The sequence below is a fragment of the Lagopus leucura genome, unplaced genomic scaffold, assembly GCF_019238085.1.
Source record: "Lagopus leucura isolate 7727_CA_CO unplaced genomic scaffold, USGS_WTPT01 Super-Scaffold_100002, whole genome shotgun sequence".
NCBI classification, from domain to species: Eukaryota; Metazoa; Chordata; class Aves; order Galliformes; family Phasianidae; genus Lagopus; species Lagopus leucura.
In genome coordinates this window covers 49718930-49962881 of record NW_024962263.1, presented here as the reverse complement: position 1 = coordinate 49962881, position 243952 = coordinate 49718930, and the positions used below count along the sequence as shown (strand labels likewise).

At 39.0% G+C, this 243952-nt stretch overlaps 2 protein-coding genes across 10 annotated transcripts in view; one reads left to right on the top strand and one right to left on the bottom strand.

Annotated features, from left to right (window-relative positions):
- The first annotated feature begins 1385 nt into the window (after nucleotides 1–1385).
- NOL4 (nucleolar protein 4) lies at nucleotides 1386–187513 on the top strand. Of its 4 annotated transcripts, XM_042869413.1 has the most exons (12): nucleotides 1386–1652; nucleotides 36155–36304; nucleotides 45889–46000; nucleotides 46512–46624; nucleotides 50528–50660; nucleotides 107715–107998; nucleotides 139392–139571; nucleotides 140306–140497; nucleotides 151203–151316; nucleotides 175159–175339; nucleotides 178785–178865; nucleotides 185860–187513. In XM_042869413.1, the coding sequence occupies exons 1-12, from the start codon at nucleotides 1386–1388 to the stop codon at nucleotides 186051–186053; spliced, it is 2001 nt and encodes a 666-aa protein (XP_042725347.1). In that variant the 3' UTR covers nucleotides 186054–187513. The 4 variants fall into 4 exon arrangements, with proteins under 4 accessions (XP_042725347.1, XP_042725348.1, XP_042725349.1 ...); XM_042869414.1 differs by lacking the exon at nucleotides 178785–178865; XM_042869415.1 differs by lacking the exons at nucleotides 140306–140497; nucleotides 178785–178865.
- A 44184-nt stretch (nucleotides 187514–231697) lies between these two features.
- ASXL3 (ASXL transcriptional regulator 3) overlaps nucleotides 231698–243952 on the bottom strand; it is a 129968-nt gene continuing 117713 nt past the window's right edge. For all 6 annotated transcript variants that reach the window (XM_042869117.1, XM_042869118.1, XM_042869119.1 and 3 more), the window contains exons 12-13: nucleotides 243118–243952; nucleotides 231698–240392 (exon numbers count right to left, since the gene is read on the bottom strand). The exon at nucleotides 243118–243952 is cut by the window's right edge and continues 1122 nt beyond it. In XM_042869117.1, the coding sequence (XP_042725051.1) occupies nucleotides 236676–240392; nucleotides 243118–243952 (4552 nt within the window). In that variant the 3' untranslated portion in view covers nucleotides 231698–236675. The remainder of the gene's footprint in view (nucleotides 240393–243117) is intronic.

Sequence of the window (243952 nt, the reverse complement as noted above, 5' to 3'; positions counted from 1 at the left end):
AGGAGCGGAGCCGCGGAGCGGAGCGGAGCCCGGCGCTGGATGGAGGAAGCGGAGAAATGCGGGAGGACGGGGGGGGGGGGGGGGTCCTGCTCGGAGCGGCGTGAGCTGAAGCGGTGGCAAAAGGAGTAGGAAAAAAAATCACTGCTTTTCATTACTATTATTATTATTATTATTATCATCATCATCATCATCATCATTTCTTCTTCATCCCTTAAAAAAAAAGGGGGGGGGGGAGAAAGGGGACGGGGGGGTTCTGCTCAGCATCCGCATACAAACTTACTTGCACGCCTGGCAGCCGACTCAGCCCGAAGGGTCCCCCAAGGCTCTCCTGCACCCGAGGAGTCCTGCGTGCGAGAGCCGGCATCACCCCGGCACAGCGCCCGAGAGCCGCCTCCTTCCCTCGCAGCCCTCCTGGGACCGAGCTCGCTCTCCTCCGGTCCAGCGGCCGAGCCCATCTCCCATCTCCTACATCTCTTCGCTTTTTTTTTTTTTTTTTTTTTTCCTTTTTCTTTTTTTCCCCCTCTCCATCTGCTGGGAGTGAATCAATGGATGAAAAACCTTAAAAGGGCATCGCCAAATTCAATGGGACGGAATATGAAGAAGTGAAATGCTTACGGAGCATTACAATTTAAAAAAAAATTATTATTATGATTTTTTTTTTTTCCATAACAAAAATCTGTACTAAACCCGCGGATCGGATGTAATTAAGCTTAGAAAATAGCAGGTAAGAACTTTCTTTCCTTCCAGCACCTCCATGCCCGGAGCAGGGACAGCAGCGTGCCCAGCCCTGGAATAAAGGGGAGCGAGGAGAGCAGTTTGCCCTTCAGTGCTCCCTCCCTCCTGCGCTGCTCGGGAGGCACAGCCCGGACGGACACAGCCCGCCACAGCCTGCAGGAGGGAGCAGGAGGGAGGGCTTGCTTTTCTTTTTTTTTTTTTTTTTTTTTTCCTTCTTCTTTCCATTTTTCCCCTTCACCTGCGCTATCCAGGATAAACGCGGGCGCAGCGCGGGGCCGAGTGGAGATTTGCTAAGGATGGGATTTTAATTCTTTCTCTCCGGCCGAAGCTGTCTCTCCGCCGCCGCTGCAGCCGCCGGGATATCCTGCCTCGCTCCGCCGCTGCGCAGCGCGGAGCCCTCCACCCGCCCCGCTCCCCACCGCGCAGAGCCCCCCCCCGCCCAGCCCCCGGCCGGCCCCCGCCCCCCCGCCCGGAGCGGCACCACCACAACAAAAAAGCCCCGCCGGGGGCCGCCTGCCTGCGCCGGGGCTGTGCCGGCGCCCCATGAGCGCCGGGCGAACAGGTGCCGAGTGACCCGGGCGGCCCCGGCCCGGCTCGGCCCGGCCCGGCTCGGCTCGGGGGTGCCGCGTGCGCGCGGTGCCGGGGGGACGATGGAGAGCGGCGACCGGGACATGTACCGGCAGTTCCAGGACTGGTGCCTCCGGACTTACGGGGACTCGGGCAAAACCAAGACGGTGACCCGTAAAAAATACGAGCGGATCGTCCAGCTGCTGAACGGCTCCGAGTCGAGCTCCACGGATAACGCCAAATTCAAATTCTGGGTCAAATCTAAAGGCTTCCAGCTCGGCGACTCGGACGAGGTCAGTGGTGGTGCTGGAGGAGGGAAGCAAGTGCTGTACGTGCCAGTCAAAACCACGGTTAGTAGAGAATCGTCTTCTTGTTCTATGTCGGCCGCCGCAGCCCGCTCCGGGAGCGGGGGGAGCCGCAGCCACAGTTGGCTCCTTCCTCCCTCTCCCCCGAGTCATCATCACCATGTCGCGCCCGCCTGTCACATCCCCACCGCCGCGCTCTTTGTGGGCCCGAGCGAGCGATCACGCGCGGAACACACCCGCCGGTCCCCGCAGCCGCTCTCGTCGCCGCCGTCGCCCCCCGTCCCCCCCGGCCGCTGCGGAGCGGAGCGGCGGTAGTTCGGGGAGGGCCATTGTCCCGCCGCCCGCCCGGCCATTGTGCCCGGCCTCGGGCACCACCGATGCGCGGGGCAGGCGCCGTGCACGGCTCGGCCGGGGCTTTCCCCGGGATGTCTGTAGCGGCGAGGGGGGAGGGAAGGAGAGGGGGGGGGTCGTGGTTTTTTTTTTTTTTTTTTTTTTTTTTTTTTTTTTTTATTTATTGTTAGACCGCAGCCCTCGGAACGGCGAGCAGCGGGAGCGTGCGCCTGGCCGCCTACGGTGCTAGGAGCCGCGGCGGGGAGAGGATGCTCAACAAAGGGAGATGGGGTTCCGCATGACCAAATGGTGTCTCTCGGTGCTCTGGTCGGGATTGCGCGATGTTCGCAGCCACACAGCCTGCGCTCGGCCGCTGCCAGCCCCCGGCGGGATGCGGGGCCGCAGAGCGGGGCGCGGGGCTGACAGCGGGAGAGCTATTATGTTGGCTGGTGGCAGCAGCTACAGATTTTCCTATGTAAGAAGATGGGAACGGTTGGCTACAAGTAGGTTTTGCCTATTGAACTCTCTTAACGTCTCGTTATTCTGACTTCTTACACTCCGGGTCACGCAAGCTAAGCTTCTTTTGTCTATGTGCGGGGCGGAGGGCGGAGGGGGGGGGGGCGGCTGCGAAAGGAAACCCGGCAATTAAAAATATCCCTGCCCGGGCACCGGCGTGGCCGAGCGCCGTTCGTTCGCCGGTTCGGTGGCAGCCCGGCGGCGGTGGGCGGCGCGGCCAACGGGGCTCCGTGGAAGCGTTCTGGGTCTGGCCGTGACGTAGCTGCCGGGGAGGGAAGGAGCCCGGGCATCCCTTGGCAGCATCGCCCGCTGACTGCGGGGAGGCCGAGGTGGGAGATTCGTCGTCGGGAGTTCATAAATACGAAGATTGAAAGAGAAGGGGAAGCACCGGAGGGAGTCTGATCCCTCTCGGTGGCTTCCGTGCGCTGCCGCGTTCTAGGCGTGCCTATGGAGCCGGGCGCTGGGCCATCCCCTTTGGTCTGCCGGGGGATTGGCTGCTAACCTCACCCCCCAGCAGGTGCCACAGACAAAATGTAATTTGCAGTGAAATTTGACAACAAGCAGAATGAAAAGTTGTCCACAACCGAAGTCTCAATTTAGGTTGCTATTTTTTAATATCTCTTCTGCTTAACAGTAATAACGATTTTGGAGAGTCAGCAAGCAAGATCTTTTAATCCTAAGACCATTCTTTACCATGGAGAGTTCAAAGATATAAGCAGTCATATTTTTGAGAGTAAAATTGTACTGACTGCCCTACTAAACAAAAAGGCTACCCTACATTCTACAACACAGAGTGTAAAAATGAAGGGCTTACCTGGGCTTCTGACACACAAGATTCAGATGATCAGCTTGTATATTTTCTCTCACTTTTGCCTGTCCATGGGAGCATGGAGCACCCACCTCGCATCCCTTCTTCTATTTTATTTGCAGGTCAAATTCTCTTTTTTTTTTTTTTTTTTTTTTTTTTTTTTTTCCCTTCAGCTATCTTAGTAAGAGGTTGAGCACCTCTTACTAAGAGGGCTCACCTTTGTTCATTTGGAGGATCACACCCTCAACATTGGTGCATATCCCTATAAATGCATATACGCGTACTGATACTTGTATGGAAATAACTACCTCAGAATCACAGAATCTTTTGGGTTGGAAGGGCCCCTTAAAGGTCACGTAGTCCAACTCCCCTCCAATAAACAGGGACACATACAGCTTGATCAGGTTGCTTAGAGCCTGTTTCAGCCTTCCTTGGCTGTCCTCAGGAATGGGGCATCCACAACCTCTCTGGCAGACCTAGTGCCTCATTATCCTTATTGTAAAAAAATGTCTTCCTTATATGCAATCTAAATCTCTCCTGTTTTAGTTTGAAACCATTTCTGCTTGTCCTATCACCACAGACCCTGCTAAAGACTCTGTCCCTTTCCTTCTTATTGCCTCCCTTTAGATACTGAAAGGCTGCTCTCAAGTCTCCCCGGAGCCTTCTCTTCTCCAGGCTGAACAGCCCCAGCCTGTCCTCGTAGGGGAGGTTCTCCACCCCTTGGATTATTTGTGTGGCTCTCCTCTAGATGAGCTCCAAAGATCCTCCTGAACTGCAGACTCCATATCTGGATGCAGTACTCCAGAAGAGGCCTTACCAGCACAGTGTAGAGAGGCAGAATCATCTCCCTCACACTGCTGGCCATGCTTCTTTTTATAAACATTGATCAGATGCCCTCTCCGTCTTCTTTTCTCATGGCTGAACAGACCCAGGTCACTCAGCCTTTCCTTTTTGATGCGGCCCAGGATACGGTGGTCTTTCTGTGCTGTGAGGGCGCACTGTTGGCTCATTTCCAGCTTCCCACCTACCAGTACTCCCAAGTCCTTTTTGGCAGGGCTGTGCTCCATCCTTACATCCCCCAGCTTGTACTGATACTGGGGGTTGCTACAACCCAGGTGCAAAACCTTACACTTGGATTTGTTGAGTCTGATGATATTCACTTGGGCCCACATCTCAAGCCTGTCTAGGTCTCTCTGGATGGCATCCCATCCCATAGACATGTTGAACACATTTCACGGTTGGCATCATCTGCAAACTTGCTGAGGGTGCACTTGATCCCACTGTCAACATAACTGATGAAGATATTAAAGAGCATGGGACTCAGTACTGATCCCTGAGGGACAACATTTGTCCCCAGTCCCCCTTTAGACATTGAGCCATTGACCACCACTCTACGGGTATGATCTCACAACCAGTTCCTCGTTCATCAAACAGTCCACACATCATATCCGTATCTTTCCAATCCAGAGAGAAAGATATTAAAGATGTGTCAGAGGCCTTTCTGAAGTCCAGATAGATGACATCAGTAGCTTTTCCCTTCTCCATTGATGGAGTTACACTATCATAAAAAGCAACAGGGTTGGTCAGGGAGTGCCTGCCCTTGGTGAAGCCATGCTGGTTATCCATATCACCTCCCTCTCTTCTATGTGCCTTAGCAGAGCTTCCAGGAGGATCTGCTCCATGATCTTCCATGGCACTGAGGTGAGGCTGACAGGTCAGTAGTTTCCAGGCTCATCCTTTCTACCCTTCTTAAAAATGAAATTGATATTGCTTTATTTCCAGGCACCAGGGACTCCAGCTGGCTGCCTTGACTTTTCAAATATAGTTGGAATAGTTAAGTAACCAAGCAGGCATCATAATAAAAGCAAGGAAGGAAAGTTAGCATGACATATCCTTTAGGAATTTCAGAATATTTGCATGTTAATTAAACAAGGACATACAAACCCTTACAGAAAAGGACTTGCATTTAGGAAAAAAAATCCTCCTTTCTTCTGCTATCCAGGACTAATCCATTGTCCAACATAAGAGACCACACTCAGCACTCTTACACAACAGACAGCTCTGAGAAATAAATGCCTCCTAAAACCATGGAACCAGCGTTAGTGTCCACCCACACAAGGCAGAGGAGGTGTTTATGCAGACCTGTGGTGTAGCAGATCTTTGTGTGAGGTGCTGGCTGTGCCCAGAGCAGGGCTGCAGCCCCTGTCCCACTGGTATGTCTTCCACTGGTGTGCACAGGGTGGGATTTCACCCAGCCAGAAATGACATGTACAGGAGGAAAAATGGAGTTTTCACTGGACAGTAATTGTTGGTAAGCCTTTAAAGCCCATTCTCTCTTTCCTTTGACTCTTACGAATTATTTAAGAGTTTATCAATTTACAGTAATTTAGAGACATCCCTACTGTTCTTTTTTCATACCTATTTTATTGTGTACAGTTGTGTTTGTTCAGAGAGAGCCGCAAACGGAATCAGATCCCCAAACTGTGACTCCCTCCCTCGTCCTCTCCCTCTTCTGTGCATCACTTGATCTCACCATAGGTAAAAGCAATTTCAATTTAATATTAATCACCACTGGCAGCACAAGCACTCCCCCTGCAATAACAGGATGGATGAAATTACGAGTTGGACTCTAAAGTCACAAGCTGGTCAAAAACAAGAAAATAATATTGAAATACTTTCCTAGGAATTATTCTCTCCTTGAAGCTTTAAGATTTGCTGCTCAGCTTTGCTGTCAGCCAGAGAGATTTGCTCCTGATGGTGCTGTAATCCACTGCTGCTGGTAATTAGACATCATTACTGCTGCGTTAAAGGGAAAGAGAGAAGGAGAGAGGACAGGCTGGGGCTAATTAACTACTTGATTCTAATGAAAGAAAGAGAGCCTGATAGCAACTGGGAGGTTGCACCGGAACAGGCTGGATGTACAACACAGGCTTAATTGAAGCAAGGGTATCTTGTAGCCTCACAGTAGCTGGGCTTGGTGTACTTACATATTCTGCGGACATGAGCAGGCTAGGATTTATTCTGCTGTTTCCTCCTCTGGTTGGGAAGGAGCTCCGAATCACAGGCCTGCCTTAAATACCAAGTTTAAGCATGCCAGCAAAGAGAATGGATGGTTGATTATGTGTTGGCTTCATCTATTTTCACATTTGGACTCCTCAAAAGCAACAGGAACAGATCAATTTTTGAATGTTCACATCCCTCTGTGGCCTAGGAGATGCACTGTTGGTCACCAAGCAACAACAGCCCCTGCAAAACAGCCATTTTAGGTCTAGAGTGGGACAGCACACAGTGCAGCATTTGTATCTGCAACTTGGCGAACATCTTGCTTTGCTACTTTTCTGATTGCTGCTATTATCATCCTGTATTTTCTTTCATTAGGCCCAGGTTGTGCTTTATGAGAACAGTGAGATGATGCCTGGCTCAGGCACACTGCATGCACGTGCTGAGCCAACAAATATGCCAAATGCCTGGCAGCTATTGCTATCAGATTTTAATGGGTGGTGCTCCCAAACATAAGGATGTGTGGAATTAATACTACTAGTATAGCATCTTACCAAACTGTATACATGACTTTTATGGTTAATTTTTTTTTTTTTTTTTTTTTTTTTTTTTTATAATTTTTTTACTATAAATTATAAATTATTTGCCAATGGGAAAAAAAAAAAAAAAAAAAAAAGTAACTTCTCTTTCTCTTGTTTTGCATCTTCCATAGACATAAATATGAGTCCTAAGGTCAGTACTGATGCACAGATAAGTTACAAAATAATGGCCCAACCAGGTTCTAAGCAGAACTTATCTTCAAAATAGAATGGCCTAAAATGATTGAGATACAATTCTGACACAGAACACACAGTGTATTAGCAAACTAGTAGAATATAACCTCAAATGCCAGGTTCAGATTGTTTTTATGCTATTTTTACTTTGGAATGATTCCACAGACTTCAACAAAATCCCATGCTTAATGTACATTTTTTCCTGTGTCTTCTTTTATTATTTTCCAGTAATAGGCCATATAGAATGGCCTTTCATTCAGAAACCACATTTTGTCCAGCAGGACCTGGCACCTCCTGGACTGTCATGCGCAGAACAGTGAGGCCCAACACACACAGGGCTGTGCTACTGAATCTGATTACAGGATTTAGGGCTTACAAATTATAGGCCAGTCAGGTCTGTGGAGCAGGGTGTATCCCAGCCCACCTCGTGCTCAGTTGGTGATGAGGGACAGTGATGGGCACATGAGTTTACGGTTCATTTGATTTTACATAAATTAGTTTTCTTATGAATGATATTGTATCAGAAACAGACCACAGTATAGAATAGCTATATGTCAAAATATGGTGCTTTAAATTATCTTCTGTTTTAAAATGTGCTTAGCATTTGGGGGAATTTTATAGCAATCTGAAAATACAGATTTGCTTTGCTGAATTTCTCTCTGGTATTTTAGCCATCAGTATCAAAAAGAAAGAAAAGGGCTCGTCAAACATGTATTGGTAGCTCTGCAGTCTACTGAACTGCTAACACATACCGGGAGTTAGTGCCACAGAAAGGTGACGCTGAGAGTGAGTTGTGATTTATCCCAGGGTACGTTTCCACAGTAGTTTACAGTCCTATTAAATGCACTTTCTGGGCTCAGCAGCCGTATTCAAGCCCTGCCGCATCCGTCTCATTTTCCTGACAGCCACACTTTCCCTGTTCAGGTCTCCAGAGCTCCTCAGTTACCCATGCCTTCCATCCTGCCATTCTCAGGCCTCCCTACGGGCTCTGTGAGGAGGGAGGCTGGTGAATCAGATGGGTAGTGCTGGAAAATGGTCCTAGCAGATGGAACAAAACCGGTTTATACTTGGCAATTCTTGATGTAGGCATTCAGCTCAGTGTTCCTGAATTAAGAGAATAACTCTGTCCTGAAACTGAAAAATGTTAGAGGCCATATGTAAGATGCTATTTCCACGTGTGTGTGTGACAGAGGTAATGGAAGAGGAGGATTTGAGATTTTGTAGTAAAAACGTTGAGCTAGAATTTTCCAAAGAGCCAAAGAGAGTCAGTTTTTGAAGGAGGAATCATTTAAAGTGCTCCTTCTGTAATACTAGTAAATACGAGGTAGCAAGGTGTTGTTTCTGTAGCTACACAGCTATAAGATCAGTAAGAAATGTAAGAAGGCATTTGCTAGTAAGTCATACCTGGAATGAGGAGATACGTACCGGTACAACCAATTGGTAATTTGTCTAATTTTTAAATGGTGATAATTTGAAAACAAAATATCTAATTTTTGGGGTGTTCACCATTGTTCTTGTTCAGCGCTCTAGACAGGAAGGAGATGCAATTCATGTAGAGAGAGCACTCCCCATGAGCAGGGAAGAAGGCCCATGCTGGACAGTGCCTGAGTTAACAATTCAAATTTAATTTTACACTACAGAAATATATAAAAATTGGCTGTTGTCAAACCCTAAGTTTTGGTCTGCTGTTCAAAGGAGGCAACTATCAGCTTTGCTTTTGGTCTAAACGAAGCTATTTGGATCCTGGTATTTTCCAGCACACATGACACAGCTCTTGAGAGCTTGCTGGTAACAAAGGAAGATAACAAGCAGGGCAAATGTTGAACAGAGATATAAATGAGATTGGTGTGGAGAAAGATCATGACATAGCATGCCAGGATACATGGATCTCCAGGAAGATCCTATTAGATTCTGCAACTTTCCATGTACCACAAAGTACAGGAATCATTTACTCTTTGTTGCATAGGTGACCCTGATCAACAAGGTTCCAAAATGAACTTCATAGAACATAAAAGATGCTTTGATCTTGAATATGTCATTTTAGATCCATCAGAGGCCTCCTTGGCTTTAAAAAACTCAAGGGATGATACTAGATGGTGCATGGAAGTTGCTGCCCTACAGCAGCAATGAATGAGATTCCTGAAGCTTTCTTAAATTGCCTTTTTGTTCTGCTTAAGCAGATGAAACTCACAGCCCCACATTTCCACCAGCAAGGTATTTTTAATGGCTTGTGAACATAAAATACCTAGGTAGACTAGAAAGACTTGCTACAAGCTATAGCATTGGACATTTTTCTGGATGCAATGGACTTCCTCAGAGATTATAACTTTAAGCATAAACAGTTGTCCAGGTTTCTAACTGCTTATTCAATAACTGCAAACCTCAAAGCCTGACAGTTACTCTATGCATGTTACTACGTGATTAAAGCTAGTTGCTGACAGTGAATGGTAGGATCTGAACCACTTACTTGTATTTGCGGATACTCCTCAATTTAACAGGTTATTGGTAGTGAACTTTTTACATAATAAATCTAATCTATGGAAGCCTTGACCTCAAATGAAGACTTTTTTTTTTCTTTTTTCCCAGAAATATGTATTCTGTAACAGGTTGGAAGGACAGTTTTTATTAAATGATCCACTGGAGCTCAAGACAAAAGTCATTCCGCTTTTTTGACTTGAGAAGTTGTAATTAGGTTCCACTAGGAAATGAGAGGTTTTATGTCTTTATATTGCCAGTAAGGTCTGCGTGTCTGAAATTTCTGTTAGTTTTTTTACTCCTGAGTTTTTAACACAATGACAGATGGATACTTTAATATTTTGACTGTACTTCAAAAAAGAAAGAAAAAAAAAGCAATGAGGCCACTTGTACTTAAATAACATATTGCTCTAGCTCACCATACAAGTTTTACATGAATAAGTGTTGGAATTGTTCTCATTGTCACCTATGGACTTACATGTGGACTACTAGCAATATGCCAAATGGATTTTGTAGAGAACTTTTGTTCAAGGCTGATCCAGAGCTGACGGAGCTGCCATTAAATTGTGACCTATCTGTAGGATAAAGCAGAACTGTATTGATACATGAGAAATCAGACTTATGAATGATGAGTAACCTGAGCTAACGGAAGATGAATAATTATACAACTATTTGGTACATCAAGAGAAGAACAGCTAAAGTATGGCCTGAGATTTTAGCAGACAAGGAAGACAATCAAAGAGGATAAAAAGGTTTCACAAAACTTAATTTTTCTGCGCATATTTTCTCTGTTATGAGTAATGAGGAAATATGTTTTCTTGGTTTACATTTTTCAGATGGTGAAACTGAAAAATTATCATACACAGAGGAACAAAGAAAAAGGTGATGGTGAATTGATATATTAAATTGCAGTAAATCACCAGGGCACTGAACACTGAAGAACTCAAGAATGAAGTAACCAAAATATTATTAAAATATATCACTTGCCACTACATGCAGTGATAATACTGGAGGATAGTCAAAATGTATTGGAAAGAGAAAAAGAGAGGTGGTAGAAATAACAGACCTCTGAACCATATTTCAACACTAGAAAAACAATCAATAAGAAAATCATTAATAGTAGAGCTGTTATGTGTCAATATTAACCGCACCTGGTTGATGCAACTAGTTTAGATTTTGTAAGGTTAATTACATTCCTCTTATCTCATATTCAGAGGTAATTTTCAGGTGAAAATTTGGTTCTGTCTTCCTGCTGAAATGAAAACAGTCTGATATTGGCTTTACTAAAGTTAGGTTGAAAATCTGTGATGACAACTTAAAGTGGTGAAAAGTTGGAAAACTTTTTTAGAAAGTGACAGAGCTGTACAAATGTAGTTCAGTGTGCACACATGCACATAGATAGATACCAAGAGTACTGATAGAACCCAGACAAAAAGGTTTCAACACCAAATGGAGATAGAAATTAATTAGATTAAGAAAGTTAAGGAAGAGTCAGGAAAGAGAATAGAAATACCATAACAAACGACAAAAGAAGAAATTATGGCAGGCAGTTCCCCCCAGACCATTGCCAGGTAATTTACATCTCATGCCACTGTGGTACTAGCTTTTTGAAAAGAACAAAAGATTTCACTCTTTTCAATCACATTGAAAATGTACAGATTTATCATAACATCTCAAGGGAAATATTTAGGAATAATTTTGAACAAATCTATGCATGCATATCATAAATAAGTATACCATTAGAAAAGTATGGAGAATTATATGGAAAACTTATTCTTCTCATTAAATAAATGATATGCCCTTGCCTTTAGTAACACATTTAGTATATTTACCTCAACACTAAAAGGCCAAGATATATGAAAGTTCCAGGGAAAGTATCTAAGATAATTAAACAAAAGGGGCACTTCCAAATGAAACACATTTGAATTGGCCATATCACAGATGAGATTTAAGAGAAAATGCACAATGGAAAAAAGATCTGCAAAATGGTAGAGAAAAATTGAGAGAAATGGTGTGGTGTAAAGACTGATGAACAGCAGAAAGAAAATTCAGCAGGTGCCCTTTTTAATCCCATTCCGTCCCCTGAGACTCATTTGACAACTATGTTAATAGGAAAATTCAAAGTTAGGCCATTGTTTCATAACCTTAGTGTTGGGGATGAAAGTCTGCATTGCATCCCTAGGAGAAACTTTAACTGATTCAGCAAAAGCCTCTTCCAAGGAGTTTACAAGACAGTGATAGTTCTGTGGCTCTTGTAAGGATTCTTTATATCAGTTCAGCTATCCTGGCTGGAGCAGAATAGGACAAGGTGACGTTTCAGTCCTTCCTTCTCTGTTTCCTTGGAAGTGTTGACATGCTGATGGCACTCCACCTGTGTCACCTGGAGGCAGGCAGCAGCTCTCCGTGTGTTTTCCCACAGAGCACTCCAGTCTATGTAGTCAAGACGAGGAAAGAGTCATAGGGTGCGGTGGAAACCCAGCATGTTCCCACATCCTTCTCCTTTGTGCTGAAATTTGGTATTGCTGGCAGTCTTAACCATCATGTTCTGGCTTCATGTTCCATAAATGGATTAGCAAGATTTTGGTATGTTTTCTTATGTTGGTTGAGGCTAACAGAGGAAAATAATTTGGTCATTAGTGCACAATGCAGTGTGATGTGTTGTATTTTGTTAAAGGATTTATTTGTTTACTTGTTAATTACTGAGCTCTGAAACATCTTTTACCGAATCCCTTGGAGACTGGGACTGGATGGTTTGTTGGTCAGCCTGACAGTGGCAGTTTCTGTGGCTTGTTGACGTAGGGCTATTAGTAGTCTGGAAAAAGGAAGCAGACTGACAAATGTCTGAGCTCCAGTACAGACCTATGTGGATCAGTGTATGAGATTACAGTGATTTATACAGAAAGTTTTCAATTAACCATCTCCATTTTCCAATTTACTTGTGATGAAAAGAAACATGCTGGTTTCACCTTCACATTTTTGCCTACTCGCACAAGCATTTTTTGCTGGCTCTTTTTACAACTATTACCAAACTCCTACTAGGGCAGAAAGGAAAAAACAAGAACACACAGAGTTATTAGAGAATTATTTATAAGCATGAGAGAAAAATCATTCATTCAAGAAATGTAATTTCTGGATGACTTTGCTTTTGACCAGCCTGGGCAGCACAAATGGCATATATCTATTTAGAGGAGTCATCCCATCGCACTTCTCAAGAAACGACAATGGAAAGAAATAAAGAATGTAGCTCATTCTCTTTTCCCTTAATCTACATGTATTCCCTTTTAAATTTTTAATGACATCTTTCAATATCATTTATTCTGAGAATCCAGTGAAGCCCCACACCCGTGGTTGCCATAATACTAAAGAATTTAGTTCAGAGTGAGCAAACAGCTCAGCCCTATTTTAATGAATATGCTATTCCAATGCAAGGCATCCATCTAAAGCCTGCAGTTCAGACAAGACTCCATTCCAGTTTACTCCTTTCAGGCTGAATCTGGGACTATCCTGCAAGTAGACAGAATAGTTCTGCAGGGATGCATCTGCAAAAAACAGGATTTCTCCAAAAAATGTATATTGTAAACTCATTGGGCAACAACATTGCTTTTTTAAAAATCTACACAAATCCTCCACTTTGTTCCACCAGTGTAAAAGGCCTTGTTACTACTGTTTTGGAGTAACTGAGATATAAGTTTGGCATATGGTAAGCTTTTGGTGAGTTACATTTCTACTGAAGCAAATAATAAGTCAATGGAAAGTAAGCTAGCTCTAGAACTAAATACAGCTGGTTCAAATAAAACTACTCCCTTCCTTTTCAGTTGTCTTTCTAGATAACAAATTGTAACATGATTTTATTCAGATCAGTTCTAAAACCAGTTTTGGTGAGATACATGGGATATTGAGGAAGCTGTAGAGCTAAAACTATTCTTAGAAGGATATTCCTATTGCATCCTACATTTTGAATTCAAACCAAAAGGGCTGTTTTCAAAACCTGAGCTAAAAAAAGAAAGAAAAAAGCATTTTTAAATAGGAGAAAGCAGGTCGAGTTTCTTTAATAATAACACTGTCTTCTCTGCTATTTACATTTGAACATTAATAAGTTCACAGGTTATCGCCTGAATTTTATCTTATTTTCTTCTAAAAATTTGTTCCTTAATCAATGTTGTCAGGAAAATTTTCAGATATACAAACTTCAAACATTTTTACAGATTTGCTTTATCGTGTTTGCTGCTATTTGAAAGCAGGCAGAGGAACAATGCTTGGTATGAAATGTTCTGTGGAAATACTCGAAATAATGAAATAAATGAAGTAAACTAACAGATCTACAAAAGGGATGAAAAACTGTAGCTTTAGATTGTTAGGAAGAATTAAGCTGTTTAAATCTGAGAGCTCCAGGACCAGTTCTGTCATTCTAGCTACAGTGTCCCTGTTCATTGCAGGGGCGTTGGACTAGATGGTCCTCAGAGGTCCCTTCCAACTCTAAAGGATTCTATGATTCTAAATGGTACTGGATAAAATCCCCTTGAGGACAAGGAGAAAGCGTGTGGGTTTTTTTTGGCACAAAGATGATGCCCCTGCTTTGAAGGCACAGTGCAGTTCTTTAGCGATAGCCACTCAGACAGCACCCACCAGATGCACTCAGTGCTCTGTGCAGTTCATATCGTTAGGCTGGGTGGCAACGGCTGGGATCTCAGTATGATATCTTTGAATAAATTCTTCCATTTGTAAAGGATAATTTACCTGTAACTGCTAGCCCTCTTTGCCATAAGATACTACAATGCTATAGAACAGTGCTTAGCAGATGTATAAATATGTTTATGAAACATATACAATCCCACACAAAGGCTTAATTCCATCAAGGACAACACCAGTTGTAAAACACTCCTGGAAGCAAGCAGCCTCCACTCCTTGGTACAGTACGAGCTTCTGCAATGCCAGAGCACTGTATGAACAGCTTCTTGCTGCAGAAATCAGCTTGACCTCTGTCCTTTAAACTCCCCATATCCAGTACATTAAAAGCATATATATCATCCTCTCTGCTTTCCCACTAAACACGCACAACGCACACGCTTATCCTCAGTCACACTGTTGAAGTAGTTTGTTTGCTTGGTTTTAAATATTCTCCCATTTCTACAGATTTTTCATTAAAACATGCACTGTGGGGAGAATTCAGATCTCTTTCCCTTTTCCATGTTCTTTGAACTATATTTACATTAGAGAAGCTCTGCTTCTAATAACACTGAAAGAAAAGCCAGACGAGAGAACAAATGGGGTAAAGTGTTAAAGCAAATAGAGGATAAACAAACTTTCACTTAATAGCTCCCTGTGAGCTCATACTAAGGAAAGTAAGTCAGCTTTGGGAGGGGTGGAGGCTGGGGAAAGTCAGCTTAGCCTGGAAATGCATACTACAAACTTCAGAACAACAATAATAAAGCTAATGAAATAAACCAAGCAAAATAAGGACGGTGCTTCCTGTTGGTTTGGTAATAAGACAACTATTGATTTTTCAAAATCAGTATTTATGCAGCTAAGCATACCTGTCGGCCACCAGTAAACACAGAATGACTGTAAGATATTAATCATCTAACAATTCAAACTGCCTGGAAAATGTGAGGAAGATAAAGCGTGATTACTTTTTTATTGTATTTTTCACTGAAATTTCATTTCAGAGGTATTTTGAACAAATTCTATGTATCTTCCCAGTATTTATTCCAAATCAGAGCTTATTAGTCAACATTTTGTTTAATGAGTATCACAGCATGATATAGCAGAAAGAAGCTATGCAGAATGTTGCTAGACACCAAAACCTTTTACATATAAGCAAATCCTGAATATAGGTGCTGGCCATACCTCACAATTTGAATGGGAATATGTTCATTGCTGTACAACAGCCCCAAAATCTATTTGATGGCTGCAGAGCTACACATTTTCTTCAATCCTCATCACCTGCCTTTGCTATTGCAGATTATTATTTACTAATAGAGAGAGATTAGTTTTTTTCCTTATGTTGCCTTTATTTCCAGACCTCGAGGCCTGCAGCATCTCATTTTGAATTCCAACCCAACGACAGTTGCCAAGCTTCAAATGTATATTATCTATGGGCAGTAGGCTCAGCACATTTGTGTCACATCAGCTGAACTGAGTCGCTCACTATGCTGGCTGCATTTTAATATTTTTAATCTTTCTTTGGAAGGCAAGCTATTTTGGTGAGCAACCAAATGCAGTCGAAACTGCACACAAGAGGAGATCTACAAATGTGTTTCTAAATGTAGACTTCTGTAAAATTAAAAAACCACCATCACCACCACCAACAGCCAACAAAAACACAACAAAAACCAAACCTCAAAAACATGTAACTGGAGAACTTATTAGGCCCGATCCGCCCACAGCCATCTGGAGCAATAAGTTATCTATCTTATTTATCTAAACAAAACTTTAGACATGACATGAGCAGAAACGCAGTGAATGAGTTGAGCTGAAATAATTTGTACTGTAATCTTCTCAAATGTGCAAGGCCAAGAGGGCTGATTTAAGAATTACTAAATGACATTACCATAATAATGTGAAATAGACCATTTTAGTGGCAAAAACTGTTCCCACTGAAGTCAATATCAAAATTCCACTGACTGCAGTAGTAGTGGGATCGGTCTCCTAAGCAGCAAACCATGCTTTTAAAAAATCAATACTCCAATTTTACAAGGTAATGTGGATAGCAGTACAGTTGCCTATTCAGAGACACTGCTGCCTGTGGATTTTATCTCTCCGATAATCCAGAGGTGCAGCTCCTCTCATGTGAATCATGGTGAGGAAAGCCGTTCTGAGGCACATCCACTGATCCTGGTCAAGAGAGACCACTCTCCATGGCATTTGGTGGCAAAAATGTTCCATCTCAGACCTTCTTACACATCCGCCATGCACAGAGGTGCCCTGAGATTGGCCAGCTTTTCTTCTCAAACCAAACCATGAAAAATACCAGCAGCATTTGAATATTTTTTGGCACATCAGGTATGGCTGTGAGCTACATGCCACGCATCACAAAACAAAAGGCACGCACAGGTTTTAACAGAGACAGACTAGGGAGAAGCCCCTGGTGAGGCCCGGCAGAAAACATCGATGCTCAAAATGGAGGCTCTGGAGCCTCAGGGCAGGCCGTGCCCTGTCATCTCCTGTCTAGTGGTGGCAGAGAGGAGGAGAAACCACGTGCTCCCACGGCGGCCGAGGTGCTGGGGGAAATTCGGGGGAATGCCTTGAGATTTGGCGCCGGCCAAACGAGGCGCAGCACAGCTGACTCTGACTCCATCGGACATAATGAGTGCACCGGTTCAGCAACCGGCAGACATTTCTCCCACCCCTCCCCCTGCAGCCATATGGTACAGTAAACAACCCACCATTCAGCCTTTTTTTTTTTTTTTTTTAATTGTTGTAGGTTTGTTGTTGTTGTTTATTATTATTATTATTATTATTACTATTTTTCAAATTATTTTTTCCTCTTCCCCCGTGCGGATGCGCAGAGCCGCGGGCACAGCCGGGCGCCCCGTCAGGCACGGAGGGGCCGGGGCGAGCCAGCTCCGCGCTCCACGCTCCCCGGCCCGTGGCTGCGCGGCTCCTCCGCCGCCCCGTGACTGGATGCGAGGCCCGGGCTAGCATTGAGGGCACGGGGAGGGGGAGAGGGAGAGGGTGCGGCCGCGCCCCCACCGCCTCCCCCCGCCGGTTCCTATAGTAACAGCGCAATACCTCCGGGACACGCACACACACACACGCGCACACCCGCCCCTCACGCCCACTCGCGGCAAAGGGGGAGCGGGCACGGCCGTTTCCCCCCCCGCCGTTCCCATGGCGACGGGCTGCAGCAGCACCTGTGCTGCCGCCGCAGAGCTCCTCCCGGCCGGCCGCTCCCCCCGCCGGGTCCGCAGCGGGGCCGCCCGCCTATGCTGGGCGCTGCGCCACTGGCGGTCGTCGTGCACGGCCGGGAGCTGAGTGACTGAAATTGGAAGGTGAGGGGAAACATTAGCGTGAATGTATATTCTTGGAGAGCGGCCCTGCCTGCGCAGGAGGTGATCCCTCTTAGTGCACCCATAGTAACGGGATGTTGGTGGGGATGTGCTGCGACAGCACGCTCGCTGATTCATCAGGGTGCCCACAGCAGGCTTGCACTGTATTCGTGTGGTGTGTGGGCATCATAGGCAGCGAGAGCCAGCAGTTTGGCCTTGGGAAACCCTTGCTTCTGAAAATAAGCCCCATGTTCCTCAAGGAAATTCTCCACACTGTGATATGCTGCCCCATGTCAGTAGTTGCAGCCCCACATGCAGAAACCAAAGCTTGCTGATGTGCCATGATTGGCGTGAGTAGAGGTGCAGAGAATGAAAAAACCTTGTGCTGCTGCTTTTGCCAGAACCCAGTGCTCAGGATTGCTCCTGCCTACCAGCCCTGTGTGATCATAGCTAAATTCTACACATAGTGTTGAGAATTATAGAATATCCTGAATTGGAAGGGACCCACAAACATCACTGAGTCCAACTCATGGCTCTATGCAGTACCACTCAAATCCAATTCCTGTGTCTGTGAACATTGTCCTTGAACTCTGACAGCTCAGGGCCATGCCCTCTGCCCTGGGCAGCCCGTTCCATGCCCACTGCCCTCTGGTGCAGACCCTGTCCCTAACTCCCACCTGCCCCTCCCCTGACACAGCTCCATGCCGTTCCCTCAGGCCCTGTCACTGTCACAGGGAGCAGAGCTCAGCGGTGCTCCTTCACGCCCTGTGAAGAGCTGCAGCCACCACGAGTCCTCCCCTCAGCTCTTCTGCTTTGTGCTGAGCAAACCCAGGGATCTCATACATCCTCCCTTCTAGACCCTTAATAATCTTCGTAGTCCTCGTTTGGACATAGCATGGTACATAGATCCACCGATCACTGAGGAGCAATACTACTCAACTTATGGCTCTCAGGGTGCTGGATGTGCTGTTCTGGATGATAAAAATCATTGAGCATGGTTGTGATGGGAAAATGTGATGGCAACTCTCTGACACACAAATATTAACTTGCTACAGGGGGTTGGAGCTCTATGATCTTTAAGGTCCCTTTCAACCCAAGCCATTCTGTGAATTCTAAGATTCTATGAAGTCAGATCTGCCCTTCAGAAAAAGACCTGTGAGTCTCTTCCTCCATGCAGCTGGATGAGGCAGCCCCTGTCAGGATGGATGTGCATAGCCCTGGGCACCAGAACCAGGTTTATCTTCTAGTGGTAACATACAAAATATATTTTTGATTGGCTAATGCTGCACTGTGTGTCTTTGAATACGCCATCAAATCCCCGTAAAGTGGGGAACTCCCATTGTCTTTAACAGTAGACAGATGACACCTAATAGGATAGTAACACACCTGACCAATAATAGCATCACTTGTGAAAATAACATTGAATTCCTTTGTGAAGAGCTAACCACAAAGCTGTATTTGTGTCCTGAAGATGTTAGTGTACAAAAGAGCAGGAAGCTGTCTCTTCCTGCATAGATGTTAAAATAGCTTAAAATTGAGTATTATCAACGGTTACAATTTCTTTGTGAGTTCCATGGTGTTTGTCATTTTTTTTTTCTTGAAACATCTCATCTACAGTCAAATGCTTGTGTGAAAATTCTACTTTTGTATTAAAAAATCAGACAAAAATTATTTAGTAATCCTCCCATCTCTATAGAAGAGACTGTCAGTTGTAGCAGTTACTCCCTCTCAGTTCCCAAAATCTCTCAAGGACCCAAGGTATGCTATTATCAACTTTTGACTGTTGAGTGTATCACATGCCAGTGGTTACTGTGGTTACAGAGACCAATACTGTTGATTTGTGAGCTGTAAATGGTCAGCAATTGCTATTTGGGAACTTTCACTTAAAAGTCTGCAGAAGGTCCTAGTGGAGTTGATGCCCTGCAGACTTTCAAGGCAGGACTGAATGAGGCCCTGCCCTGTGCAACCTGATCTAGCTGTGGTGTTCCTTTTCATTGCAGGGAAATTGGACTCAGTGGCCCTCAGAGATCCCTTCTAACTCCAAGGATTCTATGATTCTATGTCTTGTGTATTTAGAAAATAGGAAACTAAACAACTTATTTTTTATTTATTAAATCACAATACTTTTCAGACCAGTTTCATTGATTTTAAATGGTCCAAATCCAGGTTAAATAATTATTCTTAAAACAAAGGCCATCAGTGTGAAAGGTAAGAAAATGAAAGGTATGAATTCAGTCAAATCCTTTCAACATAATGCCTTAACATAAAAGCTCTTTGAAAAAAATAATAATCAGAAGGTGCTGAAAATAAAAATAACAAAAGACTAAAATTTAATTAAATAGAAGGAATGCTGAACGTATCTCAAATTATATAAGTATTAGCTTTATAGTAGGAGAGTCTCAAAGTTTCAGGTTCTGAGGTTTACAAATCAAATTGTAAAAGCATTATATGGAAAAAGTTGTGTGACTATGCTGCTGCATCCTGAAAGGCTCTGGAAAATGAGAGCCCTGTGGTAAATAGCTTGTTGAAGGCTGTACTCACCAGGTGCTATCTTATCCAAACTGAGGGAATTCCTTCTGCTGCAACCCTGGGAGCACAGAAGGATCCAATGTGAAAGCATCATGAATATTTCACTTCTTGGGCTGCATAATTCTAATAGCTTGACTTGTGTGGGACCAAATAAATTGCTGTAGTATCTAAATCATCAGTGGTGCAAAAGGATTAATTCACATAATGTTGCAGGTTAAGTTATACATAGTATAACTTCATCTGAGATGAGATGAACAAAATGGTTCCTTACTCTCTAATAACTCACGAAACGCAGTATAGCTGAGGTCACAAAACCAATATCACTGAGGTCTGGAAAGGATGAAGGCAAACAATAGGAATAGGCTGGATGCTGTGCTATCTTAAATAGTTTTCTTTATTCCAGTGAATATGCAGAGCAGAGGCAGATACACTGAATGGAGAATGCATGGCCGTGACATAGAAGGGGAAACATAGGGAGACAACAAACAAACAAACAAAACAAAACAAAAAGAGGAAAAGGAGCATTTCAGCAGAAAATTTATCAGGAGGAAATGAAATGAAGTAACACTTTTTGCTTCAACAGCCAAAATGTGGGGGAATTTCAGGAAGATATATATACATATTTCTTATACCAGAAATCGTAATGTATGTTTGTCAAAAAGCCTGATGAGAAAGTATGTTGCTGACCCTGGGAGAGAGTGCAGTGATAGCATCGTGTTGTGAAGTACCTTCAGATGGGAGGTTACTGCTAAAAGTGACCGAACAAGATTGGAAATGGTAGTAAATAGATAGATGGAATAAAACTCCAGATAGAGAATGAAACCCCATCCCAAACACATTGTACCAGCTGCTGACAGCTACCTCAAGGGTCTGTTTGTTTTTCTCAGGCAAAGGCTAGCCAGCCTGCCATGCCAGTAACATATTATTGAATCAAATTGAATTTAATTTCACACACACGCATACATAAAAACAAACATACATATTTACCAGACGTGCAGCTGTGCCTGATGTCTCCCCAGAAAACAAATGCCAGGATACATGCAGAATACCCCCAATGAAAAGTTATGCTGGAAATGATTTGATTTGATGGGAAATTACTGTGTCATTTCCTTTCAAAGACTGTAGCACTCAGAATGTAGTACTGTAATAGGCTATTTGCAAGAACAGAGCATGGATTGTCTACACAGTCTTTTAACATCTTGTAGGTGCTCCATGCTTCTTTGCCCATTGTAGATGCAGGATTTTGAATTTATGGTTTCTCTTGTGGGGGAGAACCAGCCATATCTGTGGTTTGGGTAGCAGGTGTGATTCATCAGGGACGTAACAGCGTATTTCTTAGAGCAGACAGGGCTTAAGTGATGTGGATACAGTACATATTCAGTCCACACAGCTGACTCCATCTGTTGGTACAAGTGCTGCAAAACCATTTAGGATATTTGAAGTTAGTGATTGCTATAAAGGGCAAGGAAATGAGTGCGTATAATGTATTTACAAAGAGAGATATGTGATGCAAAAATTCATACTACATTAATGTCCTTGATTTAACTAGAAGTTTCATGATACACAAGATCTCCTTTTATAGTGTCTTGGGAAATGTAGTCCAGGAAGAATAAGGAGAAGATGAAGCTCTGAGACAAGCACTTGGCCAATTCTTGTAGGCACAGCAGCATCTCAGAGGATGCATTTTAATATTGAATTGCTGCAGAAAGAAACAAAATGTTTCTCTTTCAAATTGCATTCTTGATAGCATTTTGCTTTACGGATTAAAAAATGTTATCATTGATGTTGTCAGCAAGATGAAAATCTTGGCTCTCCTTGTAACGTAGACTTGAAGCCTTAAACCCTCAGCTATCTCTAAGGTGGTTGTGAAACTATGATCAGCTTTGTAGAATCTTTGTATTATCTTTACTGAGAGGCTGAAACTGACGACAGTGTATCCCTTGTGTCTGCAGACAGAGCAAGATTGTAGAAAGAAGTGAACAATTTGGGAGCTTGAGTCATAGTTTATTGAAATCAATAAGATTCTTCAATGGGATTCTGAATTATGTTATTATTCCAAAAGAAAAAAAATTCTGGATATCTAACAAGAGAAGCTGTATTTTGGCAGCTGCAGGAGCAGAGCAGGAACTGGAAGCTGCAGCAGAGCCGTGAGGAGATCACCTGTTTTTCACTACCACAGAGATGCTGTTGCTGGCTCTTTTTATCTGCAGACGTGATCTCATGTGGCAGAGGGAAACTCTCCCTGCGGTGTGTCCAGGGGAGTGTTAGCATAGTGCCTGCCTTCCAAGTGAGCATAACTAAGGAGCAGTGGCACAGCAGTCTACAAACATTTGTAGCGGGCTGTTCCCAGAGGCTCATCCAAAGATTCCATGCTTACCTCTGCTAGTCTGTAAAACAGTCTCTCAGAAAAGTCATTTAAAATTTGACTGCACAGACTAGATCATAAGCAATATAAAAAAAAATCCTATACAATCAGGGGTAAGTGACCAAATGATTTTTCTTTCACCTGCATCATCCCCAATGTTGTAGAGTACTACTCATCTCAAGAGATCCCATGGCACGTTGCAAGCTAAGCCATGAATTACGACTGGCTGTGGGGTGGATGGCTGTATCAATCAGTCAAGCTGTACACAGCATGTGTACATAATGAGAGGAAGAGAAACATTATTATCATTATTATTATTGAACACATCCGAGTGCTGTATCCCATTATCTTAATACACACAGTATTCACAGAGGAGTGAGAAAATGGGCAAGTCACTTAATACCGATGAATTATGGTTTTGCTTCAGTTTGAACAGACTAGTTTAAAGTAAGATTAAGACATAGAGCACCAAATTCTCATGAACCTGATGAATAATATAGCCATTATACTGTATTTAACACATAATTGAATTCTAATGCTATGTTTCAACTTTTTCTTCCTGTTCTGGTAAGCAGCTGAGAAATTTGAAAGTTTGGTCTTTTTGAATAAAGAAAGTGCAACTAAGGATACATTCTTACAGAAAAAAAAAATGTTAATATACTGCTGGGTTTGCGTTTTGTTTCACAGAGTGGTACTAATAATTGTGAAGATCCTTATAGTTTGCATATTAACTGCTGCAGATACGAAGGAATAATCACAGAATTTAATTATACAGAGCAGACTATTTCGTCTGCATCTTTTCTTTCATCAACTATTCTTTACGTATGCTAACATTAGCATGCAGAGCAATACTGTATGATAGTAAATTCACAGGCATGCGTAGGTTAGGGCAGAGACTTGGCAAGCGTTTGATTAATAGCTGGTCCTTAACTTACAAATATTCTGATTTCCTGTCTTTTATCATGCACCACATGTTGGGTAAATCAGGTTACCTACTTATTCAGAGCACCTATTTTTGAAGTGCTGTTGAGGAAGTAAAGTTTTCTTTCATTATTTGTTTGTTTAATTCTGCTAAAAATAGGAAAGGGATGGCTCTCAACATCATCAGTGATCAGAACTGGAGTGTACCTACTGTCTTCACTAAAAAAATATGAGGAAAAACCCTACCTTTTCCACACTTAATACAGCATTTACAAATCTGAGGTTTTAATCTGCGATTTCGGTCATTTTGAATTGCTTGCTGTTTAGGGTGTGTTCTAGACAGGAATAAAATTCTGTAACTGAAAGTCCAACCCCCTTCTACCTTGAATCTATAGTTTGGACATCTCTGTCATATTCATATTCATATTCATATTCAAAGCAAATAAAGGAAATAGTTTAAGCCAACTCTCCCGCTTCTACAGTCGGTGATAGAAGTGCATATTAGATAAGATTGCAAAACACAAAATTCATGTAGAGGCATATTGTTCAAGTGTAGACTTTTGAAGAAAGGGACTGCTATGAAGTGAAGGCCTGAACAGCAAGCACAAACCCACTGAATTTCATTGCCAGTGGCAGAACAGACATGGCTTTTATTCCCAGCCCTCCAATGAGTGGTGCCTGAGCATGCCTGAGAGAACACGCACACAGTCTCTGTGGAAATTGCTAACCATAAATCTGTTTAAGCCCTGAAAAAAAAAGGGTTGGAGCACATGAGGAGCTGCAGATAGACTGAAAGAAGAGCAGTGGAGAGAAAAACAGTGGGAAAAATGTGTTTTATCCTACTGCTTCCATAGGAAGAACCAGTATGACTCCCACGAACACTGAGTATTCTCACTGTTTTCAGAAGGGCATTAAGTAAGGTGAGAAAGACTTATATTCTTATCCTCATTAAAAAGGTGTTGATGAGAATTTATTTGGAGAAAGTTTCAGTCTACTGGGTCTTCGAATAAGTTAAGGATACCCTTTAAGATGGTTGTATCCTCTTAGTGCATAATGCTATAGGCCAAAGAAAGTTTAGGCTTTCATGAAGGCTCATCATTAGCAAGTGCTTTCTATCACACAGTTTCAGTATAGTACTTGATACAGAAGAATGTTCATTAGAAAAAGGATTACTAGAAGAGTTTTTAAAGGCTTCCTTTTTCAGTCATCACCACCACTTTTTTTTTCCTTAGATTCTTTTTAGATCGCAGTGTAGTAGAAAATTAATTGGCAAGGTGAAATTGCAGGCCAGTGCTGAAAATTTATCCTAAGCAAAGCCTGGCTAATTTTGACTTCAGTGTGCAGTAGCAGCATGTTTTTGCTGAATGGTGATATGAACTCTCCATCTGCAGATGTCAGCCTCCTAACGATCCTGCTGGTCAGGGCTGAACATATGGCTGAGCAGTGTTTTTCAAAACTTGCTTCTGTTGGCAGGGATTGGCCTCTTCATGCTGTGGACTTTGTTTACAGATGGGGAGAGAGGAGGAAGAAGAGGAGAAAAATTGGTGTAAATGATCTGACTGCAGTGGTGCTGCCTTGCAGAAACATCGGGCTTTGCATCTGGTACCTGTTCTTGGCTAGGTAGCCCAGGAGAGAAAAGTGCTGTTGTAGGAGTGATAAAAAATGTAGAATTAGGCAAATGTAATTTAATTAAAGATTAAGCCTACAAATGAGTTGTTAAAGAGCCCCGTACAAGTCTGTTGAGGTCATTTCATTTTGTAAAATGTGATCTGCACATACATTAACAAATTATTATGGAAAAGGCAATATTCTTTATTTACCAACTAATTTAGTTCAATGTGCCCTATTGAACACACAAGCCCTCCCTCAGGTCTGACATAAGAGCAGTATATTTTTGGAGTGAAAACTTTTGCAGTCCTTTTAGTGAATTTTCCTGAAAATCTCTGATAGGTACTTCATTCATGACATTTGCTGGCTACATTGAGAATTTACTGTCAGTATCTGACATGCCATTTTCTACTTCTGTTTCAGACCTGATGGAAACATTTTTTATCTGATGTTTTGCCAGAGTTTTCTAGATCTTGTTTCCCTTCATTTGGGAACAGATCCTAATTCTCTCTACAGATCCTACTTGACTTATAGCCTTAGTTCATCACAGTTGTGATGTGAGGAGTAGCTGAGGGAGCTGGGATTGTTCAGTCTGGAGAAGAGGAGGCTCAGGGGAGACCTTATTGCCCTCTTCAATTCCCTGAAAGGAAGTTGTGCCAAGGTGGGAGTTGGCCTCCCTTTCCACATAACTAGCAATAGGACAAGAGATAATGGCCTCAAGTTGCGTCATGGGAGATTCAGGTTGGATATTAGGAAAAATTTCTTCTCTGAAAGAGTGGTGAGGCACTGGAACAGGTTGCCTAGGGAAGTAGTTGAGTCACTGTCCCTGGAGGTGTTCAAGAAATGGTTAGATATTGTACTAAAGGACATGATTTAGTGGGGAAACAGGTGGTAGATAGATGTTTGGCTGAATGATCTTTGAGGTGTTTTTCAACCTTGGTGATTCTATGATTCGATCACTGTGTGTGCAAACAGAAATCTGTTCCATGCACTCAGACCTTTGGATGCAATTTTGTGCTAATCTTTCAGATGTGTGAGCAAAGGCCCATAAGCCTGATCAGGTAACATTGCTTGTGAATTACAGCAAGTCCCTTCATAATCCCCATTCACTACTGCTTGCAGAAATCCAGAGGGACTTCCATTTCAGTTTATCCTCCAGGAAATTCCCATCTCAGAGATATCACTTTGCACCCACTCAAGCAGGCAGCTTTCTCCTGGAGTAGGCAGTATACTGGCAACTGAAACAGAGAGAACCAGCCCCTGGTTAGAGCATGGTTTGTTGCTGGAGGCTGCTGTCCCTTTTGGCACTGGGGCTGTGAATAGCTCTCTTTCTTCTGTGCCCACTGAACTAGTACCTGGGTTGTGTCAGAACCAAGGCTCCCTATGGGTGATGTAAAGCCACTAATGATTTCTCCTCCATTCCTACTGTAACCTGCCTGTACAGCACCAGTGCAGCTGAAAAGCTGTCCCTGGTGCCTTTACTGATGTTGCTAATGAGGTTACCAATTAATGGCACCTAATGGTCTGTTGTAGCAATGGTTTTGGTGATGGAGACAGCTGTCCTCCGGGAACTGTGCTGAGACCATGAACTCATTTTGTGTAAGCAAGTGAACAGCTGTTGCAGAAACATAGATGGGAGAGATTAGGTCACACACTTCATCCCTTCCACCCCAGGGTTATTCCTTGCAGCTCACAGCAGGTGGAAGCAACTTGAAGGGACAGAAGCCCTTGCTGGAGCTGAGCCCAGAGATCTAGACAGACTAACACCATAACCTACTAACAGTCTTCTGATCCAACCCATTACCCTGACTTTTTGGAGTATTTCACAAATTACGGAGGCTTTTAAAGCAATTTATTATATATATGTTTTTAAGCGTTGTCACTGAACAGTGTTGATCTGTGGTGTCGTAACCTGATTACAGTATGTGACTCTTGGCACATGCATAATCACATTATTTATTAAAAATCCTCCCTGTGGGAACACCCTTGTATCAGACAATTTAGAGTTTGTGGAAGATAATTCAAAAACACACATTTAATTTCACGAGCAGCACTTTGGAGCAATAAGTTCTCACCGTTTATACTTCACTTTAGTGTTAGGTTACTTCGGGCATACAGTAGTTGCATTTCATCAGTCTGAAAAAAGGTGGCATTATAGATCTACATTGCATTCCCCTACTGCTTGAATACCTGTAAAGTATAGCACACTTTAAAATGTAAATGGGCAAGTTTTGAGACATCAAAGGACTGTGAAGAGTTAATATTGTTAGTAGATTTACCACTGCTGTTTCCTGAGCTGGTGACAATACCAGAGACAATAATTAAAAAAAAAAAAAAGCAGCAAAAAGAAACATATTAGAACATATCAAACAGGACCACTTTAGTATCTGCAGTCTTCAATTTTATTATCCTCTGCAGTCAAAAATAATAGAAGCGAATTAGTAACCTTGTTTGGGACAATTATTGTCATTCTCACAAAAGAGATATTTATTGTATATTATTGCTATCCTAATATTATCTGCACATTCAGTTTTACTTACAGTAAAAGAAAAACACGTTATTTTAATGGGATAAATTTTCACACATTTTCATCATGTTTCATGGTAGAACTGAAGTCTTGGCAGTTTTTTTAAGCTTAAAAAATTTCTTAGGATTCACACAATTATAGAAAAATTTTTTGAGAGTTCCTCATACTTAGATGAATCCTCTAATGAGCCATCAAGAAGAAGTAAATGCATTAAAACTTTGATAATGAATGTGAGATGAAGCAAAAACTTCAGATAAAATTCATCTGTGTTGCACTCCTCCTCTTTGGTTATCTTTAGTGTCCTAGCTAAGTGTCCTACCTTGTAGCTTACAAAACCGGGGGTTTAAAATGAGCAAGTGAAATGTACTGAATATTTTCAGAACTTTAGTGAATATTTGAAATATACATATATATAAATTATTTCTAATAGAAAACCACCCCACTTGATAACAGACAGCATCCTTCAGAGAGCAGGAATTGAAAGTCTGGTTAACATTTTTGAAAGAGGAAATAGTTGTCACTTTTCTGTATTAAATAAAGACTTCTGGACACACTATTTGAAAACAATCTAAGATCAGGAATTATTTTCTAGATGCCTTTTTTAAAAAAAGAATTCATTACTGAATTATAGTCTATTCAGATTTATCACACAAAAGTGCCAACTGCAGTCTTCCATGAGGTGTTGTATGAGCTCTTCCTTTCCATCCAGTTCTAGCTACTTTTTACTAAATAGGATGCATTTAATGCCTCAGTTCATTGTTTCTGTATTAAATATATCAACTGCAGATAGTTTTGTGGAAAAAAGCAACCATTTGCTTTTTCTGTGAAATAAAAACAAACCCAAAATCAGTCAAAGAAACAAACCTCTTACACACACACACAAACAAACAAACAAAAAGGCGTGAAAGAGCACAGCCGCAGTAGGACTGTGCATCTAATGATGAAAGCATCACCTGCCATTTCAGCAGGCTAAGCAGGCAGGAACTTGCTGCCGTAGGAGGCATAAACAGGGAGGAATATGGCAATATGGTTTCAGTGTCAGAATATATGATTGTTCAGCATCTTTCTTCCTCCTGCTCTCCTAGTCTGACCAGGGCACTGTGTGTCCCTGAGCTAGACATGTAAGCATCTTCCTCACCAATCTGCGTAGTATTCATCACAGTGTGCACATGTGAAAAATGCAGCTTGCCATGAAGATGCTATGGCTGCATCTGCATTGGTGTTTTAGTTTGGAAAAGGAAAGTGTGCTTGAAACAAAGCTCCTGTCCACATTCACTTAACTGTGTCCAGTGCCAGGGACCAGACTAGAGCCAGACTGAAATACGTGTACTGTGAAAGCAGCTCCTTGTTATCAACAGCTTTGGAATCATAGAATCATAGAATCACTAAGGTTGGAAAAGACCTAAAAGATCACCCAGTCCAACCGTTCACCTATTCCCAATAGCTCCTACTAAACCATGTCCCTCAACACAACATCCAGTCTTTCCTTGAACACCCCCAGGGTCGGTGATTCCACCACCTCCCTGGGCAGTCCATTCCAGTGCCTGACCACCCTTTCTGAAAAGTAATACTTCCTCATGTCCAGCCTGAATCTCCCCTGCCGTAGCTTGAAACCATTCCCCCTGGTCCTATCACTAATGACACGAGAGAAGAGGCCGACCCCCAGCTCACTACAACCTCCCTTCAGGAAGTTATAGAGAGCAATAAGGTCTCCCCTGAGCCTCCTCTTCTCCAGGCTGAACATTCCCAGCTCCTTCAGCCTCTCCTCATATGGCCTGTGTTCCAGACCCCTCACCAGCTTTGTTGCCCTCCTTTGAACACAAAGCTCTGCAGTTCTGCTCTTCTTGTGCTGCTCTGCTTGCTCACCTACATATCACCTGTGGTGTTTGGTTAGACTGGATCAACAGACTTAACAAATAGTAAAATGTGGCCTGCCTTGTGACCAATGATTCAGAATAGTTGTGTGAATGTTTAAAAGTCTAAGAAGAAAGAATTAACAAAAAAGTATAAATAAATAAATAAATAAATAAATAAATAAATAAATAAATTTAAAAGTGCTAGCATGCTGAGTAAAAACCTGCAGGCTCTGTCTGCTTTGAATTCTCACTGGGGTTTTGTCTGTCCCCCTTCCAACTTCAGTATGGATTCAACTTGAGGCATCTGTTTGAAAATGCTTCTTGCTTCCCATATCTGTACTTATTTTAATAGGAGATACAAGAGACAGTAGAGAGGCCCCATGCTTCATTTCTAAGCCCTTCTCCTGCACTAGCCCTCATGATGGTAGGTTTGCCTATCCATCCATAATTCTCCTAAGACAGATGAAAAATAAAAGTTTCTGCCCTTCTCCAATATTGATAAAGCTTTAAATATTTATCTCGGAGACACTGACCAGTTGTTATCCTCTTTGTGCCAGAAGACCAAACAGGTTTCTGATGGTACCTCTGAAGGTATCTTATCAGTCTTGAAATCATTCCCAGGACCATACTACTACATTTCATGGAAATAAGCCTTCCTTTTGCAGCTTGGCAAGCTGGGTTTCACAATCCATTATCTGTAATTGCTAGAGCTTGATTTAATAGAGCTAGTGATTTACACCAGAGGATGACCTCACCTCAAATTACTCAGTAGGATAGTCCTTTTAGGTGGGATCTTTTCGATTTAAATGGCACTCATCACTCATTCTCTTACGGTTTGTTGAAAGACTGTGCTTTGGTGCTATCCCATCACCTTGACTCATCCAAGAGACAAAGGGAAAAAGAACTCAGTGTTTATTTGGTCTCTCTTGCTGTTTATTAGGTTTCTGAAAATCTCCCATCAGGACAATTAGAATCATAGAATCACTCAGGTTGGAAAAGACCTTAAAGATCATCGAATCCAACCATGACCTAACCATACTACCCTAACTTTTATTCCTACAGCTTTCATAAATCTCTGCTCGGAAGTAAATCCGAAACTCTGTATCGTTTATTTTTAGTTTCTTATCTCAAATTTGTTATTTTACTTCAGTTAATTCTATTTTCAAAGTTAATTCTTTCGGTTTTCAAAATTTATTTCCACAGTGAAGTTTGACTTGTTAGTGGCACAGCCAAGCTTATTGCGTTACTCCTTGTAAGGTTAGTGCTCTAAAAGTTCCAGAGAAAGAACTTGTCCTGTGGAAATGGTGTATTCTTGCCTTCATGAATCTTTGATTTTTCTTGTCTCCATCTGCTGGCAGAAGATGAGATTAGCTGTTCAGATGGTTCATACAATGGGTATCAGAAACAGTACATTTCAAATAATAGATGTCCCTTTTGCTCTTACAGGGAACTTCCATTAGGAACTAGATAGAAATGATCTATTTATTTTTATGCCACTTAATAATACCTGCCAAAAAATAATAGTTTTTGATCTGTTGTAGATTTCTGTGATGCAGACAGTAGAGATTTAAATATTCAAATGAATGTACTAATAACTTGAGAATTCAAATCAATGTGCCAATGAAAGTAGATTTGTTCATTTCTACAGTAGCAAGAGATGCTCTTAAATAGTAATCAATCTTCTTAAATTTTCTTATTTTTACAGCTACATCTGAGCACGCAGATAAAGGCAGTAAAAAATAATGGCGTTTTCAATCTGATGATTTATTGTAAAACATTTTAGCAGGCAGGTATATATGGATTATGTTACACACAAACTACTGGTTCATCCTAACACAACACAAATGTTGCTAGTGTTTGCTACAAAAATAATGAAACACCAGCCTACCATCATGTCAGGAGTTTCTTGTGCATAATCTATCAAGGTGGCTGGGTAACATGCAAAACATTTTGTAAGGTCATATAAAGCATTCAGGGTACAGGGCTTCAGTCAGCAAAAGACTTTGCTTTCTGTCCAGTGAAAATGTGAAGGACAGCAAAAAAGCATGATAGTCAGCTGAGATATGATGGCATGAATGTGCTTTATGTTCTCTATAATCCAAAGTGGTATATTCCAGAAAATTGTTATACAAATATTGCAGCAATCAAAGTGGTCTTGTATTTGCTTGTGACTTATGTAATGTGACAAAATATTTAGGTTGATTGTTATTTCCATCTACCCCTAAAGTTTTGTAGATGCTTCTGGCATTGATGTGTTTACAGCAGAAGTTTTTATAGATTTGAGCATTTTTTATAGAACTACCAACCAAGCCTATTCTTTTATTTGCTATTTCCTTCTGTCACATTTTTATAGGAATATTTTTCAAACATTGTAAAGATGCTGATAGTTATAGTCATTCATGAAGCAAGAGGATGTTTTATGAGTCCTATTTGCCCCAAGAAACTTCAACACGAGACGTAGCAGGTGTTCTCAAGCAAGAAACAGCAAGAACCTTTTTTTGGTCAGCTTTAATTTTAAAGGCTTATTTTATTCAGCTAACTGCTAAAACGACTGCTTTCTGGGCTCTATTTATTTATTTATTTATTCAATCATTTAATAGATCTTTTTGATCTCTTTGCTAGGAGTTTTGGATCATTGGAAACCTTTTTTCTCTTTACTCTTGCTAGCCCTGCAGGTCCCGTCTCAATGTAGGAGACTGACTCTCCTCAAGCGTCATTGTTCAAAGGGATGCTCAGCAGTTTTTGAGAAGTGCATAACTGTCAGTAAAATCAGTACTGTCCAGAAGCGTATTAGAGTACTCTTTGTGTACATACCTAAACAAAATTGAACAACTTTAATCTCAGATTGCACATTCAATTTGTAGGGCTGAAAATGAAAAGGAACGTCTATTTATTTATATCCTAAGCACATAGGAAGATCATAGGAATAAACATAAATGAGATCTGCAATGCAAAGAGTAAAATTAAGTAACTCTGCTGTGGTAGAGATTGAAACTGTTCCAGCTCCTGTAAGGATGAATTGTGCTTTGTAGTGATTGTCACACTGTTGACCAGAGAGGAATGTGAGACAACTGATTTAAAGTAAGGACGTACTTCTGTGCTAGCTGAAACAAATGGGATGACAGTCAACCTAATAAATTTAAGAGTCTAAGTCCAATTTTTGAAAAGAAACATGCAGTGGAACTTCTATCCCTAAGTCAACTCCAAGAGTGGAACTTGAGTTCTTGCCATGATGAAAAAGATGCCTAAAAATACCCCAGTGATTTATAAATATCTTTCCTGCTCTCCTAGAGCTGTTAGTCCTCTTATAACTTTGAAAATGATCTTTGAGCTTCTCAGTTATTGAGTTATCAAGAAGGGACTCAATTAATATCTGGTTCTATCCAAGAGAGGATTTACTCAAACTGTTCCTGACAGATACTTTCCTAACCTGGTCTCAAAATCCTCCTGTGACAGAGATTCCCAAACCTCCCCAGGCAAACTATTACTGTACTTGACTATCCACATCAATAGTGAGCTTTTCCTAATGTGTAATGTAAATCTCCCTTGCTGTGGTTTAAGCCTATTACTTGTCCTGTCCCTTGTGGACATTTCATAGCCTTTCAGACATCTGAATAGCATTATCATGTATTCCCCCATTTGTCTCTTTTTAGACTTAGTTGAGGCTAAAAAATTTCCCCTTAGGCACTGTGAAAATTTTACCCAAAGCCAGCTTATAAAGAACTGCTTTGTTAATGCCTTTATCAAACAGCAATTTCAGGATAAAAGTGTAATGTAATGGCATGTGATGGGAAAGTCCAATACAACTGCGTCCACTTCAGAGACATTATGGTTGATATGGAGGTCTGGGGTTGTAACACTTGCCCAGATTTTTGCTTGCTGAAATGTCAGTGCTGGGATATCTAAAGTCTTAGTAAATAGCTATCTCATTCTCATTCAGGTTACTTATCTGGTGTATTGCAGTTAGAGCTTACGTCTCTGCAGAGCACTGGCAGATGTACTTAACAGCCTGCTCCTGGCAATTCAGCACCTTTTTTAACACTGCAGGCTTTCTGAAACAAGGTCTGCCTTATCACCTTATGCAGCACTATGCAGAATGAATCCTGACCAATTCACTGACCAGCTCCAACCAGATTCATTTACGATGAAAAACAAGTGTAACTGCTAAGTGATAGTGTTGTCTCTCCTGAAGAAGTTTCCACTCTGTGTACACCATTTTTTTCCCTTTCACTTCTGACTGACAAGATCTTCAAAGTTTGTATTCATTTTCTGGCATTTCAGTTAAAGGGCATGACAAAGAGTTTGTGCAGATTTTACTTCCTTGTATTTTTAAAAGTTGCAGTGATGCTTACTGCGATAGTCAGCTGAATGAAACGTAACCTGAAGAACACTCATATCATGCTTACCTCTCTTTGGGTCTCAGAGACCAGTGAAGGAGGGGCAGGGGGACTGCCAAAAAAGAACACCTTACACTTACGGCCATCAACAACAGCAGAAAGAATTTCCATTTTGAGGTTCTTCTTTGAATATATACCTAATGTTTGTATGTGTCAGCTTTGCTGATGTAGCATCTCAGGTTTTAAATTAATATTCTTGTAATGGATTTTTCTTTAATTAAAAAAGAGAGCTCCCCCATAGGAAGTTTCCTAAAACAAAACTCATTAGTAATAAGCAGATAAAATCTTTATCAGTTAATCAACACTACAAACTTCTGACAGTTCTGAGAGCGGCGTGAGATAACACTGTCGTCATAATAAGAGCATTTGAAATCATTAGGAATCCCACTGAGCCATTTGGGTGGTGTGAGAATAATGACAGAGGGATGGGCCCCCTGCAGAACTCACATGTGAATTCCCCTAAAGATTAAAGCAGCAAAAATCTTGATTTTGTCTTGGCCCCATCTTTAAAACATTTTTTTTTTTTTTTTTTTTTTAATAATACACAGCAATGAAGAGCAATACAAAGAAAATTCTTAATGCTGCTGCTACCAGAACCTGGCATGATGCCACAAAATTTTTGAGCAGGTGGTTAGTGAAATTTTAGGGAGTTCTCAGGGATGGGAGCATCTCTACTGTCTCTGAGCTCTTCTTCCCAGCTGATCTCTCTGAGGATTTAATCTTTGGTGGAGACTGTAAATTCCTCACCTTTCCTCCATCCTCAACACAGTCACATCTGCCACTCTTCTTCTTTGCAGGACTATGGCAATCTTCTTAACATGCATGTCAGGGAGTTCTGCTCCATTCCAGCTTTCCTGAGACAGGGAGCACAGACTGCTGAATGGATCGTACAAAGTATCTAGCTTTGGGCAGGGGACTTCTTTGAAGAGTGGTGGGAAGAGCAGGGGCATGACGGAAAAGGACAGCACAAGCTTGCAAAGTATCAACACCACCTAATCTGATACCATCAGGCACTTGCAGAAAGCTATGCTGTAGAGATACTGATATTTTCTCTATCATTGCTAGTGATGTGTCAGTGCCCCGTTGCCACCCTGGAGATCCTTTGAAGCCATTGGGATTATTTGGGTTCTTTCTATGAACTTTGTGAAAAATAAAAGTATGTGGGCTGGAATAAAATGGTAAGGAAAAAAAATAGTGGTTGTTCACATCCAGCAAACTTACTGGAATGGATTACCAGGAAGTTATTAGAGTGGGGGCAGCAACTTGGAATTGTATGCAATTGTTGTATTTTCATTTCTCATCTTTTGTCTGTATTTGGTCACAACAGCAGTAATTTCATTTGCTTTGTTACAAAAGGGTGAATGTAAATCAGGGTTGGTTTGGTTTTTTTTTTTGGTGGCATGACTTACAGCAGCAGTAATGACATTATCAAATGTGTTAGGTTTTGAAGGTTAAGTGACATTGTTGCCTTCTGAGATCTAACTTTAAAGATTGTGATGGATTGCAAGTGAATGGGCCATTCTCATTTTATTCCTCCTATACTTACCTTGTATTACAAAACATAGCCTGCTTGATAGCTGCCTGCCCTACAAAACCAAGAGTGCCAGCTCCTGCCTCTTCATTAGAACTGAATCCATAGACAGCTGTGAAAAAAAACCCAGCCCTTATGGATGGTCCTATTTAAAGGCTTGAATTGAAAGGTAGTAATTAATTTCAGAGCCACTGGGGCTTCTCTCTGTTTAGAAGTCTTCAGCTTAGAAACTGTGTGATAGTGTCTTCACTTTTCTGTCCCTCATACCAATCTGACCTCTGAGTAAAAAAAACAAAACAAACAAACAAAAAAAACCCCCAAAATATCCCTTTCTTTTCCTTATATTGTGGTATGTCTTCTTGTAGTGTATTTTCAAGCAGATTTTCTGGCAGTAAATTGTTTGCAACAACTTCCTTTGTATTCATAATTACAGTCAGCTCTGTCACCTGCAAATTAGAACCCTTTATTAAATACCTTTATGAGATGCTAGGTACAGATTTACTGGGAGGGAAATGAGAGGATAAAAGCACTTTGATTCTTATTAACAGCCACATAATGCATTTCTGTACCACGTGGTACAGAATGCCTTTGAATGTTGTTTGTGCATTTGGAGAAAGAAGCATGGGTACTTTTTGTTTCATTTTTATAATACTGGAGTGAAAGATCACTGTCAAGAGTCTAAATGTCCTGGCCTGGCAAAATGAGCTGATTGCAGGGAATGGTGTCATATGATCCGATCCTTCTGATAATATAGCTTTTTTACATTAGTCTTCCTGTCATACATACACTGAGTGGGTGACCTTCAGTTCCCAATGGCAGGGTCTTTAACTTGCTGTCACAAAAGGAGAATGTGTCTTGTAATGATCACCATTTACCTATTTATCCTCTCCTTATCTTTTTTCTTCTCTCTTTTTACTTTCCAGGATGGAGTAGGTGTAGATGAGAAGCTGTCTTTACGGCGGGTAGCCGTAGTAGAAGATTTCTTTGACATTATCTATTCCATGCATGTTGAAACTGGGCCTAATGGAGAACAAATCAGAAAACATGCTGGACAGAAGAGAACATATAAAGCAGTAAGTACAAAAAAACCCAACAAACAACCAACTAAAAGTAAACATCAGTCTCTAAACACATCAATTATTTGGATTTAGTCATATGACAAGCAATTTGTGGTGGTTTTTTTTTGTTGTTGTTGTTTGTTTTTTTTCACACGTTAGTATTGCAAACTTCAACCTTAAATTTATTTCAGAGATACTTCAGGAATGCATGCCAAAATACAGTTTGGAAATCATGAAGGCCAAACTTCCTACTCATTGGATCCTGGGCCAGATCCATTGTCTTCAGATCCACTGTCTTCTACTCATACTGGTAGAAGAATAGAATTTATTATTTTCTATACTGGCTTGACACTTTCTCTAATAACTATATTAACAAGTTGTTATTAAATTAAAGAAGTCTGAAAGAAGACTTAAAATGTATTGAGACAACTTTGATAAATGGAGTGTTGTATTTCCACATATGAAGTTTCCTTGTAATTTATTGCTGCTGACTAAATATTCTTAATGGATTAACGGTTTGAAAACTCATATATTTCTGGAAGTTTTCATGCCACAGCTGCTCCCACCCTGGCTGGGACACATATCCTTCACAGATGGTCCCAGTGGAGATGGGGGTGTCAGGAGGGTGGCTGAGGGACTAAGGTGACTCCCTGAATTGAATCTGAATTGTCACTCTCAATACAGAACTCTTAATCTTAAAAGTGATCTGCAGTTGTGCTGATCAGCAGTGAGCCAGCCGTGTGCCCAGGTGGCCAAGAAGACCGATGGCATCCTGGCTTGCATTGCAAATGGTGAGGTGAACAGGACTAGGGAGAAAAATTTCAGACAGTTTGTTGTGTGATAAGCTCTTGGCAAGGTTTCTCATAATTTGTTCCCAGCTGTATTGACCTCAACGTAGTTGTATAAAGGAAGACAGCAGTCATCTGGGTGTGCTTTGCATGGCTTGGAGAGATATTTCAGCATTAACAAACACAAACTGTCTAAATTAATTTTCATCTGTCACCTCGGCCATTTTGATACTTGGTCTTGTGTTTTAGAAAGCATTAGAAAAGTTGACCTTTGTCTCTGTTTTGTTTTACTTTGGTAAGCTGTTCAAATGTATAGGTCACAAAGTTTGTAGAATAAGATACAGGTATAAGGAAAAAGAAAGAAAAAAAGACTCCAGAACAAACTAATATAAATTCTTGTTGTCTGTCCCAAGATAAGAATTAGGCTAAATAAATTGGCCTCAAACTCTTGCAGACTAACTGGGGGAGCACATGCTGCTTTACTGGCCCTGTCAATGAAAATATTCTCACTAAAAATGATACGCAGTAGTGTCAGTCTGTTCCAGAAAGCCACACAGTATCTCCTTCTGTGATGCAGCAGAAGTAAAGAGGTAGTGTCTTGAGTAATAATCTTGTAAAAACGATACCCTAAGAGCTTTATAAATCAAACAGAAATATTTTGGCAGATCTTAATTTTATTAAGTGAATTGGAAACATGATTAATTTAGTCTTGCTTCTTTATTCACAAGTCAAAAGTGAATCATCCTTGACTTCTGTGAATGTATATATTATGCATAAGCATTCAGCAAATAGTTTGAGTGAACAATTTTTACAGGGATGGCACTTCATCTGCTACAATTGCAGCTGATACAGCAGAAGGAAGGGTTGCCATCCAGAAGGATCTTGAAAGATGGACCCTTGTGAACCTAATGAGGTTCAACAAAGCAAAGTGCAAGGTTTTGCACTGCGGTTGAGGTAATCCCAGATATGTATACAAATTGGGAAAATAAATCCTTGAGAGTAGCCTGTCTGAGAAGGAGTTAGGGATCCTGGTTCATGAAAAACCTAAAATGAGCCAGAAGTGTGTACTTGCAGCCTGGAAAGGTCAATGGTATCAGGGGTTTCATCAGAAGAGGGGTCCCTGCAGGGCGAGGGAAGTGAAAGTAGCCCTGCATTCTGCCCTCATGAGGCCCCATCTGCATCCATGTGCGGGGCCAATACAGGAAAGATGAGAAGCTGCTGGAGAGGGTCCAGAGAAGGGCCATGGAGATGGTCAGAGGCTGGAGCATCTCTCCTATGAAGATTGGCTGAGGGAGCTGGACTTGTTCAGCCTGGAGAAGAGAAGAATGTGAGAAGACCTCATTGCAGCTGTCCAATATTTAAAGGGACTTTATAATCATGAAGGAAATAAACTTTTTACATGGGTAAATAGTGATAGGACAAAGGGGAATGGATTTAAACTAAAGGAAGGGAGATTTAGGTTAGATGTAAGGGGTGAATTTTTTACTGAGTGGTAAGGTGCTAGAACATGTTGCCCAGGGAGACTGTGGATGCCCTTTCTCTCAAGGTTTTTAAGGCCAGGTTGGATGGGGCCCTGGGCAGCCTGATCTAATACTTAATCTGTCGGCTGGCAACCCTGCCTTTGGCAGGTGGGGTTGGAACTCACGATCTTCGGAGTCACTTCCAACCCAAGCCATTCTATGATTCTATGGTTCTATGAATTGCTATTTGTTACTCATAATTCCTGGCATGTGATGATCACATTGCTTTTGCTCACTGACTGGACAACTAGAATGTCTCAACAGAAAAAATGATGGGAAGAAAGCCACATTTTTGGTAAAAATTGCTAAACTTCTGTAATACATATATCTTTCATACCCAAGTATTTCTAAAAAAAATACATGGCACAGCTCTAAGGACTGCAGTATAGTAATTTTGAGTAATTAATTTGCTTATATATGCACGAGTCACTATTTTCATTTGGGAAACTGCTTTATTCAGGACTTTGAATAGTATTCAACCATGGTTAGAAAGGTAATTAAATTGTCAGAAGTAATTTAATTTACCACTGTTTGCATTTATATGGAGTAACAAATTTGGAGTTGGTACAGCCTTTTTCATTTTTGATAGTGTCCCCCCCCAGTTGCTGGAGTACTCAAAGATATTGGTATTTCTCTCTAAAAATATGTTCAGAACAGCATACAGACTCAATTACCAACTCTGTAATCTTAAGTGAGTTGTTAATGTCAACTGTGTCACTGGTGTTTTTGCAACCGATTTCTGTGGAACTTTCTATGGAGGTGCTGCACAGGAAGGTACATAGGAGATGTTGCTTGGTAATTTTAAAAAAGCAACATATCGGAAGGGAACTTTTACATTTTCATGGTGCAGCAATGTACCAAACTCAAAATTTAAGTTTTCTTGGCACAGTTCCTACAGATTAGTTAAGAAAGGTTCTGTGCTTCAATATTCAAGATTAGAATGAGTTCCCATTCTATTCTTCTCCGTGCACTAACGCGTGAGAAGGGAACTGTACAAATTCTGTGTCGATGATTTGGTAGAGTAACCTTGAAAATACGTATTAAAAAGTGCACTTCCCATTTAACTAGCAGGTTTCATGCTCATGCTTGACTTGTATACAATATAAGATTGATAGGCTATGTTCTTTGCCAGCATAGCTGTAGGTAGACTTATACTAGTAAAAAAAGTCTTGACTTAGACGTGTTAAATGAAACCAAGAGTTGTCATGCCTTTAAATTATATCCAGAGTGTTGCAGTATTGAAATTCATCAGAGTAATTTTGATTATTTCTACAGTTCCCAAGAAAGTTTACAAACAGGAGGGCCTTGAGGGAGATAATTCCTGCACAAGGCAGGATATGGGACACAAGGTCAGGCCAAGCTGTTGGCTCAGCAGGAGTACAGTTGGCTGGGAATGGGAAAGGAGTGTGTTCCTTGGTGCCAAGGACAGCAGTTGTACTGTATATCTATCTATATCTATATCTATATATGTATTTATGACATTTTTAACAATAAACTATGAAGAGTAAATGCCTCACCTTTGTGTATTACATCTGGAGAGTTTCCTGTAATTAAGTGTCTACTTGAGAATAGATTGCATAGGTCTTGCAGCCACCTTAAACTCTTGAAATCGCATGTACTTGAATATTTTTACATGTGAATAATGATCTAATGTCTGCCTGTTGAGCCTACATTGCCACAGTGCAACACCATGAAACACTGCAGCAGTGAACCTGAGTTGTAAGCAAGGGTTTCAGGAGAAATGGGTTGGTTAATAAAATTCCCAGCCCATGAATGAAGAAAGAGCAGCAGAATGATGAGCTGGAAGAGAAGTAGGCTTGTAAAACTTGTGGGACATATTGATGTGCCAAGGGAAAGTAGCTAGAGGCAAGACTCATCAGAAACAGTACATAAAAATATAACATCTGAGGAAAAACAGGAGTCTATTAGGTACGGGGAGTATCTGGAGTCCTGTTCTTCATCCAGTTCTTGCATTAATGGATGTTGTTCTGTCAAACTAAGAAAAATATTCTTCAAATTGTAAAACACAAAGTGACTTTTTCCCACTCTTGAACAAAGAATGTGTTTGCAAATCTCCTCTAAGCACCACACTGAATGTGTTTTCCCTGGAAAGAATTTTTTGACAGGTCACATTATGAATAACATCATTTCCTTCCAGTACAACTTCCTCGATCAAGTAGAATTAAGAAAGTTTGCAGCCTAGCTGGTCTCCATCCAGGGCTAAACTGTGCTTGGGAAAGAAGAAGAATATGAGGTTTATGCAGGGTCTTAACACACTAACATACTTGTATCTGCACCAGTCCTTTGTGCAAGGTGAAACATCCAAGCCCTGTGCGCTTTTATCCTTCTGTCTTGTTTCTGCTTTTTTTTTTTTTTTCTCTTTTTCCAAAGGACAAGTTTTGAGTGCCCTGGCAGAGAACCAGCTAACAAATGCTCTGCATTCCCCCCCTCTCAGAAAGATAGTCCTGTTATGTAGGGAGGAAGTGGAGTTGTGAAGGTAAAGTTGTGTATGAGAGAGAAAAACATTCTTCCCAATATATCAGGGTAGAGAGTTCTTGATAAAACTCTCAGCAATAATATATATGCTTTCCTACGTCAGTCTTCTATCCTGACCTCTTGCTGAAGTGAGGAAAGGACTTTCCTTGTCTGGCTTGCACTCCTGTCATCAAGAAACCAATTTCTGCCACCTGGTTTGATGGCTGTTGGCCCAGGACAGATTGTCATTTTCTTCTCCCTACATGTCTCTCTTTCCTCTTTCAATTTTTCTTTGGATCATCTTCCCTTTCCTCATCATCCTTAATTAAAAACATATACATGCACAACAAAAATTCTCTCATTTCTGACACATCATATCTTCCAGACTACACATACATTCTCTGTGTTAATTCCTTAGGGGTTAATAGGTTCACTTGCAATATTTCACTCTCTCTCCTCACACTTGTCTTTCCTACTCTGCCATATGTGTCCTAAAATCTGCCTTCAATTTAGTGCTTGTTAATTTTCCAAATAAAAATGGAGCTCTGAGAGCTTTCTCTTCACAACACCATGCACTTAAATCATCTGAACACTGGGGAACATGAAGTTCACTTTGCCCATTTTCTCTGCCTGCAGTGATGCAATGGGAAGGCAATTTTGTTCTCATGGATAGTTAGGGCATACTTCACTTAGCTCCAATATGAATCAGATTACATGCTCAGTTACTGGATTAATTCCCTCTTCTAATTCTGCATGGGATCCAATAGATAGGATGTAGACCAATTCCAGACTTAGAAGGCTTTTGTTGTTGGATCATATTTGGAAAGGCTTGATATATGTCCTCTGGGGGATACTATGGTCCCCCCACATGTAGCAAGGTGGGAGTTGGCCTGGTTTCCCAGGTAACTAGCAATAGGACAAGAGGTAATGGCCTTAAACTGTGCTGAGGAGGTTCAGGTTAGGAAAAAATTCTCAGAAAGAGTGGTGAGGTATTGGCACAGGCTGCCCTGGGAGGTGGTGCAGTCACTGTCCTTGGAGGTGTTCACGAACCGTGTGGATGTGGCGCTGAGGGATGTGGTCAGTGGGCATGGTGGGGATGGCTGATGGTTGGACTAGGGGAACTTAGTGGTTTTCCCAACCTTAATGATTCTATGGTTCTTTGTCAAAATCTACTATAGTGTAGAGTTTTTATGTGCAGTAGATTAAGATTATAAAAACGTTGACTTGTAAGCCACTGATGTCAACTCTGTTTTTATTTCCCTCTGTGTTAAGAGTTATAACAAAAGTATATGTAGGTTTTCATGGACTGTAACTTCTGGGGGCAAACTGAATACAACCTTATAGCACTCCTAGCTTAATGTCTAGTTTCATCTTTGTATATTTTTACCTTTACAGTGTAAAAACCAATCAACTGTAGTAGCTATATCTAGCACACAACACTTAATTGTTGACCTGCTGGAATGTGCTTATTTTCTGGTTTGTCTATGACAAGGAATGCATCCAGATATAACATAAAGTGTTTCTATGAAAGAACAGAAGACATAATAATAAAATCAGCCGTAAGAATAAAGAATCACATAAAGCTACTTTAATGCATCACATTTGAAAAAAAAATATTTTTTGTTTTTAATGAAATCCAAGTTATCCAATCCATCCTCTTTGGGTGCACTCTGGCATAGTTTATAAATATGGTCAATGAGATGAATTCTGGGATGTTTTGTAAGTATGAAATATCAACACTATTTGTTCTCTGATTGATAGAGGTAATGACCAGTTTCCTGTAAATCATACAAAAAATATGTGCCATAAGTGTGTAAATCATGTAATATCTCCCAATTCAATTCACTTTTCTGACCTTTTTTTCTTAAAATTTTAACTTTTTAAAAAAATTATTTTATTTGTTTTTTATTTAATGGAATTGCAGTACAACACTGTTCTTTGATTGCAGGGCATCACTAAATGAGATGGTCTGGCTATAGTTTTTGTTAGCTAATGGCCTTGAGAAGAACATTGCCACTGAAAGCAGTGAGAATTTACTGCATCAGTGAGGACTGAGTCACTATTGCTTTCTTTCAGATAGAACAGAGGACAGAAAAACATTTTTTCCTGATGAAGTCAGACCACTAAGGTATTTCTATATAGTTAGTTACAAAGTCTCATTGGCCTACAGGTTCTATTCTGAAATACATGCAAGCCAAATCCATGACATACATAAGCCCAAACTTGAGCACAGGCATTAAGCTTGACTGAGGAGTAAAATACAGAATTTTGTGCTCAACTTTGTGCTGATTTGGTTAGAGAGCTTTTAGGATGCTAGTTGTTCTAAGCCAGCTGGTTCAGAGCATGGCCGGAGTTACCAACCCATTATCTTCATTTCGTGAAATAGTGATGCTCTTCTTCAACGACAAAACCTAAAGGGAGTCTGCATTGCTGAGGTGTGAGGGTTGTTTTTAAAAAATCTTTCTGGTACTGAAAACTGAAAAGAGATCTTTGTATATATTCAAGCAGCAAGAATAAGGAAAGTTGTGAGTCTCTTGTTTTAGCGTCAATTTAAACAAGCTGAAATCTTGGCCTGTAAATGATTAATTCAAATTACAAAAGTAAACAGGGGAGGAAGTTGGTGAAAACTGATGTTATTTATGGAAGGGCATCCTTAAAACCGTGTTGCAGTGGGAAGTTGGAGACACAAGCATCTGCTATGTGGATAAATTTAGTTATAAAACCTGGTTCCCTTATAGTCAGTGGAGCATACCTATTGAATCTGGGACTTAGCTCACTTGCTTTCCATGGAGAATTTTTGTCTTGTTTGAGCAGAACTGGAATTTTGACAGAGATGTTTGATTGGAATAAATGGAGCATTCCTATCAAATGCAGGTAACTAATGAATCCATGGGTAAGCTCCATTAATTTCAATACAGTGCTAAATGTGCTAAATGTTATGAGAGAGAGGTTGTTGCATATGTGCACTTAGCAATTTTCTTAATGATACGTTCTAGCTGATTTTAAGTTCTATCATTTTATATTCTATAGGGACTGTGAATGAGCAATATTTCTGAATATAGGAAGGTAAATGAACATTTATTCAGTGACATAAAAAACAGGAAAATTATCTGAAATAACTTTTTTGGTAGGATTTCCCATTTAAAAAGAGTTTCAGCTACTGCCTTCATTTCCAGATAAACTGTTTCAGCCCAGAGAAAATCTGTACCAATTCTCAACACAGAACAAATTTTTCTCGTATAATAATCCCGTTTTCTGCCCCCCCCAGATAAGATTTATGGTATACACAAAACCTGGCAGCAATAAACAGCTCGAACAACAATGGCATGAACAGGATGGTATAATTCACAGTCTTATTTTGCAATGCATGATTTCCCATATATTTATAGACAAAGCTGATATTGCAAGAAGCACTAATATAAAATTCACTTATTTACTAAATTCATCAGTGGTAGAGTCTTTCAGTTCATGGAGTTTTAGGAAGTGTAACTTTCAACATAGACAAGCAGCCAAGAAGGTATGTCTGTGAGATAAAACAGGCCATTCGCCCTCATCTTAGCATCCTTTTGAGAAATACCATTGAATGAATTGTACAGCATTTCATATTTAATTCCATTTATATACATTTAAAGAAAGTATTTTGTCCTTTCCATCTTTCTGCATACTTTCCTACATCCCATCTCTGCCTTTCTGAACTTCCTGTGTAGACTTTGATCAACGTAGCCTCTTGATAGAAAATTGAATCCTGCTGCAGGTTTTACAGTAAAGGTACATAAGTGCAAATCAGGTAACTTTTCTTGACCTGCCACTCAGTCTTCTCAGATGCCTTCTTGAACTGTGGAGGGGCAAACCATGCACAGTATTCCAGCTGCTACCTTACTAGCACTGAGTAGAGAGTTATATTAACTTTTCTTGATCTGTTGGCCATATGTTTAATGTAGTCGATTTTATCTGTGATCAGAGTATGCTATTGGCTCGTTTTCAGCTTGGCACCTTCCCCTCCAAGTTCTTTTCAGCAAGGCAAAAATGTCTACAAAGATATATATATCCCTGTTGAGGAAGCAGGAAAAACGCAGTTTTTAAAAACAGAAATACATTCTTCTTCTTCTCTTGTTTAAAAAAAAAAAAAAAAGGAATAATAATAATCCATATCTAAAATGTTGAGTATGTGGTTAGAAAGAGTGATTATAGTGAAAGAAGGAAAAAAACAGAATCTGTTGCAAGGTATCTCCAGGTGAAGCAGAATCTCTAAATTTGAGTAAGTCCTAAATTCTATAACTGGCAATAATTTATTTGCCCTAAAATACAAAATTAGAAGCTTTTTGAGAATATCTTCACAAAAAATTGAAATACAAAGTTAGAACTGCAAAGAGAGTGTTATCATCACTCATACACAGGCTTCTATATCTGTCTACATATTGTCACAATAATAATAGAGCACGCAAGATAAACATTTTTTTTTATTAGTTATAAGCAAGTTATATTTGTGTTTTTGATTTTATTTTTTTTTTAATAATCCTCCCTGGGATGCCATTTATGCATGAATCTTTTTGCTGAAAAGAAATTGTAAAAAAACCTATAAACAGAAAATGAGGTTCTAGTGATATAAGTGAAATTCTGCCATTAGCCATTAGATGATAAGTAGGCAGATTGATAGATATTTCTTGAAATCCTACATAGTATGCAGAACATGCTTTCATTGTGCTTCCTGGCAGAATATGAAAATATGCCTTATTTGGAAACATAATGATCAGTTCTGTTAAATCATGTTCAATCAGCTTATATAATAACACCTATATTTTGTTATTCATTTCAGATTTCAGAGACCTATGCCTTCCTACCGAGAGAAGCGGTGACACGATTTCTAATGAGTTGCTCAGAGTGCCAGAAAAGAATGCATTTAAACCCAGATGGAGCAGATCATAAAGGTAGTTTTAGTGTCAAACAGTGAGATGTAAAGTAATTTTATTTCTAATACCATTTATATTTTCCTTGCTTAAGTGAAGGTTCATAAAAATTTGGTAGACTGGAACAGTTCAGTAAGTCAGATAATCTCATTTACTTAAGCTGGAAGGTAGTGAATCTTCTGCTTTTGCTTAAGGATGGAGTGTAATACCATATGCACCCCCGATAGAAAAAATGATTTTATCTGGAGGAAATCGTTTATTTTGCTATGGAAATGTTTATATGAAGGCTTAAACATAAGGAATAGATAGGATGCATGTGTTGTAGTCATTTAGGATAGAAGAACTCATCACTTTTCAGGTTTTGAATTTGATTTTCATTTTTCTTTAGGAGATTTCCATCTGCACAGCCTACAAGCAATTGAAAATGCCAAAGTTAGAACTGAATGACATAACTGTCTGCCTTTGACTGCAAAGTAGGCTGAAGTAGCCTCCACAACTAACATATAATGCATAATAAATATTTTTATTACAGATAACGGGAAACCACCAACACTGGTGACCAGTATGATTGATTACAATATGCCAATTACTATGGCCTATATGAAACACATGAAGCTACAGCTACTAAATTCACAGCAAGATGAGGTACAAACTGAAATCTTTTAAGTTTGTTTTTCTTTTCTCATGTATTCTTTGATGCTTGTCTTTGTGGTAGCCAAGAAACAGAACTGAAAGTTGATGTCGATGTCATCTTTATAATTTGCTACAATAGTGATGGATATCAAACCAAGACTGTGTGCAAGTAATCAGTAATCAGAGAGAAAATGTCACGACTTAATGCCCTTCCATGGTAATATGCTGTACTGCTTCAAAGAACCTGAGGGTGCCCTTTCAATGACCAGAAAGGATGAGGGGGGCTGCTGAGTATAGCCTTAGTGTTATGTTCAGGAGTGACTTTCATTGTTTACTTCTTGAAAGCAATACAATTTACAGTTGAAATGAATGCCATGATGCTCTCCAGGTTAGTAGCCAGATACAATATATTTTGGTGGGAAGCCCTAGCCACATCAGGTCCAATCTTTAAGGCAAAAAGCTTGCTTTATTGATTAATAGGAGTAGAGTTTTCTCATGAAACTTCAAATAAAATAGAAGGGAAAAAGAAAAAAGTAGGCTGATTAAGTTTCTTCAGGGAGAACTTAAGTCAAATTGCAGTTATTTTATTTCAAAATAATTTCTGTGATTTATTCTGATTTTTCTCGAATCTTAAGAAGTACTTCATCGATTGGAGGTCAGCTATCACGTTATTTGTAATAAACTCATTTTGCTACAAATGTGTTCATTTACCATTTGAGCTGCCAAATATTTAGAAGCTCCGCTATGTGCCAGCCAAAAAGCAACCCTACATGCTGTGTCCTTCTGCCTGACTACAAGATTGTTTTGAGTAAAGAAAATAACCAAAAACAACCTTAGCAGCTGGATTATGTCAGAGACTCCAACTGACTCTTGACTTCTGTGGAGTCAGCTAGGTTTTGTTTCATAATAGGTAGATATTGGCTACTGGTGGAGATGTATGAATTATTCAGTGTCCCATAGTGGGAATCTTTGTTTCACTTTTGCCTGTTTTATTTATTTATTTTTATTTTTAAATTTTATTGTAAAGGGTAGAGATCACTTACTGAGTTCTTCACTCACAAGTATAGCCTAGTCTTCTTTCCCTCCTATGGAGTCTCCCTTCTGTGTGCTGCCCCTTTACAGGAATCTGACAGCAGGATTCCAAGCAGCAGGAGGTAAGAGGCTTTATCCCTGTAGTAGCCTTAGGGGTTGAAGGACTCTGGTTTCCCCACTTCCCCTCTTTGACAGTTACTCATCCCACAGTAGGGTCAGGCACTCATGATGGATCAGCGCGATCTGCCACAGTGCTTCTATAGCCCAAATGTTTTGGTATAGTCCTTCTGGCCTGATGACTGATATTAAACTGTTTTTCCATCTAGATGAACCAGTGACAAAGATACAGGGGCAGCAGGAAGCAGCATTGCTTGGTATCTCCCTGCCTGGCTAAGTTTTGTAGCTCTGATCTCGCTGTGTATGAAATATCTGCAGTACTGTTTTAATGAAGAGAAAAGTAGTTTTTAATACATTTTAGTCACATTATGTTTTCCTGGACACAAAGGAAGTCCTCAAGATAATCATTTATGTCCTTTCTCAAAGCAGTTTTGCTAAGAATTTATTTTTTGCTCTGGACTATACATTTGTTACACTGAGAAAGAAGTGGTAGTGAAAATATTATGTTGCAAAGCAGAAAGAATTCATGAACGTGAAATTGTGCTTGGGTTTGTAGGAAGGCTCTGTTTCCAAGGTTTCATCAGTCACATCTCTGTTCTTACGGTGGGGGCGGAATTGAGACTGGAGTGAACTTAGATGCCACAACGAGCCAGCACAGCAATTGAAAGTCTCCAAATTCTCTCATTCTCAATTCATCATTTTTTATCTGAGGCCATCAACAAAAGGGAAACAGGCTTAATCTAAAAGGAGAATTCATCTGCGTGTGGGAATTTACAGAGGTGCTGCAACTGGTACAAAGAGGCCAGTGGCCACCAGTTCTGCTCCCCACGCCTGCCTGTACAAAAAGTTCTACACAGTTCATAGAGTGAGGTGGAGATGTTCTACACACTGCCATAGGCAAACAGGCTGCCTATGTGTGGTGTTGTTTTATACCTATTCAAGTATCAGTTGCCTGACTGGCAGCCCACATATATAGCCCAACCTCAGAATTAGAAAATGAAAGCCACTGCTTGCTGACTCCTGCAGGGACAAATGAGAAATACCACTGTGCTTCAACAGAGTCACAGTGTTCCAGAAGGTCTGGAGAAATTTGTGTCCCGATCTCGCACTTTGAGAAAGCAGCACACATTTCTGCTAAATCCCAGCACCAGATCACAGTGTATCTTGACCCCGCCAGTCTGGAGCACGAGCTTGGTGGCCACCAGCTTTGCACAGCTCTCATGTTCCTGATATTTACTGTGCTGTAGCTGAGGTGTTTCCTTCCCCATCCAGGCAAGGTAAAAAAGTGCCCACAAGAGAATCCCTCTCTCTTTCATTCTTTTTTTTTTTTTTTTTTTTAATTAGAACTTTAGAAACAAGCTATGTTTGTTTCAATATTTGACATTGTCCTGGAGTGATAGTGCAGAGCAGTATCACCTTGCATATTGTCCCTCTCTTACTCTTGGATGGCATTTGGCAGTGCCATCCTCTTTCAACAAGAGATGCAACTGCAGAAAATTTTGCTTCCAAAAATGAGAGAAATGCCCACACAAGCTGGAAATGACATTAAGATGCACAAGATGAACTGACTTAAGGTCCAAGTGCTTAGACAGAAGAAAGCAACTATATTAGCATCTGTAGAAACCAGTTCACAGTAAATGCACAATAAAAAAAATTGTTGTAAATGTTGCCATTTTTTTAGGTCACTTCTGATAAGCAGCCCAAATAAAAATAGTCTGAGTTCTGCCAGATAGTTTTGTTTTGATTAAGCAACAACAACCAAGCAAATAATAATAAAAACATATAAATTGGAAAAGTATTTTAATCCTCAGTGGACACTGTATTTTTTCTATATGTTCTTGAAATGGCTTTTATTCACAATAGGAGCAATTATTTCAGAAAAGTTGTTATTGAAAATACGTTGCCATAGGTTTCTGAATTGCCACTGCAGCTTTCAGAACAAGACTCATGAGAGCTAAATTTTTAATCTGTGAGTGGATGCAGTGGGACTGAAATGAGTGAAGTTAAACGTACTATATACACGTTAACCCTGTATATAAACATATTCTGGACTAGGTCTCAAACAGTTTTGTAACGGGACTTTCTGATTGGGACTTTTTGCACGCTTGTATCATTCCTAGTAGAGATTTTGTAATTGGACTTGATAGATAAATCATATAAAAGATATGTGAGGTAGAATAAATTGCAAGTGATTCCCATGTGATTGTATTACTTCAGTTCTCCACTGACTTTTGAGTCATTTGAGCATGATAAACAGTCTTTAAAATTTTCACGGATGCTTCCTTAAACATAATAGCAGTGTAGGGGCGAAGTTGTATTGAGGGAACTTAGTTGTGGATTCTTCTTAGATCATTTGGAAATGTTTTACTGTAAGTGAAAATCACAGGGTTACCTGCCTTGCCTGGGAAAAATAGGGAATTCAGGTACAGACTATGGAGAACACTCCTCAACCATGTTTTGAGTAACAAGGACTTTGCGTGGGGTCTCCAGTTACAACCCTATGTTACAAAATGCTATGGAAACAGTTACGAGTGTGGTAATGGAGTGTCGTCACAGTTGATCAAATTGCATTTGTCAGATTAACATATCACATAAGTGCTGCATGTTCTTTGCTCTTCTTTATGTGCTCTGCTTGTTTGCTTATGTACACAAGCATTAGCATGAATATCTTCCATGCCAGGGACAAATGAAATGGAGTGAGCCTCACATGCAATTTGAACAGCATCCAGCATTTTCTGACATGTCTCTGAAACTTTCAAATTATAGGATGAAAGCTCTATAGAAAGTGATGAGTTTGATATGAGTGACTCTACGAGGATGTCAGCTGTGAACTCTGACCTCAGCTCAAATCTTGAAGAAAGAATGCAAAGTCCTCAGAATCTCCAGGGCCAGCAGGATGGTAAGGCTCTCCTTTCATACAGAAAATGTGCTATTGTCTTGTCTCCTTCCCATTCTGTGCTTTCATTTAGTACCTGCTGTGTCCTTCACTTCATAGTGTGTTTCATTAGGTAATTTGAACTACATGTTCCCTTTGTCTCAGCATGAAGAGAATTAAGTTGGTTGGGTTTTTTTCCTTTTTTTTTTTTTTTTTCTTTTTTTTTTTTTCCCCAGGTTAATTTATTTGTTGCTTAGGCAACAGGTGAGTGGTTAGACCACTGCTTAGTAGTTTTTTACTATTTTTATTTACCAAGTGTGATTCTATACAGACATAAAAGGAAATGAAACTGAAACCTTTCCAGGGCAATCCAGAAGCTGAGAAAGTTGTTTTTGCTGGTTGAAATGGGGGAGAAAGAAGAAGGATATAAGAGAAGTTTGAAAGCTAGGAGCTGGGTGTGTTATTCAGAGAAAAGAGTATAAAAGACAAGTTCCAACAGGGAAACAGATGTGCAGAAAATAAAACCAACAGCATTATAAATCTGAATATTAATATTTCTAGTTTAGTTGTAACATAAAGCTAATTAGTTGGTGAAAGAGAGAAGTTTTATTTTGTGCAATGGTTATTTTGGTTTGGAGTTCACACAGAGCTTGTCCTGTAAAGACTGTTACAGTGATTCATCAGTGGCACGGGAGGGAGTAATACCCAAAGTGCAGATCTGTTCTATTGCTCTATTGTTCTATTGCTATTAAATATAACATGATATTCTGTACTTGTTATGCCATAATTTCCTAAATATGTGTGTCAACTTAGAAGTGCTTACATTTCTCGGACAAGAAGTATGTGGAATTTGATAGTTAAGCTGGATTTTTTCCACTTAAAGCATCATCATCAGTTGTTAGCTTGTAAGTTCTGTAGGTAAGAATGTGTGTGTTGCATTGAGGCTGACAGGATCTGGTCAAGGGCAGGAACTTCTGCTATGTCACTTTCTAGACAAAAAAAATATTGAGAAGTATGTTTATGATAATTTCCTGTGCCAGATTTTAACCACAGCCACTTTTTCTCTTGGTGTCTTTAAATTATCACAAAATGTATGTATGTAAACAGTATGTTGACTAAAGGAGCAGCACTCCAGGACTAGGGGGAAGATAATTCACTTTGCTGTTGGAGTCTACTACTGCTAAGTTAGAGTTTTCAAAGATACTTTGGAAACCGTTGAGTTTATGTGTCTGGCTTTGGGTGAAAGACTGTTTTAGAGGTTACTGTTCACATAAATAATATGTTTTCATATGAAATATTTCTTAATAGGTAATTAAGTGCATGTACACATATGTACATGAGGTAGAAATTACAGTGCAACAACCTATGGAGAAATGCCTGTCACACAGGTCTTAATGCACTCTTCAACAAGAGTCATGCAGTACATCTGATCATAGCAGAACATATGTATGAATGATAAAATGCTGAAAATCTGTCACTTGCCATTTAATACCTGTGGCAAACAAATGCACTGTGATTTGATCTACAGGTAGCATGATCGTACAGAATTGCATCAAGTCTCTCTGCTTTTTTCCTCTTTTCCCAAATGGCACTTTCTCACCTTCCTAAAGCAATCCTATTTCTTTTGCTGTTTCTTCTGACTAAAACATTTTCTGATAAAGAAATTTGGAATAACACCTCTTCCTGCCATGGTCTTCCGGTCTTTGATGTCACCAAGTTGCAAACCTGAGTGAGGGTGGTTGTAGCAGAACTGTGTTTCAAGATAGGCAAGAAGCAGCTGAAGGAGAAACTGAAAGAAATTGTGGGGAAGGAGAGGAAAAAGGAAAAATAGCAGAGGGCAGGAAGAGAAGAAGATTAGAAGAAATCAGTGAACACTGGAACATAGGGCAGGAAATGGTACTGGAAGGAGGGAAGACAAAGGGGAAAAGTCAATGTAGTAGCAGTGTTCTTTTTGCTGTCACAGTTTTTACTGTAAAATTTCCCAAATGTACACAATTACGGTGCATGCTCACAGAAGTTAAGACTTAAGTGCATATGCGTGTGTCTAAAGTGATTCCTCTCCCTTTCCCTCAAGCTATTTTATATGTCTGTGAGAGTTTACGTCAGCCACCAGATTAAGTCTGCCTGTAAAGACACCTGGTGTCTGGTTTATCTGAAACACGTTTGCTGCATTCTGGCAGGTGGAAGTTTACTGCTGTGTGTGACTTTCTGTGCGTACAAGGCTAGGAATGGTCCCTGTGGTGGAACAGGAGAGCACACATCTTTTGCTGCCACAAGTGTGCTCTCACTGGGGTAACGGTCTGCTAATGGGAATAATATGCAAATAGGAATCACTGCTGCCTTGGGTTGGATTAAGGACAGATCATCAGTGGCCAGAGGTTGCACATGCTGTCACTGTGTGTTTACATGGCCTTTCATCTAACATGGCCTAAGAATATTTTGGGATATCTATCATTCTCTTCCCGCGGATTTCAATTGATTAATGGTATGATATACACGGAGTTGGTGTACTCTAGGGGAATGCATAGTGGGCCTGACCATGCCACTGGGGTTTAAAAGAAGACACCCTCTCCAGGTCAGTTATCAGAGCACAGCAGCATGCTGACACTATAAACATGAAAGAAAACAAGGTATTTACATACCTTCTTATCTGGGGCTATATCTGCATCATATTCAATCAGGTATTTGGAAATTCACTGCAGAGCTCATACTAGAAAATTTGACCTCCGATTTCTCAACAATGTCTAGTCTAGTACTCTGTGTTCTTTTTCTCATGGTTAGGTCATTTTAACCTAAGTAGAATAAAGGCAATTACAAGAGCCACCCACAGTATGGGCTGAAAGTGATAGACTTCTGCATCCAGAAATATCATGGTCAGCAGGAAGACTGCTGAGAGAAGATACAGAAGGGGAAAGTGTGTATTTGCTTGTAACAGATTGGGTGTTGCACTAAAAATGGGCGTAGGTACTGCATAAAAATCCTGAGCTCTGCAAACATGCCAAAGCTTTGTGAGATTCACTGTATAAAGAATAGTAGATTAAAAGTGAATGAAAAAAAATTAAAAATAGGGAGAGCTAATATATTTTGCACATAATAGTGAATCCACAATACTGTGAAAGAGAATTCCCACTTCAAGTTAGCCTTTGAATGCTTTTAAACAACAGAACCCTGAGTCACACCTGCTAGTGGATGGCTGAAAATAGCATCCTGAGCACCTGCAGGGCTGCTGCAACTGTGGGGGAGGAGTTGGAAAAGAGCTGCTGCTCTTCCCTGGGGAGTTGGAGAAGGAAAGCAGCTCTAATTTGCGATTGGTTCGTTCCCCAGCTGCGAGTAGGGTAGGGCTATCTGGTTACCAGTCCCCAGGATCTGCTTTCCCTAGCAGCCAGCTGGTTAATATGGCTGAAAATTGCTGAAGCATGCCTTTCTCTTTTGCACTTGCTCCCTTAGTTGCTCCTATTTTCTTATTCACCTATTCTGGTTGTCTTCTCTTCACTTTGTCTGTTTCCCTATAACATGCTATGTCTTTTTTGTCCTAAGTTTGTTCTTAGGGTGAGCGCTGCATTCTGGCTATCTGCAGGCAAAGCTTCTGCTTGAGGGATGGCTTTAATTATGCTTTTTCCTAATAATGCTCTAGAAATGCTCTTGGATGTGGCTGGATCAAAACGTTTTTGCTCCTGTTCAAGAGTGCAGGCAGCAGACAAGATTTGGCAACTGAATCTGAAATAAAGGAGCTTGTTTTGGTTTTGTTTTTTATTTTTTTATTTTATTAGGAGCTCTGCACTTGAACCTAAAAAACTATTTATTTATTTATTTATTTGGTAGAGAACATGTACAACTAGAAGTAATGAGGAGCAAATGTTATGCTTTATGCTATGAGCCATTGAATAGAAAACAGGTATGAGTCTATTTGACTATAACTTAGTGCAAGATGGAGAATCGTTCTATTTACAGTATCTTTCATTCTACCAAAGTGCAGCAAAACATTTTAATGCTTTTGTTTGGATTTGAATGGAGGGTTTCTCTTTAATACAGTTAGTTGAAAATGATGCAGTTGTATAAATACTTGTAAACATATAGAGCTCCCTCTCACAGGCACTGTATAGAGACTGTGCTTGTAGGAGATTGCTATAGCAAAATATGTTATGATTCAGTATTTGACAGGAATTTTACTGTGATCTTAGATGTGGAAATTAGGAATAAGCTCTTCCCAGTTGTCAATGTACAGCATATGGTGTAATAGTTCTGTAATGTGATGGACGACTGCATTCAGGTAGTTTGTGGTCATTTGGATCATGCTGATGTTCTTTCCCCAGCATGTTCGCATTGCCAGGCTTTCCACAGTATGTATTTAGGAGATGTGGTTGTTGGCATTAACCATTTCCTCCACACAAATGGTGTTTGTGACAGATGGAGGTATTTATCATGTAAGTACCTTTTTGTACATCAAAGTTGTAATCTTTAATTAACAGCTTCACCTGAATTACTATTAACTGATTCAGTTGTTAAAACTCCGTCTGTGCAGGGTGGAGTTTGCTGGACCCACACCTGCCATTGTTTTGTTCTCTCTGAAATGAGCCCTAACCAAATTCTGAATTGGCTGTACTGTAGTACTTTTGTCTGCTTTTATTTTTATTCCACTAAAATCTGGACTCACTGCCTTACAATACTGAGTTTTCTTTTTCCACAATATGACTTAAGTGAAATGCATGGGATCAAGCATTAAGTGAAATGTATGAGTTCAGACCAAAGTGAAAGCAGATTGGCAAAAGAACGTACTGGGGTAAATTGTCCCTGGTGTTGCCTATGTTTTTGCTCTTGATGTTGAGTAAAGCAAGTAGTAAAAATAAAAACAGCATGCAAGCAGAAGATTCTCAACACTAAACCCGTTACAATATTTTTGCTGCTGACTAAGACATCTCTATGGAAATGCAAATGCTATTTTACATGAAGGGATATTGTCACTAATTTCTGTTGGAGCACTGAAATTCTTTACAAATATATGCTTATTGTCTATGAGGACAAATTGCACGTGACTTCTGTGATGGCACACAAGATTAAGCAAAACGTTTGCAGGATTTGGGTGTCTTTACTTAAAATCTTGACATCTTCAAAATGAAGCACCTGACACTTCTGTAGTGCATGGGATGGACTGAAATAACCACACAAAGTCACAAAGCTGTAATAACAATATTGAAAATAAAATAAAGAGCAGCTTACTAGTTTTCCTCCATGCAACTTCCCATACTAATGAAAAGACTTTTAATTTGGAGTTTTCTGTGGCTTGACTGGCTTTATTTGCAATTTGTAGATCATACTAACACAGCTATAATACTATAAAAGTTGCTTATTATGCTTGTACTTTATACAAGACATTAGGCTGATTAGCATTTTACCCTAAAGCAAAAGGTATTTTTTTGCTAAATAGCAGGGGTTTGATCTGATTAAGAATGGAGAAATTAGTGCTGCTATCTTATAAAGAGTATAGAAAAACAATTGCTTTTTTTTTTGCAGACCACTTAAAACTGCAATTCAAGTTGGGGCCAGGATAGCTACTGAATTTTTGAGTTAAATTCAGACCACCTGTTTTTGCTCAACCTGGCAAAACTTGTAATGTTTGGGGCAATAACCTCAGTACGTACAATTAAGGATGAAGCAATAAATACAAGCATACTGAATGAGATCTATGATATCTGACTGTCTCATGGCAATGGAGAAGAAGAAATGCATACAGTACCATCATGGCAATGCTGGTAATATAGTGCTTTCCACAGTGTTTTGTGATCTTGCTCTAATTTCCCTGGAGAGGAAAGCCCACTGGAACAGATAGGTTTTTTACCTTTCCCTTATTCTACAAGGCTGAGCAGACACCGCAGAGGCTGACGGAGGGCAGCAAGTACATCCCACAGATGCGATCTGCGACACAGTGGCAAGAGGGTATGAGGGAGCTTTTGAATTTAGCAATCTGTTCTGAGGATAAGCAAAGGTCTCTTGTCTCTGCAGCTCCCAATCTGCTACCTCTCCCAAGCACAAGATCTGTTCCTGAATGAACCACGAGATTGCAGAGTCACGTATACATGTTTCTGAATAAGTCTTCGGGCTGCACTGAAGTGTTACCATACTCTTGACAAAATTACAGATGTTCCTTTAAACAGAGAGTTTGGTGTAATATATTTCTCCATTTTAGAAAATTAATATAATTTTCTGCTAAGCAGACTTAAAGTGGACCTGGGAGCTTGGCATACAGTGACACTATTATTTTGCTTCAGTGGAGCTACACCTGGGGTGATCTGGCCCATCAGATTTGCTTTCATGTAATTGGATTTATACTAATACATTTAAGAGAGAAGAAAAAAAAAGTTGAAATGAGAACAGAGAGGCAGGCAATTGTACTACGTTTTCCACCTGTGTTTTAATGGCTTCTTTGGAGGTGATACGCTATCAGTGCAAAAGGCACGATGGGTGACACTATCAAGGCTCTCAAGCACTGCTACGATGTCAGAGATATTGTGTTATACTGAACCTGTGAAACAGTTTGAAGTGTTGGTGCTTTGGTATTAGAAATTTTAGTCCTTAGCATCATTAAAGATCCTCTGGAGATCCTGCTGGGTGGATTTTTTTTTCTGCAAATCAAGTATTTTAACATACTAGCTGCTTACTTTTGGGGCAGTTTATGTTTGCACTGTCATCAGAGCACTGATAGAGTAGAATCTTCTTTTGTGTCATTATGCAACTCAAATATGTTTTAAGTATTGAGTGACACTGTCTCTCCATGCAGAGCATGCCTTCCTTCCTCCATGTTACTGTTAAATGAGTGCATGGCTGAGAGCAGAAGTCTACTAGGTGGGTGAATGAGCCTAATCAGATTGGGCTCTCAAACTGGGATTTGGGCATGAGCATCTCTCTCACTAATGTGTAGTGCAAAGACTACTTATATAGTTGACTTTTTTTCATTTGAAAAGCTATTGTACATTCATTTTCTGGTTGCAGTGTTGCAATCATCTTGTGAATTGATTGGACTGAATATTTATTTCCTCCTGCATTTCACTTCTAATTGTATCTTCTCTTGTGTTTTTATAAGTTGTGTTCTCTCCTTGATGACTTTGTATTCTTTTTTTCTATCTTATACCGTAATTTGGTTTAGAGACTAAAATATTATTAAACATGAATTATGCATTTAGCAGACTCTCAGCTACAGTGCGACTGTCGTGTTGTGAGCAGCAAACAATCTCATTTCCCGTACCACCCTCCCAGCTGCGCAACTGTCACTTTCTATTATGCTTGCCTTGAACAATTGAGTGTGCCTTCTAATGACAATAATTGCCTCAAAATTGTTTGTCATGTTTGGCTTGTTAGCAACAAACTACTAACTGTTGGTTACAATCAAGTTCTCTGCTATTATTCCATAATTACATAAGGGAATACTTTTAGCCAATAATAGCTCAGAAATGAGAACTATCTTTTCAAAAGTAATGCTAAAGTGCTTGCAGTCCATTCACTCTATTCACAGCCACTCTTTTTACATGACTAGTCTGGTGTTAAGTGAAGCCTACTCCTGTGTGAAAGGCTAGCCTCACTCCTATATACTTTTACATCTTCACAACAGGTCTACAGGTTGCAACAGCAGTAGACAGGCCCTCTGTCAATGGAAGTTTCACTTTGACAATATGACTGACCCACCAGGCTCTCTCTTCCTTATGTGGGTACTGAAGTGGGCCACTTTGCTGAAGAATACAACACCTTGTAACTAGGCCTAGCAGATTTTCGGAATATGTTGGTTTTGGTTTGATTTTCTTTTTTTCATATGTTACCATTTCTCAGGCTTTTCCCTTCCATTTCTCTGTAACTTCAAAATCAGTGAGGGGCATTCTGGCATAGGGATTTAATTTAGTTTTCCAGTACAGACATTTTATCCAGTTTATTCTTTTGCATGTACCAGTTGACGTTAGCAGTAGTTATGTTCATAGATGAATTTGATCAGCTTCCTTACAGTATAAATACATATTTCATTTATAGTTAGATTTAAAATATATTCTAGTCATTTATTTCATGTTTTATTACATTTAATATACAAAAATATAATTGAGCTTTTTTTTTTGTTTTAGTAAAAGGAGCATACTTTAAAGAAAATTAAATATAGCCATTAATTCCTTACTGTTTTATATTTTAATTAAGCAAGCTCGTAATATTTTATTTTTATCTGAACAGGAAATTCACTGGAGACACTGAGCTGTCTTGCAATTTTTTTTTAATACGGAAATTTCTTCAAAGTGTTTTCATTTGATATTTTTTTTCCCAATGAAAGTTTAAAATTAGAAGTGATTTGCTAACCAAATGCAAATGCTTCAACTGAAAGAGAGAGTAATAATTTTTTAGTACCATACAGTTTTATAATATTGAACACATAGTTATATAAGTTTACCTGAGATCTGAGGAGCAATGTTTTCAAATAATTGATTTAGTGTTGCCAAATAGTAACCATTTTATTTATTCTAAGGCAGGGAGACATACTATCTCTGGCACTTCTATACAATCGGATGGAAGAAATGTCTAATCTTTTTGGAATCTTTTGGTTAAGCTGAACTTCAGTGGTCTCCTCCAAGTATTCACAAACACTAATAGCCTGTGTTTATCATGAAAAAGACAGTGCAGATTGAAATGAGAAAGCAAAATACATGAACAATTAGACAACATCAAGACAGATTAAAATACAGGTTTTAAAAGCAGGTTCTTTTACTAGTTCATTTAGCATGTGGTGACCGGCTGGCAGCCTGCTGGGAGGCATGTGAGGCTCAAGCCCTCTGCTGCATACTAGCTGGGTCCTGGAGGAACACCCAGATAGGCAGACAGGCATTTTTAGCTACTCAGAGCCACTCAGGGAAGAATTTCCTGTATTCTAGTTCCAGTGCATATTGCCCCTTTCCTTATCAACGGAAAGAGCCCATCCACTTGACTCTTGCCCATTAGGTGTTGATAAACATTGAACAGATTCCCCTTCAGTCTTATCTTCTTTAGCTGAACAGTCCCAGGTCTCAGCCTTTCCTCGTAAGAAAGATGCTGCAGGCCTCTCATTTCTGTGACTTTCTCCTGGACTCTAGAAATTCCATGTCTTTCTTGGACTGAGGAGCCCAGAACTGGATACAGAACTTCAGGTATGACCTCACCAGTGCAGAGTAGAAGGGTGAGGATCACCTTCCTTGACCTGCATGCCATGCTCTTGTTAATGCACTCCAGGATCCCACTGGCCTTCCTGCAACAAGGGCACACTGCTGTTTCATGGCCAACCTGCTGTCCACCAGGATGCCCAGGTCTATCTCTGCAGAGTTCCCTTCCAATAGGTCAGCCCTAACCTGTACTGATGCATATTCCTCCCCAGGTGTAGCACTCTGCACTTGTTCTTGTTGAACCTTATGAGGTTCCTCTCCAGCCTGTCCAGGTCTTGCTGAACAGCAGCACAGCCTTCTGGTGTGTCAGCAGCTCCTCCCAGCTTTGTATTATCAGCAAACTTCCCTTCATCCAGGTTGCAGATGAAGATGATGAACAAGAACAGAGCCAGTATCAGTCCCTGGGGAACACTGCTATTTACAGGCAGAAAACAAATAATTGTTCTAGACTTGCATCTAGATCACAGTTCTCCAGCAGAAACATTGTCCTGAGATTGGTTTCTACTGCAGGTCATAAAGATATTTGCATCTCTGCATCTTAAATCCTTCCTCAGATTTTCATTTTCTTTTTTTTACAAGTTTTTACAAGGTCACTTTCTTGTGAATGGATGGAATCAGTTTAGTGCACGTCTGAGAGAGCACGTGACATCTACTGATGCCCCATGAATTTTCCTGAATGGGTTTGTTCCCTAAGCAGTAGGTAGAGTTATTTCTGATAAAAACTGTCCTAGATCCCTCCTATAAACAAGTGATTAAACTTGTGTAAAAGCAATAATTACTTCTGACTGCAAGGTGGAATTCAAAACTCTATTTTTAGCCTTTCATACTCTGAAACTTGGATTTCACATCACTAGAGACATGGGCATGGATATTTAAGTAAGATTGTAAACAAGGATAAATTATGCGGTTCATTAGCAGCTTTTCAATAAGACAAGAGTAACATGTACTTTGGGGTAATAATTGATTAGGAAATTTTGTTCTGTGCTTTGAGAAACACTGTGATAAATCCATGATATCAACAGACGTTTAAATTCTTAGTAGCAATAATTAGTATTACTGGTTTGATGGAAAAAGAAAATGAGAGATACAGAGTGGGAATAGTTATTTGTTTTTCTTTGCAAAGACTAAAGAGTGATGACATTTCAGTTACACATAGTCACTCTTCCATGAAGAACCAAAATATGAACCATGCTAAAATTTTAATGACTTAATTGGCAGAGACATACAGTGGTTTGTTACGTTGCAGTGTTTAAGTGTCTCTTGGGTGATGATTCTGAAGGCAGCTGAAGCTGCAGCCTATCAAAGAAAGGATGAAGAGACAGAACTACAAGATGTGAGAACTCTTGATGTGAATTTTCTGCAATAGGGAAGATAGGCCTTCTTCAAGAGTAGGTGATGCAAATAGTAAGAGCAGCCAGATGGTCTAGAGAGGCTGAAAGTAAATGTAAACAAGAAAGTGCAATCAAGTTTCTTTTACAACAGACTCCATGTATGTATATAAAGATTAATATGTATATGTATTATGTACATATGTGCATAGATGTACATATATGCACATATAGATTTATAAATCGATAAATAATATTTATAGGTCTATATGCGTCTTCTTCAGTAACTTGCATTTTTTTCTAAATGCTCCTCTATGCTACCTGTTCAAGAACCATATTTTCATGAAAAGTTCAACAGAATTTCAACTCTTACTGATCTGTCTTTAAAAATTATGTCCTGCACAATCGTGTCCAGAGGTCCAACTGCAGTTAAAACCTTACAAAAGTCAATGTGAGAAACTGTACAAAGGCCAGTGAAGACAGGGTTTCACCTTTTGCAATTTCCTAATAAGTTCCAAGCTTTAAAGAGTTACTGTGGATGCTGAAATTGCCAATGGTTCTTTAATTAAACCATCTGTGTAGTTTATGTAGAGTTGATAAGCTTTAGCTCAGTGAGTTAGCCAGCCTCTATCCGTGCTGCTGTGTCTTCCTTTCTTCTTTTGCTCCATTTTTGCAATTCTGTACTAGCTGTTATGTGTGCTGTCTAGCAACTGCATCTACTTAAATTCCTGGCTCAGACTATAATACTTGGTACATCTGTAATCACAGACTTGTAGTTGCACATATTGTTGTATCTGCTACAAATGGGTCCTATTAAAAGTGTGAATGTTGTAAAGCCTGATAGCAAGGACAAATATTTTTCTGTTCTCTGACTCTGCTACTCAGCAGTGTGTTTCCATTCATTTCCCATGAAAAAAAAAATTAGAACCTAAGACGATTGCTTACCCAAAGAAATGTGGAAATGGTGGTGGAAAAAGCATATAGTTTGGGTAGATTTTGAAAAATTTAGTTGAAAAGTTCTCCGTGCTGATTTTGAAAAGAAAATTCTGTGGTGATTTTTGAACTTAACTCTCTGTTGGCAATGTATAATATTGATTTCAATAGAAGCTTATTTAAATGAAGCTTTGCAAAGGAAAGGTTGGACAGTTATTTTTTTTTTGAGACATAATTCTTCACCAGCTAGGAAACCATGCATGCTCCTGGCCTTCCAGCCTTTTACAGGCAGTTCAGACACTGCTTTGGCCACACAGAAGAACACTGCTCTATTCAGAGGAGTTCCTGCTGCTTGGATGATTTACTTGGTGGGTAGTGGTAGACCTTTTAGTCTTTTCTGTTTCTTGCTTCACTTTCCAGCACCCTACCTGGTTTTGAGTAGTACAGTTGATATTCTGTAGAAGCAGTGCTGCTCAAACTAGGCTGGCTTTGATTTCTCTAGGGCTTCTGCTGTTTCTACGATCACCTGTGAGTAAAAGAGGATGCTGTGATATGACTTTGGAGGGGAGAACAACAGGGGTTTCCAAATCTGGCCCGTGGCCCACCAAACTAGTATTCTGTAATACAAATAAAGCTCATCACTTAGCTGAAGTAGATTGTAGGACATTGTGTGCAAAATGAGCTTGATAACACCTGAGGTGTATGCCATCTCAGCGAGCTTATGTTTACCTGTTCAACAGAAGTAACAGGAAGCATCTTTAGCTCTTCTCACAATATTCCAGTGGAATTTTGTGGGGAACAAACATCAAAAATAAATTTGGATGACTGTCTTATGTTGAAGTAGGTTTCATAGTGAAGCTTGTGTGAAACCTACATAATTGTGTATGAAACCCACAGGGAAACTCTTTCCATCCTTCAAAGTGCTATCCCAGTACAGGACAATGCCTATCTAGGGAGCTTCCTCTTGGATCTGTTTCTGGTGGTGCTTTGCAGGGCAAGTTAGAAATATCATGGAGAACACAAGGATGGTGTGCAGAAATGGCACTAGTGAGTAAATGATCTCCTGAGGTTTATCTAGGACAGTTCTTTAGGTTGTTTTGTTCTTAAGTGTGATTATGGGATATTTTGAGTTGAAAGGAACCCACAAGGAATCCGACTCTTGGCTCCACACAGGACCACCCAAAATTATCAGCTTAGGGCCATCCATAACCAGTGCCTTGGGAAGCCTGTTTCAGTGCCCAGTGATGATGGTGGTAATGAAGGCAAGGACTTATAAAATTTACAGCTCATAAGGCCTAAAAAAAGAAATGGTATTTCTGGCTCATTACAAGTGAAAGATTATTTGTTTATTTTTGCTTTTGTGGCTGTCCAAGTGGACAGCCGGTATCATAGCATTTTGAAAGTTCTTAACATTGAGACTGGGTTAAATAATTTAAAGCTGGTTGTTCTTGTCACAGGGAGATGATTAAGAAATACTTTCTTCCTCCTACCACTTTTCATTTATCCACCTTCATTTTCAAACACTGTTTTTTTCTGTCATGTAAACATCAAGACAGATAGAGAGAAATGGACTGGGGATTGAAAGACTTTTTTCAGTAGTGTCAGGATAAAGAACAGTTTTTTTCATAGCTTTCTGTAGTTATTTGTGAAAAACAGCAAGGTTTTTTTGTCTCCGAGGTGAGAGTTATGGAAGAAAAGAAATAGTTTTCATAACAATCCTTAGCACTCAATGTAGGAAATTTGAAGTATTTCTCCTCAGTACTGCACTTTTGGCTATTTGCCAACTATAAGTATGTAGTATCAAAGGAGAATTGTAGTAAAGGATGGGAACTGGTGATTGAAAGATCTGTACTTCAGTGAGAACAGATCAATATAGCTAATAAACTGATCAACAGCCAATAAGAAAGTAAGCTTTCTTTGTGCTGATTTCTGATTGGGATGCTAAGCATGAGAAGAGAAAGGCATTTTTATCAGCAAGCAGAAACAATTTTCCAAAGAGCTGTATAGAAGACAGAGAGAGAGGTGGTAGTGATTGGGCTGGCAGAGTCATAACTGGTAGTTAGACGTCTAACTCTCACAGAGGTAGAGGAAAGAGAGCACTTCTGCAATTTGTGCCTTTAAAAGTGCTGCTCCTGGTGAAGGTGTGCAGGTTCTCTTCTAGTTGTTCCATGAAGGAGCTATTTAAACAAGTATTGCCGGTGTGTGAAAGGAAAATGGCAATACAGGCAAATTTAGATGTCTTTCATCACATTCTCAGTGGGCCTACACTGCTGTAGTGCAAATGAGGTTCTGATCTTGTTTAAAAACAGCTATCATCTTCTGTCTTCAGTATTGACTTTGATGGTTGATAGTTGCCATTACATTTTCTAAGTATGAAAAATGTGGTCTTAACCTCCTTAATTATTCAGCACATTTTGTAAGTCCACTGTGCAGTGTCAATGAAGAAAACATGCTGAAGTCCACCTGCTGTTCCTTCTCATCTTCAAATGGTGGAGTAACCAAATAGATGTTTGTGACAAATGCTTGCTTGATTTCACTACAATAAAACCTGTTCTGGAATGCCAGCTAGTCTGTACCACAGCAGAAATGGCATGCCATATTATGTTGCCTAAATTCCAAAAGAGATGCTGTCACCTCTTCCACCCACCTTGTACGTGTGGAATATCTTTTCAAAGCAATCTGAGGGTGTTTGCCTGTGCATTTAAATTGAAAACCTGATTCAGTAGTTTTATCGTTCCAGGTAGTAATACTAACGGAAGTGTTTTCAACTTGAGGGTGTTTGGGAGAATATTACCATCTTTGTTAAATGTATGCTTCCATAAAACATTTTCCAATGACTCAGGGCATCATTAATCCAAAATGTTTAGAGCTATTAGCAGGGATAGCAAAGCCCAGAAAGGTTACTTTCCAATCTCCCTGGTTAAATCAGAAGGCCAATGGAGTTGAGGAAATAAAGCAAGGATGGGTCATAGACAGAAGAATAATGTCCATTGCCTTGAGCCACAGCAAAATCTATCATTTAGAACCTGGAGGTGTCAGAAATTGCCAGTAATGTGACTGAAGGTCAGAACATAGCTTGCAGAAATAAAGAATAAAACAAAACTAAAACAAATCTATAGTTAAGAAATAAAAACTATAACAAAAACTTTGCAACCAAATACTCTAAAGATACAGTTTTATAAATTGAGCTGCCAGTTTGAAGATGCTGGAATTTATTCATGCTGTAAGAAATATGCTGAGGAACTCTTTTGACAGAGTAAAGAAGAGGATGGACATTACTGTCATATTCCTCCCTTGAGAGTGAACAGAGGTGATCAATGTTCTTTGACATCTATAAGCTGTAATGAGAGGGAGCTACACAGTTTGTGGAAAAAAATTATACCTTAAGTTAAATCTGTATTACACTTCAATGAAATTTGACTGGCTTTTGGAAGGAGTGGAAGGGTTTTGGCCCTGCAAACTGCAGATAATTTGTATTATTGTTATTTTTTCCCTGGATGTTCTCAATAATTCAGCACTATCTCTCTCTCTCTCTCTCTCTCTCTCTCTCTCTCTCTCTGTATTTCTCTTCAACAAATCCACTCTTATGGTACTACTGAAGAGTAGCTTTTAGACTAAGCTAGAAATCTAGATGGTATTTTAAGATCCACCTACATCTTATGAGAAAGTCTTTACTACTCTGATTTAGATTCTGTAAACATACAAAATATGAGAATGGGTAGAATATATGGATTGACAAAGGTATCTGAAATAGGAGCCTTTTCTTTCTGCATGCTACAGCTCAGTTCATCCTGAAACATGACAGGCACTTTTAGTGACATGTTCACACAAGAAAGAAGAGGACAGCTGTGAAGATAGGTCAGAAACTTTCTCTGTGGTGAGAGCTCTGCTTGTTGTATGACATGATTACATTTATATTACATAAATACACTTACATATGGTACCTGTTAGATGCTGGTGTCTTTAAGGTAGGGCTGAGGTCTCACTTTTGCATTTTGGATCATGACCTATTTCTTACATCTATCTAGATCCTGTAAAAAAAAAAAAAAGCCTATGAGCACAAAACACCAGAGAGTTCCTTTGTTCTTTGCTTGAAGCACAAACACTGATAAACTCTTTGAAGTCCTGACTAAAAAAAGTACCAAATGTTTATGATATTTATGTTATGTAACTCAGGTCCCAGGTCTTTATTAGCTTATTTTGGAGTCTCATAGATTGCATATCCACATCTTTCACCCAAATGTGTTCTTTATAGTTGAAATGTACCAGTGCACCCTGTAATGCAATTAAGATTTTGGTAGCAGAATCAATAGATGGATAGTTTCACTGGTTATTCTGATTCCAGATCTTCAGTCTCTACCAGGTGCTACCTTGGGCTGAAGCCCACTCAGAGTCATTTGAGTACAGAATGCCTTAAACTTGTACCTCTTCACTACTGGCTTTCAAATGTGAGTTGCTGATTCTCTCCCTATTCTTATTCTTTTTCAGGACAAACTTGAAGAAATACATAAGAAAGTTCAAAATTAGTTTCTACTGACTTTGCAACTCTGTTATTAGCAGAGATTAAGATGTGATTATCCCACTCAGTGCTTGTCAGGCTACACCTGAAGTATTTAATTCTAGGCTCTGCTATTCAAAAAAGACACAGGCAGGGTCCAGAGAAAGACCACATAGATGGTCAAAGGGCTGGCAAACCTGCCCTGTGAGAAGGACTGAGGGAGCTGGGTCTTTGCAGCCTGGAAAAGGCTGAGGACATCACAGTTTTTCAGTACTTCTGTGTGTGAAGGAAGCTCTCTTTTCACAAGGAACCACAAGGACATAACCAGGGGAAAGAGATACAAGCTACATTAAGAGAGGTTTCATTTTGGTATGAAAAAACATTTTTTATAGTGAGAACAATCAGTTAATGGAACAGTCTTCCCAGAGATGTGGTGGAGTGCCCATCACTGGAGATTCTCAATATATGATTGAATAGGGGATTAGATAATCTCACCCACACTCCTCCCACCGAAGACTTCAGCTGATGATCTTTTGAGATCTCTTCCAGCCTAAGCTGTTATGTGATTCTATTGACGTTATGCTAAAGTAGATGCACTCTTGTGCTTCATGCCAATGAGCTCAGTTAAATGGAACTGCTCCCTTTTGTGCATCTTTCCACTGTTCTGTTTCCAAAGACACTGTAACCTGGAACTTTCAGAATGAGATGAGGGTTGTCCAAAGTTTGGCTCTCTCCAGCTTTTTGGCTCTGAAAAATCTTCAGAGCAGCAGAGTTAGGAACAGGAATTTTAACTGTTTGAATGAAGGTTTGTCTTGGAAGAGTGTGTCAAGAATCGTTTGAGCTGTAAGCTCATCTCGCTTGGAGATAGTATTTTTCATGGGTTTGGAAGATCTGGCTAATATACTGACGAAGGAAAATGTTACTTCAATAGCGTTTAAAGAATAATAAATGGTGCACTTCCAAGTTATGTTAAGATCCTAAAAAGTGTTCAATAGAAGAACTAAGATACTTCTTAAGAGTTTCCAATTTGTAGCTGTGTTTACATCTTAGGACTGCAAAGAATTCTTGTAGATAAATTAACCAAATAATGTGGGCTCTTTCTGTGTAAAGTAAAAAATATGCATCACTGTTTTAGCATGGCTTAATCAGCTTTGCAACGGCATGTTTTCACTGCTGGCACACAGCAAGCAGTTTTTGCAGAGTAAAATTGCTTCCAGTGTTATCCAGGTTGCTCAGCCAAACTTACCATTAACTAGTTTGGCAACACCCTCAGGCAAAGAGTTGATTTGATAATAAACAACCATCATCTTATCTGAACGGATAACTATTAGACACTGACTGCCAATGGATCATATGCTGAACCCTTTGGAAGTATGACTGCCTAGCTGCAAATATTTTAAACGCTCTCTTTTTGAACCACTCAGCCTACAATAATCAGTCAAAAATAGCTTCAATGGATGTGTATTGGAAGTTCTTCTTCAAGCCAGGGACTTGACTGTGGGGCACACACATTTTACATCATTGTGCTTCCCAGTGTGTGCTCAGACCTCTCTGGACATTTGGACATTTCCACATTTGCTTCATTAAAACAATCTGTCTTTGGTCGTGGAGGTCTTAAATTCTTTTGTAAAATCCTGTGTTGTGGTGCACACAAAGATATGTAATGCTTTGTATAGATGTTTTCTAGCTACCAATTATGTTGTAAATTGGTATTTTCTAAATACGTGGTGCAGAATTATGTTTTTCTGATCACTACAGAGTCCATCCAAAGGCATGGATTTCACTTATAGGTGAAACAGGACTGTTTTTTAAGCAAAAATTTACTTTTCTGATTGTGCATATGATTAACCAGTTATTCACCAGCATATGAAGGAGAACCCACTACAAATCTGTTGAACCCAACTGTTTTTACTTAGCAGAATTGTTTTGAATTAGTGTTTTTTTAAATATAAGACAATGTTAAGAAAACAAAATTGTATCTATTCTCAATCTGAAATAATCTGGAAGTAGTGTGGAGATCAACTAAAGCAAAGTCTCTTAAATGGGCACTGAGGTGATGAAAGTTTAAATTTCATACTGCTTTCTGACTAATGCTGCAAGATGCCAAGTGTATCTGCTTTGGAAATAAAATCCTTCTGGATTCCCAGAGAGCAGAATATATTTAATGCCACCTACACAATCAGTGAAGTGTTTGTTAGGCCTAGATATCATAAAAGACTTTTAACTCATTACATGACAAGACCAAGATAGTGAGCTGTCATATAGGCAGACTAAATAAGCAAAATATTGAATTCTGAGTTTTGAGAGTCCCACATGCAGGCACCAAATCCGTTGAAATTGCATTAAGTTAATGAAGCCTGATTTTTCAAAGGTCATCAAGACCTGTCATTTATTAGTTTCTTTACTAAATCACTGCAAGGGATCCTATGTATTTTACACTTGTTTATAGGCACTGAAGTGTGACAATTATGCCATAATAAATGAAGGGCAGTTAAAATGGATATTTTACCAAATACCAATTATCTGACTCACCCATCTGTGCTATAGCACATTTTCCTGTCCCACAGTTACTGATCCAGCCTGGGACCTGACCCAAGGCCTCTGAAGACAACTCTGACTTGCGGGTCTGGGTTTCTTCCCACCAGAGAGCAAACTGAGAAGGGACAGTGTGTGTGCGACACACACAGTGTGTGTGTGACAGACATGTGCCCAGACTGGGGAGAAGGAAAACAGTTTTCTGTCTCTTTTGAGACTCCACCTATAAATACCTCTTTCAGAGCACTTGGCAAATATTTTTAAGTTAATCTCAGGAAATTTTAAAACATCTGCTTCTGACTCAGGGGTGGGTTTTGGTGACTAGATTTGAAAAGGTGTTTAGCTGTGTAATTTTAAATTAATTGTTAAATTACCTATTAAATTATTAAATTAATCATTAAAACCAGAACTGGGCCTCTAAATATGTACTGAATAATACTGAATCAGTTGTGAATTAAGATGCTTGTTATTTTTTTTCTTCTATTTTAATAATATTTTATCATGGTTTTGCTAGTTAGATTTTTTTGTATTAATTTTTGAAGAAAATATTAAAAAAAAGTCATGTAATCACCAATTACTGTAATAGCCACTAGAGGTCTACTGATATCAAAATTCTGCCAACATCAATTATTTCTGCAAGTATTAAAAATGCTTCATCCAGAAGAAAATGCTCCTCATTAAGCATTAGTTGTTTGCTTTGTGAGGTGCATAATTTAATTCTCAGAATATTTAACCTCTTAGTATTGTTTTTAGTAGAGCACTATTTTGCTGAAGTAGGGAAGAATTCTAATGTAAAATCTACAGCTGAAAGGAAAAGTGACTAAAACTCTTCCCAAGTATGTTCACCAAGTAAGTATATTATAATGTAATTCACTGGACAAAATACTTTTTAGTGGTTAACCTTACAGCAAACAATGATTTAATGAAATTGCCCTACAATTAATGGCTTTTTATGGCCTTTTTGGATTCCATCTGCCTTTGAGGATTTCTATCTCTCTAAAAAGTAAAACAATCTTCAATCCCTCTTTTAAATGGTCTTACTATGTTACTTTTTAAATTTCTAACAAGAAGTGGGAATTAGATTACTGTATTTCCTGTAGGCCAAGTTATTCATCACAAGAACAGGAAGGTATTTGTTGGAACAAAAAGGCTGTTATATATTACGTTAATGACTTTTCTCCAGAGACTTCCCAGCAGTCAGGTGACAAATACTGCTTCTATGTCAGAGCAAAATCAAAACAACAACAAAATATATTAAGTCGTAGTTATCCGTGATTCATGAGCTCCTTACCTAGGGTTTGTAGGGAATTGGTCCAGGCTGTGAAATGATACATGAGACCTGAATAATGTATAGAATTAAACATGATTTCTCTATTCCTGTTCATCAAAATGATTTTATATCCTCTTTGTTGTGGACTAATCCAATCACAAAACAGCAGCCTGCATGCCTCAACTTGTTAATACACAGATAACATACCTCATTTTTGTCCCTCACTGAAGGATGAGGGTTATGACTGTGTAGTGACTTCAGTTAACTGTCTGGTGAAAGGCAGGTGGCTGGTAGCTGAAGAAAAGGAAGAGCCTATAAAATCTGCTTTTTCTCAGACTTAATATAATAGAAAAAAATCAGATGGCCAAGTCTGTCCATCAGTTTTAATGAAGGTATCCACACATTCCTCATACTCTGCGTTCTTGATGTAAGAACTGGATGGAGCAAAAGAGATATGGCATGTTAGGACAAAGAGAACATTCTCCTGCCATTATCTGTTCTTATCATTATTGTCTGTGCACCACCTCCTGTCTCAGCTTGAAGCCTTGGTTGAATAAAAGCAATAGATTATTATTTTTACTGCATTATTATTATTATTGCTATTATTATTTCTGTTTCCATAGTCTTTAGGCATTTTTCTGGTGCTAAATTCCCCATACAGAAATTGTGATGATCAACAACCCTGAGTTGTTCTTTGAATACTGTACAACAGGCCAAATAGTTGGACTGTCCAGTTTTCCCTCCAAGCATTCCATCCCATACTTGAGAGGAATGAGTGCTGAAAACAATTAGTGTGAGGGAGAGAAAAAGTACCAGATATGTCACGAGAAGGGACCATTATGTTTTTCATATTTAAATAAGAGAAGATGTAAATTATATGTGTCTAATGGGGCATTGCTTCTAGAGTCTCAATGTAGCAAAACTAATGGAAACAATTTTCTTTTTAACTCTAAAATACAGTGTTTAAATGGACTTATATGGCAGAATTGATGGAGCTAGCAAGGCATTTTTTTCCAGATGTTTGAATTCCTGGCTATACTTGCTCCAGAACTGTTCATTCACCTTTCCGAATCTTCATGTCTGTTGCTGTTGTTGCTTCTGCAAGTAACAAGTTTGAGGGAAAGAAAGAAAGGGCAAATTATTTTTCCTTCCCTTGGGTAAAATGTGGCAAGTTCCCACTCTCTGCTTTCTTTTCCCTATGAGGAGGGGATGAGAAATCAAGTGACGGTTTATTAATACTAGCTATGCTCACCCCTGTCTCAGGCAGGAACCTCAGCCAGAAATACGTTTCAAGCATTAGGAGTAAATGAGAAGGATATTGTTCACTGCAAGATTGCCAGCCATTCCTCAAACTCAAAGATACAGCCAACAGATTTGACTGAATTCACAATGAAAGCATCCTGAGGACTTTAAAAGCTTTTTTCACTTTCATATTTTGTTTCAATTCTCCAGAGAATATGGTTGGCTTTAAGAGAGCATTATGCAGAAATGCTTATTCAAGCAAGACCCAAGGAAACACCTAAATGAAATGCAAAAATCCATTTTGGTAAACAAAGTATTGTTATAAGAATGTAAGTGTATGTACATACATACGTATAATTTTGGAACAATTTGGAGAATATGGGACTTCCCATTTGGGGACCTCATACCAGGAGAGTGAAAGTTATGGATAAATAACAATTTCTGGAGTTCTTTTCACATTTTGTGTGAGAACATAAATGTTGACAACTTAAAATATTTAAATATTGTATTCATATTAAATGATTTAATTAAATATCGTAGACTCAATGAACTGCATATAGATAACATAAAGGAGAAAGCCATCTATGGTGCTGGTTTTATTAACTGAATCATTGTACTGTGTATTTTACTTAGGGAAAGGAGGTTATGAATAGAAAGCCCTCAGGCCTGTGACTTAGAGACAGGACTTGGGTTTGTGTGTGGCAAGTTGGGAGAAAGCAAACCTGGGAAAGGGTTTCCCCCAGGCACTGAGTGCTATACATATAAATATGTATGGCTTTCATACATTTCATAGATTCAGTGGCTGGAATGGATGCCTGTATTTGAAGCCTTTAATTCCTACGACAACCTAATGGCAGTGGCTATCTGCTTGTCCTGAATGAATGTCCTGCCTGATGTTGTTTGTGTTGTGCTTCAGGATGCTGTGAGGTTGCAAGTGAGGTTGTCTGAGTCTGATTGCCTTCCCCTTGGGAAGCTCAGGAAGAGATGTACTGAATCTCCCATAAGGTTATCCTTATAAACTGTTTTCTACTTAAATAAATGCTGTCTCCTGGGAACTTTTAGAACAGTAATCATTGTATAACTGCCATTCTGTTTTCTTACAGTGAAAAATCTGAAAACCTTAACTATAGCGCCTTTAATATGAAAGCACTGTTAAGATGCATCCCCTTTTGATCCTTTATAATTTACTGACTGAACAGCATTGGCTTCCTACCTGTTTCTCTCTTTAACTTAAGCTGTATATACCTCATATTTTTTGAGACTGACCTGCCTTAGGAAGTTTTGTTGTCCTTATAATATGAAAGCTGAGGTCATTTGTGGCATGTTTTCTGTTTTTTTCTTAGTGGTACCTATTAAAGTGGTGTCCTGGTTTTAGCTGGGCTAGAGTTTAATTTCCTTCATAACAGCTGGTGTGATGCTATGTTTTGGGTTTGGGAGAAAAATAATGTTGATAACTCACTGATGTTTTAGCTGTTGATGAGCAGTGCTGAGTAGGGCCAAGGACATTTCAGTTTTTCAGCTTCTTATACTATCCTGACAGTGAGGAGCTGGGGCTGGAAGGGGATGGAACCAGATCTGACCTTAACTGGCCAAAGGGATATTCCATACCAGATAACTCTGACATCATGTGGAAAAAAAAAAAAAACAAAAAACACCACAGTAAAACTAAGGGGAGCTGGCTGAGGAAGAAGCCACTCCCAGGGGACTAGCTGTGTATCAGGAGGTACTAAGCAATTGCATTGTGCATCATATATTTTGTATAAACGCACACACATATTTATATATAATTTTAATTACTGTTATTTTTCCCTTCCTTTTCTGCCTTAGTAAACAGTTTTTATCTCAACAAGACTTCTACTTCTTTGTTTCCTTTGATTATCTTCCTCAGTTCACTGGTGTTAACCATGACAAAAAGGGGAGGAAGGTGGTTAAGGCAAGCTACTGTATTCCTGCATGATATATCTTAGCTGGGGAGACATATGTGTATCTTAAAAGCCTGTTCTGTAAGTCCAGTCCATCAGACCCACTGATGTGAGCATTACAGTTTGTATGTGCATAGTAAGTGGGATACATCCTGAATACACCAGATTTATTGTTAATGCACCAAACATTTGCAGTAAGTTCAGTGTACTCTGGAATCACTCAGCTTTTTGCACACTGCTGAAAAACTGAGATATGTATGCATATCTATTGCATATGTATGCAATTATGCTAGAAAGCATGAAAAGGATTTATTTTTTCTTAATCTGGGTGCAGAGAGGTCTTCACTACACTTTGTACACATTTTGAATTACTCCTTCTAAGTATGTAGGGTTTGTTATTTAGACAATGCTTGGTTTCCAACAGCCTGGCAATCCAATAAGAAAAATCCAGACAAGTGTCCAAGAATTTTTTGGTTTTGTACAAGCAAAACTCTTCTGGAGAAGAATCTTTATAAAAAGCCCTTGTGTTTGATAGTTTATGGATGAATAGTGGATTTGAATCTCTTTTGTACGTAAACCAATCACACTTTTAAGTACTTACAAAAGAATATTAGCTACTAAGAAGTAGCAAGGACTTTTAGTAACTCTACTTAGACACTTTAAAAATGTTTCATGTAGAATTCTTTTCATATTATGTTTCTTGTGCTTCCTTGAACTTTACTGTATTGCTGCACCTTGAAAACTGATGTTAGAGAACAAAAACAAGATGATCTGGACTTAGAAGAGACACAATGAGGAACGACTAGAATGCAAGGCAATGTGGAATGAAGAGACATTAAATAAACTCTTGGATTCTTCTGATCGGAAAAAAGGAGGTCTGAAAAGTGGTATGACAAGGATCTGTAGAATTTTAAGTGTCGCATGGTATTCTTCCACACTTTCTCATACTGTCAAAAATGGCAACGTTTCATAAGAAGACCAGGCAGTGAGATCATAAGATTCAAAAGATGTCTTTGGACATAGGACATTAACAAGTTGTGATATTTGTTGTCACAGAATGTTTCAGAAGGCAAAAATATGAACAATTCAAAAGTGGAGTAAACATGGTTTTTAAGCATAGAACCACTGGTGGCTATTCGATGTAGCTTTCGAAAACTTTACTCGGAGTAGATTCTGAAGTATTGATTGCTGGAAGCTTCAAGGATGTACTAGCATAAGGGTTATCATATATTTTACTGTTTATGTGGTTGTTTTCTCAACATCTTTCAGCACTGCATGGAAGATAAGTTTCTAATGCAGGTGATGGAGGAGCCAATGAGGAGAGGTGTGCTGCTTGAGCTTGCTCTTACAAACAAGGAAGGACTGAATGGGAAGGTGAAGGCTTGGAGAAGTCTTAAATGTAGCGACCATGAAATAATGGAGTCCAGGATCTTATATGGAAGAAACAAAGAAATAAGAAGGATTGCAACCCTAGACTTCAAGAGAGCCAACTTTGACCTCTTCAAGGACCTGCCTGGAAATATCCCGTGGATTAGAGCGGTGGTTGACATTCAAGCACAACATCTTCTAAATTCAAAATCAGTGCATCACTAAGAGTAAGAAATCAGGCAAAGGTGGCAGTAGATCCATCTGGACAAGCAAGGACTTCATGGATAAACTAAAATGGAAGAAAAAAAGTCTACGGAACACGGAAAAGGGGACTGGGCATCTGGGAGGAATATGGGAACACTGTCAGGACATGCAGGGATGCAACAAGAAGGCGAAGGCACACTTGGAATTAAATCTGTGAGGAGGTCAGTTACAACCAGAAAAGCTTCTTTAAGTATGTCAGTAGCAAAAGGAAGACAAGAAAAAATGTGGGTTTGCTGTTGAATGAGTGCCCTGGTAATGGAGGACACTGAGAAGGCAAAGTTGCTGAATGTCTTCTTCATACTTTATCATTAACATTGCCCCTTGGGAATCTCAGAACGGTGAGTAAGAGAGAGACTCTGGGGAAAGGAAGACTCCTCCTCGGTCAAGGAGAATCTGGTCATAAATGATCTTGGTATACACAGTGCACACAAATGGGGCCCTATGGGATACACTCACAAGTAGTAAGGGAACTGATGGAAGGGACTGCCAAACCACTCTTCATTGTCTTTGAAGCGTCTGGAAGAATGGCAGATGAGTGGAGAAAAGCCAGTGTCACTCCAGTCTTCAAAAAGGGGAGGAAGGACGACCTACAGAGAAGCAACAGGCCAGTCACCCTCACCTCTGTCCCTGGGCATGTGATCAAAAAACTTACTCTGGATGTCATCTCCAGGAAGGGGAAGAGAAGGTTAGCAGGAGCAGTCAACATGGACTGCTGACTACTACAACCAAGGGTGTAGAGTGTTCGTGCTTTATTAATCTAGTAGCCTTTTATGATGTAATGATTGGCCAGGTAGTTGAGGGGAGAGCAGTGGATGTTGTGTACCTTGACTTTAGTAAGGCTTTTGACACTGTTTTCAAAAACATCTTCATAGGTAAGCTTAAGAAATGTGGGGTTGATGAGTGGACAGTGAGGTGAATTGAGAACTGGCTGACTGTCAGAACTCAGAGGATTGTTGATCAGTGGTGCAGAGTCTAATTGGAGGCTTTTTAGCTAGCAGTATTTCTCAGAGGTCAGTACTGGGACTGATCTTGTTCAACATCTTCAGTGACCTGGATGAAGCGATAGAATACATTGTCAGCAAGTTTGCTGATTATATGTAGCTGGGAAGAGTCTGGGAAGACACACCAGAAGGCTGTGCTGCATTCAGCAAGACCTGGACAGGACAATTGGACAGACCAGTTGGACGAAGAAGAGCCTCATGAGGTTCAACAAGAGCAAGAGTTGAGTCCTACACTGGGGGAGGAATAACTGCATGCACTAGTACAGGTTAGGGGATGAAGACTGCTGGAGAAGAGAAGAGATCTGTGGAGAAGGACCTAAGAGTCCTGGTAGACAACAGGTTGGCCATGAGCCAGCAGTGTGCCCTTGTGGCCAGTGGGATTCTAGGGTGCATATAACAAGAACATGGTTTGAAGATCAAGGGAGGTTATCCTCCCTCTCTGCTGTGCTCTGGAGATACTGCTTTTAGAATACTGCGTCCAGTTTTGAGCTCTCCAGTTAGAAGAAGACAGGGATTTCCTAGACAGAGTCCACTGGAGAACCACAGAGATGGTAAAGTACCTGGAGCATCTCCTGTACAAAGAAAGACTGAGAGACTTGGGACTGTTCAGCTGTAGAAGAGAAAACTGAGAGGGATTCTGATCAATGTTTATAAATGTCTGAAGGGCAGAAATCAAGTGGGTGGGTCCAGGCACTTTTTAGCGGTGCCCAGCAGTAGGACAAGGGGCAATGTGCACTAACTGGAATGCAGGAAGTTCTATCTGAACACAGGGAAAAACTTCTGTACTGTGAGCGTGACAGAGCACTGAACAGGCTGCCTGGAGAGGCTGTAGTGGCTCCTCCTCTGGAGATGTTCAAAACTCACCTGGATGCTTTTCTGTATAATCTACTGTAGGGAACCTGGTTTAGCAGGCTGTTGATCTCTAGGTTCTTTCCAACCCCTATGATTCTGTGATTCTGTGATTCTCTGATCTGCTTTGAATTGGGATACTTAGCAAAATGAATCCTTGCTTGATCCATTGTGATTATTTGTGCTCGCTTTTAGACGTCCAGATATCACCTGTTTGTCAAATCCTTGATAGGACACACTATGTAGCATCATGCAAACAAAGTCCTACAGTTAAAGGTGGTAAGAGGATTTACTTCCACTAACAGAGTAGCAGAGGAGGAATGTGTAGCAAAACAGGAAGACAAGGCAGTGCTCAGTACATGCTGTATTATGAGCCTGCTGTTTGACTTTCAGCATCCATTATGCTAATTATCATAATAAACCATCATAAAAGCTGAGTCTTACCTGAATCTCTGTTTTACCTACCCCTTTTGCCTAATATAGAATTCTTCACCTGATTGTTTTGTAGAAATATGTTCATTTCAACCACCCTCAGGCGTTCAGTTTGTTACTGCTTACAACTTGTTTTATTTTAAAAAATAGAGCATATAGTATTAGATGCAGAAGTGGTCAGTAAAAAAACCAGCCAAACCAACTAGATCAGACAGAAAGAAGTGAAGCACCACTACAAAATTGCCCTTTTTGGGATGTTAGGAGAAAATGACTAAGCAGCAAAAACACTGGAAGTAACCAGTGTGCACACTGTCCTCTGATGCAGAGGAAGGGATGCAGAAATAAGATCCAGCAGATTTGCATATGTTTCCCAGTCATCTCTGCCCTGGTAAGTCATTTTATTTCCCTTTGTTTTTTTTTTGCTGCCTGGAGAACGAAGGTGGTATTATTGCTTGAAATCCATCCATTTTCTGTCTTGCTTGATTCAGCAGTAGGCTCTGGGCTAGGGACTTCTGACTCTGTATATGTACAAAGCCTGCCTTAGCAATGACTTGACAGCAGCTGGGGCATGTAAACACTAGTGCACTTACACAGGCACTTATACTAAGCAGAAATGCTTCAACCAACCAACCAAACTAACAAAAGAAAAGCTACTTGAGCACAGAGAAATAGGAAGAGGGAAGTTCTTGGCTCTTCACTTGTGCCCTTTTTTCTTCATTCCTCTCTTATACTCTGCTGACACATTCTCTCTTTTCCTTAACCTTTCTCAGCTGGCAACAAGGTGGCTTTAAAACAAAAGCTTCATTCTCTTTGATGGTGTGCTTTAAAAGGAAAAGAAAACTGTGAGGGAACCACTGCCTGAACTCAGTGTGCCTTCCAGAATGTGCATGGATGTTCCCAAGCTGTGTGATGGCTGCTCTGTGGTCCCACCGGCCTGGTCACCTGTGTCACCCTCATGTGCCTCCCCTGTGCTGCAAGGAGTGATGCACTCAGACATGCCTTGGAGGCAGAGCTTGAGGGAGACACAGGTGTTCTCAGCAGTTTTGCCAGACATTTCTACTGCAACCTCAAACACTTGTGCCAGCTTTGCAAAAGCAAACCAAGAGCACACATCCATCCTTCCACCACTGAACCAGTACCCTCTAGTACATTCTGTCTCTGAGCATCCATGGCCTTTTAGTGATCTGGTTTCAGAAAATGAGGAAAAGAATTGAAAAAAAAATAATAAAAGAGACTTGGTTCTTTCAGTGAAAATCTTTTCCAATTTTAAGACATGGTAAAATGTTGCCATCCTTATTTTGATGTATTAAAACCTGAGTGTTGGTGGTTAACAGTCTTTGTGAATCATGTTTCCTTGGGGGAGATGGGGAAGTGATGCACAGATAGGAGCTAACAATATCCCACACGTCTCACCACTTCTCTGTGTGGTTGGGCTGGGCTAGGCTGCTACTAAGACTAGCCATCAAAGGTAACCTCACTCATTTTGACTCAGTAAGGGAAATATTAGGCTTGCAATATTTCTGTCAGGGCCGCCAGCCAGTGTACGGAGGACTAGGAAAGAAGTGGCACTTGAATTCCTCAAGATATGGCTATCTCACCCTATCATGCAATTGGTATAACTTTGCACATTTTTCATTTCTTAAATTAGAAAGTCACAGTACTGTTAAAGTCACCCATTGGAGCAGAGTTATGCAGAACCCACATAAGCCTCTGCAGACAACTGGGATTCCAGGCCCCTAATCCTGGCCATGCACTTCTCATTGAAATCAGTTTTGCACCATGGGAGCCCAAGATTTCTTTTGTCAGTGCTCAGGTTTTGAGCAGTTGTTTCCTTGTTTGTCCAAGTGTCCCATCTCAGGCTGTAAATCTCAGTCCACTATCCTTTATAGTGAATGTCATAGCATCTCCTGCTCTGTGCTTTAAATGCGCTCAGAGCTTTGATGCTCCTCTACAATGCTCCTCTTAGTTAAGTTTTATGGTTCCATATCCATTCTGTCCCTGTTAGATGTTCCTCAACTTTAATGTCTATTTATGAAAATTAGATTGCAGATGAATAAGCAGCTGAGGTTATGACCCAGGTAATGTTCTCATGTCTGAACTTTTGTTTATTTATTTTTCTTATCTGCAGTACATAAATGATTTACTACAGGATTGGTGTCCTTTGAATAACTTCTTTATTTAATTATTTGAGTCTAATGCCAGGTGAGATGAATCATGCTTTTGTGATTCCTGTCTGAGATTTTTACTCTGGAAAACACTCCTACCAGACCCAAAGAATTGATCTTTATACACCTACCAGTGAAGCCAGAAATGGCTGGCACTACTTTCTTGTCACTTTTTATAGCTATGGACTGAAAAACATACATTCCTTCACTTTTAGTTTTGGTACTCTTGGTCTTACATCAAATATTCATCCATAGATATTAAGAAATAAAGAGCTCAAATGTTGCTGGACCATTAATGTGGTGCTGCTTTTCTTCTTGTTCCCTCATCTTGATTCTTCTATGTGTCTGTTGTAATTAACAGCTCCTGGAGAAATATTGGGAGACAATATGGTATATGTAAAAATTGTAATTTTCTGTGATATTTAAGATAGAAATTCCTTTAAATATTTTCTCCAGCTCTGAATTCATAAAGCTATTCAAAGAGCAGTAAATATAACTTATCGCCTGGCAAAATAGGGAAATAAGCATTTTTTTTTTGGTCTTTCAGAGTTGTTTATAGAACTTTCAGTCGTCTCAATATGTTGTTGGTTATTACTTTCAGCTTATTTTTAATATATATATTTTTTTTCTTTTTCCTAAACTGCAACTTAAATTGATAGCTAGGAGAAGAAGCTATAAAATTCCCCAAAAGATCTAATATTATATTAGGAAAAAATCAGACTTCATGCTACACTGAAAGCAGACCTAAATATATTCAAACACTGAAATGCACAGTAGGTCATCCAAAGTCTGTAATGACATGACTTGGGAGTACCAGAAAGGAAATTTGATGCAGCTTCTAAAATTAATTTCATTTGAAACTATGAGGATTACAAAAAATATTTATCAACTTATCATACTGATAACTTCTGTAATTGTACTAGGCTGTGGGATTTTTTTTTTTGGAAGTAATGGAAAAGATGTGCATGGAAGAATGGGGAAGAAGAAAGTTCTAGCGTATATAGTAATCTTTAAAATACAGAATTGTGAAGGTTGGAAGGAGCCTCTAGAGATCAGTCAGTCCAATCCCCTGCTAAAGCCGGTTCCCTCTAGTAGGTTACACAGGTAGGCATCTAGGCAGATCATGAATACCTCCAGATAAGGAAACTCTACAGCCTCTCTAGGCAGCCTGTTCCAGGGCTCTGTAACTGCACTGTAAAGAAGTTCTTCTGTATTTTTGTGTGGAACATCCTATGTTCCAGTTTTTGGCTATTGCTCCTTGTTTTACTATGCACCACTGAAGAGTCTGGCCTCACTCAGTTGGCTCCTGCACTTTGGATGTTTATAAACATGGGCTGGATCCCCTCACAGTTTTCTAGGCTGAACAGACTCAGGTCTCTCAGTCTTTGTACAGGAGATGCTCCAGGTACTTTACCATTTTTGTGGCTTTCCAGTGCACTCTGTCTAAGAAATCCCTGTCATCTTTGAACTGGAGAGCCCAAAACCGGACACAGTATGCTAAATGTGGCCTCACCAGGGCGGAGTAGAGGGGGAGAATCATGTCCCTCGACTTGCAGGCCATGCTCTTGTTAAATGCATCCCAGGACCCCTTAGGCCTTCTTGGCCACAAGTGCACACTGCTGGCTCATGGCCACCCTGTTGTCTACCAGGACCTTTAGGTCCTTCTCCACAGATCTTCTCTCTAGCAGGTCATCCCCTAACTTATACTGATGCATGCCATGGATTTGTGCACACTGATTTTGGCTAGATGGTCTCTGACTATATCCTCCTTGATCAAAGGGAAATTCTTACATTTCTGAAATTCAGTCTCTTACCTGCAGGTTCTAGGATTCCCTAGGTGCAGTCTTTGTAGTAAAGACAGAAGGAAAGAAGGCGTTCAGTATCTCCATCTTCTCAGCATCCTCTGTTACCAGTCCTTCCTTGTTAGTAAGAACAGGATCCAGCAGCACACTTTTCCTCATCAGCTCCTCCACCACATGTATTAGAAAGTTATTTTCAGTGCATGGCAGGAACCTCCTGGACTGTGCATGCCTGGATGTTTTGCTAATGCATGCCTGGATGTGTTGCTAATACAACAAATGCTGGAATGGTTGAAGTCCCTTGTAAGAACCAGTGCCCAGGATCACAAGGCTACTTCCACCTGTTTGTAGAAGTCCTCATCAACTTTCTCCTTCTGATCAGGTGGCCTGTAGTACACACTCGCAACAGTGTCAGCCATGTTAGCCTGCCCCTAAATTACCACCCACAAGCTCTCTACTCAATCATCATTCACCCCTACGTGGAGCTCGTATGTTCATAAAGAGCAACTCCACTGCCTTGCCCCACTTGCCTGTCTTTCCTAAAAAGGACACAGCCATCCTTGACAGCATTCCAGTAATGTGAGCTGTACCACCATGTCTTTGTGATCACAATGAGATCATGGCCTTGTGACCACAAACAGATCTCTAATTCTTCCTGTTTATTTCCCATTCTGAGTGCATTAGTATACAGATACTCCAGGGAAGAGGGTGAAGGTATCCCTAGAGGAATAAATGAAGATTTCACGTAGGCATACTTACTTTTCAGGTGGCTGGCCTTTTCTGCCTTTTGTCATGAGAAGGAGCTAGGGAACTAAGGAAATTTATTACTATTTCTGTTGTCTTGGCGCATTCCCCAGTCAGTTGCAACAGCATGCGCATTGCCCTTATGGACCCCATCCCCAATTCCTTCAGTTTAAAGTGTGCCTCACTAAGGTTAGCCAGCCTGTTCCCCAAAATTGCCCTGCCCCTTCTAGACATGTGGATCCCATTGCTCCTTAAAAGATTATAATCTTCATAAAAGGTTCCATTATCATAAAACCCCAAACCCTCACAATGGCACCAGCCACGTAGCCAGGAGTTGATGTGTATTATGTGTCTCTTCCTGGCTTCACTCTTTCCATAAACTGGTAAAATGGAGGAGAAGATAACCTTGGCTCTAATGTTTTTCACTTGTGCTTCCAAAGAACACTTGATTTATAAAATTTGCTGAAAAAGCGAGACTGAATATTGTGTACACTTTAGTGTAAGGGTGCTACTTTCTGACTGCAGTTATCAGCACTTAAAGAAGAAAGCAATAAATATCTGGTTCATTTATTTTTCTGTGAGAAGCCCAGGATGATGTTAGTCAGCCCTGTCTGCACAAAGATTATCCATAAAGACAGGTTGTAGAGCAAAATTCACATGCAAAAATCAAAACAAATCAATAATCTTCTTTAGTAGAGTTAAATGTAAATATTTGAAGCAACAGATAAAGAAAAGAAATAATTTCAGAGGGTATGTTTTGATGCTGTGTAGAAAAGACAACAGCACTGAACTTGGAAAACAAATTTAGAAATAGGGACTTATCTCAGATTATAAATAGATTTTACATTATTGAACGTGTCTACATTAACATGGTGCTAAATGCAACTTTTTAATGATAATACCTAGGTCACATTTGAAATAAACACTTTAAATAACTGTGCCTTGAATTTGCTGTTTGGGAATGTGCAGTTTAACGCTTATATTTAGGTAGATATAAACAATCTGACCTTCAAAACATCTCACATTGAGAGGGAAGATGGCAGATGTGAATTTTTTCAGTGTTACAGCCAGTATCCAGGGAACTGCACATGAAAAAATCAGAGGTCTTCACTGGTCACGTTGGTAGAAACAATCTGAAGAACAGATTTATTATGCAGGAGTACATAATAGTATGATATATACATACTGAGGAAGAGTTGGGAGCTCAAACGTGTTAAAAGCAAAAGCTGTTAGCGTATGAGTCACTGAGCTTGTGGCTGATATGAGGTACATCTACAATAGAAAGGGGTCAGGGCTGCAGGTTTGAGCACTGGACCCCCTGAAGGCATTTAACAAGGCTCCTCCTCAAGGTGCTGTAGTTTCCATTAACTGAAAAATCAGACATGGGGAATGTGCATATTTAGCTTTCTCAGTGGGAAGAGATCATCAATGGAAAGTTACTCAGGATCATAAAACAAATCCTGATTGTAAGGAGTTACTGAAGAATTCCTTGGTACTAGGTAATAGAATGATATAAGAAATTAATCTGTTTTGAATGTAAAGAATAAAGAAATATAACTCTAAGTTCACGCTGGCTCTGAACTGGTAGTTACCACCTTGAAATAAAATTGTGGGGGAATAGTAAATAGACCTATGAAAACGTCAGCTGATTGCTCAGTGATGACTGACAAACAGGGTGAGTGGTATGAATTGTTAGTGATAGCTGTAAAGATATGGGTTAAATAGGATCTGTAGATACATATACAATACTGTAGATCAGTTATTGCATTTGGAGAAAAACTTTAAGGTACACAAACGTTGATGAAGTTGGTGATAGAAGGAAGAGACTAAAGAGCTTAATACAGACGGAGAACAATGGGATCCAATAGGAAAACGGTAGAGAAGAAAACAGTGAACAGTAACATCTCCTTTTTCACCACCACCAAAGACAGGCTTTTAGGCTAAATGGACTTCCTCTGGTCCAACAGAGCAATATGTATGTTTCTGTAATATCCTCATGTGAATTTATGTATCTACAGTACCATTCTGCCCTCCTTTTTCAAAAAGGGTGTTGAAGAGAAGGTATAGGGGAAGGGGATTCGGATGGTCAAAAATAAAAAAATTGTCTTAATGAGAGAAGGATGACTTAAGTGAACATAACTGACATCTATGAAGTCTCAAATGGAGAAGATTAAGAAACATCATTAACTTGCTGTCTCTCAGAATACAAAATGTGTGATGGAATTATCAGAGATCATGACCAGAATAAATACTTTTTTTTTTACATCACAAAAGGAGGTTATGTCTGCTAAATGCTTATAGAGTTTCAAAGAATAACTGAAAAAAATAATGGAGAGAAAATCCTTGAAGAGCAATATCTTTAGATTGTTCATTGTATTTCTGCATTTTGCAGATCCAGATCTGATCTGGACACATCATGACCATGCAGTTTACATTCAGACTTTTCTTGGGAACAAGTCAACTAAGTCCCGCTGAGGATTTGGACATCAGAATGTGATGTCATTACTATGCTTTTACAACTACTATATGGAGGATTGTAGCATTCCTGTCTCCTTATTTGGTTAATTTGCAGTTGCCATGCAGATGAGGTGGCCTAAATGTGGACAAAGTCTAACCTTTAGCATCATGGACACAAGTCAATCTGTTCTAGCTGATCCAAAGCTCACTACCAAGTGTGGTCCACAAAGCTAACAATGTAGCCAAAATGCATAGGAAGTGTCTGACCTAAAGGTGATGGGAGGATAAACCATGGAAGTATTCTTCCTTCTCGCTCTTGGCTCTAGACTCTGGCTGGTATCTGTTCCTATGTCTTTCCAGCCCCTTGCTGGAAATAATGACTTCTATTTCACAGTCAGTGTTATTTTCTGTATGTGTCCTCTTTTTGAATAAGACCATCTATCAGACATAAATATGATGTAATCTTTTATTTTTGGTCTCACTCATCAGAGTGTGTACTGCCACAAAGTAGCCTGTGTAATGGACGTTCTTTGAGAATCTTTGAGTTTGAAGGGGCCTATGGAGATTGCCTGATCCAACCCCATTGTTTAAGAAACATATCATATTGATTTTTTAGAGTACATAAGTAACAGGCGTTTGAAAGCACATGTTTATCTGTGGTATGCCTCTCTATCACTCCTGGTCTGATAAAGTAGACTTAAAAGACACAGAAAATGAGAACATCCTATTGCATCTTTACTTCTGACCTCGTCTTCCATGTACGATTTCAATGTTGAAATGATTATTTTAATATTAACTGTTGTCCATGTCTCACAAGGGTTGATTATCCCTTCAGTGACTGCTTTTACATTTGGCACTACATTTCCAAAATGCAATGTATTGGCTTAAAAAGACAAAATGATATTATACTTTCTGTAAGTGCAGGCTGTTTTAGTTTTTCTGTATAAATTACATTGGCTATTTGAATGGAATCACAGTGTTTTTTGCATTTTTCAAATAACCTCTCATGCAGTGTGAAATTGCTTACCGTAACTTTTGATTCAAACTTGAGCCCTGGTTCTGTTAATACCTACTCCTATTTGTAAACTTTGTGTAATATCAGTGAACTGAGAGGAAACAGAGTCGGAGAAAAACAGTTTAAGTGGTACAGCAAGTAAGTCCCGATTGCTCAAATGAACCAGTGAACAGAAGTACAGGAGGAAAATGCTAAATTATATGTTACTTTTCCAAAGTAAGATTGTGTTTAAGAACAAATTTGTTACTGTCTTGAAATACAAAAGCAAAACTTTTCAATTTATGTATTTAAGTGCAATCTGATTATTCACTTTGTTCATTTAGTTTTGTGCTTAGAATATTGAAACTGTTTGCTATCACAGGGTGCTGATATAAATTGCACTGGTTTCTCATCCTTGATTTATCGCTGCACTAAAACTGAAAGGCACTCAGTGGTTCATATCAGGAATTCATCAGACAAAGCCAGAATCTGAGTTACCAAGGTGTTGAAAGAGAGAAAGGAATAGATATGGAATTAGGAGTTTAAAAGTCTCAAATCAAGGGTTTGATTCTAGTAATGGGCACTGTAGCTCAGTTTTAGCAAGAGTTACGTATCTTTAAACCTTATGCTCAAGGCCAGCATTTAGCACTGTTGAATCTCAAAATAATAGTTCTTAAAAAAAAAAAAAAAAAAAAAAAAAAGACTGATGTTCCTTTTCACTCACAGATACACTCTGTGAATAGCTGTGTAGAGGAACTATAAAATAAAAATGAGAATTAAATGGTGATTTTACAATTAGGCATAATAATGCAAACCTTCAACTTATTTTGCCAACTTTTGAAGTTGAACCCATTTAATAGCCTTATTTTCCTTTCTTTTTTCTTGTTTACTTTAAACATGATATCATCAGACTGCTCATTTATGGCCAAAGATGTGAATTTGTGTAGAAACATAGGACAAAATGTATCTTCTATATCTTCCCACATCTTTTCATTAAACTGTGAGTGTCCTGTTCAGAAGAAAAGTGCTTTCACCACTTATTCCCTCTCAAACAAGAGTCTAGATAGAGGACACAAACTTCAGACTCCACTTTCATTAAAAAGTGAATTCTGAAAGGTAGAGCAGGAATATGACAGCTGTTGTACCAGCTAACTTCTAGTGAAGACCAAGAGCTACTACCTGTAATTTTGAGTGTTAGCAATGTTTTTTGCTCCTGGTATGGTACAGGTATGTGTTGCTCCCTAATCAGAGTAGATTGCTTAAATACATGCCATCACATTTAGTTCTTGCAAGCAAGAACTTGTTACATGAGCATTAAGAAACAAATTTTTGCATTCTAAGGGCAATACTTACTGATTTCTATACTTACAGTTTGTGAAACAAAAAAAGAAACAGAACCTCACTTTCATTAACCATAGTAGTAGTTTAGGTATTTTCATTGCATTAATCTTGCTGCCATATGTCCCTTTCACAGTGTGAGAAGACAGCATGTGACAGAAAAAATTTGTAACATCATTCGACATCTGATTGCGTGCCCTTTTCCCTCAAAGCCAGTTTGCATGCCTACAAATATCAGTGTTTCCCAGTGGAATTTAAGGGATAAAATATTGTCTCTTGAGCTGAAAATTATTTAGCCAAAGATTCTTCAGTATTTGGGAATTCTGGCTGGATGATTTTAAAAGCAAAACCATATGTCGTTTACATGATTTGGAATTTTTCCAGCTGCGTAGAACAAGAGTAGAAGAGTGGGAAAAAAAAAAGAAGACAGCTAATACTAATTAGATGATAATAAATACAGGTGCTATAGTGTGTAGTGTAATTCATTTTCATAGCAAGCTGTGGGATGAGTCAGAGACAGCAGATTCTGAGTGATACTATTCTGTACATGTGCGTCTATATTCTTGGTACATGCTGAGATTCAAATTAACATAAAACTGGAAGGATTGTGTAACACATACTTTTCAGTGTTTGAGATGCACAATCTTGTCTAGGTGGGGAAAATACACTGAATGGTTTTTGTTTGTTTGGGTTTTGTCTGTGTGTTCCTCACTGCAAATGCAATGACAGTAGTAGCAGGAAAAGATGGATGATAAGTCCATCCACATTGATCTCGGCCACAGTTTGTCCATGGGCTCACTCCTAGACTTCCCCACAATTTCCTTTCCTATTCTAGGCAGCAAGGTGCCTTTACAAGAGGGCCACTTCTCTCTTCTACAAAAGCCTTATTCCTGGCAGTACCTGGTCTGCTGAGATCACATTAAGCTTGGACTGACCTTCCAGCCCTCTTATACAACTTGCTGCACAGGAAAGCTACATGCTGGCCCAGTGTTACCACCCCCACGCCAGGAGACCTGGCTCATATGCAGTCTCTGGGCATTTTCATGTATTGGAGATCATCATGAGGCCCTGTTCTTTCCACATTTCCTGAGAGAGAAATGGTTTCAGATGGTGCAGATTTGACTCATCTACAGCTCTTTCAGTGCTGAGTACCAGCAAGCCATTGCTGGTACTGAAGGACTGGTGGTCCTGTTGCTGTTGCTGTGCGATGGACATGGCCACGCACATCAGTGCTCAAGAGCAAGGGCACAAAGGAGTACGGAAATGGTTCTGTGCAAAAGGATGATTAAAAGCATGGTTTGAGCCTGGCCTTATGAGCTGCTGCTTCTTTAATGGGAAAGCTCCTTGAGACATGCTTGTGTCTGCAATAACACAAGAAGGCACTGTCATACAGAATCACAGAATCACTGAACGGCCAGGATTGGAAGGTGCCTCAAGGATCATGAATCTCCAACCCCCCTGCCACATGCAACTCCACATTCAATACTGGACCAGGAGTACTCCCACCTCCAGGAATTTACCACAATAAGATGTTGTGTGGTGCTGTGAAAAATATTAAGAGAAAACCCCTCTGCATGAAAATTTGATTGAATAATTAAAAATGCATCAATAATTGAAACACAGGGACTACAGAAGCTTTCTGTTGTTCTTCTTGAGAAGAAATGCTTAAATTGAGGGATCCAGACGTGATGCTGAAGCAGCAAATAACTATTTGCAGGATGGATCACTCGATTTCCTTTGCCTGACAAGCAGGGCTCCCAGAGCTCATTGTGCTGTGTGTGTGGGATGCATGGCACTGTGATGTACTGTTGTCAGCACCCAGCCTTCCCCAGGCTGCGAGCCCTGCCCTCCCAGCACAGCGCTGTGTCGCTTTGTATGATGGGTGTGCAGAGATGCAGTTATAACATGCTGGGGAACCACTGCCAATGCACAGGGTTTCGCTCACGGCTTTGTTTCTTCATCACAGTGAGACGTTAGCATGGACTGAGTGTGGGGTGATGTGTGTGAACAAGCGGTGTTTCACAGCTGTTTATAGAATCAGATGTAACGTAAGCGAGAATGGCAGTTGCATTAAATAACACTCTGATCTCTCAAGCATATTCTTAACTAGTAATCTCCCTGTAGCAAAACACACAGCTAATCAACCTCCCAGCCTGCCAGTGAACTTGCAAGGGAATTAAATCCTGGAGGAAGGAGCCCGTGCCCCCGAGGAAGGCTGAGTGCATGTTTCACTGTCGTCTCTGCAGCTCATCTCCCTGGTCCCACTGCTAGAACGTGCTCTGTTGCCATGGCAACCCCATCTCCTGCTTCCTACAGGAAAGATTAGCTCGCGCTGTGCACTGGAGAGAATTTAGGGGAAGTCAAGCTAATCCCTGGGTGCACTGCGAGAGAAAGGTTGGACCTCGCCTGAGGGATGCTGTACCCGCACTGATAGAATTGGCCTGCCACAGACACTGGTATTTAAGTTGAAGAGCAGAATTCACAGTAAGTGTCAGATCCTCCAGAGAGGAATATCGGATGAGGTTTTCTAAGTCTCGCTGAAGACTGTCCCATGCCAACAGTGGAATGACAGCAGGAGGCTGTGTGTGGAATACCAACGTGTTCCACCCTGTTAGGTGCTATTTCAAAGACAGGTTCAAAGCCTCAATTCCCTGGAATCTAGGTGATAAAATTTTAAAGCATCATGGTGAGATGTGCACATGGAAACCTCGTTTGGTGCACAAAGCTGAGCTAGTGACGATGTGTGTGCCTTACAAATTGCGTGCCTCGGGATTCCGTGTGCCAAAAAATGAGCGGGAAACGTGCTTGGTGTGTGCTGCAATACCAGCTGCAAACATGCTGAGCTGCCAGTAGCAAGCATGATATGTACAGCTCCTGATTCAGCAGTGTGTTTTCTTCCTATTAAAACCCAAGCAGAGAAAACATCAGCTTTTTAAAGATACAATCACAATCCCAGGTTTTCTTTGAGGAGAACTCATTTTGCTGTAGCTGAATTGAGGCATTGTGTGACATGATGCAGCATGTGAAATGTGTGTCTGTTCTATTGCTCGTAGCAGTTAACAGAGGGTGTTGTAGCTGTTTCATTGCCAGTTGTTTTAATGCTGTTGTTTTCTTTGCTGTGGTCCTGTATTTCACTTTAACAGATGCTCAGGTCTCCCAGCTTTAAACTAGACAATTTGCAATAAGATTTGAGCTGTTTGGTTTTTTGTTACTGTCAGCTTTTCCTAAAGTTGTTTTTTTTTTTTTTTTTCAGCTGTTTCTATATTCAGCCTATGTATTTTTACAGCATTAGTATGCTTGTTTTCCCTGTTGAGTTTTTAAGTGGAAAAGTTAAAATTATTTAATATATGCAAATACTATCTAATTTAAATTTATTTATGCATATGTTTTACATGTATAAAGTGTGTATGTGTGTGTGTTTCTGCAATACATATGTGCACACATACATGCAGATAAATAGGCTTTTTGCAATAATATAACAAACCTGTTTTCACTTTGAAGAATAGGTGATTTTTGCATATCTAAAACATTTCTTGTTGCAAAAACCCAATAAACAATGCTTAGCCTACTTAAAGAAACAGCACTTTCCATATTTCTCTGTGTTTCTATAGAGTAAAAAGGGAAAGCATCATGGCTGATAGGATGAAAAACCACTGTGTTGCCTTTTCTGAGACCTGGGTCAATGAAATGGGTTCTGAAGGGATATATGTTTTCTTCTATTCCCTCCCAGGGCATCTCAGAATGGCTCACACATAAGCCCTAGATTGATTAATATAAGAGCAATCTTCTCTGAAAACTTTTTTTTGTTTATTTTGGCTTGTTTACCAAATAGTAAGAGAACTGTTAGTCAAAAAGAATGTCTGCTTCTGCATAGATGGTAAAATCAGTAGCCACTGCATCCGTAGAGGACTAAAATAAACACAAACGATATGGAAGCTTTATTACATTTTTCAGGCTAGCCCTTGAATATTTGGTAGACTTATGGGTAGCAGGGAATCTGCACAAGTGTCAAGCAAAGTGGGGATCTGGATAAGAGAAAATTCATCAAATGTTTTTCATTAGAGAAAACACCGAGAAATTAGCGCTCATTACCCTTCCAGTTAAACTATTGATTAAAAAGTCCCTTCTGCACGTGGGCATATTTGCCAGAGAATTCACTGTATGCTTTCACAACTGTGAGGCTGTTTTAGTGAGACCTTTTAACTTAGCTGTTTACAAATCTCTAAAAATGGTACATGTTTAAATTGCAGAAATTTTCTACCTTTTGAACCGTTGTGTTAAATTAAATTAAGCAAGATGTAGGATATTTTTTATCTCAAAGTTGTGCTTTATCTTTTTTTTTTTTTTAATCTGGTGTCTAAATTGTGTATCGAATAAGGTTGGCTGGTCAAACTTTGTCTCCACTTCTGTTCTTCCACAAATCATACGATTTTAGGAAGTTGCTCCAAGTTTTATTAGGCCTGAATTTTCACTGAGGCTCTTTAAATCCTTGTCTGTATTCTGTAGACCATTTTTCTACAAACTGTGAGCAGGATTAACTGCATCTGTGAAAGCGCAATAAGGATCAAAGCTCTCAGACCCATAACCTGTGATGCATTCTCTTTCACAAAGATTACTTTTCACAGGATTACTTCTTGGGACAGTGTGAGGGCAGATCCTTGTAGTAGAGACAGCTCAGGCTCAGGAGTCCAGGCCTCCAAACTTGAGGGAGTTCCTCTATAAACTCTGTGTTTTGATTAAAGAAAACTAATTTTCTAGACTTACAAGAGCAGAGACTCACAATACTGTACATAAAAAAATAAATCAGAGTTCCTCAAACTCCTAAAAATTATAGCAGCAGCATCTCCTACCAAGTTTCTTTAGTTGGATTTTTTTGCTGTGAGGACTCTTGGCCTCCTCACTGCAGGGGTCACTCTGCCCAATCTCTTCTGGGGCCCTGGGCATTCTGATCTAGCACATGACCTTGCAACAGGCAGCCCTACCTGTGGTGATGGAGGTTGGAATTTGATGATCCTTGAGGTCCAACCCAAGCCATTTTATGATTCTGTTCTATGATGATTCTTGTCTTTATTCCATTTCTGCTCGGTGTTTCTGCTCCCTGCAGGTATTGCTTTTACCTGACCTGCTTCCTCCCTATGCTACAGTGTCACTGCATTCAGGCTGTCTGCTGGCTAGATGTTGGATGGGCAAATGTAATGCTCTCTAATGCGTCTTTTCCACTACAAAAATAATAAGATTTAATGTATATATTGGTTTGCCAGATTGAAGTTTAGAATTATGACACCAACCTGAAAAATACTGTTAATGATGTGTCACTCTCCTTTCTTGAAACATTTCTATCGCCAAAAAGAAAAAAAATAATCCAAAAACGTTATTGATAAAGCACAACCCCTGCCTACAGCCTGAGATATTCCCCATTTGGGATTCATGGATAGCAATTTGTTCCTCTCTCCTTGTGATCCCCATCCAAGGAAAAATAAGCAAGATGTTCATCACTTCTCAGGTGGCACATTGCACCTTGCAGGAGCTGTCTGTCTGTTAACATCCATAGATAAGATAAAATCACAAACTCTATTCTGTCCCAGCAGGAATCTTGCTGTTGGTATTCTCATTAGATCAATACAGAAATCACAAACTTATACTATATACAAACTTTTGACTACATTGCATCTTTAAGCACAGTGTATGTGTTTCTCCATCTCGTAGATTTATCCATCCCATTCTGTTAAGAAAGCAGCAATATATGTATGACAATGTATTTTCTTGGTTGCAAGGCACTTTGTTTCATTAGGCTTCTCTGCCTCTTTAATTCCTTCAAAATGTATGTTTCTTGTATTTCCAGAAAGGCCATAAATAGCTTGAAATTTTTAGCAGGTGTACCTTAGTTAATGGTGTTCTCAACTGACACAGCAAGTTTAGATCTATTGGGATTTTTTTAACCTTGAAACATAAGCTCAAGTCATCTGATTATTGTCTGTATTTTCCTTTTGGCTAAACAAATCTGCAAGGATCTAAAAATATTTTTTTTGAGTTGAGAGTTTGGCTTAATTTGAAACACTAACATCCACATGGGAATATTTTGACTAATTTAAAACCTCCTTTATGTGTCTTTTCTTTCCAAAGAAAAACTCTGAAGCCAGTAGGTGTGTGTAAATTACATTAATTTAATGGACTAAATTATTTCGCAGGCAGCACACGCTGGCTGCTGTTGACTTTAGTGAGATTAAGAACATATATATCCAAAGGTAGATTTCAGCCCTCTCTACAGTGTTTTTCTGACTAGCTTTGTACCAGTTAATTAAAAAGTGCTTTCTCAGTGCTGCACTATTGGCTTCATGGTCTGTGTGTAGTGTTTTATATTAGCTGAAGAGATTGGCAAAACAACAATGTTAATTTTCAGCAAGGCCACAAAGAAAGGGTGAGAAAATAAGATTTCCTGGTCAAATTCTCTTTCTAGTGGTACATGAGATATTACCTGCCTTATTGACAATAGCCTTTATATTAATGCAGGAGGATTTTTTCTTGTTGTGACCTTAATACTTAGTTACATATGCTACCAATCATGGCAAACTGAACTTTTTAGTCTTCTCCAGAGTTTATTTAATTTGTCAGTCTATGACAGCAGTGGGCTAGAAGGAGCTTGAGGGGCAAACACCACCCTACTGGGCAATGCTAAGATTCATTTTACAATCAAAATATGTAACAGTAGTTTCAATAATACCAAAAATTGCAATTGCAGTAGAAATATATACAATAAGAATCCAGGACTTCTCTCACTCTTTGCAACCACCTGGACTTTTGCAAGATTTACGAGACTCAGTGTAAGCATTACTCATTGCACATTTATTTCTGGCAATATATTAGTTACTGGTGTACTCTGGCATGGACCCATTTGATGGTATGTCTATAGGTGGATAATAAGTCCTTTTGAGTTTGTATTTCTCTAGTCATTATAGTTTAAATAGTTTTCTGAAACATACTGAGGTTTTTTTAGAAAAATATGCCCTCTGCTGAGTAAAGGAAGATAAGATAGTTGCTTTTGTGTTTGAGTAAGTTACATATTTCATGGCTTATGTACAATAAAAAACATGTGTGAGCCAACTCTTTAGGTACAAGTTTGTTTTTCCTGTATTTCATAAAATATCCATATGTAATGGGATTCTATCTACACCATAAATTCATTATCATTTGTAGCAATAGGAATAATAACCATGCCTAATTGGATTAAATTGCTTATTTGCTTCAGGTTTCCATAGCATTATCAATTGCTTTTCTTAAAAATATATCTTGTATGTGTGAGTAGTTGAACTGAATTTAGACATCAGCCACCTGAAACACTTGGCCCATGCAAGACTATTTGTGTGGGTTGATGACAACATTAGCAGTAATCTTGTAGCGTCTGTGATTTGTGAATGCATTCAGCCAGCAGCAAACCAAATGGGATCTCATCAAAATGCTGCTTTGGATATTCAAGTCCAAGTGCAACAGTACCATGCTACTCACTAATGACATCCCATTCTGTTCTTCATTGCCATGTAATCTACTGAGAAATTGCACTGTCCTGTTTGCAAGTGTGCTGTCAGCATTACTCTATTTCTTGGTTTTTATCTAAATTTCCTGCAACAGCAGCTGCGTTGTTGAGTTTGACAGCTACATTTAGTGTAGGAAACTCCAGACGCTGCAGAGTTCATTGCTGAAGTTAGAAAGAAATGCATTTTGTGAAAATAGATTGAAAATCAGGTTGTAGCATCTACATAGATATGACTTCCTTGCCCATGATTTTTACGTCATTTCTCAATTGTTTCTTGCTCTTTGTTAGAAATATGTCAGATAACAGCCGTCCCAAGCTTTCTTTAGCAGACTAAGATAATCTCAGCCTGAAAGTTTTTGGACTGAAAATCAAAAAGCCTCCACTGGGGCATTTTTCCTACAGTTGAGAGATTCAAAACTCTTATCTGAATCAAGCAGTGAAGAAACTGAAATTTAAGTATTTTCTGCATCATTAATAATTACTCCATCCCCAACTATATGGACTTGTCTTTGCTATGTTGACAATGTGCACAGAACAGTATGTTGTTCCAGGACTTCAGCTAATTTTGGTGAAATGGAATCAGATGTGCTGTGCTTAGCTGCTTGCATGAATTGGAATGCCAAGAATATCTTTGAAGTATTATAAACTTTTCTGAATAGGAAAATAATAATCTTAGAAAGCCTTCTAAATGCTTCTTTGTTGGAGCTACTGTCTAAGGCTCATAAAGAGTGGTGTTCTCTTTTACAGAGGATGCTCTTTGAGTCTTCCAAAATGTTTTTGTTCTTACTTTGGAGAACCAAAGATGACAACAATTATTTTTCCTGAAGCTGAATCTTTTTGAAGTGTCTGAATGGACATACACAGTACAAATGATCATTTTGCATCAGTATTTTTCTGTGTGTTGAGTTCTGTGATATTCACTCCGTCAGGAGTAATAAAACTATGCTTTGACTTGACTGATATGTAATTTTTGGACCAATTTAGCATCTAACCCTGAAGCCTTTTGTTGATTCCAAAATGAGAACCGAACTGGTAACAGTATGAGAAGCTGTCATATCTGGAAGACCTGTAGGTGCCATCAACAACAAACTTGCCAACCCAAATTTGTTTTTGAAGTGCAAGTAATAGTTTAGATCACAGAACTTTTACTATTAACCTACATTATATTATTTGATGCATTCGTCGTATTATTTCTTCTGATGGCAGTAATTTACAGGTGCAGAAAAGGAAAAAGATCAGTTGCTGTTCTGCTAAAGAGGACACACTAAGCATTTCATGACATCCAGTATCAGTATTATTGTTTGTGTTTTCACTAATACAAAAATAACAGCCCATCTGGATAGAAATAAGTATTTCAAACAGAATTCTATTTATGATCAAGATTAATACCATGTTTTCCTTTTTACAGCGCAAGTATAACTTTTCTACTTGATCCAATGATAATAACTCTCCACTGAATGTTGATAACTTGATAACAATAACAATCATAACAATGATAACTTATTCTGTTCTCAAACCCAGCTTCATATCCATATTGTGCTTCTAAAAATTTATAGCTAAGCTTCAGAATTGGTATATTATTGTTATTTAGGAAGGAAAGAAGTTGATTTTGAAGGTGATGGTGATAATTGTAAAGCAAAGACCTGGGGTTAGAAGGAACTTCTCAGGAATTCTGTTGTTTTGATGGACATTTACATCTTATTTAAGCAGGAAAAAGTTAGCGTTACTCATTGTTTTTGCCAATGTTGTATATTGTCTATCTTCTCTGGAAGATTAGGAGCAGGTCTGTCACACAGTAATAATAACAGTGCTGTTTCTATTTCTAATGTGTGTTTCAGTTAGATTGAAGTAGCTATACAGCGACGAACCCTACAAAACATGTGTATCATGGGCCAAATGATCTTGTTTACAAAAAGATTTTAAAGGAAAGTAAATGATACAGAGGATTTTGCAGTAGCACTGTCCTTTGTACTTTGTTATTTAAAATAATACCAGACGTGTCTTTGAGTGCTTTGGACCCAGGCAAGCATTACAATAGAGAACAATATTGTGGTCAGAATGCTTTGTTTGCCAGGAGTACCTTGCCACTTTCCACATACAGATCAATTGGGCTAGCTCAGCAAATAGTCATTTCTCAAAATTTTATGCTGTTCTTCATCCTTAGATAACCCCTCATTATAATGAGACCGAGTATTACAGTTGAGTATGGCTTCATTGTTTCCATTTCTAGCACTTTAAGCTTTAACAACAACCTGTACATAAATAGTTGGAATTGTAGTGAAAAACCATCTCAACTTCTGTTTCTATCAGTCATTGTTCCTCATCAATACTGTAAAGTGCCGAAAAATCACGTGCCACAAATATTCTGTGGGTGGACTCTCCCATTGCTGAATCCTGCAGTGACATCAGAAATGAATTAGGAGCACGGATCTGCTAGTTTCTTCCTTAAGAAGTCTCTCTGGTCTGCAAAGAACTGCAAGACCATTCTCACTGAGGAAAGAGATTCTGTTCATTCTACTTCCTGGCACCGCTGAGTATTCTATTTTTGAGTCTAGGTCATAATGATGTTTCAGTAAGGGCAAACTGACCACCTTTAACAAGAAGAAAAGTTTTGAAAGTTGCTGAATTAGTATTATGTCCAAGATTTTATAGTAGTGTCTCTGCTGGCATTAGCTGTGAAATGATTGCCTGCCTTTACTTGAAGGTTTTCAAGCACGGAAGTCTTCAAGTTTTCCCTTCTTTCTTTTATACTGATGTTCAAGACATCCTCTCATACTTGTCCTATTCTCCACCAAAGGGCTGTCCACTGTGCTGCAGAGTCCATAGGGAAAAGAGATTCAAATTTAGATGCACTGATTAGCGAAGTGGCTTGACAGTTTCAATTTCAAGATCACAACTCTGGTGAGGAATAACTGGATGTAGCAGAATTTCTCTCAGACCCTTTGGGCTCTGTGAACTTTCTGCTCATTGTATCATTGTTATTTGACTTGCTAGAGATCTAGTAAGATCATTCCGTCTTCAGCGACCTGTTATTCTGCTGATTTGTAAATGATGGGGAAGAAATGTTCAGCTGTACTATAGGAACTCTACAAAATGCACTGGCCTTGACACTTTTGCTAAAAATAATTTCTGAAAAATAAAAGAACATGTTTTAATTTTGACAGTGAGACTGGAAGTTAACATCTATATGTAGCAGCATGATGGAGTCAGGATTTAAAATTGGGGGCTTTAACAAAGGCAGAAAAAACCTTTCTGTAATATTAACTATTTCATGGAAAGTCCAGAGTCCTCTGCCTTATGTCATCCAATGGGTGATAAAGATCTCAATAGTAAATGTCAATTTACAGATATTATTCGAAAATCTGCTGTTTTTCAATGGAAATTAAATAATATGATTCAGGATTATGCTGTCTTTGGCCATGTTATTTCATAGTTATATTGCAAAAGAAGGCAGTAAGAGCGCCTTCTAATGAGATTCAATACTACAGAGCAATAACAAGTAACAAAGAAGAAAAAAATCAGCTCACTCACCTTCTGAAGATCAGTGATACCTCAAGAGAAGTACAATCTCTATCCAGAAAGATGGTGCTCACTGGGCTGCTGACCCTTAAATGAAGGTGTAAAGAGGGGTAGATCCAGGCTCCACCCCTTCTGGTCACTCCGGTACAAGGCTTGCACCTAAGCTCCCTGGATTAGCCATGCTTTCTCACCTGGTGCTCAGCCATTACCTGGCAGTTCCACTGCAATAGTACAAAAAATATCAGAAATAATATTGTATAATAATATAATAATATTGTATAACTTCTGTATGCATCACAGGGAGTTTTAGCATTCATTACAAGAAAGAGGTTTTTCAGACTGATTAAAGGGATGCCATTTGTTTGATGCTTATCACTGCAATCAACATGCTGGTGAGACTCCTGATGTGGCTTTGTCACTTATCTCAATGGCAATATTTTTGCATTCAGGTAAATCCTCTGTAACACAGATGAATGTTGTCATTTTTTGCATTACTTGGTGATATTTAGGGCAGTGTTTAAACATTGTAGATGCTGAATATTTTTAAGTTGTTTTAACAGATGTAGTGAAAAATAAAATTAAGACAGCATAATTTATGTGGAATTCAAAAATGATTGCATTTCAGATGGAGAAAGGCCAATGAATTTGTTACTAAGAGTTTTCTTGCTTGACTGGAATACTGCTTTCACTCAAGCAGTGAGGACACCACCCACTGTGGCTACCCAAGGCATGCTCAAATAGGGAAACAGTACTGTATGCGGTGCCAGGGACATCCCTAAACATTTAAAAGTGACAGAATAAAAGGAAAACAATTCAAAAGGAGCAATTAAACTATATCCATCAAATGGATATCTATCAAATATTTACTCAGGTTTGTAAGAGCAATTTTCCAGCTCAGAATTCTTCATCAAATTTCTAAACTCTAGTTTGTAACTGAATTCTGCACCGTAAAGTTTGGGTCTTAAAGAAGGGTTTGGACTCCGTGCTGCTAAGGCAATATGAAGCTCAAAGCACTCATTTGTGATTGCTTTCTAGGCTTCTCTTTCATTTCTCTCTTGCTTAAAAGACAGCTATATGAACCTTAGGTCCTCAACCTTAGTGCCTTTATAGAAGGGCAGGTAAAACTTTGCCTATGGGAGCAGAGCAGTCATGCAACCATGTGTCTTGCTCATGTTCAGGGCTTCAACCTTCTAGAATGGAGTACAGACTGATGTGAGCACTCACTGTGAACCCTCTCAAAACACCAAAGCTGGCAAGCTGCATTTTAGACTTTTAAGGGTTTTATTAGTGACACCAGTATTTGTGGCATGCAGTCTGTAGAGATTTTCCTGACTCCAACTTGATCTTATATCTTTGCTTTTGTCTTCTGGGAAATCCTGATGAAGTAGAAGCTGACACTGCACAAATGCAGTAGATATGAGTGGCAGATGAGTGTAGCATAATTCATTTCAGCCTCTTTTAGGTTGCTGCTTAGGAACCAAACTTGACCCTACATTTTACTCCTTTGTCTGTTGCTGGCACCTTACACATTCCTTTCGCTGCCAGGCATGGCTCTAGCAGTTAGCTGGAGAAGCAAAACCCTCTTTCAGGTTGGACAAGAAGGAGGCAAAGGTAAGATCTCTTGGGTTATACAAATACCAAATATTTTGTATTTCTCCTTTACTTAACATGTTTCTGTCTCCCAAATTCTTTTGTTGCAGATATGTTTTGTGCTTGGTTGGAATTTCCCTCAAAAATAAGAGCTGGTCCATCTTGAACCCGATCTGCCAGTGTGCCCTCCCCAGTTCCTAGTTTTATATCAGTAAACAGTTCAAAAGCCTGTAGTCCTATTTAAGATGAGTGCAAGCTAATACCTCTAGCACAACTCATCCATCTGGCTGAGAACTTTTTCCTGAAATGCTTGTCCAGAAATGGAACTCTTAGCCGCAGTTGTCAAGGCCAGATGACATTTTACCTGATAAATAAACAGATTAAAAACTTTTAGAGATTTTCTGGTTTTCTGTATTAAGAACTGCTTGATAGATCTTTTGCCACAAAAGTGCCTCAAAGGTTTCTGCAGAGTAAAAAGAAAATAAGGGAATTTTCTCCCTGGATGCAGTTAGGGCTATGTCTTTTGATGTGGAAATGCCAAAGGACAAGTAAAAACTAGATGCATAGTCATAATAAGACAACAGTGGACACAGTGAGCTATTCAATTGGTTATTTACATGCACGGTACCCCCCAAATAGCTATTCTGTTCCATCTCCTTCTGCATATTCAGGAACAGAGCTCTGCAGGCAAAGTAAGCCTGCAGTCACCCACAAAGCTTTTTAAATGTGCCCTTCTCAGCACTGCTATGAGTGACAGGGCAGCATTACTTTTCTGACAGTTGCTGATGCCGTGGAGTGGCAATTCTTTGTTCTTATTTAATGTTATAATTGAATACAAGGATCTGTCTGTTTTGTGCCTGCACCAAGAGACATGTATCATAGACAACCTGTTAATTTCTGCTTTCTGTTTGCTTAATAACAAAATAAACTTTACAGGCTGGCTAAAGTTGATACCACTGTGTATGTGCATGTATATATCAAACCTATGAGTCTTACTGTCCTCTCACTGGCAACAGCTAAAGATTAGTTTTGTAGTTTTCTTTGTTCCTTTTCCTTTATATAAAAAGATGCAATGCTTGAAGACAAAATTTACCCCTGACCATTATTCCACCACTGAAAGAGGCAGTGAGGGGTTCAGTGATTGGCGTAATATTGAAACTGATGGAAATTCCAGGTTTTAATTTCAATGCAGCAAGTTCCATGGTTGAATTCATAGAAGCCAACCACGTCAGGAAAGTCAGGTGTAGAAGGATAAAAACAATAATTGTTAATGTTGTTGATGTTAACTGAAGAGGACAATTAATACATATTTTTGCAAAGAAGCCAGTGCTGTCCCACTGAGAACGGAGGGAATGTTCTTTGCACATCACACTCATGTCCTCTGCAAGGTCTTACCCGCCTCTTTACGCCTGTATGTTGTTTCCTTGCCACAGTACTGACATTTCAGATGAAACACAGTGGCAGTAATTTTTCTGATGAGCACAAAAGTGTGCTTGAGACTTACAAAGGTTCAAAGAGCAACTGGACATTTAGAAAAGAAATGTGCCGAGTGTCCGATCACCTCCAGCTCAGAAAGACCTTGAACTGAAATTCATAAGCTGGAGAGGAGAGAATTCTCTACATTTGCCTTATTCTCTTCCCCAAACATTTCCTAATAACCACTTCTGGAGATAGGATATTGTGCAGAATGGATTTTTGATCTAACCAGCTATGTCCATTCTTACGCTTTATGAAGTTAGGAATAATAGAGGGTCTGAAATCACCTTTGTACCTCCATTAATTCTCCTGGTGTTCTTTATCATAATGTGAAAAGAAAAGGAGAAGATGAATAGATTTAGTTGATTTCAACTGGCTTTTAAGTTATGTATTGAACTCGTGCTTGAAAAATGACTTGTGATACAAATGAAGCATAACCAAATACATAACTGTGACAAATTGATATTAAACGGTCATTGTGAAAAGTGGTGGGAGTGAAATGTGACCTCGCTTTTTTTATTAGTTCTTGGAGAAAAGGCTTTATAATTATTTCATACTGCAGAAGTTCCTATGAGTCTGCTGTCTATACCACGTTTTCTCTGATCCACCGTGCTCCTCTCCCCAAATTGCCTACTACTGGTTGCTATCAGTAGAGGGTTTCTTTTCAGTAGCTACCATTATGAAAGTTTGTTAGCATGGCTTGGGCTTGTGAAAATACTGAAGGAATGTAATTTACTTAGTTTTAAACATTTGCTATGCCGCATATTATTTTCATCAAAATTGTATTTTAACACAGAAAAAAATAAAGCATGCATAGTGTTGAAGCCAAAGGTTTAAAGGAGGCAGCATAGTAATTCAAATCTGCTCTGGAATCTATCACTTTTTGGTCTGCAACTGTCTGTTGCAAGTGGTCCTGTTCAAATGAATCAGATTGCTATGGCTATAAGCTGTTGTTCAGCAAGATCTGAGCTGCTGGTATCCAGCCCTAAGAAATTAAATCAATCTTTGCTATACAGACCTTTGGTAGGCAATCTGGGAGAGTGGGTTTTATGACACACTGCACTTGCTTCAGTCTCACTCTTCCCACTCAACTCATTCATATCCAACCTCCTCCTTTTAGAAAGAACAGTTACCCATCTTACAGTAACTGCAGCTCTCAGAGCTTTTCTGTCAACAGGCAGCCCACTCCAAGTGTTCATTTAACCTGTGTTAAACGACCATGCTAACCTGGAATCTGCAAGTATCAGTGTATGTCTGGACTGCATATGTGCCTATATACCATCTTCATGTCTTACAGCAAAGCAAGCAAAGTGGCTCCAACAATTGCACTATTCATTTGTTGTGATTAATCAGACTGATTATCATCAGTAACGGTGTTACCTTGTATGATTCTGCTCATATGGTCAATTTTTTCCTAATTTTCCCAAAAGAGCCAAAGTTGCTCTGTTGCAAAGTTGCTATGTTATAACTGCTTTGGCATCTTTGGGTTCTCGCTTCACTTTTTTTGTTAATGAGAGGGATCCTTTGCTTCCTGGCCCGTCACCAGCCTTTCAGAAGATGTAGCCTCCAGGTGGCTGTGTGGTTGTGGGACTGTGTCATGCTACTGCTGTTAGAGCTGCAGGGCAAAACTGCAGATTTCTGTCTTGTAAAATATGCAGTTAGTTTCAAGTAATTTTCATACAATTTTCAACTAGAAAAACTAGTTAAGCATGCTCTAAATATTAATTGAATTCTAGCTTGACAAGTAATTTGAGAAAAGGAGACAAATTATTCAGAGATCTACCTTTGTGTGGAAGGGTTTGTTGACTCCCTCCCTGAATTATCTGCAAGGAAGACGAGAAGCCTGAGTGATATATAGTATGAAATTGTTTGCTAACAATAATGCAAGAGATCCTTTAAAACATCTGAAGGTTTTTTTCTTACAAGGAGATAAGCAAGAATCGTGTATATGTACCTTAGTTCAAGGTTCACAGTAAATCAGTGATGCTAATATCAGTTTTAGATCTAAAATTTGTGCTCTGAGAAAACTAGTGTTTGAGGGACTTGTTATTCAAGTCAAATTTCATGCACACTTCAACTTGTTTCCCTTTAAGAGAGCCCTTACTGTGAACAGTGTTGAGGATTTGACTTATCTGGTCTGAGGACAATTCTCTCTGAGTGGAAGAGCTCCATTTTAACTTGTAGAGAAGAATTTTTACTCTAAGCAAAATGTGCTTTTTGGCCCATTCAAAAACATAGATGCTGTTGGTAGGAAAAGGTAATCCTTTAAATTAATACCTGACTTCCTGCTCTACGTCAGTGTCCTTAGATTGTGAACTGTCATGGAAATCACTTGCACAGTGTGATGTGTAAAGTACAGAGAAACTGATTTTTGGCAAATAATTAGGTCATGTAGTAGATAACTGAAGTGAAGGATGCAACTGTTCTGAAAAAAAAAAAGCAACTATTTAGAGTACCTGTTTTTGTGTGTTGGTTGGGCTTTCTTTCCTGCCATTTTTTTCAGTTTGGGCTGTGCTCCTTGGTTCAGCAGAAGGCAGAATGCTGTCCCATTCAAACAACAAGCTTATCTCTGGGGGGGGTTATACTCCTTAATCCCTCAAAGGGCATATCTGTGTAGGCATTTCTGAGAAGCAGAATACATACCTGTTTTGCAGCCAGATTCTCCCTTTTCAGGCTTATGCAACAGAAAATGTAGATATACTTCCATCCTTCCAGTGTGTGGGGTAAGGGTTCAAAGTGACAGTTCCTAAAGACGTGGCTTGCACTGAGGAAGCAGCATTGTCTGATGAGGCCATCATTCACTATCATGGCTGATGTCTCTGGACAGCGGTGACCTGGGGAGGAATTGAAGATGTGAATGGCTGGAGGGGGAACAACTGTTTACAAGGGTGGATAGTGATAGGACAAGGGGGAATGGTTCTAAACTGAGACGGGAGGTTTAGGTTAGGTATTAGGAAGAAGTTTTTCACACAGAGGGTGGTGACACACTGGAACAGGCTGCCCAAGGAGGTTGTGGATGGCATTCAAGGCCAGGCTGGATGTGGCTCTGGGCAGCCTCGTCTAGTGGTTGGTGACCCTGTATGTAGAAGGGGGGTTGAAACTAGATGATCTTTGATGTCCTTTTCAACCCAGGCAATTTATGATTCTATGATTCTATGAACTCTTCTCAGTTCCTCTTTTGTGACTGTCCTGGCACATGATACAGGTCAGGAAGCTATCTGCCCCTTTTCTTTCAGCTTGTGGTACCTGCAGCTGCAGGGTGCTTTCCTGGAGGTCTTCCCATAAACCTTCACAAGCCATGGTTATGGCAAGAGGCATATTGCAAAAACACACTGTCCTTGCATCAGTGGTGCAACCATTGCCTACACATGAATTGGCTGTGATGAATGCCAGGCCCAGGCCAACCCCAGCTGCCACCATGATGCCAATGAATCCCAGGTCCCACCAAGTTCCTTGCTTACATTTCTCTGCAACCCAGGGGCTGGGCCTCTGCCTTTGTGGCCCACCTTTAGTGGTGTCCTTCATGAAACAGGAGCCTTTTTTTCCTCAAACCAGTTACTCTCACAGTCTGTTTCTGTGCCTCAGGCACTGGGTAGCTCCAGCTTTAAAGTAGCCTTGTTCTTGGCATGAACAGACCACCTGCCCAGAATGAGAAATGCATGAAACCTTGTAATTTAGTTACCTTGGTAACATCTGTAAGGAACTACCAGTGCTAAACCAGTATTTTTTATTTTTTTATTTTTATTTCTCTTATGGCAACACATATTTATTTTTACTTGGCAAAAGTGTGCTTTATGGTCATTGCAGCTGTTCTCCTGAACATTTTTCCTAACTGACAATCGGGAAACTGTTTCTAATGAGCAAGGTTAAATGACTGTAAAAGATGGTATTTGACTCTAAAGTAGAACTGAGATATACCATCAAGTAACAAAGCTTTTGCTAAGCAAAGCCAAAGCCATACATGTACATGTATTATTGCTTCAAAATAACATAATGCTTGATGACATTTATTCAGTGTAGGTATTTTATAGGAATTTTTCATTGGTTATATTTCAGAATAAGCAGAAAAGATGTTTAATTTTTTTCTTTCACATTGTAACAGGCAGTTTTAGTTATCAATCATTCATCATACAGGAAAAAAAAAAAAAAAAAAAAAAAAAAAAACACAAAAGAAAAGGAAGAGAGAATTAAAACCAAGTTAATGACTCCAAGCCCAAAGTAAAAGCCTTTCTCTGAACTTTAGCCGTTCCTGGATCTGGCTCTGGACACACCTCCTTTCCTACTCCATCACTCCCATTTAGCCATTCGGCTCCTCTGCACAAGATTCTCAGCTGCCAGGACACAGTGTCTTCCCAAGAATCAGATTTAGGTGCTGCAGAGGAAGCATTGGCCTCAGCTTTTAGCTGTGCATTCTCTGGTAACTGAATTGTTTCTCTCTTTGCTCCCAACCACAGATAATATCCTGAATTCTTAAAAGGGAGGAGCCTCCACCACTTGCTGCTGATTGATTTAATTAATTTGAATCTATCTGTCACTTGTTAAACCGATAATCAAGAAGGCAATCATCTAATAACAGTATAAATGGAAATCAGCCCTAGCAAAAGTGTTTCTCTTTTAATTAAATTGAATTTCTTTTTTTATATTTCAGAGCTTTTAAAATGAATAGATAATATAGCTGTTTTCTTTTAAAAAAAAAGATCATCTGCCTTTTCAAGTACCATTTCCTAGTTCTGAATTATACAATTCATGTAAAAGTGTATTTATTTATGAAACTTTATTTGGAATTTTAATCTTTTAAAATTGTTATTATTATTATGTGTTATTGTTAAGGTCCTGTAAGTCATAAATCGCAAGGAATTGTTAGAGATACATTGTGTTGACCTCAAAATTATGTCACTTCTATCTTCAATTAGCCCCAGGTTTTTAAATAAGAATGTCACAGTCAGATGGTGCCTAAAATGCAAGTTGTATATATTTAAAAATCTGCTTCTAGGAACAGCGTGTATCTTTTAGTCTGTATACATTTATATTTACAAGAGAGGTAATGTAAAAATGTTATAAACTGAAACATATCTTGCTTTTTGTTTTTTTTCATTGCAGCCATTAAAAATAAAGCATTTTGTAAAAGTCGAATCTGCTCCTTAAGTAAAAGCATTTAAAATGTCATTTTTATTATGTATTTTCATGAAAATAGATTTTTTTACAGGTTTAGAAACCAAAAAATCTTCACAATGGGAGCCAAATCTTACATACTTTGACACAGTGGTGTTGGATGCGTGCAGCAAGCAAAATGCTGATGTACGTTGTCTTGCCTGTGGCTCTTTAAGAACTTAAGTGAACTAGATCATTACCAATTTGTATTGGAATTTTCTTTCAAAATTCTAATCTGAGGGTCGGAATACTTGTTTTTTACTGTGTTAGCTATTGATGGACAACAGTTTGATCAATCGTGTATCTTGAAGTGTGAATGTTTCTGAGCACATCCTTTAAAGTATGCATTGTGGTGTCTTTAAATACCATACGTGTATGTTTGTTTCTTTCAATGGAAAATTATTAGGAGAGCCTTGATAGCAGATGTAATATAAAGGTCCATTTCATCTCATGTCTCCAGTTTTGATCTGTGTGAATTCCAGGTGGCTAACTCCTCAGTTTTGATTCCAGCTTTACTACCTATGATATACACAGACTTGTAGGACTCTGGGCTGGGCTTTGCACCATGAGCTAAACTACATAAATTGCTGTAAGTTGCTTGGTAGAGCAAGTAAGCAAATTGAGGTCCAAATTCATCTACTGAAGGATAAATTGTTTATTAGTTAGCCAAAGGACTGCTTCAGAGTGAACAGTGGCTGAGAAAGTAGAACCAGTGGCAAATCCCAGTGCTGACAAACACAGGATATACAAACACAGAAGCATGTCAAAATATATGTTAACCAGACTTTTCAGCTGTAAAATATAGGGACCAACACCACCACATCCCGAGTCGCCAGATGTAACTTCCAGGTTGATAATTTAATCATTTATTAAGTGGTGTTTTAAAATGTATTGTAACACAAAAAATGAGCAAAAGAGATGAGCACGTGAACGAAACAAAGAGGGGATCTTTTGCTTTTGGAGTCGACTTTCCCAATGTAATCTCTATTGCCAGCAGTGAATACATTGGATATATTTACATTGTATCTGTGTAAGAGGATGTTTATGAATATGACATATGCTGCTCTGCACCTTTAAAACCTGAGACTTACATTCTCTCTCAATACCATGTGCATCTCTGTTAACCTCAGAAATATGCAAGACTGCAGCAACGAATACGATATAAGAATAAATAGATCCACAGACATATGGACAGACAGATTGTTTAAGACAGATTTTGTCACTTTGTCCCTAAAAATCCAGTGTGATGGTTAGCTTTTGTGTACACAGTGACACTAAGGTGTCAGCCTGGATCATTTCCCTCAACTTAGCAATATTTTGTTGATTTACACAAAGTTTTTATTTGAATAAGTGGAGGGGTGCGCACACACATTTTGCAGAAATGTACTGAGATTAAGTAACATAAACCTTTTTAACTCTACTTTGAAAAACATTGTGAAAATATAAATTATGTTTGAACTGGACAAAAATGGTGATGTGGCATATGACTGAAAATGTATATTTTTTAATAGATGATTCAGCTGCAGAGAGTTTTAATGGCAATGAGACCGTGGGACACAGTTCCAATGCTTCAGGGGGAACACACTGCAGGGAGATGGCAGAAACCAACAGTAATGGCAAAACAAATCTGGAGCAGGATGAGCAGCCTCTGAACCTGAGTGACAGTCCCCTCTCTGCTCAGCTGACTTCAGAATACAGACTAGATGATCACAGCAGTAATGGAAAGAACAAATACAAGACTCTCCTAATTTCTGATCTCAAGATGGAACGGGAGGCAAGAGAAAATGGAAGCAAGGTAAGATGCTTCCACGTGCTCCAGATATGAAGTGTGTAGATTAGAAAAGGAAACGCTTTGAGAGGCCAAACCAAAGGTTATTCCCAGATAAGTGCTTATCCAATGTGTCTAATGTTTGTCACATCATTACTCAAATGCTATATATGGATTTGTATGCTGTTACACATATATGATGCATACGTACATTAAGTGTATGCAAGTGTATATGGGTGTACACGTATATACATAGGCATACATAGTGCGTTCACACTTCAACAAAAATCTTTGCAGTTCTCCATCAGACATGAATTTTATCAGCTTGTTTATTGAGAATTGTCTACATTATCTATTTGAGAGATATAAGAGTATGTTATTTAATAAATAAACAGATATATATATACTGGGATACACATCTATATGTATATTTATAGATGACCATCTCATTACATGTATTATGTGTCTATAGAATGAATCCATATAAATGTTAAGTGTGTATGCCCAAACAAATTACTATGTGTGAACCATCAGCATCTGAAAGGAACTGATTGGGTTCCTTCCTGATTGTTTGTGTTATGCGAGCACCTAACCTGAATTAAAACTGACAAATTTGCTTTAAGAAGCTGTAATCCCCTGAGGGCTTTTCTTTGTAGTTGCAGTTATGTGGGTAAAGAGGAGCAAGAGTGCTTATATTGTGAATAAAGGCAGATCCTATAGACTAGACAGATAGCTTGATAGATATTCGTCATGAGGGCATGACAAATGTAGGAAGGGTGAAGAAATGGCTTGTATCATAGAAATTGTCTGTTGTTCTGCTCTGCTCTTATTGGCAACAAGTTCTTGATTTTTTAATCTGATAACTCCCAACTGGATTACCTCTTTTACAGCAGCAATAATAAGATGTTAGTACTGGATCCAAATACTTTTAATGCTGGTCACTAGCTCTCAGTAGCACACTTCAAAATAACCTGACAATATAGGTGTACTTTGAACTCCCTTGTTTTTTGCAGAGCTTTGAAATATGAGTGATGTGAAAAATCACTTTTTTTAGGCAATCCATAATGGGATTGTACATGACTGATGCCTGGAGAAGAGCAGTTATTTTCATGAAAGTTTTAACTCCTGTCATCATTGCCTGTGGTGTAAAAATAAAAACTTGAAATGTTAATTCAAGTGTCTGGTTTTGATGGGTAAAAAAAAGGGAGACAAAAAAGGAGATTGTTAGTAGTTCTCCTTCTTGGCCAGTCCCATTTAGCGAATCATGTATACCCAAACTTTCTCCACCAGATCTTCATGAAAACTTATTTATCAGCATGGAATGCATTTGTTTCTACAAATTCTAATTTATTGAAAATGTTCTGAATAACTCAAGTCTGGGAGTGTGTATGCACTCCAGTGCTGGATTTATTCACTACTTTGTCTACTGCACAGTGAGTTCCAAATTGGCATATATGAATGGTATTTTCATTTGCTCCAGGGCACGTTGTTCCAATGAACCTTCTCTAAGCCAGTCACCCAAACACTGATAGACACACAGGCTCTTTCGCCTGAGGTGTATTACTGCTTTTGCCATTACTCTTGTACACAAATAAGCTTGGTGAAGGAAGGGAGAAATCTTAATGTGGAACTCATTCACAGCTAAGATGAGAATATAACCTAATATTTTCTTTTCAGTTTTATTCTGTTTCAATGCAGACACAAAGAAAAAAAAGTTATCAAAAAGTGTAAAAAATCTATTTGTAATGAGTTGAGATGACAACCAAAGATAACTCATTCTTTGTTACTCTACAAATTTTAAGAGGTCTGAATCATCCCCCACATTGATATACTCTTTCATCACTCACTGTCATCCTACCCACTCCATACTGCTAACAATATGCAAATTTGCCTCCCCTTTTTGTCCTAGCAAAATTCATGTTGATGGTTACAGTTCATTTAAATATATGATTGATTAAGTACGCATGAAAAATTATTAAATATGGAGTGAAGACTTCAGGAAGAGCATACTCCTGGAACGAAAAAAAAAAAGTCAGAGGTTTGTAAGCTAATTGTAGAATAAAATTGTTTTTGTGGCCACATTCTTTTCTTATCTTACAGATGAATTCTATTCATAACTTTTAAATTTCAAAGTAGTTACAGAACAATTTTAGAAGTAACAAGAATCATCAATATGTTAGAACAAAATGGGCTGTACAACACCTCAGTGTTTCATTCACATGCACGTTTACTTATATAAATCATTACTATTGTTTTACCTAGAATTCTAAAGAGTCAGAGAATGTCTTACAAGCCTTACACCTGATCAAGAGAAAAATTACATGAGTTATAAGTGATAAAAAAAAATCTGTTTTTTTAATACAGGGAAATATATTTTAAATCATTGGGCTAGCATTGCAGGAAGTAATAACTTATGCTTCATCCATTTTCTACAATGGCCCATTCAGCCTCCAGAAGGTGTTACTTGCTTGAGATGGCCAAATCTCTGTGAAACCCACAGGTGAAAGAATGGAGCTGAGAAGATCTGATGGCTGATGTGTTTCTTACCTGCTCTACCTGAATCACCTTTTGGATACTTCATCATAGGTTTTAACTAACTCGAAGCTGCAGTTTCTGTGGTCAACTTGCATTCATTTGGATGTGTCTCTAGATTTAATGTAGCTTACACTGTCACGTCAAAGCTGAATAGCCAGAATAAAAACCAAAAGGTTACTTGTCTTTAGTTGAAAGTTATCAACACATTATATCTCCTCCACCAAATCACAGACTTTTAATGTGAATTTATTTTCCTACTGCAAACCAGTAGTATTCTTTAACTATATTGGAGGTATTTGGTTGTACAACGCTATTTTTAAGAAAATTTTCTTCACGTGTAATGGTGAGCTCCACCACTTGACAACACAATTCTGGTTGATAATCATGTACATGCTGTGGATGTATGATCACAGGAAGCATTTGGAGAAAAAATGATAGTATTTCTGTCATATTTTCTTCACATATCTGGTAGGTAATAGGCAAATGTTTAATGAAAATTCTCACATTTTTGTTAGATTCCAATTTTTAGAATATCCACCCATTTTAAGCAGTTATATGCTTACGGTGTGTGGTAAGTTTGCTAGACAGAGACCTCATTCTGAAAGAGTGACAGAGTTCTGGATGTCAAAACAGGGACAGTTGGCATTTTCCTAAAATCCATGCTCATAGACAAAGTAATGAGTGATTATTAAGAAACGTGGATTTTCTGGGAATCAAGTTTGTTTGAAAGGACCGATGCATAATTGGAGATCAGAAAACCACATGAAGAAATTTCAATTGAAATTTGCAAACTAGCAGAGCACATTATTGAAAGAACACTCTAATTTTATTCAGTCTTTAAAAACTGATGTTGACAGCACTCCCTAAACAAGAATTACATTTTAGAGGACAGTCTAAAATTTCTCACTGGATCCTCAGTTTCAAGCAACAAGCATGTGTGGTAACTTTTGTGTGGAAAGAGCACATTCTGTTTGCCATGGAGAGTTTTGCCAAATTGCAACCTAACCTTAAAATGTGGTCCAAAATTTTTACCATTCACTGAATTTTTTTTAATAAAAGAAGCATGCTTCAGTAGCATTAGATATATACGTGTAAGTATGCATGCATACTTTTATGTATATATATACATGTATGCTTCATATATATAGTTTTATTAAGCTGATATTAGGCAAGTGGTCCTCCAGTAAGAACCAGATGTTCTTTCAGATCAGTAGAACTCCCTACAGCCATTTATGGTTCTACTGAAATCAGTGGAACTTTGTCTAGATGGAAAAATATACACATATGTCTCAACAAGACTGAATCTGCATTATGGAAAACTTATAAAAGTACTCATCTTTAAGTATTCTGCAAATGTAGTTATTTGAATTTAAACAGTTAAGTGCATTTATACCTTATTTCAGATCATTATGTGTGAGACTGCTGTGTTTGGTTTGACCACGGTGGAGTCTACATAGCAATGAGATTTTTGATTTCTGATTCTTGTGTTACTGCTTTTTCCTACAGTGTACACTGTATTTTGAAAACTCATTATGTAACATTATCTGTTACACCTCATTTATTTCATGAAATACAGCAAGTGCACACCTTTTAAATGGTTTTCTTCCTTCTGCATCGGGTTACAGTAATATACTATGGGAAAACAGTTTTTTCAGCTAATCAGCCATACTAATGTTGTGCTGTATACTCTACATGGATTATAACAAATAGCTCATCATGTGTATACTGCAAAGGACACCCATCATGTGAAAAACTTCTGGTCTATGCGCTACTGATCATGAATGCCTACGAGGTGCATTAATGTGAAGTAACAACACACACCATGTGTCCACTTTGTCCAGATACCTACTAATTGCAGACAGTTGGCTAATGTCTTCTATTTTTTTATGCCAGAAAGATTTGTGACAGAAAAGTTGGACGCCTCCAGACTTTGCATGTATGGCAGGCCAAACTAATATGATCTATAATTAGCTTGAGTGTGTAACTGGCTGCATGGAGAAGCGCAGAAGGTTATTAATTTTTCTCTAAGTCTGAAAAGAAAAGCAATTTTAAAGGAGAGAACAATAAATAACAATTGCTGCACACAGTGACCTTTAGTTATAATACTGCATTCCAGTGTAGCAAGCATTATAGTTACAGTGGCTCACAACACTTCAGAGCTTTCATATAATTTCTAAAAGGAAGTCCTTTCTTTCTACAACTCCTTTAATGCTAGACTTTTCAAGTGATTCCCAGGCTATTTTTTCCAACTTGATATAAGGAATTGTTATCACAGACCATCACCTGGGGCTGTTTGTCCCCAGCTACTGCAACTTCAAACTGGTATTGTAGTGAATGCACTTACACAGTTGCAGGTTAGCCTAGCAGGCTACCCATTTTTAGGAAAAATCCCAGTCTAAGAAGGTTTTAAAGACTGTAAGCTTGCAGAAGTTCTGAAAGCAAAAGCATACATGAGATGCGAAGAGTCATTTGAACTTTCTGCATGCTTCTGTAGGTAAAACTTCTGTCATCTTCAGTAGGTAGTCCACTTGCAGCTTCTTGTAATATCTGTTTTGTTGGGGTTAAGCATTATTGAAGGAAACATACAGAATCAAAGTAATCTGACCTGAAAAAAACACCCAATACAAATATACAGATAAAACTGATGTAATCTGTTGGTACATGATTCCAGCTAGTTTCCAGAAGTGCATGTGAATGTAGCCACAGTTGGATTCTGAAGTTAGATCTCTGAAGAATAAGGTAGAGTTTCAATGTGTTTCTTACTCATTCTCTTTTTTTTTTTTTTTTTTAAAGTAGTTACATCAGTGTAGTGTGAATTGTCATTTCTAATGTCCTGTAAATGGCATCAAATATGATACTGGGTCTCTGAGGCACATGGAATCACTTGTTTCCCCCTCTGCCTGTATGTTTGTTTTCAGGTTTGCCTTAAGAAATGCTCAGAATTTAAGGGATCATGCAACTTTTTTTTCAAAGCAAGTGGTGTCCTCAGGAGTTAAAGTGGACGTTTGTACAGAGCACTGGTGGTTTATTGAGTTACTTAGGATGTAATTTATTTTAAAAAAATCATGATGAGGTGCGAAACAAGTGTGCATGTACCTGAAGGGAGGGATGAAATGAAAACTATAAGAGTTTGGTGCGCTGAAGGATAGTGTTGGATACACTATTTACCTTTTTCCTCTTTTCCTTCCTTCCTCCTTCCTTCCTTATCCTTTCTTTCTCTCTCCCTCCCTCCTTCCCTCCCTTTAAGTTTGTGCTGCCAAGTGCCCACATTACAGATTATAAATATGGATTAGGAGTTAGTTGAGGTTTGAGAAAAAACTGACAGCAACTCATGGTCTTCACAGAACGTCTTGCTCATTTCTCTTGCCTGAAGTTGGATCTCACTGTGTCTGTATGAAGAGGAAACTGGATTCCTTTTGCATTATTTTCAGTTATTATATTTTCCCTCAATTCCATAGTCAGATAGAAAGTGTTAAAGCAGTGGCATATTTTACTGACTGCTGTTTTGTTAATGTGTCTTAAGAGTCTGCATACCAGGTGTTTGACAGCTTTGTTTTATGGATTAAGCATCAAGTCCATGGAAGACTCAGAGTGAAATTCTGTTTTCTATTGTAATGACTACCCTATGAGGAGGGAAGCAAAGTCTGATGAAAGGTGTAGACAGGACTTGTTACAATACTAGGTGCTGTAACAGATTTTGAGCAGACAACAACAAAAGAGTGGGACAGAATGCAAGCCCATAATGATACACATCCTATGAAGCAGCAAGACATCAGCCCACATTAGCCTGTAGCCCTACAAGGTTCCAGCCTGCTTTCACCATTCCAGACATACCACCAAGAAGAGGGGGGTAACTTCTTCCAGCTGTGCCTTAATTGTTATCTGATTGATTGTTGCTTTTCATCAAGTCTTGGGAAGTATTTGTACTGAAACTCAAATGAAGAAATGAAAACAGAAATGAACTGAATGCGAAATCCACCCTTCCTGCCATCGTGTATAGGTGGTACAAGGCTACAACATCTTTTGGCTTGCATCTTTGGTGTGTGAAAGCAGGTGAAAATTTTCTGCTGATCAATGCATCTTGTTATTTCTCTTGTATTCTTAGGTCTGTGCAAATGTAGCAGACACCAGTGCTTTCCACAGCTGCTTTGGAGGTGCACTGCAATAGAAAGAGACAGATTCCTTTTCATTAAAAAATGAATGCAAGGAGTTCTACAGTCTCCTCCTTTTTTCCTATCCACTTATTTACACAAGACAGAGTAACCTGTTTTCTCTTTCTCTATCAATTCCTACTTCATACGTAGGATTTATGTAGTTTGATCTCATTGTAAAGACATAGACCTTTATATTTTGCTTTAGAAGAAGTTACTTTATTTATTGTTAGTAGAAAGGTACAAGGAAGAAAAAAGTTATTTTCTTTTTCTTTTTTTTTTTTTCCTCTGCTCTTTGATAGGGTAATTGTTATGGGCCACTGAGAATTGTTTCTGGCACTGAAAATTTGATACTATGTTAAGGATCCTTTTCCTTAAAAAATAAATTTATAAGACGTTGTCTCTACCAGATTTGAATCTTCTGAATTTGGGGGTTATTCAGAATAAATGGCAGAAGAGAATGATGCTATAATGAGAAACAACTACAGGTGCATGCAGAAATTAGTGCGTTATTTGTCAGGAAATATGAATGCTCTCAGATTCTCTAGCAGTTGCATCCATCAAAGCCCTTTGTTTATACTAACATCAGTTCCATGTCTAATTCCTCCTACTGGAAATACATTTAGTAGCTGGTTTTCACTTTCTGCGAAAACCCTTGAAAATGAAATTGGTTCCCTGCAGGGAATTCATTACGTTGATGCAAATCCAGAACAGTTAAGCTGAAGTTGATGATGTTATTTCAGATTTATGTATTTGTAACAGAGAATACAATCTGGTTCTGTATGCATATGAAATCACAGCTAATGTATAACTGGTATGGAAGAGAATATTTTTAATATGATCTTTTGTAAATCTTCTCAGATTTTTTTTTTAAAGGAACAAATGCACACTGGTCAAATAGCAGACAGTTGTGCTGTTGATTCCAGATTGCATGTGTGTTACTCATAGATCCAGCTGTCTGTCTTCATTCACACCCACCTTTGGAGCCACTCATCCCTCATACTGGAACAGAAGCAGTTATGACTGGAGGGGATGCAGAATTTTATCCACCTTGTTTTTAGTGACTGGACATCTGTTCAGCGAAGTGAAAAAGCAATCAAGAGCAGCAGCAATCAATGAGGTAAGGTGTATGAAATTACTACGTTTGTCCCTATGTGCAGCCAAGAACTTTTTATAACTCAATAGCCTGGGAACAATTGTCTGTATCTTTCAGGAAGATTCCTGTTGACTTCAACCTGGGTTTATTCTTGACAGATACCTTTAGGACTGGGTCTTGTTACAGTGAAAAATACCTTTAGTCCCTAACCCTTGCTTTTGTGAGTGTGCTTTTTTTCGTTAGGAGGGAAATTGAATTTATGTTGAAGACCTACTGGGTCAAATGTTCACAGCAGCTTTTTCTTCTCCTTCCATTATCACCGCCCCTCTACCAACTAGAGAAATACAGAGAGCAAATCTTCCTCTTGGAAGATTAAATACTATTTGATGGGAAATTGAGTAAGATATAATGGGGCAGCAATAATTGCTACTCGCTGCAACTACATTTATTCTTAATATTATTTAGAGCTGATGAGCTGTCATTTTTTTATTTTTCAGATGACAGAGGTTGAAGAGCTAATCCTGAAAACACATCTGTGATGAATGGCTTGATAATTGGCCACATTCTACATGTTATTCCTCCAAAACTATATTGTTATTTAAGAAACTGATAATCCTGAAATTTTATCCTATTTTTTTTCTTATGATATTGAATTATTTTCTATATACCAACTCTGATGCTGAGGAAAGAAGTCACAGGGCTTTTTTGGTCCTTTTTTTTTTCTTTAATGACTTTTAAACCAATGTGTTGCTGAGGTTTTAAAATAAATATATTTTTAATTAGTTCTTATAGATTCCCCTTTTCTTGTTTTTTGTTGAATGAATGCCATTAGTCAAATGTCTCGCTGCATATGTTTGATACACCTGTAAACATACTGTGCTTTTGTGTGTTTTCCATTTTCCCTCTACAGCTGGGAGTAATCAGGCACAATAGAACACTGAATGCTTATTTCAGATCCTCAGTTATTCAGGTAACTGGATTTTCAAGGTGATATGAAGGAGGTGAATAGGTTAATTTTTAAGAGAGGAAGGAAGGAGGGACAAGTAAAATTCACTTTTAAAGATATTTAATTATTCTGCTCTCTTTTATCTTTATCTTTGTTGCTTGTCTATCTTCTTGCTGCTTTGGCTTTTTCTGTTAATTATCTTCTGTTCTACTCTATTTGGTTCCAAAGACTCCTTGGAAGACCTAGCTGAAATTTTGTGTTTACAAATAAAATAATAGATGTAGATAATAATATCAATTACCAAAAAAGGGCACTGCAAGGAGTCACCTGAGTTTCTGTGTCCCTTTCTCTTGAAATGGCAACCTATGTCATAGAGGGAGGATCCAGGACAGTGCAGCTCACCAAACCAAAATATCCATGAAATTCTGGTTAATAACCTTTAGCCTTATAAGAAACAATTGTGCAGCTGTGTTGTGACACAGGAAAAATGTGAGGTATACTGGAGATATCACTGATGCCTCAATCTCTGCAGTAACAAATAATTTGCTAGATGAATTACCCAAATGGTTCCTTTCCTTCCCTACAGAAGAGGGAAACAAAACCAACAACCTCCAGTAGTCCCTAACAGTCTGCTTCGAGTTTTATTTTTGCTCTGTGTTTCATCAAAAGATATTGCCTTATACTCTAGCTCTAACAGTGAACAATTATGTATGCTTCAAAGATATACAGAAAAATGCAGTATCTAAAATCATTATTGTGACAGAGAGGGAATGGTAATGTGAGGAAGCAGTAGAAGCTGTGAAATATGTGCTATGTTAATTAAACATGCTCAAAAGTCATTGATCAAATAATCTTTCAAAACACTTGGTAACAAATAACCCACTGGTTGTTATGAACATTACAGAACAGTGTTCTTGTGTAAGCAGAGAAAAATCCTGGGAGTTGGCCTTGAGTTCTGTGTAAAGAAATCTTTATTTTTTCCTTGGGTGCTGATGACAAAGTACGGAAATGTGAAGTATGAAAATATGTTGCCAAAGGTAGGAGTATATAACTTGTGTTTTCATTTCATACAAGTGTTATGCAACTTACATGAAACATTATACATCCACAGAATTTTTACTAACCTGCTGCTTCTTGGAGCTCACAAGACTTTTGTATACTCCAGCTGTTGCTTGGATGTTGGCATAATACAAATACTTCCCCTACAGATGCTTGTTCTCTTCAGCTGTTTTGCTCACATATTATCATTCTCAGAATCCCTTTGCATCTCTACAGTTTATTTTCTTAATTTTTCCCATCCCAAGGTTGCCATGAGTCACTCCCTTGATCTTATGGATAAACAATACATGCTGTTCTCTTCCTATTTACATGTACATTCACAGAAGCATATATACACTTTGATACATGTGTAAAAATACTTATTTATATATTCTTTTTTTCCTGTTGTCTGATGAGAACAGTCCTATTCAGTAGTCGTGACTGGAAGTTGAAGGCATCACATGGATGAATCAAGAGCATAAGAAGTCTTCACATCTCTTGTTGTTGAGGCATCTGCAACACCACACAGCTAACCTTTGTGTACAGGTGCTCTAGTAGACAAGAATATGTGATGGTCTTTCATGAGCATTTTAATTAAAATGTGAATGTTATCTTGTATGTTGCTGCTGATTTCATTATATATTTGGTGCTTGGGTAGAGCTCATGATGTAGTGTATTTCCTCTGCTCATGTTTTTCACGGCCTTTGGGAATTGTCTTACTCCATCAGGAAGACCCTTTTGGAACTATTCAGAATTTCTACCCTGTACTGTTGCCCTTGCTCCTGGTCTGGATAAGAAAATATACAAGAAAAGCAAGGAAAGGTGAGTTGATTTCCTTAGTTGATAGCATGAATGGCCCCAGTATGGCATGACCTCAGTCCTCAACCTTATACTATGAATTCCATATCAGCACTCAAAAAGATACGTGGATATTATTTGGCCCTTTTGTACTGAATAAGTGATATTTAATTTTTTTGCCCCCTCCCCTCCCAAATGCATGTGTTTTTGTTCCCCTTGTACAGTCAGTCACAAACTCTTAACAAATATTTTACAGATGGACCCCCGTGGGACCGAACATCTGTCAAGAACTGTACTGAAAAATTGAAATAAAAATTTTAAACTTCCTGTTTCCCTCAATGTGTTTGCTTAGAGGGAATAGCTGATTTTAGTGGAAAAGAAGAATCTGGGGCATGTATGACACTCTACACTCTTTTGGCTCAGCCCAGGAATGGAGGAACAGAATAACAAATGCCAGTATCTTATGGAATATGCTTCTTCCATTAATGATGATTTTCTTACAAAGTTTATGCTTCTGTGCGACTCATTAGACACTTTTTAAAATCCACCTCTATACAAAGTAATACAATTAAATGTTCACTCTGCCTTCAGGAAGTACATACAAGTTTATGTAATATTGAAAAAAGATACTGGAAACCATAGTGGATTTGAACATAACACCAAGAAGTTGGAAAAACTTGCAATGCAAGGAGAGAATTGCATTAATAGAAATAAAGCAAAATGGCAGCTTCTTCACAGATATTCTCACTGATTCTTACCAATTAATAGGTTATACTGTATTTTACAAGACAAAGTTTCTAAAAGACTCAGTGGCTGAAACTCACTATTTTTAAAACAGTCTGGAACTGAGATAAGCTATTTTTCCAACTGTAAACAACTATTCTATGAAAGCAGGTAACTATTATATAAAACTATTCAGCGTAAGATAGTTGTTCTTTACATAAATATTTGTTCTACTTAATGTGCAATTTATTTGGAATGATTGTTGGCTTGTAGAAAAGAATGAAAATTTCATTCAAAATGAAAGAATTTCCTTCTGTTCAGATGTTACTTGATGATGTTCTGCAATGTGCTTAAAATCCATGAGTCTCTAGAAGTATCACAGAATCGTAGCAGTTGGAGTCCAACTCTTCTGCTAAAGTAGGTTCACTGCAGTGGGTTGCACAGGAGGGTGTCCAGTCAGGTCTTAAAAATCTCTGGAGAAAGATTCCACAGCTTTCTGGGCAGCCCATTTCAGTGCTCCACCTTGAATGCTTTAAAGAGCCAAAATGGCTTTTAGTTTCTTAAATCGCTAGTTCCCTGGCATAAATTTGTGAAAAACCTGGCCTAGGAGTCTATAACTTGCAGTCCTTAGCAGATCTTAAGCCCTGCATACATATGTGGCTTGGTGTATAAAACCCTGGATGGACTATTTATTTGTACAGCAGTAACCATGCCAACTGAAAATAATTCTCACCAGCATAAGAGGTAAGTAGTTCTTAAGAATACCTCTAAACCGTGTTGAAGTGTTGAGATCACCTTTTATCTTCCTTATTTTTCTTTCTTCCTTTTTTTCTGTATGAAATTGGCAGGAAGTATGCTGCTTTGATTTTAGATTTTTTTTTTTAAACCACGTTTAAATGCTAACTTTCTAATAACTTATTCTAATGACTAAATTTTTATAACTTAGATATATCTAAGTCTGTATAGCTCAAATAACAATTAAAAAAAAATGACTTGAGGCTCTATGAATCTACCATTTCATTGTGAGGCACTTTTATCTCTACTTCAATTGATAGCGTCAGTAAACTTTCAATGAACCTTTTGTTGTCTTTTCTTAGTGAAGAATTATGTTCCTCGACCTTAAACAATTCTGCAGTGTTACTCTTTAGATGTGTCATTTAACATGTATAATTCATACTTTTACTTCAATTTTTATGATATATTATTTCTAGTAAGATAACTCAGTGCATAGTATCTTACTGCAGCAGGAATGAGAAATCTATACCTTAACAGCTATTTTAATTGTCGGGGTTTCCTATATCTTAATTCTTTGCATTTATGTAGCACGTATGTGCTTCTTGAAGCATGAATAAGAATAAATAAACTTAGCATTGGATTGCTCCTGTGAGGCAAGCATATTCCATCACTGTCTATTGATTAGAAATACAGGCATGAACATACTTTCTATTTGCAATTAATTACAGTACCAGTCCTTATCTCCAGACATTGTTATTCAGTTTCAGTAGAGTTAGAGTCAACTTCAATTGAATAGCAGTTGGAAAGGTTCCTCTGGATTTGTTAGCATAGCCAGAATTAATTTTTTAAAGAGTTTAATTTCTTCTTCCACAAATGAGAATGAAAATTTCACTGATTCTCTGGGCAAATATATTCAGCCTTCATCATGAAAACATGCGTATGTTTTCACAGAGTACGACATTTTTGGCACTTACATGAGTAAACATTACTTACCTTAAAATTAGAGGTTTCCATTAAAAGTAGTCATATAAGTTCTCTGTATACTGTATTTACATAACACAGAAGTTTAAACTTGTGTGAGTTCATCCTTCTTTAAGATGGTAGAATGGGATTCAGTTGCATGCACATGGGCATTTGATACCTTTGAAGAGATGCTCATCTGATCAGTGCTCAGCATACATTTTTTTGGAAGGATCTGTGCCTCCCACTGGCACTGTGGCATATTTGCCAGCATCATAAAGTGCTTTTATTCCATCCTAAAATAGAAATGGGGCTCTGGGGCCTTTGATGTGCTCATCTGATTCCCTTTAAGACTGTCCTGCAGGTCCACACAGGCTTTCCTCTTCACAGTAGTGTGAGTTCAGAGTACTTTGGTACAAACTGCACTTAATTCTCTAGCCTTACAGAGTTGGACAGTGTACAGCTATTATTTTGCTGATTGTACCATTGATAAATCTTTGATAAATAATTACTTGAATAAGTAACCAAAACTGACAGAACTGCATAATAATGAGAGTGTGGGAGTGTCAGAATGATTGTCTGAAACTGTATGGCAGTGTGATTAGACAAGTAACTTCTGCTTAATTATTAAAAAAAATAATAATAACAGTTAAAATCACTGAAGCAATGGGCTTTAAATCTACTTTTTTAATTTATGTGTAATGTAGGAGTGTACGTGTACGTGTGTGTACAAGTCTAGAAAGTTGTTTGACTTCCTCTTTAAATATTACTTCTTACAATACAATTATTGTTTTATGGTATATGTAACTTTCTTGGCTGAATGCTCTCCAGGTTGCTAATTTTATTTCCTTCTTAATAGGCTTACTTTTCTTGTATTTCTGGCAAGTGCTTTGACAGTGTGCCTTTATGCACATTTTTAAATTAAAAATTATTTTTCCAGCAGACTATTTTTTAAATTTGCATATTTCAGCCACTACAGAGGTGTAACTAATGTTGACACCAGCAGATTCTTGCAGCAGTAAACAAACATCATTCAGTGGTTTTACGGGCAATGTGTGCACCATTTGCACTTTCTAGGCAGGTGTTTACTGAAACAAGGAATGGAGAAAACACAAAAATTTTCAAAAATGAAGAACTTTTTGTCTTTAAATACCAAGGACTGTAGAGCACTGAGGACAATAAACCTTCGCTAGTTCTTCATTACTCCTGCAAATCTGAAGCTGAGTGTGCACTAGCCTCCTTCTCCTTTCCTTCTTTGAAATTGCGTTGTCAGCAGGACATAAAATTTCCACGGACATGCAGCCACTTTATTCCCAGTTCCTCTGACCATCCTCTATAAGTGGTATAAATTACCTTTTATGTTATTACCTCTTGTCTTCTGTGCTGTAGAGACCTTTTCCTCAATCTGTTTTACAGGTTAATCCAAGTCAGTTATGCTGCATAATTACTTACTGAGAGAATTCAGCTTAAAGAGTGGATCCACTCTGTATGGCAGTCTTCTGTTCATACAGAACTATCCTAACAGATGATCTCATGAATTTCAATCTCTCTTCTTACACTTGTGCCAGAAGCAGAAGCTTCCTGTTGCCTCTGGAAAAATACATAAAGGTAAAACCCAACAGAGGAGTAACAAAAGCTGCCCATTCAAAACCAGCTCACAGCCGAAGTCTTACCTTATCACTGCCTTAGTTCAGTGACTTCGTCTTGTCACTGTTCACTTCAGCAAAAAAATATTCAGAAAAACAGCTACCATCAGCTGTCTTGCACCACAAAGATGTTTACTTCTGTTGGTGGAAAAGTCAGAATTCAAGATACAGAAGAGCAGAAAGAAGGCTTTTAATTTCAAAAATCATTTGGGCTCACCAATCCCACCCTAAACAAAACAAATAAGACTTGTTTTTATCTCTAATTAGCTAATTGAGGACATCGCAGCTTTCAGTGACCAGATCAAGTACAGTGCTAATCAAGGCAAAACACTGTGCAAAGTTGCACAGTGGACATAAAGTCTATTTCCCAGCTCTAGTTATTTAAAACCTGTACGAGCTCTACAAAAAAATAAGTTAGCAAAGACTTAGTTTTGAGCATGTGATCCCATAGTCAGTAGTTGGTCTTCAGAAGCACACTGAATCAATGATTTGCCTGCGGGCATTAGAACTGGCTGATGCTGTGCTTTTTTCTAGGATCAAAAAATAATTAAAAAATGAAAAAAGATATTGTTGATACCTTATTCAAGGAGCGGCACATAGGTTGATCCATTTGTACAAAATAGAAAGAAAAGCGAAGCTAAATAGGCCTCATGTTTATTTCAAAGCTTTTTCTAAAATAGCTTCTAAAACATTGACCTTAGAAGCAGTGAATGTAGTTCACAATGGAAAATCATGTCTTGTAGTGCTCCATATTGAAAGAGATATTTTTAGCTCCAACACTTTACATGTGTTTACATTTGTGTGCAATGGTGCTATATTTTCTTCTTAATTTTAACAAGACAAAAATTAAGGATTGTTTGTTTATTTAAGATTTTAACACGAGTATTTTAGAAAGTGTTTTGTGAGTGCTGGTAGGGCAAATATTTCCTTGTGGTTAGTTTTCAGTGAGAGTCCCTTTGGAGTGAGTGATGGAGAGAACAGAAGGTTCTCTGTGTCTTTGAAGTCTTGCAGTTGGATGATTTACCCCATCTTTTTCTAAGGTGAGAGCAGAACTGAGAGACTATGGGCATAATTTTTGGAATTCCACTTTTGAGAAAGCATCAAAAAGATGGGTTAGTGTAGAAATAGCTTCCTTCCTCCCTCTGGAGTGGCTTGCAGGGAATTCTTTTGCAAATCAAGAAGTCTGAGATAGTAAAATTGGTAAGTAAGAGATAGTAAAATTGGCAAGCAGATTTCTAAGTTCTTCTCCATTTTTCTCACACTGTGACAGTGACTGTGAGTAGTTTGTGTATCTTCACTGAAAGGCTGAAAAGTAAATGGCAGAAATTTTTGCTTTCAGCTTCTAAACTTGGATTTTTGAGGTTTTAAAGAAAGCTTATGTTGTTCTAAAAGTCATGTGGAGCCTTGATTAAGTGTATCATGCAGAATCTATTAGCAATTAAAAACTACCGGATCGTCCATTTGTCGCAGTGTTTTCAGAGCAGAGCCTTGGAAGCAGTGTATGAAAGGGGACGTGGCTGTGTGCAAACATATTACTTCTTACATTGGTTATCCTCCCATAGGTTTGCTAAATAAAAGTCATTACTGGGAAAGTTTAGATTTTTTTTTTTAACATCACCTTATCAATTCACTTTCATGAAATTTATTTCATGCCTTCAACAGATTTTACATCTTTTTGCCTTCAGACAACCTGTGAAGTTAAATTACATTAAATAAATAAACGAAGATTATCTCCCAGCCTTATTCAGCATGATGAACTTCATAATAATGCCACAGAACAGATTCATACTTGCACATATAGCCAGAAAAATAATAGTATATGCTCAAAACGCTATGGGGGGATTAATAAGCACAGGATTCTTCTCTGCATGGATTCCTCCCACACAGCATGTTGAAATTTATTCCACCAAAAATTTGCAAGATAATTCTTACGTCTGTTCAAAGCATGACTTTGCACAAAAATATGTTTGGATGCAAAATGTTCTGTAGAGATTTTGTGCCAGACTGTTTTTATTTTACTCATGACCCAAGTAGGAAGTGTGGGTTTTTTTTGTTTGTTTGTTTGTTTTTGTTTTTGTTTTTATAATCTTGATTTCTAGGAGTTTCATCCAGAAAAAAATACCATTTTGCTACCCATATGGGGTTGATTATTATAACAATGTGAAAAGATCTGTTTGTTGTGATGCTGATCATTGCCTGGATTTGTTTTCTAAAGAAATGTTTCCAGCTCTGTCTATCTGTCCCTGCCTTACCTTTGAAACTACTGACAAATTTCAATCTAATTTGATAAGGTGGGTATCTTGCCAAAGAGAAGTTCCTACAAGTTCAATGTAAATCTGCATTTGACTTAAATAGAAAGCTCCAGGTTGCTGCGTTCATGAGGGTCTTTCATTTTGAGAGGCAGAAGCTGCTTGGGTGATCAGCATTCTCCTAGCCCTCCACGTTCCACAGACTCTCCCTGTAAGAAGTGAGAGAGATGTGCAGTGAAATGGAGAAGGCATGTTGCTGGAGGCTTGGGGTTCAAAGGCAATAGGATGTCATGGAGTGAAATGGAGAAGGTATGCTGGTGGAGATGTGGGGTCTAAGTCAATAGGCTGTCATGTTCCTTCAGTTCTGCTTACTGAAGATGAATCTGTTTAATCTAATAATCTAATATACTGGGTATTTCTGTAAAGGAATCGCTGACTGGTTATTAAAGCTATGCCTTTACAGACTCATAGAGATCATCTATGACTGCCAGAACAACTACAGAATCCCTGTACTTTGTTGCTTATGGCATTGTTGAAAGAGCTTACTGTATAGAAAAAATCAATAGCTTGAAGACATACTGTTGCATTCATTTGAAAATGGTACAGCAGTTGCAAAATTTCTTGACAAGACTGCAGAAGTCGTATTTATAAGAAAAAAAACCAATTTCTATATACTTTTATTGCCTGGGTGATGTTACTTTAATACTGCAAAACAAAGCTAATAGTGCCCTATGCCATATGTGAACAGATCCTGTTATAGGTATTGCAGGCTCCTGGTCTGCCTTACAGACACACAAACTGCTATTTTATAAATTCTAGTGTTACAAAGCTTGCAGGTACATATGCTTTTAGAAACTGCACTGGCACATACATGTTTTAGGAATCTATTTGAGGACCATTTTCTGAGTTGGAACATTTGCATTTGTAATTTGGAAAATCTGCCTGTAATCCCTGAACTACAGAATAAACACACTGAAACCTTTCTAGAACCCCTACAAATTCCTTCTGGTGAGCTGAATTGCAGATTCGTTGTGGACTCTGACATTTAGAGGCTCTTTGCTCCTGATGTCCAGTGCCTGTTTAGATAAACAGCTGAGACACGTTCTAGTTCCCCGTCAGGGGAATCTAAAAAAAAAAAATAAAAAAAATCAGTAAAATAAGAAGAGCAGATGACTTTGTTTTCTGTTTTATCCAGTTCTCTTTAAATCCACACAATTCAGGCAGTACCATCATCCTCAGCCTGCACACTGTTGAATTAGTCAATCATAAAGAAGCAGTAAAGTTCTTTGAATAAAAACTTGATGTTCTCCTGGCATGTAGATCACAGGATGACAGAATGACTTGAATTGGAAGGGAACTTAAAGTCCACCGAGTCCCAGCCATGTGCAGGGCTGCCCTGTAGCAGCTCAGTTGCCCATGGCCCCATCCAACCTGGCCTTGAGTACCTCCAGAGATGGGACACCACAGCCAGCTCACCTAGTCCCAGCCAGCGCCTCACTGCCCTCTCAGTGAAAAATTTCCCTGTCACCTCATCTAAATCTCCCCTCTTTTTCTTTAAAGCTATTCCCCCTTGTCTTATCACTATCAGACTGTGTAAAAAGTCCGATCCCCTTCTGCTTGTAAGCTTCCCTCAAGTACTGGAAGGCCACAATGAGGTCTCCCCAGAGCCTTCTCCAAGCTGAACAACCATAACTCCCTCAACCTATCTTCATAGGAGAGGAGCTCCAGCCCTTTGATCATCTTCACGACCTTGTCTGGACCTGCTCCAGCAGCTGCACATTTTTATTGCCAGGCCTCAGTCCTGAAAGACAAACCACCTTTGGCTATTCAGTGCTTTTTTCTCCTTCTTCATATAGTCATCTCTGAAGCGTAGTATGCAGAAAACAGGTTTGTGCAGGAGAGTGTTCAGTAAGCTGCAGGGATTCCTGTACCAGTGGGTTGGACCAGTGTGTGTGGAAGGCCAGGCACAGGAAGGAAAGGTTGCCCAGGCAGTGCATGTACAAAAGAAGTCATCCTGCTTATATTCATTGAGTCTTGTTACCAGGGAAAGGGAACTTCACTAAAGATGTCTTTTTGTTTCTATGGTTAATTCTCGTCTGTGGCCTTGTGACACAACGGAGCAGAATCATTGCTACTTCCAGCGATGATGACAGGGCTGCTCACAAAAAACACTTCAGTCTCTCACATTCTGTGCATCTTGGATCTGGGCTTAGTAAAATGCAATAGATGAGGTCTACGTTTCCCGTGTATACTCCAAAAGGATCTCATAGCCTGTCAAGATCACATGTCCACAAATTGAACTCTGTGAATGAAGAGAAGAGGTAGTTCACAGTGTAGGCAGTTGCATCATAGAAGGGGTGTGACTTTCTCAAACTAGACATGGTTATTTTTATTAAAAAAAATAAAATTGTTGTCCTGTCTGTTGCTTTAATTTTATACATGGAAGCCAAGGACAAAGAAGTAATTATATAACATAGAAAAGTAAATCAAAATGGACACGGACTTCAAAGCTTTAGGCCAGCACAGATCTGGATGTGAACTTTCCAGCTAGTTCTCTGCTCATGACAAACTGGACTAACATAGAATCAACTCTCTTTTCCTGAACTGGTGGGGGAACAAAGTTTGAACCATTTGAGTGACTCAGGGAAAGAGCACTTCTTCCACACCAGTATGTTTTTTGCTAGAATTGGTTCCTTCAATAGCTTGTTCAGGAACACAGCCGGTGTGGATTTAGGACTGTAAGGTTCTTTTGCTGTTTCTGCTTTTTGGTGCTCTCTTTGCTGAATGCTAAGGATACATTAGCCTGGAAGATTAAAGTTTAGAGGTTGCCCTTGTGAGGAATTTTCCTGCAATACTCTTATGGTTACTGTCACGCGCTAACCTCAAGTGACAGATTTGACTTACTCTAACACGACACTTCCTTTGGAGAGCTACGGTAAAGGCTTTACTTGTCCTTCTCTATGTAAGGTGAGGGAAACTACAAGCCATTCACACAGATCAATCTAAAGATTTATTTGCAGCAGATAAGTAGGGAACTAAGCAATAAATCTATTCCATCTACTTCAGCTACAGACATCTCAAACACTCTCCTGCTTGAGAGACTAGCACAAACCTAAAACACCTCCCTCCAGTTCAGAAATGCTCTCTTCCCTGTCCCTTCTTGATTGATCTCAAGTTCTTAATCTCTCCACTTGGCCCTCAAGCAATAATTAAGGCAATTAGCTTCTACCTTCCAGGGCTGGTTGTTAACCCAAACCAGCTGACTCACCTCCAGAGATAAGTTCAGTGAAGAAAAGGGTTGCTGCTTTAAACAGATAAATGCAAAAAGGGGAAAAGCAAGAACGAGATAGGCTTTCTTTCTTGTTTCCTTGTAGTTTTGTGTAATTGGTATCCTTTTACGTTACATATGCAACTTATTTCTGTAATATCCTTGCTGCGTTCCTAGCTTTCTCCAAAAGCAATGGATGGGAAAGAAATCTGATTACTGAGATCAGGTGTAAATGGCTGCTCAATACTGAACAGATATGAGGTTATATGCAATCATTAGTCAGCTGGTTGTGGTGGTTGGTTTTTCATTGTTCAATTGGGGTTTTCCTTTTTGTGAGTCTGTCTCTCAGTATATTACCATTTATGTCTTTTATTCCTCCAGTTTGTACTTTCCAATGTATAAGTGGTCAGTCAGGCTCACGTGATCAGTAGAGAAAGAGTAATAGGAGAGTCTTCTCTCACCCATTCTGGCATGTGACTCTAGTGGCTGAGCAGCACAGTGTGAAGGAGGGAGGGACTAAATTTGTCTCAAACAATTGAGATAGTTGAGTTAGATATCCCTCCTACACTGCTTCTACCAGTTGTGTCGTAATCTCCTTCTCAAAGATTTGTATTGCTACAGTGCTCAGATTGAAAAGGAGAAAGGTGAGGGAACATCTGAAGTGCCATTGTGTAGGACTAAAGTAGGAAGGAGAAATCAGTTGAGGAGATCTTACGATAAACTTGGAAAAAGCACACCAAGAAAGATCCTTTTTATACCATTGTTAAAGCATTTCCCTTTCTTGTCCTACTCACCAATTTCAGTCCCTCATTATTTCATGCTTCTGCTCTATGCCTATTCTTTCTCATATGAGTAAGAATAAAAATAAAATTTGGAAGTGCTACTCCTCCTTCTACATTGGAAAATACAGGTCTGCAGCTCAGCATCTAACCATGTGTTTAACACATCCAGCTACTGTACAGTCTTAGGCAGACTTCACAGGGAATTGCTGAGTTCCTGAACCTCAAAAAGCATTCTTTTGCCAAAGTTCTAGCAAGAGAAGGGCAGAGGCATCCTTCATCTTAATTTCTTTCATTCTACCTAGTAAAAACAAATGCTCCCATCCTTTGCTCCTGCTCTGGTGGTACACAAGCCTTGCAGTGATGACCTACTTTTTTTCCCTACGTCTGTCTCTGCTGCTACTCTCTAGAAGTTTCTTTTGAAACTGTGTATGTGCCCTTGCATAGCTTCTATCTTCAGCTTTGATACATGTGGACAGGAGAGACAGGACAGCAGGATGAAAGCAAGTATCAAAATAAAATCTTTATCCTGTGTATTACTAATATAATCTGAATGCCTGTGAGTGTGTTTACTCCTTAGGACCTTTCCTCTGCAGATAGCAGCTTGGGTATACACAAGCTTTTTCAATGGTGGAGTAGGAAACAATTTAGTAAAGAGTGAGAGAAAGAAAAGGTGGTGGAGCAAAGGTGCAGGATGCACAGTCTTTATATTATGTGTGGATGTAGTTCTAGTAAGAGCTTCACTGTAGCTGACAGTCTTAGCCTCAAGGGACATTGTTCACAAATAAATACAATTTCCCAGGGTAGATTCTACAGGACTTGAGAAAATAATCTTATGTTTCATGTTAGTAATTGAAGACGAAAATGGGCTATTGAACTCTTTTGGTGTTGTAGCATAAATTTCCAGCAAGGGGGAGTACAGAGATATTTAGGGAGGAAGATGTGAAGGAAATAGTGTGAAAGAAGTGAATTATGTAAGTGGAGAATGAAGCAACAAGAACTAAAGGCATAAGATAAAGAAAATAATGTAATATTTTAGAAGGAAGCAGTTTGGAACAATTGGTCTAAAGTGAATCAAGGGGCATGAAAAGAGGAAGAAAAAAAGAACAACAATTGTGGCCATCTTCTAGTTCATTTTAAGTTTTTGGAAAAGGGCCCATGAGTAAATCATTGAATTATGTATGATTTATATTCTCTAGTAATGGAATAGTAACCTTAGGACAATTAAACTACTACTCAGGAAGTTATTTCACTTCTGTATTCTCGCTCAATTCCTGTTTGTGTCGACAATAACTTCGTATCTAAATCAGACTATAGAGACCATGTCTGCAGCTGTTGTACATAGCAATTACTTTTGAAATCAAGCAGCAGCCTGTGAAATTTTTTAACAGGTGGTACAACTGTTTACTAAAAGGTTGGCTCTTTGAAGACGTCAGGGCTTCTGATGCTCTTTTGCAAGAGAGTTCCTATGCACCTAGACTGTTGCACCCATACAAACATGCTTGGTTATAGCCTTCTCTTCTGTGAGAGAGATGAGGACAGGTTGCAAAGACATAAGTGAGAATCTTGAGGCTTGAGTTGTTACAACTGTCATTGTGATATTCAGATTTGTACAGCTTTTCTCCATCTTAGCTACTTCTTAAATTTGACTATGTTACAGGTTTCAAGTCTCAGTGAGAAGAAATGGATAGTTTAATCTTTTTACAATAGTTGGTAGCTTTTAGCAGCCGGTTGTCTAACAAGTGATCAAAGAATGATGGGTTTTTACTGATAGTCAAAAATGATCACTCTCTCCCTGTGATGTGAACCTTAGGGGCCATTAAAGTATATTTCAAATGAAAAATATTCTCTAATTCACACGTAAATTGTTGATGTTTCTTTAAAATATACATATATCCTGAGAAATGAAGGGAGTGGAATAAGGGTGAAAACTGTAGAGGTCCTATTCAGAAGGTCAGTATTTCATCAAAAATTAGAAACAGTAATTTTATGCTTAAACTTTTTGATTGACAAAAGCACCAGAATGATACGGGGCTACCCCTGATTTCATAGATGAGTTGATAGCGCCTGTACTAATGCTGTCCTTGGAACACCACTTATAAACTCTCCTTACTTTTTTAATAAGAGGATTTTTTGTTCAGAAGATTGGCTCTTCAGAAGGGAGTATAATATCTGTAGATCTCCTAGATCTATTAAGTGCATTACAGGAAGTGTTTAAATCCTTTATTGCGTCCTGGTTTGCAGAAATCCAGAAGCTTATGATGGAACTTGCCTATGTGGCAGCCTGTTTCTCAAGCTCACATAAATGTCAGATGCTTTAAAAATCCCAAATAGCAGTGTATAATGCCAAAAATAATTTAGGCTTTTGAGTCTGTCACCATTTAGCATGGACTTTTTAACAAATGTTATTGCATTTTTTTTTTTTTTTACTGAAAAGCACAGCAGCCACATTGTACTATAGTAGTTATAGTAGTTATTGCAGGCTATCCAACTAGGGCTTTTTTTGACTATTTGGTTGAAAATACCTGCCTTCCAACATCCATGGCAGGAGTTCTAGAGGTCATTAATAAAACAAGTTTATGAAATAAGAGCAGTGAGAAGCACACAGATCTGCTCTGTTAAATCAGCTCTGCCTTTTTCTTCTTGACAACAGTGGGCTAAGGAGATATGGATATGCTTCTGATTATTAAAGAATTCCTCCAGAATGTCTGGGTAGGCACCTTTTTGCCAAGCGGGAGCCTTCTTGTGAGTGTAAAGGCGAGTAGGAAGGGACTGCTTATGGATGAATTAGAAAAATATTCCTTTACCTATTGCCTCTCAATACACTTTGTTATTCTACTTGTCTGAGAATTCTCAGTTGCCTCTCTAGTTTTACTCTCACCTTAAATTTTGAGGTTGTTTCTACTGGAGTAGAGGGATACATTTCGATAATGTTGATCAATACCAATTAACCTAGGATAGACTATATTTTATCTAAATTGAGAAAATGTACAGAGAAAAATCTGTGTTTCACAGTCTTTGGATAATTGAAAAATAAGAAATAATTTAGTCTTCTATCTCTCCAGATATATCCTGCTGGAATTAAACTGTTTGGATAATTCATAGTTTACAGTGCTTGTTGGTGGTAAATATGCCTCTGGTGAAAAGATTGTTAGAGCAAACAGGTAATATGATATAGACTGGCTAATAGCTGAGAAAGAGCAAATAGATCTTAGGAACAGCCAGTATTCTCTCGTTGATTACTGTAAGAAACAGTGAGTCTGGGAAAGAGACCATGCCAAAGACAGTTCTAGGAGGAAAATAATCTATTCATTAGTCCTACTGTAAATAAATGAACAATTGGCTTGTGTAACTGACACTGTTAAGACTCAGCAAACAAAAAAAGATCTTTTAATATTTTGGTGTAATACAAGTTTTGTGTACCTTATGCAGTGTACTCCAAAATATTCACGTTAAATAACAGTGTTACAGAGTCAAACAGGTAAACCCTAGATTTCAGCTATTCTTTTTTTTTTTTTAAATGCTATTATCCTCATGCTCCAAACAGTAGAATTATGTATGATGATGCCTTTCCATCATTGAGGGTGAAATTTTATGAAGAAGCTGGAAAAGACAATTGTAGTGTAACGAGGAATAAAATAGTCAGTCAGGTACAAGTATACAAGTAACATGAGGAAATGTATGATAACATGAAAATGAGGTTAATTGGATCTTGAAATAAATGTGAGATACTGGGATTTTGTTTGAGACTTCACTCTCTTTTCTATTATAAGAAAAGAAATTATGATAGTAAAGTTTCACATACATGATAATATAAAGGTTTAAAGGGAGTATGTGAAAAGATATTAACAGTAAAGTCAGGAAGAGATGAAGACAGATTTTAAGAAGAGTTATGGAAAAAAAATGGCTTACTAATGAAAAATTATAGAGAGCTGGACTTCTATCAATAAAGTCTGAAAGAGAATGTTTGGGATAACAACTGAGCTTTAGTTTTTCAGTTCTGCCTCCTAGATTACTGTTTAAACTAAGGAGAAAAAGATAGGAAAATTTGAATTCATAATGTCATCTCTTAATGTCATCCCTTTCAATGGAAAAAAAATCCCACGTATGCCAAAAATATTTAATGTTTTCTAATGTGTTATTCATGTTACTTATGCCATGGATTTAATGTTAAAACAACAAGAAAACTCTTGTAGGGAAGTTCTGTGCAGTTTGGAAAATTTGGTTTGCATAAGATGGAAAGTTGAGCTCAAGGAAACTGATGCTCATATCAAATACAGTTCTTAGAGGAAGATGTAAGATATAAATTCACCGTTAACCTTGACAAATTAATTTTATTATTTATTTTTTATTTAAATATGAAGCAAAATGCACAATTTGTACTCAGTCAGTTCACTGGACATCGGTGTTTTACTTTACACCAAAACCCTCTCATACATACAATCTGTTAAAAAGCGTAAACTGAAATAAAAAATTTAAGTTATGTTTTAGACAATTTCAGAAAAATGTATTGAAAACAACCAAACTAGGTGTCAGACCATGAGAATATTCTCTTTGAAAGTAGAATTTGCGAGAGTATTTGCTGAAGCTGTAGACTTTTGTGTATTCAGAGGCAGAGTGGGAAGGGCAGAGGTGCAGAAAGAGAAGGAAGAAAACATTGGAGGTACAACTCTATATGAGGGATGAGCAGAATGTTACTAGCTTTAAATTATGATTTTATTTATTCATGTCTTGTTTTTTAATATTTAGTAACTTTTAAAGGTATAGAGACAGATTACTAGAAAGGAATCAGATGTATACAGCAAAGTGTTTTCATCTCTACTTAGCAGTAAATATTCTTTCATGCTTCCTTCCCTTTTCTTGCAGGACAGAAACCTGAGTTAATGCCTGCCAGCTCTTCACATTTCTGTCGTCTAATATAGCCACTGAAAGAATTATATACTTGTATGGGAATTGTTCAATCAGTGCCTGAACCACTGATTGATCACCTGAGGCAAGGACTGGGTCAGCCATGGGAGCACAGGTGAAGACAGTTCAGCTGTGTGACCAGAAAGGGTGGAGCCTGGCTCCACCTCTCCTAGACCCCATTTAAGGGCTGACTGCCATGGGGGAAGGATCTCTTTCTGGAGATCTCCCCTTTCTGGTGTTTTCCCCTATGAGCCTGGATCCTTAGATATGGGCAAGCATTCCTTCTTTGATTGTCTCTTTTCCACCATAATAATCTTTCCAACTATAACACCTGTGAAGTGCCATCCTAACTGCACTACTCTTCCAAATGTACGTTTGTTGGCTGTGCAATATTATAGAATGAAGTGCAAGAAATATAACACAAGTGTAAGAAATGAAGCTTAGCTTTCCAAAAAGCTGCACTAGACTTCCTTCAGAGACCTTTTCCCCTCGGAAGCTGGGTCTTTCACTCGCCCTTGGCATTAAAAATTTTGAAGGCCACAATATTCCCCAATCTGTAGTCATGACAAATAACCAGCATCACAGATGACCTTTTTGAGTAACTGAGTAACGTTTTGTCTGTCATCAGTAGCCTCCTTTGTTGGCTCACTGAAGAAGTTAAGAGTTGCTGAGTCTATTGTTGGGAAAAGTCTCCGGCAAATGAGTACACGTGGTGTCATTCAGGAGATCATGGCTAATGGCTGTATACGAGCATCTGAGCCTACTAGGCACTGGGAAGATGTGGTATACTTTGATTTTGTTCATTGCTGTTTCACAGAAACTAACAACACAACCTCTGTTGGCTATTGCGGATTTTTTGCATTAATAAATATTTCATATAAGTGGTATATATTTTTTTTCCTCACAAATAAGGTGATGTGCTCTTTATACATAAGCGTGTAGAAATCAATAAATCAGTCAAGCAATAAATAAATCTATTATCTATAGACAGGTCTTATATGGAATTTTGGAGTTTTTTTTGAAATTATTCTTTGAAAAAGTTTCAGATAAAATGTACAACTTCCAGAGTAGGCCGAAGAGAATGCTGGGAATCTGGAAAATGTGTTTTGAAGAAAGAATGCATTTACTGGGAAAGAAATACTGAGGGGAAGGGACATTACAACAATCTGAATTCAAACATCTGGAATGTTGCTATAAGGTGGAAAGAGAATGCTATCTTCTCCAGGTATATCTGTTGTCTCTTGCCATATGTAGTAGACAGATGAAGACAGAAGTTTAGCACCATCTACAAATGTTTGATGTGTTACATATATTAATAAGTATGTATACAATGTAACGTAGAATATTTAGAAGATGCATTTCATCTCCATCCCTGGAAGTCTTAAGCTAACTTCCATACAAACAGTGGTCAGGAATGACATTCTGACCTTGTTCTATGGCACTAAGATGTACTAATCAACACTGCATTGTCTTCTCAGGTTTTTATTGTATTACATGATACCTTCCTTCAGATTAACCTTGTTAATTTACTGGAAAGATGTTGGTATTTCATGATAAGCTTCTAAAATCAAGTTCTTAGGCAATAATTTTTTATTTATTTATTTATTTATTTATCTATTTATTTATTTATTTTTTGTAATGGAGGAGAGTACAATAAATACTTACTATTACAAGGGAAAGATTGAAAGAATTAACTCGGAACCTTCAGAAGAGGACAAAGTGGCCAAAATATGTTTATCAATGTCTCAATATTTTTAAGGCAACCTAATAATTTTTTTTTTTTGTATAGGTAATACTCTAGGCCTTGTTTGTTCTCCTTGAACAAGTTCTCCTTTTACATTTCTATAGCTTTTTTTTTTTAAACACAGAACTTTCATGCTTTATAGATTTCTGTCCATCTAATAAATCCACTTCAATCTTGGACTGCTGTTGAGATGTGTGCTCTCTCTATGTGAGACTCGCACCATCCTGCTGAGCCTAAAGGTTTGTGCTTGTTCTGTTCGTGAAGAACTGAAACTGCTTCTACCAGGTTCTTGGCAATACTAGGCAGAATATTTGCAGGTAGACCAATAGTTGTATGCACAGGAACAGAAAGAAGAGTCAAATTTGTCCACCTTGTAAAGGAGCTCTCTGACCAACCACCCAGCAACCCTTCCCAGGAAGTAGTCTAGGTTTAAGAGACATTCTCCTCTCAGTAGCTGGCCCTTATGTGAGTTCGGGGTGTCTCTATCCTGGGTCCGCCACTTCTGGTCACTTGGGAACATAACTGCAAACAATTTGCGTGTGCCAGCCACAGCCCTTCACTAGGTGCTCAATCACCAGTTCAAGCTGTGACCTAACAGTTCTCCTACAGTGCTTTTGGGTGGTGAACTGGAACCAAGAACTGGTCTTAAAAAAAATGAATAAATAAATAAGACTGGGGTTAGCTAGAATTGCTTCTCTAGTCTACTTCACCCCAGGACTATAAAAATGTATGTATCAAGGGGTGCACAGGAATAAATAAGTGAGTTCTTGCCTGGCAAAGGCAGAAGCAGCCATTTCAAAAGACAATGGCAACCTTCAATTGTCAGGCTTCCCTGGTGTGAGACTTGCAGCTGGAGAATGTGTTAAGAAAAAATTTATCCTCTGCTTTCTTACTTCATGTTTACATACCTCTGCAACTGCTTAATGGAGTAGCATAAGAAAATGGTTATCAGTTTTTTGCACAACTACAGAGTCAAAACAAATGAGAGAACAGCTTCTTCCTTCTCTGCCTAAATATTATTTTGTGTAGAAATACAAAAAATGTAGAAAATATATTTTTAACTGAGGCTTTGTAATGACAGTTTGTTGACTCCCCTGCTAGGAAAAAAGCTTACCTTTTCTCTTTCTTTCTTTCTTTTTCTTTTTTTTTTTTTTCTGTTGCACCATCAGCAAATCCCTAGTGAATAATAATTTTTGTCATGCAATGTTCATACGGCATGTTATTCTCCACTTTTTATTTACAATGCTAAAACTGTTCTTGAAATAAATATTTGGCAGAAAACATTGGACAAGGCCCTCTGCAATGCTTTCTTTAAAAAGACAAAAAATAAAAACTTTTGCATTTTCTTTTTTAACACACATAGCTAATACATTTTGGTCTGGATTTCTTTCCTTTACAAAAGCAAATTTCAATCCTAGTATATAATTTATGATCTTGGCATCTAGCCCAAACATATGTACATGTTGAAATCAGTTTTGCATCTGTTTAATTTTATGCACATGAGTAGTCTAATTCAATTTAATCTTATGAAATGACTTGTATGAAACCAAGTGTTTGTGGAACAAGAATTTCAGATAGTAGGGTTCTTGAGGGCAATAGCTTCTGCTTGCTGAAACTATGTGGTTCTTACCACAGGAAATTGTATCTAGATCATCTAGGATCTCTCTTCAAACTATAGCTGTAGTAAGGAGAGAAATGATGAAGTGCAAAAGAACATTTCTTTCAAGCTAGATTACTTTCTACTTCTTTTTCTTCCTCTTCTGAGAATCTCTTTACTATTAAGTGAAATCAGTCATTCCTTCATAACAAGCTATCAGACTGCTGCTGTTGGCTTTATGGTAGCCAGTGACAAAGTTAAATACTGTTGTTTATATATGCTACACTCTCCGGAATGTTATAATCATCATGTCCTATCTGGATGGAACCATGTTCTTCCTGAAACTTATTATTATTCAATGAATTCAGCAGCTGCTACAAGGAAGAGTTATGAATGGGCAGCAGTGTAGATATTCACCATATTCCCCAACAAAACATCAGTGTGCCAAATAAGAGAACAGGGTTTTTGCTGCTCTGCCAAGTCTTATTTTTCCACACCATCTCATGTCTGCTATCCTGAACCCTGCAATCAGGCAAAAATTTTTTGCCACGGAGTTGTAGGCTGTAGGAAGACAAGAGGTGAGGCTGAGCTTACTAATTGTTGAAGATATTTGCATCCAAAGCTGGATTTTCTGTTTTCTTCTGCTATTTCTTCATTCTTCCTATCTCCATTAGAGATCATTAGAGATCATCAGTGAAGAGACTCTTAGGAAAGGAACTGAGAAAGAGGCTGCAAGATCTGCTGTTAGGTGCATTAGATATTTAAAAGTGGAACTCAAGAGGATTTGTATTGTGATAATGTAGTCTGGGAAGGTTAGATAAGGAAGGCTTGGACAATGAGTGCTGGAAAGGCAAGAAAATGAATGGGAGTGACTGCAAAACTGATGATGTAAAGAAGACAAAGATGAGATGGAAATGAAAACAGGGAAATAAAAAAGTTATGGGAGTAAGAATTTAAAGCAAGAAGTATATGTTAAAGATTAATGCGGTTTTGTTGGCCTTTCCCTTCTACCTTATTACACAGCTACATTTATGATTGATGAAAACACCCCTGAAATAAGAAGCGAATTTTGGGAGGCTCGGAATATTGCTCAAAATGTGATTTTATGTATGTGTATTTGAAATAAATTTATGATTGAGGTATTATGCTCTTGAGGGTTATTTGGTGGCATTTAGATGAAGGAATTTGAATGCGAAATTTAAAATGTAGCACCTGATTTAGATTCTCTGAAGCTAATAGAAAACAGTATGCTTTGAAGTGATAGAAAAATATATTGAAATATTACAGGATTAAAATATTATAGAAATAAAATTGAGCTCTGAATTACCTTCAGATGAATGTGATGGCTCTGTTGAAGATTCTGTGATACCTTTGTGTGGCTGGTGTAAAGATTTGATCCTAAAGTGTTAAGTCATATAAAGCTTTTTATTCCTGTTGTCTTTGTGGTTTCCATTCTGAAGCGTATGCAAAGGAAGCAGGTAACTGAAGTCTTAATGATACAGGGAAAATTGTGCAGTATTGACTCTCTTTGTAACTGAAAAATTTTGGTCCTACAACTGGGTAGAACTTTAATGAGATGGTCATCTGATTTGTACGAGAAGCTGACTGTTCTGCTAAGGTGAAAATCCTGAATGTTGATATGTGAAAATGGCTGTACAGTACATTTCTCAGTAGTGCATTCACGATGTTGGCAAACCTACACACCTCTAATTCAGTGTGGGGTTTTGCAAGTAAAAACTAGAATATGATCACCTCCATGTCTTGAATATTTTGAACTTACTGCACCTTTTATATTTCATACCAATTGAATTTATATCAATTTTTTTCTAGTGAAATCTGCTTTGCTTTAAAATGTGTAACATTTAATCATATGTGGTTTTATGCAATTTTACTGCCCCTTATTTATTCATGGCTAGTATACAGAAGTCAGTATTTCTTAGAATCTTCCGTGTGTAACACTTGGACAGTGCTGTATAGCAAATACTTCATCTTAACTGTAATTACCACAGGCAATCTATTTGGCAATTGATTTACTGAATTTGCATCTGGTCACATTTTTTTAAAGCATGGAAATGAATATTATGGTGAATTGTTCATTTTTAAAAGGATCGTGAGTGAGCACATTTTGTTGAACAAAGGATAAAACAAAATCTTGGAATTATTTAATGCTTATGAAGCGTTTTTGATGAATAGACCTTATTTCTATGGTGATTTTTTACAAATGTATTTTTTAATTTCTTTTTTCAGTCTCCTGCACATAGCTATTCAAGCTATGACTCGGGCAAAAATGAGAGCGTAGAGAGAGGTGCTGAAGATCTGTCTCTGAATCGAGGGGATGAGGATGAGGATGACCATGATGAGCAGGAAGATCCTGAGAAGGTTAATGAGTCAGATGGGGTAGAAGCTGAGCGACTGAAAGCTTTTAATGTAAGTCCTTCTGCACTTCCTGCTTTGCTTACCTCTGCTATCTCTTTTTACATTATTATTTATGGGTAAATTTGACAGTATTAATGGCACATTAATTTGTTTGATCTCTCAATTATTATATTAATGCAGATTAAACACTTGCCAAAAGAAGACAGATTTATTGTGCTTTGTTTAGAATTTAAATCAGAGTGCCATCTTTACCAGTGAAGAAAGCAAAGCTTTGTTTTGTGTGCGTGTGTGTGTGTGCGTACCTGCGTGTGGATGTGTGGATGTGCATGTTCAGTCAGTGTATGGAAAGGGACTGTAGCTAGTTTATCAGAAGACCATTCCACTGGTCAGCTGTTCTCTTTTGCTTTCCCAGTGTATGTAATTGTGCATGAAAACACAAGCAATTGTTCAAATCAGAAGTGAAATTCACTTCAATAAAATGAAGTAGTAATCACTGCTTATTGTTAATGATGAAACTAAGTGGTGCCTATTTTCATAGTCTATTCTGGTTTATCTCTCAAGTTCTATATCCTGTAGACTATTCTTTTTTTTTTTTTTTTACTAGCTTCTTCCCACTCCCTATATAATCCTTTAAAGTACTATTTGCTTAATATTTCTGGCTTCCCATTACAAAGCTATTCCGTGGATAGAAAAAATGTCTTCCTATCAGTAATCAAGACAGAAAGCTAGGAAGAGAAGAGAGCAGCCCTCCAAACCCGTCTCCTCTGTCTCCCTCTTGCCAACAGATGTTTGTCAGGCTGTTTGTAGATGAAAACTTGGACCGAATGGTCCCAATCTCTAAGCAGCCCAAAGAAAAGATCCAGGCTATCATTGACTCATGCAGGCGACAATTCCCTGAGTATCAAGAGCGTGCCAGAAAGCGCATACGTACTTACCTCAAGTCCTGCAGGCGGATGAAAAGAAGTGGTTTTGAGATGGTGAGTTTTGATTTAAAACCCAGCCCTAGTTTCCATCAAAACCCCATATGTAAATCCATGACACTATTTTGTTTTCATCTTAGTGTCTTTTTTTGTTTTTGTTTTTTTGTTTTTGTTTTTGGTAATACCAAGTCAGAAGTTTCCTTTTCCCTCCTTCATTCTTCCTGTATTTATCCCCTTTCTTCACTGGTTTAAAAATGAGAGACTAGAATTCACAAGATGAACTAATACGGATCCATAGGAAAAGAAAAGTAAAATAAGGGATAGGGAGAGAAACCAAATGATGGCTTACGTGAGTGGTCATCATCATGGCTCATTTCCTACTCAAGGTTACAGTTAGAAATTTTTGCCTGGCAAAGTCTTAAGTAAGACAGGTTTTTCTTTAAAATGCTTTCTCTGATTATACTTCTGTGAGCTCTGTGAAAAATAGATCGTGCTAGAGAAATGCTATCTCCAAGCAAATGCCCAGTGCAGTAACATAGCGTTGGCAATTTTTTTTTTCTCCTTGCACAGTTTATTCTATGAGCTATGAGTAGAAGTTACCCCCTTGAGTTCTTTCAATTGATATAAATCGAGTTTACGTTTTGAGCATCAAAATGGTGCAGTAAGTGTGATTGAACCAAAGACCATGAAAAGCATATTACCATACAACTGGCATTGTTTTCAGACATTACTATTTTAGAATCACCCAATCCCCTGAGAATGGGCAAAGGATAACTCTTCTCACCAGTTGACAACTTTTTTTTGTTTCTAAAAACCAATCTTTTGTATTTCCCAAACCCTGCCAGGAAAGGTGCAATAAATTAGGTACGTACACACCTTATTATTGAAGTGTCTTAGCTTTCACTCTGGCCATTAGATGACAGTGAAATCACCTCCTCTTTACAAATACATACCATTTAGCAATCAAACATATCATTTTTTATTTTACTGAATCATCTGCAAAACCATTGATTGCATTGAAAATATTATTGGGGATCATTGAATTTTACTGTTTCTCTCTCTCTTTCTCTTTCCTGCAGTCTCTGCAGAATACTTATGTCCATATGCTATTTTAAGATGTTAGCTGACAGTTTTTTATAGGGTAAGACCATTGTTGGATATTACAAAGAGCAGAGACAGAAACAAAACTGTGTTTGTGATTCTAAATAACTGCATTTCTTTATTATTGAAATACTGGGATAATGCTATTTCTGAACGATAGAAACACAGATGAAAAGACACAGGTAGAATTAAGGACATCTGTACTGATAAAAGTGCCAAAGATTGGCTGACGGTGTACATGTTAAATTGTACAGATTTCCGATGTATAAGAAAGAGAACAGAAAGTAATTTTTTTTTTATATAGCATGTAGCATCAACTTGCATCTATTCACTCCATCTGAAAATAATTCAGCAACATCAAATTCACCTTTCATGATGCAAAATATTTTTGTTTTGCTGTACTTTCAAATGAAAATACTAACAAAATTAGCCAGTGTTAGCAAGCCTCTTCACTGTTCTGATTTATGACCTCATTAATCACTATTCACACTGATGAGGAGTTATGTGAACTGAGTCCCTTTTTTGTTATCTGAAAGATTTGTGCAACTCCTTTTCGGTGTGAATAAGGAATTTACAGTCTGACCCATAAAAAGCTAGGTTGGCCTGACCTTAGAGGTTTATATATATTTGCATCAAAGATGAATAAAGGTTGTAGGATCAAATTTATTCCCTTGAGAGGAAAAGGAGCAGAGAAAATGATTAAAATATGCAATCTTTGTAATTCAGAAATATTCCCTATAATATTCCATTACATTTCATGGTGGGCTTTATCTCATTCCAAACAAACAAATCACCCTCTAAAATATTAAATTTCTGCCCATGAATGGAAGTGACAAGGCAAGACACTGGTGTTTGTTCCAAAAATTGAGGCTTTCATTGGGCAGAAGGGAAATCTGCAGGTAGGAATATGAGCCAAAGACTATTCAGTGTCTTTGGAGGACTTCCCATTATCTTCCTGAGATAATAAATGACATTTTATGCTTATGTCCCAAATAATTCCCAAATGGAATACATATCCACTTGGTGGTTTTAATTATTTTCTAATTTCTAAATTACTATATTAGTACCTCATGATTATAAGCAGTTTTTAAAAATATTACCATGGACAGAAGCACTTGACTGTATGATTATTTTGACCCTATTCACCACTTTGACAGTGGAAAGGAATCACTTTGTCTGAATAACAACATTTGTCCAAAACAATCATGAAAGGACATGTCGGTGTTGATTTGAATCAAGTACTACACTCAACTACAGCAAAACAGGATAATGATCTCCTCAGGAGCAATAGTGCTACCATTGTTACATTAAATAGGATGTCAGATAATAATCTCCACAGGTGGTGTCTTTTGCTATAGACATGTTAAACACAAGGTTTTCACTTTGTTCAAGGCCAGAATTGTATGTTTTGAGCATCTAGTTGTAGGAGAAAGAGAATTAATCTCTTAGGTGATATGTGACAGTTCAGAGTGTGCGTGTGGAGTGGTGCAGCTATCTACAGCATCATATTGCAAAGTGAAGCGAAAATGTAAACACTAAATTTAATTGGTGTAAGTCTGCCTAGTAAAGATGAAAAATCATGCCTGCAGCATGCTTCTGTCAGTTATTTGCCATCTGTAATCCAAACGAAACTTCTCACTGCATGCCAGGCCAGTTCTAGCCTATGAGGCAAGAAAAAGGTTCAGTCTCACAAGTGTTCATGTTTGTTAAGTTTCTTAGCATTAATTTTTAAGAGATACTTACATTTACTCTGCTCGTACTTATGACAGCTTGCAGTCTGTGGCCTCCAAGGCAGCTTGAATAGCATCTTGTTACAAATAGCCTTTGGAGAAATTGAATATGCTTTCTTTTTTTTTTTTTTTTTTTTTTTTTTTTTTGTTTTTTCAGCTTACTATCGTGCCACTTCCATTTTCATTCTGACACAAGCATATCCCTCAAAAAAGCACTGTAAAGTTTTTCTCAAGAATTGTAAAACCAATTTTCTCCTCAGGTTCTCTCCTGTGTATGGTCTATTGAGAATGTTCTCTCACCAAATTCTGTGATCTTGCTCACAATTTTTGATTGAGAAGAAAGTTTTTTTTTTTTTGATCCTGAAATCACTGGCTTTCTGATGAGGTCTCTGGGTTCTGCTTCCACTTGTGTTATGGTGTATCACTTTATGAACTTCAAGAAGTTCTTGAAGACTAAAATAAAGTTTTTCTTTATTAACCCACAATAAAAAAAAAAAATCAATTATCACTTCTCTCTGAAGGACTGATGGTAATGAGAATTCCTTTCTATATAAGAAGTGTTATCTGACCTATATACACTGTACAAGAGGGGTTTTCTCCCAGAAATAGTCAATGACCTATTTCACTAATTTTAAAAATGCATACTTCAGAGTTGTCCCTGCCTATGTATCTGTAGGAAAAAAATACAAATTAAAAAAAGATAGCAGACAGCTGCTGATGGTATCTACTTACTTAGTCCAGAAAAATTTAATGTTAAAAATGATCAAATGGGATTGAATTATCTTAATAATCTTATCTTTGTTCTACTATCTGCTCCATCCCATCTACAAGATTTCCTATCATCAATCTCACTAACTGTATTTTGTTTGAAACAGCACCTTACAGTATCATTTGCACAGACATATGTTTTTGATGTGCATTACAAGACAAGATCAAGGTTTTAATAAACCTGTAGTCACAGAGAGATTCTTTTTATTTAAGCTAGAGTAAACCTTTCTTGGTAGACGCTACTGTAATACAAAGAAATGTTATCAAAGAGCAGTGTCACTACTGTAATATATTGTAAACAAATGGCTAAGTTATAAATGCCTTTCAATGTCTGAAGATGTTTGGATGTGTAAGACACAAGAAAAGGAGTAATGCCCTCCTTTGCCCTAAAGACAGCTCCTGAGTTACATCCTGTTGTCCTTCCCAGCTTCTATCCTACTGCCAGCATCAACAACAACAACAAAAAAACAAGCTTGATGTCTTTTGATTCTTTTGTCTTTTGTTTGTGCCAATTGGCTGCAAGTAGTGTTTCTACAATTTGCAACTGTGCACGCATCAAGATGTTTTAAATGCATCTATTGAGGTGATGTTCTTCTGTACTGTAATTGAACAAATTCTATGGGGGCTGTTTTCAGAAGGTGGTGTGTTTTCTGAAATCTGCCTCTTTGCAATGTCTCTGTTAAGTTTTATCTTTACATAGAGGAAGCTTCCATGACTTAACCAGTTTAGTGTTGAGTAGTCCAGCTGTCCTTGCAGTCACTTGACTTTTCAGACCTCCAGGCCTCTGTTGGTTGGAAATGTTGCAAGCATTTTCAGAGTATGAAAGCCTGCAGGTTGAGGGTTATGTGCCTAATTTTTATTGATTAAGTAAGGAGGTATTAAGGAAAATATCACAAAAACAGTTGCATAATGATCTACATATAGGAACAGAATTGTTATTTTATAGTGCACCCCAAACTCTTGATCTGTCCCTTTCCTTTCTAAGCACTTATCTCTTGTGAAACAGTAGTTAGTTTACACGATTTTGATGGGTAAGCTGGTTAAAAAGGGCAAAACTATTCTCTAAAAACTCACATCATTAAAAAAATCCTAGAAGCAGATTTTTTAGCTATTGAAATTCCTCCCCTTTCTGAACAATTCAATGTGTACTGAAGTAACTTATGAAGGTACGAACAATTTTTTGAAAGTGAGTAGCAGATGTTATCCTATTTCCAGTAACTTTATGTGAAGAAGTTAGCTTTGGAAATAGGAAAAAGGCATGATAAAAGGCATGAAAAGGATGAAAACAAGAAAGTAAAAAATACAACCCTATATTAATTGTTCTTTTCTTTTGTGTTCTGTGGGAGAGAAAAAGGCAGAAATGCAACTTTGACATTAGTTTCATTCTCTTACTGAAAAATTGTAAGTTCCAGCGTAGAATAAAGCCCACAATTTTATGGGGAAAAAAAAAAAAGGGGAGAAAATAATGTTCAGCTTGATTAGTTTTTCTTGTACTATGACTGACATATTATGACCTCTGCTATAGTGCTACTTGATGAATTGGCTTGTGTGAGTAGCATGAATATGTGACCTGACTCAAAGTGTTTGAACTAGGAAATAATGTTAAATCAGACTCACTTGTTCCTGGTCCTCTGGAGTTTTACTAGCAAACTGTTTTCTGTTGAAGTGCTTAATCTAATCTATTCAATCCAAATCCATCTCAGAAAGAATAAGCTCTGCCCAGTGATTTCTATGGCTTCCTATCACTCTGAAATACCAGATATATTTAGGGCAGTCATAATCACTCTTATGTTAGCTGAGTTAAGGTGCTAGAGAAATTAGGTGACTTGGGCTCCCTCAGCAATAATAAATGAAACCCATAGGTGACACACTCTTGAGCAATTATCCCCAGCTATCTTGAAAGTCATCTTCTGGAGATGTGTGTCTTTTCAAAGGTATGAAAAATGAGCCTAGATAACTAGGTTAGATAAAATACCAAATCTTTTTGTGGATAAAATCAGATAGATCTTATTCCTGTTGATCACAAAAGACAGTGAAATTTTCTGCTACCCCATTTAAAGTGCTCTCTTCAATAATTGGGCCAAGATGAGGCCGGCTGGAGGTGCAGAGGCAGGAAAGAATTAATTGGTTGAAAAATGTCAATTGTTTAACATACAGGCAGGAATATGGATGTGTTTGGGTAAATGGATATAGTTAAGTGCTGTCATAATGAATTGTGCAATAGTCAATATTTCAATTAAGGTAATCTAAAGCTGAAAACTTTAAAAAGCGGTGTGAACATCACTGAATGTTTTAGGAAAAATATTTCTAGTTGTTTTTTGGAATTTCTTAGTAGGTGTTAAAATTGAGTATTTATCACAACTTCACTGCAATCTGAAAGACTGAGTAAAATACATCAAAACCCAGTCTGAAACAGTTGCTGCAATCGTTAAAATGCCAGTTCAGTTGTTCACATTTCACTGTTTTGCCCAAAATAAATATAAAAGTACGTTCAAAAGGCTGCAGTACTGTACTTTACTATATGAATTTAAAAATACTGTAAGGAAAGGATTCAGAATCCTTTTAACTGTTCAGTGCAGGATAGCTCTGTGCCATACAGTTAACTACATTATACTGACTAAAAAAACCCTTTTGAAGATAATGCACGCCCTGCATATTTTGGATGTTTTCTATGAAAAACTGCTAATTAGAGATTGCTTATTTCTATTATATATATTAGAGATTCTAATAGAATGTGTTAGATTGTAATATGTTATTATGAAAGGTTTGTGGCATAATATTTGATTCTGGCAATGAACATAATGCATACACAAACAGCTGACATGCAGGAGAGCAGTAGGGAGAGTCATGGTGTTAGGACCTCAAAATGCTTGATGGTACCTATGGAAAAAATCAATTACTGCTAGTGAGGTATCCTGGGGATTCACCTTTACCTGTGGATGCCCAATTGCTTTGGAAAATGTTTTTGTTTTTGAGTAGTAGTTTAAATGTGTTCTCATTCACACATTTATATTAGATGCTAGAGTATCTGTAAACAGAAGAACGTAACTGTATATTAATGAGATTGCAACTGTCTTATACCACAGGATTCTCCTTTTTGTTGTTGACTGACCTAAAGTACAGGGAAATATTTATGCAGAAATGTTAATTTGTGAAGTCTGGCATATTAGCAGGTATGCACGTGCCTGTTATCTGACATAATTGGTAGCTGATTGTTTTCAGAACTGAGTCAGGCCGGTGTAATATGTGCAAGAGTAACTAGACCAACTTCCTTTTGCTTGTAAGAAATTACTGGACCTAACAGCAAATATATAGGTAGTAACTTCAGAGACAAAAGTTCTCCAACTACAGGCAACAAACAGCAGATCAAAAATTCTTTCAGGTGAACATACTGCTCCTAGTGGTTTAGACTGAAATAGTCCCTCTGTTATATCTGTAATTGGTAGATTTATACCAGGAATGTACATTTGAAACATAGCAGTTTGTTAGATTCCATATAGAAACAAAAGAATTGTGTGAAACAGCACTGAGCCATGCTGAGGGGAACCTGACAGCCTAAAAAAAAGGCTGGCTTGTCTGAGAGCTGTCAGCTTTCTTTTGCAGAATGGAATTACATTGCTTTTGTCACGTTTCCCTATGTCTTTGTGTCTCACTCTCAGACAGGGATGTTGGAAATGGGCAGACCCACAGAGATTGAGATGTTTCTTGGGATGCATCTTACTGAAAGGATTTTATAGCGGTAATCATGACAGGTATAAAAAATAATCAGAAGTATTGAAGAGGAAGTTAAACTAAGGCAGAAGGGGCCTCTGAGATTAGGAGATGCTGCAATGACTTCAGTTTATTTAGAAATTAGAAAAAATGTGTGTAAGAAGAAAGATTATTTCAAAGTGTTTTTTTCCTCTTAGGCAAGGCTTTTTGAAATTGATCTTTTTGACATTTCACAGGTATGGCATTTCATGGAACAGCAAATCTTTTTAACAGTTCTTCTATTAGTGACAGTCACCTTCTCAATCAATGCCAGACCAGGACTCTGACTAAGTTGAGTTGATGGAGCCCAAACCTTAATCAGACCATTTTTCTGCTGTGCTTTGTTACAGTATTTTACTGCTCGAGTGACTCAACCATGCATTCATGTTCTCCTGAAGGTTTATTCTAGATAGTTCTTGGCATGAGCATATCAACAGCTGGCTGTGGTGATGTGTGAGAAATTGTGGGTTAATAGATGTTTCAAGAGGAAGATACTCAATTACCCTGGAGACTTCCTCATTTTCCCAGGTATTAACTTTTGAGCAGTGTTTCAATGGTGAATATACCTGCTACAATCATTTTTAGAGGAAAAACAGGTGACTGCTTGATTATAATGGTGATTCATTATTTTTAAAATTCTAATAAACCTATTCTCTCCCATAAATAATCTGGGGAACATGAATTCATTTGGCTTTTTGAACAGAATGTTACTTTTTTTAGTTTTTACATCACCTTCTGAATATCTGTTGATGTTTATGTAGCTTTATAGCTTTGAGCTTTAAGTATAGCTGGAGGAACGAGCCAGATGTTTACATAGCATTTTTCAGGAACCTACTACTGGAGGAGCACACTGAGACTTCCATGCATCTTCAACATACACAGAAAAGTGGCATGTAGAGTGACACTTGGCCACCAAATACAGAGAGGGATTTAGTGCGGTTAAATGATGTGATAAGATATTTAGATCACCATGAGATCAGCATAGTTCTAAGGAAGAAAAATATTTATGCTTTGTCAATGAAAACCTCATTCGAAGGCTTACTTCCTCCTCTGAAGCTCTGAGGAAGATAGCTGTATTTGCTGTGATGCTAACCTTGTAATGACACCAGGTTTTAGCAGTACTGTCCCTCATCTCTTAGAATGATTTATTTTCAGTGCATGAGAATGCATTGCTGTTCAAACTGCAACCAAATTCAGTAGGTTTGTTCCACCCAAATGTTATATTTTATTGTAGTATTGCTGCCTCTAATTATCTTTCTGGCACAGCCGTATCAGGTGCTAGAGAGTTTCCTCTTGTATGAATGAGGAGAATTAAGTTAAGAGCACTAGAGATGGAGGCCCACAAATCCTTCTCTATTTTTAAAAGCTAGTTCAGCCACTGGTCCCCAACTGACTGAGGTTCTGTGCATTGGAGAACGTAGAGAATGAGATGATAAAATGACATTCTGCAGAGCACATTCAAAGTCAATAAATTGATTTAAATTTTTAAAGGTAAAAATGTAGTCGTGGTCTCCTCACAGTTTCTGGAATAGTATGAAAACCATAAAATCTGTTGTGTCAATATGATCTCAGAATCACGGAGGTTATATAAAAACTGAACAGTGTACTTCAAAATCTGCTTCTAAAACTCAATGACATTTCACAGTAGGTTCATGCTTTTTTTAATAAGAAAAGAAAAAACCCAATCGAACCACAAGAACCACCCAAGAAAAACCACGCATGCAGCCCAGCCCAATAAAAAACAAAACAACTAAGAAACAAAAAAAAATCCCCCAAACCACATATGGCTAATTTCCCAGTAGCTATAAATTCACACAGTTCACTTGAGTTCAGTGAAGCTTTGAAAGTTTACAGAAGTTCAGAATAAGGTCCAGTAAACTGTAATGTCTGGAATGCACTTATGTTTATGTACATAGGTCACTCCAAAAGTAATGCCCCCTATTTATTTCCACAGAAACAACAACAGATACAAAGAGCACAGTAACAGCATTTGACAAATCAAGAACAAAAAACTATTTCTTACCACAGCCACCACCATTAGCTAATTTGTGTGAATGAGCTGATCAAGACACTCTTTGTTTCACAGTGTGACAGCTCTGCATGGTCACCTGGTCTGTGGCTTGTCCTTCACATCACTGCCACCACTGCTGAAACACACCACCCACCCCTCACTCTGCTCACATCCACTATTTGGTCTCCATAAACATTCTGTGTTGATGACAGTCAATGTGAACAATTTTTCCCACATGGAGGAATTCAGTGACACACCTGGGCTTCATACGCTCTTCCGTGTCAGACACCATTGTGTCAGACTGCCTCTTTGCTGCCACCTGCCACACAGCAACAACATGTAATGGAATACTGGTGGAGAGGTTTAACCTGTACTGCAATAACACCAACCTCTACTTCTGACACTGTGGGCAAATATAATAAAATAGAAGGCATTACTTTCATAGTTGCGCTTGTATATGACAGTGTCTGGGATGTTGTCCTAATTTTCTTCATTTCTTTATAGTTCAACTTTATATACTAACAAAGATATAACTAGTTTTATTGTTAGCCTCATCTCTTAGTTGCTGTGGATGTAATTAGGAAAAATACAGGTAAACAGTCTTATTGATAAAGGGGTAGGGAAGATCATACTGGAATTCATGACTGAGCTAAAACAGATTTTAGCATTCTTTTGTGTTACAGGTTTTGGTTTTTTTTTTTGTGATTCATTGCACCTTTTACCTAAAGTATGTAAATTCTATGAAATTAGTAACAAGGGGTTTTGTTTGTGGATAATGAACTATATCTAGTTAAACCACAAAATATCTACATAGTTAGAAGGATGACAATATTGACAGGAAAACAGATTTTTTTAGAAGTCATTTTAATCACATCAGTCATGTTGCAGTAAGGAATGCAAATATTCACATACTACAGATTGAGACTGCTCCAAAATGTTCTGACAATCTGTTCTGAGTGATGCCTTAGCCCCAGTCACTCCGGGTTTTTTGTTTTGTTTTGGGTTTTATGACTATAAAAAGCCACTACTCGTCTCTGTCACATGCTGTACAGGATAAAAGCCGTTTGGCTTTCTTACCAACAATCAGACGGCCGGAGTGCTGCTGGAACACAGAGAATATGCCACTGTCTGTGCAAAGTACAGCGTAATGAGGCAGACTGAGCGCACCGGACAATAGAGCTGTGGGGGGAAAGGGCTTCTCATGGGTATGCCAATCAGCTGCAGCTTTAGCATCTAACTAGTTTCATTTTTCATCTTTGCGAGTTCCATTTCCCTGTTTTGTTGGTATAAACTACATTTCAATGAACGATCTTCCTGCCTAGGTGACAGCACTGTGAGCTTTATTGAGGATGTCGTGGATCAGGCTAGAAATAATTTCTGTGTTTCTTTTTTTCTCTCATAGTCACGACCTATTCCCTCACACCTTACTTCAGCAGTTGCAGAGAGTATCCTGGCTTCCGCCTGTGAGAGTGAAAGCAGAAATGCTGCAAAAAGGATGCGGTTGGATAGACAGCAGGTACTGTGTTCTTCGGGGTCTTCCACATCCATATTGATCGATGCACTCAGCTCATTTCAACTGACAGTCGTGATGAAGCGTGGTGCAGAAGCTGCACCTCTCTAATGCCTTTGTTTATATGTACATGAGAAGCATGAGGGTGCCTAGCACAATTATAACGTTCAGCTGGATAAGGCTGCATATTTGCTTTTTAATAGCTGTAGATTTTGAGGACATAGCGTACAGTCTGCCTGCTAGAGTTATAAGTAACAGAACGTGTAGTGTGTGTGTTACATAAATATCAGAAACAGTGCTTGCATACGTGAGTCAGACTGCTTACTGTGAGCATACTCCCTTTCCAATTTTTGTATGTATTTTTAAGTGCAATGTGCAATTCTGTAAGTTTCTGAAAATACCTATTTACTTACAACAGAAAAGTCACTGGAATATACATAAAAAGAAAGCTATCAAATGACTTGGTGAGTGTTCTAATCTCATATCAATGTTTATTTTTTTCATATGCATATTTTCAGCTTTTATAGTGTGTGATAGGATTTCATTATTTTTAAATTGCTGAGAATTGCTTGTTTTCCTTCAACACTTAAAATTCAAACTCATAACTCACTTTAGGTTTTGATTATTTAGTTGTTCCAAGGATACAGTGGATGTCTAGCATTTTTATTGCAAAAACTGTTCTAGTCTTTATTTCTCTTCATAACTATCAGAAAGCCCAGTCCAAGTAATATCTCTGCTCTTTCTGAAATATGCTTCTGTTGTGGTAGGTGAACTTTTTTTGCGGAATGCAGTGCTTAAAAGAAGAATTTCCTTTACACCGTCCATTTCAGTCCATTTATTTCCCCCAGGTCCTGCCCTAGCTGAATAAAGGATTCTTAGTACTATGCTTAGATTATTGATAACTTAAGATGTGAGAGTTGATAGTGATATGTCCTTTTGTTCTTAAATTTTTTGTAGTATTTTCAATAATGCCATATATTTATATTAAGGTTCACAAATCCCATAGAATGTCAAAGTAGTGTAATGTCAAGTGCGGCTTACTGCTCATTCAGATTGTGCAGATTTTATATACTGTCTATTTTCCCTCATTTGTCAGGAACAACAACAAAAAAGCTACAGAATCAACATGCTTACCCCAAGGAGGCTGAGAAAAGACTTGTGCAAATATCATCTATTTTCATTGCACTGTCTAGAGACTAACCTGACCTCAATAATCATAAATAGAGTGGTTCAATTCCTCAGTCCATCCAGAGTGAGGCAGAGTTTTCAAGTGATTTAAATCCCACAGTACTCCCCAAGGAGCCAGAGAGCTGCTGAAATAAGCACATTTTAAAAGCTGTAGCCAGAAGTCAGAAAGCTATTAATAGGATTTTTCTTTCTTTAATTTGTGGTGTTACTGAAGGATTTGGTAACAATTTTTATTAAGGGATGAGCTTATACTCAGTTATAGAATTCAATATTTGTAGGCAGAACAGCTCTGAACTGATCATCTTGCTTCCAAAGTGATGTTAAAGTAGCTAAGTATTGTGGTTAGGGCTATCACCAGATACTTGATTTAATAAGCAGTAAATTAGCTCACTTGATGTGGGATGTTGCTATCAAAACTATTCATGAATTCAGGATAAATGTACTGAATATTTTTTTTTCTGGAAAAAAAAAAACAAAACTATGGGAATGTCTATTGGTAGCTTCATGAAACTTACAGTAAGAAATTTACCCTAGGAGGGTGAAGAGTTAGGACACTAATTAGAGAAGTAGAAAACCTTGATTCTAGCCCCAGTTCCATTGAACTGTAGTTATTTATTCCAAATACATAACATTAATAAAGTAGATTGAGAGGAAAGTATTCTGGAATATTTCTTAGTGGAATATTTAACATAAAGAACTGTACTCTCATGCTGAGATGGGAAGTGAGCCTGTATCTGGAGAAAATGATTCATAGATAAAAGGACTTTATCCTTCTCTTCTTATTTTTTCTTATTTTTACTTTTTATTTACTTTTATACTTTATTTGCCTTTCTTACATATATCCAAAATGAAATATTTTCACTGTTTTTTTTTTCTTAAACAGAATAAGGTTGAGAAAGTTGAGTTCATCTTCCATCTTTTTTTTTACTGTTCTGTAGTTTTGAAAACAAAAACAAATTTAAAAATTAAAACAAAGTCAATTTAAAAAAACAAACCAAAACCAAAATAAGGCAAACAGAATTTTATCTTCCTGTTAACATGGCTCTGCTTTTCCTTTTTGAATGTATATTCCCAAAGTTAGGCATTAAACAAATGAAGTGGACTCAGGCTTCAGTGGAAATTTGGGAGGAGGAAAAGGGAAATGAGCTGTAGATAATGGAAACTACCATTTGATAAATTTTATCAGGAGACTTTCTATCAGGGAACAAATGTTAGATGATTCTGGAAAATAGATCATTAAGAGGACTTGGTAAGAGCACTCCTCCAGCACTTCCACTCAGATGCGAGTGGAAGCATTGCATTAAAGATGCAATAGTAAAAGAGTAAAGATGTGCACTGTGCATGTAGCATGGTGAAATCTGCCTTTTTTTCCCCAAAGGGGTCAGTCTGCCTCAGAGCTAGATGTAATTTGAATACCATCACCATCTTCTCAGAAGATACAAACATGCATATGCATTTTATGGATAGTTTTCTGAAGTATTTTTTCAGAATATGGCAAATGTACTTTTGTAGGTACAGTCACAGAATCCTTAGAGTTGAAAGGGACCTTTAAAGGCCACCTTCTCCAACTCTGTTCATTGGAACAGGGACACATACAGCTACATCAGATTGCTCAGAACCCTGTCCAGCCTGACCTTGAGTGTCTCCAGGGATGGGGCATTCACCATCTCTCTGGGCAAGCTGTTCCTCACCACCCTTATTGTAAAAAATGTCTTCTTTATATTCAATCTAAATCTCCCCTCTTCTAGTTTGAAACCATTTCCCTTTGTCCTATCACAACAAACCCTGCTAAAAAGTCTTTTCTCTTTCTTCTTATAACCCCTCTATAGATACTGAAAAGATATATAGAAATATGTAATGTATAGATAGAAAATGATGCATATGCATGGCAGTCTTTATAAGGAAACAGTAATTTGACCAATCAAATCTGTTAGCAAACCAGAATGAATACTGGAAGGTCCCAGTCACTCTTCCTTCTGTACTCATTCTCATGTTCTCACACTTGCTCATTCTCTCTCCAGCTATACAGAAAATGTCTCTGTATTTATGCTGCTAAGAAGTGCTTGCCTCAGGTTTATTACCTGTCTTGCAGGGTCTGTGCAGTGAGTGGTATGTGTTTAGAAGCGGTATAATGTCACCACTGAATAAAACCACCTCCACTGGTACATAGGGTTGATGTTAGTCCCCTGTCACATTCTTTGCCTCGTTCGAATAGCTCAAGGACACCTTGCCACTGCAGGGGTGACTGGAAACATCGTGTAATGAACACGAATCTGATATTCAGTCCTGAAATTGAGATGCAATTTCAGCAGCTTCCTGAGCTCTCTTTATTTGCTCTTTCCTCTCCTCTGTTTTACCACTGCTTCTCTTACACAACAGTCTCTTAGCAGGAAGCTCTGAGTATGTTGAATATAAATCCCTACTGTAAGTCTGTGCTTTAGTAAAATAACACAACTTTCCAAATTAAAATATGGCTTTGCATATAGTACTAGTGACTTGATAAAAAAATACGCCAGGAAAAATAACCAGCGTAAAAACCAAAGCAATGGAAACTTTAAGTGCAGAAAATTTCTGCCTGCAAAAATCCAAATTTAAAAATAGGTTTATGCAAGCTGGTCTCGCTAGCATTAGTTACTTGTTTTCAAAATTTGTTGTTTATTTTTTTAATGACCACTTATTTCCTAATTGGAAACAAAGTGATCTTGTTTGTAAGGAAACTAGTACCTTTCAAAGGGTAACACTGAAGACATTGTCACTTTCTGAGACTTCTCTGTAAGGAATATAAATGTGTTTACTAGATCACAGGAACTTGGAAGATAGTACCTTTGTCTGTCTGTTGTGTTAGGTGTTTCTCAAGTACTCTCTTTAGCTTCAGTGCGCTTCCATTATTTTGAGCTCAAGCTCTGTTTGTTGGCTTATGATCTAAGTGCTGAGAAGTCCCATACTGGAAATGTTACCTGATGGAAAAGTTCTGTTCTTCCACTTTTTATTTCTGACTAGTATTTAAAATAATTTATTCCACTGCACAAGTTTGGTAGATTTACCTATTCAAAGTATATAGGTTTGCTGATAATACTGCCCATGAGTGGAATGTCCACACTCACTGGCCTGCGTTTGTTGAGCTTTCTATCACCCAGATGAGAAATTGGGTGCAAAAGTAATGAAGAGCTTTTGCGTTGCTCTGCAGTTCACCTTTGTAGAGTCCAGATTCTAAAACAGGATGATTCCAGTCTTGCATTTTGTGGGCATTTTCTTCAGAGATGACCAAAATGTGGAAACAATAGTTAGGTAATCCTCTAATTACATGCTTCAAGTCAATGACAGAAGAAATATTATCTGAATCCTAATGGTTTGTTTTGGTTCTGAGTGATGCCCCTGGACTAATCTTTCAAGATCCTCATTACAACTCTAGCAATATTCACTATGAACCAGTTACTCTGAAGTGAACCTTAAGGACTAACATCAACAAGGGAGTCTTGCAAAGCATTAAATAGAGCTGAGGTACACCCCTTTTACATGCATTCATTACATACTGTGAACAGGATGACTTCTTTTATTGTGTCTCTTTGCAGAACCAAATAGTCTTGGTTGGACAAAAGGAGAGTGATTAAATAAATAGAAGTTCTGTTAAAGCCATCTGGCCGTTGCTGTCCTGGGCAGCAAATGGAGGCTGGGTGCCTCTTCTGTGAGTGGCTGTTACAGGAACCTTAAGCTCTGTGGCTCTGCTTCTTGTCAGTCAGAGAAACTGAAATATTGCATTAGGAGCCTAACTGCTGTCAGTCTCAGCTTCTTCAGAAAAGTTATTTTTGTGGTGTAGTTTTCGTGAACCCTCACCTTAAGACAGTCTCGAGCAGAGCTGGACTGAGTTATGTGTGGAAAGTGGAGGTGGATTAATGTTGTTACCATCCTTCCTGAAATCAGAAAGACCAAGGAAAAATTTCCAAGGGAAGATCTAAAGGAAAATAGTAGTTTATGAAAGTTAATATGTGCATGTTGAGTCACCATTCCTGGATAAGTTTAAAAGCCATTTGGAAGTGGTGCTCAGGGACATGATTTAGCGGAGGGAGTAGCATAGTTAAGTTGCATTTGGATTTCATGATCTTTAAAGTCTTTTCCAACCTTAGCAATTCTATGATTCTATGTTGGAGCACCTGCTCTTTTATTTATTCTAGTTGAAATCTTCCATTGGAAAAGCAAATTTAAAACAACAGCAACAACAAAAAAGCCTTCACATATATTTGGACGCATGTTTTTTTTTTTTACAACAGCTGCCTTATGTTTCATTGTTTTCTTCCTTAGAAATAATATTTTGCATGCTGTCATGTTGCAAAACTTATGAACAAACATTATCCTTATAATTGAAGTAAAGTTTTGAACATCAAAACAAAATATGAGCATCTAAGAGGGAGGATAAATAGCAGAAAGTAGAAGAACTGAATTACAGAATATATTATTATCTACACATAGATAGCCAGATCATTTAAAAAAAAAATTGAGATAGCTTCAGCAGCATCATGGTGATTGGTATTGCATAGGAATCTGGACCCTTAAGAATTCATTATTATGTTTGTAGGTAGAATGGAAGTCACATATGACTGCGAAGCCAGTGGATGGGATTCTATCTCAATTCAATTCATGTTATTCTAGCAGTTTGACCTCCATTTCAGTGACTAGTGTTATGGAAATGCTACTTTAGCATGCAGAAGTTTTTGAGTAGCTAAAAAAGTGATCTACATACACTTCTTTCAGCCTTATGCCTTGCGTAATAGGATTTCAGTGTAGGATTCTTAGTTACACAGCAATGGCAAGTTGAGATAAAAGAGAGGTTAAGCTCAGAGGAAAGTGAAAGTTACCTTACATATCTCCCATCCTAACAAAAGCATTTCTCAGCCAAAATTTGAGGTTTTTAATTAGTAGACTCTCTACAGAGTGCTTGACAGGCAGTATTTCATAGAACATACATGTTAAGAAAAAGAATTCTGCATTATCATTTTTAAAAATCTGAATTCAAGGACTACAGTGAAATTTCATTCCAGAGAGTAGCTGAAATCAACAACAGTCAGACAATTTTACAGCCTGACCAAGGTGATGGCCTCATACCTTCACTGCACATAGAAATCTGGATAAAACTTTTCTTGTAAAATACATAATTGGTTTTGTTTGATTTAATTTAGCTATTGGTTATCACTGCCTACAAGGCAAATGAGAGGTAAAAAAATGAGACTACTGGGATATGTGTACATCTTCACGTGCACATGGAAGACAATTACCCTTCCACTGAACAAACCAATTATATGCAGGCTTTCTTTAATTCTTCACATCAGATCATATTTGGAGATAGCTGTGAGGCAACTCTGCAGTTACAACATTACTTTCTTTAACTTTATCTCTGCTTTCATTATTTCATTCCCTATTTGGTATGCCAGAAAAGTTTGCATATCCTCAGCATAATAGTAAAAGTTTTTTCTTAGTTGGTATGTTAAAAAATATAACATAAAATTAGAATAAGATTAAGAAAAATATGTGGAAGATAGTCTGGGGTCTATAGAAGTCATCAGTTTAATTATAAAAGCTAAACTCAGTAAAAGAGTCTTCGATTATTTGAATTTTTCAAGTTGATAAGAGTAAGTCACTTGGGTGCACTATGATGCTATGAAGTAGTTCTTTATGATGGAGCTGATAACATGATAAATACTGAATGCATTCTTTTTTCTTCTCATCAAGAGGGCAGCTATATATTTTTTTTTCCCAATGCTGTCATTTGTAGTCAGGAAAATGAAATATCAATAATCATCATGATGGAGTGGAGGATAATATCCAGCCCCCAAGGATAAGATGACTCCAGGTTTACAGTGAGATGTAAATGAATATAAATTTGCAAACAGGCACTGTAGATGTATTCTCACGCCCTATGCCAGGCTAGGGGACAAAGAGAAGGGAAATCTAAACTTTTCAATGCATATGAATAGAGTGTTAAGAATATTGCAACATTTCATATTTTTTACAATATCGTTTTTACTGTTAGAAGAAGTAGGAGTAGGTTGCTGTTAGGTGTCTGACGAAGCAATTATGGCCCAGACACATATGCTGGAAGCTGACCTGACATTTGCCTCTGGATAGTTGTCATAGCAGCAACCTGAATAGAGTAGCTTGATACAAGTGCCAGTTGCAGAGTGGATACTGGTTCTGTGTAAATGCAATACGTCTGAATATTAATAAATGCACGCATACATGGAGACCACCAATACTGTGTTTCATCCCATTTACATCTAATTCCTTAATGTTCATTTTTAAAGAAATAGAGACTTGTTAGGACGTGTTAATGATATACTTCCATACAATATCTGTTGTTGTTTCTGTACCTGTAACAAGGGGGTTGACCTAAAGAAAGACTCTTAAGTATAGTTTATTAACAAAACCCAAAAACCTAAATGTGTAGCTGTTTTAGACCAGGTATAAAAGGAAGGAAGTTATTGGTGGACAAATTACAGGTAAATCTAAAACTATTTTGGAAGAAACTAATTGAAAACTTGAATTGCAGGGAGGGCATGGACCTCCATTTCAGGACTACTGTACGTGGCGTTTGGCACTGAGGGGGAAAAGATCTTTAAACCTTCATATTTGAGGACAGAATTTGTTTCATCTTTGCCACAAATTCATAGCCTCTCAATCTTGACAATGAGCAGGTATTTCCTGTATTACAATTCAAACAGTAGGAAAGAAGGAAGGAGGATATTTGTGTCAGTGTGTATACTCCTTCCTGATGAATGGCTACTATAACTTGAAGGAGGAAGGAAGAGACAAAGAGTACAGCTCTTAAATGCTGTATTAATTCTGTTATTCTGTTATTTATACTGCCTGTTTTCATATCCAGGGCAGATTGGACAATATTAGTTACATAAAAAGGAGTTATGCAGAAATGTCTCCCTGTCTCCCAATGGAGAGCTGGACCGTGCCCTTTGATGCAGAGCTTCTGTGACAGAAAGCTACAAATACAGCAAGCACAAGGAAGTGGTCTTATTTCAGGGAGACTGAGTCCTTGCCACAGTTGTTCAGTATGCAGGAAGAGCACACCAGCTCTAATCCTTGTAAGAGGTGGAGGGGGTGCCCTACCTCTTGGGTTTCATGGAGCCTAATTTTCTCTAGAGGATGGGAAAGGAAAGATGCTTCATTCATGCTGACAAGAAGTGGCAACAGTGCAGAGGGACACTGTGGTGTATTTCCATAAAACCTAAACAATTTCACCTCAAAGTCATTTTTGCTTCAGAATTGGAGGCTTATGGAGCCTCAGAAAAGAACAAATGGAAAGAGACAATTCCCTTAATATAAAACGACCAGATAGAAACCGGAATCCTAGAAATTACACAAGGCAAAGTCACTTTACTTTGCAGAGTTCAATGCCTCCTACTGTATTAATGATAGTTTCATTATCGTATTTATAATAGCTGTATTAATGATAGTTGATAGTTATTTTGTGTTCAGTCTCCTGCTTGTGATTTGGTATTTAATAGGGCCATGAGTAATTTCTGTATCTCAATACCTATCCTATTTTATCTGTGTTCAAAATTATCAGTGAGAAGACTGTACTATCCTTGGATAACCACACACCAGTTTGCATTTCAGGCTTTATACACTTCCATCATTTCCCCACCTAATGATAATTTTACTTCTGAGTTGGGCTATGGTTTGCTTTTGTGATTGCAAATGATATGCTTTAACCACTGAGGCACAAAATGTTATGCAGGCACCATTTAGCTGCATGTGGATTATTGTCAAGGGACCAAATTATGTACCAGTAGCGGGAAACTCAGCTTCCTACCCACAATGCATCAACCATATTGTCAAGGGGAAGAAAATAAGCAGCATGCATTGTAATTTTAAATCCCGCTGCCTTTCAAGTCAGTGGCAAAATTCCTGATTTCAGCAGTGCTGGATGAAGTTGTGCTATTCGCAGATGCAGCTGGAAAGAACTGCTGAGTATCACAGGGCAACCCCCTCCTGCCGCAGTCAGCCCAGCCCGTGTTAAATTTGCAGCATGTACTCAAAAGGAATAATGTGCAAGGCATGCAATTGAGAATAATTTCATGCTTTGGATTTACACTGGGGCCTTAAGGTGAGCAGGTAATTTTTCACCTCAACACAGAGATCATTAAACTAGAAAAAGCTTTATTTTTCCAGGCTCTTTGTGCTGAATTTCAGTCTGCTAACATTTTGAACATTCAGAACTGCAATCTTGAACATGAGGTAAAATTGATGCTGTGTCAGTTTTCTGTTCTGGAGGTTGATAAAGCTGAAGGCTCAGGAATGTTTTTTGGACATTAATTTTAAAATAATCTTATCCCCTTCCCTACTCTATATGGAATGCAAATGAACGGGGACCAAAATAGTTGTCTTACCCTGTCTTTAGTATTTGTCTTCTGTCAAGAAGACAGAAGAGGAAAGGCTGATGGAAATATGGATATAACTGTTCTCAGGAGACTCAGGCCCAAAGGCATAGATTTTGGCCTTTTGTTCTTCCCATTTTTATGTTGAAAGCCAGGAATAAGAGCTATTTAATGATCCCTTCCTTTCACGTACAAGAAGATATTAAACATGAAGCTCTTTCTAGTCTGTCAGATGTTTCTAGACAAGTATATAAAGGTCTAATTTTGTCTTTCCCGTGTTTAGCTAAGGGCTTCACTTACAGCATGGAGTGGGGATGTTGTTTCTGGGAGTAAATCCCTGCTGTCATACAGAATTTGAGCCAGTTTAATGAAATGTTTTGGCAGCAAATATCTGACCAACTATTCTTACTGAAACTGTGAGCCAATTTATAATTCCTTGGTATTTTTGATCCCCACGGAGCCTTAACAAGCACGATTATTTCTGGCACCTCTCTGCATAAGAGATGTGTTGCACCTTCAGAGCAGGCTGTTCTGCTGAACACCTTTGTAACCATAAGGAATTATATTAGAAATAGTGTTGTCAGCAGAAGCAGGGAGATGACATCCCTCTATACTCTGCGCTGATGAGGCCACATGTCGAGCACTGTGTTCAGTTTTGAGCCCCTTACTACAAGAAGGACATTGAGGACCTGGAGCACATCCAGGGAAGAGTAATGAAGCTGTGAAGGTCTGGAGCATGAGTCTTATGAGGGATGGCTGAAAGAACCGGTATTGTTCAGTGTGGAGAAGAGGAGGCTGAAGGGAGACGTTATGGCTCTCTACAACTCTATGAGAGGAGGTTGTAGTAAGCTGGGGGTCAGACTCATCTCCCAGTTAACTGTGATAGGGAGAGATGTAATGGCCTCAAGTTGCACCAGTTGGATATTAGGGAAAAACTCTTCTCCAAGAGTGGTGAGGCACTGGAACAGGCTGCCCAGGGAAGTTGTGGTATCACCATCCCTAGAAGTGTTTAAGGAAAGAGAAGATGTGGTATTTTGGGACATGGTTTAATGGACAATATTGGTGGTAGGTGGACAGTTGGACTTGATGATCTTAGAGATGTTTTCCAACCTTAATGATTCTATGAAATCAGCGCAAACTCACAATGTGCATGTGCAAATCCTTATTTTTCAAGAGAACAGTGATGTGTTTTGGTTTTGGTTAGTAAAGTAAGTAGATTTAGAAGATTTTAAACAATCACAGATTACTTTTAAATTCAAAGCATCAACTGCAAAATATGTTCAGTTGTATTCCTCAGAACAAGGCAATTCTCCACACAGGAAATATATTTGGAAATATATGCACAGACTGCTTCTGTTTGATAGCAAGATCATGTTTGTAATTCAACAACTGGCTAGATGTCCCTAAACTAAATTTAGAAATATATTTTTCTAAGAAAACAAACAAACAAACAAACAAAAAACCAACAGTGGGAGCAGGAATTGAGTGCATCGCCTGGAATCAGCACCAGCTGCCATAGAGGCTAGGTGCAGGGCAAGGCAGCCAAGTAGGCAGTGGCCAACAGCTCAGGCATTGTGCCAGGCAAATCCTCCCCTGAAATGAGAATATTTGGGGAACAGATTTGTACTGCAGTGCACAAATTTAATGCTTATTACTCATGATATTTCATATTAAGCTTCAGTTTTACTGTCCCCATTAATGAAGCAAATCAGACTTTGCATCCTCCTAAGCCCAATCAGAGGTCATTTCTTTGTTTTGTCCAGCCACTTACATTGCTACGGTTTTACAGTTATGGAATCAAAAGGCCATACCCCAAAGCATCACTTCTTATTTATTGAATCTTCTTTTAAAATACAAAACTGAAATCAAAGGACATGCACTCAGTTCATTAAAATATTTAGAGTTGGTCTTCTTCACTAGCAAAGCATTTCCCTGCTATTAAATGCTTAGAGACATGGTGGGGAGGTTTTTTTTTTTTTTTAAGATACCTTTTATTTTTAAAAGTCTTTTTCTATTTTAACTGTAAAAGTCAAGCTGTGCCCGAGGCAGTTTTTAAAAACATGCATTAAATTCATAGAAATGATTTTGTTTTTCACAAACGTACAGTTCAGATTTTAAGGCAAGTTTAAAATTGAGTAGTTAGGAATCAAATACATCAACCACAGGGCAAAACACTTCAAGACATCTGAACCTGTTGAAAACAAGAACCAGTCATTAAATGTGTACAGGAAAGCAACTGTACACTCTCTTATTTTAAGACAAGAAAACTCTTTTTGTAAGGCAGTTATCTGTAACTCCTATTGGAATTTACCCATGGCAGAGACACCATTCTTTAAAAATGGCAATATGCTACTGGAATCTACAGGATGTTTTTCCTTTTCAAGGCAGAACACAGAGGCATTTTTAATTGGGTGAAACTTCCACAATGACCTCAAGCACTTCACATCTAGGCTATCATCTCCTGTATCTAAATGAAAAAGAATTTCATTTGAAGTCTAATATATAGTGTTTCCCTTCACTGTGGAAAGTAATATGTGCAGTATTAAAAGAATGTGAAGCACAAAAGAAAAATAGGAAAAAGCACAAAAATTCCAAACCATATTCTGTAATTTTCCAGTAAAATCTTTTTGAGCAGTCAAATCTCCATACCTCAGAGACAAGAGATGTATAGAAAGCTATTTTTATCTAGAAAATATCCTATCAGTGGTTGGGAATTGGATGGGAAACATTAGCTCAGAGCCTGAACCCGTGGCTGAGCACCTGGTGAAGCAGTGTAGCCATCCCTGGGAGCACAGGTGGAAGCATTCACCTGTGTGACCAGAACCTCTCTGAAGGGCTGGCAGCTGCAATGGAAGTATCTCTACTTGGTGATTTCTTCCTTTGGAGTTTTTGGTGAGTCCTGATCCTTGGAAAGGGGTAAGCAGTTCCTTCTTTGTTACCAGACTGTGACCTCAACCTTTCTTGGGTGGTTGGAAAGTGGTTATTATCTCTCCTTACAAGAGTGATGCCACGTATAAAGTACGAAATGAAAAGACCTATAGTGGGAGGTGTAATTATATTGCCTGTGATGATACTATGGTAATAAATCCACAAAGCTGGCACAAGCATTGCTCCACTTCTCCCACACAGTTTCCCCTACATGCTTTTTAAATACTTGATTCATGAGTTTTGAAAAGTTCTCTAGTGCCACGGTTCTATTGCACTGAATGGAGTGATATTCATCTATCCCAACTGAACTTGTTGCCCATAATAATAATGATAAAATAACATACTGGCAAGGGGTAATGGAACTGACATAGTTTCTTGAGAACAGTACACACATCTACAAAAAGGAAAAAACCATCACTGTGATGATAAATAAAAGCAGAGTTGCCTGAGGCATTGCAAGGCCTGTTCTGAACCAGAGGTGTATGCGGCAACAGAGGAATTTCACGTTGCATCTTTCTGGTTCAGCAGCAGGTACTGCTACATCTCTATCACTGTGCCTCAATTTCAGTAATATGTTGATTCATTCAACAGCACTACCTGAAGGCAAAACTGCTCATGGGATGGGAAGTGACAACATTGCTTCCACGCAGTTTATGCTGTTTGTTAGAATGGTCAGGCATTCAGACTCCTCTGTCTGTACTTCCTGTCAATGAAAAGGCAGCAAAAAAGATCCACGACCACCTTCTGCAAGGTGCTAGATGCTGCAGAGAAGCAGGCTTTCAAAGGACAAGGGATATATGCAGAAACATAACAATTGCTTTCCTGCTCAGAAGGCTGTGTCTAATTTCCACTGAAGTTTTACATGTATTTTCTTCAGATTTGCAGTTAATCTCACTGTATCAGGAGCATCCTGGTGCTTCACTTTTGAGGCGGGGCACTTAGCAATTGAAGTCCCCTTAGGAACAGGCTCAGCTAGCCCTCTCCCTTAGTCCCATGCCTTGAGCTATCTTATGCTGTGCAGGTCTTCAGTCAAAATTTGCCTTTGTATCTGCCTATCCTAAGAGGAAAAACATCTGTGTGAAGTCTGGACCTTAACAAATCTCTTCTCTCTTGGTACAGTGGGGATAAAGCAACAGTTCCAACCATCATCTCTCCTCTCATCTTCCTCCATTAAATTGTAGCTCTGAGGACTACTCTGCTCTTTGTGTGGCACTTTTGTCCCTCTGAATTGAAATAGATTGGGCTTTCTCCAAGATAAATGCCATGTATTTTGTGAAGAGTACCATGAACACAGAGGAGTTTTGCCAAGATTCAAAGGCACAGCAGCAGTTTACTTTCTCAAGCCAAGTGCAGTAGAAGTTTCTAATCTGGTGCTGGCTATCACTGGACACGTTATTTAAAATCACACTAATGAAGCTGTGCATACACTGCAGTGCAGTATGCAGTCTTGCACTATGTCTCTGTGTTGAGACTTTCAGTTAATACTATTAGTTGAGAAACCATTAGCAAAGTGCATTTTTTCCTACATTAAAGCTAGAAAAGAGCACGACCATATCCAAGTTTCAGATTTCCTTCTTAATATAACAGGAAATGCTCAAGTATCTCATGAACCACTGTAACTTCTGCTTAAGACAAGAAGAGCAGGAGCCGTAAAGGTAACTTGCAGGGCACTTTCCAGGCGAAAACACATTGGGAATCACCTATTTTGAACTTCACTGAAGAAAGTGAGTTTGTCTCAGGCACCACAGAATATAAAAGCTATCCTCAATTGAAGCAGAGAGAACCAATCTTTAGAAGAACCCAGTCTCTCCTTTCCCCAGTGACTTTGCATTACAGATATATAGACCACAAGCCCAGCTTGTTTGTGTTTCCATGCTCAGCCAGCAGTTCTGGTGACCTCTGAAAGCTCATGTTGTTCTGATGTCACAGTGGATAATGAACTGCACATAGCCGACAGGCAATGAAAAACAATCCCTCTGCTTTGCTATCACTCCAACAAAAGTGATTCTCTGACAACTCCTTGCAACAATTGTCTGAGTCTCTCTTCTGAAAGTTTTCTGTTCTATAGAAGAGGTGGCAGGAGTTAAAACAATAACAAAACAAAAAAATCACCAGAAAACCCACACAGCTCAAACTCTGCAATGTGAAAACACTAACCTTTTATTTAAGGTTAACATACTCGTTCCGATCTACAAATAATGTGTCATGTCATCAGGAGTGCAGAAGACTAAAGTGTGTTTTTCTGTCTTCTCCACAATAGCACCTTTATATTTTTATCTTTTTCCTTGCTAGTCTCATGCTTTCATTTCTTGTCAAGCGCTGGCTTTGTCAATTTTGATGGTGTCAATTTTGATTTTTGCCTGGTGACAGCACTGATTCTGGCAGTTCATTTCAGTATTAATAACTGCAAAACATAAGGAACCTACTACCTTTATAATCAGAAACTGAAATATGGTAGTTTTTCTTTTTTTATTTCTTTTTTTTTTTCTTGAACTTTTGGCAGCTAACAGTATTTTGATGGGCACTTCAAGATCCCTCACATCTCCATTCATGTTGCAGGGAGTTAGGATTCCTAATTGGACTCTATTATGCCTGATTTGGCTCAAGTAGTCTATACCAATATTTCCACTATTTATGGAAATATTATGGAAAAACTATTATACCAATATACCACTATTTGAAAAATTATATTAATCATTTTTTGTCTTTAAAATATGGATCATTAATCATTATGGATATGATAAAATATGGATCAAAATCATTAATAACAACTCTTCTGTCAGCAATGTCTTGCATCTCTTGCACTTTTTTCATTTGATGTTATCCTTGTGACAGAAAATTCCTAAGAATGGGCTTTCCCTTGATTTTTTTAACATACCTGCCTTAAATACATAAAAATGATGCAGAGAGGGAAGTCATGAAAAAATAAGATCTAGGTCTGAATAAAGAGATTAGGAAGTGGAAAGCTGTGCAGTCTCGCAGCTGTTCCTTTCAAGAGAAGAAATAGTGTGCATATGTGAGAACAGCAATTAGGATCCTCTTGACTTCACTGGCAAGTCTACACTGAACTATCAAAACAGTTCCTAAAAAAAAATCTAAAGAGTATTTGGCATGAGTCCTTTGAAAACATTTGGAGTTGACTTTGTATTTTAATCTAGTTAGTTTGTTCAAATCTATTCTTAATACTTCTGGGGGGAAAAAAAAACAGACCAAAAACAGGAGTCTCTCTCCTGGTTGCGCATAGGCCTCATCCATAAATCATTGAGTCACAGACTCATTTGAGTTGGAAGAGACTCTTAAAGGCCATTTAGTCCAACTTCCCTGCAATGAACAGGAACATCTGTGCTACATCAGGTTGCTCAGAGCCCTGTCTGGCTTGACCTTGAATGTCTCCAAGGATGAGGCATCCAACACCTCTCTGGGCAACATGTTTCAATACCTCACCACCTTCACTGTAAAACATTTTTTTCTTTTGTCCAATCTAAGTTTCCTCTCTTCCAGTTTGAAACTATTTCCTCTTGTCCTATCACAACAGACTCTGCTAAAGAATTGTCCCCTTCCTTCTCATAGCCCAACTCTAGATATTGAAAGGCTGTTTTCAGGTCTCCCTGGAGCCTTCTCCAGGCTGAACAGCCCCAGCTCCCTCAGCCTGTCCTTGTAGGAAGGTATTTCATCCCTTGGATCATTTGTGTGGCTCTCCTCTGGATGTGCTCCAACAAGTCCTCATCTCTTCTGTACTGAGGATTCCACATCTGGACACATTACTCCAGATGAAGTCACACCAGCGCAGAATAGAGGGGAAGCATCACCTCCCTCACCTTGCTGATCATGCTTCTTTTAATGCACCCAGGATATACAGCTGGCTTTCTGGGCTGCAAGGGCACACTGGTGACTCATGTCTAGCTTCCCATCTGTGAGTACCTGCAAGTTCTTTTCATCAGAGCTGTGCTCCATCCTTGTGTCCCCCAGCTTATACTGATAGCAGGGATTGCCTCAACCCAGCTGCATGACCTTACAGTTGGAGTTGTTGAACCTCATGAGATTCACCTGGGTCCCCTGTTTGAGCCTGTCTAGGTCTCTCTGGATGGACTATTATCCCTCCAGTATGTTGACAGCACCCCCCACAGCTTGGTGTCATCTGCAGACTTCATCCCACTGTTGTGTCATTCATGAAAATATTAAAGAGCACTGGTCCCAGTACTGACCCCTGAGGGACACCACTTGTCACCAGTCTCCACCTGGACATTAAGCCATTCTAGTACTTTATCCTCTGGAATGTCTCTAGTGAAGAATAACTAAATTTGAAGTGGGAGAAATTGGCCCAGAAGTACAATTAGTTTTTTTAATCCATCTGTCCTGATAACTTTGGACAGTGGGTAGGGGATGCTCAGTGTATGTGTTGTCTTAAAAAAAAACAACACTGTGAGCAGCCCAAGAGGTGGAGAAACATTCAATATCTGTCTTGGAAAGTTATCAGAGAATAACTTTTTACCTATGATAAAATACATCTCTGGTGTGTTTTGAATATTTTTCTGAAACAGACTATAAAGATTCTAGCAAATAAATTTTCAGTTTTCAGCAATAGATCTGTTGTGAGTAGTTGGAATCTCTGGTAGATGTTTATTTTGAATGCCTAACTATGGAGATTGGGAATTTTGTAGGATTTTTTTTTTAATAATAGTTTTGAGATATGCAACATCGCAAACAAAGTCACGTGAAACAAGTCTTCTGCACGCAAATTGATCAGGAAACCTGTAGAAATGTTCTCATTACAAATACTGAATCTATGCTGACTTCAGCCAAACATCTAGCTTTTTCACATTGTGCTAGAATAGAAATAAGGCTTTCTGAGAAAGGTAATATCATTTAATACATTTACTTTAGGGAATAAAAGTTCTTCTCCTGGTCTAGGAAAAGATGCCACCTATTTCTACGCTCATTTTACCTCCATGCTTAGATCACATTTAGAGTAAGAACACCTCTAATACTGTTAAAAGATGTCATTCTTTTAAAGGACTATAAATATTTAGTACTTTGCATTGTCTGATTCTTTTTATTTAAAGAATTATCATAAAGCCTCATTTGGATTTCAAATTCAGTGAACTGTGTGTGTCTTTAATTTTGTTCTCCCTGGTCCTGAACAGGTTTTATTTAGTGGATAATAATGCCAGTACTAGCCTTTGCATCTGGAGAGGAATGAGAAAGAATGTGCAGTGAAAACCAAAACTGAAATGAATCCTCACATCCATCTTTTGTGGAAATTCCACTTCCACTATTGCTAAGAATTTCATTGCTAAGTGAATCAGCAGCCTTATTGCCGTGTTAAAGGAAAATATACTCTCCTGTGATATGCTATAATATTGTTCAGGTTTCTGGGCCTCCAGGATATTGGTCATAAAATTAAAAGGTGGGTCAAAGCTAGGAGAATTAATGTTGTGCATTTAAAACCAATAAAAAGATGCAAAGTTCAATCAGAACAATGCATGTAATCAAGGCAGTCAATAGTATCATCACCTATTAAGATTAACTGACACTTTCTATTATCATACCAGATATGCAGTTGGGTAATAACTTGATGATGTTTACTGTTCTGTATGTCTTCCACCTATTGAAGTATTTCAGAGAAAACTTCAGCCACTTTCAAAAACGAGGAAAGATTTGTCCTTTAAGGATAATTTGATCCTTAAATGTGATTACCATTTCACAATAAATAGGTGAATAATACTATCTAATATTTATACTGTAATGGTACATTTGGTGTCACTTAAGCCAAGGATGTTTTGCTGGATGCCCATGCTTACACAATTGACATTTAGTTGCTAAATTACCAGAATGTTTGAATTTCAGCGGGTGTAACAGGAATCTGGTTTCAGAACAGAAAACAGGAGATGTGCACTGGATTTGTGAACCATAGCAAGAGTGATAATGATAAAGGATGAGGAAAGAGTGAGGTTGTGAAATGGGATTCAATAAAGTAGAAGTGAAAGAAAGAGGGTCAGATACGTCTGTATGGTAACTGTTGAGTCACAGCCTGAACCACTGATTGAACAGCTGGGGAAGGGACCCGGTCAGCCCTGTGAGCACAGGTGAAGGCAATTCTCCCATGTGATCGGAAGAGGTGGATTCTGGCTGCACCTCTCTTAGACCCTATTTAAGAGCTGACTGCCACTGGGGGAGGATCTCTGGTTGGAGAACCCTTCCTTGTGGAATTTTCCCTGCAAACCTAGTTCTTCAGAGATGGGTGAGTGCTTTTCCTTCATAACAGCATTCCATTTGCACTAGGCCCTTTGCTACTATACTCCTGTATCGCCCTTCCATTGTGTTGACCTTTCTGATTGTGAATAGTGAACAGTGAATAACGAAAAATACTATGGGAGTGAAAACAGGAGTGACTTTTGTTAAATGTAGAAGCCAGCTTTTCTTTTGTTGAAAAGGATAGGATACTGGGGATCTGAGGCTGAAAAAAGTCCTGGGAGGGAGAGAGCACCTCAGATCGGTGAATGTTAACAGTGGTGAAATGCAAAATAGGAAATGAAAAGATTTGAGTTGCTGAGACTACTCAGGTATCAGGGAACAAAAGTCTTGTCTTGTTTGAAAAGGAGAATTTAAAATTTATGGGCAAGAAAACTGAGAAGGAGGGTAGAAGGTGGAACTGCAAAAGCAAGGAAGATGCGATGAATCGGTATTTGGAAGGCACAGCATGGAACAGATGTGAAGAGGCAGAGTGCAGGATGTGTGCTATCATGTCATGGTGGAGGGAGAAACAGCAGCAATGCCTGGGTTGCCAGAAGGGGACTTGCCTACAGACCTGGCAATAGGGGCCAGGAATCCCATGGTTTGCCCTGCTTCCAACACTGCTGCATGCAGTTGCTGATGGCCAGTCCCATCCCCTGCAGATTCAGCAGAGTGTTCCTGTCAGGCTTCTTTCCATTATTTAAAAAAAAAATAATAGTTAGGGAAACCAAAGGCCATTGCATTGTTATGGTTGTAGAACTCAAGCACTGATGTAGTAATGCTAGCTTAAGGTTGCCAGAATCTCACTATCTGAAAAACAGTGATAAAAGGCCCATCCAACAAGAGTATTATGAGGATGAATTGGGTATATGTTGAAAAGTACTGTACAGTTTTATCATGCATTTCTGTTGATTTCACTTTTGAATCAAAAGTCACAGAAATAAATTGGTGTGGCCCAGATGGGAAAAATATATGCAACACTAATTTTTTTCTAAAGCACCACTACAAGCCATTGAGGCTAAAAATTATTTTAAAGAATGTGAAAGTGTTTCATTTTTTTTCAAGTGAATATGTTCTTTCCTGTGCTGAAGAAATAGAGGACTGGCTTTCCTATCTGTTTGAAGATTAATCTACATTCAAGATTTTCTAGCCTCAAAGTTGTCTTGTGAGAGCAGTACTTATTGACAGGAATAAAAAACTAATCCACGTTAAGCAGTTTAATATATTAAAAAATGAAATGTCAGGCAACATGAGGCAAAAATGTGTTCCTTTGTCTCTCTTTTTTTCTAATTGAGTGGGAAAAAATCACCTTGACATAGGGGCGGTTAAAAGCTGGTATTTGTGGAGCTATTAATTTGATCTGGTAGAAAGTGGCTTTCATCAAAAGCAGCAAGTTAACTGAACCTCTCACCATCTTTGCCATTTTTGGAATATTACAATTTACATTCCCTTTGCAGAAGTTTTGCTAGCTTTTCGATCAGTCGGCATTGTCCATTTACTTCTTGTGCTTGATGATAACAGTGGAGTGACAGCCAAGGCAATAGCTATGTTTTGTCTTAATGGGAGTGCACAGGATTTTTGATGCATATGTATGTGTATATATGGGATCAAAACTCAGAATGGAATCAATTTGCCAGGCCTTATTATTTTAATAAGCTGTTTCTTTTATTATTATGATGATGGTAAAGGAGATAAGAAACAAAAAGGAACCTTTGTGCCTAGAGTTCTTTCCAGAAAAGACAGACTCCTTAAAAAGATGTCTATACTGTATCTCTTCTGGCATTGATGTTGGACCTGGGATGCTGCCAGTTGGATTATTTGTAGCACAGCTGTGACATTCTGTACTAACATCTGTGCTGCTGTAGGAGGTATTTCCCTTTAAACTATTCCTTAGATGCTCAGAGTATCAGTCAGAGCAGGGCTTCCTTGGCATAAAGGCTATGCAATTGTTCATGAAATCTTTTCTGATTATGTGCTGTCCTTAGAAGACTATTTAATTGCTTACATGAGGGAATAAATAAAAATAATTAGAAACTTATTTGAATTTGAAGGGGAAAAAAAAAAATCTCTTCTCCTGATATAGACCTAGGCATAAATGTGAGACATGAAATGTATATCTCTCTGATATACTCTAAGTTGACAGTCACAAACTCCAGTCTATCAAGTGAACAGATAATATGCATTTTAGCATGTAATGTATGTAAGAGGTATCTCTATATTTCTGTGATTCTATCTGTTTCCAGATCATATGCTCAAGGTCTAAATTACTTTTCCTCCCAAATAAAGTTTCTACCCTGTTTCTACATTTCAGCATCTTGAGGTGTTGAGCTAAGCACTTAGTCCGAAACTTGAGGACTGAAACAAATGGTGCCTTAGTCATTATTTGGGTACTGCTTTTAAAAATGTGTGTAATATTTAGAAGGAGGCACCTTTAAGTATCTCATGGAACCAAGAGTCCCATGCCCAGCATCCTGTTGAACCAATCTCATGGCCCTAGGAGTGTCTTTCCTGCCAGGATGTGGTTACCTTCTGAGTTCCCAGCACAGGGCACACTACATGTCCTGTGTGGCGGTAAATGGTTTGATACAAAGCCTTTGGATCCCACTGTCAGAGCAGCTGATGAATTCTGTGACAGGGAGATGCTGAGTCAAGAGTATTGACAGGGAGCTGTGCTGGAAGCATCCCTGAGTCATGCTCCCTGACTGTTTGCTGTCTCTGTTCTATGAATTGTATGTTTCCACTCAGTGAGTGGCACAACTTCAGACTATGACTCCTCCCAGAGCTTTGCTTTTAGTCTGGTTGCTAGGAGATGGAAGCTTTGAGTTCAGGTTCCCCCCACCAAAGCTATCAAAGACTTCACATTCCAGATTTTACACCTCTTCACTGTGCATTGCAACAAGAAGGCATAGTTCTGGTCTGTTGCCTCTTAGCCATGTGCTCCAACACACAGGCTAGCATGCATCAGCATACAGCCTTGTGCAGCCCTGTGGCCAGGCTGTTGTGCTCTTCCACGAGCTCAGTGCATCTGCTTTGAAAAAAGCTCACTGCTGTGTGTTCACTTCACATGGTGGGTTCAGTGACCAAGAGGGGCTCTAGAGTGCATGTATATTCAGGAACTGCAAATCTGTGGTACACAAATAGATGGGATAAGGAGATGCGCTTCTCATCTGTGGGACAGCACTTCTTGGCTGTTCAGGAATTATTCTGGAGTTATTGGTACATGTATTGGTAAAGATATGCTGTATAAGTTGTGTCTGTACAGTTAGTTGTTTTGGCAGCTTACATGATTTAGTTCCCTTCGCTCTGCACCCTTGATAGTGGCCTGGGTATTGGTAAATTTGCTGAAGATCCCTTGAAAATTTTCATGAGCATAAACTGAGGGCTTGAGGGAGTTTATAGCAGAAAGGATCATCTAGTTTTAGAAATAAGGATCTCAACCTTGAGACTGCTAAGGAATTGGGTGATTTATGCTTTGTTGCCAAGAAAGAATTTTCCTATATAACATATGAATATTTTCTTGTAGAAATTAATATGTTATCTCTTATGGCAGATATCAGTTGCCTTTGGAGTTAAAAGGTAAATTATATTAAGGTTGAATTCTTTGCAAAAAGAAAAAAAAATCATGTAATTTTTACTTGAGTCTATCATTGTTTAAGAAAGTGTGTACAAGACCAATTTGTCCAACTTGAAAAAAAAAAAAAAAATGCAGAGCTTAGCTTCAGCTCATATTAGTGCCCAAGAGGTCTCATTCTGATTGTTTATGGAGTTAATTATGTGATGATTCAACATTCTGTATTAAATATTAAAATTTCTGTTAATAATATATGTTCTATCTTGTGAGTCATCTCAATTACAGCCCAATCTCTTTAGCCAGTAAATAACTAAAAGGCAGGGATCTCTTCATCTTGGAAAAGCTGGCGGTGAGATTGACTAATGCAAACAGGAAATCTGCTTCATGGCCATTTTTTTTTTTTTTTTTTTTTCTTCGACAGAATCTGGATGCTGTTTGAACTATTTGATTCTTCCATTGCTGATATATACATAGATGTTTCTTAAATGTTTAAAAGTTTGTAATTTTTTGTAGCAATCTCAGAAAATTTGGTATATTTAGCAACCAAACTTGGGTTTTTTTTTTGTGGTTTTTTTTTTTCCCAATATTATAGCTCCTTAGATCTGTTTTACTTGAACTTACTGAAATATGTTTGTCAGACACTGATGGTTTTCCTTTTGCATCTAATAAAACAGTCAATCTTAATGCTTTTTTCTTCTTTTTCACTTCTTGTTGTTGTGAGTCTGAGTGGAGGTATGGGGCTCTCAGCAGTACTTACAGCATCTGATGGAGAAAAACAGACTTCTGAAACAATCTCCTCAAGGAGAAAGTTGTGGGGCAGTTGTGCTAAATATTGTTCTCATATAAATCAATCAATCAATCTCATATCATTCAAATATCATGCAAGCATAACAGAAGTAATCTGAGAGTGTTAGGGAAATGTATGATGTGCAGTTGTTGCTCAATTGCAAGATTATAAATGCTTTCAAATCATGTCTGTGGAATCATCTTTGCCCTTTGATGTTTGTAGGCATGGTCACTATCTGAGCCATCTGCAAATAGGGAAAATGTGACTATATTCAGTTTCTCTACTCCTTCTGTCACTTCTGAGAATGATACTTCAAGAGAAGTACTTGGAGCATTTTTCATTGATTTCTTTTATTGAGAAGGAGACAGTTTTCCTACTTAGAGAAGTGATTCCTGTAGTCAGAAAGTAATGGCTTCTTTCTTGCTTCCCCATACTATTTTTAGACAGAGGTGGGTTTTGCAGGAGACAGTGAGCTCTTCAGGATGAGAGGATGCCTCTTCCCTTTTAAGAAACAGTATGTTTGGCTATGGAGCACAAATAAATAAAAATACAGGTTTCTCATAGACCTGAGATTATTTATTAGCTGCTGTTCTGCCTCTCAGAGACATGTCTGTGCTTGTTTAACGTGAATTAAAATTTTGTGAAAGCAAGTACATGGGAAGTCTTAACAATGGAAGAGACCCTTCTTATGCAAGGTAAAATGAAGGAAAAAAAAAATAAACACAAAACACTCAAAACCTTTCTTTGTTTTTGCAGGATGAGGCTACACCAGCTGACAAACAGTACAAACAGGAGCCAGCCCAGGTCACTTACTCAACATCAGCTGTTTCTAGCACACAGGAGGTGTTGTACATCAATGGAAATGGGACCTACAGTTACCATAGTTACAGAGGGCTCGGAGGTGGGCTGCTAAATCTCAACGATGCTTCTAGCAGTGGTGAGTTGCCTTATGAAATATGTCTCTGTGTGTATGTATGTTTACCCTGCTGCACAGAAAGCTAGTCCAAGGGATTCAGTATCCATGGAGTGTAAGTGGATAATGAGGAGGAATGCAATCCTGCAGATGACTACTGCTAAACAAAATCCTTGTTCTCTGGATGTTACAAGTCTCTTTCAGATTCAAGGAACTAATTCACAATAGTCTTCAGTGAGACTGAACTCAAGCTGTGTGGCTGGAGTTTGAAAGCACGAAGCTCCATACTTTTTATGAAGGAAATGAATTAGCATAGATTTCTCAGATGGTTTGTCTGGCTAACTTAATTTACTGTAGGTAAGAATCTGGCATGACAAGTGTCAAATGAAAAATCCTCAGTCATTGAGGAGTTTTCTGCTTCAGGTGCGTGGACTAACTTTGGCAAGACAGGAGGTGTTCATCTACAGCCTACATTTTTCAGCATGCTAAGCAATTTTCAAAATGTTATCAAGGCTGCAGCCTATGGTATACTGGTGACCTTCAGTCGCATCTTCTTCATCTCTCTTCTGTGAATGATTTGTGCTATATATTTAAAAGGCTCTTAAAATGCAGTATTTTAATTCGCAAAATTGTTTCACTTGGAGAGTGAATGATGATTACAGTTGTTTCCATATGAATGAAAAACACATGCGGTGTTTAATATGATTTCTAATCAAACGTTTTCACAGGAGTAAGACTGTGGGAATCTGTTTTCCTGGGAAAATATACAAGAACTTTAAAATTATTTTACACTATTTTACATTCTTACACTATGGTCAGAGAATGTTTAAGTAAGTTCCCACTGAAAACAGTTTGCGTTTGCTCCTTCGTTCAAGTATAGGTAGGGTTGATCTTCCCATGCATCTTCTTTGTCCGTAGAACCCATCAGAATTGTTCTATGTAATCCTAAACTGTGGTTTTTGTGCTATGTGGAATCATGACTGTGTTGTATTCCTGTTCTTCTGTTCAAACCTCTTGTAACTGGATACATTTTTGTAATTCCCTTTTTACAGTGGACTGCAGATTTTAGGCAAGGGTATTTTGTCACTTCTGTATAGGCTTTATTTAAATTAAAAAAAAAAAAATACAAATTTGGCATCATAAATTAGTCTTGCTTCCAGATTAGAAGCAACGCTTTCTTTGTATCGTTAATGTAGAGGAGTCTAGTGCTATGTTGTAATTAAAGCTGAAGATGGTTTTTGTAGGGAAAAAATGGTTATCCTGTAATCCAGAGACTGCGCAGCTAACGTTGTCACTTAACTGTGGGGAGTTCACTGCATTCCACTGTGTAGCAATACCAGGATACAGGAATCAGTGGAATGCTTATGGGTTGCATAGTAATGTATGTCCAAACATTTCTTCTTCCTCTCCTTTTCCTACTTGCCCTGGCAAATTTGGCTGTATTTTTTTTTTTTTTTTTTTTTTTTTTTTTTAAACTTTGGAAGACCAAGTAAACCATTGCACCTCTTCCAGTTGGCTCTGCACAGTTGCAGCATTGTACAGAGTTGTCCATCTTCTCTGCAGGGATCTCATGGGATCCAGAACTGCACAAACTTACTATCTGTGTGACTGCACTTGGAAACCAGTTGTTAATGCTAACAGTCTAGCTGGCTGCAGATCTGTGTCCCACCTGCCATCTCAAGAAGTTCGTTAGGGAAGTTGTGGAGTCAGAATGCCACAAGTTTCTTAGTTTCATTGACACAAAATCGATCAGTAATCAAACTGATTATCTCTGGATTACTGAGTGCAAAGTCTCTAGCTCCATTAGCTAGTATCCCTGTAGGACAAACTTGGAGGATTTGGAGGTCAATTATTTGGGATTTGATCATCATCTCCTACATGTTCACGGATATTTGGTTTTTCATTCTTGATTGGGGTTGTAGTTGAGTAGTAACAAATTCCCTTCTGACTGATCTCATATGGTGGTTGTTTTCAATCATTATTAATTTCGGGGAATCTTGTTAATTCCCTCTCTGGAAAATTGAGAGTTTTTTGCAAATTGCTTTTAGAACCTAGGTGAATTTTAAGAACACATTTCCTCTTCAGTTCAGAAACCAATCAAATGCTCTCATCACCTTTACAAGTGTAAGAATAAATACACATCTCAGTCAGAATACACGTATAAACAAACACAGTCTGTTTTTGTGTATCTTCTAAAACAAGGAAAAAGGAAGAAGTTGGAAAAGCTAGCTAAAATTTGTAGCTTGAGTATCTATTTCTGGGCATTTCCACTCAGTTAACAATTTAATTTCCTTCCCTATAGAGTTCATTCCTACACTGATACCATCTTACAGACTTTGCTGTTTGCTCACCAAACAGTTTGGTGGCTTTGGCTCAGGGAACTATCTGTGTCTGCTGTTGCAGTGCTTCCCTCCTCAGTCTATCCTTCCACATGGCAAATTACAGATCCATAATTAGCTCCTTACACAACCGTATGGAGTGAGCCTTCATGCAACAGCTAAATATGAGCAAGCAGCAGCTTGTACAATGACCCTTATTTTATTGTGGGAGTGAAATAAACACATCAGGGAAAGGTGTGGTCTTTAAGTCCTTTTTTTTTTTTTTTTTTTCCCCCCTGCTTTTAAACCAGCTCATTTTTAAACCATGCAAACCAGCTCAGCTTGAAAGCTTCATCTGAACAGCAACGAATCTGCAGGTTGTCAGAGCCTATTTCAGCCTGTACACAGGTTGGAGAGAAACTGTTGACTCTTCTAGATGCTCAAGGCGAACTACTTGTCGAGAAGTGTGGCTTTCCATGATTCTTGTTTTTTAAGTTTGATGAAGTTCCTGCTTACAGAGCTGAAAAGAAAAGCTCCAGAATGATCTCAGTGTGAATGAAATTGCCTTGCCAGCCACAGAGGCTTTATCTGACCCAGCTCCGCATACCTAGAGAGATATCCAGCTTGAGGGCAGGAAACAAACTACTCCATTGGGAGCAAAATATTTAATTGCCACTATCATTTGTCAGAGACCCACAGAATTAGGAACACCCCGGATGTCTCTGTCTGATGGATTACCATTTGACCCTGCACACAGCAAGGGGGTTGAAACTAGATGATCACTGTGGGCCTCTTCAACCCAGGCCATTCTATGATGATGATTCTCTCCTGGTGTCTGCCAGCTGTCAGGACTGGATGTCTACAACCACTTTGTTTCCCAAGGAGCATTTTCCCTTAGAGAATATGTTTCTACTGCCACTGCTGGGCTTCCTCTAGGTGATCTGGGAACAATTTCTCTGTTGTCAGATTTTCCAGGCAGAAATGTCAGCTATTTCTAACTATGTCTGTAAAAAACAAAAACAAACAAACAAACAAAAAAACCCCCTGCATTTCTGGCTGGATGGTAGACTGGCTACGCAAGACTCACCCAAGACATTACCTTGTATTATGGTATGACAACGCAGTTCTTCTGTCTCTGTTTCTCTACACAGATCTGCAGCCAACTTCCACTACAGCCACAACTCAGCATTGCATCCCAGGCTCCACAAACGTCCAGTCTCCTTCCAACTCAGGTAAGTCTTCCTGGCAAGTCCTAATAAATTCACACTCTGACCAGATCCTGAATCCACACAAGTCTCTTGCATTCCCCTTTCCCTCAGGCAGGCCTTCACACCCTGGCCAAAGTTCCTGTTGCCCAGCAAGTCACTCTGCTCATCTCCCACTGCTGCCCCATGATGAGAATGGCCTGCTCTGTAGGCCATTCTCAGCTTTACCTACATGCAAATCAGCCTTCTTAGTCCTTCAAGCTCCTGAAAAGTCTACTATATTATCCAATCAGCTCGGGCTGCAGGATCTCTGTAGTAGTTTTGTAAAATCTATCTCATACTCAGTCCAAGTTAACCTCTGTTGATATTTGTTACTGACATACAGGGGAATCTGATCTAGTACTTGAACTAGTGGATGGCAGCCCTACCTGTAGCAGGAGGGTTGGAACTTAGTGATACTTGGGGTCCATTCCAACCCAAGCCATTCTATGAAAATTACTGTATGTCTTTTCCATTTTTCCCTTTATGCAAACTTGTTTTCCTTGTTTATAAACCTTGCCAAGCTTTAACTATTTGAACTTGAAATTCAATGGAATTTGAAATTTTCCATCCAGAGGTCACCTGCAGGCTGAAAATTTTTGAAGTTGTTTCATCAAAAGTAATTTAGCCACAGGTTATTGGGAAGGTGTGCCAATTTATGTGCTTATAAGGAACACCAGCACCTTTATGAAATGGCCCACAAACAACACTTGGCAGAGGGAGTTGTCATGGGGATTTTCTCTGTTCTGAGAAAACGTGCTCAGATTTGGTGAAGCTGTAAAGATTATTGTCTGTGAAACTTTGACATTTGAATGCTTGGTAGAGGTTTCTTGGTAATAAAGTAGAAATAAGTAATTAAAGACAAAAAAAAAAAAAAAAAAAAAAAAGGCCAACTGAGAATATCAGGAGTCAAGCCAGTTCTTAAAGTGCTGACTGGGTTACCATGCTGGCCATGATGCAGGGGGTGAGCAGGCAACCACACAGTTGCCTTCTCCAGCATTTCTTTACGTGTTTACTGCTGTACAATTTTCTGTGTTTTCAGTGCTATCCTTCTGAAATCAAAGTGGAGCTAGAAAGGAAAGGCAAAGGAGCCTCTCTTTATCACAGAGATGCAGAACAAGACATACAGTTAGGAATCTGTGAGGGCGTGCTTAGTTCCATTTCAAAAAGGCAAAATGCAGTGCTGGGAGATATTGACATATGTTGTGGCAGAAGTGGGAATTTCCCTCCATGAAATACTGTCTAAATTATGTATTAAGATCATCCTCATATTTCTTCCTCTACTCTTCAAATTATCAGCTGCATAGCATTTGCAAGTATTGTCTTGCTCCCACCATAAGAACTGTGATGCAATGTCTGTGAATTAAACTGACGGTATCTTTTCTGCCTTTGTACTAAGTCCAGGAGACAGGCAAGACAAGCGTATACTACATAACTAATCTCCTGTGATGGATATAAAATGTTACTGGAGTGCCTCATATAATCCTGTCACTGAAAACCAGTGTGTTTGTTGAAAACGCACGGTGTTCAGTGGCTGTAGGTATTTTTGTATTTTGACATCTCTATTCTCAGGCAACGGTTTAAATTATCTAAAAATATGTTTCCCAGAGGGAAGGGTGTAGGAGGGAGAAAGAAGCTTGAAAGGCCCATTGCATTGGTCCCTGAATTCCCAATCGAAGATCTGACACTTATAAGAACAGTTTAAGGCACATCTGTTCTGTTTAGAGGTAGGAAGACAAGAGACATTGACAAATACATAATATTGCAATGAAACAGTCCTATAATAGTAAATACATCCGATTTTGGGAAAGCTGCATGTTTTGATGTTTTTCTTGCTTATTTCTGTGGGAATAGAGGTGAATCCAGTACAATATTCACTTCTTGCTTGTGGTAGCAATGGTAGTGGGAGGATGGTTGGATGATCTTGTAGGTCTTTTCCAACCTTGTAATTCTATGATTCTTCTGAAGCCTTTTATGAGGAAAAAAAATGGAGAAGTATGACACAAAAAAACTCTTTGAAAGAGGTTCCTTAGCTGCTAATAAAAGTATAGAAGCTTAGATGCTTAAAATCATTCAACTTTTAAACATGATTTATTATTCTTAATAATTATTAGAGATACTGAAAGAATCCTTGGCATATTTATTATTCATTTATTGATTTTACTTCAGCAGTAATGATAAGATTTCTGTCTATCCAGCTACAGAATTGTAGTAGGAGGCAATGAAACACAGCATACAATTCTAAAGGGAGTTTTGCTGGGACAGGTGATACTGTCTAGGCAATCACTAATAGTATCTCTTATGTCTGACTCATATTTTGAAATTTAATACAAATTGTTTTGCTAAAAGTAGTGCATGAGGAAATAACCAGCTTCATTTCAGACCTGCAACTTATAGAAAAGCCATTTGCCCACAGTGTATTTAATGGCAGATACTCCCAGCAGCTAACTTGATAAGTGGTTGTCTAACACATGAAGAGTGGATTTTCAGAGTTCTCCTACTTAGCTTGATGTGATTCCAGCAGGAACTGTTTCACTTCACAGGGGAAATTAGGTCTGTGTAACTGGACTGAGGTGGTAAATGTACAATATTTCTGTGTTCAAGTGTCAGACAGGTGGCCTCTCCAAGGGGCAGAGGGAACGTATCTCAGAGTCTTCAGAAAGTATACTGCAGAGATTATAAAGGAAAGGATCTGCCTTGTGAATATGTATATCCCACTGTTTAAGAGAACGTAGTGCAGCTATAGGAATATGGGCGGTGAATAATGAGTTGAACTCATGCACTAAGGAAAATAGATGAAGTAAATATCCAGTTTTCACCTTTACAATGTGTGCTTGATCTTTGCTTGCACACCGCCATGGACACTGTGGAACCTGTTGATGGTTGCATATAGGATTTTTAATTGTCCTGAAATACTCTAGGGTGGGAAATAATATGCTAAATCATGCAGTACTACCTTGGAGGACCTTAACACTACAAAATTTATTGCAAAAAATTCAGATTAGGCTTTCCCCACTATTTAAGAATACACTTCCCCATTCTTGTGACGATTGGCAGGATAATAAGTACTGTTAAGCATATGAAGGGGAAATACTTCTACGTAGGAGAAATAGTGCGTAAGCTTCTCAATTTTCTCCATATTTAGGCATCTCCAGTTATGCTTCTGGAGATGGAGGTATATGAAATGTATACTGGAACCAGTTATTTTATGATTTATGTGATTTATTTGCCTGGGTGAAGGAATGTGGTGGAAATGTATTAAGTTTTAGGTTTTTCAATAGCTAATTTAAACAAAATTACACAGGAAAATCAATACTAGAAGAGTAAGATGCATTTATTCCTTAACCTAGAATCATAGAATGGCTTGGGTTGTAAGGGATCCCAAGGATCATCAAGTTCCAACCCCCCTGTCACAGGTAGGGTCACCAACCTTCCCTCCAGGTGTGGTACTAGATCAGATTGCCCAGGGCCCCTCCTACCTGGCCTTGAACACCTCCAGTAATGGTGCATTGACAACTTCTCTTGGCAGCCTGTTCCAGCATCTCACCATTGTCTCTGTGAAGAACTTCCTTCTGACATCCAATCTAAACCTTCCTTACGTGAGCTTAAAACCATTCCCCCTTGTGTCACTGTCTACCCTTGTAAGAAGTTGATTCCCTGCTTGAAGGACTACTTATGACTGATAGAACTACAGATAAGCTAAAACACTTTTAACATAAAACAGCCTGAACAATCTTTTAATAATCTGTAATATTGCCAGTAACTGTAATATAGACAGTGTCTATCATGGCTATTAGAAGATGAATCCAGTGTAATACGTCATGAGATGAGTGTCTGAGTGAGATATTGTCCCAGATATGAAGCTTGGCCTGTCATTGGCAAGCTTTGGAGGTGAGGCATAGGGGTCACATCGCAAAACTAAAAGAACTGAAGTCCTTGTCCTCACATCATGGCTTCTTTTCCTTCTGTTTGGTTCTCTGACAGCACGTGTAACTTCTCTTCCTGGGAAGGCAAGGTATATTCACTTACAGAAACCATAGCCAAGAACTCTTTTCTGTGTGTCTGGGTTTCTTTGTTTTATTGCCTGGGATGCTTTTCTTTGAGGGGAAGAAGGACAGTGTTTACTTGTTGAGAGCAAAGCAAAACTTGCCTTGGGAATGAAAAACCTGTTTTCCTCCTACTTATAAATAATAATTAAAAAATAGTTTGAAATAGCCCAGTGAAATTAATTTCTTAATTCTTAACTGCACTTGCACACAACAATATTGGTGGTTGGTAGATGGCTGGACTAGATGATCTTAAAAGTCTTTTCCAACCTTAATGAGTCTATGATTCAGAGACACCTATTTTGAGGAATTAGAGAGCTGTCTTCATAATCGTTAGTTGGGATATCTAGGAGCACAGGGCAAGGTCTGCATTTTGACTACAGATTTGTGGAGAGTTGTACTTGTGAGTACATTGTTACATTTGTGAGGATTCTAATAACATTCTCTTCAACCACTTAAAATCTAGATTACTAAGGAGAAAAGCCCTTCAGTTTCCTTTCAGGAAAAAAAAAAAAACCTGTGCTCTGCCACAGCACTCCATTCTGCCCTATATTGTGTGTGCATTTTAGGCTATGACATGAATGAGAACCAAGGGAAGAGCATGAAAGTTAAAAGCAGGTTTACCTGGAGCACAATGCCCTCAATATGTCAGTGGTAGCTTTTCCACTGCTGCCTCAGTAAATATACAAGTCTTTAATGGCTTCTCAGCACTGTTCATTCCAGCTGACTTTATGATTAGTATACCCTTCTCTATGCTGGTTTAAGGTTTTACTTGGAAGTATCCTCTGTGCTTCTTCCCACTGTGATAGTTTGCCTGTAGTGTATGTTAGCACTGAAACATTCGCTGAGGTCATTGTCCTCTTATTTATCCTTTGTGTTCTGGAAGTCATTTAAAGTCAATTCATTGATGCTAGTGTAAAACTGGATAATATAGTTGTAAGGCTAAGTAGTGTTCATGCCAGTTACATAGCAGGAACCAGGAAGATCTAAGCTGACCCTTTTGGTTTGAGTAGTTTCTTTGTGTAGTCCCATTTTCCTTTCACTAGAGGGGAGGTTTTCATTAACTTCAGGGAAAATGGAAACATGGCAGTTTCAGCGTTCTTTGTGGTCTCAGCCATACTGTTGCATAAACGTAAAAGAAAGAAAACATTCTTGGTTTTGACCAGACTTTCTGCTTCTGGAAATTGGAGCAACTCTTGACAGTAGTGCTTAATCCAGCAAATATGTTTTTGAATCCTGTGGTTCTGATGAGACTATTTATGTACATTTCTGGAATACAAATTGGTGTGATTAGTAATCTAAAGTTGAATATGCTAGATTTTATAATGATTCCAATCTGTTTAGAGAGAAACATGTATCCAGTGGGCCAGTGATGAGAAAGCTTGGGCACTGACACAGTTTTTCCAGGTGAAACTGAGCAGTGACGTTTATCTCATAGGAAAGCAAGATGTACTGCTGGGATAACTTAATCTCAGTTTGCAGAAGATTAATATGGGGTTAGGCTGATTGTCTGCCTGATAAAAGTATAGATTTGCTACATTGCCAAGTGAATGAATGCTGTTTATCCAGGTTTGCATATACTAAACTTCCTGATATTTACTTACATAGGTATGGGAGGGATGGAACACCACCCTCCACGAACAGACTGAGAGAGCTGGGGCTGTTCAGCCTGGAGAAAAGAAGGCTCCAGGGTGACTTCATAGAGACCTTTCATTAACTAAAGGGGAGCTATAAGAAGGAAGGGAACAGGCTCTTTATCAGGGTCTGTTGTGACAGGAGAAGAGGAAATGGTTTCTAATGAAAAGATAGGAGATTTAGTCTAAATATAAGGAAGAAGTCTTTTACAATAAGGAGGTGAAGTGCTGGAATAGGTTGGCCAGAGAGGTGGTAGATGCTGCATCCCTGGACACCTTTAAGGTGAGGCTGGGGGCAACCTGATGTGGCTGTAGGTGTTCCTTTTCATTGCAAGGGAGTTGGACTCAATGTCCTTTAAAGGTCTCTTCCAACTCAAAAGATTCTGTGATATGATTCTATGATAGACATCCTTATGTTTGAAAAGGACCTGAGTCCAATTTTGCCTGTATAAATAAATCTCCAGGCAAAAAAAAGAAAAGAAAAACAACTTTGAATAGTGTTCTGTTGGAAAAGGCAGACACCTCATCAAAGCATCACATACCTTAGCTGTGGTCCTGGGAAGTTCCCCAGAAAGGTGGACTTCATGCTAGCAGTTTGCTTTAATTGTAGTAATTTGCAGCCTCCCCTCGGGAGTGCTGTCTTCTGCTGTAGCAAACATGTTCTTGAGAGTATTCTTTGATGAGAGCACAGTGGTGCTGCTGCCAGTGCTCAGACCTTACAGGGTCCTTGCAGTGTATTGCCAGCTGTATGCAGCCCACAAGAAATTTACAGTGTGTTTCTACCTATATCAGCCAGATTGTCACCAACCTCATCAGGTCATTCATGACTGGCTATTTAACACATGGCATCGGGGCTATTCAAGTGAATGACCAGTTACCTATGGCAGTAAGAGATTCACAATCTGGCCATGTGCTAATTGAAGCAACAGAAAGTTGTGAAAATAGATATCTAGAGGGTGTAAGTTCAGTACGCTGTGATAATGAATGCAAGTGTGCAGATGGCCTGCCTGCCAGCAGCAGATCCCATCAGTGTCAGGTCAAGCAGATTGCACTGCTGGGATACCCCAGAGGCTAAGTTCCTACTGGCAGAGGACTTGTGTCACGTGAGTAGAATTTTAAGGATTCCTGTCAAGGGAATAGTAACTGGGCTGTTACTTGCATGTGCTGCTTCTCTCTGGCACTCAACTGAGAGTACAAATCCACAGTTTTGCTGCTGTGGCTTTGTCACTACAAACCTGTGGTGGTGAAATGTCTCTGGCAGCGGGATCTGAGCCGCCTTTTCTTTCCCTTTGTTGCCTGCAGGTCCAACAGATCTCAGTATGAAGAGGCAGTTAGCAAGCAGCTCAGGCTCCTCCAGCAGTACAAGCTCCAGGCCCCAGCTGAGCCCCACTGAAATCAACGCTGTAAGGCAGCTGGTGGCAGGGTACCGGGAATCGGCTGCCTTTTTATTGCGTTCTGCAGATGAACTGGAAAACCTGATTTTGCAGCAGAACTGAGTCACGTGACCTACACACCGGCCTGGTCTTATCTCAGAGTTTCCACTAATGACATTTTGATTTCCCAGAGCACACACTTCAGTTACCGCGCAGTCTTTTAGGAGAGTTAATTACCATAATGCCACACTGTTCTTGATCCATAAAGTGATGTGTTAAGGTGCTTCAAGTGAACTTCGACCTCTGGTATTTCTGAGGTACTTTACTGTGTCCAGCCTATTGCTTTTGTCTTAGTGTGTCAGCATAAATATCGAAACAGTGGCTAGAAATTAACTCGTTCTAACACGTGGAGGAAACAGAAGATGCTGTGGTGTTTTTTTGAAAAATGGTTCAAGATCCAAGTGCAATATTAGTGGAATGTGATACTGACTCATTGGACTTAAAGCTGCAGTATATGGCAAACTGTTGCCAAATGTCCTGTTGCTACAGGGCACAATTGCAATTAAAAGGATCTTGTATTTTAAAAAAATGTAATTTTTATAAAAAGCAAAACAAGAGATTTTTTTGTTTTCATTCAAGATTTTTCATTTTTACTTTGGTAAACTTTTTCACTGGTCCTGAAAATGTTTTGAGGAGCTATTGTAAGTCCCCCTTCCTCTCTTGACCCCCTGACTGTGCCCTTCTCCCCAACTTCATATTCTTTCTACAATGAGTAACTCTTGATGCTGGATAATTCTCCCCTGTGTACTGTAAATTGTCATCTACAGGATACCTTCCAAAGGAAGCATGCATTTCCTGCGTTCATACCATTCTCAGCTCCATTCTGTAATATATTGCAGCTTTATTAGCAATTAATAAAAAGTTGAGGGTTTTTTAAAAGAAAAACAACATATCACTGAGAAAACAAAACGAGAAGTTGATTTCTTACAGTGAGCTCATCTAACTCCATGATCACCGCTGCTGTCCCAGACAAGTCCCTCGAGTTGTGATTGGATATAGGTGATGAATGTTAAGAGGTTGCAAGTGACAATCTGAAAATTTGCACTCTTGTGTGTATTTATTATTTTTTCCTTAATTTAAACAAAATTCTTATGGAGGAAGGTCACTGACACTTCTGGAATGATTTGTATAACGCCCAGGCCTAGCTAAAAACTGTACAAAAATGTAAATGGATGCAGCTGCAACTATATTGAAACTCTTCTCTCTCCCCCACCCCCCACTCTTCCCAACCCCTCTATTTCTTATTTTATAATATTGATTACACATTAATGGTGTTTTCTTTGTGCACTATGGCAGGTTTATTTTTAAGTATATAGAAAAGGTAATTTAGTTTATGCTTACTGTACTATCTGTTCTGTTGTTTGGCTTTTGTTGAATAACAATTTTCTTGTGCATTCCTAAATTTGCCTTATTTCATGTACAAAATTTTATGTAACTCCATTTTTTGACAATGAGTTTAAGGCATCGGTGATATTTTATATCTACTTGTTACATATAGTTTTCCAAGTAATGACTGTGATTGTGACCAAGTAATGTGCACTTTTTCTTGTAACTGTGGACATTGCTATGCTTTTTTTTCCTCTAGTGTTTCTAGAATTACTGTTGCTTACAGTTATGTAAAAGAAAAAGAACTTTTGTGATACTGTTGGTGAATATTAATGTGAAAAAGCCTATGAAATATGAGTATTTTGAAGGTACATAGATACACAAACATCTAAGTTGTGAACTGATGTTCACATATTTAAATGGGAATTCAAAACCTGAGGGCTGGAATCATTTCCTCTGTTTCGTTTGGGTAAATAAACATATTTCTGTGTTTAAATACATGATTGTGAAACATCGTAACATTTAAATTGCCATAGCATTTAAAGTTATAAGAATTATTCTCTTTCGACAGGGAAAACAGACTTCCAGTCCAATTCATGCAGACAGACAAAGCTCATTTCTCAAAATAATTGGTTAAATCCAGTAGGCTTATTTAGCTGAGCTTTGTTTTAGTGAAGAATTTCCTCAATAAGACTAGAAGCTTGTGGTCCATAAATCATAAGACCCAAGTCACTAACATTTTATAATATTAAATTGGCTGGAGGCAACACCATTTTGTGACTCTGCATTTGTTTAAGAATAAATTAAAAAAAAAAAAAAATCAGGTGTCTATTTTAAAAGCACTTCTTGTATATGAGAATATTGTTTCAGTTCCTTACCAGCTGCTAACTTATCGCTTGAGAAATGCATTTGCTTCCCACATCTACTCACAATGTTTGTGAAAGCCTGTAGCTTGTCTCTCCTATAGAAGTGTGATTCCCTCAGCTTCTGTCTCTCTAGACATTCAAAAGTCTATTAAGATCTAAGTGTCCTTTTCCTCTCTTCCACTTCTATTTAGCTCTAACTTCTTCTGTCTCTTGCTTGTCAAAGGGGAGATGGCTATGTTACTGAGGCAAAGGACAACACTGGCACGTGTTTTCCATAGGAAAAAAAAAAAAGAGTAAAAATTACACATCGGTTTCATTAGTCCTGTCTTATAGGGCCAGCATGCAGCTACCAACAGCTTGTCCAGAAGGCTGCTTCCCAGCCAGGAATGCTTCTCAACTGGACAGCCTCAGTACTTTTTGAGATGCTTTGCTAAATCCAAATAAGGACAATAGGTTAGGGAAAAGAAATTTCTGTCAGTGGCCTACTCTCTGAATCCTCATTCCAACTGTAAATCCTTCACTTGAAAGAGGAAAAGTTCCGGGTCAGCAAATGAACTTCAAGGCCCGCTGCTAGCCTTCCCCTTTTTCTGCTCTATCCCCAACCTACATTAAGCATTCTCCAAGAATGTCTTCTATACCGCATCCTCCTTTAAATGTTCACAGAGATACTTAGCTTTCAGCCCTCAAGTGCTCTATCTGTGCCAAATTCCAGGGGACTAATGGAGTTTTTAATCTACAGCTGCTTCTACCTCTGTGTACTGGCTTTATTCTTTCCTTCTTTGGATGAATCATAGATTCAGCCATAACTTCCTTTTTTAAGAGGGTACTGAAATTTAATCCCATCCTGTGAGGGAGAAACCATATATCTCAGTCCATTTTTGTGTGTACAAATATAGATCCAAGCATCACAATCAAATTTGCTGTCTTGGATCCAGTACAGCTCTCACAGCCACCTATTGTCTGCTTGCCCTGAACCTCCTAAGGAAGTAATGGCTCAGGTGAAGAACTCCCTCAAGCCACAGACTGAATAAGGTTTCCAAAAATAACTTGAGAGAAATCTTTTACTTAGCCGCATCTTCTGTAATCAATGCCCAATAACCTCAGTCTAAATATCGCTATTAGGATAAGGCCAATCCCTTCCAGTACAGGCGCATCTGAGTATTCCTGCCTAAGTCTGCCTTCAGAAAAGCATTCCCAATATGTCCAGTGCTGTTATTGTACCAGTGCTTCAAGCTGATGTACGGCTCAGTACACCTCATCCAGGCAGACTGTAGAGACAGCTCCACCTCTCTCCAGCTACCCTAGGGTTTCCTGTCCTGCAAAACCCTCGGTCTTCCAGGGAGTTTCTGGAAAAAGAAGACTTGGAGGAGAAAATCCTTTAATCTCCTTAAATTCCCATCTTATCTGGTGTCCAGAGTACCAAACTTGACAATGTTGACAGTGCATTGGGCCTCATTAGTCTTAACCATTCACATTGGGGAGGCAAGTTGTTATTCTCTCTTCAAATTCCAGGGTGGTTTTTGTTGATAGTGCAGGCAACTGGGCAGCAGCTTTAGAAACAGCCTTAGACTGTGGGAGTGGGAAATGCTACCAGCTTAGTAACTTAGTAGATTTGTTTACTGTACTTGACATTGTCGGCTGGAAAACTAGAGATAGAGCACATGAAGAAAAGTCTGTGGACAAATTATTTCTTCTAGGTTGACACCTTGCTCCTTGTCGTCAAAGAATACCACTGCCTCAGCAATGATGAACATCTCAAGCTCCAGAAAAGCAGTGCATGAATAAGCAAGTTGCCTTTCCCTTATGGACAATCTTCTGAATAAGGAAAAACAGATGAGCACGTATATAACCATAGTTACAAAAATGATCAGAAAGCAGCTATACTGAAGGAATTGGATATTCTTTCTTGAAGGATCTGAGTGCCTGCTGACAACAGTAAGTGGAGGTAATTTTGTTGCTGAAATTCCATTCAAACTTGGAGAAAATTTGTTTTTCCTCAAGTTCCTATCCCTGTGTTAAAAACCTATTGTAAAGTTTTAAAATCCTCCCATTTTGAGATGCTTGTCAGTCATTCATAATGAAGATGTATACTTTCTACTTAAAACTGATCTGATTGGAGACTAGAGTCAGGACTACCCTGACATCCACTACTGAAAACCAATTACTGGCACATGAAAATGGATTCTGAAATAACGACACAAATCAAGCAGTGCCACACAGATGATTACTGAAGTAAGTACCTAGGAATATGAAATGACTCTGTGGGAGAAGATCAATCTTGCACTTAGCCTTGTATCCTGGCTCTAATAATAAATAAAACAGATAAAGACGTGGCAAATATAGCAAATACAGCAATTCAGAAGAATAGATAGAGCAGTGTTTTCAAAATACACATTCATGGCCTTCAACAGTTTAAGGCCGTAGCAGATAACTTCCCATCCTGTTACTTGCTCATTACTCCCAGCAGAATGAGGGGGAGAATCAGAAGTGCAAAAATGAGGAGAGAGAAAAAAAAAAAAAAAAAAAAAAAAAAAAGAAAAAAGGTAATGTTTAATAGGTGAAGAATAAAACATAAAAATACAAGAGTGACAGAAAGGGAATCACTCAATACATCTGATCAGTGGACTGGTCCCAGAGCATTCAGAAAGTGCTTCAGAAAAGCTTCCCCCTAGTTTTAGAGAAATTGAGAATGTTATCTGATAATGACATTACATGACAAGATATCTCTTTGGATGCTATGGGTCAACAGACCAAGATGTGATCCTTCCTAGCATTTAGCCCAGCCTACTTAAAGTGAGGAGGCACAGTGGAAAACAGAAGGCCTTGATGTCATTCAGACACATTTCAGCAACAGCTAAAATGTTGCATAACTTACGACACTTCGGCACAGATCCAAAGCAAAATATGGACTACTGTAAAGAAAGTTGCTCTGTCCCAGCCAAACCCAGTACTGAGGCTCAGAAGTTTCTTGACTCAAAGCATATCCTTGTCATTTGGAATATGAAGGTATTGACCAACACCAGAAATCCATCGTGCTGTGCACTTCGCAAATATAGTGAGATATCATAAATGCCCTAAAAACCACTCTAACTACATGAATACCAGTTAGTGGGAGGAAAAAAAACATGCACAAAAGACAAACAAGTTGCTTGAGGCTATGCAATCTGTGAATGCCTGAGCCAGGTCCATTGACTCCTTTCCAATATCCTGCCCTAGTAAACAGCACTCCAGATGTGCCAAGTACAGAATGTAAAGTTCACAAATTGGATTCAGTTTTTTTCTGTTAAGCTCTCCTTAGGACTGGATCAAATGTTGGGGAAGAGGGCGCAAAATGATTTCATATTCTAACCCAAATAGTCTGTTTAAATCTCTTACACAGTAATGGAAAAAAAAGGAGCAAAGGAGAACTGGAAAGCATATAAAATTGGTATCTTACACTATCCAAATCAGTTAATTCATCTGTGATAAAAGATGTTTGCTTTTTTTTTTTAATGCAAAGTTTTTCATTTCCTGTTGTGACAGGAATGTCTGGAACACAATGGAAAGGCATTCTAATTACTGTGACTATCTATCTATCTAGATAGATAGGATAGTTGGGAGAAGGATCCAGTCTACTAATTGTGCATAGATAGGATTGCTCACATTCTCCCTGAGAGGCTGAGCAACCACTGACTCAGCAGAGGGAGAGTCACAGAATCACAGAATTGATTTGGAAGAGATCTCTGGAGAGCATAAAGTGCAATTTCCTGCTAAAGCAGGTTCCCTACTGTGAGTTGCTGTGTCCAGATGAGTCTTGAATATCTCCTCAGAGTGTAATGCATGGAAAGCACAGCAGTAATAGCAGAATAGCACAACCCTAGGTTACAGCAAGTGAGGACAAGACCAAATGCAGCAGCTGTGGACATAGAACCAAAAAAAAGAGAAGTTGCCTACTTCAAGTAGGCAGGGATCTCTAATCAAATACCCTCACCTCCACTGCCAACCCTTAAATTAGGTCTAGGAAGGGGTGGATCCTGGCTTTACCCTTCCAGTCACTTAGGTGCATCGCATATACCTGAGCTCCCCAAGATGGGCCCTGCCTTCCCACCAGGTGCTCAATCACTCCTTCAGGCTGTGATCTAGCATTGCCACTAAAAGGAGACTTCACCATCATGGAGGAGCCCAGAACTGTACACGCTGCATACTCCAGATGTGGCTTCATAAGGGCTGAGTAGAGGGGCCACAAGGGCACACTGCTGGCTCATGGCCAACCTGCTGTCCACAAGAACACCCGGGTCCTTTTCTGCAGATTTCCTCTCCAGAAGGTCAGCCCCTAAACTGTATTGGTACATCCAGTTATTGAAGTTTTCCTAATGCTTCCCTGGAAGCTTAAATTAGATAGAATGCCCATTTTCTTGCAAGGCTACTGTTTTATTATTGTATGGTTGATAATCAGTTTGTAGTGCTGGTTTATTTATTTATTTTTACACTCAGTCACAATATAGCAAAGCACTTATAACAGGAAAAACACGGGGAAAAATAAATACGAAAAAAAGGAAGGAAGGAAGAGTATTTTTGATATTATTACTTCAAACATCTTTGTTTAACTGTTTGAAATTAATTTTATTTGTGGTGACAAACTCAGAGTGCTTTAACTCCGCAGGCTTGACCCATTTATTTCCTCTCATCTTCTGTAGCAGGGAGGGAAGGATTTGCTATATGGAGAAATAGCTTCTAGCAGAGAAAAGCTCTTACTGCCCTAGCCAGCAGGCAGCTTTATTGGCATTCATTTGCTGCCCTTGATACTTGAAAATTGCAAGCTACAAGGCAAGCTTCACTTGCAGATCTAGTCCTTAACAACTAGAGGCAGAGGCTAATTTTTAAATGCCTTTTTTTTTTTTTCCCCTTTAAGCATTTTCTTTTCTTTTTAATAAAAATATTTATCTATAAAGAAAAAAAGAAAATTATAGATTTAATATGTCTTTAATGTCCAGTGTACAGCTGAGGTCCACAATTCAGAAAACTTTTAGTATCAGTGCTATACTACAGAACCGTGTTTGCTCCTTTTTTGTTATTGTTAATGGAGGAGGAAGAAACATTGCATAAAAGATGAGGGGGAGTTTATAAAAACAGATAAATTGAAAAGGGAGGAGAGAAAGAAAGGGGAGGGGGAGAAAAGTACATCAGAAGAGTAGAGAAGAAACTCTTTAGTCATCCAAGTGAGTGTTAAACAGAATCCAGATTTTTTTCTACTGAGTTGGGAAATATGAAAAGTGGGAGTCAACCCTTCACTTCAGAAAAGTGGATCAAAGGAGGTATACACCTGTCTACTGTCCCTGACAACTGCTTTACTACTTTGCTACCTTATAAAAATTTCACTGATGTAGGTCTTGAAATCATACTTAATTCAAAAACTACCATGTAATTATTGACTAAAGTTCAGTGCTTTAAACCAAATCATTTTGATCCTGTAGCAACATCATGATCCATTACTCCAATATGCATCACAGTATACTATCAGGATTATTGTGTTATGCTACAGAAAATCTCTCTTCCTGCTGACCTTTTGTGTATGCACTGATTTGCAAATATTTTGAGGGCCAAAGAGTTTATGGAAAATATCCATGAAATGCTATGGCTGAGGTACTGTGGACTGTCTGGGGATGTTTCAGTAACAGTTTAGAAAATCTTCTAGAGGCACAAGTTCCTACATCACTGTCACTGGGATTTCACACTGATTTTTTAAGCCTTGAAAGAGAACTCCAGTGTCAAGAAATTGAGAGTGAAATGTGATTATTAACTGGGACGCTATATATCCCAGATAGTACTACCTAGATAGTACATTGTTATGATGTAGAGAAATGAAAATGAATCACTTTTGATTAAAAGGGGTCATCTGCCCATCTTGGTCACTGTGAAATGTGGCATTCTTTTTTCTTCTTAAGGAATAATGAGAACACCAAGAAGGCTATTGATTTTTATTAGCCTTCTATTACTCCCCACCAGTAAGAGTATGTTATTGTTACGGTAATACAGAGTGAATTACATAATACAAGGAAATAAATAGATAGGCAGTAGGTGCCCCGGAAAGAGCTAAGCCCTGACAAAATTCTGCAGATCCAGATCTATTTGTCTTAAGTTACTTGAGTCGTGACTCCTCAATACTCTTTGTGTGGGCACAGTTTACTCTATTTATCACTCTTTTGTTCACTGAATTTCTGTTAGTCAGCTATTATAAATTATCTACAGTTCAAATATTCCAAATCCTGTCCCCAGGCTATAAGTAATAGCTAGTGGGGCACTCCTGATTTTGAAGAGAGATGGCACTTGTTGAATAGAGAGCATCTACAGGTTCAGAAAAATCCTTATACAAATGAGAAGCAGCAACATAAGTCATAAGTTTACCTGATTCAAATTATGTCAAACCCTATGAACACCATAACCGTAACTAGGCAGAATTCCAATCATAACGTCAAGCAGTAGAACATCAGGAAAATATTCAACAAAAACAATCACATCACTTACCTGGATGAAGCATGGTAGCATTCAGGATAATCTGCTCCATAACTTTTCCAGGTACAGGGAACCCTAACAGGTCCGTAGTTTCTCGGATTTTTTTTTTTTTTTTTTTTTTTTTTTTGTAGATAACACTCTCTGCCTTCCAGTTACCAGGGACTCCCCTAGACTCTGAAGACCTTTGGAAAACTACTTGGAGAGCTCCACTTGTAACATCTGCTAACTCTAGGGTGCTTTAGGGTGAAACCTACTAGACACCACAGATTTGTGAACGTTCAGATGATGGTCCTATATGATTTCTGTGGCCACAAATATACAATAACTGCTCCTACAATTATAGTCTTCTAACTTCATGCAGCCCAAGATCTACCATTAATATTAAAAATGAAGACACAAAAGACCTGAAATGCCTTCTCCTGCCCCCTTCCTCCTCTGTACTTGTTAGGTGACCACCTTCTTAAGGTATCAGTCTAATGCTTTTCTTGGGCTTATTTTTACTGCTAACCCTCTCTCCCATTACAACAATTTTTCCAGTGATCACAGCTAAACTAGGGGTCCCAGTAACAAATACCCTGCTATCAGTTACTCTTAGGTGATGGTAAGAAGTTCTTTAATTATTGACTAATTTTCCATCAATAGAAAAATTAAGATAAACTTCTAGACCGGGAGCCAGAGACCCCAAGTTCCTCTTCTGATACAACTATCTAATTGCACTCAAAGAATTTGCTTGTTGAAAGGTAAACAGCACAAACACCAACAGTAGTGGTGAAGTACATTGAAGCGATTGTTTTTTAAGACAAGCAAGTATGCTGTATTTATTCTTTGTGAACGTTTCACTTTTAATTTATATGAGGATGTTGCTTTGGAATAGAGAGCACGCTACAAACAAATAAAAACGCAGCCTTGCCTAGCACCAAACATCTAGACCTGGTGCAAGAATCAGAAAGTTTAACACAATGGAACAGCGTTACAGGAGATATAATGACAAAGGAAATAGCACAACAGAAAAGCGCTACAAAGAAAAAAACACTCACCTACCTCTGAAGATCTAGGCTTACAAGAAAAACTCCACAAGGGAAGGATCTCCAACCTGAGATCCTTCCCCCCTAGCAGTCAGCCCTTAAATGAGGTCTAGGAGAGGTGCAACCAGGCTCCACCACTTCTGATCGCACAGGAGAATTGCCTTCACCTGTGCTCCCTGGGCTGAGCGGGTCTTTTCCCCAGGTGCTCAATCAGTGATTCAGGATGTGACTCAATAGTTACCATACACCTGGGTTTCTACAAGCTGCTAAGCAGTATCAGTTTTGAAAATCTGTACCCAGATGAGGATAGCTGCTTTTCTCTGTGTTTGAGAAATACTTGAATCGCAAGGAACGGAATTTAAGGTATTTCCAAGACTGGTTCCCGTCTCTTTTCTCAAAATAAATACAATTGGTGAATTTGAGGTAATGGCCTCAGTCAAGTCTTTCTAGAATGGAATGCTTTCATGGGCTCCTGGTGGTTGACACTTGGGTCCTTCCATGATGTCTTCTTAACCTCAGGCATATTTGTTCTCACACTCATGTTTGGATTCATTACTGTGTTTGTAGAGGTGGGGAAAACTAAAAGGAAAGAAATGCATGCTCTTTTTTCTTCCATCTGTTCTGAGGAATCCACTTAATAAGATTCCATTTGTTTTCTTATGCTAAATCTTGAAGAATCTAGAAATTCAGTTGCAAACACAACTGCCTGAAAGACACCATTGCAGCTTCAAACTGAGGGCTGCAAAAATAATTTAAAATACCCAAAATATATTGCGTGTTATTGTGCTCCTTGTATCTGTTATAGTTTCCATGGGCAAAAATAGGAAGCATTACTTTCAGAGAAATTTATGTTCATTTCTAATATGTTATGCTCCTCTTTTTTTTCTTCTCCTATTGAACAGTGACAATTCTGTTTATGTAACATCTCTGTTTTATTTTTTTTAACCACAACATTTAAGGGCTAGTAGAAATAAAAACAAACAAAACCAACAAACATAAATGAAACTGAAAGCATTTTAGCAAGTGCTCATATTGGTAGCAAGAGATGTAACCAGGAGAAGTCACTAGGCCAGCTGTTGCATTGCCTCCTACGCTACTAACCCTAACCAGGTCAGGACCAAATAACTGCACGTATACACCAATATGATGGACAGCAAAATGGCATTTATTACACATGAGCCCTAGCTTATATACCTTATGTGCCTCGTCAACGCCCCTAAAGCATGTGCCACACATCAATCGTAGAGTTTGGGAGGTCCTGCCACATCACATCCTGTGGGGGGGTCCTGCAGTCACCTACAACAGCCAGCAATCTGATCAAGCATTGCTATTTTATTCCACTGAAATTTCAATCTGTCTGCACAGGCAAAGGCTTGAAAACTGAACATCCTCTCTGGCATTCCTGCCCCCTGCTCACATGGACACACGTGGAAGCTGTGCCTGCTGCTCTGCAGGCCTGGTGTGCTGAAAGAGAAGGTAAGCATGAGTTGTGCTGCAATTTGTAGCAGCTTATCTCAGTAAATGCAGGTGTGCATCTGCTAAAACTTTTTCCCCACCTTCCTGATTATTTACCCTATTTTGGAAAGTGACATTCACTTGCAGTCATATCTTGCTATGATGTTCATAAATTAATAACTGCAACTCCATTGGGGCACAACAACATTACAGATTTAACCCAGACACTTTATTGGCCATCTGACACATTGCCATTACTTTTAATTAATTTATCACACCAGACAGGTGGTTTCATTTATTTATTTATTTATTTTGCTGGAAGGATGAACTAAGGATCATCACAGAAACAGACGTGGCTGTAACGTAAGAGTGTTTTGATGTGTGACAAGAACATCTAAGCAGACTGCTCTCAGATGTAGCAAATGTGTCTGGCATTCATCCTGAATCTCTTTCTTCAAATGAGAGGTTATCATGGAACTCTTCAGAGGATGATACTCCTCAGTTACTTACCCACTACACTGTTAGTGTGCCCCATTGAACAGTAGATACAGTTTCTGGAACAAGGGAAATGGGTATATTGTATATTTTGGGTAGTGACAGAGTTTTTAACCTGTAATGTACCCAAAACAAGGAGTGTAATGTCTAGGTGGTAGCATCTAACAAAATTAACCACCATTTTAACTGCTGACTTGCAGCAATTTAAATAAAATTCCACAGCTGTTAGTGTTTACTTAACCACTTTATCTACCAGACACTGAATTTTCACAGGTTGCTATATCATGACACCTACTGGTAGAGATAACCAAAATAAACAGATGCAGCTCTTTCTGAATGATGAAATAGATTCTTCCATTTAAAATGAGATTTTTGTCTCTCATTGAAGTGGTGATTGATGTATGTGCAGACACACATGCAGTCACAATTTCTGTGGCTTAGAAATAGGGTGATGGAAAGGAACGGTGGTGGATCTGACACTACAGTGTTTTCAAAGGGGCAGGTGTGCCTCAGGTTAATGTGTGTCAGGCAAGTCTTTCACATTCAACCTCTGTGCCTTGGACTCCCTTCAAGGCCTTTTTTTTTTTTTTTTAGTTTTAGCTTCGTTTGAAGCTATATTTCATTTCTATTTTGCTGTAGTTAAGAGAGCAGAGAAATTGTGTAAAAGAAACCATTCCTGCTTGAAAAGCATAGCTGCTGGTTTACCCCAAGGTTTTGGAAAGCAATAGGTCAGCACTGAGAAGTAGATGCTTTCCACACAGACTGCCATAGGAAAACTTGACTTTCTTTTTAATCGAAGGAGAACAGTGCATGAACAGCCCTGAAGACGCCAGAAATGAACTGAAGGTGCTGTGAAGACAAGTGTAGAACTGAGCTTTAAATCCTTTTGTATGGTTATCATCATCAGGTTTGTTTTTCCTTACAGACCTTCTCACTGTATATCACCTATCTTTTTGTTGGAGCAAAAAGATTTCCATGAAGTCTTAACGTGCAGGCAGTGCTGAGTTAACTTCAAATGCCGTATTTTACCACACCACTTCATCAACAGGTGCAGAATTTTCCCAAATATTTCTAAAGCAAGGAAATTCTTAGTGTATTCACAAAAAAAAAAGAATCTTTCCATTTCTCAGCGCTAACTCCATTGGACTTTGATCCTTAAAACCATTTCATTCTAACTCAGACCAACACTCCTATTTCTGTTACTACCTTGAAAACCATCTGCTTCACTGATGTGTCTTGTTTCATTACTGAATAGAATTTCCCTATTTGACAGCACTCTGGCAGCAGTTTTATTCCTCAGGATATGGTTTACCAGTGAGCTATTATCTGTGTCTATTCAAGCTTTTGAGATCTGGTCTAGGTTTTCTCCTCTTATTAAATTACCGAAGCAATGTCAGTTATCAAATCGTCATCCCTGTTAAGTCCCTCCACTGTGCATAAATCCATTTTCACACTGCACAAGGCAGAATCAAGCAGCTTTTCCAGCAGTTTACTAGGGGTATGTCTGGCTAGTGCTTCAGCAGCATAAATCATCTTATGTCAGATGTAAATGGGAGCTTAGGTGTAGGTATAGGGAGAGGAGAAAAGGGTAGCAAGGATGCCATTTGTTGCTCGTTACGTTATCTTTCTCCTAGCAATAAGGAGCATAGTAAAAGAGACATTTTCCTATAGTAGTTTCCAAAGCCATAACTCAGATAGCATGGCTTCCCAGCTAGAGAGGTGCCTTTGCTTTAGCCATTTTTGAGAACTCCAATTTAAAATGTCAGAATATTTTTTTACCATGCAACCACCCATTTAAAACCTGTGATCACACTTTGGCTGCTTTCAGTTGGATTTCACCTATAGCACTTTCTCAGTGATTGTTTTTGTATTAGCTGGAGAGGTTTCTAAGCAGATGATACACAACCATTTTGAAGGAAGGAAAGTGCTGATCTAAGTTATGTATTTGGGTCCCTTTTTACTGCTGCCAGATTGCAGGGGACAAAAGAAAAAAATAAAAAAGCTTTTTTGCTTTTTCATTTGCTTTTGGATGTTACTTTCATCACCAAATTACCTCTCACCTGAGATAAGACAGTATTAGGATGCTTCTTGTTAGTTGATACTCCCATGATATCTTTACCTGATGTATTTGCTATGCATTACACCCAGCAGATGCTGGGCTAGAAAATTTGTCTAGTAGATTCTTGCAAAGTCTTTTTCCGTTAATTAACACCAGAGAAAACATGCTTTTCCTTGGAAAAAAAAAAAAAAAAAAAGCTTAATTGGGTAATTACAGCTGCAAGTCATTTCCACTGTCATCTTTCCTGCTGGGTAAAGTCACATGCTTGCCTAGTCACACACACAAGGTGCTTAAAAGGGAGCTCCTCTCCAAGAATCATAGAATTGCAGGGGCTGGAAAGGACCTTTAGAGATCGTTGAGTCTATCTCTCTGCACAAGCATGTACCCTAGAGCAGATTGCACAGGTAGGCATCCACCTGGCTCTTGACTGTCTCCACAACCTCTCTGGGCAACCCGATCCAGTGCTCCACCACCCTTCCTGCAAAGAAGTTCTTTCACTTGTTTTTATGGAACTTCTTAAATTCAAGTTAAGCCATTACTCTTTATCTTGTTGCTATGCAGCATTGAGAAGATCCTGGCCTCATCCATTTGCCTCCCACCTCCCTTTAGATATTTATAAATGTTAATCAGATCCCCCCTCATTCTTCTTTTCCCAGGCTGCACAGACCCCGTTTTCTCAGTCTTTCCTCATACAGAAGATGCTCCAGGCCATTTATCATCTTTGTGGCCCACAGCGGGACTTCTAGAAGATTCCATTTTTGAACTGCAGAGCAGGTTTTCAGCTCTTTTGTGGCTATGGAGACACTCCCAGTGCCATGACCTCAAGTTGTAGGGTTCACAAGCTCAGAGGATTGCTGCACATTCAGGGCAAGCAAATATGAGGTGAATCATCCACATGCCCACGCGTTGGTTGTGCATTCCTGGATGTGTCACAGCCCCATGTCTGAGCCCAAAAATAGGCTGCCACTTTGAATGTACCAGATGTCCTCTGAGCAAAGCACTTCTGAGGGCCTAGGACGTGGGCATAGATCTTCGTATGAACAGTCACTACTGAAAAAAAGAAATTAGCTTCATTTACACATCCATAGTTAGATCTACATAAAGGCTGTGTGCTGTACTTGTGTTTCATTCACTAATCCTCCCTTTTCTTGACAGCGTTTTCCCTGCATTAAGGCGATGACTTGCAGATCCATCTGGTGGCTGCTCTCCTTGTCCCCATTCCTAGAGGTATGGGCAAGGAAAGGGCCTCCAGGAGGCCCAGCTCACAGTCCCCTGCTCTGCCAGGCCCGTGCCTCCTGTGAAAAATCAACCAATTTTTTACCTCTGCTCAGGCAATCCAAATCTGAAGCTTATCCCAAGCACACAAAATCTGGCGTTTCTTTTCTTTATGTGCCACTGTGTGTGCAAGAGGAAAGAGTATGGATCAACAGCTGCCTTTAGTCAACACAGTCAATCGGCTTAAGAATGTAATCATCTAAAAAAAGGAAGGGAGGCTAAACTGCTGTCACTTGCTGCTAATAAAAGTTCCAGCATTAAGCATCAGCAGGAGACCAGCTTTGTTCTCTCTGAGGGAGCGCCAGGCTCATGGTGTGCCTGATGCTGCACAGCTCAGTGCGCTAAAGAAGGGCTTTCACAAGGCGGCAGACTTGGAGGAGATGTTGATCAATGTTCTGTTTACACTGCCATTAGCCTGAATGCCCATGCCAGCTCAACCAATGCTACAGCCTGAATAAAGCTTTCCTTCCTCTGCCATCTTATTCTGCATTGTTAGGCACAATCCAGCACTTTTGTTTCTCAGGCTTGAGTATTTTTTCTTCTTCTTTCTTTTTTTTTAAACAGCATCTGGTTGAGTTTGGCACAGTAATTACTGTTGTGTCATAAATTCAGCATAATGGCTGTGCTGCAGGACTGAGCAGACAGGCTGGAGGCAGCAAGAGGTAACAAGCCCCTACTGAAACAAAGGGAACTCTGATAAATAGTAGTATTAGCCAGGAAAATCATTTAAAAATATTTGTAACAAAGTACAGGATCAGTTACCTGACAGTTACCACATGTTAACATACTCTTCCCTTTCAATACATTATTTCTCATAATCTTCTAGAATCATAGAATCACCAAGGTTGGAAATTACCTCCGAGATCATCCAGTCCAGCCATCCACCTACCACCAGTATTTCCCCACTAAACCATGTCCCTTAGTATGACATCTGCATGTTTCTTGAACACCTCCAGGGACAATGACTCATTTATTTGATCTTATTTTGGTTCACGGGTCTGGGGAGGGCTTAGTTGGATTTAACTCTCATAGAGCAACCACTAGGAAGGATACTAGAGTAACATATACATATAGAACAGCTGAACATTAATTCCTTAACCCAGTCAATGTGCTTAAGGACCAATGTGGAAAATCAACTGCCTTCCAAGAATCCAGCACATGCTTTGGGTCTTGGCATCCTATCTGAGACCCTTCAGGAGGACAGCCAGCAATGGTTATGCCCATTCAGGGATTCAGACCACTTAATCTAGACACTGAATGATTACCTCCAAGGTACTTCTTTCCTAAGTATTGCTCATATTCTGAGATGAAGCAGGAAAACCAAGGTTAGGGCAGCCAAGCCACAGCAAAAGTTCAGTATCTAACTGCAAGACATGAGAAACTAAAGAAATCACACCAATGTCAAATTCTTCTGATTAAAACAAGAGCTCTGGTTGGGCTACTGGCTACTGCTGTTCAGATAAGCTCTTTCTAGGAGGAATCCCACATATAATGAGTTTTCTACATATTTTATAAACTAGGTTAATAGGATAATAATGCTATAGATATATATTATGGAAGTGCAGATTACATGGAAGCACTTGAATTAGGAAAAAAAGTGGCTGTTCCTATTCAGAAAGTAAAAAATTATTTTGGCATCTCAGTGTACAAAGTAAGACTCACAGACATTATCATTTTGAATTTATTCTTTTTTGTTTTCAGCATTGTCAATAACCCGGGAGCTCAAGATGACAGTTTTTTAAGATTTAGTTAAACATCTGTTTCTGTGTTCCTCTGAACTAAGTCCTGCACTCTCCATTCAGCGCACACAGCACTTGGGACTATTAAAAGCATTTAACAGCAAGCATTTAATGTGAATCAGCATTAAGTGTATCCAAGACGCTGAGATCAGCCCTAGAAAGAAAGCTAAAATTGTGGCATTTCAGATAATGTCGGATGGTGATAGCGGGTGAACATTGACTTTAATTGTAACTCACTGCAGTCTGCTACCCTGCATGGAGAGAAATTATTGTCTGTGCACATCAGAAACCACAGCATGCCTCAGACACCCAGAGGGGCACTGCAAGAGCAGCAGCCAACAGCTCATCCTCTGAGTTATTCCTGCTCTCTCACCTCTGGCCAGGTTGACATGCCCAAGGAGAAGGGCAGCAACACCATGCTGGAGTACATCCCATAAGGGATGTATAGAAGTGCTGATTGGAAAGGACAACAGTGTGGCAGCTTCCTGTGAGAGGTCTTGGTTTTCCTCACCTCACTAATTCCTCACTGGGTGAGCTGCGCAAGCTGAAGCAGTCCAAGGGAAGGTGCTGAGCCCAGAAGTGTAGTACTTAGCCTGACATCCTGGACTGGATGTGACAGTCGGAGTCTGCAGAGCTACTCAAGGAAGAAATGAAGAGCAGTCTCTTAGCCTGACAGTTATGTGACTCTCCGTACTGTAATACCAGAAACATGTCATAGAAAGATTTAAATAGAAAGTGTTCCATTTAATGGGATTTTGGTCACAGCACTGTGGATCACTTTAGCAGCATAAAATGTACATTTGAAGTACTGCCCCCTACCTGAAACTTCTGGCTCATTTTTCTTTGCTAGCCCCTTAATGGCAGGCACTTTTTTTTTTCCAAAGGGAGAAATGGTCTGCAGCACATACACCGTTTGACGGCTTAACATACTGCACTGCCGGTTGCTGAAGGCAAAATACCAACCATTTCCTCTTCCCTTTATCTGTTTTACATGCTAATTGATGTAACTGAAAGTAAAAGGAATTAATTATGGGATTGTACAAGTAATTTCATTGAATGACAACTACACTTAATCAATATGTTCTTCAATTGAATCTTTTCAATCTAGCTTGTATTTTACTTCTTCAAACACCTTGCTTTTTCAATCCCTTCTTGCTGTATTGAAGAAAATGAGATTTCATGGTTGAGACATGAGACAGGGACAACACAGGGCATAAAACAGGTGACAGTGTAACTGACGAGGAGAGAGAGTGAAAGGAAGGCTGAAGAGAGCAGAAATTGGTCATCAAATCACCACTTGCATCATGTCCCCAGTAAAGCAGGAAATGGAGTGATTCAAGAAGGAACTGTCCAGTGCTGATCGAGACGACAATGTTTCTTCCTTGCAACAGTTTGCTTTCTTTTTTTGAGGCTGAAAGCAACCCCATATTGCACTCAGTGGTGCTGCAAAATCAAAACACACCCACCTGGAGTACTGCATCCAGTTCTGGGACCCACAAAACAAGAAGGACATCGAGCTGTTGGAGCAGACCCAGAGGAGGGCCATGAAGATGATTAGAGAGCTGGAGCGCTTCCCCTGTGAGGACAGGCTGAGAGAGCTTGGCTCTTCAGTCTGGATAAGAGAAGGTTCCATGGGGACCTTATAGCAGCCTTCCAGTACCTGAAGGAGGCCTACTGGAAAGCTGGGGAGGGATATTTTATAAAGGTATGTAGCAACAGGACAAGGGGAAATGGTTTCAAACTGGAAGAGGGAAGATAGACCAGATATTAGGAAGAAATTCCTTACTGTGAGGGTGGTGAGACACTGGAACAGGTTGCCCCTTCAAGGTTGTGAATGTCCCTTCCCTGTAAGCATTCAAGGCCAGGCTGGATGTGACTTTGATCAACCTGGAGTAGAGGGAGGTGTCCCAGCTTATAGGAAAGGGGCTGGAAATTGAAGATCTTAAAGGTCCATTCCAACCCAAACAATTCTATTACTCTATGATTCTATGAAAAAAACAAACAAACAAACAAACAAACAAAAAAGGAAGAACAATTCTTCTACAATCAAGAATATACAATTATTTATCAGGTACCGCCTACTTTCTTGAGTTCTGTGGAGGTCCTTCCACCTCACCAGTGAGACCAGCAGCGTGCTCATTCCCCACATTCTCACTTACCCTCTTTGGGCAGTCATCATCCTTATAAGGAGAAATAAATCCTTACAACCCCACTCCACTCCCTGGTTCCCCTTCATTTTCTAGTGGAAAGCAAACCTCAACCCTGACCATTATCTACGGCTTACATACTCTTCTTGAAGACTTTGAAACCAATGCCTAGTTTTTGTTCTAAAAATATTTCTTGGTGCTTTCCACTTTTTCAGCATATCTTTCACACACACATTCACTAATGTTCTTACCATTAATAAATACTTCATGGTCCCTTGGTTAAATGATGTCTTTAGAAAGGCTAGCAGTTACCAAATATTCAATATTTGCTTATAGTTGTAACATCTGAAGTTTTGCAATGCAGGAGAAGAAAAGCGGGATTGCTATGCAAACAAGTGACATAATCCAAGTGTGATTTGCAAATTATACCATCCTCATAAATTTGCTGGAATTGTCACATAAATGTTATTCTGCACAAGCGCTCTCATTTGTGTCTCTCTTAACAGCAGCGGTGGAACAGGTCAGACTTCATCTGCCTGTTCACATGCAGGAAAAACAATCATTTGCTGTTCAGCAGGCCTACGAGGTTCCAGCTGACCCATGCATTTGTCCATTGTTTGTAGACAATCTCATCCCTTTAGACATATTTGTTTTGTTCTTTTTTTCTTGTACAGCTCAGTATTCTGGAACTTGACCATCCTTCTAACATTGCCCCTGAATGGGCAAGGGTCTAAGTCTCTCTTTTTTTATTTATTTATTTTTTTTTTTGAGAGGACTGAACTAATGTTCACTCTCATCCTTGCAGCCATCCACCTTCCAGCATAGCAGAAAGGCCATTCTGTAATGGTTATTGTACCTATACTGTTAGGTTTAACAGGCAGAAAAAAACTAATAAACCTGTAAACAAGTGATCTTCTCATATGAGAAGCTTCTTTTTTCTTTGAGTTCTTGGCTCCATTTGCAATTCTTGCCACTGCATGCTTGAAAACTTATCTTACAAATGTGCTCCCCTGTCCCAGCCCTTATCCTTTACTGTGGCCTTCAAAAGTCATAGAACTGTATTGCCAAATAATTATATACATGCAAAGTCTGCTCCAAAAGTAATGCCTCCTATTTTATTATGTTGGCCTACGAAGACAGAAGCAAATGTTGGCAGTATGGCAGTAGAGGTTGAACTTCCCTAAGAATATTCTGCTACAAGTTATTGCTGTGTGATGGATGGCAGCAGAGGGGAGTCTGACAGAATGGTGTCCGACATGGAAGTGCAGATGAAAGGAAATTGTTTAACTGAGTACCTCCATGTGGAAAAATTCGCATCCATTGACATTCATTGATGCTTGCTGAATGTTTATGGAGACCAAACAAAGGATGTTAGTGATCATAATCCCAATGTTAATGCAGGCATATCACCTTTCACTTTGATTGCTGATAAGCCTACTCTCTTCACATTCATTTGAACACGCGTTCACAGGACACCAACTTATGATTACACACCAAAGCTTGCAATGAGCACCCCATATACTTTCTCATCTCCCCAGGAGTCCAAGCACCCTGTGACTGATTCCAGGTCCTCTGGTTAACAGCATTCCTAAAAAGAAGAATTCCCAGAAGCCATGCGGGGCTGAGCTACATGTATTTTGTTTTGGTAGCAGTTCTCCAGCTCCTCTTTGTTACCAGCAGAGCATCAGCAGGTGACACATGCCATGTCCAGCAATGATGCTGGGTCTTTGTAGGCTCAGTTCTGCATCAGTTGAAATCTTTGTACTCACTTCAGTGGGTGTGATTTTGACCATCAGTAAAGGCATGACTACACTTCGAGGTGCATTTAATGGCTCAAAGTCTTTCTCCTCTCTATAGTTCATCCTCCAACAGCTCTCACTCAAGACCTCCTCTGATTACTTTTCCTATTCTACTTTAATCTTCTTCCTTATCAACCTCTGTTATTCTGCTCTTTGATACATCATCTACTTCTGAAGTTTCTCTGTCCTGTTACTCACATTAGTTTTGTCTTTTATCTCATGACAGCAACTGTATTTTCTTGGCCTTTATACAGGAACTCACCTAGTGGCCTTATTTCAGAATATTACTTTGAACTTTGTTTGAAAAAAAAAAATAGGAATCACAATTCACAGCATTCCTAAATATTACTACTCTGTGTGACACAGTTGTTTTTTTTTTTTCCCCTGAGGAAGGACAGCTAACAAGAGAACCCTGCCATCCCACTGAGTTATTGACTTTTTGTAGGTCAACTCCTTTTTGTCCGTTTTAACCTACATAGTGCCTCAACTTTCAGTTGACATCTTGCCTCTTTGGCAAGGGGAGATCTCCCTGCCTCAGTAAATGGAGAGAGGATACGTTAGGAGGGAATAGTTAGCATGACTTTTCTTGATTTAAACTAAGAAGTGATTAAAAAAATCTCTTTTATTATTATTATTAAGTGAAAATATTGTGGGGTTTTTTGCTGCTGCTGCTCTGTTAAGAGGTGAATGTCATGGGCAAACAGCAGAGCAGTATTTCTGAAGTGCACTTTCATCTGCACATTATCCTGTGATAGTCCTGTAAGTATGACCTTAACCACAAATGGTGAGTATTAACCAACATTCTCACCAGATGAAAGGGAATGTTAAGGAGTGCATGAAGCTTAGTGAAATTAACACAGCCAACTTGGAGTTGTGCTCACATTGAGCCAAATGGCTTCGAGTGATGTTTCTGCAAGAGGGGGAGGGAAAAATCCCAAGATGACAGCTGCTGTGCAGAGCAAAGCCTTTCCAAAGAAAGAAATAAATCATTTATGTACAATATTCACTAAAAACTGCAGGGGGCAAGAGACTGCAGGTTTTACTTTCAATAAGGAAGCAGTCATTGCAAATGCATCTTTCTCTTTCAAACGTTCACCATACATGGAAAGTGAGTCCTGATAAGGCCCATACCCTTCCTCATGAAAGAACATGGCTACATTACACCTAGAATGCTCACCTGTTAAGCAATAGCAGGATTATCTTGCTGCAAAATTAAAGAAACCCAAAATCTTATTTAAGTTTGTTCCACTGAACAGTTCAAAATGCATAAGAAGCCGCACTAATGGGCATGTGCACACCGTCCACCTGCCTGAATGTGAGAAAGGGGTCACAATGCACACAGATCTTCAGACAGAAGTGGTTTGGTGGGGTTCGCAGGAACTGGGGTATGTTGCAGTGCTGGTGGTGAACTCATTACTCCATCAAGGTCAACAATTTATCAACTGCTACAACAACATTATGAGCAAGGATTTTTCTTTTCACAGAAGTGTATCACCAACACTGGAAAAGACCTCCAAGATCATGTAGTACAACCATCTAACTACCACCAATATTTTCACACTAAACCATGTCCCTCACTACAACATCTAAATGTTTCTTGAACACCTCCAGAATGGTGACTCTACCACCTTCCTTGGCAGCCCATTCCAGCATCCGACCACTCTTTCAGAGAAGAAATTTGTCCTTACATCTAACCTGGAACAACTTTGAGGCCATTCTCTCTAGTTCTATTACTGTTACGAGGGAGAAGAAACTGATACCCACCTTGACACACCCTACTTTCATGTTTTCATAGAGAGCAATAAGATCTCTCCTGAGCTTTCTTTTCTCCAGACTGAAGAATTTCAGTTCCCTCAGCTGTTTCTCATAAGGCTTGTGTTCCAGACCCCTCAAAGCATCACTGCTCTTCTCTGAATGTGCTCCAGGGCCTCAATGTCTTTATTGTAGTGAAGGGCCCAAGACCAAACACAGTACTCAAGTTGCAGCCTTCTTGGCTACCTGGGCATGCTTCTGGCTCATGTTCAACAGCCAGCACCCTCAGGTCCACTTCTCCCACACAGTCTTCCAGCCACTCTGCCCCAAGCCTGTAGAATTGCTTGGGGTTTTTGTGGCCAAAGTTCAGGACCCAGCTAGTCTTGTTAAACTTCGTCCTGGCCTCACTGGACTCAGCCCAGCTACCGAGATGTTTTTCTTTCAAAAATGAACAAACAAAATATTCAGAACAGCAACCCAATGGCAGTCTCAAACTTCATAAAGAGAACACTCATTTATATTTAAGCACTCGGGAAAAACAAAAAAAACTCCTAAGTCAGGATGCTTAAGGTAAAAGCTTCCTTTTGCTTTGTTTGATGCTGTTATTATTAGTTGCATCACTGCAAGCCAGGGGAGCCCATTCTCCTGCCTGGACATGGACCTGGGCACCCTTCTTTGGGTGTCCCTACTTCTACAGGGACTGAACTAGATGGTGGTCCAGATGCCCACCCAGAGGTGCCCACCTCAGCCATCTGTGATTCTGTTGATCACCTCAAAGGCAGCACAGCCTCTTTCCTTGAGTTATGCTCTCGAAGGGCAGCTGCAGCGATATATCTGCTTCTTATACACCAAATGTTAACATCAGTCATCTCACGTGTTCTCAGAACTCTATGAATCATCATAAAATCTGAAAGACCTGATATTTCTCTAGTAGCATCTGTTCTTTCCAGGGGGACATTTGTGATTAACGGTGCTGATTGTACTAATCTCTCTTAAAAGAGCGAGTTTCTATACGCAACTCCATTAAATGGCTTGCTTACACACCTGCCCATAGCATACACGGAGGCAGGAAGTCCATCCCAAGCCCAGGTTCTCAGTGAAAAAACAGTCCAGCACTGAAAATTAGGCAGCAGTCGGTAGCCTGCCCCATGTTTACTACTTTAAGTCATTCTCCTGATGCCAGCAAGAGCAAACTCACCCAGGGATTGCACACCATGTGTTTAGGTGGGGAATCTGAAGGAACTGCTGTTTTTTCTCAGACATCCTGGCCCTGCATCTGGTGGAGACAGGGAAATGTAGCCTTATCTCTCTGAGGGCTTTCTGCAATAGCTGGTGTGCACATGTTGCTGTCAGCTGAGCCCACAAATGGCTTAATGACAGGTACATAATAGCCCGTTAGTACCGGTTTGCCTGGGATTCTGGCAGGTGTTTGCATGAAATGTTGCCCTGCTTGTCACAGCATACAGGACAGCCAGCACCTGGCAACCTCCTGCCAAACAACACATCCTTTGATTGTGTTGGAGCAGGAGCAGCAGCTGCTGTCAGCCTTGTTAAATAAACAACAGGTTCTGCACCTGCTGGAGCAAAAACCCAACTGTGCAGTTAGCCCAGCCCTCCTGGCAGCAGGCTGTCCCCTGGATGGGCAGGTTTGCCCCATGCTGCTAAGCCAGGAGATGTGGAGATGTCCCCTGGCAGATGTTTGATTTATGGATGGCTCTTGTCACAGGCACACAACCCACAGACATGCAGGCACAATTGTAATGAGAAAAAAAAAAATGCTTACGGCACAGCATTCAGTTCCTTGTAGAGCACTTTGATACAGCACAAGAGAGTTGTGAGTCACATCCAAGGAGCCAAAGGCTTGGTACAGGACGGGGAAACTGGAGCTGTGCAAAGGGCAGCTGTGTGTTAGGTACTGTCAGCAAAGACATAGGGACTGTGTGCCCTGGCTTGTTACAGGTGAGGTTCTACTCTCAAAGCCATAAGTGATTATTTTTTCATTCCCCTTTTGATGGAAAAGGTTTAATTAAATATAGGTACCCTATTAAATTCTACAATAGATGTTCTTGCTTGATCCACAAACTGATGGAAAGCGGGAGGAGTATTGGGGAAAGGGGCCACTCACCTGCTGCCAGAGCACTTCCCCTCTGCTCCCTGACCTTTCTGCTGCTTGGAGTTACACCGTGGCTGCTCCCTAGCCCTCAGCCAGCAGCAGCTGCCTGAATGTGAAACACAAGTGAGAAAAAGGAATAGATACAAAAGGCCTTGTTAGTCACACATAAGACAAAGAGCAGTGTAAGAAATGAAAACAGTTACAGCTAAGAGAGTGGAATTCATGGTGACTGCTAGGCAAAGTGAGAAACAAACCAAACAAACGAACAAAAAACAGGTGACAGTAGATCAAGATGGTCCATTTAAGAGATGAATGATACTTAGTTCAGAACAACGCTGAGAGTTGTGCTCATTGGGCTCCATTCTTCTAATCCACAGAGCAGATTTTCTCCATTTCAATGTTTTCTTGAGAATTAAAAGGCAGAAAATACTTAGAGGAGCTTTTAACAACTTTTAACACACAAATAAAGAGAGAACCATCTGCAGAGTCTTTCAGCTACAAGAGAGAAGAAAGGGAAAAGGTGAAACAGGAGCATTGTGTCTATTCTGAAATCATAGATCCACCCAGACATATGGATTTATTCACTACGCTTTGGCAGCAATAAATTCTTGATAGAAACAAGTGTTTCTTGCTAATTGTCCACAGAGGCAAGCTGGCACAGCAAATCCTCCTCACACAGTCATAAGGAGCTTTAGGTCTACAAAATCAGTAGTGATCATCAAGAGACAGCTATTTTCATTGAACTCTTTTCCAATAAATTTCCTCCAGCCCAATTTGCTAACACAGCTGACAAATACTGGAAATGCTGTTTTAGCACAAGGTTGAAATGCCTGTATGCCAGCAGAGATCGTTTCTTACCTTCTGCCTCACGAATGGTGCCACAATCTCTGCCAGAGCAAAGCCCACATTTTTAATAGATCCCCTCTAATTACAGATGTGAGGGACAAAAGTGATCACCCCAAGCAGAAGTGCAGGCTTCAGCCTCCCTGGCTCTTAGGGAACTAACGTGGCTGTTTGTGGGACCACGTTGCCTTCTAGTGGCTGGCCCTGCTCTGTCACCCAGGGTGGTTTTGGGATGCTCTTCTGCCTCAAAGCACAGACGCAGCCAGGGTGGGTAATACATGCAATGCTCCCAGGACAGTAGCAGCTCTCTGACAGGACTGCTCTGTGCTCCTTGGGAAGCAAGAAACTGCTGTCACAAGAAAAGTAATCATGTAGTGCCACACATTACTGCACACTTCAAGCGTCTTCTTGGGGAAATTCTGAATATGTTTTTAGCTATCCCCAACTTCTAACAAGCCAAAGGAATGGAATTTTCTTTAGCTTCTGCTGCTAAACAGGCCTCTCCCTCCCTCCACATAATCAAGGAAGGAGAGAGAAAACACAAATCAAGCAGAGTGAAGGAATTTCCCTCAAAACATTGATCAGACAAGACTGACACAGAGAAGCAAAGCAGAACAGGAACTGCAGGAGAGCTTGGGGAAGGGGTCAGCTTGCTGGGACTGTGCTGGGGTGGGTTCTGTCTTAGCAAGGGGAAAAACAACAGGCACTGATAAAGAACAGGACTGAGGTGTGAAAGTGCTCGGGACAGCAGGCACAGGAATGAGGTGCACAAGTGGGGTGACGCAGGGGGCATGATGGGTCTGTCCACCCTCACGGTCTGCAGGAGGAAGAATCCCCAGGGCAGGAAATTAGTCCAAGCTTCTCTGCGTGGGTGGATCTTGAAATGCTTATCTGCAAATGCAAGGAAAGTCATTACAAGATGAGGAATTAGAAATGACTGCAAGAAAGCAGTGACTAAGCTACATCACTGAAAAAAAGGAGACATAGTGGACAAATAAACAGAGTATTTAAAGAAACACAGACAGAGAAGACAATTTTTTCCTTTGATGTACAAGACTAAGGCTGGGGAAAAAGCAGGGGATGAACACAAAGAGCAGAGGGAGAGGAAACAGAATTACAGCTGAAAATTAGAAGCAGAAGCAAAATATTAGAGGAACAAAGACTGGATCATCAGTTCAGAGGGTGAAAGAAAACATGGCAGTGACTCAAAGTTAAGAGGCCTGCTACTGGAGTGCTGAACGAAATGAGAACAAAATGGCAAGAAGTCTGAAGACAAGATGTTCAGTTGCACAGACTACAGGGAGCACGTGCCTGAGGAGAAATACAGCAGCATACAAGGGGGCAATTTTTAAAATTTATTTCCCAGTCCATTCCCTCACATCAGCCAATAGCCTGGTGGTTATCATCTCGGGAGAAACAAGGTCAGCTCCTAGTGGTTGAGGACTGCTGATTAACACAGCTATGAGAAAAAGAGTTTAAGTCAAAATGGGGTGTTTTCCAGCAAAACATTATAGGGATGTAGAGAAGACAGCATTACATGAAAAGTCAGATTAGATTCTCTTAGTTCTTCTTCTTGTTCTCATAATCTTTGAATATACTTGTAACACATGGCTCTATCATTCCTACCTGTACTCCAAAACTTGGCACGTGCAGGTACTGCATCTCTAATGTGAAAAAGGAGGAACATATTTGTGAGCAGTAACCGACTTTAGTGCAATTTGCATGAGATAACATGAATATATGACACAACATGCAACTGTTTCATCTACTCAGAGCTCTGAGTACCAACTTTTTGGAAACTGCCAGTTTGAAGATAAAATGTGTGTGTTCTCATCTTCCTTGAATATCCAAGCAGCAGCACTGGTGGAAACACATTCTTCTCTACTCTGTTATAGAACTACTTCCCAGAACCTCATGCAAAATATGAGGGAGTTGATTGTTTATCATTAGCAACTCTTAACCTCTCTTTTGTAATTCAGCCATCAAACCCAACGAGCTCCTCATAGCTGAGGATTTATATACAAAAAAATACACAGCTTATAATCCCTTTCCAAAGAAATTGCTATCCAGGTAAGCAATGTACTTGTTGAATATTCTTTTCTGTCACTCCAGTGCAGGAAAAGATAAATACAAGACTGAATTAAGCCTGATAATTGCAAGATTTTTTAAAAAAATTATTTCTTTTTACACAGAAGTCCTTCAGTCACCTTTTTTTATTCTCCTGTCTTGCTAGATTCTTACGTGATGTCACACTGCGTAAGTGCAGAGTTGTTTGAAATGCACAAATAGAGCCTTCTCAAATTGTTACCAGCATATTCAGGTCAACAAATGAGAAAGAAAAAGTGAATTAAAAACACTGCTAGAAACTTTGTAATGGTTTTGGTGCTTTGAGGAAGATGAGGCTCAAAGCTTATTACTGATTTATAATGGAATGTCTAGTTAAGTACTGAGAGGGCAACTTCCTGAAAGAGACAATGCCCCAGACTGTTGTAATCACTGTGTGCCATCTGATGAGAGAATTCTGCAGGTAATAAGGAATGTCAACATCAGTCCCCATTGGAAGCAGTCACTGCCTTTCAAGTGGAGTCACTTAAGAAGAAATTGTTTTAACATACAGATAAAAAGAGTTAGGCTGTGCTACAAAAGGGAAAGCATTTAATATAGGATAAAAATCACTGCAATGACAGTCCAGTAGTCAGAGTACCACCTCACTCTGAAAACAATAAACTGATTCATAAAGCAGATAGAACTATCCAACTTTAAAATGCCAATTTCTTCTTCTTCAGGAATGATAAAAAAATCTCCTCCTACAATATTTTGATTGCCTGATAAGGAAAGGGTATTTATATTTAATAATTCTATTATAGGAGCTGCCAGAAACTCAGTGCATGGGTCAAATAAATTACATTCATGAGGCAGATTGAAAGCAAAAAAAAGTAAATGGAGTTCTGATTTTAAGTATACTGGGATTCATTTATATGAAGTATTTCTAAGGAAGAATTCAAAATTTCCTTAGTATTCTTCATCTTCACTATAGCACATTGAATAAAAATCAAAATGCTTCTTCCTTAAGCTTTCAGAAAAGTTTAATAACCAAGATATGCAATGTGGAACAGTACTAGCGTTCATGACTGAGATGTCAGATATTCACACCACCATTCTGCATTTCTAAATTCATTTCTTTAAAGTCAGACAAAAATAAACGTGGTTACCCTTACAGCAGCATTCCCAACTACACTACACAGGGGCAGGGTTTCATCCCCTTGTGACTGCAATTCCCGAGTAGGTGGCTTTGTTTTCCAGTGTATAGATGGCGTCCAGCCTCTATGAAGCCTAGTGTGTCTATAGCACTTCATTAATTATGGCTGGAGAGCATTGGGCTTGTTGAGCCTAGAGGAGAGAATGCTCCAGGAAGACCTCATTGTGGTTTGCCAGGGCTTGAAAGGAGCTTATAGGCAAGAGGGGGACAGACTTTTTAGATGGTCTGATAGGAATAGGACAAGGGAAAATGATTTTAAATTACAAGGGGCAAAAAAGGCAATAAGAGTGCCTTCAAATGGGATAGAAGCACTATGAAACAATAAAAGATAACAAAGAAAAATTAGCTGACCTCTTTCAACAACCAGCAACATCTCAAAAGGAGCACAGTCTCTAGAGAGATGATGCTCCCTCAGCTGGTAACCCTTAAATGAGGGTGAGGTGGACCCAGGGTCTACTTCTGCTCATTCAGTTACATGGCTTACACCTGAGCTTCCTGGGTTAGCCATACCTTCTCACCTGGTGCTCAACTGTTGATTCAGGCTGTGATTTAGCATTTCTCAAGCAAACTAAAAGAGGGAAAATTTAGGTTAGCTATTAGGAAGAAACATAGAGGATGATGAGACACTGGCACAGGCTGTCTGGAGAGGTTGTGGGTACTTGGAGGTGTAAAAGGCCAGGTTGATGGGACCTTAGGCATTCTGATTTAGTGGGTGGCAGCCCTGCCCATGGTAGGTGGTTGGGGCTAGGTGACCTTTGATGTTCTTTCATACCTAGGCCAGCGTATGATTCTATGATCATTTTTCACAAACTGTCACAAAAACAAAAGTCATTCTCCTCGTATCATGCATCTTCAGTCACACCAGTCTGTCTACTTGCAAGCATTTAAAGTTCATCTCAGGAACATAAACTGCTATCTTAGGTTCAGAATAACTGACAGCATGAGGATGACTGATTTCAGATTCCTACAATACAGACCAAGCAATCCTTCTAGGAAGATTCCCATTTTAAACAAGGAGAGCTAATTCATCATTTTGCTTAGTTTTAAGTCACTCACTATGAATGCGATGTGTTAAAAGAACATCATGTTTTTAAAAACCTTGAGGAAATCTTTTGTTATGCCTACAAGGCATTTTATGTGCCATTGCCTCATTCTGCCCATGCCTGGATTTGGCTGGAAACAAACAATCTCTGAATGAAAGCTAGGCAGACATGCTTGCAAATGCTGGACCCAAACTAACAAGCATTACTGAGAATCAGATTCTTTTGTTTGCTTTGGGCTGGCAAAATGTTTATATGACCAAGTAGCTTCCAGTAAGGCTACAGCATTAGTGAACATAGTTTGTGTTTGCCTTGGGGCTTTTGCAGTCACACTCACAGGTTGGGGAATGAGAGAAGGAAAATAAAGAGTTGTGTTCATTACAAACAACAGACTTGGTGCCTGTGCTGCAGTCACCTGTCAACAGTTAACCTGTCTGCCATCAATGAGGGTGCAGCACCAACTAGTCCTGCTGCTTTGTGTCTTGGGGAACACAGTGCTATAGGACAGCTTTTGGGGTCACATCTCCATCTCAGCGTGCTCCCAGGACAGTCCAGTGGTGCCTCATGACTTGTTCAGAGGCCGTAGTTACAAAGCTAGCAACTGATGGTCATCAGCCTTAATTTTCCCATACCAGCCATAGATTTGGTCTCCTTTAAAACTACTGTAATTAAGGTGAAGAGAATGCTTAGTAGTCCTGATTAGAATAGCGATCTATTCCTAATTACTACTCAGTCCTAACTGTCTTTGGAGTGTGCATCTGATTAGATTGAGTTTTAAAGGCAGGAATCAGAGCAACAGCTTGTTACCTCAGCCCTCTGAGGACAGGAAACAAAATGATCCCCAAAATGAAGTCAGAGGAGGCAGCTGTCTGAGACACCTGTGGGACACTCAGGAGAGTTGGAGAGATCCTGCACTGTGCCTTCCCTTCTGCTTGGAAGTTCCATAACTGTAACACTACATCAGAACTGAAAAAAAAAAAAAAAAAAAAAAAAAGTCACTCTGGAGTGTGAGACACCACATGTCAGAAGTGTAACGTAAAACATATGTTCATGTTTTCCCTTTAAGACAGAGTATTTCACATATCATTTTTATATATGTACGTCAGATTACAGATGACTCTATTGTACCAAAATATTGGCAGCTGTTTTCCAACATAGAAGGCTGCCTTCCACATTCACTGAATTCTTCTTGCTTCTAACTGCAAAACATTTGAGGAACCTCTTGGATATTCATGTTCATTACCTGTATGGTTTGCATAACAGGCACTCAAACAGCACGATCAATGATATCAGCTCATATTGACTAGCTATTTCTACCCTGAAATAGGAATGTCAAGCTTCAATTGATTCACATTCACACACTGTGTAAACATAATTTAAAATTAACATGTACAAGATAGAGGAAATACTATTACTTTCTGAAGTAACCCAGGGGATGTATCAGAGCACAAGGCTGCTGCAGTAGAGAAAAACAGTCAATAAAACGTAAGCTGTAATTTGCTGCCTAAACATCCTATAAACTCCAGAGTCTCAGCAATGGTCTGTTCTTGTTCTGGCTGCACAGCAGGAGGACAGGGGGAGAGGGCACAAAGCAGTCGAGGGGAGTCCACATCCATGTCCACATGGATGCTCTGGGTAACTCTCTAATGTTGCTCTACCTCACTGAAGGAACAGCCTCCTACCTGTCTTACGTGCCTTACTAGAAAGTGACTGAGGTACATGAAATTTTCCAACTGAGGAAAATTGTGACGGTAGCGCTCTCCTGGCTTGTTGAGCAGAACCAAGGCTTTTTGAACACACTGAATGCCCACAGCTCCCATGCTGCCTCCATGCCTTATGGCTCAACCTTGGCAAGGATTTGATGTTCTTCTCTTGATAGCCAGGGCTGAACAAAACACCCAACAGATGATTCTCCTCAAAACAAACAATAGTTACATGACCATTATAATGCCAGACTGATCAATAAAAATCAAACAGAACCTCAAGTCAAAGAACTAAGAATTTGGCTTTTACACACACACATCTTTATGTGAAGAGAGAAAAGGCTTCTTGCCAAGTTAGGACTGGCCTCCAGTCCTGCAGTTCTCCAGCCTCATGAAGAGGTTTCACTGACACTGCACTGGTGACATAGAAGGACCACATTTTATCCATCAGCACCCTGACACTCTAAAATCTCTGTGCCCTATATTTTTATCTGTTGAGGGCTCATTATTTAGTGTTTTCAAGGGAAAAATAATGAGTCTCAATGATGAGAAGAAAAAGATACCATAGAGAAGCTGCAGTGTAATTGGCAGAAGGGCTAACAAATGACCTAATATTCTTCAAGCTTGGATTTGTCCAGCTGCTTACTGTTCTGATTAAATAGGATTAATCCATCAGATGGAAACAGCTCCGCTGAATCAAGAAGTTACCTGTTTCTTAATTTCTCTTTAGTTTTTCTTATTAGAAGATAAAGTTCAATTTCTCCAAATGTAATGTTTATTCTCAACTATTTGTGGATAATTTTGTAAATTAACACATAAATCTATTCCCATTGTGCTCTCTTGCAAGGCTAATGTATCTGATCTTTATAGAAGCTGGGAATTACAACAAATCTCAAGACAAACCACAAAAACTCCCAGGTTTATCCCTCAATGAATATATTTCATACAAGCTACAGAGTTTTTTGGTTTTTTATTCTATTATTTGACCTCCTGAAATAGGAAGCTACTGTAGTTATAAGTAGCATTTGATTGATCACAGTATATACATCAGTTGTTCCACTTCTGATAGGTGTTTTCATTCCAAGATACATATGTCCAATTAAATTCTAATCAGTACAATTCTTTCACCTCATCAAAAGTGGTATGAAAATAACATTAAAACTGACTGAAACTTTGGCAGGAATGTTTTCTCCTATGCACTGCCTGCATACTGGTGCTGTTGCCCCAGGTAGGGCGAAAAGTCGGTTCTTCACATTCAAAGAAAGTATAAACATCTCTGTAGGACTAATATGTTTCATCAAATATTTTTCTTTACATAGCCACTAAGCTCCCTCCCTGCTTCCCCACCTCCCAGCTTGAAGCACAGCCAAGGTTTCACAGGTACACACTCCTTGTTTCTATCCTCTATATTGATTCAACTCCTTACTGTCCTGTCCCTAAATTCTGGCTGGCAGACAAACTCCCTTTTCCCCTAATATCTCTCTCTATGTGACCATGCCAGCCACAGACTACAGCATTTTCTTCTTCTTTCAGCATGGTAATAGAAAGTTTTCTATATCATCTTTGTCATTTCATTAATGTTCCTCATACCGAGGAGGGTAATGACTTGAAGTCCTGACTTGGCTGTGCTGCTATGAAAAAAACCTAAGGTAGTTACTACCAGACAGTATGCTACAGTATGCTATACATTTTTGGCTAATGTCACCGTGCTTCAGCCAGCATTACGTGTCTCATATTAGTAAGCATCATTTGCAAAGTACAATTTTCTGCTTAGAAGATCTACTTGTGAATCCACTAAATGTGCAGAACATACAGTGACATTTGTGAAAGCCTCCTTCCAATACCGTGTTTCTTTTTATACTAAAATACATGAATTTTTTTTCCTATGAAGTCATTCAAGACTTTAATATACATGTAGACAAACAAAAATATATTCTCTGTGGCAGCACTTCCTTCCCAGCCATTACTCAAATGACCTCCACCAATTGCATGTTTCTCTTCTGTTTCATATGGATGAGATTGCGTTTCAGCATCTTGCTCCGTCAGCCAGCTTCATCTCTGGGGCAGCTTCATTATTGAAATAAGGACAGAAAATGAAAATACCAAAAGGAACTTGGGATGGAACTGGTGGAATGGATCCTTGAAAGAAAAAAAAAAAAAACAAACCCAAACAGCAAAACAAAATGTTTGTGACCTGACTTTCAAGAAGTCTGTCATCCATTTTCAAATAAACAATGTGTTTAGCTACTAAAGAAACAGAGCTGTAACATGACTGATATTTCACCAGATGGCAATATCAGAAATAGTTTACAAGATCTTACTGACCAGATAAAATATCAGATTTTGGTGGAAGGCTGTTTATTGGATCTGAGAGAGCAGCTTTTCCAATGTGTACATCTCAACATTAGGAGAATTCACTGTTTTTCTCTCTTGAAATCAGTAACCTCAATCTTAACTACTTACAATATGTAAGTATACAAAAAATTTAAAAAAAATCAAAGGAAAGAGTACCAGAGTACCAACATATTTATCTATAAATTATATTTATATTTTTGTAATTAATCATAGTCTGCAACTTTTCTTGATATGTTTTCCCATCTGTTCAAAAAAGAAGGCAAAAAAAAAAAAAAAAAAAAAAAAAAAAAAAGGAAATGATAGAATTAACAAAATGATGGTATAAATACTAAAAGAACATTACTGAAATAGCTGTGTATTGATGTGGTCTTTTAGCAAGAAACTGAGACTTGAGCAACTAACTGCCTTGCTTTGAGGCACCAGGCAGTGGTGCATTTCAGCATTTCTGCCATGTGCTCCTTACCATGTTCAGACACCTTTCACTTTCAGGCTCCTTGAGACTGAGCTGCCTCACAAAACAAAGCAGACAGCAGCAGCTCCACAGAGCAGGTTTCTGCTGGGCAGAGTGGAGTTTGCTGGGGATGAAACTGCCGATATGGGGTCAACTCTCTGCTAATCTCACTCCTGACCACCCATTTTCACATCAAAGCTTACATGGAAACTATGCTTTGTATAAGGTTCTGAAAAGTTGATCTAAACTGAAATGTCGAGCCTTTCACCTGTCATAAGAAACAGGTTTGTAAAACTGTAGTCCCCAAATCTTCTTGGTTAAGCGATGTAGGAAAAACAGATGTATCTAAACGTTTTAGGATAAAAATCATCTCAATTTGCCACCTTGGATCATTGAGTACTGCAATCAAGTGCCAAATAGAGATTAATACTTACATTTTAGTGATTTCCTGGTTTCAATAAATCCAACATAACAAAACTGACAGATGCTCTTTTACCTACTCAAGTGATTCATGAAAGGCCTTAAACTGCAATGCTGCAACAAGATATGCCATCTGTGCTGGAGTTAGTTTTTCACAAAAGAAAAAAGGAAAAAAGAACTGACTGGCCACTGAGTGGTGACAGCACACAATTTGCCCAATGCAAATTGAGGAGCTGCTGCCTTTACTTACAGATACTTAACTGCATTACTGGTACCAGTTACTGTTCTTTTATCCATTGTCTATTTAGTTATTCCATAACTGCTGAAAAGAAAGAATCATTGAAATTTTAAGTAGAGCCAGGGATTTTTTTTTTGCATGTTTCCATTTAAATTTATGTTAATTGGCATGCATTTTTAATGATAACATTAGCAGCGAATAATAAAAAGTCAGCGGGATCTACACATGGATAAATAACAACACACTAATGATAATTACATAAACCTCGGTGTAGTGACATGCGGGTCAGAAATTGAATTTGCACTCCTAAATTAAATCATCTATCAGGTTCCCACACAATCAGTAATAAATGTCTCTGATAGGATTTTTTCTCCAGCGTTCAGAATGTTCCTGTAGCTCTGTTAGTTATCACCTGACAGAAGGTTATTTTTCAAGACAAATCTTGACATAGAATGGTATTCATTATCTAATGATTCAAGTTGGATATTAGGAAAAATTTATCCTCCAAAAGAGTGGTGAGGCAGTGGCACAGGCTGCCCAGGGAGATGGTGCAGTCACTGTCCTTGGAGGTGTTCAGTAACTGTGGAGATGTGGTAGTGAGTAAGTTAGTGGGCATGGTGGAGTGGATGGTTGGACTCAGTGATCTTACTGGTCTTATCCATCCTTCATGATTCTGTGATTCTATGATACTCAATGAGAGCACTGATTGCAGAAGGCTGACAACATTTCAGTTTCCAAAAAATGTTCATTTCAAAAACTTAGAATATGTTATTTCTAATTTATAGTTAGGTATTCTGAAAGTCAACTAACTTTTTGATAAAAATTATCAATTTAAATACACTTGTTTATGGTCACATACTGGCATAACTAGCATGTTGAAAAGGGAACTTATTTTAAATGTGTGCCTTTATCAGTGAATATTTAAAGGCTGAGGGAAGAATTTCTGATTAGCACATTATTGAAATCAGGCCAGATAGGGAATGTTTGAAGTCAATAGAAATGTTATTTTCAGAGAAAATGAGCATTTTCACTTGATTTTAGTTTACTTTTGTTGTAGTAGGATTTGTTCTTTTGTCATTATTGAATAAGCTGACAAAGTATCTGAAAATTACCAAATTACCTAAAATCTGGAACAATTCTCCTAGAATCCTAAGTGTCTTGTGTTTCCAAACAGGACTTGATTCTTTGAACTGAGCATAATTCACAGCATTTGGGTAGCAGAAGAGTGTACAGTATCCTGCATGGGAGAAGGCAATGAGGTGCCCTGGACAGCTCGGTCCACTCAGCACTGAAACTGGAAGCCCTTGGAGCATCCCATTTGCCCACCAAAACTTCAATACTGAAGCAGAACACGTTGCCTGTGTTAAAACTCATGTGAGAAAAAGGAGCAGCCGAAAGGAGCAGGAGACACATGGGAAGACATTCTGGGAGAGATGCATTGAGGAGCCACAGGGAAGGAGATATTGTTGGGGCATGGCAGTGACTCAGGGGCACATCTGAGGGACTTTCCCATGAGCAAATCTCATTGGTGGAAGAAAAATTTAAAAAAGCAGTAAGTAAGGAGGAGAAGAAACCGTTAGGCACAGGACTTCAATTTGCTTAGCTGCCATAGAATTAATAGAGAGGAACTCCCCGAATGTAAATCCAAAGGAAAAAAGGTAATTTGAGATTAAGATGAGGAGACTGGAGATTTTTGCCATAAAGAAAGAGGAAGGAAATTTGGTTACTTAAGTGTTTATTTTCTTATTTATATTCCTTTCCCACAAATACCTGAGTCAGAAAGAGGTGTAAATTGGCAGTGCAATAAATCAAGCAAAAGAAAAGCAGTCATGGCTGCTTTTCCCATCACAACTACAATTGTATGGTTGAAATCAAGAAGATCTTGTGAAATGTCAAATATGACTTTTAAATTTATGGTGATGGAGAATCCACCATAACTCTTTACACTTCAGGAGCTCTTTATCATTTATCAATTTCCTGTCATTGTTAAAAATACAATTTTAAATTTCTCAATTTAGCTTCTGACCACTAGATTTTGTTACACCATCATCAAATAGCATAAGCTATTTGTGTACGTCATTTATTTAGCCACTTTCTATTTCAGTATTTAGATACCATGAGCTTTCAGAGTCTTTTATGTTCATATTTTCTAAATTTAAAATAATTCCACAGTTATCTGGTAATTTCTCACCAAGTTTTCATAGTTATTCATTAGTTACAGAAACCAGACTCAGTGAGTTTACGTAGCAGATGCACAAAAGCCAAAGAAAGACACAATATAATCTCTAAATTTCAATTCAAATCTAAACAAGACTTCTTATCGCCAACTAAAGAGTCACTAATTTTTTAAATTCAGTTTAGTACATGTGATGAGTACACATGGAAGAGTAATACATTTTTAATTCAGTTTTTGTACTTGCACATTTACAAGAAAAGTGCAGGGTTAATTATGTATCAAAGTGCAATATGCAATTAAAGTTGGGGAAATGTAGTCAGACAAATGTTTCAAAGAAGATGTGTAGAATTAGCATTTTCCTCCCAGAATAATCCATCCATTTTATTTCTTATTAAATGAACTATATTGAGTATGTCTAGATCATGAATATCATGAAAAGAAATGCATAAAATCTAATAATCTAAAAAAACACCTCTCAGCCTTCAGATAATACTTGACAAGTTCAGAATTCCATAAGAATTACTTTGGATTTTAAGAAGTTATTTTTGCCCTGAAATGTTAATTCCAAGTGTCTTGATAAATTAAAGAAGATCCTGTTAGATGATTAGTGTGGACCAATTAAAAAAAAGGTGGTTAACAAAATAAAAGTTTGCTTGCATATTTGTGCCTCCACTTCAGTAATTTGCTAGAGCCCAGCTGCCTCTCCCATAGCAATGAGAAGGCATTAAATCAAGGAAGAAGAGTCCAAGGCCTTTGCCAGCACTTAAACATGGTCTTATCCACTATTAAAATATTGCGTTATCCTCTGCAGAGATTCTGGCCCATGCCAAGAAGCACCATTTCAGGAAATTCCTGAGGATGGTTCTCAAGTCAGAGCAGTTCGAGCCTAATTCCCTGGCAGCACCCATGCAGGCACCCAGTTTTGGAGCTATGAGACGTGCTCTGGCCTGTTCCAGTTATCCTCAGAATTCACAAGCATTCCCACACACAGTTAATTTGGAGGCTTAGATAGAGCCATCGTGGCTTCCTGGATAGCAAGAAATGTTGAGCAAGGTCTGCTCCTCTACCAGGGTAATGTTTTCTAGCAGAAAAAAGGACTTTGTCTTGTAGATATGCTCTGTAACTAGGATGTAACTTACCCATACAACATACCTAAATGCATAAGTAATTAAAGAATAATATGAACAGTAGCACCCGTGTATACTTTCTTACAGTTGATGAACCCTTGTGCTGTGTATCAGAGATGCATTCCATGTTACTTCAGTGTGAATACGGTGAATCTATGCAGTTTTTAGTGGGAGGATGAAAATAATGTATGCTAATCACTTCGGGGGCATAAGCTAGCAGGCAATTAGATAATAGTTTAAAAATATAAGAAAAGGCTATAACGTAAAAAATACAGTATTAATAAAACTCTATAATTCAGCATAATGAACATACTTCTCTATGCCATTGATCTTCAGTGTAAGAAAATCCACATCTATAAAACCCACATCTAATCATAACATTATGTGCCAACCAGCAGAAGGGATTTTGTTTGTTTGTTTCATTTCTGAGACACAAACAGGCATGGTTCACTTTTTTAAATGTGTGATTAGTATTTATTTCCTCTGCAGTCCTGCATCTGCCAAAGTTGAGACTGGTCTTGCTTTCAGAATGATAGAGAATTTATTTCTTTTCTGCAAAAGCCATTTCTTGGCAAAATGACAGGTGGCATTTCAGCATTGGTCTGGTAGTAGCAGCCACAGTGTTTGTTATGCTGCGTTTTGGTGGGATGTTCAAGACTGGGGTCCTTCTGTATGCACATTTCAGTTCCAAATGAGTCCCAATCTAATCTAATAAAAAATCAGGACACAGCTATCTCCTGTGAGTTTCTCTCTTTTTTTTTTTTGTTTTCTTCTTTGAATATTCAGTTGAATATTGCATGTCCCAAACAACCAGTTCATGCACTGGCAATGCTTTTATAGGAAGTGGCCACAAATGATATATTAACATAAAAGAAAGTAACCTGTTGCTCCTAGACGAGAGACATTGTTCTTTAAAAAAATAAAATGAACATAACATTGGTCTAAAATCCTAGAGTTGTCCACAGGTACACCTTCACAATTTCAAACACTGAGGCAAATACATAAAAGCTTCATAGCCATAGCAAATCAATCAACAAGTACTAAATTCTGCAGAATGTATAGCAAGGAATCAAAGGTAAAGTTGTTTCAAACTCACATTTTTGAACAATTTCTAAAATTTATTTGCTCTGCTTGTTTCTCCACTTTGTGCACTGCACAGACATTATGCTCATTTTTACTTTATAGTTTTACTTTATAGTTAGTTTTTCAGTTTGTTCTCTAATAATCAATATAGACTTTTTGGTGATTATTTTCAAGACTAGTGGCAGCTTTATGAAAACCTGCACTGTGTCAAAGTACTGTTTTCATCATACTATGTCCTTGTGATCTTAATGTCATAGTTCACCTGCTGCATATTATTCTTCTGAAAGATCTGGAAATGAATTTGATCTGTTAATGTATAGTATTTAATTATGATTGACTGATATTCTATTATTTATTTTAAAATGTCTTTACGGAGTGGGGTGGTCCAGAGAGCCAAAATTTTTGACCAAAATTTTGAAGAAGCAGTGCCATTTTACTGAAGAGAAGGAGTAAGGACAGGTAGAAAAACTTTTAGTAATGCTTTCCCCTCATGAGCACAATACAAATATGTCAGGTTGAAATCAGAAAGGCCAACCACAGTTTGGTTCAATCAGCAAAAGATATTAAGAATAAAAAAAACCTCAGTCTTGAAATGCATAAGCATTAAGAGGGACATTAAGGTAGCACTTGGTCAGCTATTTAATGGAGAGGGAAAGCCATCTCTAAGAGGTTGATTGTAATCAGATAATTAACACAGTTTATATCAGAGACAAAAAAGCAGTATCTCAGCCTTGAGTAGGTTAGAGATTATCTGTCTGGGCTGTATGTTTTAAAAAGATGTGGGCATAACGAATTTCATCAGAGGCATTTGAAGGCATGTAGTCAGAGGTCCTTGAGGAATTATCATCCAGAACTTACAAAAATGCACAGAAGACTGGGGAGGGAAAGCATAACCACAACAACCAAGGTTTCAAAAGAGAGAAATGAAGGAGTGGAGGATCAAGCATCATCAGCTTGATTTCATTTTCTGGAAAATTTCTAGCAAAAATTAGCATAAATAATTAATAAGCACCCCCAGAGATAAAAAAAAAACAAACAGCAGCAATAAATATGAATTCAATAACCTGTGTCAAACCAGTCCATCTTTCTTCCATGACAGAGAACAGGGCTGTGGACTGAGAAGCAGCAGGCTGTCACATCTCAATGTCAGTAAAGCTTTTAGCACTACTTCCAGGACATCTTCATAAGTAATCTGATTTAAAAAAAAAAAGCTGTTAGTTAATCAAAAACGGGTGGAAAATCATTCTCACAGAGTCATAATGGCAACCACACTGGAGTTAGTTCTGGTGTGGCTCTAGTTCCTTCCAGCATTTTCCTTAATGAGATGGATGATAGAGCAGCAAGTGCCCAACAGGAGAATGGACTTCATGACCTCCTGAACATGAATTATCCTATGATACTATGCTTCTTCTGACTTTGCAGACAATACGTACCCAGGTAGTTTGTTGGTGGATGAGATCAGACTTGAAGATGATCTGGATAAATTCAAGTTATGATTTAAAAGCTTAGGATAGTACAGAGTGGTGATAAATATTTTACACTTAGAAATTGTTGTTCAAATATAGGGTGGGGAAGATGTAAGTAGAAGCAGCTTTACTGGGAAGCATTCAGGAATTATTGGGACCAACCCAGGTCTCCATCAAATAGGATGTGGACAAACCAAGCACACTGATCTGGGACACAGAGCACAAACTCAGCCTACATTTTAGCATGCAAAACGCTCCTACCACTCTGTTCAGCTTTGGCTGTGATAAGGCATTCACTCTTGGGAACTGAACAGCAAAGAGGATTTGAACTAACTGGAGAGAGTCCACAAAAGATGAATGAAAAAGATAAAAAGGTTGGAAAACATGACCTATAAAGAAAGGCTGAATATTAGGATTGTTTAGCTTAAACAATGGAAAACTGAAAGAGGCAAATTAACAGCCTAACTATCTAACAGACGGCTGGGAAGAGTAAAGGAAAAAGTTATTTTCAATGTCTGTGAAGCATAGATAAGACTGAAGGTACTTAAACTGTAGTGAGGAAGATTTGGGTTAAATATTAGGATAAGCTTTCTAATTGTAAGAACACTGAAGCACTGAAACAAATTGTCTCTGTGACTGAGGCCCCCAGGAGTTAGCTGGGGACACCACAGCCAGCAACCGTTTCAGCTTGTTGGAGGACAGAAGGGACAAGCTGGCCTTCAGATTTCTGGTCATCTTGCTTTGTGATTCTGTAATACACAAATCAAATCGCTGTTCTTTCTGTAGCATCAGAAAACACACAAATATTTGATCCTTATTCAAACATTCTTCATGCCCCTGTTCCCAGTGCATTACCCTCCTTTGGTAGATTTTAGATACAATCAGCTTTTTCACCATCTCAATTCAGCAACAATCATTGGATGCCAGAGAGAACAGCCCATTTGGGCTGATGCTTCACTCAGCTTTCTCTCGCTATTCCTCCAAAGGGTCATTTCATTTTCCGTCTAAGTCTCTATAAATCCTTCCCAATTAAATATTCAAGTACCATTGGCACTGGTATATAGATCAGTCCTCTTTACTGTCACCTGCACACAATATAAAGATCGTAAAGATCTTTATATGATTTCTCCAAAATACAGAGGATGCAGAACGGAGAAGGCCTTTATCTCGCAATCCGTAGTACTCCATAAAGTCCCTTGGATCACATGGGCATCTTCATTGCCCTTTCATTTAATTTTAAAGGGATAAAAAAGACAAATGCATATATTCCCCCCCTAGGCTTCACTGTGTTCTAGATAGCATGAAATCCTTAACAGAAGAAATACGTGACAGCGAATGTATTTGTAGGCTACTTTTTGAACTGCCTTACACAACTAAGAGCATAAATCTGACTTATCCAGCAGTGTTAAGGATGTCTGGAAACAAGGAATCTCAGGAAACACTGAGATTGCTGGTTTAGGAAACTGAAACAAAGATACTTATTTTGAAAAAAACACTGAGCATGCAGTAACTTCTTAATTTTCTAACCAGAAACTATAAAATTCCATCAGCTGTTATTAAGTACTTAGCTGTCAAGTTTTATAATGTCAGGTTTCATAATATCAGCTGGCTGCGCATCTGTTTTTCCTTAAATATGTAAATTTCTCTCTCAGCTTAGAGCTACAAAAGATGTTCTTAATATTCAAAATTCTGCACAGATGTTGAAAAGTTAAAACAACAGGAAGGATCACTTCCAAACGCATCACTGAACTTTTTTCACTTTCTATATGCTGACCACTTTCTTACCTGTGATTATTCTCAGCAGCAGGCTATCTTGGTTGGCTGTGCTCTTGTGGCGCTCTCAGGACATTTATTTGGACTTGTTGAGCTGTAAACACTCACTTCTGAACAGAATCCAGGACAAATGGTCTACACTGGCTACTACAGGCCAGCTGCTGCTCATGGACATTAAGAAACAGGAAGCTTGGATTTATTCCTCATTAACCTAAAAGAAGGCAAGGAACGTATATTAGGATTATTATATTTTTGCAGGTAATTTTTACCTTTTTTCTATTCCCCAAGGACTCTGCACCATGCACAAGTAAACAAGAGGATGGTGCATACAATTTTTCCACCTTCCCCCAGATCTGCCCCTTGAAATGCCAGAAAGGAACCCATTTGTTACTAAGGTTCTGTGTGATGGATGCTGGGCTGAGAGTTCATTAGGAAGGGGCATGAAAAGTGATTTGCAGGGTGAATCTGAGCAGCTACAAAAGACTCAGAAACAAATATCTGTTCACAGCAAAGCCACATATTTGCTTAATAAAATATCTCCTTCATATACATATCAGTGGGCATTCATTTAATCAACATGGCAAGATTTCATTTTTATGCAAGTAGGTTATCTAATCTATTCAGCTTGTTTTCCCATATGTTTTTCTACCGTGTGGGATCCCAAACTGTCCTCTCTGCCATTGGTACATGCATAGGATGCTCAGAGGCACTGGAAAAAGAGAAACAGGACTATGAAGGTTGACCTATGCTCTGAGATCCCACAACTAACAACACAGAACAAAAAGGCTTTGTACATCATAACTTATACAGGGTGCCACTTATTTCCAAAAAGCACGATCCAGGCATTTTTCTCCATGGTCATGTGAATAAATTCCTGGCTTCCTCACTACTTGTGAACCAGCAGACGCCCCCCAGTGGCGCGAAATTTCCCCTCTAAGAAGTCAATGGCTGTCATTTTAGTGAGATGCAAGAAACTCCCCTCATTAGTGCCTGCTATGGAGAGTACCAGGTGTCTAAATTATTTCAGCAAACGTTGCTTTATTTCTTTTTCTAGCCCAATTTCCTTAGAATCAGCCATGCTAATAACACACTCTATCTCCACAAGCAGGTGTCAGTGCTTCCCAATGCCCATGACTTCATTCACCTCTCTTATGGTGTAAAGCTGTTTCCAATGCCGGTACCAAATGCATTGCTCTTTTGGTGTTGTTCAGCCATTAGCTGTGATCTGACACAGGCCAGGTCTGATAGCAGCACCCCCTCTGTACACCCAGCAGTGATAAAACCTTCCCAGATGTTTGTGATGTGCCGCAATGCCCAGAACTGCCTGGCTGTCTCCCTTCATCTGTGAGCGGCAAAGCAAAGAGCGAGAATAAAAAGTGCCTTGGCTCTGACCCGGGGAAGAATTACTTCCAGTGTATCAGTACTTCGCTTTCATAGACTGCAGAACTTGGACAGAGCTTGCAAAGGCAGGTGCCAAAGCTCCCACGTGCAGGAAAAGGAAAGGCTGATGTGAGCTTCAGGGCATTGCTTTGCTGAGCAAAGTCCCAGGGGTGGGACGGGGAAAAACAGCTGTAGTGCTGTTTGCACTACAGCTCTACGCTGAAGAAAGGAACAGAAAACCTATGTATGGCCAGTATTCCTGTGCTGAGGGACAGAAAAACTGGAGAATGACACGTTTTATTATTTTTATCTTTTCCTAAGAGCTATCAGTGAGCTTTCTCCTGATGCCATCTGCTGGCTGAACTGATGTGGTCTGGCTGGGTTGACCTAAGGAGAGCACCTGTACCAGAAAAGAACTGCAGGGCTTAAGCTGCTGTTACTCATCAGGTCCTCAGCAAACACCACAGAAAAGCCAAACGCAGGTGTTGTAGGATAAAAGAAAATGTTCAGAAATACCTGGCAGATTTTAAAAAAGAAGGAAAAGTAAATATTTAACTATAGCAGATTTGAGAAGTTGATTTGTATTCAACTTGCTCAGATGAAAACTTGCAAAAAGAAATCAGATTGAAAAGTTGTCACTGTCAGAAGCAGAGCTAGTCCCTGTTTTTGCACAGCTTGATACAAAGGCAAATATCTAAGCGGAATTAAAGGAGCCGAATTATCTGAGTGGCAGTCCCAGGTGAAGGAGGTTGCCACATGGGCATTGGATATTTAAGGGGAAAAAAAAAAAAGGACTCGGAACTACAGAGGGTGGCACTGTCTTCATTCTGCCTTTGTACAAATTTTGTCAAAAAGGGCTGCTGATTCCTACTAGCAAGACAGACATTCACTGTCAGAATTTAAACAATAATGTAGGAGGCTGCACAAAAGGTGATTGGCCCAAGCATTTCTGTGGAGGCATAGGAAAATGTTATTTATCACCTATAATCTAACACTTTCACCTTAACCAACAGTGTTCAAAGCTGTTTTTGTGGGGTAAAATGTTGAAAACTATATACATATTTATCTATGAGTATATATCCCTAACCCTACATAGGGTTAGTGTTATATGTACATACATATATATGTTAGGTTATATGCCATAGTTTAGGGTTATATACTAGGTTATATATATACTCACACATATATGTGTAGTTAAAGGCCTGTAGTGCCTGAAAGGGGACCAGCCCAAACTATATATGTAGGGTTAGGGTTATATATACACATACATATAGATATATACTTATGCAATAACTACCCAATTTCTCTATTTCCACTACATGCCAATAACATTCCAATAACACGCCAGACTTCAAAGGATAACTGCTTTGAGAGGTACAGTTTGGGCTGGCCCCCTTACAGGCACTACAGACCTTTAACTTCTGCTGTGAGGATGAGCAATGACAGAGGTGCACATCTGAATGCAGAGTTGTTAGGACCATTCTGGACGGGGTTGCAGATGGAGGGGAAACACTCAGATACACCAGGCATTAACTCTCCAAAGCATGATGATTACTTTCATCCACAAACTGTTCTACTTACAACAACTTAATACATAACACCTAGTTTATTTTACTAATATAAGATGGTAATGCTTGAGTTACATCAGATGCCGTTCAGATTAATTCTTACATCACTGTCACTTACAGATCCTTTCCAGAGGACTGGTTTCTCTCCCATTTCTCTTTCACTGACCTATATGTACATACAGTGGATGTGCACAAGCAGGATCTCCTGCAAAAGGCACTGAATGGAAAATAAATAAACAAATGGCAAACGTTATTTTATCTCTTTATTTTTTTTTTTCCAGAATAGCTTAATATTGAAGCTCAAGTTGTTATTTTCAAGGGACAGAAAAGGGGAAAAGGAAAGGGAGAAGAGAGAAGGTACGAAGACAAATTATTTTATTTAATTTATGGTTTTGTGAGCGGTCACTTTTGGAGGCAACAAAATGTTTTCTTAAAAAAAACAAAACAAAACAAAAAACAAAACCAGCACCATTAAAGAAAGCACGATCCCTGAATTCTAAACAAAACACTGTCTTGAAACAAAAAAACTGCCAAGATGCTTGTTTCCCCCAGCTGGGTTGGGCTGGGTAACACAGCGACGCATAACAGCATTGAACTGTAGCAATCCTGCTGAATTCAACTACACCTCCTTCGGAAGATTCAGAGAACCGTTTTCCAACCTTGTCCCATGGGAATAATATTTTCTTTGGTAGAGGACTGAAGGAGTGTATTTACATCACTGAATGTGGATAGAAAAATATCTACGCATGGCGCACGGTAGGGATCTCCCTACTTAACCTGTATTTCTCATGCATGTGGAGTATGAGTGGATTTCACATTGCTGTTATACTGTAGGAGTAATACTGCCCTATGAAGGCATAGAATGGCTAATGTCAAACAGATGTAAACATTCAGAATACTGACAAAAAAAAAAAAAAAACAGAAAAAAAAAGCCAACAAAAAACATACATACAAAAAACCCTGTACTGAAAATGTGGATTGTGTTAAGTTTCCATAAAGCAGAAAAAATATTTTACAGCAGTACAAGAGAATGATGGCAACAAAGTAAAGCACTTTTCTTGTAACATTCATGAACAGTACAAATACAACAAAGTTATTCTACTGACTAAATTATTCTTTAACTATCAAATATAGTACAAAGCGAAATATTATGTGCTATAAAAGAAGCAGCTCCTTAAATTAGACTAAAAAAACGCTTTTTGTTGCTGTTGGTTTTACAGTGACAAAGCATGATGACCGAAGACAACAGGATTTCATAGACTTGGAAACACTTGGCTACTTGGGTCCATGACAGAGCCACCGAATGTCCCGCAGAGCCCAGAGGACACCCGGCCGTGCTGTGCCAGGAGGCTGGGGAAGTCATTCAGTGCTCAGAGCAGGGCCCCTCACATGCGGCAGCTACAACGATCCCTTTTGGTGGCATTTCTCAGCTCGTGCTTATCCCGGTACTTCACCACACCTTGGAGAAACTGCTCAACCAGAGGCTACAATAACTATTCTGAAATTGTGCGTGTGTTCATAAGGGGAAGGGGGTGCAGCATAAGGTAATTTTACTTCAGAAATTGCATTATAAAGCACCATATGCACCAGCTTAAAAGCCGGGCAAGGAATTGCAGGGCCCTGAAAAACCATCTGCACGTTCCATAGCTTACCCTGACAACATGCACCGCCCTCAATAAGAAAGTCTATAGTACAGAGAATACACCTTTTGCTTTATGGCTCAACCTTGATTTTTGTCTTTTAAACATTGTTTCATGTACTAGACCTCAGCAGGTAAATAAAACGCAAACAGGGAGCATCCAGTTTACCATTTCCTTTTTTTTTCTCTTTTTTTTTTTTCTTTTTTTTCTTTTTTATGTTATTTCAAAGGGAATTTCTGCTTGGAAAACTAGTTCAGAACAGGAACACGCAAATACACACACTGCAAATGCCCTAATGTTATCTGCATAAGTCGCAGGTATGCAATTAACAAAAACAAAGAGGGAGGAAAGAAAAAAGGAGTGTTTCTCCCTTTCACCCAAAAGTGCTGCTTCAGGGGTAGGAGTGGGAGTTAGGAGAGGGCAACAAATTTGGAGATTTACAAAAAAAAAAAAGAAGTAAATAATATGTGCTGGACATTGGAACACGTACGTACACACAGACACAGAGCAGTGTGTTCTCAAGCAATTCTTTCACCACTTTTCAGTGCATAAACTATTAACACCCAATGGTGCAAACTGCACAGTCATAAGAAAACAGAATGACATTGGGCGTGAAGCCCAAAAGAAAAGGAGTCATTCAAAATTAACTTCTAAAGGTGATTGTGTTCTGCTTTAGGACCATAGGTCACTCTTCCCCCAAGCATTTGTGTGATATGAGAATGCAAGAAAGATTTTCAGTCCTACTAAGTGGGTTCCCATATCACTGCAGTTGCTTTTGAATATTTCAATAACCTAAAACTATTTTCTGTAACAACACTTCACAACTGTTGTTAACTAATTGGTCAAATTTATTCCTGGTGCAATTTCAGTGACTGGTGAATGAAAGAAATGGAACTGCACTATGGAAGAGTTTGGTCAGTGGTGTAATACAACATAGCACCATTTAGTCTAATGCCACTTTAAATAACATTTTATCATGACCTCACACATGCAAGTTGCAATCCTGATACAAATATGTCAATCTGACATGAATGAGTTACCTACCACATTAGTCACACTCTTATCCTTTGAACAAAGTAAAACTATTCTTGTGGCTGGAATTTATTTCTGTATGATGTTAGTCAATACAAGAAGTATTTCAAGATGCAAGTACAAACAAATATTGACTTATGTGCTGTGGACAGGAAAACCTGAGCTAGAAATAAGGATTCCCAGCAGGCTAATATAAACACAGGTTATAAGAAGTCTAAGACTGGTCGCTCTCTTCATTTTAAATAGAAGCATCCTACCTATACCAAGTATAAATACAATGCAATACAATTCCAATACAAAGGCTCCTCAAATATGAACTTGATATGCATGAACTGACTACACTCATGCTTACTCATGAGTATTTTCCAGTCGCTATTTTTCCAGCAGCATACCACTGAGTGCAAATTTTCACAGATTACTTCTAGGTTTTTGCTTGGCTGGCATATTGTCTTACGAGGAGACGTGAAAGTGCTGAGAAGCCGTTTCTTAACTCTCATTTCATATTAAGGAGCACTTTTGTATAGAAAAAATATATTATTGTATCAGCAACAAATTTGTTAGTGTAATTATAAATGGCCTTTGTATCACACAGTGTCAAAAATAATATTGATATGTTGCTAATTACAATAAAAGAGAACATCAAGGTGCACCATAGAGCTTCCTATGACAGGAATGTATGTTGTAGATATTCCAGCTCAATGTTAAGACAACAAACGGCATTTATCATGTTTGCAAAAATGGTCCCACAAGGAAATAAATGTGATTCCTCCATTCAGTAGGACCTCACTAATACCAGCGTCACGGAGACCCGTTACATCTTACTAGTAAGTGTGTAAACACAGATTGAATTTAAAAAGTACTGTGTAAAATGTAGTATGCTGTTTCCTAAAATCATTAATTTCCTAAATTCATTCACATTAATTCACAATATTTCAGAATGCCACAGTAACTGCAGCATTATATACTTAAGTAATGCTGAGATCTAAACAGTATTACACCTGATGCACACTTATTACACTCTTATTACATTGCTCTGAGAACTGTGAAAAGAAAACCAGTTTTCTTGAGCAGATTGGAAGGCCTTTGGATTAATGAGGTGCTACTGTAATGGTAAAAATAACATTTCTCTCTGATGCTCACATTTGGGCAGACCCAATCATGTATTAACAGATGGATGATTTGCACTCTACATTCTGTGTTCTTGAAGTGGGAGTGAAAAAAAACCAGGAATTTTCATCTCCCCAGCAACTGCACGTGCTTTATCCCTTTATAATATTTTCCTTTTAGGTGTATAGGGCCCCCAAATTATTGTTTCTCTTATCTGCTGTAATGGTGGCTCACACATATGGAATGCAACTATAGTCCTAAATTTAAATACAGTACTGGATAAATACTGAAGATCACTTTAAAGATGCAGTATCCCTTTAAAAAATGCCTTTTCGCTTTCAAATTTCTAAAATGTAGAGTAAGAGGTCCACATTTCTTTCAGGGGAAAAAAAAAAAAAAGAAAAAGTAGTGCTTAAGAATGATTTTAAGTGACAAAATTCAGATGTTATTTTGAGTAACTCACATAAAAGGAAAAATAACAGATAATCTAGTATTCAATTAATACACAATTAGAATATTTCCTTATTAATTCATCATAAAAATGCATTGATTTTAGACCACAGGACGGCTAAAATATCCAGAACCTATTACATACGTCTGACCCTATATACATTTGGTGCTGACGAACCAAGTGGACAGATTAGAGAGACAAATACAAAGAATATTTGAGGAAACAGGAAAAGAGGCTTCTAATCCCCAGTAGAAAAGTTACTTTCTCAAGACTCTACTGAAGGCAATGTGATTCCAGTGCTGGTCTCACTAACCCATCACTAATACGAGTCTTTCTCAAGGAATCAAGGAGAAGAGATGATAAGTAAGATTTCAGTTCCATAATCTCCAGCAGGCACATGAGGAAACTCTTCTAACGATCTAAATTCCTCATTTTTTGCTAAGTGAGGTGACTATATTTTAGGTCTAGACAGTACAAGTTTTAAAAAAACAATTCAATTAGCAGAAAAACTGCAAAGTAACTGAGAGGCTACCATGACCAATGTGCACACCCTGCCCACATGATGGGCAGCTGGCATGCAGTGTGCAGTTCTGCATAGTACTCAATTTCTCGTAGAGTTAATTTTCCACTGATCTTTAACCGGTAGCTTCTATCAACAATCAAAAAAGTGGGGGAAAATGTGCTGCACTTTGTGCAAATAAATAGGAGCTAGGAATGCCATGCAATAATGCCTTTTTTTTTTTTTTTTTTTAAATCTTTTTATAACAGCATGAATGCTCATAGAAGCTTTGGTGGCAAAGCTCTCAGTTTTTTTTAAACTAGTCCTACAGGTTTCCTCTTCTTTCCTGCAAATGGCACTTAGGCCAGAATAATTGAATTCTGAAAGCACCAAGAGGGGGAAAAAAAATAACAAAAATAAACAGCCAAACAACTAATTGCAAACTGTTAATGGCCTAAACTGTTCCATCCCTCCATTCCTCTGCCTTATTCTCCCGCGTTGACAAGGGATACTGCATCTTTGACCCAGTCTCTACCGTACAACCAGGCAAGCTACACACAGTTTGGAAGGCCCTATGCAGTCATCATGACAGAAGGCGCCACAGCCTTTGCACACGATCATGGCTTTCAGCCTGCAAGAGCATTTCAGTTCCAGTTCATCGGCATTGCTACTGTCAGAAAATTTCTGAACCGGCATCTGCACGTTCTGGTTAGACAGGCCCGTGGCAGCGTTCGAGCCACTTCCTAACATCCCAATCGATTTCTCAATTGCAGATGCTGCCCTTTTGAAGCTTGTGCTACCGAAGTGTATTGTTGGATAACTTCCACAGAGCTGCTGCTGCTGCTGCTGCTGCTGCTGCTGCTGCTGCTGCTGCTGCTGTGGCTGCGGGTGCTGCGTCTGTATTTTTGGAGCAGCAAGTTGGGTAAAAGGCTTCTGTGGCTCAGTGAGTAAATAGGAAGAGAAATCTGCATTCTTTAATGCAAATGTTTTTAACTGTTCTTTCACTTCGTTCTGATCATAGGAAGCTTGTTTCATGCCCAGTTCACAGCTGCTGCTTAAACCTTCCTCAAAAGAAACAGGTTCAGATTTTATATTGCTACAGATGCTTGCTGGCTGAGGCCAACTAAGTCTTTTTGTGGTTTCCATAGTAACTGTCGGTTGTTTTTGATCAGAGGGGACATCTACATTTGGGTGAGAAGGGGGAAGTGGGGGCAGGGGTGGGGGTGGAGGGGGAGGATGCACTAAGGTTTTACTCTGGAGCGTCTGAGAGGCACTGGCAATGTCATCACCTTCCTTAATCTGAATACTAGGGGAAAAGACACTTCCTAGCCTCAGCTGGTGAGCTGCTGTAGAAATATTCCCATCTCCCAAGCTCTTCTGTTCCAGGTGTCTGCTAAAAGCAAATGCATTGCAGCCAGGTGGGCCTTTTGATGTAGCTTGCAACAAAGATGCCGTGGGAATCGGGCCTCTCGCAGCCATGGACATTTGGTAAAAATGCTGTCTATGTGAGGTACTAGCTTCTGCATGAAAGCTGCCGTTTTTATCAATGTGAAATAAGCTCTGCTGGAAACTGCATGAAGGCAATGGCCTCTTCTGCTGCTTGATCTCTGGGCTGTGAGCGATGCGGCTCTGAACTGCATGTTTGTTCAGCCACTCTTGTTTAAATGGCTGCCCATGCCCTAGCTGGTTCATGCTGGAACTAATTACACAAGGAGTTGCTTTAACATCGCTGTCCATTGACACCTTCCCAGGCTCGCATTTAATTTGAGCATGTTCTCCTATAGTCCTGGCCATCCTCTTTTTTGGATGGTTTTCACGCTTTCTGATTTGTAGCGGGGCTATGCTGCCTGCTGTAAATCCTTTACCATCTGGGTTAGGAGAACTGGAAGGATGGTCACCAATATTTCTCTCGGACACCGCTGTTTTACATACTGAGGTAGTTTGCAAAGGCAAGGGAAGCCTGCTAATTTCTAGTTTGGCTCCTGATCTGGGCTGCGGCAGCACTTTCTCTAAAGGCAGATTGCCTTGCAGTAATTGTGTCACTAAAGGATTGTTGGCCTCCACTGATGAGAGGCGACAGCTTGAGCTCCCAGCACTTGTAACTCTTTTGAGGGTTTCTGTTGTCAGGGACAGGGAGTCATCCATGGAATCCGCAATGGGTGCCTTGGCGGCCTGTGCTGGCTGAGCGCTTGGGGCTATTTTTGTGGGTTGGGCGGCCATTTCAGGGCCTGTGAAATCCTCTGTGTCCATCCTGAAGCACTTGTCAGACTCGTTAGTTTCAGATTTAACAGGAACAGCAAGGCTTGTCAAAAGATTCCTGGATTGCAGCTCTGACATTTGCGTATAACCGGAAGGTTCGGTTTTGACACTTTTTAAGCAGTTTTGTTCTGCATATTCCTTATGCTTACTGGCATTAAGATGGCTGACCACCGGCTGGTCTGTGCTCATTGCCTCTTCATCATGCCAACAAATTCTATTGTTAGTGCTATACTGACTGACACAGGCAGCATCTGCTTCATTTTTAAATGCTGAAGGACCTCTTAACTGCTCAGAAAAACCTTGGCTGGGAGTAACCACCTCAATTAATTTATCCTGGGGAGCAAGTGGCACTTCTCGAAGACTTGAACAACCTGCCTGCAAGTTCTTGCTGTCTTGCTTTGCTGTAACGTTGATAAAGCTGGAACTGTGCTCAAGGCTTTCATTAGAGACTACTTCAGGCCTGCTTATTACAGACACCTGAGAACAGGCTATACTTTGTAAGGCAGCTTCTGTCCGCACAGGTCTGCTCTGCAGGTCAGTGCTGTTCTCTGCATTTTCAATTGAAGAAGAAAGCGACAGACTGGAATTCAAATTTGTAGTGTGGTCAACAATGACTTTGCAAGGTATAGATCTATTCATGGCAGTTTGTGTATAGCTCACTGGCTGAGATTTACCCGAGAGATCCATTCGGTTTCGTGCTCCAGAACTTTTGTCTAAGAGATCAGCATTTAATTTAGTAGCATTATCGTAGGAGCTTATTGTCACCATGTTACCAGTAAACATTGAAATGGGTGGCCTTGAGATAGAATCTGCTACTGCAACAGCCTCACCGCAACTTAAAGCTGACCTGACGGTAGTGTGGATGGAAACAGCGCTTTGCTCGTTACACCCTGTTATGGCTATCTTATCAGAAGAAAATCTGGTGGTAGTCCCCACTGGGGGAATCAACACAGAACTACCAGAGAGATGATTTGGCAAGTTATTTGCAATGGATGAAGCTGGCACAGCGGCATAATGACCGGAGACTGCATTATTTGCATTGCTACTTGGTATTGGCAACCTTTTGTCATCGACGGCATTTGATAAAACTGTACTGTCTATGGAGACCGGTACATTACTGTTATCAATACATTTTGGTCCAACGGCTATGCATGGAGTATCAGCCCCTTGGATGGATTTCAGCATTTTTATATTACAAGCTGAAACTGCTGTGTTCACACTGTCAACAGACATTAAAACAGAGGATTTATCAACAGAACTTGCAAAAGAAAGTTCTTTAATTGCTCCAGACATAGCAGTGCTGCAAACAGACACAGAGACTGAACTTTTATTATAAAGCACTGGCACACTGTTCACACTGTTACTTTCAGTAGAGGTAGATGAAATAATTTTCTCACACAATTGTGGCATAGGTATATTCTCATCAGAACTGTGCACCGGTATCTCAATAGCAGTTTCTGGTAATGTAGCTGTGTTAAGTGACTGCTGTAATAAAGTGGTAGTCTCACGGTGATGAGCAGATTTGTTGCTAGGGGACCTGCAGTTAGGATTAACTATAATGACACCGGTAGAACCTTCAATCTTTGTATCAGTAGACGCTGATACTTCTAGAGATGAGGTACTTTCCTTTGAGTTGAACTGTGACTTCGATTCTTTATTAGTCTGGAGTAAATGAGCTCTGGCTTGATGCTTTGCAAATAGCTTGGCCTTTGTTTGTTCCTTGATGTGTGCCAGCGTTCTTGTCTTCCCACCTTCGCATGGAGTCCCCATTGCTCCAGAGACAATGCTTGCAGCTGCGGCCACAGCTGCTGCAGCTGCTGCTTCTCTTTGGGCTCGTGCTTGCTGAGCTCTTGCTTTGATATCTGCAAGAGTTCTAGCCCCAGTGTTCCTTCCACTGCTGACCGATGTACTTGGGGAAACTCGAGGTTCTGGTTTTGAAACAGGTTGGCTCTTGATGATAAAAGGTGGTCCAATTTTTGAAAGTTGAATCTAAAGGAAGAAAAGAAAAACAATAAATTGAATCAGATCAACGACTTTAGTTAGCGTCACTTGTTGTCTCTTACAAGGGTCAGAACAAGGTGATGAAGGGAATTACTGTTCAGTGCCACTGGACAGAAAAATGTTAGAAAGTAATGATGTTTGCACTGCATTATTTTCTCATTGTCCAGCAGCACAAACTGACACCTGTTTTAGCCTACTCATGCTGCTTTCTTGACAGGAGGAAAGACTAAACTGGAGGACTACATGATGCTTATCTGACACAGTTTATCAGTTCTGTTCTATCTGCGTCTAACTGAGAAGATGAACAGGCCTAGTGCAATAATACTGGGAAAGTACTAAGCATTTGCTACAAACACATGAAAAAATAACAACAGTGCAGTGCTTTTGCTCCTTAGCCTCCAGTGACTAAGCCATTAGGAACAGCCTGTATTCCCCTTACATACCAGGCAACAAATCTTGCCTCTAGACAGGATGTAGAAGTAGCACCAGTACAACCACTGAGCTTGTTTTTCACATTATATCACAGAGCACTTTAGAGTACTATAAAAGAAGTGAATCACCAAGGATACATCTTTCTCATCCTCAACTAGAATTTTAAGAAACTCACTTTAGTACATCCCTGGAATACCTCCTACACTACTGCATTTCAAAAACAAAAATCTCAAACCTTCAAACATTAAAAATGCAAACAAGACATTAAATACCAAAACCTTTAAGCAAAGTAATAATCTCTAGAATCACTATGATTATTTGTGTTTTCTAATTAGGCACACCCGCTTTCAGGGTTAGAGATTAGAAATCCTGGAATCACTTTGTAACTTGTATGCTCTTTTAGAATGCCCAAAGCCTGGCAAGAGAACATTTCATTTTTTTAAAAAGGACATAGATTTACTGACTGTCCACAGTAATAGGATTTAGTGTTTAGTGCTATCACTTCTTTCCTGAAAGGAGCTGGAAAAAAAACCTACATAGTATTATTTCTAACAAAAGTAGTCATAAGGTATGACAGCAAGTGAAAGTCTTATCAGATTTAGGAGAAAGGAGGTTCTTTCCTCTCTTTCAATAACAAGCAAAGTGGTTTGTTGGTGAGATAACCCAAAAGCAAATAGTTTTTCCACAAAAAAACCCATCTTGAAATGATCGTTCAAAGTTATTTTTGGAAATGCCTGCCAAGTTTTAATATCCTCATTCACTGCTTGGAGCCATCAGGTTTTGTTTGATATGACTGTGCAAGACTGACGGTCTTCAGACAGCCCAACTGATGGACTCACACAGAGGGCTGGAATATTTCACTCTTCCTAGCAGTTAATGCCACTAAACACTCATCGGAAGGTGAATTCTGATTTTGTTTACCCCTCTTTGGCATATTACATAAGAAATAAGGTTATTATTTGAAACCAACACCTTTCATCGTCAGGTTTGTTCCTCAGTTGTTGAACAGATCAATTAAAATTTATATTAACATATTTTAAAGAGTACTGCAAGCTTACAATAACTTCAAAACATTTTGCTTTCTTTCTCAGTGCCTTTTTTTCCCTCCATTTCCCACTTTGAATCACCAGAACTACTAAAGCTCTAAGTGCTTGATTATTTTTACTATTATAGCCATGACTTTTTTTCTTCCCTAGTGATCTACATTCCTTTGGCTATAGAGAATTAATAGAATTTATTAGGCTAGATAAAGACTTTCCAAATACGAAAGAATATCAGTAAAACTCAGAACAGGCTAACTTCCAATTGCATCACTGCTCATAAAAATAAATTAGTTGAAATAAGCTGCTGCACTAGTGATTAAAACAGTTAGCCTATTTGCCCTCCTGGCCATATTAACCATTTTCAGTGATTGCAGCAGTTAAAAATAAATGCAGAAAAGGGCATTTCTGAATAATCGGGAACTAGTATTGCAAAGTCAGTGACTTAAGTTCAGCAAATTGGATCTGAAATTTGGGTGATGCCATCACGTAGAAAACTAAAAAGGTCAAAACACTGGGACTATATATAACTAAATCAAGAAATCCCTTTGTTAGAAAAAAATGCTTCTCAAGTGGAATAGACGTTCTTACATAGTAGAAGGACACCTTTAAAAGAGCTTAGTTAGAGTACCCTTTTTATCTTTTGCTTTGCCTTCAACAGATATTTATACATACATCAATTTATACATACATCAAAGACACTTCCTCCTGATGGCAAGCTCTGTGGTTTTCACTACAAAATTAGAAATCTTATACTTCAGCCTACCCCAAGCCCTGGACTTGCAATGGGATCTCCAACTACTCTGACTTTAGGTTCTCTTGATAGATTAAGGCACAGATTGTTTTTCTCAGTAATAGCTATGGTTTATTATTCATGTTTCCTGGAGAACTCATCTGTGGGAGAACAAATGGACAATATAGTTGGCAATTAGAAAGAAAGACAAGCAGCACTGAATAAATGACATGGAAGCTCTTCAATCAGATTAAGCCAAAGATTCTGGAAATTTAGTCTCACACAGAGGTGCTCTGTAGCAAAGACCCTGGCTGAACAACTACAGGTATATTTACATCAGATATAATTTGGCATGGTAAGGATAGTAAAGCAAAGAGGTTGGCACTTAGGTCACTTAGGTCTTTCGCACCTGTACAAAAATTCACTATGCTTTGGGTCTGCAGGCAGTCAGCAGAAGGGAAACAGTAAACCTCCAGTTTCTCAGTCAGCATGGTTTTCATTACTTTACCTTAAGGGGTGGAACTCGGGGTTCTTCTCTGAGTGGCTGATCTTTATCAGATGGACTTGTTGATGAAGCACTACGATTAGGCTGATCATCATCTATCCTAGCTCTCTTCTCTTTGCAGATTCCAAAACTGTGCTGTTCTGCTGTTTTCCTCTTTGGGATCTCTGGGTCTCTGCTTTCATTCCTCACTTCAGGTGATTTTGTGGTTTCTAATGATTTGGAGGAATGTGAACTCTCTAGGCGGCTTTGCGTACCGCCTGTTAGCTTATGAGACTTACTTCTGCACACTTCAGAGAATGAAGATTTATCTAGAGATGAGGTATATAGCTTTTCATGTTGCTTTGATGGAAACAGTTCAATATTTTTGCCTGTTGATCCTTCTGGTAAAACAGCTACCTCTGAAGGCAAGAGAGTCCCCTTCTTGTCACTTCGTTGCTGAATACTGTGATTTTTAATTTTGATCACCTCTGGAGGGGAGGAGTGTTCTGGGATGGAAGCAATGTGGGATTTCTCAATTTCAGAATGTGACTTACATGGCTGATGACAAAGGTTTTTGTTTTGGGGCTCTTCCAGTGCTGAAGTATCAGGTATAATTGTTAGTGGACCCACTTTCAAATTTTCAGGTACACTCTGAAGTTGCTTTGGTTGAACAACAAGATTCTCTTCTTGAACCACCTTAGGAATGGTACAGCTTTCTTCTTTTAAGGTAGGGAGTGACTCTTCTGACAGACATGGTGATTTCCTTTGTTGCAAAATAAGTCTTTCGTTGCTTGGGGAATTTGAAATGGGAGATGTTTCTGATGGAAGAGGCAAACTATTTGCCACAGATGTTTCAGAA

Coding starts and splice junctions, on each gene's coding strand:
- NOL4 (XM_042869413.1), top strand. CDS start 1,386: ATGGAGAGCGGCGACCGGGACATGTACCGGCAGTTCCAGGACTGGTGC. Junction 36,305..45,888: donor AGAAGAGAACATATAAAGCA/GTAAGTACAAAA, acceptor TATTCATTTCAG/ATTTCAGAGACCTATGCCTT. Junction 140,498..151,202: donor AAAGAAGTGGTTTTGAGATG/GTGAGTTTTGAT, acceptor TTTCTCTCATAG/TCACGACCTATTCCCTCACA.